Genomic DNA, 288358 nt, shown 5'->3' on the forward strand with positions numbered 1-288358 from the left:
CATCGGAAAAGCAATAGAATGGACCAGAAAATGAAGAGTTAACATCAGCATTGAAAAGACAGAAGTGTTCATGTTCACCAAAAAGAAAATCAGTAAAGAGGATTAAACCATCAAATTAAATGGAAAAGACCTAAATTATAACCCAAACCCAAAGTTACTCGGAGTAATACTGGTCGAGAAAATGACGTTTGGAAAACACCTAGAAACACTAGAAAAAAAGCACGTAGAAATCTGACCATACTACGAGAAGTAAGACAAAATTATTTTTATTGATATATTTTGGACTTTATTAGTTCTAATTTAATTGATTTTATGTAATTGTAGTTGATTTAATTTTTTTTCTTTGAAGTAAACAAAAATATAGCGATCTTTGTCGTTTGACCTGCGACAAGAACATTTGTAGACCTATGTCTAATTCATTTCTTGACGCATTTCCGAATATCTAAATACACGTAAAACATAGGTGTATGTTAAAAAAAAAATTACCACCATACTTTTATAATAACATAAATTTATGTTAGCGATTCTTTCAATGATATCATCAGATCTTCTCAGTTGGTTTCTATAATTTCACATATGTAAGAGTCTTCTCCCTTTGTCAATATGGCAACATGAATCGGGACAACTTCCAAGCAAGGACCGAAGCTCATAAACTCGGCAATCATGACTATAAGATGAATACCCAGAAACTGTTACAATTGTACTTTTGTCTGATAAGATCTGTTATAGAATATAGCTGTCCAGCATGGCAAGTTGCTGAACAAAAAGACCTCTAAAAACTTGACAGGTTACAGAGGAAAGCGCCCACTCTGTGCCTAGATATGCCATCAATATCAGGCAGAGAAGCTTTAGAAATTGAGGCTGGAGTTCTACTCAAGACCAGCCATACGACTACACAAACCTGTCGCTCAAAGTGGATCCATCTTGCTAGCAGAGCTTGTAGTAATTGTAATGGTACTGGAATTTTGTATACTGGAAAGACTACACAACACCATCACCACACTTAAGATCTTCTTTGACAGTCAAAGTGCAGTAGGACTCCTCACACTAAATTGGGCACCCAAATCCTATATTGATGTGATTCGAGACATCAGAGAACACATCGAGGACCTAAGAACTAAAGGGATGGAAATTTGCATCCTATGGACACCAGGACACGCAAATATTCAAGGGAACGATGAAGCGGACTTATTGGCAAAGCAAGCAGCAGAAGAAGCAACACAACTCCTGCCAAAAAACAACATAATTACCCTTCAAGACGTTAAACAAGGTGCACATAAGAGTGCATGCCATGCTGAAGTGGCAAAGACGATGGGAATTAAGCAACACAGGAAGAGACCTTTTTGAGATAACACCATAACATCCCAATCTTTGACTATCCAACCAAAAAATTCTTCAGCATCTTTATACAACTAAGAACTGGCTATCCAACCCTTAACTACTATAAACAACGCACAGGACAAAACACCACCGACTTATGCATCTGTGAAACTAAGGAAACACAACAACACTACCTCACAGAGTGCCCCAACTACGAGAGTTATAGAGAAGAAATGTACCATCAAATTACAAAGGATATTGGAATCCGCAAAATCAACACAGGCACCCTGCTAGGAAGACTAGTCCAAGAAAACACAGAAGAATATAAACGGAAGTTAGAAATCATTTCGGCCTTTATTTCAAAAACAGGACGTTTCGACTTACCCAAACATCCGCAACCTCAATCGTAACAGCAAAAACAAAATTAAAGTACATGGAGGAAAATACATGAAGGAAGATACACATAGGGCGTAATATGCACCAATGAGAAGAGTTGTGCCATAAGGCCATAAGATTGAGGATTGAGGACTAGGCCATATATTTAAATATACCTTCAAAATTAGTTTATCAATTGTATTTGAAGTTATGATCCATCGACAAACATGGCCGCCATGGCTAAAAATAGAACATATGGGTTAAATGAAGTTTTTGGCTCATATCTTAAAAACTAAAGCATCTGACACGTGGTAAAAATTTAAATGTTCAATAGGTCAAGTTCTATCAGACCAAGTGTGTATAACCGTATACAAATCCTTGCATGATCAGACGAATCGAACAACCCATTGTTGAGTTGCAGCCACTTTTATTTTCAAGGGCATTTTGCAGTTTTTGGTTATTATTTTGAATATTGTTGAACATAAAGATAAACTGTAAACAGCAAAAATGTTCAGCAAATTTGAAACCACAAAAAATGTACATGACCAAAAGTGCCAATTGACCCATTAGTAGTTTCAGAGGAGAAGGTTTTTAACAAGTAAGCAAACATGAATACTTTTTAACTTCAACCGAATTTTCCTTAGGGTAAGTAGTTTATAAATTGTATCCGAAGTTTTGTTCCATTAACAAACATGGCCGCCTTAGCTAAACTTAGAACAGGGTCAAATGCAGTTTTCGCTTTTATCTCAAAAACTATTATGAGAAGTAAGGACAAAAGTGACACCGATCAAAATTTATCTGAACACTGAATAACCTGCGTAGTCATTTCAATTTACATGGCATAGCTTAGATAATATTAAACAATTTTTAATCTACTATCCTAGTTTACTATACTGATTTCTATTAATTTCAATAAATTTCACGTATTTTTGTGACAGTTTAATATAAATATACATGAAATGACATGTAATTACTCTTTGCTTTCAAGTCCTAGTTCACCGCTCATCTGCATCGGCCACTGATATCTATCTTTATAGAAGTATTTGTTTTTATCCCAAATACCACACCGTACATTTAACTTGTTCAACAAATTAACCACTACTGTAGATAGAAAACGTGTACTAAGCAATAATGTGAAAGGATGAAATTAAAATGAATAAAACAGTAATGGATCATCTGTTTTGAAAAGTGGTGGAGGTATATAAAAACAAAGGCTTATTCCCGAATTACCTATGAGCGAGACTAGCCGCGTGGATATATAGGACACCCGTATTCTTCATACATGCACCAAACTCCATTCGCATCGATTCATTCAAAATGTCACAATAGGGAAATTGGGCACAATCGGTAAATTTAAAGACTATACTAGTAATATGTATCTTATTCAAAGATCTATAACCGCGACGACATATCCCATCATCGTTCAACCAAGGATTCGAACATATATATCTCACTATACAAATTTTTTATTTAACTATTTCACGAGTGTGACTATGAGAATTAGACAGTGTTCATTTTGCTTTATATAAGTAGACACACATCGCGTACAAACCAATTCACAACACTTTGCTGTGACACGTTTACTCCAAAGCCTTCAAGATTTGAATGACCTTCTCTGAAACTTTTTTTTTGAGAATGCAAAAGATGCAATCATGGCTTTAAAGTACGACAAATCACCGAGGAAAAGAGCACTGAAGAAGTTCAGGCCAATAAATTATATGAATACTTTATTTTAACAATTTGGCTTGGTATTAAACATTCAAAATAATATTTCAGATACAGAACTTAAAACATCCTAATAATATTGTATCATGGCAGTATACTTCAATTGCTATCTTCAACAATAACGTTGCTTAGCTTTCATTTTTTTGCGGGGAAACAGTATTAAGATTAAAAAATCAAATATAAAAGAGGAAAATTTCTTACCAAAGGGAAATAACTCAGTTTTAATAGTTATCAAAGGTACCAGGATTATAATTTAATACGCCAGACGCGCGTTTCGTCTACACAAGACTCATCAGTGACGCTCAGATCAAAATAGTTGTTAAGCCAAACAAGTACAAAGTTAAAGAGCATTGAGGAACCAAAATTCCAAAAAGTTGTGCCAAATACGGCTAAGGTAATCTATTCCTGGGATAAGAAAATCCTTAGTTTTTCGATTAATTCAAAGTTTTGTAACAGGAAATTTATAAAAAATGACCATATAATTGATATTCATGTCTGCACCGAAGTGCTGACTACTTGGCTGGTGATACCCTCGGGGACGAAACGTCCACCAGCAGTGGCATCGACCAAGTGGTGTTAATAGTTATCAAAGGTACAAGGATTAAAATTTAATACGCCAGACGCGCGTTTCGTCTACATAAGACTCATCAGTGACGCTCAGATCAAAATAGTTGTTAAGCCAAACAAGTTCAAAGTTGAAGAGCATAGAGGACCCAAAATTCCAAAAAGTTGTGCCAAATACGACTAAGGTAATCTATTCCTGGGATAAGAAAATCCTTAGTTTTTCGATTAATTCAAAGTTTTGTAACAGGAAATTTATAAAAATGACCATATAATTGATATTCATGTCAGCACTGAAGTGCTGACTACTGGGCTGGTGATAAACTGCATAATTTAGAAGGTTCAGCTTTTCGAAATTCCAAACCCTTCCAGAATCAATACAGCTGGATTATACCGTTTTAAAGTGCATAAGTATGTGATAAAATGCAATTCCTAAATGTCTCACAAGAGATTAAAAGAGCCTGTGTCGCTCACCATGGTCTATGTGCATATTAAACATAGGACACAGATGGAATTATAACAAAATTGTGTTTTGGTGATGTGTTTTGTCGATATTACTTTACTAAACATTCTTGCTGCTTACAATTATCTCTATCTATAATGAACTTGGCCCCGTAGTTACACAGGAAAATATTCAAGATAATAACCAAAAGCAGCAAAATTTCCTTAAAATGACCAATTCAGGGGCATCAACCCAACAACGGGTCATCTGATTCATCTGAAAATATCAGGACAGATAGATCATGACCTGATCAACATTTTTACACCATGTCAGATTAGCTCTTAATGCTTTGGTTTCAGAGATATGAGTCAAAAACTGCATTTTACCCTATGTACTATTTTTAGCCATGTCGGCCATCTTGGTTCGCAGGCGGGGTCATCAGACACATATTTTAAATAAGATATCCTAATGATAATTGTGGACAAGTTTGGTTAAATTTGTTCCTGTAGTTTCAGAGGAGAAGATTTTTGTAAAAGATTACAAAAATCTACTAAAAATTGTTAAAAATTGACTATAAAGGGCAATAACTCCTTAAGTGGTCAACTGATCATTTTGGTCATGTGGAGTTATTTGTAAATCTTACTTTGCTGAACATAATTGTTGTTTACAGTTTATCTCTATCTATAATAATATTCCAAATATAAATAACCAAAAACAATAAAATCCTTAAAATTACCAATTCAGGGGCAGCAACCCAACAAAGGAATGTCCGATTCATCTGAAAATTTCAGGAGAGGTAGATCATAACCTGATCCACAATTTTATTCCGGTCAGATTTGCTCTTAATGCTTTGGTTTCAGAGATATAAGCCAAAATTTACCCCTATGTTCTATTTTTAGCCATGGTGGCCATCTTGGTTGGTTGGCCGGGTCACCGAACACATTTTTCAAACTAGATACCCCAATGATGATTGGGGCCAAGTTTGGTTTACTTTGGCCCAGTAGTTTCAGAGGAGAAGATTTTTGTAAAAGTTAACGACGACAGACAACGACGACGGACGACGGACACCAAGTGATGACAAAAGCTCAATTGTCCCATCAGCCAAGGTGAGCTAAAAAGTGACTGTATTTTTTTTATTTGTATACATGCATTTAAGTACATGTAGGGCTACATGTGATTTACATTAAATTTTAACAACATGATTAAATATGATTTAAATTTGTCATTTAATTGTGAAAGAACTCCTCGTTTTGATTTTTTCATGAAGTTCAGTATTTTTGTTATTTTACTTTTCTAACTGCTGTGTATAAATAATTATGATAATAAAAAAATCGTTTTATGATTAATAATCAAAAGAGCATGTGCGTATACATATAAGTATTTTATTTCAGAATTTGCAATTTCGTCTAAGTTCAAAAATACTAACAAATATCTTTATCGATAAAAAAAAATAAGGAGAAGTAATATGATTACCACAGTTCAAACGACTAAGCAACTATATAAATGTCATCGAGTGATCATTAGAAATGAATAAAACTGATACTGTGTAATCAGTTATCAAAGATCCTGATATAACCAAGTGTGAAACAATTAAAACCCAACCAAAGGCTTGATTAAGGCAAAATCAAAATCTCAAACACATTTTACGAATGGATAAGAACATGAAAAATGAACAAGTTTCAATCCATTCTATATTTAGAAATTCTGTTTAAAGAGACAAAGCATCTCTATGAAGTCAGTTTCAGTTAGAGCACTTTTCATTTGAAATTTGAGTATTTTAAAAAAAAGTACAATTTGTCTCTTTTTAAACAAGATGTTTGTATCTGCTTTGGATATCTATTTTATGAATAATTCTATTGATCTGCATTAGTTTAGAGCAGGGAATACTTTTGTTAAGATAAACATCCAAATATATCTTATGACATTGCAAGAAGATAGGGCCTGATATTGTCCTACCTCTATGATAAATTATTTTGTTAGTGAGTCCTCAGACGAAGCCCTTTCATGAAACTATTGTTGGTTTATCACTTTAAATAATAACACTAACGGTCCAAAACTTACTGCACCAGCTACGCATTTCTACAATAAATGTCTTTTCAGTGATGCTCAAGACCAGCATATTTGAAAGTCCAGTACTTTAAACAAACCACCAAGAGCAGATCAAACAAATAAGGATCTAATTTGTAAAATCTTTGTGATAATGGAAAAGGGTGCTGACAAATCATTCGAATTCAAAATGATCACAAAATTTGCAATTGTTGTTGTTTTTTTTATCAAATATTCTATGAAATTTTATTTTATTAATTGTTAATACAGTATTTATATATATCATTTTTACACAAATATCATTAAAACAATTTGATACACAATCAACTTCAAATATGAAGTTTGGATCAGTTGATTTACACTATGCTATTTGGATATCGTAAAAATTATTAAGGTAACATAATTTTTTTGGCTGTCCAGTCTTTCAAAACACTTAAACATATTTGATATTGTTTGAGGATGTCATAGGTGAGATTTTTCAACATGCAGCATATCCTACGAGTTTGAATGTCCCTCTGGTACTTTTCGCCCCTCTTCTATAGTACACTACAGATTTCATGCAATGAGTTAATATTTTTTGGTAAAGTGCCTCTGTTATAAACTTTCATGCGTTCCTGGAATGTACCAAGATACTTGAACCAAAATAAGAACAAAACCTCCAGTGTTAAAAAAATGATATTCATATGATTTAAAATGTCAACACAATGAGGGTAATTGTTAAGTAAATCTTTGACGTTTTAGGTATTGGTACCAAAAGGAAGAGTTTAGCTCATATATTGTGTTATCTGGAAACACTTTATCAGTAATAATTACCCTTTTTGTATTAATAAAGATAAATGGTATGGTATATATATATTAATGTGCTAGGGTCGTCGAAATTGAAGATTAAAAATTGATTTCATAATAACATAATAACAACTTAATACACAAAAAAAAAAATACACAATAACATAAACGGTTCCATTTTTTTCTGCACCAGATGCGCATTTCGACAATTAATGTCTCTTCAGTGATGCTCGAGGCCCACATATTTGAAAATCTAAAGCTTATAAAAAATATGAAAAACTTTAAATTAAAATAGATCAAAAAGTAAAGCCAAAGCTGGACAAGCAATCATAGCTTTACATAAGAGAGATACATTTTGTAATCTTAAATAGTTTCCCGACTTACTACAAAACTATGTATGAAATTACTCTTAATCATACTATTTATCAATCATTTTGAGTACCAAGTCACACAATATCTTGTAGTCATCCTTTGTATTGTAAACATTGGCACTTAGTCGACAGTAGACTTTACCGTCCACGAAGGTAATACATGGAACTATACCATAGTTTATGATGATTTCTACAATACGTCTTTCGCCATCATCCTGTAAATGTTAAAATGAATAATCCGTTCTTTGAAGAAAATATTGTCATTAAATCATAAAATATACATAGCTTCATATATGGTAATAATTTTTGGGACCGTAAACAATATTCAGGATAAAAGAAACCTTACACTTCATCTATGGAAATGCAGTAACTAAGAGATTGACCGCTGATCTTTATACCTCTTCACCTTTTTCCATTTCGTGACGTGAACATGAGTGCGCATGTACTATACAGATATTTAAATGGAAAGTTAATATATCAAAAGTCTTAAATCTGTTTACATGTTTGCACATTGTATTCTCCATTTTGTACTTCTGTTTATCATTGCCTTTGTAGACGTTCAGACGTTTGTTTCCTTGATTACGTGTTGTTTTATTTGACAATGGTAGTTACACGAAATCAAATGCGAACGTTTTCATAAAATTTCAAAAAAAGAAAGAAAAAAAATTAAAATATCGTTTTTACATGATTTAAATTTGAATTCTACGTACAATACTATTCATCGATGTTTGCTTTAATTCTGGTAGCCGAACCAATCTCATAAAAGGTGCTTCCATTGATTTTGGTATTTGCAGTTTTTCTGTCTTCCATGAGGAAGAGAGTAATTCTGTAGATGTGTTCAATAAATCATCAGTATAATCTCTTATTTTCTCCTGTAAAACAATCCAGTAATTTAAGGTACGTTGTTCGAATCATACAGTTTCGTATAAAAAAATATATGTAGGTTCAAAGACTGCCAGTCGTTAAAACATCTCAAACCACAGATTCAGCTTATTGTTTGTTGAAATGTACAAGGCAAGAAATTGGCCCATCAAATTAAATAGAAATATCTTGTGCGCTTTTCTATAGTTTCTCTGTCGAAAAGAAATGGATAATTTTAGAAACTATTTTAAAAAGTAGTAGATCAAAACATTCTAGCACAAATCGTTTGGCACGCAATTTGTGATTAAAAAACGTTTAATTGTCATTCGAAATATATTTGTACGATATTATTTAAAAGTATTGTTCTATTTTTTACAGCGGGCCAATTTTGTCAATAGGGATATCGCCAAAAATTTCCTGCCAAACTGTCAAATTCAAAAAAATGAATGTGTTTATAAACTGAAGTAAATGACATCAAAGGAATAATCAAAATCGAAAACAAACTGAAAATGCTATTGCAGAAAAAGAAAAAAAACCGATCAAATGATAAACAAAACATGCTAAAAACTGAGCAATATGAACCTCCCGCTGTTAAGTAATGTTTGATCTAATATAACCTCCTTGATATAACATTAAAACGACAACATTACATGACAGGACTACAATACAAATTAATGGGAGAACATATAGGACAGAGAAACACATGAATAACTAATGACGCTCACATAAAAAAATATATCGTATAAATTTAGATGACCCAAAACTTAAATCTAATACATGGACTGGGTGATAAATTATCTTTACCATAACACGGCTGGTAATCTACACACGCAGAACATTTGGTTCTGCAATGAAAACCGTGAGAGGATTTTCCGGTTGTGCTTGAGTGGAGTAATTGTCACCGCTTCAAAAGGTATGTACATTTCTAAATCTCAATTTTCTTATTCAACTGATCAAAATATTGAAAATCAGAGAATGCTATGCTGTGGTGAATACTTTAACGAAGAGATACATGTATCATTCACTGTTGTACGTAGAGTTGAACTCTTACAAAATCAGTTGCCCCACGAGAAATTGCCTAAAAAAGTTACATTTCAATTTTGAAATGGTTCTATTTACAGACCTACAAGTTCAAATTTAGTTTTTTTTTCGGGCAATGGGTATAAATATTGTTTTTGGCGGCATGTACCGTGTCCGGTGTTGATAGACGTCTTAATATTTCCAAAAACTACATTTTTTCATTAAGTCATGCGTGAGGGGATCGGTTCTGATTGAGGACATCGTGAATGCGTGAGGGGAAGAAACACATTTTTTTAATCTTTGGCTTTGTGACTTTTGTTGACTCAATAAATGTGATAAATGCTGATAAAAAAACACAGATTTATCCTTATACTTTAATAGATGTAAACTGATCACTGATTCAATGAAATCAAACTATTAATTGCTTGTTCAATTTCAGAAAATGTCATTGTTCAAAGGAAAAAGGAAAAGAGGACTAAAATTGACGCTCTACAAATAGCCATGGAGATACAAGTTATCCCCGCCCTCGAAGCGAACTAAACCCTCTGGGAGTAATCCTGTCGTCAAATATACGTCACAGAGACCACCACATTTACTTAAGAAAAGTATATCTCCGATCAAAACTTCAACACCTATATATATTAGACGTAATCTGTTCACCCAAAATCACGAAATTTTCGAAAAAAAAGGCAGATATACAATATTTATTATTCACGAACATCGATGAAAGCCAAGATAATCTCGAGGAGGACCATAAGGAAGAGCATGTATTAGACAACGAAGAAGTCATAGAAGAAGACCACGTAGTAGACCACGAGAAAGACCACATGGAAGACCTTGAGGAAGAATATAAAGTTTTTTTAAAGTGCTTTAGATAAACTCTCAGACGTAGGGAAAAGGGAAAGATTTTTGAATTTTTTTTCATTAGTACAGAGTGGACGTTTTCCTTTAACAACAACATTGCATTCGACCTGTTTTTGGACATTGTTTAATGGTTTGAAAAGGGCGAATCAAGACGAATGAGATACTCCCCAACATCTCTGCAGTATTTTTGGTTATTCTTGACAAGTTAACATTTTTTGTTTTTATTCTTCGTGAAACATATTATTAAATCTAGGTTCCCACAATTTATTTCATAATTCAATCTCATAAACTTTTCTAAGCACACATAAGAATTATTATGTGTTTACATAATAATTATTATGTGTTTTTTAATGAACAATGTAGCCTAATTCAGGTAAATTTCTACGACTCATAGCTTGAATATAAAGATATAATTTGTACTTCCCCTCACGCATTTACGATGTCCTCATTCAGAACCGATCCCCTCACGCATGACTTAATGAAAAAATGTAGTTTTTGGAAATATTAAGACGTCTATCAACACCGGACACGGTACATGCCGCCAAAAACAATATTCATACCCATTGCCCTAAAAAAACTAAATTTGAACTTGTAGGTCTGTAAATAGAACCATTTCAAAATTGAAATGTCACTTTTTTAGGCAATTTCTCGTGGGGCAACTGATTTTGTAGGAGTTCAACTCTACGTACAACAGTAAATGATACATGTATCTCTTCGTTAAAGTATTCACCACAGCATAGCATTCTCTGATTTTCAATATTTTGATCAGTTGAATAAGAAAATTGAGATTTAGAAATGTACATTCCGTTTGAAGCGGTGACAATTACTCCACTCAATCACAACCGGAAAATCCTCTCACGGTTTTCATTGCAGAACCAAATGTTCTGCGTGTGTAGATTACCAGCCGTGATAACACACGAATACAATAGAAAAGAATAAGATTAACAGCTACAAACTATAAGACATTTGACAAAATCCGGTGAGAATAACACATATAAATGTATTTATAAAGGTTACTCGGGAACACGTGTATGTGTTTACTTTAAGCACGTGTGTTCAAATAAAAACATGTTTATGTTTAATTTGATTGGGCAAATAGTAAGTTATTACCGGTTTAAGTAATATCCGAGGTAATATCAATCATGATAACTTCATACTAGAATCTTATCGCTAAGTTATAGCATTACAGTCTAGAATTGTCATTCGAGGTTCGCCTATCAGACAGTACAGTTTTGTTTCCGACCCACCAACCCTTTTAAGACTTCATAGGAATATACATAGTATGTTATGTAGTAAATAGTTTATATGACACATGTATAAAATTGAGAAATGAAATTGGGAATGTGTCAAAGCGACAAACAACCCGACCACAGAGTAGACAACATGTATTACTGTAAAGATTTTCAAGTTTTCTCCAACTTATAGAATATTTTTCTATTGTAGATTGTGTTTATATGTGAAGGCAGCGGTCGATGACAGCAATTTGTGTTATCATTTGTAATAAAATAAGCTTTCTGTGCTGTCGGGTCGAGCTGATAACCAAATAAGGGTGTTGAGTTTTACTTTATAAATGCTTTATGTTCGTTGTATTGAATAAGAACATAGCATCAAAATTAAATACATGCATTTTGGATAGAAAAGTACAGAGACACGTTTTATAACAATGCGAATTCACACTCAGCAAAACAGTCACAATAGGGAATAAGTCACTTTCGGTAAATAAAAGATCAGATGACGTAATGACAAACCACAATCTAACACGTGGTCATAACTTTGTTGGAGCAGTTTCTGCGTTAGGAGCACACTCCTGTATATGTATGAAGTCCGTATAGTTTAACATGCACGAACATAACGTATCAATTGAGGTATGTAAATACCATGCGAAGGGACAAAGGGTATGTTACTGCTGAGAAATGGGAAATTGATAATTGGGAAGTTGAAATCGTCCCGTTTAATATAGATTTTTGTGTGAAATCGTCCATATGTGTCAATATTGAGGAAAATATCAAGGTATGAAGCAGTCCTTCTAGTATTAGTAGTATCCTTAATTTCAAGTTCACCCGGTAGGTCAGATTTGAGGATTGTGGTAGCCACAATTGAAACATATCTGTCGTCATCAGCATGACAGATGATCCACTACGGTCAACCATATCGTGCTGGCGTTCGAAAATTTCTAAAGAGGGAATTTCAACTTTATCGCTCCGAGTACGCAGGAACCTTATATTAAGGAAATACAAGCACTTGAATATCGTTTCTACTTGGATATGTAAACTCCAAATGAAGGCGCTGCTGGAGTGCATAGACATGGATAATTCATAATTGGAGGCCTGAAATCATCTTTTGTTTTGTCTCAACCGACTCTCATAAAAATTGTGCCCATATGCAAGTCAATATATGAATAAAACATCAAAATTACCAAACTCCAAGAAAAATTCTAAACGGAAAGTCCCTTAACAGTTAAATGACAAAATCAAAAATTTAAACACACCAAACTAATGGAAAACAACTGTCATAATCCTGATTCTGTACATGCATTTCCTTATATAGAAAATTGTGGATTACACCTGGTAACAGCTAATACATTAAAAGACTAACTTACGTAGCCTCCTAGATCTTTATAAAATTGTATTGCCTCCGGTACAACGCAATATGGACTATCATCACGTGTTCCTTGTTTGAAAAAATCATTTTGAAAAGTGGTTTTATAACCATGAGATGTGACAATTGGCCTAACCCAATCTTGATGTTCCTTCTTCACATACAATATCGCACAACCTCGAGGGGTATATAGCCACTTGTGAAGATTTCCTAAACAAATATAGTATTTTAATATAAAGGAATAGATCGATTTCTCAATGTCAAAGTATAATGTTGTATAATTATATATATATATATATATAAATATTAAGCAAATTTAAGTATATATAAATTCAGAGAGAAACTGAAAAGAGACACAACAGATGGCATAAAAGGAGAATTACACATTTATTTATATTTATAGATTTATATATTTAGTTATGGTGAGTTATTTTAGTTACACTATCACTATATTTCATATAATTATGTTTATTGCATTGAACTATTTCGATTATATCTATACCAAACTATATTTAAGGTTTTAATAATATAAGCATGACGCAATATTTTTCTTGTGACGAAACTAATTGGAGATGTTATCATCTATTTTTAAAAAAAAATTTTTGATTAAAATCCGGCTTGGTTGTATTTTAACATTTTCTTAAAGTACAAGGATATAAGTTGACCTGAATCTAAATATGACACACATGCAATCTGAACTGATCTTGAATTTATGTCACCTGAAATCAACAAGTTACACTTCATTAAAAGGGAAGACGGAAATCAATTCTAAGATGCCCTTGTACGCGTATCTTCCCACGAAGCGAAAAAAAATATATATATTCAGAACTTACGTGTCTTAATTGGATCAAAGAAAACCAAGTTTTCAAAAAAAAACAAGAGTTTTTGTATGAAGATAATAATAGTTAGCCATATTTAAACACACCGCATCCGTTATTGCATAACTAGTAAGCTGACGGTAATTGGTAACTTACGGTTACTGATCTTCTCGACAAGTAGTGTTTTTAAAGTTGATCATCCCATATTGTTTTTGCTTTGTTTACTTGCTTTCAAATGCATGTTAATACTTTACCTGAATAAAAATCAGCATCAAGCTCCTTAAGATTAAGGGGAATTTGTCCGGGTGCATGGGCTCCGTCTATTAATGTCATTACTCCATATTCTTTACACAAAGGTATTAACTTTTCTAAAGGCATTCTAATGGCTGATTGACTAGTAATGTGATCTGTAAACGAAAAAAAGTTTTGTCTGTTGTGAGATGTTTTTGGGGGAGAAAATCATTAAGAAAGATGAGTTAGAAAGTTAAAGAATTTAATTAAACCTGTCGTGATCTACAAAATGTAAGTTATTTTAAAAAGCACTTTTGGTACATTATATATATTTATTAAGTGTTAATTTCGTTGCTCACTCAAGAAATTTAGTGCAGATCGATATCAATTATAATTATGTTTAATTTTATTCAGATATTCAAGCCAAAATTGATGAATTTGTCTTTGTCTTTCATCTGACCTAAAAAGATGAATAACGGCATTAAAAGCGCTGCTCCTTTGCTTTCTCTGGTGTGTGTGTGTGTGTGTGTTTGTGTGTACTTATTTTTTTTAAATGGATGGGTTCACCATATCCTTTCTTTTCCTATGAAAATGTACAATTTGAACGAGGTGATGCCCGTTTGAATTTCAGTTGTTTCGATACTTCGACTATTTGCCCTATTACAGTCAGCACTGAATATTTCGAGAATAACCAACAAACCTAGGACAGCTACTGTCACCTTAGGCTGCTTTTTAAAATATTCCCTATACATTTCAACTACTTCATCTTCACTATTAATTGGAAACTGTAGTGTTAGTAAGTCTGTGCGAACACCTAAAACAAATTTCAAATAAATCAGAATATATAGTGACAACATTAGTTTATCGATGTTCAAAGCTTCTGTTAAAAAAAAATGCCAACTCTTTATGTACAGATAAAGTCATACTTGTGATTGAGAAGACTTGTTATCTTTGGTTACATTTTAGTTATGAAAATAGGAAACATATTTCTAAATTTTAAATCTTTAGCACTCTCAACAAAGGAAGGATAGCCAAAACAATGCACACAGAAAACAATTGATATTTCCTTATCACGCAAAGTCGTTATAATTCTTGTCTCTCAAAAGAATATCATCAAATAATTTTGATGTCATGTTGACATAAATATTTTCTGGCTGCATATAAATAAAATATGATGTAAGTAGTTTTCTCAAATTCATAAAACTAAGCTGATGCAATTGTTTGGTTCCGCAAAATAATGGCCTTTAACGTTATTGAAGAATGTCATTCCAACCCATGTGGTTCACACGGCAATTTCATACCAAACGTGATCATAAGTTAAAATTGCAGTGATACGTAATACAAAACCCATTAATATTTTGTTAAACTATAGACAATAGTTCTGTATGAAACCATCAACCACAATATTAATTCCATCATAAATGTTTCAGGCAAACTTAGGATATTGGAACTTTCAACAGATAAAACAATATTTGACTATCCTTTATTTCAGTTAATAAATATGTTCTATTTTACCTGCGATACAAGAGAACTGTGCAGTCGCTTCACATGTGTTTATGACAGCACGGTATGTATTGTCATTATACAAAATAATATCTTCTGGTTTCAGTTTCATTGACTTTAATACTGTATTGACACCTAAAACGATTGGTTTCATTTATAAAATTTTTGTTATATTAGCTACTATGTGCATTACTAACAACAGTAAATGGTGGTTTTTTTTTTTTTTTTTTTTTTTACAGTTTTTCACCCTCAATGAAGTTATTTTAAAGTATTATTATTTTCCGTTCGTATGCGTCGTCTTTGTTTACATTTTATTTATTTATCTTCACAGTTGGGGTTTGTTTTGTGCCAGCATATTAGCAAAAAAAAAATATAAACTGATCAAAATTAAACACACATAGAACTGAATTTATACGTACATTGCTAAAAATCAATGCTCTATAATTTCGTACTTTATTTGGCCGATAAACCCTTCATTTATTCGAGCGTCACTGATGAGTCTTTTGTAGACGAAACACGTGTCTAACGCAACACAAAATATTAATCCTAGTATCTATGATGAGTCAATTTATAACCACTGGGTCGATGCCACTTGTGGTGGAATTTGTATTACCCGATGACATCACCAGCCCAGTAGTCAGCACTTCTGTGTTGACATGAATTCTCATTGGTATGGTCATAATTATCGATTAATTGTTTACAAAAGTTTGAATTTTTGAAATATTTAGGCTTTTCTACCTCAGAAAAATATATTTTTAGCTGTGTTTGGCAAAATATGAAGACATTTTTGGTTCTCATTGATCTTCAATTTCGTACCTTATTTGGCCTTTGTAATATTGTTTTAGTCGAGCGTCACTGATGAGTCTTTTGTAGACGAAACGCGCGTGTGACGCAAATACAAAATTTCAATCCTGATTTAAAGATGAGTTTATTTACTATAATAAACATATTTTAAAGAACACTAATACTTTCCCTACATATTCGTTTCATTTTGAACCGAGTGATCGCCAGTGTTAGGCATACTCGAACCGGTGTTTCTGTTTCATTAAACATAAAAAGCCACAATATAAAGAACCTTAAATAATATGAAATTCTTTACTGAAAAATTAGGAATAATTTTCTAATGTAATGTATATGAACCTGATGTTGTGTTTTGGACAAAAACCAAATCGTCTGGATCAGCCTGAACAAACTCTGCAATACAATGTCTTGCTTCGTCTTGTTTTATTCTTCTATTTCTTCGGAACCATAAATCTGGTGAACTGTCCATTTCATCTATAATTCTAAAATATGCGAAGATGCATTGACATCACAATTAAACCCAATTTTGATTTATTTCTACAGTAAAGAAATCTTTGAAAATCTTGCATACGTTACAATTCTTTAAAGGTTAGTATTTCTGTTTATAGTATAACCTTACTCTTCAATTTGTGCGACAATCCCGGATTGTTTTAAAAAGCCATTTATTAAATTCAAAATTTGGTGTTTCAATAGATTAATGAATAACAGTATACTATTTAGTTGATTTCACTGTTTAGAAATAAAAAGGCAAAGGGATACATCAAATAGACATTAAAAGGAATCTCTTGAGCCTTTTTTTATCAATACTAGTTGTATTCGTTTTGTAGATAAAATAAAATATAATATACAAAAATTAGTATACGAATGACAACTAAATTGGCCTCTCATATCTAAGATATTTTTGTTTACTGCTTTTAATTGCACTTATTGCTCAACTTTAAAAGTATTTTTCTAAGAAAAATTGCATATGTTTTAAATTACTGTCTGTTATATATTTGTTTTTGTACTGTAGCCTCTCGGGTCAAATCCGTATGTCTAAGTTGTATCAACATTATCATGTCTTTTCTTAAAATTCACACAACAGTCCATAATCAGTCAGCACAGACAAATAGTGACAGCAATATACCAATAAACATGATGATGACCTATGTTTCTGTGATACACATTTAAATGGCATCATCTGGACCGGAAGTACGAGTTATGCCTGTTTCGCACATAGTACGTTTTCTATTGGCATCGGTCGAAAGTAAAATTATAGAAATACTGAATTCCAAGGAAAATTTAGAATGGAAAGTCATTTATCAAATGAAAAAATCAAAAGTTAAATAAAGGCAACAGTAGTATACCGATGTTCAAAACTCATAAATCGATGAAAAAAAAAACAAATCTGGGTCACAAACCAAAACCGAGGGAAACGCATTAAAGACAAGAGGAGAATGACGACACAACATAAAAATGTAACACATACAGAAACGAACTAAGCATTAGACAAAATCCGATGAGAATAACAAATATAAAATCAAAACTAAATACATAAATTTGGGATAGAAAAGTACCATGCCACGTCTTATAATAATGTGAATTTACACTCAAATATAAGAGGAACCAAACGACACAAAAGAAACACAACGTTAAAATGTAACACACACAGAAACGAACTATAATATATCAATGACCATATTCCTGATTGGGTACAAGATTTTTTAAGAAACAAATGGTGGGTTGAACCTGGTTTTGTGGCATGCCAAACCTCCCTCTTTAATGGCCATGTTTAATATAACATTAAAATGACAACACAACATTACAGGACTACAATGCACTCTTCGATCGAACGGGAAAAAACTGTCATATTCTGAACTTGTTTTTTTTTTACTTAATACCACATTATGAGTTCTATCAGTTTCGACTAAATAAATTAAATAGAAAAAAAATAGTTTAACAATTGTGCGCCGACCTTTTATAGTTAGAATAAATAGTATTTTCTGATAATATCAACCTTGTATACATGTAACATTGTAGGTCCAAAAGTAGTAGTTTATGATTTCCCAATGAACGTCTAGGATTCATTCAAATTCTTTTGTTTTCACTCCTATATTTGTTAGATTTAAACCTAGATTTATCTTACTAAGTTATTTTACCAACATTCGTATCTATCATATACAGCGCGATTTTGATAAGCAACTGCTGTCAAGAAAGCACGTTGGACACTGCATAAACAAAACTATAGTTATAAAATCCCTTTGGTTACATAAAAAGACACAATATTTTTGCACAAAACTAATAAAAAGTGTTGATAAAAATATTACAAAAAATGTCAATATCATCACGTTCACATTAAACAAGTTTAAATTACTTTCTTTGAGCTTCCTTTATCCTCCTGGGAACAACCCCGTAAGATCCATGATTTATGAATGTTACTCCTTCCGTCAGAGGAAACTCCCTTTCCTTCATTTCCTTTCCAAATAAAGGCATTGCATCCATTTAGTTAGATAAATCTACAAAGAATTTATTTCATTACATTTTGAAATGCATTCTTTCATTTTTTAAAAACTCCAGTATTAAAGTTTGATATATCTCACCAGGTTTCACAAATGTAGTTTGAATGTTTTAAAAACAAACCATTTTTCATATCTTAGATACTATAGACTAGGGAATAAACACAAAAAACGTGCATGTACGACTTCGACATACTGTTTATTCAGAAATTAGTGTACATTTTATTGTATGATTATTAAGCAATCGACAGAAATACGAGATTAATAATTACGATTCTAGGAAATGCTGAATACAAATAATGCTATAAAATAATAAATTTTCGCAATAATATATATGCATCGCAAAAATGTTTAAATATATATTTGTAAATATTGTTTGAATAAAAGGATATTCTCACTGTAGCTTCTTCGGATTATGCATCTCTTTTTTCAAAATGGTTTATTCAATGATAATTTTAGGAAAATTGATGATAAACTGAACAAACATCTTCATATAAGTAACCTTAATACTAGCTTTTACGCCTTCATAGGCGGATCCAGGGGGCTGGGGGCCGCCCCCTTTCGTGGGACAAATTTGGTTGATTATATAGGGAATCATTGAAGCATGACTGGAGCCCCTCCCCCTTCCTTAGAAAAAGTTCTGGATCCGCCATTGGCCTTTGCCATTAAAAAAAGGAATAGAAAATATTAATGAATAAACAAACGCCATCAGTCTACGACAGACAGTATTCCAAAGCTGAAAGAAAAAGAACCGTCAAATATTAGTTCACAAATAAAAACAACCAACAGAACGTGTAAGATTAAACAGCAGCACTAAGGCATAAATAAAAACAATTATCTACGATATCTAAGTTCCTTATTTAGAACATACTCATACACAAACGAGGTACAGGGTTGAATCATTTTTGTAGCGTTCATCGCCTCTTCCAATATACTTTATCGAAAACAAAAAGATTTGAGAGAAGATATTTGTCTAACATTGGCAAACACTTCACAAAAACAGCTACTTGGACAATTCATGAAGGTAACGAATGATTGTTTAAAATATGAACTAACCTTAAAATACTTACCTGGCTTCAGGTAAAATTTAACAAAGTAAGTGTACAGTTGTTAGACAGTTAATACTTACATTTATGTTATGTAAACAAAGCCCCTTGTGATATCTTACTGATTGTACATTCTAGCTATTAAAATTATCATTTCACACTATTTTCATTTGAATATGTTTTAAAAGGAGAAAGTATAAGAGATATTATTTGGCCCTGAAATTGCCAAATTAAACCCAAATAAAAGTATTCAGAACTGTAAAAACTGTCAATATACTCATCAAATACAGCAGTAGTAAAATTCTGTACGCCATGAGCACCAGTTTTGACTAATAGTGAATCATCATTGATTCTTGATCGACTGTAATTCCTTTTTTTTGTATTTAGAAGTTCTCTCTATAAAACGTTATTCCTTGCATCAATTTTTTGAATTACAGCTCAACACGAAGTTTGAAAATATGTGTTGAATAAATAAGTAAGGTTCATGGTAATCCTTTGGTGAAAATGGCTATGTTTTCAACTAAATATTTATACTGAGTACATACAAAAAAATCTATGTATCTGGAAACGTTTTATGGTATGGCATGCTCTAGACAAATAGACTTCAAATTCATTTTGTTTTAGAAACTAAAATGTAAGCTTAACTGTATTTTGCAGTACACCTTTTTCGTTCCTACAAAAGGGTAAAAACTAATATTGGAAAGAAGTTTAAAAATTTCTTAAGGGGTTATAATTGCAGTTGACTGTACTATTGATTGCCATTTTTTCTCGTTTGAATTGTTTTGCATTGTCATTTCGGGGCCTTTCATAGCCGACTATGCGGTATGGGCTTTTTTCATTGTTGAAGGCCGTACGGTGACCTATAGTTGTTAATTTCTGTGTCATTTTGGTCTCTTAATTGTGGAGAGTTGTCTCGTTGACAATTATACCACATCTTCTTTTTTTTATATATGGGCAGAAGATACTTACCAATAATTGGTGACTTAAACTGTGTCACCGATTGAACCATATCAAGTGAAACTCAACTTTTTGTTAATTTTATCATCTTCTACAGGGACGACAAAAGTGCATAGCAAAACCTAGTTGGGTTTTTGATTTTGATTTGAATGATATTAATCAAACGGTCATGCTATTCCCTAAAAACTTTTCAAGGCCTGGTACACAAATTTGATAGACAGACAGCCAGCACTTAGAGAAAATTTCCGAGTGAAAAAGCATACTAGCCAAATGATCAATTAATTCTTTCTAATACGATTTCCTCTTTGATAGGAAAAGGTATTCATTTCGATTGGTTTTTCAATTCACAAGACTATAATCCACACATATACGGTTGTACCGATTTATAGTTCGAAGTCAATGAAAAATAGTCTCACGAGGATGATCAAGTTAAAAACTGCAAAATGTAATAAGAATTGTGTTCATAATCATTGGCTAGTCAAATCTGGAGCATTACCCCTGATTAGGCGCTCCATAAATATTTACTACTGACATGTAAACTACATTATACTCTACTTCACAAGATATCGATCGAAAAGTACATTATGGCTTCCTCTGATGACAAGAAAGGTAAGTGTATTATGTTTATATCAAGGTTCAAGCAATTCATTTCATTTAACTACACAATAAGATTATCTTAATATCAAAGACATTCATAATAATTTATAAGTTTAGAATCGCCATGTATACGTGCAGCAAATAACGAAGCCAAAATATGACTTTACAAACGTCGTTGTTGATATTGTAGTTAACATTGACCAATCCAATTATCATGCATTATTTTGTTTGATTCATTCATGTTAAGCAGGCGAAATCAGAATGCACGAATTGCTTTAACTAATAATTATGAAAACCTGCTATCATAACACTTCTTTCTTTCGACATACAGACATTTGTATTTAGTTGCCTTATTTATTTGCTTTTTTTTGTGTTCAAAATTTGAGTAAGTATGTCATCTACACACGTATTTGTAAATATTATATTTGTAGTAGACGTGTAAAACTGAATCTATATGATCAATCTATATTTTAGTAAAAACAGGGTCAACTATGTTTAATCATTTTTAGACCTTCACATTAAACAAAGTTATATGTCACCTGTGTAGTAGTTATCCATGTACGACCAATATTAATTGAGTGTCCGATATTCTGTAAAGAATAGATGCCCACTTGAAATGAGGACGACTACTGCAGAATCATATTTTTATATAAAGATACGTGTATCAATTCCAATAATTTTGTTTCATGCGATATATGTCGAGTAGGTGAATAAAAATTAAACACATTTTTTATCACGTATTATTGTCCTCCTGCGTATTCTGGATTCTTCTCGTGAAACTACTGTTTCTCTGTGGAGAACATACAAATATTTAAAATGTTGCCAGTCTATTGCATCAGAAACCTTTACACACAATTATATTTGACATCTATTGACAAATTTATGTACTTATTTTATTTTATATGATTTGATATAATTATGTACTTTTGTAAGTAGACAATTTGAAAGCAAAAATAAGAATATGGCATCGTATCTAAACATTTTACCCTTTCGGAGCACCTGATTTCACTCCAGGTTTTTAGTGGAGTTATTATCTATAACTGTTGATGTAAATGTCTTTTGGATTTGTGAGTCTATGTTTACTCCTTGATTTTGATTGTTATTGTCTTTTAACATTTAAATGGATATATCATAAAACTTTTTGATTTATTTAGTTGCAGATTTGTATAAAAACCCTGTAGTCAAATTACCTCATATCAACGAGCTAAAGGAAATAGATGCAGAATTAAGATTGAAGTCATCAGACGAGGAAATAGAATTTGTACACGGTATCTGCACATTTCTTTATTTTTGTTGTTTATCATGGATTATATTTAGTTTTCTTTCTAACCTCTATGTTATTTAATAAAAAAATTTCACGACTGATTGATCTTTGCGTTACCTCCGATTTTAAAACAGGTGTTACAGTCATGTAGAAATTGCTCACTGCGAATCATCGTTAGAGTGACCATCGCATTGTGATTGATTGTACTGTTTGGAATATCAATTCCTTAATCCCATGTTAAAGACATGCACATAGCAGGAATCCCTTCATTTTTTTTTTATTGGAATTAACTATTATTGATTAAATTGCAATGAATTTTTTCTGCCGTGATATCAGTATTGTACTTCTTCATTTGCAGATTCGTAAATTTTTTGAATCTTATGTAATGTACCTTCTTTTGAACGTTCAATTGCAATCTGCACAGCAATCATATATATTACTAAGCTATACATGATCATTGTAGAGCATTTGAAGGATGTGATCAAGGCATACCAGAGGGTAAATGAGTTAATTGAACCACAACTTCCTGTAAAATATCCCCGAACCCCCGGATTTAAAGCAGATGACGATGCCTGGTAAGTGTTTTTGCTCCTGAATATTATGATTGATCTCTCTGACTAACAGACTGGATTCAAAACACTATACACTACTTGAATCAACCACAGTTTGATTGTGTTGTTGCATTTTGATATAACATATAAATCTTTTATAAGCTGTTCAGATATACAGTGGTACAGGACTTCAAATATTTCAATCCTTTATGGGTTAATTTATAATGCAAAAATAAGTACGCAGTGAACGTGGATGTTAAATTTGATATATTTTTTTTGTGCTTCTTTGTTAAATATTTGTTTGTTTTTGTTCTTATTGAAATTGTGACACGGTTATTACATCTGGACCCATATTTTGACAAGTATATGTCTGTTTTGTTCACGCATCGCTGTAAATATAATGGAATTTTATACGACTCTAGAACAAGTATTAGATTTAGAGCTGTAAAACAAGGTTTAATCTCCCATTTTCTACATTTGAAAATGCCTGTACCTTGTTGTCCCTTCGTTTGATGTGTTTTATCATTTGATTTTGCTATTTGATTAGAGACTGTCCATTTTAAATTTTCCTCGGAGTTCATATACTTAGTAAAAAAGAAAATGTATTATTGCCAATGAGACAACTCTCCACATTTTTTTGTGATTTTACTTTTCTCGGCATATTCAAGGTAATCAACTATTACATCATAGAGCTCACAACCATATATATTACAGTAAAAATCTAAATGCGATACCAAAAACATATTCAATATTCTTTGCCTGCGAAAAGACTTAAAAACTAGGAAAAAATATAAAATCATTTTCTTTGTAAAAGGAGGGCTACCTTTTAGACATCTTATGGATAGTTGATAGTAAATACTAGAATTTTATAAAGGTATTGGAAATGTGAGGTTAAAGGAGCGTCAACAGGTAAACTGGCAGGTAAGACGATTGGCATCAAAGACAATGTAGCGGTTGCTGGAGTACCAATGATGAATGGATCGAAAATACTAGAGGGATACACACCAGAGTTTGACGCAACCATCATTACCAGAATACTTGATGAAGGTTCGTGGTATAGTATTCTTAATTGGAATAAAAATATACAAAACATATCGAACTCAAAGGAAATATTAAAAACGGAATGGTCCCTAAAAACTGACAAAAACAAACGTAAGACTATATCAAACAACAAAAGGAATGGATTTGGTACAGACATTTCCGGAAGAATGGTATGTTATAAAGTGGTTTTATAGCCAACTTAACATCCCACAGTTGTTTATAGTTCCGTTTTATCAACAAAATAGGGTGCGCAACCGAAAGCAGAAATTATTGTTAATTGGGACCTAACAGCCACAACTATGTAAACGTACTTCACAAATAAAAAAAAACACAATTTACTACAAATTCAAACAAATGAACATACAAATCTAACAAGGACACCAACAATAAGGTATCATAGTTGAGAGTACATACAAGATAAAACATCAAACTTTATATCAGCAGTGTTTTTACAAATTTTTAGTGAATTACACAGAAAGAAATACATATGTGCTGTTGGCAACATCAAATTTTCCCCACTAAAGCTATAAATTTTATAGATTTCAACCATCCAGTATGGGTTACATTCATATCTGACGATTTCTTTCAGTTTGTTATTATGAACATATCTTTTATTTCATAATTATTTTGAATTGTTATATCGGCATGATTTGAATGATTTTACACTATTAATTTTGGGGCACTTTATAGCTTGCTGTTCGGTGTAAGCCAAGGTTCCGTATTGAAGGCCGTACATTAACCTATAATGGTTTACTTTTATGAATTATTATTTGGATGGAGAGTTGTCTTATTGGCACTCATACTACATCTTTCTATATCTATGATTACTGACTGCAGATTTTTTTTCCTGTAATAGATAAAAAAAAAATAGATTGGTAATCTGATGTAAAAAATTAAAAAATGTTTCCCTATCGCGATAATTTGACGTTTCTATGATTTGCTTGACGTCTGAGATGTGATGCGTTTCCCTCAGTTTTAGTTTGTAATTCCGATTTTGTTTTTTGTCCATGAATTTACGAGTTTTGAACAGCGGTATACTACTGTTGCCTTTATTTTTTACCTTGTCTAGTCACCTGATCTTGCTCCATTTTGAGTTTATGCGACTCCTTCCATTTTTGTTTCTTTTAAATATATTTCCCTTGATTCGCGTATGAGCAATGAACCTAGGAGCAGTGAACATTTATTGACTTTTTTATGCAGATATAGCTATACGGCAAATGACATTGACTTTGAAAATACTTTCAACAAACGGCAGGTATCCATTTAGAAAATGTTATGGCGATTTCGGTGTTGTTACGGTATGTCATCGTATACCACGTTTGGTTACTAATATCTTATAAGACACATTCAATAGAAATAGATAAATAGATAAAAATTTCAGTGGCATCTTTAGAAAGTTTAAATGAAGACAGTATTGAATAAATGGTTACAAATCAGCATCAAAAAGGTTGCATTAGATTTTGGTTGTATTGGAAACGTTTGTTAATGGATGGAAACTGGTTTTGAGAAAATAAGAATTTGTTGACTTGATTTATCTGCTTACACTGCCGATCAACTCAGATCACTCTCAGATTCCGTTTGTCTTCGTGTTGATCAGTCGTTAGTTTTCTATGCTGTGTTTTGTGTATTGTTGTTTGACTTTTGGCATTTTACTTTTTTGCCATTGTCATTTATTTTCGACTTGTCAGTTTGAATGTACCCTTGGTATTGTTTACTTCTCTTTTTAATGAATTGAGGCTATTGTATAAAGTAAATGCTTGAAAATATGTAAAATTATTAGCTATACTTTTTTTATTCTCAAGTGAGTTTTTAGTTACTAATTTTATTATAAGGTGGGATTATTGCTGGAAAAACCGTCTGTGAAGATATGTGTTTCAGTGGTAATAGTTGGACATCTTCCTCTGGACCTGTTAAAAATCCTTTTAACAACAGACTTTCCGCTGGTGGATCTAGCTCCGGTAGTGCTGCTCTGGTAAATAATTCTAACTTTTTTCTAACATACATCTGAAATGTACTAAACGTGTTACCATTTACAGTTATCAAATAGCGACAAAAAATAAAATGAATGTACATATATCATCGAGTTACAACAGAGGGACGAAAGATACCAAAGGGACAGTCGAACTCATTAATCGAAAATAAACTGACAACGCCTTGGCTAAACTGAAAAAGACAAACAGACAAACAATAGTACACATGACACAACATAGAAAACTAAAGAATAAACAACACGAACCCTACCAAAAACTAGGGGTGATCTCAGGTGCTCCGGAAGGGAAAGCAGATCCTGCTCCACATGTGGCACCCGTCGTGATGCTTATGTGATAACAAATCCGGTAAATAGTCTAATTCGGTAGGTCACATTCATGAATGGGAAGGGGATTGTAGTTATGACGTAAGGAACATATCCCGATATCATTTGTGAAAGAACATCATCTATATAGCGGAAAGTAAAGTTAAAGGATATCGCTAACTTCTTATCTTTCTTCCTAAGAAGTTCCTGCATAAAGTCAGCCTCTTAATAATAAAGAAACAAGTCGGCAGGTAGAGGGGCACAGTTTGTTCCCATTGGAATGCCGACTGTCTGTTGAAAAACACGTCCTCCGAACGTAACAAATATGTTGTCAACCATGAAATCAAGCATCTTGATAATATCAGTTTCAGAGAATTTTTTGTTTGAATCAGAGTGATCCTTTACAACGTAGTATTTATCCCTCCCTAGGTACTTGTATCTACGTTAGGCATTCTTTTTTTTTTAGTTTGGAATGTGGAATATTTGTGTAAAGAGTAGAAAAGTCAAATGTTTTAATACTATTACAAGATGAAAGAGAGTTAGATTGTATGTACTCTAAAAGATCTTTGAAATTTTTAAGTATCCACATCTTATTCACGCCACCTCTAGAATAGGCAGTTTCACAATAACTTTGAAGCCCGTCTTTGATTGCTGATAAAATAGATGTTAATTATTTAGAAAGAGGTTTCGTGGAGCACTTGGAAGACCCAGCAATATACCGTTGTTTGTAAGGACACTTTTGTAGTTTGGGTATCAATACAGTGATGGAAGATCCAGTTCTTCATCTTTGGTTGAAATTCCAAAGGTACATAGAACAGACCTATGATTATCCAAGATTTCCTCTTTGGTAAGTGTCGTGAGGGTATATGTTGAGTTTCCAAGTGAATTTTCAACACCTAATTCGTTTATCAAGCAGTTAATGTAATGAGTTTTACACTCAAAAACGATGTTGTTTGGGGCTTTATCTGCGGGGACAACAACCTTTTTTTTTATGGAGGTAGGATAAGTGTTTTGCAACATTTGCCTCTTTTTGGTGGAATGTATTTACCGGAGATATTACAAACAAGTTTTTGAATATTAACAAACAATGTAACTAGCTCAAACATAGCTAACATGTTTATGGATATTGTTGTGAAAACTATGTAAATTTCCATTAATTTCCTCTTTGTGCATTCCCATGTGGAAGTTTATTCATGAAAACCAATGTACTTATTATGTCCATAATGAGATGAATGTCAACAGTTGCCTTCTGTACTCCACGGATTTTACTATTTCAGGCATAACCGTTATATGGAGGAAACTTCTAGTAGTCTCTCCAATTAAGAGCACTTTGTGTGGTGGTCCGTCTTTTTGAAGCTATATCTTAATCAGATAGCAATACAACAACCGAAAATCAATTAAATTCCACCCATTTTCGAAATAAGATAACTGGCGTATATACAAAATATAAATCCTGGTATGATCTGGTATCTATAATGTGTTTATTTACAACCACTGGGTCGATTGCACTACTGGTGGAGTTTTTATTTTGCTGATGGTATTACCAGCCAAATAGTCAGCACTTCTGTACTGACATGAATTATCATATCAGTCATATTTATACATCAACTTTTTACAAAACTTGATTTTGTTTTTATTTAAATACTAAGGCTTTTCTACCTCAGATTATTTTAGCTGTAAAAGGCAAAACTTTTAGGTATTTTGATCCTCAATGCTCTCCAACTTCGTACTTTCTTTGACCTTTTTAACTTTTTTGAATTAGAACGTCACTGATGAGTCTTTTGTAGACAAATCGCGGGTCTTGCGTAAATACAAAATTGTTATCCGGGTATCTATGATGTGTTTATCTATGTCAATTCAAAATTAAACTGCAAGAGAGAAAAAATAATGATAAGGGTACATATGTTAGTTTACAAAATCTAATTGGACAATTTCAGTTATCACAACTGAACAAAACATTGGAATACAAAACCATATGAATGCAATATGAGATTTTCCATTTGAATAACACTTGGAGTATAAAAGAATGTGATTAAATGGTGTATTTCATAACGCTACAAGCTACCCTCGCAAACTTAGAAGGGTCAAAATTGAAAGTCGCTCTTTTAACAATGTTTTCACCTGGTCTAGTTAAATATTTCATACACCGAAGAAAACACGGACAAGGAGATGAATCTGATGTTATAATTGATTTAATATGAACAAAAACGTATAGATTTAGCAGTTGATAAGATTCTTTGAAAACACTGACATGCAAACGGTACTACACCTACCATATGATGAAGTTCTGAAAGTTGAAAGAGCAAAATTTTAAGTCTAATTGTTGCTCATCCGATTTATTATGAGAAATTTATGACACTCATGGAGGTAAGTAGTCCGAGATTACTCTGAAGTCCAACGGCTGTTTTGCCAGACAAGCTGGGTCAGAGTAATCTCGGACTAGGAGGTCAGTATAGTTTTTTTTTATTACTCTTTATACTACAGTTAGCTAGAAAAGAAATTGATTTGGCTATCGGAGGAGATCAAGGAGGATCAATTCGAATACCATCCAGTTGGTGTGGAACTGTTGGATTGAAACCCACTTTTGGGTTAGTGCCATATACAGGAATAGCATCAATAGAAACAACAATCGATCATACCGGACCGATGACAAGAACAGTCAAAGACTGCGCCTTACTTTTGGAGGTATAGTACTGTTTCAAGATCTAAATATGTACAAACATACACCGATGGTTACTTATGATAATTCACGTACTAGAGGGTAACTGTAATACTTAAGGTAACGTTTAAGAGGTAGGAATAAAGCACCGGCACTATATGTATCTCTAACAAATTTTAAATTCAAATGCAATAATATATATATATATATATATATATATATATACTTTTTTTATGTAATTCACGACAGGTTTCCAAAGGGGAACAAAATCTGATTACCCATTACCGAATCCTCCTTTTAGCCCCGTCGTTGACTCATGTTGCACAATATGTCGTTTTATGGCTGTTGTTTTTCTTTTCGTCGTGTTTGTTTTCGTCATGTCGGTTTATTTTTCTATTTTAACAGACTTATGGTTTTTGATTGCCTCCTATGTATTTTCTACGTCTTTTTCAGGTTATGAAAGTTTATATAGCACTTCCTTTTCTGTAGCATCCATAAAATATCTATAACAAAAAGAATACATGAAAACAATTTCCACTACATCACATGCTTCTTAAGAAAGTGAACTTGAATAGTCTTCGGTTTTTATCTCCTACATCTAATTTCTATAGGTGATAGCTGGTTATGATGAAGGTCGTGACCCCAGACAGATACCGAATATTGAAATTCCATCATATTCCAAACTGGTAAGTTACTAATTGTTAACATTCAGTATTTAATTTTAATATGATGTAATTGGTTCACATTTGGACTATTGTACACATGCACGATGAACAGTATAATGTACACAGAATAATGAATGGTATATTGTTGAAAGTGTGCTGCAAATGACTAATCAGAATTCTGTACATTTGACTATATTAATATTAATAACAGATATCATTCGCTGTAAAACATGTTAACCCTACCACTTTCTATCTTTTGTTAAAAATGATACCGGTCTTTTTTTCATTTAAATTGATTCACATTTTGTCAAGTCGGTTTTTTTATAGCTGACTTTATAGTGAGTTTTGTTCAATGTTGAAGGCCGTACGTCATAAGACATACATTTGTATAAGGGATGAAATTAAGATTCCCGTCTTGCAATCTATTAAAAAGTTCAGCTGAAAAGATAAATAAATAAATATTAACATTGAAAATAAGAAGAGAAAAGAAAGTCTAACAAATATACCGTCCGAATTCAAAGGTTAATTAAATTACAGGCTCCTAGGAGCCTTTGTCGTTCACATGATATTTTATTTACAATTGATGCATGAAATAATGCAACCGTAACCCGTCATACTTTTGCTCCAGTTTCAGAGGTACTAGTCAAACACTGCATTTTCCCCTCTGTTCTATTTTTAGCCATGTCTGCTATGTTGGTTGGCAATCAGGGTTATCTGACATATTTTTAAAAACTAAATACCCTAATGCTTATTTTGGCCAATTTTGGTTAAATTTGTCTCCGTTGTTTCAGGAAAAGATTATTGTAGGATTAAATGTAAATTTACAAAAAAATGTTAAAAATTTACTATAAAGGACAATATTTTTTATAACTGCTGAAGAGTCAATTGATCATTTTGGTCATGTTGACTTATTTACTTACTTTGCTGAAGATTATTTGGTTTTGATGTTATATTTGTTATTCTCAAAGGATTTTGTCTAATGCTTAGTCCGTTTCTGTGTTTGTGTGTGTGTTACATTTTAATGTTGTGTCGTTGTTCTCTTATATTTAATGCGTTTCCTTCAGTTTTAGTTTGTTACCCCGATTTTGTTTTTTGTCCATGGATTTATGAGTTTTGAACAGCGGTATACTACTGTTGCCTTTGTTTATTGCTGTTAACAAATGATCTCTATCTACAATAATATTCAAAAATATTGACCAAAAACAACAAAATTTCCTTAAAATTACTAATTCAGGGGCAGCAAACTAACATCAGTTTGTCTGATTCGTCTGAAAAAAAGTAAAATCACAAAAATACTGAACTCCGAGGAAAATTCAATCGGAAAGCCAAATCACATGGCAAAATCAAATGACAAAACACATCAGAAACGAACAGACAACAAATGTCATATTCCTGACTCGGTACAGACATTTTCAAACGTAGAAAATGGTGAATTGAACCTGGATTTATAGCGCTTAATGTCTCACTTGTACGACAGTCTCATCAAATTCTGTTATATTTACAACGATAAGTGAACAAAACACACATACTAGATAAAATTACAAAATATGAGTACAGCATGCAGTCATCACTGAGTTACAATCTTAAAAGAAATAATTATACAAAAAAGCACAATAGCATCTATCAAATTAAAAACATTCATTGCTGCACGTGTCTGACTTCAGAAAAGTTATACGCCACATCGGAAGAAATTGTGTCGTTCAATGTTTATACAAAACAATTTTATAATTTCACATGGAAAATGTAGGCATACCAGTCAGGATTCTACTTCGTCAAAATTATCTCCCCATTACGCCAGTTCATTTTCACAATCGTAGAAATAGAAGCCATTGTAGGGATGACGCGCTACCAATTTTGCTCATTGAAACCGATAAATTTATCCACATTGCACCATTACGATCCTTATTTGTCAGTTGTATTTTAAAAGACAAATGTAGCTAATGAGCATCAGTTAATGATCTTGTCTGCATTGATTTAACTTAAAACTGTTGTCTGATCGGTTGTCAGGTGGAATTTTTGAAAATTCATAAACATTTAAAAAAAATTCTAATTAAAAATTTCGTTGAAGGGCAGACTAGATTTGTTTTAGTGTATAAAGACTATAAACCCTAGTTTTCACACACTAAAATTTATATTTTTTCAAAGATATGCATTTTCATCATCCAACTTGAAAGATTGTCGTCAAGTACTTTCAGTAAAAAAATAGCTATTCGAACACACCTTCTCTGTTTTTGTGACTCATTAGATAGGTATTTCACTTGACCCATATATTTCATTTTTTAGTGCTATTATTTTTTTATGTTTTAAAGTCAATCTGTAGCTTTGATATATAAAAATAATAGAATCTAAAGCGAGACGATGTATGAAATAATCTTACTTTGTACGATATCAAGACAAAATATTCAACTCAAACACGCCCTAACATAAAAAGGCGCACTCGATTTTCTCTTTTCGATACAATTGTTACCCCTTTTTTTTTAATTTTTTCTTGAGTCACATAATGGAAGGGCAGACACGAAAATTTTTGAACTAATAGATTGATATGTTCTCCGTCCGTGGTATTTTTTTTTTTTTAAATCGGAGGTTATGCATTTTCTTTATCCAACTTGAAAGATACCCATGTCGTCGACTTGAAATCTAATTGTTCTGCTTAACTATGTACTAGATAAATTGAAAACTTGTGCAAATGGTGTTTTTAAAATAAAACACCTCGTAATTGAGAAGAAAATTGTAATTTTGTTTGTTTCTATTAACTTTTAAATTTTTTGTCACTATAGTAAACAATACAGTACACATCTATCGCCTTCTCTAACAAAGAGCTTCGATTCTTTTGTTCTATTTCAACCGGGTTTCCGACTGTACAGGGTTTAAAAAATCAAAAGTATGCCACGCCTCCGGGTGCGGGAGTATCTCGCTGCATTGGAGACCTATTGGTGACCTTCTGCTGTTGTCTGTTCTATGGTCGGGTTGTTGTCTCTTTGACACATTCCCCATTTCCATTCTCAATTTTATCAGAATTAATTGCAGAAATAAACCGAAATTTAAAATTGTCCAGAAGTTCTTTAGAATTTCTTAGAAACCACAAATGGTTAATACCACTACGCGATGAAAATAATTTTGTCGTTTGTAATTCAACGTATTTTCTAATTTATAATAGAACTATAACATAATGACATATTATAGAACAAAAACATAACGACGGGAACTTTTAAAGTTTTGAGTCACGTTATAAGAACCAAAGAAACACAAAAAGTCGCATATACAAAACACACCAGCAAAAATGAAAGATAATGCATACACATTTACGGGATGTATAAGTATTAAGCCACGTCAAATGGATATAGCAGAAAATAATCCAAACAGTAAACGTAATATTAGTAATAGAACAAAGACAAATGAAAGAACAATATAACATGTTGTTAAAATGATAAACAACGTCAGTACGCAGAATGTATACATCAAGACCGTCATGTATGATTTGTGAAGTTGAAAATTTCAGGAGAGATAGATCTTGACCTGATAAACAATTTTATCCCGATGTCTTATTTGCTCTAAATGCTTTGGTTTCAGAGATATAGCCAAAATCTACATTTTACCCCTATGTTCTTTTTTTAGCCATGGCGGCCATATTGATTGGTTGGCCGGGTCATCGGACACATTTTTAAAACTAGATACCCCAATGATGATTGTAGCCAAGTTTGGTTGAATTTGACTCAGTAGTTTCAGGGGAGAAGATTTTTGTAAAAGTTTACGACGAAGACGGACGACGACGATGACGGGCGACGGACGCCATGTGATGAGGAAAGCTCACTTGACACTTTTGGCCATGTGAGCTAAAAAGGAGGAAGTCGATATAAATTTCAAAAAACAATCGTTCGACTATATCAACCAACAGAACAATTGAAAAGCAACGGTCATAATTCTGACTTTGCACAGATATTTACATTGTATTTCGCTTATGTTGCTATCATTGAAAATCCCACAAATAAGTCCTTTAGTAATTTAAAGATTGTTTTGTTTGTTTCCCTTTTACATTCATTCATGGTGTTATCATATTTTTTTTCAACTCATGGGTTTCGATTAGTATTGTCTTTCTCTTTTTATCTAGATAAACTGGGAAATGCTGAATGTTTTGCATCAAACACAAGCAACAAATATACATTGTAATTATTTCATGCTTGATTTTTCATCTATTTTTTAAAGGTGGACGATGGAGTCAAAGGCTTAAAAATTGGTTTAGTAAAAGAAGGTTTCTCATTCAAACAAATGGAAGAAGATGTAGCCAAGTTAGTAAGGGAATCTGCAACTAAACTGACCGGGGCTGGTGCGACTGTGGAGGATACATCTATACCTATACACGATGATGGTAGACATAAATATAAATATTATTTATATAACTGTGACTTGGTTGGAGAGTACTCTCATTGGCACTCATACCACATCTTATATATATTGCAAATCTTAAAATGCGATGTTGCGTTTTGTTTAAAAAAAATGTAAAACGAAATTACTTGCTATTAAGATTAATGTCTCAAAGCATTATTTGCAAATGAAACTTCCACTATTTTATTATTAAATCCACAAGTTTTGTCCTAGAAGCAACTAAAGTTTTAATGAGTTCATGTATTCATGATAATAACTTGTTTTTCATTTGATAATGTATATCTTATAAAACGCATTAATAAGGTGCTAATCGAAGTGAAAGATACCAAATGTAGATGCGCTACAAACATTTTTCTCTATTAGCGTTATCGGGAAGACTCAAAAACGAACATTTGCAAATAATCGCTTTTCATAGGAACAATTTATCAAAAATATATCAGCACAATACACAGTAACATTAATACTCCATCAACTTTGCAAGATTAAGTATGGATAATTTTAGTTTTCAATTAGAAGATAAATTAGATTTAGTTTTATTACACAAAATATTATCTTACACCAAAGTAAAATCACAAAAAATAATGAACTCCGAGGAAAATTCAAAGTGGAAAATCTCTAATCAAACGGCAAATCAAAAGCTCAAACGCATCAAACGAATGGACAACAACTGTGTAAAATGTGCTTAAAACAGTACAGCAGTCGACATTAGAGTGTAGGGCTGAATGGTGTCTATGTATTTGCAAATTACGTACTTTAAGCTAATTTCCAACAACTGCGAGCGATCTTTCATATTGTATTTTTGAGCAATGTTTATTTGTCAGTTTATTTTGCTGTCTGTTGTTCTTGTTATATAGAAAACTGTCTAATTTGGATTTTTCTGATCCGTTTGTCTTTAAAAACCAAAGTCGTCCTTTTCGAAAAGTCGTACTATAAACTCATCAAAGATAAAAGGCTTAACATTTTGAATACCAATCGAGTATTAAGTCTACTGTACAAAAGATTCATCAAGACTTGTTAATCGCCTCCTATTCAATCCATACGTATGCAAAATAGTCTGCACTGTCAATCTCCTCTACCTTTGCAGTTTTCCTCTACCTTTACAGTTTTGCTTTTCACTATTTTTGACGTTTGATTTTAGTAAACATTTGTTCCTTGATCCCTGCGTACCTTTTTCTACTCCCTTTATTTTCTTCTTCGTTTTTTTTTTATCTTGGTTTGATGTGTAAAAACCATTCACACCCATATCACATTACATAAAACAAAATTAAAACTCAAAGATGATATTCAACAGGTTTAGAAATCTGGACACCAGCAGCCTTTGAAGGAACATACAAGTGCATGGTGCAAGGAAATGGTAGGTTTAGGTTTTGGAAAATCAGAAAATATATAAAAAAAACAGTGAATTGTACCAAAAGTGTGAATAAAAATTTTAAAATTTGGTGCGTATGAAGCGCTTTTTCGATTGAACTTCACCATGAACGTGTCAAATCAAAACTCTTTTAAAAACCCAAGGATGAATAAATACTTAAATACCTCCTGAGAAGCTACAAAACTAAAAATTATAAACATTATATGACAGTCATTTTAAGATCAAAGAAGAGGGGTGAACGATACCAGAGGGACGGGCAGACTCATAGATCGAATGTAAACTGACAACGACATGGCACGGCTTGTAAAGACAAACAAACAAATTATAGTAAAGAAGACACAACATAGATAACTTAAAATAAAAACTAAGCAACACGAACCCTACCAAAAAATGGGGGTGATCTCAGTTCTCAGATAGCTGACGGGATATACTTTCTTGATGTACAGAATAGTAATTGAAAATTAACTAAGAAAACAAAAGGTTTGAAAAACCGAAATGCGACTTATAAGAGGGTATACATGGGGTTAACAGAATAGAGAATAATTGGCAAAAATGTATAAAAAATAGAGAAACATGAACCCAAAAAAATCAAGAATAGAGAATAATGAAGTGGAAACATATAAAGAAAAGAGAATAATGGGCAAAAAGTATAATGATTAGAGAAAAATGGCCTTAAAAAGTAAAGAATACAGAAATGAAGGACCCTCCATCCAGACACTCTTCAGAGCCTTTAGGTTAGATGAGGATTCTTGGCACGATGACAATTAATATGCCTTCGCCTAGAAATTACAAAGCTACATGTAGACAAAAAAAAAGAAATCACTTTTTAGAGTTCATGCATTCGAAGCACTTTTAATGTTTAACCTTTATAAGGCACGCTCAAAGCTGAAAATTTGAAAACCAAAGATGTATAGGAACCGAAGAAGTTGAAAAACTAAACCAACCTTAAATAATAGCCGATCCTATCTGGTCAACGCTCAAAGCTGAAAATTTGAAAACCAAAGATGTATAGGAACCAAAGCAGTTGAAGAGCTAAACGAACCTTAAAAAATAGCCGAACCTATCTGGTCAACTATTCCATTGGGTGTAGAACTCAGCAATCAATTCTTAAGATATATCCAACAATTACGATTGGATTTTTAAACGAAAATGATAGCATGGTATCGTAGAGAATGGCAAATATATCCATACATTAATGAATTTGAGAGTACAAGCAGAAAAGATTTATAGTAAAAAAAGATCTAATGAAAAAAGCACAAAACTATGAAAAACATTTAACATCCAATCTACGCGAAATGATTAAAAAGAGGTGTACTCTGATTTCAATATTCCACTGTACTAATAATTGTTAATGCTTCATTTTATCACACACAGGTGCTGGCTATCACTGGAAGGGACATTATCCAACGTCTATGCAGGAAGCGCATGCCAGGGGATTTGCCACGAGGCCACATGACATGTCATTTGCCCTCAAGCTGGTTGTTATAATAGCGGAGTATATCAGCAAAAATTACCAGAATAAATTTTATGCCAAAAGTTTGAATCTCACAAACGTACTCACGATGGCATACGATGAAGCTCTGAAAAAATACGATGTATTGATTATGCCAACATTGCCAATGAAACCACTTCCACTACCAACCGAAAAAGATGATTTGCACGGTTTGTATTAAACTAAACTCTTACTGACAAATCTGTCATTCTTATATTTGGAAAATGTGTCAGTATTAAACCACTATTCTAAATAAAGGGAAGATGTAAAAATCTGACTAAATATGTCAATAATTAAAAGATCAAGCTACCTTAATATGGTGGATTTAATCTTGTTTTATAGCTAGCTAAACCTCTCACTTGTATAACATTTGCATAAAATTCCATTATATTGACAGCAAAGTGTGAACAAAACAAACAGACATGTAAAATTGTCAAAAATAGGAGTACAGCAGTCAACATTGTGTTATAATCTTAATCACTACAATTAGCAAACATGTCGATATTGATATCTGTTAGCATAATAAAAGATGTTTTCGAACGAAAAATTGGTATGGCGCCCTTTCTTGTGTACGTGATTAAAGAGAAGCGGTCATCGTTGCAAACATTTATAACAGGTTCGACTTTTAAAAAAAATGGATGATGATGATAATAAAAGAGACTGACAAAATCATTGAAAAATAATAACCCGAATAAACCAGTCGTTATATTTCTCTCACTTCGATCGCTACATTTGGAGAATAATGACCATAAGGGGGCGCTGTAATCAGTATTCGAGTTAGGAAAAAACTAAAAAATGACGAAAATAGAAGCACCAGTCAACATTACATTAAAACTAAAGATTAAAACTGTTCTCCTATTATGATAGCCAAGTTTTATTTAAAGTTGTTTCATATACAGTAATTAATAATTGATATTATTATTTAAAACAGAAATAATCCGTCTTACATTTGATATGATCAAGAATACAGCACCATTTGACTCAACTGGACACCCTGCTTTGTCAATAAATGCCGGATTTTCCGAAGGACTTCCGGTTGGAATGATGATTATTGGGAAGAAATTTGATGAAGCAACTGTTTTGAGAGTGGCAAGGGCATTCGAGAAAATAAGGGACGGAAAATAAATGAGACCAAAACTATAAAGCAATTAGTTTTCTTCTTCTTTGAGAACAAATATCACACATTCTATATAAATATATGACATCAATTTTTAAAATTGCTATATTCAGTTATCTGCTTTAATACAAGAAAATATGTTTTTTTTTGTTGTTTTGTCATACAATGAATACGATACACACAATGACTGTAGATACGCATTGATACAAAGTAAAGACGTACACATAAATTTTAATATAATTGAAATAATGTTTCTAGTCTATAAGTAAAATAATTAAAAAAACTACAATATTTCCGATGTTTTAGTCTTAATCTATGAAAGTGGTATTTTTTTCTTTTACTTTTTGTATTGTTGTACAAATTCCATCAATCACAAATAGTAGGAATCTAGATCGTCCAGCCTTAGTTCTTAATATCCGTCTGTACATTTGGATTCAAGGTAGAACAGTTTTCAGTTACGTCGAGCACACAAATTATGACGAAAAAATATTCAACGACTAAGGTTGAACTTATGTGGATTTGGCAATTTTTTAGCCTTTTTTTCGGACATATCGCTACGTTCAAGTATTTATCATCCATGTTTTTTCATAGATGATGTTTTTCTGAAATTGTTTAGCATTTCACAGTAGTATAATACTTTTACTTTAACTATTCATCCCTTGTTTTAATTAACTTTGTATTTACGTTGTATATATAGATCAAATTTATTCGTTCCGTTAATAACTATGTGCCTTTGTGTTACTACGTTTTTGATTGAGTTAAGCCTTTCTAATTGATATTTTATAGTATGTCTTTCTATGTTGTGATGCTACACTATTGTTTCAGATAAGGGAGAAGGTTTGGTTAATCTACCATTAAAGCGTTTAATCCCGCTGCAAGCCTTAGTTGTATTTGGCACAACTTTTTGGAATTTTGGGTTCTCAATGTTCTTCAACTTTGTACTTGTTTGGCTTTATAACTATTTTTATCTGAGCGTCACTGATGAGTCTTATGTAGACGAAACGTGCGCGTTGCGTATTAAATTATAATCCTGGTATCTTTGATAACTATTTGTCCCTGTCCTAAGTCAGGAATCTGATGTTCAGTAGTTGTCGTTTGTTTATGTGTTTCACAAGTGTTTCTCGTTTCTCGTTTTTATATATAGATTGGATTTTCCCGTTTGAATGGTTTAACACAATTAATTTGTTGGGGCCCTTCATAGCTTGCTGTTCGGTGTGAGCTAAGGTTTGAGACCGTACATTGACCTATAATGGTTTACATTTTTCTTTTATTGTGACTTGGATCATTTCACTGATGAGTCTTACGAAGACGAAACGCACGTCTTGGTAATTACAAAATTTAATCCTGGTAGTTATGATGAGTTTATTTACTACCACTAGGTCAATGCCACTGCTGGTGGAGTTTTAAATTCCCCAAGGGTATCACCAGCACATCAGTCCCCACGTTTGTGCTGACATGAATTATCATTGATATGGTCATATTTATAAATTAACTGTTTACAAAACAAATTAAAAATGAATTTTTGAAACATTAAGACTTTTCTTCCTCAGGAAAAGATTACCTTAGCTGTATTTGGCAAAACTTTTAGGAATTTTGGTCATCAATGCTCTTCAACTTCGTACTTTATTTGGCCTTTTGAACTTTTTTGGATTCGAGCGGACTCACTGATGAGTCTTTTGAAGACGAAACGCGCGTCTGGCGTAATTACAAAATGTAATCCCGCTATCAATGATGAGTTTATTTGCACTCACCACATCTTCCTATATCTATTTTCAATTTGTTTAGTTGGACCATTCATGATGAAGGTAACTTCAAAAAAGCTGGTACGATTTTGATTGATAATGAAAATATTAACTCATTATATTATAGATGTATGACAAATGCTGTGAAATCATTATTATTCATCGGATACCAATTTTCGAGGATTTCATTTGTACATGGTAAATAAAGGCAATAGTAGTATTCCACTGTTAGAAACGAATTTAAATATTCAACGAACTACAAATTTTGTATATAAAGAAATGCTCATTTTTGCAAAACCACGAAATCAAAAATCCATGAATATGTAAGTTTCTTTTCAATTCACGAAAATTTGTATTCAAGATAATAAATGAATCTACAGGCTGTCAATATAGAACACTTAAGGGTGCTCGCTGGTATAAATCATTTTGTTTTCTAATATAGGATTTCGCTATATTTTTCTATAAATTAACTTTATCATATACTTAAAAGAAAAATGAAATAAAAAATGGGGTCACCGTTCATTTAAGCTCACAATCTGCCTCGGAAAGAAGCATACATTTTTGTTAATGTCCTGTTTTTCTGTTGAACTAATAGGAGAAATAGAGGTTATATCGAAATAAAAAAATAACTAAATTACAGAAATCGCTTAAATTTTACAATTATTTAGTTTATCTGTAGCTTATATGAAAACAATAATAAAAAAAGATAGGTCACCGATGAGTTAAAAAAGATATTTCAATTTTAATGCCAGAAAATTGCATTTATGCACCAAAGGAAGATAATTCGGAGCTTTTTCAACGATATTAACATTTTAAAAGTTATCGGGGGCCAAACCTATAATCGATTTCTTTGGTTGATTTTTGTACCATATCAATAAGTATTAACTAATAGTGTAATAAATAAAATTTGTAATGAAAAAACAAATGTTTAATTTTTTGCTGAAATTTTTGTACCCGCGAGCCTCCTTAATGACGCAAAGCTATCTTAAAGCTAGTGTCGAGTTATATAAAATGGATTTCAGGATGGGATCAACAGAATAGAGTATAATTGGCAATAAAGTGAAAAATGGACCAAACAGATTAAGGATAGAAAATAGTCAGATACCTAATATATAGTAGAGAATAGAGAATAACAGGCGCAAAAATCCAAAATACAAAAGTATTGCATTAATGTTACATAATACAGCATATAATAACCCCCCTCCCTTTTCATCAAAAGAATAGATGATCACTGAAAAAATTGGTATCAACTGTAGTATTAAAACAGTATGTTCCAGCTGATGTTTGAGGGATACTAAGATGGGCGTGACTTTAATCAGACAACAAAATATTTTTACTTTAGAATATTTTTTATCTATTTCATTTATTCTAACCCCCCCCCCCCCAAAAAAAAAACCCAAAATATCTAGATTTCCGTTTCCACTGAGAATAGACTTATGCTGGCTGTACTGTGTATCTGTATATTATATTTGTTTTTGGTTCATTGTTTTGTCAATAAATCAGACTTAGTTTTCTCGAGTGATTTGTTTAACAATTATAATTTCCGGCGGAGTCTTTTATAGATGATTGTGCGATTATGGTTTTTCTCATTGTTGAAGGTCGTACGTAAGTTGCATAATAGATGTTTTAACGTCTATATCATTTCGTCTCCGGTGGACAGTTATTTCAGTGACAATCATACCATTTCCATTTAAAGTTTAATAAACAAATAACTATAAGTGTAGCACATGCGCAGTATAGTAACTGTGTCGAAGATTAAACTAAGGTAAGCTAAATATAATATGGTCAATTTTACAGTTCAACAATATTTTGTCTAAAATGTTAATGCATATGTTTAATGCTATGTGTTAGATGTACGCTTAGTGTATCAGGAATGGTGTGTTTGGTACATCATTCGGGCACCCTTTTATAGCCAAAAAAGTATATATGGTATAGCATACACATTATTACATTAAAGATCAATATTCGCAATAACAATTTAAACAAGGGACATTTAACTGTTTACAGTAAAGTGGTTTGAGCTTAAATTAACTTAACCATTTTTATTTTCTTTGACCTTTGTCATATAACTTATCTGTTTGTTCTAAAATATAACCTTTTTAAGAGAACTGAGTTAGGGCATAATGAAAAATAATGATTTATCATCTTTATATTGCGATTGTGTAAGATAACAAATTCATGCCAGTGAATTGTAAGAATTAGATAGACAACTCGTATATTAAACTTGTGCAAGTGCTATACACATATGCTTTCTTTTATATAACATATAATAAGGAAACGGTTTTAATACGGTGTTCAAGTACTATCATTAATCAGCAAAATAGCAACATTGTAAATACAAATGCAAAAACTATTAATAAACAAAAAGTAAGCACCAAAATCTTGGCTAAATTCATATAATGTAATCAGAACATAGAGCATCTCATTTTCTTTCCATAAATCAATTTGTACTTTAAGTATCGTATATCATTTCGAAAACTACGATTTTTTTTTCTCGGTGAACATGAACATGAACATGATTGAAAAATGAATGGCAAAAAAAAAAAAAAAAAAAAAAAAAAAAAAAAAAAAAAAAAAACGACTAAATTTTTTTCATAAATTCGTTTACTCTATCTCGATTGATTTGCATTTAATGTCTATGTCAAATTAAGGTATGTTATCTTTAAGTCACGTTTAATCTTTTCTGCAATTTGAAATACTGTCTCGCCTTCTATAAAAAGATAAACAAACACGTACAATTTACATTTAGATATAAACATCAGGAAAAACATTCAAAGAACCAAATATTATAAGTCATATTCGTTAAACTGGTTACCATGGAAATCAACCGATACAAAACATAAAGTTAAAAATCTCACATGTTAGAAAAGAAAACCCGATATACCCTGACTCTGACACAAATCTTACCAATGTTGTTCTATTTAAGATAATATCTGTGAGAGAGGAAAAGACCTTAGCATTTCCAAAGATATAGTCTGAAAGAGCAATGGCATCAGGAACACAAGGTAATTTAATATAATAGAAACGTCGCACGATACTGGTGTTATTTTAGTGAAATCGCAGACAAGACACATTCAAGTCATTAATTAATAAACATTAAAAGTGATCTTCTAAAGTGTTATATATCATTTTCAAGCTTTTAACTTCTACTTTGAGAATATTGCAATTTTGTATATGTAACAGACTTTTTTCATTAAGTGAAAATCAATTAAACCTTCATTTTTTAATATTATTTCCTTGTCCCGCGTTACACTTTAAGTTTTGGGAAATTCGGAATATTGTAAAAAGCATATAAAAGATTCCACCAAACGATATAAAAGTCTTTCTAGAACAAGCACGACATAATTGGTCGATGATGTAATGTCGGTTTTTTGTTTGAAAAGACGGAATTTCGAGAAAAAAGGATCTAGATGATACAAATTATGTGTCCCATGTACAAAAAATTGCCGTCATTTTTCTAAATTGTCCAATTAAAAAGGGACACCAGAGCAATCACCATGTCGTAAGTAAAAAATTATTATACTAGTATTTTGTACAAAGCTCACACTTTTGCCTCATGCAATAATCAGGGATTTTTATAACAAATTCTTTTTATTCGAGTCGAATATCAATGTCCGACAATGTGTCCCCTTCAATCCCTATTGACGTAGGGTTACGTTTTTCTGTTTTTTCGTGATATTTATTTAATACAGTGCTATTCGCTACATAAAATAAAATATAAGGGAAAAAAGTACAAAAAGTTATCTCTATTTTGATAGTAAATTCTCATAAATTTAATCTAAAATACCAGATATCGGATAAAACTATAATGTCCGATACAATGTCCCCACATACGATTTTAACGTTATATAACAAAATATACAAAATTTACGTCAATTGTCATTATTGCGGTTTTCACAGACGTTTCAGAATACGGGTAATTTTTGTTGCTTATTGAGAAAACTTCAAATGTTTTAAGTAAAAGCTCAATACCGATTCATGGGAGGAGACAATAATTCCTCGCGGAACTGCATGAAGTGTTTTCCAGAATTTATAATGATCGACAGGCCGATCCGCTACAATACAAAATCATAGAAAATAAAACAGCTATTGGTCCCGCTGATTCCTTTGTAAATTGTATATATTTGTGCAGAACTTAATGGCACTGTCATGCTATATATACCGTAGACCATTCGCCTCGACATTCTGCAGTGTATAAATGAGTGCATTATCCATGTTAGCAGTGCGTAATGAATTAAAAAAAATCGATTGCTTTTGTAATTAAAATGTTTATTAAACAAATAGTTTAAATTCAATTTTTATTTTTTTATTTGTTAATAAAAAGCTTAGTATTTTATCTAAGAAAACATGAAACTAAAGTTCATAAATTTCGCTCATAATATCCGTTAATTTTAACAAGCCATCTGAAAAACGTGCCTTCTAACGTTTTTATTTTAGATAACGTCTTCCAGTGTGTAACGTTAGGTGACACCAGTATCTTGCGACGTTTCATTATATTATTTATCATAATGGTTAATTTATATGCGATACTTAGTAAAAGTTACAAAGTTGCATTTGGAAAAAACGTATCGGAAGTAAATTTAAGATTGTTGAATAAAGTTTTTCTCAATGTGAATTTTTGACAAACGAAAATCGATGGTGATCATATCTAGATCTGAAAATAGCTGATGTTGAATGATAATTTGTTCTCGTTTGTGCAAGAAAAAAACTTTTTTCGTATAACCCGGTGTAGAATACATATATTTTTGGTATTGTAAAAAAATCTACCCAGGGTTAAACTGTAATTAGGATGCAACAAATTGTCCACGAGCATTCTTCAAAGGTACTGAAATATTATTGTTATTAAATATTAGTACAAATTAATGTTCTATAATAATAGCACATAGCATGAGAGGAGTCAGTGTTGTCTCCATGACTATAACACATTACTTACTATTTACTTGTAGATTTATACAAAAGCCCTGTTTGCCAAAAACCCCATCTGGATGAATTAAAGCAAATAGACGGTGATTTGAGATTAAAGTTATCCGATGAAGACCTCAAGGAAATGCATGGTATTTGAGTTTTCAGCCTAAGTTCTGATTATTAGAGAGTCAATCGAATTTAACAGAAATATAAATTAATTATAAAGCACGCGAAATAATTAGCAATTCACAACCGAAGAAAAAGTTAAAGGATTGATGCAACTTGTACCTCCTTTCATTATATGATTTTAACAAAAATATTAACAAAAATAAAGAGGTACAAGGTAAATTGACAAAAGAGGAGGATCATGAAACATAACAATATTTAAAGCATGATGATAACCAACATTACAAAAAGCTAAAGATGTGTTGGTTCTAATTTTTCGCAACGGAACGACAATGTAAGGTCTTGTGGTTCTAATATGTCACACTGGACCACACATTTATTTCTTTACGGTTCTGACGTGGTACAACGGAACGAAAATTTAAGTTGTTGTGGTTCTGATGATGTGTCACAACGGAACACAAATTTAATATGTTGTAGTTCTGATCTGTCACAACGGAATGAAATTTGAAAGTGCTGTGGATGTGTCGCAAAGGATCGAAAATTTAATGTGCCGTGTTTGTAAAGTCTCACAAGAGAACGAAAAGTTAAGGTGTTTTGGTTTAAATGTGTTACAACGAAACGAAAAGTTGTTGCCTGAATGCTTTTTAAGCTTAATGTCCGTTAGCAAAATATTCATGCATACCCAAGATTGGACCTAGCTTAATAATTTGTTAGAATAGGTATGTCCTTGAGAGTAGGATTATCAAAATGAATTCGAGAAATGTATATCGCAAATGCAAAAAAATCCTAAAATGGATGGGATAAAAAATACACGACACTGGATCACCTACGGACCCCTCATTTGAGTTAAAGATACTTACGCGTTAAGAGTGGGCCAATCTATCAACACGTGGATTGAATTTTATGTAACAATTTTTTTTACTATATTAGAATTTGTTAAAAAAAATGGTAATAATAATTTCAGACAATTTTCAAGGACTTATAAGTACTTTGCAAAGACTAAATGAGATTCCTGAACCACAACTTTCTGTCAAATACCCGAGGACTCCCGGGTACAGATCCGAAGACGATGCCTGGTAAGTGAACTACAACTTCCTGTTAAATACCCAAGAACTCCCGGGTACAAATCTGAAGACGATGCTTGGTAAGTGTACTACATTTCCTGTTAAATACCCAAGAACTCCCAGGAACAAATCCGAAGACGATGCTTGGTAAGTGTACTACAACTTCCTGTTAAATACCTGAGAACTCCCGGGAACAAATCCGAAGACGATGCTTGGTAATTGTACTACAACTTCCTGTTAAATACACAAAAACTCCCGGGAAATCCAAAGACGATGCTTGGTAAGTGTACTACAACTTCCTGTTAAATACCCAAGAACTCCCGGGTACAGTTCCGAAGACGATACTTGGTAAGTGTACTGTAAGTTGGGATTTAGATAAATTTAACCATTATTTTAGGTTCCTTTTTATCATAAAGATCCCCACGTTTTCGGGTGTCTATATATTCTTAGCTTTCACAGTTTAAGAGTTTTATTTAGTGAAGGTAAATACGAAAAAGATACTGGGTATTCGGACGCACGAACCATATTTTACTTCAAGTGCATCCTCACCTGGTTCTTTTTTATTGAATTTTTGAAAGTAAACATATACATAAACAAATTTGACGGGTGGTGAGTATGAAGCAGAATTTCCTTATCCTTCCAGAACACTTGTGATCATCCATGATATTTTGGCGGGGTTCGTGCTGCTCAGTGTTTAGTTTTGTATGTAGTGTTCACGCTTCTTTTTATGTTGCCTTGTTGGAACAAGTTTTTTTTTCAAGTTTCACGTTTTGAATGTGTAATCTTTATCATCTGCCTCATTTTGAACAACAAGACATATTCAATAAGCACAAATATTTTCAATTTCAGGTATTGGAAATGTGACATCAAAGGTGCAGCGAAAGGTAAACTGGCAGGTAAGACGATTGGCATCAAAGACAATGTAGCTGTTGCTGGAGTACCTATGATGAATGGATCGAAAATACTAGAGGGATACACACCGGAGTTTGACGCAACCATCATCACCAGAATACTTGATGAAGGTACTCTTTCGAACTTCCTTGTCATTACCGATTTTATCAAAAATATATACATTAATATCCCAGTATCAATATCAGAAAGAAAACAAAATCTGAGCTAAACTAAACTAAGATCGTTTATTTAGAAAATAATCAAGCTTTGGCAAATGTGACATAAGGAGATGTGGTAAGATTGCTGCCGAGACAAATATTCAGCAAACAAAGTGACGTAGATGTAAGCAATTAAGGATTATTGTATTGCCTTCAACAATGAGCAAAACCTTGAAACTTAGAAAATAACAAGGACTTTCAAAACCTCGAAATTCCGTAATTTAAAACCAAACTTTTATATTGTTTATTCACATTGAACTTTAAATAGATAAGATAAAAAAAAATGCCGGATATCTTACCTATTTGTGATCATATCATGCTCCGGATCCTTGAAACTACTCTTTTGAAATAGTCCGCCATCTTGGTTGTATCAACTTGATATGTCAATCATACCACTTTATCCAGAATTATATAAAGACACAGGTGTGTGATCAGCAATTAAAAAGTCATCCATAACTCACAAAAGTATTGCAAAAACATTTTCAAGATATTTTTTAATTAATCATAAACCAGGAGGTAATATTGTTGGAAAGACTGTTTGTGAAGATATGTGTTACAGTGTACTAAGCTGTACAGCATCTACTGGCCCTGTAAAGAATCCAATCGACAGTAAGCTATCCGCCGGGGGATCCAGTTCCGGAAGTGCTGCACTAGTGAGTTTATATACCGTTTACATCTTCCAAACAAAAATGTATTGGATTAATTTTTAAAAGATTATTTTTGTCATTTTGTTGAATAAAGTTGTCAACGATACATCTATTTTTAAACAGCTATTAACCAGTAAGTCATAAAATTGAGAATGGAAATGGGGAATATGTCAAAGCAGCAACAACCCGACCATAGAGCATAAAAAAAAATTCATGTGATTGTCTATGTAAAACAGTGAATGTGTAGTTTGTAATTTATGTATAATAATTTATTAATTTCTAGCTCGGAAGAAAGGAAATTGATTTAGCTATAGGAGGTGATCAAGGAGGGTCTATACGTATTCCATCGAGTTGCTGTGGGACCGTTGGATTAAAGCCTACATTTGGTTTGGTACCTTACACGGGAATAGCATCACTAGAATCGACATTGGATCATGTAGGACCGATGACCAGGACAGTCACCGAATGCGCACTTCTCCTTGAAGTAATTTATCATTTTTTTAGTGTTTATTTATGTTTGAAATAACTAGAATAACTTGCATATATCTATAAATATAAAATCTAGACTGCTTTTATTCACAATCGGAATGATTTTTATCCAAATCCAACAGGTCTATATTATTTCAAAACTTACGAAATATTTGAAATAGGCAAATTTTAGTTTTCCTGTTTGAATTGTTAACATTAGTCATTTTGAGGCCCTTCTATAGCTTGCTGTTCAGTTTTAGCCAAGACTCCGAATTGAAGGCCGTATTTGACATATAATTGTTAACTTTATATACTTTGTAATTTACATGGAGAGTTGTCTCATTGGCACTCATACCACATATTATGTATAATCAATAGTCAATATTGTAGAGAACAAAACAAGACAACAAAAGCTGAGAAATGGCAATAACAAAGATACAAATTTCAGACTAGTACTATCAACTATTGAGTACATGTAAACAAGTAACAGTCTAAAAAAGTGCTTAAAATTAAAAAAAAAGTGTGTAATTTAGACTCCAAAACAAACATGGAGTGACACACAGGAAGCTCTCGAATGATAGATATGCCCGGCTTTGTACGTGACACCATTGATTTTGAAACTTTGAAACTCCCTCAAGATTTTAAACCATGAGAACTTTTAGTAGATATGCTCAAGATACGTCTACTATTGAAATCGTTACGTTTTGCACATAAACACATCTGTTTTTAAATGGTAAAACTGTTAACACTTTAATTCCGTATAATACGGTATATTGTAGGTAATCGCTGGGTATGACGAAGGACGTGACCCGAGACAAATTCCAAATATAGCAATACCTCAGTATTCACAATTGGTAAGAACCTGAACATAATAATCATTCTCCCCCCCCTCCCCCCCCCCCCAAAAAAAAAAAAAAAATCATTACACAATAGACGACCATTTTGACAGTAAGTTTGTTCTTAAATAACAAACCTTTTTCATAAATTGTAAAATGTTGACCACCATCACGTGCACATATTCAAGATTCAAGATTCAAAGTTTTATTTAGAGTCGATATTCAATAAACTACATAACACAAGCTCTAGAGAGCTTTTCAAATCGACTTAAATATAAATATAACAAAGGCATTGCAAAAGACGTCCAAGATAAAGATAGTTGGTAAACTTTTAAGATGCTTTATAACCACAACATACAGAAGTTAAAACACATTTGTAATTTCTTAACAACAACTTTTATTTAAAAATTCAATATGAAGATTCATGCGTTGTAATCTTCTGGAGTTCTCCACCAGTGACGCTCACATCAAAAGATTTGAACACTAAGGACATATAAATGCACAAGATTTCTACGACGATAATATCTACATACTCTAAAAATAATGAACAATTTCAAAGGGATTGAGAGTTTCAAAAAAAAAATTACAACACTATGCAGGAGGATGTGGGGTCCGCAGTCTTGTATCTTACAAAAACGTCCAACAATTCTACTTAAACACTAATGGTGGAATAAATAAATAAATATATATATATATATATATATATATATATAAAATATATAAATATACATGTATATAAGCAACACATATTTTATACCAATAAATATCCCTGACACTTGTATATATTTAAACATACTATTTAAAATCGTTCTTTTCCCCTTTGTGCACAAAGAGTTCTGTTGAAATCGTTTACCGTCTTTTTTCTCTCCGAAAGATTGATGCTGGTATAGAAGGCTTAAAGATTGGTTTAGTTAAAGAAGGGTTTGAGTTCCAGGCAATGGACGTAGATGTGGCTGAGATTGTCAAGGGAGCTGCAAATAAATTGAAAGGAGCTGGCGCTACAGTTGAGGACACCAGTATACCTCTACATAATGATGGTATGTTTAGTTTAAAAATAAAAATCATTATTGTTAATGAAACCATTAAAAGAAATTTTCGCAGCTCATTGTGCATTATAAAATCATTTTGTGCTGCGTACAAAATTGTTTAATTTACCAATTTGCATCTTCGTTAGCCAAGGGTTACGATCCAAATCCTTCTCTCGTAACCCTTGTCTAGCGAAGATGACCAATTTGTTGCTGAAGTAAGGTTAGTTTGCAGTGTACAATGGCCACGTTTCTTTTTGAAAATGTTGTTTTTATTTTCAATTTTGCTACGAGTGGAATACAGAAAAATACTGCAATAGTTATATTTTCTATGTTATAATATTATATTACAGGAATAAAGATCTGGCACCCAATTGCACTGCAAGGACAATATAACTGTATGATAAAAGGAAATGGTATGTATTGGAATTTTCATTGTTTTAATCCAAAGTGTTAATAACATAAATAAAATTGAGAATGGAACCATTATGAAAATGTTTTGTTAATATGAATTACTATCAACAACATGAATTTATGTTGGTATTACCATTTTTTTTCCTTTTGAAGACCCCCTACTGTAACAATATATCACGTACAGATCAAAAATCATTTTTTTGTCAATTCAATATCTTTTTTCTTCATAAGAAAACGCCTGTACCAAGTCAGCATTATGACAGTTGTTGTCCATTCGTTGGATGTGTTTAAGCTTTTGCTTTTGCCATTTGACTAGGGACTTTCCGTTTTGAATTTTCCTCGGAGTTCAGTATTTTTGTGATTTTACTTTTTTCTTGAGACTTCCAGAGTTCACTATTAGATAGGAAGTTTGTGGATAGAGTGAAACGATTTTATTGTTTAGCTTAAATTCGCTAATTGAAACAGATGTAAAGTGATCGTCGTTTATGTTCTTTTGTTCACCAGTCCTCGTCAGTCCTCAACCGTCCTCACATGTTATCCATACCCAAATCCATTATATAAACACTTAAAAGAATTATTTGCAATACATTAATTCTAAAAGGCTGTGAGATTTCTATGGCAAATAATACATTTTGAATTATGCAATTTCAAATCAATGAAAAAGTATGAACTTAAAAACTTTTTCCAGAAAGAATAATAAACAATGATATAATCGTTTGGAATATTTTAAATAATAATTACATAAAAAAAACAGTAACAGATTTGTTTTCGGAAATTTAAAAGTTATATATATATATATATATATACATTTCTGCATCTTAGAAAATGCATCCATCGGCATCTAATTCAATATTTATATTTAATGTTATCCAAGCAAACTCATCTTTCATTTTGAAACCACGTTGGTTAAAGAATGACCATTTGATTTTCCTTAGGGAGCATGATTTTTTTTAAACGAATATCATGGTTTGGTAAGAACTGATAATCAAAAGTCTTGCACAGACAGGATGAACAAGAATATTATCCAACTTAACATGAAAGAGAGAATTGGACACATAAGTGAAATTAATTAATTAATTACTTGAGCGATAAAGAAATAAACATGCGTAGCAACAGATGAAAATGGAATGTCAATTTGCAAAAAATACTCGTGTCCACCTTTTCAGGAATATCAAATGGTCGTCTGCTCACAATATGCATGTATCAAGGTTCAATAGTGACACTTTTAAAGGAAAGGGTTTACTTCGAACGTAAATGTTCTTCTTTCCAGTACGTACACTACATCCCCATTAGTGATTCTACACATTGCAATGGTTGGTAAATAGCTCTGTATTTCATCAATCAAATAGTGATTTGCTGAATTTTTATCATTTTAATAGTTTCTTGAATTATTTACTTAAATTTAGGTACAGGATATAACTGGAAAGGACACTATCCCACCTCTATGCAGGAGGCGTTTGCTAGAGGTTTGTTCACACGCCCCTATGATATGCCACAGCCTCTTAAGAAAAGTTGCGTGATGGCGGAATATATCCAAAGAAATTACCAGAATAAATTTTACGCCAAGGCAATGAATCTTGTACAGGTTTTAACTAAAGCTTATGATGATGCATTGAAGGAATACGATGTTTTGATCATGCCAACGGTACCTATTAAACCAACTGCCCTTCCAACAGGAAATGATGACTTAAAAGGTTCGTAAGGATAACTTTAAAGTTTACACAATCTAGAACACATAACTTATTCTAGAAAAACAACAAACGATTTACAATATCACATAACGTATTACAAAAATCTGTGACATGCATTACTGGCAAAGTCATGTGTAAAATTCCCAGAGCAGTGTTCTTTGATAATAAACAAAGCATATATATGTATTTGAGTACATAGTTATGTTCAAATAGTGTTATTTATTTACTTTCTAAATCTTAATACGATGTTTGTAACTGTACTGTAAAATCATTTCCGTATCAATCATTCGATTTATTCCCTGATCAAATACTTTTGCTGAACTTGGCATTCGTCATCCGTTACTTTTACAAAGACCATCTTCTCCGAAACTTAAAAAAAACCAACTGAAATAAGGCTTTAGATTAGCCATGGTTAAGCATTAAAGTGCCAAGGAAACATATGTTATGTATATTTCGGTTCATCCATCCATATGACCATCGTGGCTAAAGATAGAACACGAGGACTGATTCCAGTATTCCAGTAATGGTCTATATTTTCTTGAATATCATAATAACCAACGTTTGATTATAAATGTATATATTAGCGGCAATAAGTGAAATTAGGCATTTAGCTTAAATCCTAGGCAATAAGATAACGCCTAGGCAGTAAGTCTACTGCCTAAATGATGTTTGGCTTTAGTCTTATATCCTAGGATTTAAGCTTAAATCCTGAAAAATGTGTGCGGGCTAAATAAGTTTAATGCCTAAAATATAAATGCGAGTAAATGAACGACATTTATTCATATAAAAAAAAACTATATTTGTTACAAAATAACATTATGAGAACTGGGGCCTGTTTATCAAAACTGTCTTAAGATCGGTCGTATAAGATATTCTTAGGACAGGATTTATGATAAAGTTAGGACCGACTTACGACATGACTCAGCACGCACATCGAAGCTATTTGAGGATTATCTTAGCTAGGATGTCCTAACCGCTGTCCTAAGTATTGGCGTAAAAGAAAATAGCAAATGAAAAAAATGAAATATTGTATCAAATTTTACCAACAACTTTAATTTAAAACTCGATTAATTATTAAAAAATAATAGATTAAAGGTAATACATAATTTTGATATTATAATTGTACATTTACACTCTTTGAAACAAAACATAAGTCAAAAATATCACTGCGTTTTATATAAAAATTGAACAAACTAATTGTAAATAGTTAAAATTAAATATGTAATCGGTAAAATCCTTATAATTTTTATGCTTTGAGGGTGCTGAATTCAAATTGACACGGTTTCATACTTACAAGTTGAAAGGCAAATCTAGTGCATCTTTCATATAAATACTGATTACTTCAACAATTTTATTTTATCACTGCAAATAACATACGTTTGAATAAGAGCAAAAGAAAAAATTGATTGTTACCGATGCAAAACTACAGGGCCAAGTTTCATCTTAAATATAAAAAAGAAGATGTGGTATGGTTGCCAATGAGACAACTCTCCACAAGAAACCGGAAATAATATCACTAATAAAATATGTTATTTATATTAAAACGCATCAAATAATAATATAAAGATATGAAAACTTAATAGAAATTTGTGTTAAAATCAGTTTCTTAACACAAGTTGTGGAACTGTTAACAAAGAAAATTTAAAAGAAACAATCCACAATGCCTTTCAACATAAAAATGGTAGCATACGCTATCAATTTATTACTTTGGGATTTCATAAGGCATATTTCGTTAATAGTGACAGACAAAAAGGTCAAACATGCTACACAGAAGAACAAGTGGTCAGTATGCTGGAGTTTCTTATCGACAACATATTTGTTGAGTTTGGAGGTGGACTTTTCCAACAAATTGTGGGCATTCCTATGGTAATAAACTGTGCGCCTCTTCTTGCCGACCTCTTCTTATTTTCATATGAATCGGAGTTCCTTCAGACACTTGTCAAAAACAAGAGGATCAAAGAAGCCAGATTATTTAATTTCACTTTCAGATATATTGATGATGTTCTGTCCATAAACAATCCGAACATTTCTGATTGGGTTCCATTAATATATACCCCCGAACTAGAAATTAAAGAAACAACAGATACGGCTTCCTCCGCCTCATTTATAGGCTTATATCTCGAATTTGACTTATACAGTCATCTCAGTACCAGCAATATGACAAACGAGACGATTTTAATTTTGAAATTATAAATTCCCCCCACCTTAGTAGCAATATACCAACTTCACCTGCATATGGGATATATATTTCCCAACTTATTCGATATTCAAGAGCTTGTAGCTCCTACTCAAACTTTGTAAAACGTCATCAGTGTCTGAGTAGAAAGTTGATGAACCAGGGGTATGTCAAAGAAAGTCTCGTCCTTTTTCTAAAAAAGTTCATCGTCAGGTACCAAGACCTTGTTGATAAATATTCCGTATCAACTTCACAATTAATACATGATGGTCTTGATGTATAGATTCTGCGTACTGATGTTGTTTATCATCTTAACAACGTGTTTTAGTGTTCTTTCATTTGTCTTTGTTTTATAATAAAATTACTTTTACTGTTGGATTGTTTTATGTGATATCGATTTAACGTGGCTCGGTACTTAAACATCCCGTCAATGTGTTTGTATTGTCTTTTATTTTTTGCTGGTGTGTTTTATATATGCGACTTTTTGTATTTCTTTGGTTCTTATAACGTGACTCTGTACTTTAAAAGATTCCGTCAGTATAATATTGTTCAATTTTATGTCATTATGCTATATTTCTATTATGAATTACAAAATACGTTGAACCACAAACGTCAAAATTATCCAATCGCGTAGTGGAATGAACTATTTGTGGATCCTTATAAATTCTATATAACTTTTGGACTATTTTAAATCTCGGTCTATTTCTGAAATTAATTCTTACTTACTTTGATTTTTTTTAACCCTGTATGCTAACATTGGGCCATTCCAGTTAATTTCTGACAGGTGGGGATGGATGGGGAGATTTTTTTCATACCTATCAGAAAAAAAACATCATGAAAAACTACCTATCAGATCTTTAAATTAAGACCTATCAGATGTAGACTTTCTGTTCATATTGGGTGGATGGGCTTTCATGGGAAAAATTGACCTATCAGAATTTTTCACTGCAAGGATTGTAACAATGTTACCATCAGAATTTTAAATACAATACCAGATAATGCATGATACGAAACTGTCTACATTCCAAAGCACCCCTAAGATCTGAAATAGATATTTTTTTTTTGTAACCCCTAAGATGTAATTATTTTTAATTATTTACTGCTGCAAGACCCTCAGAAATTTTTGCGTATAAGTGTACGTGTCAGATGAAAAAACCCAAAATTTCACCCCTAAGATGTATAAATTTTACACCCCTCAGAAAGGACCATCCATCCCCCTTTACCAGATATTAACTGGAATGGCCCATTGCCCATGTGAAATTTTTAAATTGTTTGTATATACATTGAACGACAAATATATGTGACGTATAAAATTTTCTGATGTCAGACACGCGAATCAATGAATATGTTTGTAGATAGATGTTGTTGTGTTCTGTTAAATTGTTCCTTTTGAAATTGTTACACGACGATGACTGCTGTACCCATATTTTGACTATTATATTTATTATGTCTGTTTAGTTCATTGTAAATATCATTGTAAATATAACAGAATTTGATGAGACTGTCATCAAAGTGAGAGGGTAAGCGCTGTAAAACCAGATTTAATCCACCATTTTCTATATTTGAAAATGCCTGTACCAAGTCAGGAATATGACAGTTATTGTCCATTCGTTGATGTGTTTTGTTATTTGATTTTGCCATGTGATTATGGACTTTCGATTAGATTTTTAGCTCAGTATTTTTGTGGTCTTACTTTTTACTTATCCAATGAAAAAAATTGGAAAATGTTGTGAGCAAAAAAAATATCTTAATTTTGTCTACTTTTGACCAGTTCAAACCAGCTCAACTAGTGAAGTGTAAAATTTTAAAAAAAATATTATAATTTTTCAATAGAATCTTCCCCCTTTTTTAATTGGATTCAATCACTTTTTTTAATCTTTTTTTTTTAATATTTTGTAATACCACAAAAACACGAAAAAGTATGAGTTTATTCTGTTTTTTAACTGCTAAAATTACTAAATAAACTTACTAAATGTGAAGATTTGTCAAATGAGTGTATATTTATCCATGTAATATTAGAAATATAATTATGAAACGACTTTATATCAAGAATAAATCACCAAATATGCATAAATTCCAGAGTTTATTTATTGCCTAAAAATGTGTTCGGCAATAGGATGAATAGTCATCATCGTATTTCAGGAAATACGCTTAATCGTTAATGCCTGAAAATTTCAGGCAACAACTTAATGCCTAGGCATTAGTTTATTGCCTAGGATTTAAGCTTAATGCATAATTTCACTTATTGCCGCTAACATATATACTAAATAAGCAATAATCTGTAAACGATTCCATAAATGATTCGTTTGAAGTTCCTGTGAATCTATTAAGTTTTTTTTATAAGTGTATATGCGAAATGAATTTACGTGCTCAGAACTACTGTTGTTTCTTATTTGCACATTACGATGTTTTGACTACGTATCTGTTGCTGTTTGAGGACGGGATTTTCAACCAAAAAATCGGCATTTCTAAGGGAACCTCCTTTGGTCTTTGTCTTGTTGACTTTTTCGTTTATTCATATGAGATAGACTTCATACATGAACTTCTTCGGAAGAATGTAAAGAAGCTAGCAGTATCCTCTGATTTCACGAACCTCTTTATAAACGATGTTCTGCCACTAAATAGATTAAAATTTGGTTACCGTCTTATAGAAAAAGTAACATCAAATGAACCTTATCAGCTTATAATACCTCATTTCTTGAAATACATATAGATTTAAAAAATGAGGGTCGTTTAAAGCCCTGGTCACAACGAACCCACGACACATCTATGCAGCGCCACGACATGGAGTTTTGTCAAATCCCGAGTCATCTGTGATCGTCGTACGACAGTCGCACGATAGTTTGAGCATCGTGTCGCTGTCGTGTGTCGTGGGACGAAAATTGGACATGCACCTTTTTTGCGCTACGATTTTTTTGTCTTGTCATTGTCTTATGGCTGTCATGAGAGTGTCTAACCACAGTCGTGGGACTGTCGTGCGATAAACACATTGTCGTGGGTGCCACCATAAACCATTTTAATAAGAAATAATCGTACGTCTTTCGCACGACGGTCGTAAGACAATCACACGAACATGAAAGCAACCTGTCTTTTTTCGATAGTTTTATTTAAGCACGTCTTTGCAAATCCTGTTGACAGGTACGGTGCAAAATGTATAAGCCGTATCCCTTACAAACTTTCCCCGTACCTATAACAATTTAGCTGTATTTTTGAATATCAGTATGAACAAAAAGCTGAGAGCCAGATTGGCATATATTTAAACTGACAGTATTGTTAAATCATAATGATCTGTAGAATTATTTTAACAAATCATTGCTGAAAGTTGACAAATCTTCACTTTTCTATTTATTTTATGAATTTATCTAGCATTTTATAGACACCTTCGGGTCAAAGAGGTAGGGGTGCATTTCAATACTTAATTGATAGGGTGCCCTACCCTTTTCGTATAATTAAGAATCTTAGAATGCATAACATTTCAAAATTTGGTTTCATGAGGTGTGTTGAAAAATTGACTACCAAAGTGACAAGAGGGAAAACTTGTGGACAGAAGCACAGCCATGAACACCCAGATTTTTATTTAACAAGAAATAAGATTTATTTTTCAATCTTAAATATTTCTGATATTTTCGCCTACCTCCTCTGTTGTTCCGGTGGCTGTTACACTTTCTCTGATGTTTAGTGCTGTCGCCCGGAAAAAAATAATAATCAACTTGAAATGTTACTTATTATATACGTGTCAGTGCAGTTAAGTAGGGAGAGCATGTCTGCTATGTGTAGGAAAAATGCGTCCTGGAAGGATGAAATGTAGACTGGTTTTTTTGTACACTTGACACGTATAAAATCCAACTCAAAATGTATGCCTTGTATGAAACATGTTCATATTCAAACCACCATAACTGACTCCTATTCCGATATGAATGTTATATTTGTTACTGGGCCTTAAACACTAGCTCATCATTTTCATCCATTTTGTTCAATTAACAATCCAGTCTAAAACTCAAAACTCAACGGGATAGAGTATATATATATATTTCGCATCGATGTTTAATATTACATATTTGATTAACTTTTATTTTGGTTCGTTTATTTCGGTTTCTTTCGTTCGTTTCTATTTCGTTTCACACTTTATAGGTCCTCGATAGTATCGTTCCTGTCTGATGTTGTTGCGGGGATTACCGTTCGGTTTGGGCACGTAAATCAAAGATTAACACCTGAACACTTCTTTTTTGAAACAACTTCAAATAATAAAAAATCGAAACATCAATGCCTCCGGGTGTGTGAGTTTCTCGCTGCATTGAAGAACCATTATTGGCCTTCGGCTGTTGTCTGCTCTATATAGTCACATTCCCCATTTTCATTCTCAATTTTATTTCAGCTGGAAAAGGTCACATTTTTGTCAGCTAAATAATATGTGAATAGGTAGATTATATCAAAAATGTATGATATGACCCAAAAAGTTTCCATTACTTGTTGTATAAAAAAAACCGGTATTTTTTTCACAGCCGAAAGTCTGCATGACTGTGTTTCTATCCATAAATAGTCCCTCTTCGACACTTTGGTAGTCATTTCTTTAACACACCAGATGAAACCAAATCAAAATGTAAAAAGGTTACACTTTCACATACGCAAATGTCTAATGATATACATTTTAAAAATCTTGATTATACGAAAAGCGTAGCGTACATGAACCCCAGCGGCATCCCTTATCAATTGAGTATTGAAGTGCAACCAAACCCCTTTCTGGCCAGACGATGACTTTGCAAACACTAAATGAATTCGTAAAATTTTATATCAAGATGTCTTCATAGTATGAAATATTATCTTCATAACAAAGTGAAATGACAAAATAATATGAAAAGCTAACTCCATGTTGTATCAAAGTGTCTTTATGGTATATAAATATATCTTAGTGATATAGCAAATTGACAGAGTATTATAGTCAAATGCCGTTATAGTATATAAATATATCTTAGTGATATAGCAAAATGACAGAGTATTATAGTCAAATGCCGTTAAAGTATATAAATTGATCTTAGTGATATAGCAAACTGACAGAGTAGTATAGTCAAATGCCGTTATAGTATATAAATTGATCTTATTGATATAGCGAATTGACAGAGTATTATAGTCAAATGCCGTTATAGTATGTTAATTGATCTTAGTGATATAGCAAATTGACAGAGTATTATAGTCAAATGCCGTTATAGTATATAAATCGATTTTAGTGATATAGCGAATTGACAGAGTAATTTAGTCAAATGCCGTTATAGTATATAAATTGATCTTAGTGATATAGCGAATTGACAGAGTATTATAGTCAAATGCCGATATAGTATAGAACATTTTCTTCATGATGTATCTCTACCCTTAATGATATGGTTATTGTTATCATAAGGCAGCTGAGGCGTTCCATACACCCGTGATACAGTTTCACGATTGTCTCACGAATACCAAATTTCGTACGATGCTCGCACAACATTGATTGTCTGTCGTACGATTGTGGTACGGTCGCCGTGCAACTTTTTCGTTTTATTTAGAAGAATACAATTCGAACGAATGTTTGAAAAAACCATAGCCTGTCGTTTAGCAAGGATGGTTATTCCACTAGAATGATTACGCTTGGCCCTGCTAAATAGACGCCTTGCTGGAATCCAACAAGAGCAAACTATGGTCCTGTTAGTGTTGATTCGAGCCCGTGAACAGCATAGGAACCCGCGAAACTCCAGACAGTGTTGGGTTAGGTCATGGATCGAACTGCGATTGATGTTTCGGCAGTATAGTAGACTGATGCAAGAGTTGAAACGGGAATCTGCTGATGATTTCGTTGGATTCATGCGGATGGAGCCTGGCATGTGTCAAGAGCTTTTGCTAAGAGTCGCCCCTCGCATCACTAACCCAATAAATCGGGCAATCTTTATATACTAGTAATTCGGAGTCAAACGCGAGAGTGACCCACGACTGTTGTGCAACAGTGACACGACAGTGACAGCAAAGTGACAGCAAATGCGACACCACAAACGTTTCATTTTCATCAAACCACTTTTAAGTTATCTGGAACCCTCATCTAAATATATCAATAAAATTGTATTAAAAGTCATTTGGATTTATCTTTTCAGATAAAAGAAGCAAATCGGCATGTACATTGAAAAATAATGCGCCATTTAACGCAACAGGTCACCCGGCTTTATCGATAAATGCCGGGTTTTCCGAAGGGCTTCCTGTTGGGATGATGATTATTGGAAAGAAGTACGACGAAACAACTATTCTCAAAGTTGCAAGAGGATATGAAAAAATAAGAGACAATTAATTTGATATCAGGTAGAATGAAGAATACCTCAAATTTTTGTTTACGTACATTATACATAAAATATATCTGGACGTACATGTGAATATATTTATAAAAATATATTTTGTTTTTAGTTGTAGGTTATTTAGTTTTTAATGTAGTCGACGGAAATGCGAAAAGAAGAAACGCGATATATTCGGATATTCATGTATTCACCTCACAAGTAAATATTCGAATACTTTAATGACTTGTATAAATAAGCAGTTAAGCCACTATTGGTGAGCTGAAAACCTTAAGAACAGATGAATTCATGAACAGTTTAAGCGACATGTTTTCGTCGTCTTAGATCTGGTTTCATCCGCATATCCGCTAGAACTAGAAATTAAAGAAACAACAGACATAGCATCCTCAGCCTCAATTTTAGGTTTATAACATCTGAGTACCAGAATCTATGATAAACGAGACGATTTTAATTTTGAAATTATCAATTTTCCCCACCTTAGTAGTAACATACCAACTTCACCTCCATATGGGATATACATTTCTCAACTCATTCGGTATTCAAGAGATTGCAGGATTGCAGCTACTACTCAAACTTTGGTAAACGTCATCAGTGTCTAAGCAGAAAGTCGATGAAGCAAAGTTATGTCAAAGAACGTCTCGTTCTTTTTCTAAAAAAAATCATTCGAAGTTACCAAGTCCTTGTTGATAAATATTCCATATCAACTTCACAAATCATACACGATGGTCGCGAAGTATAGATTCTAGGTGCTGACGATATTTATCATCTTAATTATGTGTTATAGCCTTCTTTAATTGTCTTTGTCAAAGCTACGAATGTTTTAAAAATAAAATAAATAGCGGAAAAGCAGCAAATAATGATTAAGTACTGAATAAAGATATAAAAAACGAACTAGCTAAACGGATTAAGTAACGAATAAGAATAATAGAATAAGAAATGAAAACAATACGTTATAAACTTCATGCTTCTGAAGCGCGTTCATGAATTGACCTTCTTTAGGAACGCTTGAAGCCGAATATTAAAAGCTGATCAGGTATAAATAAAGGCAACTGTAGTATGCCGCTGTTTAAAAGACATAAATCGAACGAGAAAGAAAAAAACGGATACAAGAAAAAAAAAACGAGGGAAAACAACGAAACAACAGAAACACTGAAGTGCAATAAAATCAAAAACTATACCGCTAATTGCACTTAAATGACAAAATTACATGACAGGAAAACATTACACATAAAAAGTGAAATCGCAAAAATACTGAACTCTGAGGAAAATTCAAAACGGAAAATCCCTATTCAAATGGCAAATTCAATTGATACACATCAAACGAATGGACAACAACTGTAATATTCCTGACTTGGTACAGGCATTTTAAAATGTAGAAAATGGTAGATTGAACCTAGCATAAATGCAAGAACACTCAGGACAGAGAAATGCATAAAGAAATGATATAATAGTACATTTCTGCATTTTAACTATAGAATAAAAGAAGTATACCACTGTTTAAAAGTCATAAATCTATTGAGAAAAATCAAATACTGGTTACAAACTAAATCCATACCGCATAAACTATAAGAGGAAAACAACATATCAAGAGACACACTGAATTGCAACAAAATCAAACGCCAAAATACATAGAAAAGGACTACTTGATAACAACTTTTCATATTCCTGACTTGGTACAGGACATTTTATGAAAAATATTGTTGATTGAACCTGGTTTTATGGCTAGCCAAGTTATGCAGAACGAATAAGGATTCAGTCGAGTAAGGCAGAAGTAACATGTAAAGAACAAATAATATGTAGCCAACTTGACAACCTTTATTTTCAAAAGTTCATCCATTGGTAAAAAGTAAAATCACAAAAATACAGAACTCGGAGGAAAATCCATTCGGAAAGTCCATAATGACATGGCAAAATCAAATGACAAAACACATCAAAATCGAACGGCAAGAACTGTCATATTCCTGACTTGGTACAGGCATTTTCAAATGTAGAAAATGGTGGATTGAACCTGGTTTTAAAGCGCTAAACCTCTCACTTTGATGACAGTCTCATCAAATTCCGTTATATTTACAATGATGCGTTAACTAAACAGACATTTACGTTTAAATTCAATATGCATTTTGTATTTAAGTCTGCTTTGAATATTATTTTCTGTACTAATAATGGCGTTGTTGAAATCTATTATGAAATTCAGTAACCGATAAAAGTGTTTATGACGATATAATTCCATAACCACAATTAAATCAACAATCCAGTTTTCGCATTTTGTCCCTAGTGAATTTTCAAAGAGGGAAATTATTCTGCAATAAAATTCATTTTTTAATAGCTTGAGAATGATATTTAGCATAAGTTCAAAAATGCGTTTATTTGAACTTCAGTATTGTGGTATGTATGTTTATGTTTTATTTGGTATTTGCTGTTGGACAATCATGTAATTTTGTGTCTAGGAAATCATACAATTTCATGTCTATACTGGACATAAGTCCAGAAATCATTCATTACATCTATGTATTTTTTCATCTTTTTTTCCCGCACGATCTTTGTGATGCAAGCATATATATATATATATATAAAATGACTGTATAAATAGTCAACGATCAATCTTACAGGGCGATGGATCATGTAACATGATTCTGTACACTACAAATTATAATATATAACAAGTCAAAAAGGGTACAACATCACCATTAAATAACTATAAAATGAACAAATATTAGATCAAAATGAACAAATATTAGATCTAATATTTGTTCATTTTATAGTTATTTAATTGTATAAAAAAAATTTAATCAACGTGTGGTTCGTTTGATCTCAGTTCTTCATTGGTTAAAATCCGATTATGACGTCGAATTTTCTTGCTTTCCTCTGAATTTCCTATTGTGACGGCATGAAAAAAGGCGACCATGCCTGATGACCTCACATAGAAAGAACACATCTTTTTGCAGATCATTCGAAAAGAAGGAATAAGTTTGCCTGCGTATTTTTTGAAAATCATTAGAGAAACAGATTCCACCACCAAATCTCGTGTAATACGATATTTATCCACTCTCGACAGTTAAATTTTGAATATTTAAAACGCTCGGCGAGCCTCGCGTTTTAAATTTAAAAATTTAACTGTCTCGAGTGGATAAATATCGTATCACACTCGATGCAGTGGTAGAATCTATATATATATTGTATGGTTGTCACTTGCTTAGACTTGTTTGTATGATACACTTATTTCTAGTACTTAGAAACTATACTCCACGACTATCATGTATCATAAGTGAAGTTGATACGAAATATTTATCAAAAAGGGTTGGTATCTTCCGATGAATGTTTTAGAAAAAGGACGAGTTTTCTTTGAAATAACCCGAGTCTTGTACTCGACCCTTATCGGGACCATACTTTAAAGTATGAATAAGCAATTAACCAGGTTGAAACATTCTCAGCCCATTTATTTCACCTTTACTAAATACGGAAACGACAGTTTACCGATGTTCAAAACTCTCAGATCATTTGGAAGATACAAATCAAGGTAAGAACAGACAAGAGGCTCTAAAGAGCCGGTGTCGCTCACCTTGGTCTATGTGCATATTAAACAAAAGACACAGAAGAATTCATGACAAAATTGTGTTCTAGTGTTAGTGATGTGTTTATAGATTTTACTTTACTGAGCAATCTTGCTGCTTACAATTATCTCTACCTATAATGAACTTGGCCAAGAAGTGACAGTTAAAAATTTACAAAATTTATGAAAATTGTTAAAAATGGACTTTAAAGGGCAATAACTCCTTAAGGGGTCAATTGACCACTCTTGTCATTTTGACTTATTTGTAGTTCTTACTTTCCTTTACAATTTTGTTGTTTAAGAGATTTGCTCTAAATGTTTTGGTTTCATCGGACACATTTTTGAAACTAAATATCCTAATGATGATTGTGGACAAGTTAAGTTAAATTTGTCAAGTAGTTTCAGAGGAGAAGATGTTTGTAAAAGATACAAAAAATTGTTAAAAACTGACTATAAAGGGCAATTACTCCTTAAGGGGTCAACTAACCATTTTGGTCATGCTGACTTATTTGTAGATCTTACTTTGCTGAACATTATTTCTGTTTACAGTTTATCTCTATATATAATAATATTCAAGATAATAACCAAAAACGGCAAAATTTCCTTAAAATTGCCAATTTAGGGGCAGCAACCAAACAACCGGTTCTCCGATCCATCTGAAAATTTCAGGGCAGATAGATCTTGACCTGATAAGCAATTTTAACCTGTAAGATTTGCTCTTAATGCTTTGGTTTCAGAGATATAAGCCAAAATCTACATTTTACCCCTATGTTCTATTTTTATCCATGGCAGCCATCTTGGTTGGTTGGCCGGGTCACCGGACACATTTTTTAAACTTGATACCATATGATGATTGTGGCCAAGTTTGGTTAAATTTGGCACAGTAGTTTCAGAGAAGAATATTTTTGTAAAAGTTAACGTCGGCGGACGACGGACGACAAGTGATGAGAAAAACTCACTTGGCCCTTCAGGCCAGGAGATCTAAAAACTGAGGCAATTGCTTTGACTTCCAAAAGAAGCTAGACTGGTTGCGTCAACTAGTACTTAATGTCTAACCCACACTTAACCAAATGACTGAACCATACTCAGTCAAACCTTAATAATGAAAAATCATCCTACTCAACCCGTTTATTTCTATTTAACTTATCTTCAATAGTAACTCACTATAACATATTTAATAATACAGCCCTTCCCTTTGCTACGTTTTCAGTAATGAACAAACTATTATTATGTCTCACATTGATACTGTTGATGATAAAATGAAAAGTAATAACATTTCCAGATAAATAATAGTTGTGAATGATCTTTCTGCGTACATTCATCTATTTGCTTAAGCTATTGAAATACTCCTTATAACAGCATAGCACATACGATTTTTAAAATACAATGCAAATTAAAACTTTTATAACAATAGTTATCAAAGGTACCAGGATTATAATTAAGTACGCCAGACGCGCGTTTCGTCTACATCAGACTCATCAGTGACGCTCATATCAAAATATTTATAAAACCAAACTAGTACAAAGTTGAAGAGCATTGAGGATCCAAAATTCCAAAAAGTTGTGCCAAATACGGCTAAGGTTATCTATGCCTGGGATAAGAAAAGCCTTAGTTTTTCGAAAAATTAAAACTGGGCTGGTGATACCCTCGGGGGCGAAACGTCCACCAGCAATGGCATCGACCCAGTGGTGTAAATAGTTATCAAAGGTACCAGTGCATTAATAGAAAATTTTAATTGTGTTCTATATTCATTATATGCCTATATCATATACTATCAAGTAATTAATTAATATTCAAAATAATGCCGAGTACAACAAAAGTGCCATTCAATCTATTTAAACCATGAAATTATCAACTTTAATATAAAATGTTCTTTTACTGTGTATACAATTATTAACTAATAATCTCTGTTATTGTAAGAACATGAATGAAAATAAATGTTACCAATATGCATAAACTAAACACATAACTATCAATAAGAAACAAAATAATTCTGACATTTCTTTTCTCCTTTAAAGCATCTATATCTTCATCGAATGCAATCAAATGAATGTATATATATATTGTATTAAGTAGTTAAACAAAAAATACTGTGCATATACATTGTAATAAACATAAAATGAGCAGTAAATGAAATACAGAAAAAAATATGACGTATCTCTAAGTAAACAACCCAAGGTGACGAGTGAGCATTATATTTAAAAGGCAATGAAATCTTTAAACCGCGCTGGCGTTTTCAATTCGGAGCGCTTACGGAGAACGCGTTTATTATCTTGTTCATTGCTTGAGTTACTAAGTGTCAAGTCACGTTCGAGGCCATTATCAGGTTGCCCAGTCGGCTCCTCCAGATTTTCAACATTGTCGATATTTTCGCAAATAAGAATATGCTGGGCTACCGCGCGATCTGGTGGTAGGTCACGGATAGGCCAAGGAAGGCTATCTTCATCATGGTCATCAGAATCAGACTCCTGATTGTATACGTTCTGAGAATATCTTGGATTTCGGTTGACACTTATAGTGTATAAAACTTTATAGCATTCCGAAGGTTTTACTATGTAGGACGAGGCACGGAGTTGATTGCCTGAAACACCATTCGCCATCACGCGCTACAACAAGGAACCGATAACGCGATTGGGTCTTTGACCTGTCGGTATAAAGGTATAAAGGTAAACCAAATCCCCTATAGTAATATCAGGGATCGGACGACCGGGTCGACTGCATTTAGAAATTTCGCTAAGTCCGTGATTTGTATTTCGGGCCTCGTGCTGTGCGCAAATAAGGTTCATGTCAGAAATTTGCAATTGTTCATGAGTAAACTGACTTCTTTGAGTCCATAGTTCGAGGTAACACAATCCACGCTGGCTAAGCCTTGAATTACGCCTCGTGGTAGCAATAACTAGTGTATTTTCAGATAGAGGAGAATGATCGAGTTCCTCACGAAGTAATTTGTCTTCAAGCTCAGCGATGGCTTTATCGGCAACTGGATTTTTGTTCTGATTTTTAACACGGCCAATTTCAATTGATATGCTGAGCTGCTTTAAATATGAATCGTCACATAAAGGGCGAAAACCAGGGGCCAGGTCAACTCGAACGACAACACTGGGACCGTTTAAAGGTTTTAAAGGTTTTAAAGGTATCAATAAGTGTATCAACCAATCTCGCAAGCTACCCAGTTTTTCGTCTTTGATAAAGCGTTTTAAAGACGCGCATGTGTGACAGGAGTCACTAGCCTGATCGGCCGCCTTTGGCATATCTAAAGCGTAAAAGTGACGTTTTAAGACGAGGTTTAATTGATGTTTTGACGGATGGTTCAACATAATATGTAGAGCGGTGACGAGTCCGTCAAGAACGTAACGTGGAACAATGATCAACTCGTTGGGTGGAGCAAAAGGATCACAACGCCATACAACTTACAAACCGTCTTTGGCGATTGATCCAACATTCGGGTAACGTTTGACATCTTTGATGTTTGTCAGTTTTTTTGGAGGGCCGGGTGCCTTGTTTTTTAAAATGAGCGTGAGTGCGCCTAAGATCAGGGCATTCGGATTGAATATTAATCCAGGCCGACCTGGTGGTGAAAGGTAGGCGAAATTCTTCATTGAGAACGTCTTGAATGCTTACTGCTCGTACGACAGAATCTTCGGTACGCGACAAAAAAAGCAACTAACCTGACAATTAGGCTCTGTACAAACAGGTGCGTTTCTGCTTGCAAAGTCGGATGAAATATTTGCACGACCGGATAAATGATTGACGCTTACTTGGTATCGGCTTACAACGGAAAGAAACGATGTGACACGCGGACTGGCCGAAAATTCATCACGACATAGTTTTTCAAAGCCCTGTACGCATGGTTGCAGTTTTGACTGAATAATAAAGGGACTGAAATGATTGACACTAGCGGCAATGGAAAATGCTTCGATTTCACACGGTAGCCACAACACTTGATGTTTACGCAACTTAGCACTGAAAAATCCTGCTATGGACATTTTACCGTCACGATTTATGTATAGGGTCGCGCCGATACCGCGTTTAGTGACAGATCCGTCTGTGACTATCCACAGTTGATCACTGCATTTAGGTAGCGTGATGGCTTTACGGGAGCTCAGAGAATTTTGGGCAAATTCGAAATGTTCTCTTAGCATGTCGGACCAAATAATTTTGTCAGCTGATTTCATACCACTTATTGTCTCTTTTAATGGGGCTATTAAGTTGGAACAATTCGGTATGACGCAGTTTAGCATCTTGTACGCACCGATAAATGATCGAAGACCCCGCGGAATGTCTGGTACGGGACACGAGGCCAGTGTTGCTACTCTGTGTGTGCTAGTGGAAATTGAACCCTGTGACCAAATCCAACCTAGGATTGTTATCGATTTTGGGCAAATAACAGTTTTGCTAGGTGATAGGCCAATTCCTGATTTTTGTAGCGACTGAAGAACGCATTCCCAATTGCATAAAAGCTCTTCCGGTGTATTACCGCCACAAAATAAGTCATCTGAAGAAATCCCCCACTATACGACACATTAGTTCTTCAAGAGCCGTTTCGGAACCAGGCATTCCCATCGCACAACGTGTATATACGCGAACTCCACGGTAAGGGGTCGCGACTCCGCAATACTTCATCGAATCTGTTGCCAGGGGGATTTGGTAAAATGCGCTCGTAAGATCAGACTTGATTATATATTTCCACTGTGCGATCGTACGGAGTGTGGAATCCACGTCGGACATAAGAGAGGGTGGCGGCTTACTATATATGCCAACATGGCAAATACCGTTACAAGTCGGAAACCACCGGAAGTTTTTTTGAAGGGTTTATATACTCGACTGAAATTCCTACGTCTTCGGGATTACGGAACACTCGTTTAAATTCCAATTCGTCAAATTTGTTTTGGAGTTCTACAAAATTATTTTTTGAATACTATGGCATTCTACATTTCCTTTGGGGAGGCTGGACAGGACCCATATTAACAGATGCTTCAAAGGGACCTATTTCCCCATTATAACCTTCAAAGTTAGGACTAAAAACTTCACTGAACTTTCGCAGAAGTTCATTAAACTGGGTTTGGAGATCTGGACTAAGTAAATTATCTGGGTTTAGAGAGACTTGTTTGAAAAAGTTGGAAGTATGTGTTGTGTCTATGTATTTTGTTGTTTTTCTGTAATGGATATTGTCCGGAGCCTCCGGTGCGTTGTCGATGGTAGTCGTAAGCCGTATTCGATAGAAATTCTCATTTCGTTGTATGAATTGCGGTACCGACGTGTTATTCACGATGCGTATTTTGCCTGCGACGCAATGAGCAATTTGCGGACTGGGCCAATCTTTCGTACGAGAAGCGTCAGTGTGAGGCTCGATCGCGAGAATGCAATCCGATTCTATTTCCGATTGGATGTCGTATTCGCCGTAACATCCTGGCCAAACTACTGAACCATACATGTATATGACACATGGAGTAAGGGAGATAATACAAATCAATACATGTAACAATAGAATACAATGGCGGTGTTGAATATCGTTATCACAAAACTTGTGTAATAAAATTATTAGCGATGAATTATATTTAATAGCAATAGCGATGAATTATATTTAATAGCAAATGGAGATAATAACAGGTAACATCTAAAACAATTCCAAATAGTTGTCATATCAACAATTTCGTAATCATTTGAAATTAATGTTTATAGAAGTAATGTTTCTGTAGATTATTTTAATTTTATCAAATATACCTTACTAACTGTTCTTTTTTCATAAAATATTTACAAATCTACGTGAACTGATTGAATTGTTTTTAGAATAAGAGAATTTTTTTCTTCTTTGATTAAACTATAAACAGTTTTGCGAATACAAAAAAAAACAGGTATTATTAACCAACTATGGTATATTAATAACCTGAGCTGTTTGGTATTGGTCAACGAGACAATAACATTTAACATGAGTTTTGTTTGACATCTGCTAGATAGGTCAGATATAAAATGGAAGTTTCTTGACGCCCATCTCAATCATATTGAACTGTGTTGTTGTGCACTCAGCCCTAACCTTGACCATACTACCTAGTCTAAACAAGTACTCGACCAGGCTCAAAAAAGAGGGACGAAAGATACCAAAGGGACAGTCAAACTCATAAATCTAAAACAAACTGACAACGCCATGGCTAAAAATGAAAAAGACAAACAGAAAAACAATAGTACACATGACACAACATAGAAAACTAAAGAATAAACAACACGAACCCCACCAAAAACTAGGGGTGATCTCAGGTGCTCCGGAAGGGTAAGCAGATCCTGCTCCACATGTGGCACCCGTCGTGTTGCTTATGGGATTACAAATCCGGTAAATAGTCTAATTCGGTAGGTCACATTCATGAATGGGAAGGGGATTGTAGTTACGACGTAACGTACATATCCGATATCATTTGTGAAACGGTTATTCCTTAACGGTCAACCAACTCGTGATGGCGTCCGTAAAATTTACGAAGGGATGATTTCAACTTCACCATTTGGAACTCTTGGTTTAATAGCTTCCTTGTGAGCAGTAACCCTCTATCAAGAAAATCATGATAGGAAATGCAAGCACGGGAATATCGTTTCAATTGGGAGATATATACCCCGTATGCAGGTGCTGATGGAATGTTGCTACTTAGAAATGGAAAGTTCACAATTGGAAAGCTGAAATCATCTCTTTTGTCGTAAAGTTTTGTTTTCAACCGACCCTCATTGTCAATTTCTAGATGTAAGTCAAGATATGAAGCCGACTTAACTGTATCTGTAGTATCCTTTATCTCCAATTCGATGGGATAGATGCGTTCCACATAGTCACCAAATTTTGAATTGTTTAGTGAAAGAACGTCATCTATATAGCGGAAAGTAGAGTTAAAGGATATTGCTAACTTCTTATCTTTCTTCCTAAGAAGTTCCTGCATGAAGTCAGCCTCATAATAATAAAGAAACAAGTCGGCAAGTAGAGGGGCACAGTTTGTTCCCATTGGGATGCCGAAAGTCTGTTGAAAAACACGTCCTCCGAACGTTACAAATATGTTGTCAATCAAGAAATCAAGCATCTTGATAATATCGGTTTCAGAGAATTTTTTGTTTGAATCAGAGTGATTCTTTACAAAGTATGATTTATCCCTCCCTAAGACAAGATACTTGTATCTACGTTGGCCATTCTTTTTTATGAAGCAAAGTAATACCAACTCTTTCAATTTGTCTTTTAGTTTGGAATGTGGAATACTTGTGTAAAGAGTAGAAAAGTCAAATGTTTTAATACTGTTACAAGATGAAAGAGAGTTAGATTGTATGTACTCTAAAAGATCTTTGGAATTTTTAAGTATCCACATCTGATTCACGCCACCTCTAGAATAAACGTCGCGACCTGTCTTCTACCTAAATTGTCCGTTCTAAACCAGTCGTACTTCCTCATACCCGAAACATATGCTTATTCAAGTCCGTACGTCGACTTTTTCGCAATATTTTATATTTTTAGGTTTCTATCTTAACTACACATGTCCTTTCACGACATTTAGTCACAATCCAATAAATATTACATTGTTGTGACAATTTTTTCCATAATCGATAGATTAAACAGTTGAATATCATTCTTACATATTTTGAAATAAATTTGCAGTCGAAAATAAGCTAATTATGTACAGAATAAAAGGATGATAAAAAGTAAAATCACAAAATTGCTGAACTCCGAGGAAAATTCAGAAAAGAAAGTCCCTAATCAAATGGCAAAATCAAAAGCTCAAACACATCAAACGAACGGACAATAACTGCCATATTCCTGACTTGGTAGAAGCATTTGCTTAGTTAGAAAATGGTGGATTAAACCTGGTTTTATAAACCACTCACTTGTATAACAGTCGCCTAAAATTCCATTATAAAAGGATGTATAAATACATATAACCACTTACTGTTACTTTCACTGCTGTCCTGTCAATTCATTGTGTAATCAATAATATAAATTACAATTCAAATCATAAAGAAATAAGTAAAACATTTGTAAGGGTTCCTCGGAACCCAGTGTCTCGGCTACTTTATGAATCTTATAAATGTTTTAAGAACTTTAACTGCAGACTGTATGTAATACTAACTGGAAGAAAGTCCATATATAAGTAAAATATCGAAAAATATGAAATGATTTTTTACAAAATTTCCCTCTAGATACGAGCTTTTGATCATAAACAAGCTTCTGTCCAAGGTTGGTAGTAATCAATGATAGTTTAAGAAAGTTAATAAAACTTTAACCACAGAGAAAATGTAATGTTAACTGGCAGAAAACTAAGTCTATGTATGAGTAAGATATATTTTTTTACAAAATTAACTTCCAGATACTATCTTACGGTCCTAAACAAGCTTCTGTCTAAGTTCGGTAGAAATCCAGGATATTTTAGGAAAGTAATTAAAATTTTAAAAACTTTAACCACAGCGAAAATGTAATGTTAACTGGCAGAAAAACTAAGTATATGTAAAAGTAAAATAATTTTATTTTACAAATTAACTTCTAGATATAATATTACGGTCATAAACTAGCTTCTGTCCAAGTTCGGTAAAAAATCCAGGATATTTTAAGAAAGTAATTCAAATTTGAAAAACTTAAACCACAGAGTGAATGTAATGTTTCCCGGCAGAAACACTTGGTCCATTTATACGTAAAATACGAATAAACAGGATTTTTTTTCAAATTTATTTCTGGATACTATCTTATGATCATAAACAAGCTTCTTGCCAAGTTTGGTAGACAGGATAGTTTAAGAAAGTTATTAAAATTTCAAAAACTTTAACAACAGAGAGAAAATTTATGGACGCCGCCGACGACGACGATGGAATGAAGGATCACTATGTCTCGCTTTTTCGACTAAAGTCGAAGGCTCAACAAAAAGGATTTTTTTTCTGTATCATGAAACAATTTAATTTCTTCTATGACAGACCGTGCATACTTTTTTCCAAACATTAACGTTTAAATTTTAAAAATGTAGAAAAAAAAAATTGATCAATATAATATGTGTAGCTATGTACTTTTAAAAAGTATTATTGTGGGGGTTTTATTATTATAGTTGTGGTGTTGTGGTTATTTCGATTGATGATTAAAAAGTTAGTATCAAGCAAACACTTATTTTAGTCAATAGCTCAACATAGATATTTATATAAAAAGTATTTTCGTTTACTTTTATGGTCTCGTTCAAACCTACTACGCATTTCTTAAATCCTAAAAGTACATGTTAAATTCTCCTGAATTATGAAATAAAATAAACTGTTTTTATAATGTTTTAATCATTTAAACAAATTATGTTATAAAATGACCCAGGAGTCCTGAACTGCATTGACACTCTATAAAATACTAAAATAGGAAAACAAATGTTTTAAAAAAGCCAAATCACATATGAAATACACATTCATTTAGATCCATATAACTGCAAATTTGGAGAGCTACCAAATACTTAATGTGAGGCAGGCATTACCTGTAAATGGTGACAAAGTATGTGAACATTATTTTTTAATAGTCAACTATTTCAAATTTAAAATCTGTTAAAAAAAAGAAACGGAAATACGGAAACGTTTCCGACGATTGTCCTAGCTGTTGTTAGGGATTTGTGACATCATTTTTTAATGTAAACAAAGAAACGCTATCCTGATCATTTAACGTTTTTTCATAAAAAATAACAAATTTACGGAAAACAATATGATGTTCCTTCCAGTATTTTACCCGTCTATGACAAACGAGACCGGAAGAAAAAAAGAGTTGTCTGCGCAAATGCGGGAAAAAAAGTCTGAAAATAAAAAAGTTTACAATTTTGAGATCATTGATTAGTACAATGAAAAGTATTTTTTTTTAGTAATTTTTGTACCGTTTTTTTTTTTTAGTAATTTTTGTACCGTAATTGGGACATCTTTTGTTATAATAATATGATGTATTATTTTAATGCATTATAAAGTCAGACAATCAAGCATGGATGTTATGTAATGCATGTTTATATTTTTCTTCTAGTTTTCTTAATCTTAATGTTTAGATCCCTAGAATTGAATCAAACTATTTAGAATGATTTTATCATATTGTAAACATTGAACGAATATTTTTTTCATTTATTATAGTGATTGGTTATAGTGCTTAATCACATATTTAACAGTGGTAAAACTTTTTGTTATGACAAACTGAATGATACGGAATAGAGATGATTTAAATTGGACAGACATATGCAATGCAGTATGCATCTGGGAAAAGTATGTTAACATCAATATATTATATCCCAGTATCCATCTACTCTCTAAATTATGGTATATATGAAAGGCAACAGCAACTTACATATTTAGCAAATTAACCCTCCAAAAGTGCGCAGTAAAAAGTAGACTGTTAATACTAAAACTGTCAAAATCGCAAGAAGTGGGATAGTTTGGTGACTTATTTTGATACTTTATTTGTTACTTTTTTTTTTGTTTAAAGATTTCTATCTATAGTCCATGACTTTTACTAAAACATTTGAGAGCAAAATTGGCAGCTTAGTGACCATTCCTTCCTTTTTCTGTATACTTCAATTGTGTAGGGATACCTAGAATGCTTATTGTGTAAAAATTTTGTTTTATTTAAACTAAATCATACAAAAGCAAAACATATAATAATAGTTTTTAGCTTAAAGTTACAGTACAAAATCAATAAAACCTACACTTGTCTATATATAAATGATGATTTGCATTCATATGCTATAAGTGCAGTGACGATTCAATACTTTATATTTGTTTGTGCTTCTATGTTACATACTAGTATTTGTTTGTTTTATATTGATTAAGATTAAAACACAATGTTGACTGAACTACCCTTATTTTTGACACTTTTGCCTTTTATGTCTTTTTGTTTTGTTGAAACATCGTTGTGAATAAAATGAAATTTGCTTTGACTGTCATACAAGTGAGAGTTTAAGCTAGCTTTAACACCAGGTCCAATCAAGGTCCAATCAACCAAGAAAATCCATGTGCCAAGTCCGGAATAAGACAATTGTTATCTATTCGTTTGATGTGTTTGAGCTTTTGATGTTTTGCCATTTGATTGCTTCTTTCCGTTTTGAATTTTCCTCGCAGTTCAGTACCTTTTTGACGAACCTTCGACTTTAGTCGAAAAGGCGAGACATAGCGATCCTACATTCCGTCGACCACAAATATTCACTCTGTGGCTAAAGTTTTTGAAATTTTAATAACTTTCTTAAACTATACTGGATTTCTACCAAACTTGGAAAGAAGCTTGTTGATGATCATTAGATAGTATCCAGAAGTAAGTTTTGTAAAAAAATAAATATTTTTTTCCGTATTTTACTTTTAAATGGACTTTATGATCAAAGGCTAGTATCTAGAAGGAAATGTTGTTAAAATTTTGTACCTTTGTATCTGTATTTTACTTATAAATGGACTTAAATTTTCTTCCAGTTAACATTACATACAGTTATTTTGCAGTTAAAGTTTTTAAAACATTTATAAGATTCATAAACTATCCTGATTTTTTTTATACCAAACTTGGACGAAAGCTTCTTACAATCATAAGATAGTATCAAGAGGAATATTTTCATTGATTTTTTTCATCTTTTTTGTTGAGCCTGCAATTAACAGCAACAGCAGGCGAGACACTGGGTTCTGCGGAACCCTTACGATTCTTTTATTTTATATATCATTTGACTCGTAAAATAAGTACTTTCGAAATATCAATATACAAGTGCGGAAATCCAACATGAAAAACACTTTTCTAATTGGATATTTGATTACGATTATTGTACATAAAACTGTGTTATCAATATGATTGAATTACAAATGTTGTACAAAAATTGAAAAGATGAATAGAGGTCAAAACATCAACATTTATCGAATGTTAGTACAAAATAGAAAACGCTCATTTTTGTAAGAAGTTAATGAATTGAACAGAAAATCAACGATCTCCCGAACAAAATTCCTTTAATGACCTTACAGACTGAATAGAAAAAAAAAAATACCCCCTCCCCCCCCCCCAAAAAAAAACAACAAACAAACAAACAAACAAACAAACAAACAAACAAACAAACTGATTAAAAACAGTATGATATAACTAAAGAAAATTACTAACTATATACCCAAACATGGCCATGGACAAGCTCACGAATATATGAAGCCATAGGACGTTTAGGCCATTTGTTAAACAATTATACAGTCGATACGATCGAAGCTTCGTTAGGTTTTATTACAAAGTTTGAAATTAAACTCACTTATGGATTGAAATATCAAAAAACAATTTCCAATAAGAATTAGATAAATAGATTTTTATTACAAATCAATGGTTTCTACATCACAAATAAATCATATTAAATCCCTTTACTATTTCTCCCTTCTGTTGAAAAATTACTTCCACCTCATAAGAACTGCCCCCTCTGAAAAGAACGAGTCCTCGGCGTGATGGAACACTTTTGGTCACTCTCCAAAATCTTCATAATGGTCTTTGAAAGTTCTTTTTTTTTCTAGTCCTCTAAATGTATCATTTTTTGCTTGTTCACGTAACAATTTCAATCTATTTAACCAATTGTGGTCTGTTTGGACGGTATAACGTAGTCCTTGATAAGCTGGTGGTCTGACATCTCTGTTGGGTCGAGTTACTGGTGAATCTGGTATATGCAGTGGTGGTCGTTGTCATTCTTGTGTAGGAAGTTGCAGTGGTAGTGGCATCGGTTGTGATGGTGCCTGTTCAAGTGACATATCAGTCAACGAAATGCTATCTTCCTTAACTGAAGTGTTCTTTCCACTAACATGGACGGTCACTACATTTTAACCATCGTCACAAATAGGGGTTGATTCTGCAGCATTAATTTCGAGTGCAAAAACGCAGTCCTGTCCTACTTCAACGCTAGCGTAGTCGTCACTAGTAGAAATGAGAGCTTCTGTTTCCCGGCACACTTGTAGCATTATGTCACTGTTACTCTTTGGGTCGTCTTAAACACTATCATATATTACTCCTGCTCCAATTCCTACTCTGACTCCGTTTCATCAGTCTGACGGATGCTTACTTAATGATAATGTCGTTCTGCTGTTGTGATTTAATGTTTATCATACACTTAGGTGGCAAGAATAGATCATCGTATGTCGTTGACATTGACAAACATTGCATGTATGGCCAAATGTGTTGCTATTTGCATATGGCTTTCACGGATACAGCACCAAGTGATAACATGGAAGCGTCTGTATGCAGATGAAAAGGTTGGTTATATTGTGGAAAACCAAGCACTGGTGACTTCTGTGGTTGTGATTCCAAGTTGTAAAATGATTCCCTTGTGTATTCTACTCCTCTCTTTTATCTTGTTGTTCATCCCATACGCAATTTTATTGTTGTTTGTAGTTAGCCTTGTACCTCTTAGAGTTTGTGGTGCTGGCATTTAATCTGTCAACGGCCTTGTAATCTTGCTAAAGTCTTTCACAAACTTTTTAAAGGTGTCAGACCACCAGTTAAAAGTCCCTATCTGTTCAACCAAATTTTGCAATTTTCATAGCTTTCTAAATTTTTTATCTTAAGTTTAACCTCTTACAAACCAGGTATGTCCTGAATCGTACAGGTATCACCTTTCTTCATGCCAATTTTCAGCATACCTTTAAAGCCATATAAGAAAGAAGAGACCTTCCGAACGGATGTACCACTAAAAATAACCCCTGGTTTTCTTGAAATCTTTAATTAGTATACTATGGAGCGCATTAATCCTCAATTTTTAATGTCAACTCATAGACAAGTAAATTTGGGCTCAAAATGGTCTTAATATATTTCTCTTTCACCAAAAGTTTCATTTCTGCAAATTTGTTGGGTAGTTTAAGTAAACAATGACATCAAATGCACTATTTTTTGTCCGAGTAGGCCTACTTTCACGTTCTAAATTTGAGGGAGTAATTGGTGGTGTGACAGCTAAAGTAACCAACAAAGCCGTGAAATTATTTGACCTTTTCTTGTAATGTTGGTTTCGGACGATTCTTTATTGTTTCTAACATGGATGGATCATGCTCTATATCATTCTTGCAAACTATCGTATAGCCGGTTATTTTCGATGGATTTAAATTTTCGCTTATTTTCATGAAATACTGGCCGTGACAATATTTCATTGTGAATAATGTCTACTATTATGAGTATTATAACATTATTTCACTGTTAAATTCTGTCCATAACAATATTTTTAATCAAATTATTACAAAATTTAAAACAATACACACATGCAAGTATAGAGCATGCACATTTTTAGATTTATAACTGAAATTATTTTACAAAGCAAGTATATATATTTTACATTTCAAACAAATATTTATTTGAACATAATCTAGTTTTAAATTTACATACAGTTAGATATATAGATATTTATTCTCATTAACTAAATAACATAGTTACAAAGATACATTATAAATGATTTAAAAGGCACTAGCTGTCAAATTTATGTTCCCTGATTTGGGTAAAATTATCCTATTTGATTTATAGCAATGTTAAACAGTTATCCAAATGATATCCAAATTATATAAAGTCTAAAATAATCAACTTACAATGCAGAGGCTCGATAATATGAAACTTCGTTTTGTGTGCATTTATATCGAGACGCCATATAATTAACTATCGAGTTGAACTCCGTATACCTCCGATGGCCATATATAAGCAATAAAAACATACATATAGATAAAAATAGAACCCGGACTCGTCCAATTGGATTTTTGTCTAGGTCTGAATCATTTCATATCATAGATTAAAAATATTTGTTAATCATCGTTTTTACCTGTATAACTGAATGATTTTTATGTGGATAGAATCAGTCAATTGAATAATTTACCATTGTTTCACTTTCAAAGTTGACATTCTTTCCCTTGAAATAATCCAGTACGCATGACTGATGCGTTATCCATCTCTAGCTAGGGGTTAAATTGAAGTTCACATGAATATGGATTCAATACGGTCGACTTATTCACATCCAAGTGAATGCCGATTTATCATCAATTTTTCTTAGCCTTATGACAAAATCGAACTATACTGGCTGCTTTAAAAGAAGGTTTATTTCGCCATTTCACTTGCATTAATGATTGAACAAAAAAAATCATATATTATAAAAAAAAAATATATATGACGTTACGCACCTCATTGGAAAATCGGTGTAGTTGGCAAGATGCAAGTCCAAAATATATAATTTTGTGATATCATATTCATTGCTAATTATCATACGCATTTTAAAAAATAATGTTTTTTAAAATAAAAACGAAAAAATAATCGTTGAAACTATGTTTTATGCTGTATGCGACAAGCTTCATTTATAAAAAAAACGGCTATTTTTAGGTTGTCCCGTGTAACATATTTCATTAATTGTAACCACGAAACTATGATTTTCGTCTAATCTATTTAATATTTTGAAAAACGTTTTTTTCCATTTTTTAACAGAATGGTCCCTTCAGTTTGTTATGCATTTTTATGACGTTATGATGACGTCATAAAAAATAAAAGCGTTCCATACTACAAGGGCAAATCTGTCCCACGGGGAAAAAAATTGGGGTTCCAGATTTGAGAATCAAAAAACATTTATCTAAAATGGAAAAAGTGTAGTTTTTGTATTTACTACATCAATGTCAATTAGCTTAATTTTATGAATTTAAAGACAAATATCCTGAAAAATTGATACATGGTAATTTTTGAGCGATTTCTCAAAGGCTTACAAGGTTGTCGCACCGCCTTTTTAAAAACGAACTCAACTCAAATTTACGTCAATTGTTTGCTTATCAGTGCTCTTATAATGGTAGAATTTTATGTTTTTTTAAAATGTTATTTTTCTTAATTTTTCAAAAAACTAAAATACATAAATTTTCGATAAGTAGTTAAAAAGCGCCGTCGATTTTGCGGAGTCTTACAAGAATGTCGCACTTGCTTTTAAAAAAACAACGTTTCAGTCGAATTTTTGTTTGAACGTTACGAAATATTCGCGATGTTGTGTTACGCCAGAGACATATATACACATATATATGTCTCTGGTTACGTTTACATGTACGAACATCGCTCCGTAACGTCTATATATTTCGTCACCCTTTTGATACATTTAAGAATTGTTTAACAGGATATTATACGGAATAAATATAAGTGATGTACTGACGATCACTTATAATTGTTTAAAATTGAATGTTCTAATAATATTCATAAATACTAGATTGACGAATCTTTTACAGCAGTGCCTTTTGGAGGTATGGTAGTCCTTCTTTTATGATACCCCCCTTTCATGAGACAAAATTTCATGACAAACTGTCTATGAAATTTTGTCTCAATATATACTGCCTATGACCTCCCTTCGACAGGATAAAGTTTCATAGTACAAAATTATATTCATCTATGAAAAAATTGTCTATATACAGTAAAAATTTCATAATGAAAATTTGTCCTTCGCTGGACATTTTTCATAGATGAGGACAATATTTCATGATACATATCCATGAAATATTGTCTTGGTGACAATATTTCATAGGAAAATATTTTGCTTTACATAAATATGTGTACGTATAAAACTAGTTTTGAGATAGTTAAAGGACATGTCTCATTGTCTTGAAAATAGCCGGATTAGCATGACGTAAATTAGCAGATTCCAGTATTGTATTATCTCCCCTGATAAATGGTGGAAGAAAAATAAATCGATCAACAGACTCAAGATTGAAAACAATGACATAATTTCCATTTCTTGCATCTTTATAGATCATCACGTTTTAGAGATATTGAACCATCGATCTTAGATCTGAACTCTATAATACACTTGGAAATTGACAACCAGTGGGCCGATAATTTCTAGGGTATTATAAAACTAAAATTATGTGATAGAAAGTGAAATTATTTTAAGTTTATGTAAACAGGTTGGGACTAGTTACCCAAATAGGTAACAATATAACCCGTTTGTCATTAAATAGCTCAAATAGGATTTAAATGAACAGTGCAGAAATTGATTTTTTTGCAAGAGATCTTCCTAAATTTATATATATCATTCAGAAAAATTTGATGATCTTAATTTAATTTTTATGTATAACTTAGGTTAGTAAATCCTTTTACTGTCAGACATCAAACAGTCATTTTTGGTTGCCATTAGCGTCAAATTGGTCAAAATTTTATCGTCATTCATTAAAATATCATAATTGTGATTCGTCAGAGGTCTCATATTACAGGTAGGGTAACAGGAATGACTGAATAACACTGTTATTATCCGAATAACACTTGTAATGACCGAATAACACTTGAAATTTTAATATTAGCACATTATTGGTGACTTTTAAACATTGATTATTCCATAATTAATACATTATCAATGTATTTAATAACTTAAAAATGATTTACAAAAAGCAGATAAGTTCACAAAGATCATTTTATTTTTTGTGTGTGCATACAACACTGTCCAACATGGTGGCTATTGTGATTTCCGTGGTCACCATGTTGGATGTACACTCTAAATTTAAAAAGATCTTTATGAACTTACCTGCTTTCTGTAAATCATTTTTAAGTTATAAAATACATCGATTATATACTATTATTTAATAATCAATGTTTTAAAGTCACCAATGTGTATTAATATTAAAATTTCAAGTGTTATTCGGTCATTCGCTGTACCGCTCATATTATAATTGTTACTGTCATTTTTGGAAAAAATTTAACATGATTCGTTTTAATCAGTCGATTTTTTCATTATCTTAGGAAGTTACATTTTATTGTCATGCACCAAAAGTTACATCATTTGGCAAGAATTTTTACCATTATTTGTCATGAAAGTACCCCAGTACGACCCACAATAAATAAGTTACAGGATCACTATATTTACACTTTGAATTCCCCTTATTCATCCTGTTTACTACTGTAAATTGGGTTATTTTGGTTTATTTGGTGCCTTCAATGAAAGTGCCAAAATTAAACACACCAAAAATAAAGCAAACATTAAAAAATTGAAACGCCAAAATCATGTACTGGTACAACAATAAAGTAATGCTAATTGTTGGGAAAAATATTTTATTTTATTACATCTTCCGTATATTTGCTACAATTTTTTACATAGCCAAATTTGCAAATAAATACCTGTATAATTTGACAACACTACATGTATATATGATATAAATTGTAAATTTTCTGAATTTGTTAAGAAAACACAAGTCAACATGAATTTTTATTCACACATGCCAGGCTATTGTTGATGTCGTAATTGATTATTAGAATATCAAATCTCCTTGTAATCCTTTATCTTCACTGAAACATTTTAACAGACAATACAAATACTGACCTAATTTTTCACCTGTCATCTTGGGATGATCGTGAATTGAGTTATGGTCATCATCTTTACCCCAGTGTTTTTTTAGGTGTAAAAAAAAAATGTCTTGTCATGCTTGTAGAAGAACATATTTAGATTTTGCCACATGTTTGCATATACAAAACTTGTTTATACAAGAAGATTTACATTGTGTAGAGGAATGGTGCAATGATAACAATATGTTCATCAATAAAAATAAAACAAAATATATGATTATTGGAACGAAGCAAAGAGCCACATTACAATGAGAGTTGTTCAACTATAAAACAATCAAGTGATACAATCTTCCACATGCGAAAGTCTTTTAGGCATTAAAATTGACCCTTCCCTCACATGGACAAACCAAATTGACGTGATCTGCTCAAAAATATCATCTAGACTATATCTACTATTAAAGATTAAAAAATTTCTAAGTCTAGACTGCAGAAAATTATTCTATAATGGTTATATCTAATCTTGCCACTAATTGATTATTGTTGTATAGTGTGGAGTAGTTGTAGCAGTGAGGGTTCAAAAAGGATATTAAAATTACAAAAGAGGGCTGCTACATTAATACTAGAAACAGACCCATTCGCTCCTTCTGCACCCTTATTCAAACACTTAAACTGGATGACAGTTGAACAGAGAATAAAATATCATAAGTTAGTGATGACATTTAAGTGCATTAAAAATGATGCCCCATCATATCTTACTAACAAATTTCATTATGTTTCAGACAGAAATCCATACCCCTTGAGAAATGCTGTTCAAGGAAACCTCATACTCCCTAAACCAAAAACAGAATTGTTCAAAAAATATTTTATGTATTCTGGACCATTCTTGTGGAATAATTTACCAATAACGTTAAGAAATATTACAAATGTTAATTCTTTCAAATACAAAATAACAGATCATTTATTGAAATCAACCTACATGTAGCTGTATCAATAATATTAAAAACTGATCATGTCATCATGTTTATTTTTTTCATCCCATTTTATCAAGTTGTATTGCACAGTATTATCATACTTGACTTTTTATATTAATGTATGCAATGTATATGTCTGCATTTTGTTTGATTTCTCATGATGAGGGCCTCAGGGAAGATTAGTTATATAACTAACTTTGTAACCCTCTTAAAATAAAGTATTGTTGTTGTTGTTGTTGTCTATGTAAACTACATGTAGTATTCTTTTATATTAAATGGAACTGAAAAATTTTACTGTACAATTAATGTACCTATATTATTGCTGTCACTGATGACCATGATGACTTTCCAATCTTAGCAATGTTTAATACTTCAATGTATGTATACCAAAATTATAAAATATGCCAGTACATGTATATATAAAAAAAAATGTAAATGTAATTCTTTTTCTTAAGATTATAAATATTTGTAATGACTTTAAATTGAGAAAAAGAATTAATTCAAAGTTCATGTTATTAATAATTGATATTGCTTCTCTTTCAGAAAGAAGTATTGTTTTTAATGATGGACTTGCCAACATGACAAATGGATGATATGCCCATAGCCTGTATTTGGGAAAGTATTCCTGATGATATTATACTCCACATATTTTCTTTCCTCCCAGCAGCATCATTACTACAGGCAGCTCAAGTTTGTAGGTAAGAAGAAAGAAAAGACAGACTGAGTAAAAATTGACTGAAACAATTGACTCCAGGTGCTGTATTGAAGACCCATTTGTTGCCTTTGGCTGTTTTCAGCTGTTTGGTCCAGTTGATGCCTTCTTTGACTTATTCTAGTATAACAAAACAAAAATTAAATACTTGTCTTTTAAACATGTTTTTGTATTTTAAAAAAGACCCCTGGCAAAACCAAACAAAGAAATCCTAGTCAGAACTTTATTAATATCTCTACTAAAGGCAGCAATCTAACTAAGATAATGTAAAAAACTTATTAATATCTCTACTTAAACAGCAATCTATAGCTAACAAAGATACAAAATGTAATGTCAACACTTTATTTTATCTCTACCTAAGGCAGCAATCTAACAAAGTTTATATCAAAACTTGTTAATAGCTCTACTTAGACACCAATCTAACAAAGATAATATCAAAACTTTATTAATATCTCTACTTAGACAGCAATCTAACAAAGATCATATATACTTTATTAGATGTTGGTACAGAGTAAGCAGAGACGAGCTGCTGTGGAAGGATGTATTCTACAGACATTGGAAAATTGATAGAAATATACCCATGGCACCTGGCAAGTCGTCATGGTTACAGGAATATAAACGTCTTCAGTACCACACGCCTGCTGTAGAGAGTGAGGTGATAAGACAACACACAGATCAGGTTTTACATGTCAGCTTCTCACACAATGGAAAGATGTTTGCTACAAGTTCCAAAGATGGATTTATTAAGGTACCGGTATTTGATCCTTTTCAATGGTTAAATGAATGATAGAAGTAATGAACAAATTTTTCTTTATTCCCAATCACAGAAAATACTTGAACAAAGGGTTGAAATAGATCGATCTATTGATAATGTGAAAGAGAGTCCGGGATCTCCATGGCCTGTTTAATGATGGCGCCCCACCATCGTTCAAATGTCTTGCGCCATCGTCAAATGACTCGCGCCATCGTTAAATTGTCTTGCGCCATCGTTAAATTGTCTTCCGCCATCGTTCAAAACTTTTTTTTTTGTAGCCCGACGCCATTTTTTTTATCAATTATAATCAAATGCATGTCATTGCATAACCCTTAGGGTTTTTATATTATAATCCAATACAGTTCTAACTCCTGAGGGATATCTGGATTAAGATCGCTAATCACTTCTACCTGAGCTTGTACAGGTAGATCAACAAACCAGACAGGAGAATACTATCTGAGGAAAGACGATCCATTTGTCGAATTAATCAACTAAGATTCAGCAAATGATTATGATAATTTAGATTAAATAAATAAATTAATAATCCAGTTGCAAAGAAAACAGTTTAACAAGTCGAACACGTGCTTTATTTTGACTTACGCAATCAGCATCCCCCTTTTTTAAGAAGTACAAAATAAGACGAAAAACAGTAAATATTATTTCATCACAAATAACTCGAGTACTGCTGTAACGATAATTTAGAATTACTTTAAAAGTTTAAAAGTAAAAACTTAAATATTTCCTGTAAAGAAATATCGTATCGTAATTCCGAATTCATTTCGTATATTACAATCAAATTGATACATCTGCGTTTCCGGTTTCTATTCAGACTCGAAAGATGCATGTTGCACAGCATCAATTTGCCAGATAAAGTCATTAAAAACCTTTTCATTTGTCAACGTTTGCTTTACAAATCTCTTTAACCTTTTACATAACCCGTACGAATCATTTTGTTGTTGCTGCAAATCAGCCATACCGGTAATGGGTTCTGAATTTGACAGTGTCCATGAAAAATAAGCTCCACATCATATGATTTTTAACCCCCATAACAATTACCAAAAATACAAGAAATCTACATGGGGACCTTCATGACAGCTTTTGGTCATTTTTGACTAAGGGGGGACCATGAAGACTTGGCATTTGAATGGTTAAAAACGGAAATAAATGAAAATATTGATACTTCTAATTCTATAATGAAAATTCAAATAAATATAATTTAAATAAGCAATGAATTAGCATGTTCACCATTCCTTGTATGGAGGGATAAAATACTTCCGATCGCACTACACTGTACAGCGTAGACACGGTTTGTAATGGTGAAAGTTCCTCCATCTTTCAATTTTCATCCATGGAGATCCCGTGGGAATGTAATATGTGTTACCCAATTTAAACCCCTGCTCAAAGGTTGGCATTAAAATTGCAAAAAATAACTTCACACAAAAATATCCACTTTTGTAAATAGTATTTTTAGTTCCAACATTTAATTAGTATATTAAAGAAAATTTCAGTTGGTTAAAATATATGCCTCATGTTGTTCTTTCATGCTTTTATATGGTGTAAAACTAGTTATCATTTTGAAGCTTGTACCATCATTAATCACTGAAGACAACATGTGCATCAACAAAATTTATATTGACCCTCTTGATGTTCTATTATAATTACCTCAATACATTTTATTATATAAATTACACATCGCGGAGAGGGGGATAGAGCAGATTGTTACCCCGAGAAAACATTGTCAACCGCAGCAAAGCCAAGGTTGACAATGCTTTTTTTGAGAGGTACCAATCTGCTCTATCCCCCTCTCAGCTATGTGTTATTAGCTCACATGGCCCGAAGGGCCAAGTGAGCTTATGCCATCACTTGGTGTCCGTCGTCTGTCGTCGTCTGTCGTTGTAAACTATTTCAAGAATCTTCTCCTCTGAAACTACTAGGCCAAATACTTCCAAACTTTAACTGAATGTTCCTTAGGGTATCTAGTTTATAAATTGTATCCAAAGTTTTGATCTATCAACAAACATGGTCGCCATTGCTAAAAATAGAACATAGGGGTCAAATGCAGTTTTTGGCTTATAACTCAAAAACCGAAGCATTTAGAGCAAATCTGACATGGGGTAAAATTGATTATTAGGTCAAGATCTATCTGCCCTGAAATTTTCAGATGAATCGGACAACCTGTTGTTGGGTTACTGCCCCTGAATTGGAAATTTTAGGAAATTTTGCTGTTTTTGGTTATTATCATGAATATTATTATAGGTAGAGATAAACTGTAAACAGCAAAAATGTTCAGCAAAGTAAGACCTAAAAATAAGTCAACATGACTGAAATGGTCAGTTGACCCCTTTAGGAGTTATTGCCCTTTATAGTCAATTTTTAACCATTTTTCATAAATCTTAGTTATCTTTTACAAAAATCTTCTCCTCTGAAACTACTGGGCCAAATTGAACTAAACTTGGCAACAACCATCATTGGGGTATCTAGTTTGAAAATTGTGTCCGGTGACCTGGCCAACCAACCAAAATGGCCACTGTTACTTAAAATAGAACATAGGGGTCAAATGCAGTTTTTGGCTTATATCTCAAAAACTAAAGCATTTAAAGCAAATCTGACATGGGGTAAAAATGTTCATTAGGTCAAGATCTATCAGCCCTGAAATTTTCAGATGAATCAAACAACCCATTGTTGGGTTGCTTCCACTTAATTGGTAATTTTAAGGAAATTTTGCAGTTTTTGGTCATTATCTTGAATATTATTATAGATAAAGATAAACTGTAAACAGCAAAAATGATCAGCAAAGTAAGATCTACAAATAAGTTAATATGACCAAAATTGTCAATTGACCCCTTAAGGGGTTATTGTCCTTTAATGGTTGCACTTTGTAAATACAGCTGTTTCTCAAAACACGCCTCTTTTGGGGAGTAATTGAATATTCATAGAAAATTAATTTTGTTTACATACTGGTTCCCAGTTATGCTCTCTGTGTTCCATATCACAGAGACAGAACTTGGGAATATTACCAGTAAATAAACACGTGTATGTTGTTTACATTGAAATCTGTGGTAACCTTTCATTCGAGGTAGGGGTAGTTAAGAAAATTAGTGTAAGTTTAAACTGGGAGAAGTTCAGGGCATATAAACGTTGAAAATATGCCACACAGCCCTATATTTTGACCTTTGAAAAAAATTGTGGTGCATATGAACTTTCAATTCTAGGATAAGATTTTTTTCAAAACTTCATAGTAAAAGTGGTACAGTTTTAGCCGTAAAAGGAGTTCCTATGGGAAATTGCATTGTCAATATTTACAGAAATGCAACCTAATGACAATTTTTCACAATTTGTTCATCATATTTGCTAACTTTAAAAAATCTTCTCCTCTAAAACCACTCAAACAAATTCAACCAAACTTCATTTGAATGATCAGTAGGGTGTATAAAATAAAGTTTGTGTTTTATTTTCTATTTTGCAAAAAACATGGCCGAAGGCATTGTTTACCAGGTGAGCGATTCAGGCTCTTGAGAGCCTCTTGTTTAATTTATTATACTGAATGTCCTATCATTATTGTCCTTTACAGATTTATTTTATTTTAAAAGTATTTTCTATGACATTACATACATAACATCGTTACGGGTATTAGAAAAAACAACAAAAGTTAAGCAAGATGTTTTATTTTGACAGTCAAATAATAAAATCTGAGCAAAAACATAGAAATTAAGCATTAATATTGTATTTAATTACTTGATGTAAATTCAATTCATTGTCCTTTAAATTATCGATTTTTGTTTGGTCTGGACGAGAGGGTAACATTCAAAAAATTTGTCACCCTCTCAGCCATGTGATAGAGTAAATTAACATCCTCGTATTAGCCAATCAAAATATGGCATATTAACGTGAAGTATGATAAATTTAATTGGTTCATATATATATATATAATACTAAAGATATTTCAAAGTACAATTGTAAATATGATTGAATACTGATTTAAAAGAGTGACAATAGATACCAGAGGGACAGTCAAACTCATAGATCGAAAATAAACTGACAACGCCATGGCTAAAAACGAAAAAGACAAACAGACAAACAATAGTACACATGACACAACATAGAAAACCAAAGATTAAGCAACACAAAACCCCACCAAAAACTAGTTAAGTATGAAGAAAGACAAATAGTTACAGACTTCTACAATATGTGTCTCTGGTTGTGAGTGGTTTTACTGGTAATCATACCACATCTTCTTTTTGTCCCCTTAAGTCTTTGAACTTAGTAAGCTGATATGATTTTGTTTGTGATAAACATCCTTTCATATTTTTTTTTCTGTTAGTGGCTCAGAAAACTGTGTAGATGATGTTAAAATCTTTTAAAATTATGTTGATTTTTTTCCATTTTAGGTTTGGAATACAACATATCCTATATCCCTGAAGTATAAAGAGAATATGAAACGTTTTACTTGGAAGTATACACAGTTCTCACAGTTCAATGAGAGTGATACACTGCTACTAGTTTCTGGGGTTCATTTTGGTTCCAACAGTACATCAGGAGAAATAGCTGTGTTTTCGCTACAGGGTTTGTGATATTCATTATACGAGCCACAGTTTCACACTACTGTGGATTCATTTATTTTCTTGGGTATCAATTTTTGTGGATTGACGAAAACTTGCATATCCATGAATATTTGATTTCGTGTTTTGTCAATCTGTTCACACAAGACATAGAAAATTTGTAATTCGTTGAACATTTGAAACCGTTGTTCAATTGTACCCACGAAACCAACGAAAATTGGTATCCAACGAATAATAATGAATTCCCAGTATATTGCAGTTTTAAAATATTTTGAGAAGCATACACCAAAACGTATATATTGAATGGTTTAAACATCCTGTCACAACAATGGAAATTCAAGACATAGTAATAATTTTGGGGTATAAATTATTCATATTTTGAAACAGCACCTTATACATGTTATACATCTATAAAGTACAACTTAGGTTAATTTTATATAAAACACAATTAGATGAAGCAACATCTCAAAAGAATTGATTTAAACCTTGTAATGTTAATTTACATTGATAAATACCATTTCTTAGGAACATTTCATTTATGTGCTGTCAGATAAAAATATTTCAATGAAAAAATATTTATTAAATACTATTAATATTTGGTATCCTTCATACATTCTATATACTTGATTTATGTAACTTAAGTCAGTTTCACAAAAAACACTTTTGACTAAGACCGATTGCAAGTGATGAAGAATTCAGTATACTTACTATCAACCTTAGTCATAAGTTTTTTTGTGAAATCACTTCCTTGTCCCTAATGAATATTATATATTAGGAGTGTGATACATATCTATTTCACAGCAAGTATTTCATTTAATGACGGCAAAACTATTGGGTTTGACTACTGTCAGCTATAATGTGGAACTTTGAACTACTGTACGTGTGGATTCATTATTATTTGTTGGATACCAATTTTGGTGGTTTTTGTGGGTACAAGTGAACCACGAATACAAATGTTCTACGACGTACAAATTCTCTTTAGGCTTGTATGAAGACTTTGGTAAAACTACGAAATCAAATATCCAGGAAAATACAATATTTCCTCAATCTTCGAAAAATTGGTATCCATGAAAATAAATGAAACCACAGTAGATAGCATTTATCACACATCCCTCTCACATGAAATGATTTTTGCCGATAATAAGCCAACACTGCCGTGTTTGTGTTCCTCAATGTTTTTGTATTGTATTTTAGGTAACTTTGAACTACAAGCTCGAGTTATCAACAAACCATATGATGTATTTGGTACTTGGTATAATGATAGTCATTTAGTATCTGGGAGCCTTCATTGGACAGGGCAATTACAGTCTTGTTCTGTTTTATGGTTAAATAAGGTAAGTTACATAGAGGAGATACTTAGAATAGAATTGTGTTAATTTTACATTTATGGACTAGCATGTTCTGTTATTTAGTTATCAATATGGGAAAATGAATACAAAATTTAATTATTTTTACTAAGATTATTGTCATACCTTTGTTTGAAATGGAACTATATTAGTAGTAGTGTGCTAGTTTACTTGTCTCCAGTGTTTAAGTTTGTGAGCTTAATCCCCAGCATAAATCAACAAAATATTGTATTTGCTGCTTTTCTGTCAAGCATTTAGGAGTAATAGATAAGAAAGATTGTAATGCAGTGTTGTAAGACCTATAAGTTTGTGAAGAAATGTCTGGCAGACTGTAACCTTGTGAGCTAACACATTAAAATTTAACATAACATAAAATTGAGAATGAAAATTGGGAATGTGTCAAAAAGAAAACAACCCAACCAAAAATCAGGAAACAGCCGAAGGCCACCAATGTTTCTACAACACAGCAAAAAAATCCTGCACCTGGAGGCAAGCTTCAGCTGGCTACTAATCTAAATATATACTAGTTCAATGAAAATAGATGTAAAACTAAACTTCCAAACATATAAATGTACTGAAATTAAAACAACATACAAGACTAACAAAGGCAAGATGCTCTAATGGTTTGGACAGATGCAAAACTGTGGTGGGGTTAAACATGTTTTGCGAGATCTCAACCCTCCCCTATTATGGCCCTATATATCTTGCTAATGTAGAGTAAACAAAGACATAGCTATACACAACATGACATAACATAACATAAAAGGTATTGGGAGAACGGACAAAAAAAAGATTTAATTCCTTGCATGGTAGATACTTTAATTACATTAAAAGACAAATTTAAAGAATAAATTATCCAAAACTATTAAATTTGGACTAAAGAACCTTGATAAGTCACTTGTGTTATACTCATTCATGAGTAAATGTGTTGTTCAGTCACTTTTTGAAAATTTGAATTCTTGTATTTATTCTTGAAAATATTTACTCTGGAATTATCAATATTCTGTAGATAACTTGCATTAATTTCAGGCTTTTCAAGACACAGAAAATGAACATGAATCAGTAGTGATGAGACTATATAAATTGAAAAATATTAATGCTAGTTCAGTTCGGACTGTTATGGTTGCTAGCTGTCGAGAGGTGATGGAAACAGACGACAAAGATGAGACTGGTAAAGGGAGCAAACGTGTACAGGATAAAGCTGATAGAGACAATCATGAAAGCTCTTCCAAAATTGCTAAGAAAAATAAAGAGAAATTTCTAGGAACTATTGAGTATAAACAAGAATATCGTGATGCTGAGAAAAGTCATAAGAAATTTCCTCAAAAGTCTGAAAACAGTAAGATGTCAAATCAGTGTGGTAGCAATCATAGTTCTTTTTCTGAAGATGATCTGGTGAGACAACTAAGTGACAATGAACTGCCGAATTCAAATAATCAAACTCCTATTAGAGGCACAGAGGATATCTCTATGCCAGATGTAGATAAACTAGTTGAAAAAACAACTAAATGTGTCTCTTTGTCCTCAGAAACAATTGATACTTCCATAAGTGGTAATCCAGTGAACCCTACCAATGGTTCGATCCAAGATACATCTAATAGTAACAACTCGGCTCAGAATTCCAGTTCGAGTCAGTGTGGATGTGGGAGTTCGTGTTCTTGTCATGGTGGCATGTACTTAGATGGAGCCACATTTGGTTCACCGCTCCAGTCACATTTCTTTCGAAGTAATGACCACCGAGTGGCATTGGATGATTGGAATCCTGCGTCTGCTCTTCACATGGGAGATACAAGTATAACTTACCCAAACTGTATAACTGCTGACTCAACTAGTCCACAGAAAGGGAACATTTTAGATAAATTCTTAATATTTACACAGGGTTCTAAGACATATACACCACATCAGATTGGAATTAAGAGAATAAAGCCATTGGAAAAGATATTAGGAGATGAGAGACCGCTTTTACCAGATATTGAATACAATTCACCAGCATTGGAATCTATAGCATATGATAAACTTGATAAAGTTATAGACATGCATGGTCATATCATAGGATTAGCCTTATCTCCTGATCATAGGTAAATAAACTTGATAAAGTTATAGACATGCATGGTCATATCATAGGATTAGCCTTATCTCCTGATCATAGGTAAATAAACTTGATAAAGTTATAGACATGCACGGTCATATCATAGGATTAGCCTTATCTCCTGATCATAGGTAAATAAACTTGATAAAGTTATAGACATGCATGGTCATATAATAGGATTAGCCTTATCTCCTGATCATAGGTAAATAAACTTGATAAAGTTATAGACATGCATGGTCATATAATAGGATTAGCCTTATCTCCTGATCATAGGTAAATAAACTTGATAAAGTTATAGACATGCATTGTCATATCATAGGATTAGCCTTATCTCCTGATCATAGGTAAATAATCTTGATAAAGTTATAGACATGCATTGTCATATCATAGGATTAGCCTTATCTCCTGATCATAGGTAAATAAACTTGATAAAGTTATAGACATGCATGGTCATATAATAGGATTAGCCTTATCTCCTGATCATAGGTAAATAAACTTGATAAAGTTATAGACATGCACGGTCATATCATAGGATTAGCCTTATCTCCTGATCATAGGTAAATAAACTTGATAAAGTTATAGACATGCATTGTCATATCATAGGATTAGCCTTATCTCCTGATCATAGGTAAATAAACTTAAAAAGTTATAGACATGCATGGTCATATAATAGGATTAGCCTTATCTCCTGATCATAGGTAAATAAACTTGATAAAGTTATAGACATGCATTGTCATATCATAGGATTAGCCTTATCTCCTGATCATAGGTAAATAAACTTAAAAAGTTATAGACATGCATGGTCATATAATAGGATTAGCCTTATCTCCTGATCATAGGTAAATAAACTTGATAAAGTTATAGACATGCACGGTCATATCATAGGATTAGCCTTATCTCCTGATCATAGGTAAATAAACTTGATAAAGTTATAGACATGCATGGTCATATAATAGGATTAGCCTTATCTCCTGATCATAGGTAAATAAACTTGATAAAGTTATAGACATGCATTGTCATATTATTATCATAGGATTAGCCTTATCTCCTGATCATAGGTAAATAAACTTGATAAAGTTATAGACATGCATTGTCATATCATAGGATTAGCCTTATCTCCTGATCATAGGTAAATAAACTTGATAAAGTTATAGACATGCATGGTCATATCATAGGATTAGCCTTATCTCCTGATCATAGGTAAATAAACTTGATAAAGTTATAGACATGCACGGTCATATCATAGGATTAGCCTTATCTCCTGATCATAGGTAAATAAACTTGATAAAGTTATAGACATGCACGGTCATATCATAAGATTAGCCTTATCTCCTGATCATAGGTAAATAAACTTGATAAAGTTATAGACATGCATGGTCATATAATAGGATTAGCCTTATCTCCTGATCATAGGTAAATAAACTTGATAAAGTTATAGACATGCACGGTCATATCATAGGATTAGCCTTATCTCCTGATCATAGGTAAATAAACTTGATAAAGTTATAGACATGCACGGTCATATCATAGGATTAGCCTTATCTCCTGATCATAGGTAAATAAACTTGATAAAGTTATAGACATGCATTGTCATATCATAGGATTAGCCTTATCTCCTGATCATAGGTAAATAAACTTGATAAAGTTATAGACATGCATTGTCATATCATAGGATTAGCCTTATCTCCTGATCATAGGTAAATAAACTTGATAAAGTTATAGACATGCATGGTCATATCATAGGATTAGCCTTATCTCCTGATCATAGGTAAATAAACTTGATAAAGTTATAGTCATGCATTGTCATATCATAGGATTAGCCTTATCTCCTGATCATAGGTAAATAAACTTGATAAAGTTATAGACATGCACGGTCATATCATAGGATTAGCCTTATCTCCTGATCATAGGTAAATAAACTTGATAAAGTTATAGACATGCATTGTCATATCATAGGATTAGCCTTATCTCCTGATCATAGGTAAATAAACTTGATAAAGTTATAGACATGCATGGTCATATCATAGGATTAGCCTTATCTCCTGATCATAGGTAAATAAACTTGATAAAGTTATAGACATGCATTGTCATATCATAGGATTAGCCTTATCTCCTGATCATAGGTAAATAAACTTGATAAAGTTATAGACATGCACGGTCATATCATAGGATTAGCCTTATCTCCTGATCATAGGTAAATAAACTTGATAAAGTTATAGACATGCATTGTCATATCATAGGATTAGCCTTATCTCCTGATCATAGGTAAATAAACTTGATAAAGTTATAGACATGCATGGTCATATAATAGGATTAGCCTTATCTCCTGATCATAGGTAAATAAACTTGATAAAGTTATAGACATGCACGGTCATATCATAGGATTAGCCTTATCTCCTGATCATAGGTAAATAAACTTGATAAAGTTATAGACATGCATTGTCATATCATAGGATTAGCCTTATCTCCTGATCATAGGTAAATAAACTTGATAAAGTTATAGACATGCATTGTCATATCATAGGATTAGCCTTATCTCCTGATCATAGGTAAATAAACTTGATAAAGTTATAGACATGCATTGTCATATCATAGGATTAGCCTTATCTCCTGATCATAGGTAGATATACAGTTCTATATATAAACAGAGAAAAGAGTCAAATGAAAAAGGTCAGTGCAGAAAAAGGAGCACTTAATTTGATAACTGTAGGAAAAAAGATAAGAAATAATGTCCATTTATGAACAAATATTCCATAGTATTTTTTTTTCTTTTCTTGTCTTTTCTTTTAAAGTTATACATGTTATATGTAAATAAATGACGTTTAAAAAAAAAAACTATATTTTTTCAGATTTTTTGTTAGTTATAACCTTAGTTTTGAAAACTTGAAATTTTCATAAAAATACATTTTGTTTATAATCTTTATGTTTTAAATTGCAATAAACACAAACATTGAAGTTCCAATACATACACATTATATACATATACATATGTATGGCTCAGTATGCTACTAAGTGAACTAATTCCAGTTGATATTACAGTAGGCTTGGGATAGTTAATCATTAATCAGCCATAAATAATTACAGGTACTTGTATGTGAACTGTCGACCTTGGCCAAAGGATTATGACATACAGAATCCCTTAGCTCCACCTCCTATTGCCCAGGAGATTGACATCCATGTGATAGACTTACTAAGGTTGGCAGAAGTTGGTACAATGTATAGAGCACACAAAGCCTACACTCCCAATGATGAATGTTTCTTCATTTTCCTTGATGTTAGTCAGCAGTATGTTGCCAGGTAAAATTAGCTACGGAAATATTGATTCACTTAAAGATGCCACGTTTCCAGTTTTTCAAAACCATTTGCTTTCACTGTTATCTTGTATGGCTATTTTGTTTATCGTTAAGTACACACTTTTCTCGTTTTACCGTTCTTTCAAGATCATGTAAAAGTATGAGTTTGCTTGACTTTTGTATTGAAAATGAAGCTAATTTGATAAAGCATTCCTCAAATGCAATCTTTAATTTGAAGTTTAATAGTTAACCTTTTTGCACAGAAATTTTGATCTGCTAACGGTTATGTAACAAGACATCATTTGTGAAATTCAGGTCCCTCTGACTGGTAATCTTGATGCATCTCATTTCCAGGTTTTCATGTACCAACATGGTTAAAAACAAATTATTGATTAAATTTTGATGTTGTAAAAGAACTCATAGGTGCTCTCTACCTTGTTTCAATATCAAAATACTTTTGATTAATTTAATTGGAGTATCATATTGGTAAAACTTATGCCAATCAACAACAAGTCGTTTATCTTCACGTTGTAGTATGTGGTATTAAGATATAGCATTACCGGACTGATTTCAATGCCTGGTATTTCTTATGGAGACAGTTTACAAGAAAATCTAGTTTTTGAAATTTTCTGTAAGATATACGGCAAATAAAATTGAGAATGGAAATGGGGTATATGTCAAAGAGACAACAACCCAACCTAAGAGCAGGCAGCAGCTGAAGGTCACCAATGGATCTGCAACACAGCAAGAAAATCCTGCATCCAGAAGTTGGGACTCAGCCAGCTTCCAAACAAAATCTGTTCCAGCTCAGTGAAAACAGACGCCACACCAAGTGGTTGAACAAGTTGAAAAAACACTACAAGATGGTGACAAAGGAACGTCAGCATTGAAAATGGAAAATTAACATAGGAAATGAAAAAAAACATCTCTTTTCTCATAAATTTTGGGTTGAGGTTCCTGTTAAAGATATATATATCAAGATCCAGGAAAGGCTGTGTTCATTGTTAGAATTAGCTTATTTAATGTCAATTTTCAATTATTTTGGCAGGATAATCTTTAAAATGCTTTTTCTAGCACTATAGCGCTTTGATTTCCGTAATGGAATGCTCACCTCTGTTAGGAAAATTGTAAATTTGTATCAGAAACTATTTTATTTTGAGATTTTTGTGATTTTTATTTGTCTTTGGATTCAGTATATCGTTTATTCCATATAATAATCTTTTCCAGTGGAGCTGAAGACAAGCATGGTTATATATGGGATCGCCACTATGGAGTTTGTCTAAGCAAGTTTCGTCATGAGGATGTAGTAAACTGTGTAGCATTCAGTCCAAGCGACTCAGAAATTTTAGTGACTGTTAGTGATGACTGCACTATTAAGATATGGCGTTCACTAAATCGTGAAAAATCTATGAAATTCACTGGCTTGTTTAATCCTGGACTATATATGTGATATTTGTCATAATATAATACTATAGAAATACAGATGAACCTATGTCATATATTAAGAAAACATGGTGCTTAATATTTGTGATATTTTGCTATGATTTAGATTATATTTAAATGTACAAAAACAAAGATGTTGTATGTTGATATGTGTTTTGTTTTTATAATAATGTATATATGATTAAGCTGTAAATATATGTCAAGTATATAGTTTCTATTTCTTCCTGTTTATCTAGAAATGAATGAATTGTCAGCAGGCACAATGAGTTTACCCAACCATACAAACACATTTTCATTGATTTAATTATAATCTTTTTATACCTTGAACGCATAATTATTTATTCCCCACAACCAGTTTTATAACATGTCAGCCCCAACCCTTTCCCCCAACTAACACACTGCTTTTTTGTAAACAATTTGAATGTCCTTTAAAACAAACTTTGTGGAGAATTCCTTGTGAATTATCTCTCAAGAGGCCTATCACTTCAAACATTTACAGCAATTACCTTATATTTTGTAGCCTTTTCAAAAACAATGTTGCCCAGCAACAACAATTTACCAAGCATTGTTAAAAAAACTCAATTTTTATTCAATTCTTGTTTTTTATATATTTTTTTAATGCATTTTTATACGACTGCAAATTTTTTTGGAGGATGGCTCAAACCGTTTAGGAATAAGAGGGAAAAACAAGGGTTTCTTGGTTAATGTACAATTAAGACAATTTTAAAGCAGTGGAAGGGAGGTAATCCAATTGTAATCCAAACATACTATGCTGGATTACCTCAATTACACTGCTTTAAAATTATGTTGAAAGAAATATGGTATTATCTTGTCAGAAGTGCTGAGCTGTCAATTTACTTGAAGAGGTTATTATTTAGTTATGTTGATAAAGGAAAATTAATTTTCTATTATATGACTTTTATTATGTATTTAAATGGGTAATTATTGTTGCTTATCCTATGGAAATTTGAATTGAAATTATCTGGAGGGAAAGATATTTTTGAAAAAAGGGTGGTGAAGGTAAAATAAACAAATATGGAAAGGGAAGGGGGCAATTATTCTAATTTCAGACCAGAAATTAAAAAGAAAATTTCTTCATTTATATATATTTTTTTTGCAAAAAAAAAAGGGGATGGGGGGGTACAATTTTTTTTTTTCAGGTTGGGGTCAATATGCAACAGCATAGTGTAGTGCACAAAATCAATTAAAAAGAGGTGTAATTTTTCTTTTTGAAGAGGAGGGCAATTCACAACAGCATAGTGTATTGCACAAAAGAAAAAAATTGAGTATAAATTCAAATCATATAACCAATTCTAAGTTCTTTGACTACAGTTATTCTATGGCAGAAACCTATTATGTGTCAAATATTTAATTACAATCCAAATTCAAATCAAGGGTGAATATTGTGTCCATTTTGGCCCCAATGGTTCAGGGTTGGACCTCTGTGGTCGTATCATGCTGCCCTTGGTAAAGCATTTTATTCATATTAAAGTTCCATTATAGGCAATAAATCCTTCCCCAACAAAATTTTATTAAAAAACAAATTTAAAAGAATCACACATGGCTTTCTAATGTCAATTCATTATTATCTGTTGATTTTTTTTTTTTTGTAAAAGTTAACCAGATTTAAATGTTCAAGGAGGTATCAATTTTTTGTTGGCTTGTGATGCAGACTCTGGAAAATCTATGAAATAAAAAAAAACATGTAAATTGGTACCAAAGAAAAATAATAAATCCACAGTGTGTTTTAATGTATTCTCCATTGTTTATTATGAAAAATTAATGCATGAAAATAATGTTCTTTTTCCACAGAAATCATGCTTGAAGCTGTTGAACGCTGCTTTTCATGTTTTATTTATTAATTATGTCTGTCATGATTGTTGGTGAAATGTTCTTGTTCATTGTATAAAATCATTGTTTTGGGTTAATTAAATATTTTAGTGTAACATTTTTTTTTTATGTGAGAAGGGTTGGGACTCTTGAGTTATAAAGTTTTTGTATTCAAACCATTATCTTACATTTTGTTTTTTGTTGATTAAACATCCACTCTAGTAATCAAGTAATCTGCCTGCGCCCCGTTTTTTCAGTTTTTCCATTCCTCCCACTTTTCTTATAAAATCCGTAAAGAATGTCTCTATAGGGCTTTGCTCATTGTTGAAGGCCATACGGTGACCTATAGTTGTTAATGTCTGTGTCATTTTGGTCTTTTGTGGATAGTTGTCTCATTGGCAATCATACCACATCTTCTTTTTTTATATTTATAATAAGTCAGCAGCTTTACAGTGATGTATTGTAACCTGTTTGTCTCTTTTAAAATCTTTTAGATACCTATCTGTGTTTACCAATACTTATATATATATATACCCCTGCTTTAAAAGGTGTTATACCCCCGCTTTAAAAAAGTGGGAGTATACTGTTTTATATCTGTCAGTCCATCAGTCAGCATGTCCATCTGTCCCATGAATATTTTTCGTTGCATCTTTCTCAGGAACTACAAAACAAGGATTTCTAAAATTTGAATTCAGAATTCATAGGCATCAGCTATACTGTGTGATGCGTTTTCAGAATTATTAATTAGCAACTTCCTGTTTACTGAACACATACATAATCTTACACATGATATCCAAGTTTAAAATTTTTCACATTTTTCTCAGGAACAACAAAACAAGAATTTTTGAAATTTAATTTCAGGGTGTATATAAGTCAGCTATACCTTGTGATGGGTTTTCAGATTCATCACTCACCAACTTCCTGTTTACCATCAAGTACTTGGGAGAGGGTATCATCAGTGAGCAGTTTCACTTATTTCAATTTATTGAATAAATTTTAGTGGCCATGGTCTACTGGTGTTGCTATATATACTTAGATTGTTTAGTTTTTATACGACCGCAAAGTTTAGTTTTTATACGACCGCAAAAATTGAAAATTTTTTGGTCGTATATTGGTATCACGTTGGTGTCGTCGTCCGAATACTTTTAGTTTTTGCACTCTAACTTTAGTAAAAGTGAATAGAAATCTATGAATTTTTAACACAAGGTTTATGACCACAAAAGGAAGGTTGGGATTAATTTTGGGAGTTTTGGTCCCAACATTTTAGGAATTAGGGGCCAAAAAGGGCCCAAATAAGCATTTTCTTGGTTTTCACACTATAACTTTAGTTTAAGTAAATAGAAATCAATGAAATTTAAACACAAGGTTTATGACCACAAAAGGAAGGTTGGGATTGATTTTGGGAGTTGAGGTCCCAACAGTTTAGGAATTAGGGGCCAAAATAAGCATTATTCTTAGTTTTCGCACCATAACTTTTGTATAAGTAAATAGAAATCTATGAAATTTAAACACAAGGTTTATGACCATAAAAGGAAGGTTGGGTTTGATTTTGGGAGTTTTGGTCCCAACAGTTTAGGAATAAGGGGACCAAAGGGTCCAAAATTGAACTTTGTTTAATTTCATCAAAAATTGAATAATTGGGGTTCTTTGATATGCCGAATCTAACTGTGTATGTAAATTCTGAATTTTTGGTCCCGTTTTCAAATTGGTCTACATTAAAGTCCAAAGGGTCCAAAATTAAACTTAGTTTGATTTTAACAAAAATTGAATTCTTGGGCTTCTTTGATATGCTGAATCTAAACATATACTTAGATTTTTGATTATGGGCCCAGTTTTCAAGTTGGTTCAAATCAGAATCCAAAATTATTATATTAAGTATTGTGCAATAGAAAGAAATTTTCAATTGCACAGTATTCAGCAATAGCAAGAAATCTTCAATTGCACAGTATTGTGCAATAGCAAGAAATTTTCAATTGCACAGTATTGCGCAATAGCAAGAAATCTTCAATTGCACAGTATTGTGCAATAGCAAATATTTTCAATTGCACAGTATTGCACAATAGCAAGAAATATCTAATTTCACAATATTGTGCAATAGCAAGAAATTTTCAATTGGAGTTATCTTTCTTTGTCCAGAATAGTAGTTGAATCAACTTAAATCATTGTTTTATACAATATACAATGTATATTCACTTTTACTACCAACTGACAAATTAAAACAATCTTTACCATTCAGTGATAACAAGCACTTTATTTTACATTTTAATATTTTATGATGTATTTAGACGAGTAGTTATTGTTGCAAACTCCATTAGAAATTTGAATTGAGATCAGTTTTGGGAAAAGGGAAAGGGGGAAGTGAAATAAAAAGGGGAGAGGGGTTAAATTTTCTCATTTCAGATTTCATAAATAAAAAGAAAATTTCTTCAAACACTTTTTTTGAGAGGATTAATATTCAACAGCATAGTGAATTGCTCAAAGGCAAAAAAAATAATTTAAGTTCATTAGACCACATTCATTCTGTGTCAGAAACCTATGCAGTGTCAACTTTTTAATCACAATCCAAATTTAGAGCTGAATCCAGCTTGAATGTTGTGTCCATACTTGGCCCAACCGTTCAGGGTTCAACCTCTGCGATCGTATAAAGCTGCACCCTGCGGAGCATCTGGTTATATTGATAGGTAGGTTAGCTATAAAAAAAAAAAGAGTACTTAAACATTAATATCCATGTTAATATATATGCATTGATATCATAGTTTACAAAACATTTTGCTGTGAAGCTTTATCAATCCTAAACAGGAAATCATTAATAACCAAGATATGTTGCTATAATATCACTCTGTAATTTATTTTCTGAATCCTGAATTGACACTAAATCTACAATTTGGTGCAATATATATTTCTTCCTGTTGGGTAGTAATGATTCAATGCAAAATAAAGGAAACTTGCCATAGTTTATGCCATGTTAATTTTTGTGGTAATGAGTGATAGAATGCAATCCAAACCCTATGGTTATTACTTGACATCTGTTAATACTATATCTTACAAGGTTTATCACTACCTTTGATAAGTGCAGTGAAGTGAGCATTTATATTGAGATCCTATCTAGTCAATGTCAGGCAATTAATTGATGAATGTTGATATGTATGTTACAATATGATGTGTAATTACAATACTTGTCAAGAAAACCTTCTTTTTTTAATTACATAAATAATGCATGGTGTATGAATCTGTCATAAAAAATAGGTAATACTACAATTGTACAATCATGTACAAAGGAAGATAACTCCAAAACAAATTTTTCATTTACAAAGCAAAAATACAATTTAAGTAGTTCACAAAATTGCAAAAAGTAAGCAATATTTACCCTTTAGCGCTCACACACACTTTGATTTATAAATTTTTTTTTTCGTATAAACCTGGTCACTTTACATGAAATCTGACTCCAGTGTGAAACTTGAAATATACTATAATGGATAATATATATCTGTTAAATTGTTGCCATGTTTTTCTTTTATTGCAAACAAGTGCAAGGATTAATATCACATTTTTTATAACTAAAAGTTTTCATTATAATCATTTTATTTGTACTTGACATTTTTTTAAAATTATTTTAATTAATTTTTATTTTTATCCATTAATCAACAATTACAATTATAATTGCATATACTGATAAGTTTTTACTGTAAATGTAGCTATCTCACAATAGCTCTGTACAACGGCCTATTATTTTGGTCACTGAAATAGGGATGACTTGTGTCAAAGTACTCTAGCTGTATTATAATTAAATTTGACGTGTGTATTATGGGTTCAATATTTTTCATGGACACTATTAAATTTTTTAATGATTCTCTGGTAATGATGAACCATGGCTTTATAGTTTTCCTAAAAACAAAATTTTGGTGGTCTTGTTGAATTCAGATATGTGAAAACAATAAAATCAAATATCAACAAAAAATATAATTTGTCTTCAATTGCTGAAATTTAAAACCCATGAAATGATAGCTATCCACAGTATTTTACATCAATTACTTATTATTATAATGAATTATTTTACTGTACATAACAGAAATTTAGAAGATGCTTTTATAATGTGGAAAAGAGGTGGTGTGACAAGAACCATTATTAAAAGATATAAAATTAACTGTCTTTACTATTGTTTTATTGTAGAGCCTGGACTTTTGTGGCAGAAAGCTCGACATAGGGATAGTGATCTGGCGGTGGCGTTAGCTAACTTCTTAAAAGCACTATATTTTAGAAGGTGGAAGACCTGGATGCTTCATACTTTGTATATGGATGCCTCATGTTACGAAGTTTTAGTCAGTCACATGTCCAAGGTCCTTGACCTCATTTTCATGGTGCAGTGACTACTTGAAAAAAAAAGTTTTTTGTAATGTTAAATTCTCTCTTATTATAAGTAATAGGATAACTATATTTGGTATGTTTTTACCTTTCAAGGTTTTCACTTGGCCTCAACTTATTTCATAGATAGGTGAACAAGGTTAAGTTTTGGTGGTCAAGTCCATATCTCAGATATTATAAGCAACAGGTCTAGTATATTTGGTGTATGGAAGGACTGTAAGGTGTAAATGTCCAACAGGCAGGTGTCATCTGACCTTGACCTCATTTTCATGGTTCAGTGGTTATAGTTAAGTTTTTGTGTTTTAGTCTGTTTTTCTTATACTGTATGCAATAGGTCTACTATATTTGTTGTATGGAATGATTGTAAGGTGTACATGTCTAGCTGGCAGATGTCATCTGACCTTGACTCCATTTTCATGGTTCAGTGGTCAAAGTTAAGTTTTTGACTTTTGGCCTTTTTTTCTAATACTATATGCAATAGGTGAGCTATATTTGTTGTATGGAAATACTTTATGATCTTTATGACAGTTGCGCGTGTTTTATTTGACCGTGACCTCATTTTCAAGGTTCATTACTCAGTGTTAAGTTTTTGTGTTTTGGTTGTTTTTTTCTAAAACTATAAGCAATAGGTCAGCTATATTTGTTGTATGGAAGAATTGTTAACTGCACATGCCTGCCTGTCATGGTTCATCTGACCTTGACCTCATTTTCATGGTTCATTGATCAATGTTTAAAGTTTTCTTGGTTAATGCATGTTAAGTTTATGTGACAGTTGTAATAAAGCTTTATATTTAGGACTATCAACATAATATCAATGATTAGAAAAGAAGGCGAAACATTTCAGCATGTGCACTCTTGTAATACCATAGTCTGGTCAATAACTGGCAGTTATCTTAGTTACAAAGTGACAGGATTCCTTTAATTTATAAAACTCTGGCACTCTGATCAAATATTAACAATCTATTGTGGAGACTTCCATATTTAAAAAGGACAACTAGGATTTATGAAAGATATTCTGACCACAACTCGTTTCAAACAACTTGTAAGATAGAACCCAAGGAATTCACAAACTTAACCACAGAAAATGACCTTGTGATATCCTCAGATGTATCTGTGGAGCAACATTTGGCCAGAATACCTTAGATCTGCTTACCCTTCCTGACCACCTTAGGCAGCAACCATTTGATTTTCTGGGGGGGGGGGGGATTTTTTTGGAAAAAAAAGTTTGTTTCCAGATTTGGAAGAAAAAAATAATTTGTTTCTGATCCTAAGGGAAAAAAAATTGTTTGTTTCACCCTCAGCTGCCACTATATGTAATGCTAAAATTGAAAAAAAAAATGTTTTTGACTTCTCGCAAAAAAAATAGATTGTTTTTCGCCGAAGGTTTTGTGTTACTTAAAAGTACATGCACATGTAAAAGACATCTTATAAAAAAATATCTTTTTGTGAAATGTATTTATAAATAGTGATTTTACATATACATGTATTTATTAGTTGTACCTGGAAGATAATTAACAATTCTGTATAGGACATCCTGTGGCAAAATATCTTAGACAAGGCTTAAGCTCTTAGTTAGATAATTATATGTATCAGAGGCGGATTTAGGGGGGCAGGGGGCACGGCACTCCCCACCCCCCCATTTTGGGAAAAAAATTGGTTGCTTATATAGGGATTCCCGAATAACTGAAGCGTGACTTGAGGGGGCCCCTCTTAGGCAGTCAGTGGGCCCAGATAATTTCTAGATCCCCCAGTGTGTATTGCAGTTTAAAGCAAAGGCCAGAATACAAACTTCTTATCATGTGAATCAGTTTTTTGCAAAGAAAACTCTGATTTAAAGTAAGACATGCACTAGCTGTTAAAAACTGTTTGTCATGATTGAAAGTTCGATGTATCACAATACAGTAAAGCTCTCTAGTAAATGAGGTAAAACTGTGTTAGGTCATTTAACTAGAGGTTCTAAACAGGCTGTATTGCTCACCTCGGTCTATGTGCATATCAAACAAAGGACACAGATGGTTTCATGACAAAATTGTGTTGGGTGATGGTGATGTGCTTGTAGATCTTACTTTACTGAATATTCTTGCTGCTTATAATGATCTCTATCTATAATGACCTTGGCCCAGTAGTTTCAGAGGAAAATATTTTGTAAAAATTTAAAAAATTTATGAAAATTGTTAAAAATTGACTATAAAAGGCAATAACTCCTTAAAGGGTCAATTGACCATTTTGATCATGTTGACTTATTTGTAGATCTTACTTTGCTGAACATTATTGATGTTTTTACAGTTTATGTCTATAGATATAATAATAATATTCACGATAACCAATTTAGGCGGGGTAGCAACCTAATAACAGGTTGCCTGATTGGTCTGAAATTTCAGGGCAGAGAGATCGTGACCTAATGAACAATTTTATTTTGTTTCAGATTTGCTCTAAATGCTTTGGTTTCAGAGATATAAGCCAAAAACTGCATGTTACCCCTATGTTCTATTTTTAGCCATGGCGGCCATCTTGGTTGGTTGGCCGGGTCATCGGACACATTTTTTAAACTTGATACCCAAATGATAATTGTGGCCAAGTTTGGTACTTTGGCCCAGTAGTTTCAGAAGAGAAAAGTTTTGTAAAAGTTAACGACGGACGCCAAGTGATGAGAAAAGCCCACTTGGCCCATATGAGCTAAAAACGTGTTGGGAAGAAATTAGGTCACAGAATGTGTGACATAGGGATTACAATCTGGCACAAGATATTTCAGAGAATAATAGACCTGGATGCTTCATATCTTGTATACAGAGGTGTTATGTTTAGAAGTACCGTAAACAACTCAAATCAAAGGTCATGGTATGGAAATATTTTAAGATGTACATGTCTATCAGACAGGCTCTATTTGTCTCCGACATTATTCTCCTTGTTCACCAAGAGGGTTTCGTGATAAGGTCACTTTTACAGATGCGTGGTATGAGGGGGTGAACTGTTATTCAGAGGGACCAGTTTAGAGAAGTTTCACTATACTGAAATCGATAAGTCAACTATATTTGCTCCATGGAATGATTGTTTGATTGGCATGTCTATCTTGAACTTAGTTATAGGAATCCTTGAATGTATTAAGTTTTTGTGATACCTGTGAAACCTTGGTAACATGTATTTGACCTTTTGCAATAATCTTTAAAAAAAAAAAGAATAAAAAAATCTAACAGTGAACACACTATTAAACCATCTTTCCTGCTTTTCTGATCATGATTAAATTTAAAATAAAATATTTAAATTTAATCATCAGTAAGGGAGCTACCATTTGATTTTTATGGGGGGCTAGGATGAAATTTGAAAAAAATAGGCAGGACAGGAGTTTTGAGTAAAAAAAAAGGCAGGATGAGACACTTGCAAAAAAAAAAAGTCAGGACGACAATTTAGGTAAAAAAAAGTCAGGATAAACTAAACAAAAAAGGCAGGACCGAACAGAGTGAAAAATAAAAAGGCAGGACAGAGATTACAGCTAAAAAAAAAAATGCAGGACAAAATTTTTCATCCTAGCCCCCCCATAAAAATCAAATGGTAGCTCCCTAAAGCAGGAAAATGGTTTAATAGTCATTATTATAAAGTGTTGCTTGATAGCTATTTATTTTTATTATTGAAAAAGGCCACTGGTTTGTAAAATTACCTAAATCAAATAATTGGGAATTTTGGCAAGAGCAAGAATATTTTCCAGCTGTTACAATTGAAAATTTTAAATTGATGAAATTATACGTTTTTAATTTCAAACAAGGATGACAGTTTATTGATGCGATGTAGACGATGCCTATACAGTGGGATTTCCAGTGACACTAGAACAATAGAAAAGTCAATCTTCTTATGAAAGAGATAGAAAAGGTCTAAGAACAGGAGAGACAATTTACGCATAAAACCCGATATGCATAGGGATGAATATCTCTTAAAACACAAAACCATTATATAACTTTTATACAACCACTATAAATAAAGTATATGTTAAAGCTAAATGTGTTAATATATGATTTTTTAATTGCCAAACATGCTGTTAATTGAACAACCTATTGTTCAACATAGGGGTGTGTAAAAAACTGCCAGATTTGACTGCATATTTTTCTTTTTTTTTGAAAAAAATATATATCAAACCTTAATAATGAAGCTTTCTGGGTATCCAATTTTTAACGTGTTCCGAAATGTAGTTTCGTCACAAGAATTTTTCAAAGTTGTGTCATTTTGTCTATATGAATGTCGGTAAATTCGTATGATCGAGCACACCGACAAGTATATCGTTGAGACAACTCGATATAATGTAATCAATATACGTGAAAGATTACCTAATGTGAAGTTTATCAAAATCATCATAACATAATTGATCAACACATTATGTTTGAACAACATGAGTCCTACAATATAAGATTTAAAGGTGCATATCATTTACATTCAACGTTTTTATTGGATTTTTTTTTTACTACAATGTAACCTCGAGGTTCAACGTTGATAGTAAAATAAAATCCCAGAAATTTTTTGAATGATGTTGTAAATGATATGAACCTTCGAATTCTTATAACATCGGAATAGAAAATATGTGATCCGAATTAACCATGCACGTGTGCTACAGAAGATTATGAACTTTTATGATGTACAGGGGGTAAGGGTTTTTCTTAAACAATATTATGATCCCAAATTTGATGAATTTTGTTGGCAATACTTTAGTATACACACTACATATAGCAAAGTATATATTAAATCTCAATGTATTATAATTAGGAAAAATGTTTGACTCGGTAAAAAAAAATCTTCCCCCTCCCCCCGTATTGCATGTAATGGTTTAAACCTAAAGGATTCGCACTAACTGCCTAAAAGGGGTCCGCTCCAGTCTTGAATCAGTGATTTTGTTTATCATAAACAAAATATTGTCTCACACTGAAAGGGTTAGCCGGGCAACATGCACAGCCCGGATTGTCAAAACAACTAAGATTTACAAAAACGATTACAAACAAAAACCATCAGTTGGACAATCTTACTGGAATCTGATTATCTCTACTGATAAATAATGCAACACTAATGACACATTTAAGTTTTGGAATGATTTTATTCACAAAGAATGTTTCTCATTGGTATACATTTCTATGCTCTTGTCTTTTCAGAGTTTATATTGGAAATTAAAAATTGCTGCATGAAAGACACTAGCTCCACATTCCTATGCATATGATTTTATATGTACGAGAATCATTCCATAAAATATCCGTTTGATATCCTTTCAATGCATGACACTGTCTAGTGGTTTTTCTGCCACAATTACAAGGAAAACCTGGCTAAACTTGTGCTAAATCAAACACTTGAATCTTACATCGCTATTGATGTTAAGCAATTATTTAAAGGGCCATCCGGAACTGTTGGGTTTTATGACAGTCTTCCTTCCATACACACCATCGCTGCAAAATAATTTGAACATTCAATTAGATGATTATAATATCATTTGGCAATCCAAAGAGAACCTGAAAACATCAGACCACAATAAACAGAGACCCCAAAAAAAGCCAATTTTACTTTACAATGAAATTGAAAAAGTAGTTAGTTACATGTCAAATCATCTTTTGGCTGTCGACAAAAAATAAATAAAATCTAAATTTCGTAGCATTTTACCACCCCCCCCTTTTTTTAACTGAATTTGTTCAAGGTATGGTGGTTTTACCCCTTTTCAGATTTCAGTATGTCATGTTGTATATCTTTTATAAATTAGATGAATTTCTAGCAAGTTTCTACGATATTCTTTATCATTTGACAAAATACTGTGCATCTGAATTAAATTGTTTACTATTTGAAAAAGCGCGCCTTCTTTTACTTTAATTTACTTCCCTTTATTTCACATGTTTCACATAGCAACAAATATTAAAAACTGCCACATTTGACTGCATATCAATTTTTTTTCCCAAAAAAAAATATATGTCAAGCAGCATAATTAACTTTACAAATTGGGAGAAAATCAAGATGTTCCGACTATAGGTTAGTATTAAAAAAAAATAATGAAAGGTTGGCATGATTCCAGGTTTGAACCCTGACGACACTTAAAATCGAAAATTCACTTGTTTACCTATCATATGAAGATACGATGATGTGATAAACTTTTAAAACAATTAATAATTTACCTGGTGCATTATCATATTCACATTACGTTGACACGTCTCAGTTCGTCTGTGTTAGCTCATTTCAAGCTCGTAAACAATGTACACCATTTTCCGCTGTTCTTTACCGATTACCTCTAGTCAGAAGAGCCCACTGTTTACAGGGGCGATAATATTTTGTCACCGGTTCACGCACTGTATATAATAAAAACAAGTTTCATTTGTATTACATTACAACATGTACAATATAGCAATATTTCATATTGATTAACAAATACCATACCCTTGGGGACTGAAGATTTTGTTCAAACTATGCATGTGTTACAAATGTATGTTTTAATAGGTTACAAATGTTCATGTTATGTCCTGATACAAAAGTTCCTATTTGCATTTTAAGCACAGTATTGTAAGTACTGTTTTTTCTGCACTGGTATTCTTCAGACAACACTACAAAACTACCCATCAATCAACTAGAAGTAATTGTTTCTTGTGGTAATCATGTTTCGCCAACAAAGAAGTATAACATTTGTAGTATGTACTTATTGGAGCTGGACAAAGTGCTTATTTGTTGATGAACATAGAAATAGTCAGCTTGCCGCTGCCTCAGTGTTAACTAACTTCTTAAAAGCTTTATATTTAGAAGGTGTAAGCAGGCCCGTAGCCAGGATTTTCCAAAGGGGGGTTCGTTTGACTCACAAACTCGACTTTAACAGTCACAATTCGAACAGAACATCGACTTTAACAGTGCTTATTAGTTTTCAAGGGGGGGTTCGTCCGAACCCCTCGAACCCCCCCTGGCTACGGGTATGGTGTAAGACCTGATTGCTTCATTTTATGTATATAGATGCCTTATGTTATGAAATTTCCGCCTGTCATATGTCCTTTATCGTTGACCTCATTTTCATGGTTCAATTGTCAAAGTTAAGTTTTTGTGTATTGGTCTTTTTATGCCCCTACTATAGTGGAGGGGCATTAAGTTATACCCTTGTCCGTCTGTACGTCCTTCTTCTGTGTTTCACAAAATTGGCTTCCATTCTCTAATTTTAGTTTGCCCGAAACAACACAGATCAAGTTTGAATTTGGGTAGCATCCCTTTTACCATTCTAGAGTAATGGAAAAAAAATTATGATTTTTCTCTACTGTTCTATAACTTTAGTCTGCCTAAAATAAATGGTATGTTATGAAACTTATGTGCAATGCTTATTACCACAAAACACAGATCGAATTTGAATAAATTGGTGGCCGCACTTTGGCTGTTCTAGAGTGATTCCCCTTTACGAACGGAAAAATTGCTGATTTTATTCGTTTTGTTCTCGAACTTAAGTTAACCTCTACAAAATGTTACAAAACTTAAATGTATTATGATTATTACCAAAAAGCTGAGATCAATTACAAATTTGGGTATTGTCCCTTTATAAGGTTATTTGCAAGCAGGGGCATCTTCTGTGTTCCATGCACACATTTCCCATTTATTTTTTCATACTATATTTAGTTTATTTGATGTACATTGTATGGTAATATCTAATGATGTACATATCAGTCTCGTAGGTTTTATTTGACCTGGACCTCGTTTTCATGCTTCCTTGCCAATGCAGTGTTAAGTTTCAAGTTGTGTTTTGGTCTGTTTTTCTTAAACTATAGGCAGTGGGTCGACTTTATTTGTTGTATGGAATGATTGTAAGGTGTCTATGGCCGTGTTCACATTGACCTAAACTCGGTGTTGTGTTAGTGTAACTCACACATAAACTAAACATAATTACGTTCCCATTGATAAAACTCAATGTTTACATGTAGTTTAAATCATGTTTTGTCTACATGCAGTCGATAGTCGATGTAGGCCTTGTGTAGGTTAAGTGTACACAAAACTAGACATTCAGAACTTTAATTTTCCCATTTATATTTAAAAATGAAACGATTTGTATATGAAATTGATACTTATAACACTTATTGATAAAGTTCTTTACAGAAATATTTGTCTAAAATTGATATATTTATTGGTTATAAAAACACTTTACGTAGCCTTATTCACCCCTTATCAAGACTCATCCATCATCATTGCCGAACACATAATTCATTTGAAAAGGTCTTCCCGAATCGACTGGAAGTACACATTGACAGAAATATTTGCCACTGGTCTTTACTCAAACAACGATTCACTCATAAATGCATTACTGAAAAAGGGTGAGGTTAATTGTTTGTTTGTGTAGTATCTCAGATCCGTTAAAATACAGTTAGAAATTAAAAAAAAACATCATCCCTCCCTTTGCCAAATACACCTTGGAGAAAAAATACCATTTGAAACAAACAGAAAAGATAGAAATGCAGTAATCCTTAACATCGTAATTCTTTTTCTTCGTCTGTAAGCACGCTAATGCAGCCTACGTTTTTATTGCGTAATCGAGACATCTTTAAACTACTGCAAATCATCCAACATGACTTTCTCAAAGGAACAACCACTTTACTTCAAAACTAGAGGCTCTAAAGAGCCTGTGTCGCTCACCTTGGTCTATGTGAATATTAAACAAAGAAAGCAGATGGATTCATGACAGAATTGTGTTTTGGTGATGGTGATGTGTTTGTACATCTTACTTTACTAAACAGTCTTGCTGCTTACAATTATCTCTATCTATAATGAACTTGGCCCAGTAGTTTCAGTGGAAAATGTTAATAAAAATTTACAAATTTTATGAAAATTGTTAAAATTGACTATAAAGGACAATAACTCCTTAGGGAGTCAATTGACCATTTCGGTCATTTGACTTATTTGTAAATCTTACTTTGCTGAACATTATTGCTGTTTACAGTTTATCTCTATCTATAATAATATTCAAGATAATAACCAAAATAAGCAAAATTTCCTTAAAATTACCGATTCAGGGGCAGCAACCCAACAACAGGTTGTCTGATTCATCTGAAAATTTCAGGGCAGATAGATCTTGACCTGATAAACAATTTAACCACATGTCAGATTTGCTCTAAATGCTTTGGTTTTTGAGTTAAAAGCCAAAAACTGCATTTTAACCCTATGTTCTATTTTTAGCTGTGGCGGCCATCTTGATTTGATGGCCGGGTCACCGGACACATTTTTTAAACTAAATACCCCAAAGATGATTGTGGCCAAGTTTGGATTAATTTGGCCCAGTAGTTTCAGAAGAGAAGATTTTTGTAAATGATAACCAAGATTTACGAAAACTGGTTAAAAATTGACAATAAAGGGCAATAACTCCTAAAGGGGTCAACTGACCATTTCGGTCACTTGACTTATTTGTAAATCTTACTTTGCTGAACATTATTGCTGTTTACAGTTTATCTCTATCTATAATAACATTCAAGATAATAACCAAAAACAGCAAAATTTCCTTAAAATTACCAATTCAGGGCCAGCAACCCAACAACGGATTGTCCGATTCAACTGAAAATTTCAGGGCAGATAGATCTTAACCTGATGAACAATTTTACCTTGTCAGATTTGCTCTAACTGCTTTGGTTTTTTAGTTATAAGCCAAAAACTGCATTTTACTCCTATGTTCCATTTTTAGCCGTGGCGGCCATCTTGATTTGATGGCCGGGTCACCGGACACATTTTTCAAACTAGATACCCCAAAGATGATTGTGGCCAAATTTGGATTAATTTGGCCCAGTAGTTTCAGAGGAGAAGATTTTTGTAAAAGATAATTAAGATTTACGAAAAATGGTTTAAAATTGACTATAAAGGTCAATAACTCCTAAAGGGGTCAACTGACCATTTCGGTCACTTGACTTATTTGTAAATCTTACTTTGCTGAACATAATTGCTGTTTACAGTTTATCTCTATCTATAATAATGTTCAAGATAATAACCAAAAACAGCAAAATTTCCTTAAAATTACCAATTCAGGGGCAGCAACCCAACAACGGAATGTCCGATTCATCTGAAAATTTCAGGACACATAGATCTTGACCTGATAAACACTTTAACCCCCATGTCAGATTTGCTCTAAATGCTTTGGTTTTTGAGTTATAAGCCAAAAACTGCATTTTACCCCTATGTTCTATTTTTAGCCATGGCGGCCATCTTGGTTGGTTGGCTAGTCACCGGACACATTTTTTAAATTAGATACCCCAATGATGATTGTGGCCAAGTTTGGTTTAATTTGGCTCAGTAGTTTCAGAGGAGAAGATTTTTGTAAAAGTTAACAACGACGACGGACGACGACGGACGACGGACGCAAAGTGATGGAAAAAGCTCACTTGGCCCTTTGGGCCAGGTGAGCTAAAAAGGAGGGGTTCTGAGCTAGAATTTTTACTCGTGCGAAAGTTTATATTTAGTTTTTTTTTCGGTGGTACCAATTCAATATTTAACACTATAATGTATGAGGAAACTTTGGATTCAGAATATTTGTTTATTTTAATCATCTGTATGACCCGATTTTTTTTTTAATAAAATTGTGGAAAAATCCATCCCCCCTTTTTTTAAATATCAAATGGTCGTTCCCTAACTGCTACAAAAGTTGTGCAAGCATTTGAATTCGGTTATACGTAATTAACATTTAAATTACATATACTAGTAGTTTACAAGTGTGAACAAATCTTATGTACAGGTAACTAAACAAGGTGTATAGATGTGAACAAATTTAATGTGAAACTACTGCACATTACATTAAACCAAATGTAAACATGTTTACTGTACACGGCCTTTGGTGTGAACACGGCCTAAGTCAGTCTGGTATTTATCATCCGAACGTTGACCTCATTTTCATGGTTCATTAGTCAATGTTTAGCTTTAAAAGTTAAGCCTGTTTCCTATAAACTATAAGCATTAGGTCAACTATATTTAATGTATGGAATGATTGTTAGGTGTACATTTATTTCACGTTTGATTTATCTGACCTTGGCTTTCAATTTCACAGGCGTTCCATTAATCCTCGAGGGGCTCAATTTTTTGTTATCTCTTTCTCTTAAAACCGGCTATTATAAACGATACAAACCATTTACAATTTATGGATTCGTATTTAAAAAAAAAAGTGTTTTTCTTCCATTATTTTCCAAATAGGAAAAGAATATGGATAACCACTTCAAATCAATAATGATTGACCACACTAGTGGTAGTAATCGGTAGATACTTTATTGGTCAATTTGTATTCATTGAATCCTGAAAGATGTCCAAGTCTGAAATTTGGTGAAAAAAATGTCTTCGTTTTGGATCTGTCATAAAATTCCTTACTTCACTTTAGATAGCTAAATCTATACCCCATCCCTAGCCAGAATCCTGAATTTTCATTTTGAAATGCGGCAAATAAAAAACAACAACAGTGATTCATATTTAATATTTAAAAAACAATACTACATTGTGTTACAAAACACACTGTTTGACTACAATATTATACGCTTGTTTAACTGAATGCATCTCTTTTTTTTTTAATTTTGGCTCAGCATCCATTCACAAAATATGTTGTTTGTTTCTATGGTGATCTATCACAACACTGGTGTTTGAGTATTTTTAGATACAACATGTTCCTGGAAATGTTTGGTACAGTACAATATTCCATGTGCTTGTTTATAATTGTTCAAACTGCAAGTAAAAAAAAAGAAGATGAAACATTTCCAATGATTACGCAGTTGATGTAAGCTTAGGCTGTGTACAGGATTTAGATTTTTTGACTATTAATTTTTTGATATTGTTATACAACATTCTTGGAGGCTAGATAGTAATGGACCACTGTGAATAAAAAGTAAAAATAACAAAAATACCGTACTCAAAGAAAAATTAAAAACGGAAAATTCCCTTAAATCAAAATTTTTTGGCAAAATCAAAAGCTAAAACACATCATCATGATCATACGAATGGAGTCCAACACTTTTGTTCTTCATGAAAATATTCGAATTCTGATTTCTAGAATCTAACTCAATTCTAAACTGTTTACTGACTAGACTATACATTTAAGCATACTCAGAAGAATAGTTTTCATAAAGGAAGAGATATAAAACGAAAGTTTGTATGTGTTCCGGACCATATGCGTATTTCGACCATACGCGTATGGTCATGACCATATGCGTATACTCATATGGTCGGACCATATGAGTATAATACTCGTTTGATTATTAACGCGTCGGACCATATGAGTATTTAGACCATTTAGGTATTTTTTTTTCAAATTACATATATAAACGTTTCAATAATACAAAAACTTGGTAGTGCACGATCCTTTTCAGTAACACCTTTTGTTTGCGAGTGAAAAGCTAGCCTTTTTGCAGCTGGGTACAGTGATACCGAGGTCTTTGGTCATTCTGACCTCTACGGTGTTTTTAAGAAGCTCTTACTAGATCTCAAATCTCGCCAAATGACTTCAATACACCATGTTCACAAGACATCTAAAATAAACTATGTTACTTTCCAGTAACTTCTTGTTACATTAACAGTTCATTAAGAGATTTTTGTAATTTAATTACTTAAGTCGAAATATTGCCATTCACCCGTAATAACAAATCGGCAATGGATATCGGTAATGACCATCGGTATAAAATGTGTTTTTTTATATAGTTTTAACAAGTAAGTAAAATAAACTTTGTGAAACTTCTATTAATCTTCTTATCATAATATAGTAATGAAATTATCTATATGACAGCGTAATTTAAAACAGTTATTACCATATGAAGAAGTATTAAAAAAAAGCGTCAACAGAATGTTAATTACCCCGACCATACGTGTATGGTCGGACCATATGAGTATATACCCATATGGTCATGACCATAAGCGTATGGTCCATATTCTCATATGGTCCGGAACATATGCATAAACCAAATCCCATAACTTGAAGCTTTGTTGTTTCGTAGAGCATTATTTTCCAATGTTGTGACTCGCATTAATCTGGGCAGACGTCTTAATTTAATATCTTATACATGTAACTTGGGCAAGGGTGTTCCGTTACAGTTCAGATATATGGGTCCATGATTTTGAAAAAAAGGAATGCCACGCCCCCCTCCCTTTTTGAGTTTAGATTAACCATAAATTAAGCTCCATAAATCCGCTTCTGAAGATCGTTCTTTACTCTTAATTTTTGCTTATAGTATAGTTAATAACGATCTATGTTTGTTTCAATTTTTTTTACTTTTAAGATATGGGATTTTCTTTAAATAGCGTATTGCCCTTTGATGTTGAAGTAATACAAAAGATGCTTAGTAGTATATCAATTTCGTATCAATAACTTTCATTATCAGCATAATACTTTTATCTTACTCAAAAAGCAATGAAAAAGTAAAAATTTTAGAAAATGATGACGAGCCGATTATGCCATTTACATGTTTATCATGTCTTGTTCTGTGGTATAGAAGTTACCAATCTAATGATCTCTAATGCATTACAGAAAGCTAATTGTTATAGCAACAAATAAAAAAGCGAATTGATTTTATAACGTAGTTAGTAAGTCAAACACATGCATGATGAAAATGTTCGGCTTAGTGACCATAAAATTAGCCTCTTATTCTATTAATCTTGCAGATTATTATTCTGCTCGATCTTTGTTGTTCTCTGTATTTGTTCTTTCTGTTATTCTCGTGTTCAGAGGCGGATTTAGGGGGGCAAGGGGGCCCGGGCCCCCACTTTTTGGGAAAAAAATTGGTTGCTTATATAGGGAATCACTGAAGCGTGACTGGAGCGGGCCCCCTCTTAGGCAGTCAGTGGGCCCCACTTATTAAAATTTCTAGATCCGCCAGTGATGTTGCCCTTTTCGTGCGTTATAATTCGGAATAAAATCTTTCAGTACACTTATGATAAAGAAGCGATTACAATTTCCTATACGTAGAACTCAAAAATCCTAATAAACTAATGACGTATTTGTGAATATATATATATATATATATATATATATATATATATATATATATATATATATATATATATATATATATATATATATATATATATATATATTATATATAAACAAGAAGATGTGGTATGATTGCCAATGAGACAACTGTCCACAAGAGACCAAAATGACACAGAAATTAATAACTATAGGTCACCGTACGGCCTTCAACAATGAGCAAAGTCCATACCGCATAGTCAGCTATAAAAGGCCCCGAAATGACAAGGTAAAAAAATTCAACCGAGAAAACTAACGGCCTTATTTATATATAAAAAAAAATGAACGAAAAACTAATATGTAACACATTGACAAACGACAACCACTGAATTACCAACTCCTGACTTGGGACAGGCACATACATACATAATATGGCGGGGTTAAACATGTTAGAAGGATCCCAACCCTCCCCTAACCTGGGTCAGTGGGAAAACAGTACAACATAATAACTAACTATAAAATATCAGTTGAAAAAGACTTAACTCATATACTCTATGTGACTTACTTTAAAGACATTTTACAATCGCTGCACTTAAAACATAATTTATGATATGGTTTATTTCCAGCTTCAATTCTTTCTGCTGCATACACCGACTTCTGGCATATCTCACACTTCTCGGCTCCACCCTGAAAAGATAACGTAAAACAAATGCGTCATACCAAAGCATTTGTTTTTAAATGTTCGTATGCATGTAAATCATTATTGAAAAAACATTGTAACAAAATTAAAGGAAAAAATAACTAGCAAAACTGTGACAAAAGGGAGTTTAATATATATCTTTATTTGCAAAACAGAAAACAAACATTTTTGTGTAATGGCAAATACATATACAAAACAAACATAAGAAAAACTCGACATTAATAATGATATACATGTTATAAACATTTATTTGTCTCCTTTCCTCAGTTCTAATGACTTTTTAAGAAAAGAAACAAGCTAGTGTTGTTGTTTTTTTTTTTATATCATTTGGCGTTGATGGATTAAGTATAATCACGAGTTTATCAGTTAAGCTAAGTGTATCAAAATTGACATATTTTTTTCTGTAGAAATGGTGCAAAAAAAGTTATTGGCAAAACTAGATAGATACACATATAAAAAAAATCTGAAAAATTGATTTTTTTTCAACCAAAGACATGAAAGAACAAAGGGACATTCAAGACTAAGAGACCGCCGCGATGACCGTAGAGAAATTGATATAAAATAACGACGACCAACAAAAGAAAACTACAAAATAAAGACTGTGCAAAACTGGCGAACCCAACCAAGAACTAGGGGTGTCTCTTCATAAATCGTGTTATAATATTTTAAGGTATATACCGGTAGACTTTTTAAAATCTAATTCCTGTCTGTAGATTACATAATCTATAACACGAATGAAAATTTATAATCTCCAGATTTACAAACTTTTAAAATTTGACCTTGGTTTTGACTGTATGCTAGAATAGAGTATCCAGAGTCTCAGTTCAGAGTGCATTTGCACGATAAAAAAAGTGCACTATATATAGTTCTAGTAGTTCTAAAACTAAATTGTAAACAATTATCAATCAACATGCGGGGGATGTATTTCCATAGAAACCATTTAATCTGTCAAAAGTTCATTTACAGTCTGTTATTGTGCTGTTACATCGAAATTCCAAACAAATGTAGAAACAGCAATTAGTTATATTTGTTTGCACTTTGACGTACAAGAAACAAGAGGTTCGTTAGGGTTTTTTCTATAGAAGTTTTCCACTAGACAATGGATTTAGTATTCAGTTTCCAGTTGCGAATCCAAAGCTTTTCCTAAATAGGGGGGGGGGGCGTATATATTTAGACATTAAATCTACCAATTTGTTGATTGATTGATTGATTATTATGGTATCTAACGCCACTTAGCTTAGTCATAGGGGTTAGGTGTTTATACTAGTTGACGTATGAAAAATATACTTAAAAAACATTTAATTGCTGACAACAAATTGATACAAATTATAGAAGTACATTGATGCGCCTACATAGAGCCTCGGTTGATGGAAAGAATGTATAGATGAATGTGAATGGGAAATCAATGTCGTCTTTATATTGCAAACAAAATTTGTTTTCAGTGATTCATTACTTTGAAATTCTCACCTGTATATCATTTTGAAAATGAATGCAAAGGTGCATTATTATGCAATTTCTTATTTACACATGTCTGTATTAACGCTGTACCGGTCCATAGAGTACACAGGCTCACTAAGGTCACAGATGCAATAATTTTAAACACTTACTTTGTGTAAGGATTAATACATGGTAGTTCGATTTTCTTTGTAGAAACATAAACATAAGGGGGCGGCATTCAGAATCATTATTTACATTTTTGATAAGATTAATACATGCACAACAATCTTGGGTCGTGTCTGCGAAGTGCAGTACATGTTTTAATTAAAATTCCTGCCACTTCCTGACTAATTAAATCATACAATTATTTATTCTCAATTAATAAATTCATGATGTTGATGTGCTGTAATCCAATTTATGATAAAACAAATAATAGCACGATGTTTTCTGATAAACAGGCAATTAGAGACATAAATAACATTCCAAGTTTTATTTACTTGGAGAACGAAATATGAGTACCCTTACGGTATTCCAAAACAAATTTATTTTAAATAATTGGATGTATAGGTAAGAAACAAATCTTTCAATTGTATCTATTTTCGTGGATGAAAGTTCAGTGTAGAAAACTTGTAAAACATTAATTGCCAAGTTCAATTTATGAAGTTTTACCACTACCGATCTCCAAAGTACCGAATACCATTTTCAGATGATTTTGGTAAATTTACCAGCCTGTAGTCTCCATTGAGTGATATTTTTTAAAACAATTTCTTTGTTTCGGACTACAGACAGACTGACCCATTACATGGTCTATTGGTTTCTTATTCTCTTCGGAAGTTCCTTACACATGTAATAATCCATAGGATAGACAAGATTAAGCAAATAATGCAAACATAAACTGACTTTCATGTTTTTACATTACAAAATCAATATTTACTTTTTACTTTATATATATAAATGGCCACATCTTTCTAATTTTAAAATCTTGATCATGACATAAATATTTACATATAATTATTGTATGTAAAGTTATAAACCCAACAGGATGCCTTCCGCATGTTTAAGAAGAATGTTGATTTCAATAAAGATATAATATAAATCCACTTCAAATATTTACATATAGATATTTCCGTCTTTGTTAGACTTATATCTACATTTATAAATACATCTCAACATTCCGATAGTAAACATTTTTTGAAAAGGTATCTTAATTATTTTTTCCAAAAATCGACATCGTAATACTCACAAATTTTGGAGGCATCTTTCGTAGGACGGATGCTTGAACTTCTAGTGATGAAAAAGTTTGCACACGTCAGAAGAAAACATTTTGCACACGGTGCGCTGGTATATATGTTATTTTGCTTATAAAAAGGGGGTATGTGCTAGCTTATAACATCTTGAGCTAAATTAAAAAAAATCAGAACTTCTCGGACTTGTGTAAAAATGCGGTCGATTTTGAAGTAAAATGTACTAGGCATTATATCCCCGTTTTAAAGCTCTTTTGTTATTTTATGGGCAAAAAGCGATGTTGTGTCATGTGTACTATTGTTTGTCAGTTTGTCTTTTCCATTTATAGCCATGGCTTTGTCAGTTTATTCTCGATTTATGAGTTTGACTGTCACTCTGGTATCTTTCGCCCCTCTTTTACAAATCCTTTACCATTCACTCACACACACCGTGTTATTGCTTTACATAACATTGACGAACATGATTCCTAAATTGTACACGGTCAGCTCATTTCGTTGGCTCTTGTAAAACAATAAATGAAGCATATAGTTTTTGAAAGAACATTTTCAATGCTGAAACCTGGAAACTACGATAATGACTAACTAAATGTTATCTTTGAATACATACTTATCTTAATGTGTGTCATCTTTAGAAGAAAATATATTTAAATGAGGCTCCATGAACAGATAAAATAAGTCATACAATGTTGAAAATGTATTTTGAAATAGTATATAGCAATACTCCTTTAAATCATCTTAATTTAATAAAACTTTAAGCCAGTCAGTATAAATAGCCCATTGTCTTGAAGAAGCAATTTAAAAGGCTACAACTCGTTCTCACTGCCCGAAAATTATTGCCCATACATCAGCCCGACCATTTAATAAACAGATCCGCCATTCCAGCTGAATCTTCACAACGAAAAGTGTAGCGTAAGTGAACACAGCAGGGTCCAGTTTAATCATCAAACTGTTGTTACAAAACCTTGGGCACGGTTTCAAGTCATTTCGGAACAAACTCTTTCCCCCTATTTTTTGACTGGGACTATTATACGATCTTATACCATAACACAGGGACTTTCTATACAGTATAGAAAGTCCCTGCATAACATCAATATATTATGTCCATGCTTTCAGTTATAACAGAGGCAAATTTTTTATGACATTCATACAGGAACACGATTGTTTGATCGATGATAATTTGTCTAAGTTATCTAAATTGAATATGTGCCGGTGTATACTACTAGCATGAATATAACAAGGCCGTAACTAGGCATCTTATTTTAGTGAGGCAAAATAATTGAGCCGAGCGAAGCGAGGCGAACATTTTTTTTGGAGGCGGTATGAAATGAATTATGCAAAATCCTGCATTCTAGGCATTTTTAGAGAGTTTGATAATGTTTTGAATTTGGACACTTTTTATATAAATTTTTCATATTTTAAGACTTTTACTAACACCAAATTTTTAATAACTTTATTTAAATTTATATGTAAGATAATCATCCAAATATCACTGATTTGAGTCTGCTGCCAGAACATAGAACAAACATCGATTTAGCAGAGTTTGCCAAATTTTTTTTTATGGCTGGTTCAATCAAATCGTTTCAGAATCATAATTTGGTCTGCTGATATCATTATCGCGATGAACATGGAGCATGGCAAGACCACACAATCTCTCGCCACTCATACATGCTCTTTTCCAAGTTTTCAGTCGTTTCAGGGCAGTCTGTGTTTCTAAAGGTAGCAGATTATCATCAACACAATGATCAATGTCTTCTTCCAATTCCTTCTCCATCAGCAATTCGGGAACAGCTTTTGTTTGCAAAAGGGAATTAAGCTTTCCTGTAAGCACCATCATACAGTCGCAGTTACAAAATATTAAACTCGCTTTTATGCTGACAAAGAGTAGACAAACTAGGGATAGAATGAGATAACATACATGTATATGATTCTATCTATAGAGTAAGTATATATGATATAGGTACAGGGGAATTGGAATGGAGTTTTTGACGTTTACATGTAGTTCCGTAATTTTAAATTATTTCTGGAAATAGTTGGTGGTATTTTAGTTCCAGAATCTTTAAATTTAATGGTCAGGGGTTGGGGGTGTCCGATTCCGAAACCCCGAATATAAAGAAACGAAATTCCGAATTCCCGAATAAGTAAAGACAAAATCCTGTGTTAAAGGTTCTACCATTCCTCAATAATATCAAATTGGAATATGGGATATTCTTTTAATTTTTAAGGTTAAAGAAACATGGATAAAAACTAATCCATGCATTCATGTTTCATATTATTTATATTTTATTTATCTGTATAGAGAAAGATTAAAGTTCGTGAAAATAATACGCAGATAGGACTGCCCCCTTGCGATGCCCAGTACTTGATATGTCAAAAGTTGGTGAAACGGAGAAATGAATACGCAGACAGGACTGCCCCCTTCCGAAGAACAGTACTTGATTTGTCAGTCTACTTATCGTTTTTGGATTGTTCTAATGAAGTTATATGTAGTACTCAGACTCTGTTCACAAAAAAAAAACTAGTTTACTAAAGTTATTCCTTCTTTACCTTCAGTGTCGCTTTTCATTTTTCTGCAAGAGCCTGTTTTTAACTAAAGATAAGATCCATAATGATTATCGTTACTAGGTTAATGTAATCGAGAAACATCACCCGTCGAGATGCTGAGTTATATCCAGGAAGAATAGTTTAAAAGGAATGATGGCAAGTTATAGCAATCAAGGTTGAGACAGAACAACAAATGACTATTATATTTATATATATTATGTATAAAAAAAATAATCAGTGTCGAAATTTTAGTGAGGCAGTTGCCTCACTTGCCTCAAGGGTAGTTACGGCCTTGTATAATCATCTCCAAATACCAAAAAAAAATGAAATGACTTGTCATGTGGATTTTTACCTAAAAATCAGTTTAGCTGTCTTCTGTATCAACCCATGCAAAGAAAGAATATATTTACTGTATGGTATAATATGCAAGGTTTAACATATTTTGAAATGTTACAGAATTAATGATAATTTACTCTATCATGAATTGCTTTAGGACTACTTATTATTCAGCAATACTATCTTATCACATGATATATAAATACACTGTTTTGCTTAAAATTGGTGATTATTAATTTATCTATATAAGCATCTCTTATTTTTATCCAGCTATCAGTTACTTTAACCAGGGAATTTCAGCTATACTCTAACAGTGCAGAAAGTCCTAGCTTGCTTTGACAAACTGTTAACAATTATAAACATTTACACACATAAATGTAAAAAAGGGGGATGTTCATGTAAATAATAATAACATGTAGTATTAAACAAAATAAAAGCCAAAACTATCTATCATTTTTAAAGTGGTATATAATAAATTCATAAAAATAAAAGGGTCTACATAGTGTGCTGTAGGAACACAGTCCGACACTGAATCCGTGACCTATAGGTGAGTTCCTTATCTAATACAAAGAAAAAGAAGCATATATGTTTGAAATGGTCATGTAAACCCGACCTAAACTGAAATAAAAATGCATTCGACTTGTTTTTTGTTTTTTGTTTCTTTCACGGTGGCTTACCTTTCAATTCCGGATTTGTATCGGAGTTTGTATCTGAGTTTATCACGTCACACATGCTTCTTCCGGTAAATAAGATTGAGCAATCTGGAAAACTGATCAGTTAAAAACAACGGCGTATCTATTTAATTTGACAATATAAATCATGCCTAAAAAAGACAGAGGTAAGAAGAAGAAGAGTGAGTTGGACGAAGAAGAGGATTCAAAATTAGAAGAGAGAATGGCCGGTTTGGAAATGGACGAATCAGACGAAAAACCAAAGAAAAAGAAAGAAAAGGTTAAAAAATAGCTTTATATCACACCCAATTACTGTTCATCATGCCATAATTTATTATTATCTTAATGATATGTCTGAGAGAATTTGTCATTTTATATGAAGCAGACGACTGAGATGTTACATACGTACCTCACTACATGTACCTCATGCATGCTTCTGTCATGTTAAAAACAGGGTACATTTTCCCTTGACTCAGTTCTCCAGGGCCCGCATAACCCTTGTCCCCAGCTCCATGATAAAAATAATATGGTTCTTGGTGGGAACAGAATTTCCTGGCCAAAACCAAACGGCCACAAATCTCTGCCCCATATTCTCAGATCTGCAGTGACATCACATGTAACTGACCAATCAATGATTAGAATTTGTGTTATATAAACAATGTTGAGATGTGATGTGGATAAGAATCCTCTTGATTTTCCATAGACTTCAATGCAAATTAATTTAATTGATATATTGACACCAGTTGAATCTAGTAATTTTATCCACTTTTAAAAACAATACAATCAACACCTTTATTGATTAGTCCTTTGATGTCTACAGCTATGATATGCAATCAGATGATTATTGATTTCCTGTCAAAAACGAGTTTGAGGTGACTTCCAAGTATTGTCTGATCAGGCAAAGTCTGAGAAACCAGAAAAAAAATAAATCAACAAGATGGACGAAATAAAATCGATATATATATTTCTTTCGTCAAATTCTTTCGCAAATGATGAATTTTAATTTCCACAATTATTATTTTTCAATATATGTACATGTATGTTTGTAGTCAATGGTGTGTATCATATATGTCATGTATGTTAGTAAAATTCGAGATTTTTTGCAGGGCAAATCTTCCAAGTTAAAGAAGTTGGCAGAATTGATGGCAGAAGAAGAAAATGAGGAAGATAATGAGGAAGAAACTGAAGAAGAGGTACTGTAGTACAGTAGATTCCGGTTATTTGCATAGCCTATTTGTCAGACAAAATTATGCAATAAAGCGGAGTATGCTTATATCCGAAATGCCAAATGACAGAGTCAAATAACATCGATAGAACAGATCAGTAAAAGAAATCCCTGAAGAAAGATGAACGTCTGTAATCCACATACAATATACTGAATGTTGATTTATTCTAATAAAAATTTATGTCTACTCTAGTGTCATATGTGTTATTTTATTTTGTTTCTTTAAATAAAGATTGTAAACACATTTAGTTTTAGTTTATTTGCATTCAGACTTTCCTTTACCTGGGATACGAAAATAAACTGTTCTAAAAATAGATTTGTTTCTATGACCCATATGTACAATGTACATTGTTAGGTTTTGATTAAAATAAACTTTTAAACAATACTTCACAGTTTATAATTATTTTAACAATAGATGTGTAATGAATTGCTGTTGATATGCAGTTGGGCACTGAAGTAACAACTTGTTAGTTTCGTATATGCAAAGCAGTAATGGTGGGGCCCTGTACGGGTTAATTGCTGGACACAAGTGTTGAAAGTGAGAAAATATAATAATTAAAAGTAAATGCTCTTTTCATAAAATATTAAAAACAAATGATTGATGTATAAAATTCTTTAACCATATGTAAATGCCCTATAATATTAACATTAATACAGATCTACCCAAGCCCAATAGAGTTCACATTGGTTATGATCGATAATTAGCAGGAGTTTTTGTTTTAAAAATTAACCCCAAATGTAATCTATGGACAATTGTTTAAATCCAATCAATTATTAACACCCTTTGAAGTAGAATGGTCAGTGCTTTTACAACAATTATCTGTTTGACATTTTTATGACCTTGAGGCTTAAAATAGAACATGGGAAACTTTACCTGTGTAGACATCAAGGTTTATTTTTAAATCAAATTCCATAATATAAACACGAAAGAAACTGTTGTAAAACTTTATTTCAATAACACAAAAGTAAATATGAAATAATAACGAAAATAAGGATGCATTCAAGAAAAATATACTTACCAAATGACCGTTTCCGGTCAAAAATCTCGTCAGTTTATCTAGCATATCTAGACGGCAATAATTTTCTATGCAATAAACCGAAAGGCAACTTGTAGAGCTATGCATATAACTGGACAATTTAACATTAGATGAATGGGAAATGGTTTTGTGCAGGAGAAAACTATGCAATTAACCGAATTATGCTATTAAGCGGTATGCAATTAAGTGGAATCGACTGTATCATCATGATTTTTTATCAGGAATCAAATTATAGAATTATATAATTGGGTCACCTGCAAGCAACTATTTGCTTGTCATCAAATTCAGAAACAAAATGGCATTACAAAACAGTCTGTCAATGGGAAGAGCTCCAAAATGACATATTTTTTTTTATGACAACATTTTTCAAAAGAGTTGTTTATACTTACACTAGTTTAAGTTATACAGATGTTACAAAGAAGAACTGTAGATTCATTTATTTTTGTGGATACCCAATTTTTTGTGGATTGTTGAAAAGTTCCCTTTTTTAGATTACTACATCATGTACATGTAATTTGTTGTTTTTGCAAAGTCTGCAAACATTCCTTTAGAAAATTTGTAATCTTGTGGACATTTAAATTTGTGGTTTGTTGTCATGTTGTATACATGTACATGTATGTTTCTTTGTTTAAATTTAGATTCAGTTTGTGACTGTCAAAAAAGAAAAAAGAACGTCAAAGAAAACCTCCCCAGTTGAGGTTGACAGGGATGCAGCTTACTTAAGGGAACAGAATGAAGAAGAAAATGGAGAGGAAGAAGAGGGTGATACTAAAGGTAAAGGAGTTAAGGCCCGCTTTTGCCCCAATTGAATGAATTGTTTGACAACTACTTCAAATTGACACATAATGTTTGGAAATGCATAAGGTGAAGACAAAGAAAATAAAAACAAACTTTGTTATCTGATGACGTCACAATTACGTCATAATTTATACTGTTTTCATGAAAAAGATGAAAAAAACAGAATTTATGCTGATTTCCATTGTGGAAACATACTGTGCAGCCAAGAAACAACAAAATAATTTACACGTAGATGAAATTGACCTTAAATGATTGTATTGACTTTTGATGTCCAAATGTAGGCAGATTGGACATATTTTGGCATTATTTACTGACTGCTTTAGTTTGGGATTTATTGTAATTATCACATTCCAATGAGACTGAAAAATGTAATTGTTTGTTACCTCCATTTCGATTGGCAGGCACAATGTTTATACTAAAACAATGCTAAAGAACATTTTTATGCCCCATTTATGAGCATTATTTTTTCTGGTCTGCCCCGCTTCAGGTTAAAGATTTTGGTCGAGGTAGTTTTTGATGAAGTTGAAGTCCAATCAACTTGAAACTTAGTAAACATGTTCCCTATGATATGATAGTTCTAATTTTAATGCCAAATTAGAGATTTTCCCCCATTTTCAAGGTCCACTGAACATAGAAAAAGAAAATGTGGATGGGGCATCTGTGTACTGGGGACACATTCTTGTTTATGATCATACCTGTCAACTCACCCGTTTTTTGCGGGTGACACCCGTTATTTTCACCTCTCACCTGGGAGTTTTTCTTTACCCGGCGGGTCCCGGGAATTTCTAACATTACCCGTTTCACCCGGATTTCTGACCGGAATTGTTTCCGGTATTTAGAAGTAATGCGACCTTCGGTTTTATCGGTCTTTTTCAATGTAACCAAAAGTCAAAATGTAGGACTGTTTACCTGAGCTGTGAAATAGCTTCAGGTTATTCCTGTGGAAAAACTAAAACCACCCAAATAGTAAAGAGGGCCCTTTCAGTTGAAAATAACAAAGTGGTAGTTGAAAACAAGCCAAGATTTTTTGTTTTGTCAAAACTTGCTAAAACATTACTGGTTTTGCCAAACAGCAATGCAGACAGTGAGAGGGCATTTTCTTTAGTAAAGAAAATAGCTACAGAGTGTAGGGCTGATCTTAATAAGGATACACTGTGTGCTCTTCTTTCTTGTAAAATGAATACACATTTGCATTGCTATGAACTGAAACCAAGTGCAGTTCTTTTAAAGAATGCCAAGTCTGCTACTATGGAATATAACAATAGTCTGAAATAAACTTGTATACATGTTCTAACTGTTTCTGATTCATATACATATTGACTATATAAATTATATGTAAACATATTTTTGTTCTTCAATTGAGCCCGCAAAATGTCGTACGCGTTATGACCTGAGATTTTTTTTCTCAATGCAGGTCATGACCTGACTTTTCATTTTCATAGTCTTTATGTTATTACAGAGGAAGAAACAAAACCAAAGTTAAGCAAGAAAGAAATGAAGAAATTGAAGAAAAAGGTAATAAGATATCATTATTTTGCCATTGAACTCTTGGAGGTTCTTTGATATGCTGAATTTAACCATGTATTCAGTAAAAGGTAAATGTCCAATCTCAAATTTGTAAGGCTCTAGACCACATTCATTCTGTGTCAAATGTTTAAGGCTCTAGACCACATTCATTCTGTGTCAAATGTTTAAGGCCCTAGACCACATTCATTCTGTGTCAAATGTTAAAGCACCATCCAAAATAAGAGCTGTTCTAAGCTTGAATGGTGTGTCCATACTTGCCCTAACTGTTTAGGGTTCAACCTATGTGGTCCTATCAAGCTGCACTGAATGATTGAAATTGTAATGGTATCTTTTGAAGCACTAAACAGAGATAAATTTTAATTTTTCATTATTTTCATTTTTACTGAGTTTTTTTTTTTTTTAAAGAAAAGATGGTATTTCTACTGTTGAGGGGGGAGAGAGATGTGGTTACATGTATTAAGGATCCAATATACATTTGTAAATAAGGTTGCATGTATTGTAATACAAGATTTTTTTTTTTATTTCAGATGGAATTTGAAGACCAGTTGAAAAGCTTAGGCTCAGAATCAACCTTAAATTTTACAGTGTCCCAAGCAGAAAAATCATCTAAATCAGCTGTTCTGGAAAATCAACTTGATATTAAGGTAAGTATGAAGAACAGAAGAGCAGCAAAAATATCATAATAAATATAAGTAGAATTATGGTTGATGTAGTTTACTATGATGATATTCTTTCCAAGTCACATTGTTATGTGCAAATTAAAGATACTGTTTTATTTCAACCATAGATGGATTAGGGTTCATAGGAAAATTCTGATTTTTGTCAAAAGGAATTTGTCAGATTTATGGTTTTCACAATTTCAAAGAGTTGTCTTCCTTAGTTACCTTTAAAATTGATATTTCTCAGTTTTCAGGGCCATACCCTTCACCAAATCTTTTTAGATTTCAACACAATGTCATTGTACATAAGATAAAGGTCAAGTTGTACATAAGATAAAGGCCATTGTACATAAGATGAAGGTCAAGTTTGATGATTTTGTCATTTTCTGTTTAAGAGATATTTTTCCCCTTAGTAACATTGTACCTTTTAAAAAATGGTATTTTTTGGTTATAATGAAAATACTGTTTGACAAATATGTTTTTGATTTTCACATAGTGTTATGAAACAAAGTCACATTCTATTTGAATTTTAGTTTTGTCTTTTGATGTTAAAGAGTTTTTCTACAAACAGGACATCTGTGATCACAAGATCACCTAATGCTAGTTATAGTTGCCCTGTGTATGTTTGATGCTATGTAAATATTGTTAATTACCACTTCAGAACTCACTCATCAAATAACTTTTACAAAATTTATTAAAAGAACAATATCATAGAAATATTTCAATGACAAAGCTACAGATTCATGTGCAAATAAGCATTGAAGTCTCAGCATTTGTCAGAATCCAAGGAGAAGTTGTCCCAGAGAGAAGAAAAATAAGTTTAAATCATTTCCAGTTGAAAATTATTTTAAGTGTAGATACATTTATTCATGGTTGTTGGATGAAAATATGCTTCAAATTTTCTGTCCCACTTTCATGCTTTTTGTGTTTTTATATATGATTGTTTGTCTTGAGATTGTAACACAGTGATGACTGCTGTAATCATATTTTGACTATTTTACGGATTATGTCTGTTTTGTTCACGCATCGTTGTAAAAATAACAGAATTTGATGCTACTGTCATAAAAGTGAGAGTTTTATCGCTTTAAAACCAGGTTCAATTCACCATTTTCTACATTTGAAAATACCTGTACCAAGTCAGGAATATGACAGTTGTTGTCCATTCATTTGATGTGTTTTGTCATTTGATTATGCCATGTGATTAGGGACTTTTTGATTGAATTTTCCTTGGAGTTCAGTATTTTTGTGATTTTACATTTTGCTAGTTTGTTCCTAAAATCATCAACTTGTTTTCAATCAAATTATTTCTTCCCATCGACATGAGTAATTAAATGTGTTTAAAAAAATTGCTCAATAGTCAAGTAACCTTTGGGTAAAACTGACGGAAGATGAAAATAATGGAGGGATTTTAGAAAAGCAATCTGAAATAAAAGATGTGAGTTATGTGGTAAAATGATATTCTAACTTAATTATATTTTAGGTTGAAAACTTTTCAATATCAGCCATGGGAAAAGACCTGTTTGTCAATGCTAATCTTTTCATCACAGCTGGGAGACGCTATGGTTTGGTAGGGCCAAATGGGTGAGTTTATCTTGTTTATGGATCCCGGAGAGATAATAAGGTGTGCCAAGATTTTTTTTTCAAGACCAGTCTTTATAACTTGAATTGAGGTGTGTCCTTTGACATTGTATTTGGGGAAAGGTTCTTTCTGCTTCAATCATGAAAAATAGTCATTACAATATTTCCCCATTTAAACTAATTGAGTATGATTAAAAAATTATGGACTATATCAACTGACATGACTCACGAAAAATAAAAAATCTCAAACTCAAGACAATAGAAAATCTTTATTTTAAAAAGTTGATTGGTATGTAGAAATATTGTCATTCCTTAACTTTTTTGGTCCAGAAGTGAAACCCATGATTTGTATCTGTTTTGCTATGTTGGATATATTAATAAACAGCCATGTCTGATGACCATGGTGAAGTGATGAAGTCTCAGATTTTTGGAGGACAAGTGCCACTATCCCTGCACAGTGCATATGGAGGAAGCCTTAAAATAAAATTTATGCCATAATCCAACTACATTTGTATCCTCTTTTTCTAGAGGCACATTAAATTCTTGTCTTTTGTATTGTCGTAATGACCTTACAAATTTTGCAGCAGAAAGTATAGCCAATGTCAGATCCCTGTAAGCCAGATCATTGTTTCATATTTTTTTGATAAACACAAAGAAACACCATCCCTATGGCATGAACACTTTCATGATGCAGATAAGATATTCTTATCAGAGGGAAATTTCTGTATTGCTATTCATAAGAATTTTATAACTTTTTTTCAGTCATGGAAAGACAACTCTTCTGAGACACATGGCAAACAGAGCTCTAAATATACCCGCAAATATTGATTTGTTGTACTGTGAACAAGGTAAAATATTGATTTGTTGTACAGTGAAAAAGGTAAACATTGATTTGCTGTACTGTAAACAAAGTAAAAAATTGATGTACTGTACTGTGAATAAGGTAAAACATTGATTTGCTGTGCTGTGAACAAGGTAAAACATTGATTTGCTGTGCTGTGAACAAGGTAAAACATTGATTTGCTGTACTGTGAACAAGGTAAAACATTGATTTACTGTATTGTGAATAAGGTAAAACATTGATTTACTGTACTGTGAACAAGGTAAAACATTGATTTACTGTACTGTGAATAAGGTAAAACATTGATTTACTGTACTGTGAACAAGGTAAAACATTGAATTGCTGTACTGTGAATAAGTTAAAACATTGATTTACTGTACTGTGAGTAAGGTAAACATTGATTTAATGTACTGTGATAGTGAAAAAGGTAAACATTGATTTGCTGTACTGTGAAAATGGTAACACTGATTTGCTGTACTGTGAACAAGGTAAAACATTGATTAGCTTTACTATGAACAAGGTAAAACATTGATTTACTGTACTGTGAATAAGTTAAAACATTGATTTAATGTACTGTGAGTAAGGTAAACATTGATTTAATGTACTGTGATAGTGAAAAAGGTAAACATTGATTTGCTGTACTGTGAAAATGGTAACACTGATTTGCTGTACTGTGAACAAGGTAAAACATTGATTTGCTTTACCATGAACAAGGTAAAAATTGATTTGCTGTACTGTGAACAAGGTAAAACTGATTTGCTTGACTATGAACAAGGTAAAACATTGATTTGCTGTACTGTGAACAAGGTAAAACTGATTTGGTGTACTGTGAACAAGGTAAAACATTGATTTGCTTTACTATGAATAAGGTAAAACATTGATTTGCTTTACTATGAACAAGGTAAAACATTGATTTGCTTTACTATGAACAAGGTAAAAGATTCAATAAGAAATCCAGATGACCTTGGATAATTATGTGTTCCTGAAAAAATATAGATTGGTCCTTTTCTAATAAAATAATCTACCATATGAAATTTAAAAAATCTTTTATTTCCTTGAAAAATTACTATTGAGAGGTTTGCTTCGGGAATTTTGAGTCACTATTCCATTTTTTGTTGGTGTATTACAGAGGTCCAGGCAGATGACACAAAGGCTATAACTGCTGTTTTAAATGCAGATAAAAAGAGGACAGCATTATTGGAGGAATTAAAAACCGTCACAGCAGAGGCAGAGAAAGGAAACACCAAAGTTGTGGACAGACTACAAGAGGTTTGTAGATTTCTGTGAATGTCAGCTTCTGCAGAATGACTTAAATGTTCAAATCTACTTTCTCATACAACCATGGTAGCAATTCACAGTTAGGAAAAAAACTTTAAATTGACACTTATGATTTTTAACCACAAGAGTCCATTCCTTTCTAACAATTAAGACTTTATATTTGTGTTTCGCATATGTATATTTATGGAAAGAGCGTCTTCCATAGATTTGATTTCGGATTTTTAAATGGTGAAATATAATCTCTTTTTGGTGTAACCATGGCAACAATCTGTATTTACTTGATACAAAATATTGCAAAAGGAGGGGGGGAGCCACAAAAGTCTCAAAAATTTGGTCCAAATGAGAGTTTCTATCCATTAGGGTAATACCCTTCCTGAAACCATAGACATTATTCATTTATTTGTCAAGAGGTCTAAAAAAAATCATATGCATTTCTGCTCATTTTTCCATAAAATTGAATTGAAAGAATTGAGGGTGAAATCTTTGTTGAAATAACACTACAATAGTTTCTTGACTTTTATGTGGTACAGATGGGAAAATGTGGACTGTTAAACAGAAAATGGCCTTTAAAGGGGCACTAGCTACAAGATATATAAAAAATCTAAAGTTTGATCAATAATGAAAGTGAAATAGTGAAATAACAATTCGCTTTTTGCAGCCAAAAAGGTTCAATTTTGTCAAATTACGCTAAGAAAAATTGATAATTGGTAATTCACTTGCAAGTGAATGAGTCGACCTCTTTAAATCCTTATTCATGTGAACTTAAATTTAACCCCTAGCTAGAGATTGACAATGCATGCATTGTACGTGTACTGGTTATTTAAAGAAAAAGAATGTCAACAATGAAAGTGAAACTACTGTAAATCATTTGATTACTAATTCGATGCACATAAAATCATTCTTATACGGTTAAAACAAAGAAAAACATCTATTTTTAATCTATAAAATAAAATCAAACAGACCTATAAAAATCCAGTTGCACGTGTTGGTTTAATCTATTCATATCTTTTATATGGTCATCTGAGGTCAAATCGATAGTTAATTAGATGGCGTCTGGACTAAAATACACACGAAACGAACCTATATATTATCTACCCCATGCTCTGTAAATTGTTTATTTTAGACTTTTGATAGTTTGGATAAATGTTTTACATTGTTATAAATCAAATATGAGAATTTGAGTCAAATTGGTGACCATGAATTTGACAGCTAGTGCCCCTTTAAAGCATGCTATAAAAAATCTAAATGTTCATATAAACCAACTTGGAAGGCTACATTATTCTTCCACAATCTGAAAATCAATTTTATTGTACAAACACTTTCATATTTAAAAAAAACACCAAAGCCAAAATGTGAAACTAAATTTCTAACTGTGTATTGGTATTTGTGAAAGATATCGGTCATAATGTGGGGAGTATACTAGGGGGAAATAGATGAGGGGGGGGGGGGGGGGTATGGCTAAAACCAGGAATTAGAGGGAAAAAGGGGGAAAACAAGATTTCTTTCTGGTTAAAGGACAATTAAGACAATTTAAAGGCACTCTAAGTGAGGTAATCCCAATTTAAAACAACAATGTTTGATTACCTCCCTTACACTGCTTGTAAATTTTGTATTAAGAAATGATGAAGGTCTTAATATTAATTTTAGCCATGACTATGTATGTCATTTTATATTTTAAGACTTGTATGATGTATTGAACAGGGTTATCATGGTTGCAAACTTTATTAGAAATTTGAATTGAGATTATGACTTTATCTTTTGGGAATGATTTTTTTTTTGGAATAAGGAATTGGTCGTATATTGGTATGACGCTGGCGTCGTCCTTGTCGTCGTCGTCGTCCAAAGACATTTGGTTTTCGCACTATAACTTTAGTATAAGTAAATAGAAATCTATGAAATTTAAAAACAAGGTTTATGACCATAAAAGGAAGGTTGGGATTGATATACATTGTATATTGTGTACATTGTATCCTACACGTAAAGATTAAGACCTTTTTATTTTTTTTAGGTTCATGATGAATTAAGAGCTATTGGTGCAAGTAAAGATTAAGACATTTTTATTTATTTTAGGTTCATGATGAATTAAGAGCTATTGGTGCCGATGCTGCTGAACCTAAAGCCAGGAGAATCTTGGCAGGTCTTGGTTTTACCATTCCTATGATGGAACGTCCCACAAAAAGTTTGTCAGGTGGATGGAGAATGAGAGTCTCATTGGCTAGGTAAGGACTCCGAATGTTCCATTATTTAATGTGATTATTGAGTCTATTAGGAGTATATGTTTAAAAAATTTTTAAAAAAGTAACAAAAGGCAAAAAGTATTTACTTTGACAGAAGCAGAAAAATTCTCATTTACTTGTATAAGCCTTAACACTGATAATTTTTATGCATTTTTAGATACTTTTTTGCAGATAGAATATTATTTTTTTGATATGTTGACTCGCCTAATCTGATTAAGATTTGTTTTATGAACCACATTTTATTTTTCACTTTAGGGCATTGTTTCTGGAACCTACATTATTAATGTTGGATGAACCCACAAATCACTTAGATTTGAATGCTGTTATTTGGTTAGACAAGTAAGTAGTTTAAAACTTCTAGAGTTTTATAAACTCTCTTCTGTAGATGAATGAAATTTCAATCAATTATATTCAATCATATTTAAATGTTAATGAGGCTCTGTTAAGATACATGTACATGTGGGTTTCCAAAAGTAAAATCAGAAAAATACAACTCTGAGGAAAATTTTAACAGAAAAGTCCCTAATCAAATGACAAAATCAAAAGCTCAAACACATCAAATAAATGGATAACAACTGTCATATTCCAGACTTGGCATAATCTAAATGTTTGAATATTATTATACGTCTATAACAGTATGAATATAGATCAGTAGCTCACAGGGTTTCCCCTGGGTCAATTATTTTTTTCGCCAACTCTTTCGCCAAAACAATATATTTTTCGCCACTTTATTATTTTTTTCGCCAAGTAACATTAATATATTTTTCTTTTAAAATTTACCTTTTTATTCCAACCCCTCCCTTATTAATAAGATGATTTTGCCCCATTGTGTCTCTGATTATTCTTTCAAACTTAGTTTAGAGTCTACATTTTAATGAATAAACACTAAACATTAATTTTACTTTAAAAAAACAGAATTTCTTTTAACAAATGTTTAACTTAAAAAGGAAAAATATTCATTGTATTTTAAAAAACTTTTAAAAATAAGGGGGCCACTAAACTTTTAATAACAAAGAAGATAAGTCATGGATATAACAAAATTAATGGACATGTTTTGATCATATAATACCAGTATAGTTCGTAGGGAAAGTTTAAAAGAAAATACTGTTGTGCCCTTTTGTACTAAGAAGTCATTTTTACAACAAAACAAAAGCTTTTATCACATGCAATTGATCCCTTATTTCATGTGTAGTCATTACATTGAAGGGTTACCAACCTTTTGGATAGAATTTTTCATAACAACAGTTTTCTTTTCTTGACCATCGTAAATGAAAAAGTTGAGACTTACAACTATGCTTGAAACATGTGTGTCACTCAAACAACTTTATTAAAGTTTTAAATCGGCAATTTTTCTTGCTTTTGAACATTTTTCGTAACAACAACAACTTTCTTTTCTAAACTATCTTTAAAGGGAGAGGAAACGTCAAAAGTTTGCTTCAAACACGTGCGTCGCAAAGATGTAAATAAATTCTTTATTTGACATTTAGCGGAAGCAATTTGACCATATCATTTTGTCAAACAATTCAATCAACACCTTTATTAATTAGTCCTTTGTTGTCAATAGCTATAAAATGCAATCAGCTGATTATGGATTATCTGTCTAACTCTTAATGAGGTCAAGGTGAATTCCGAGTATTGTCTGATCGGGTAAAGTCCGAGAAACTCGAAAAAATATAAAATAAACAAGATGGAGGAAAAAAATCGTTATATATATATTTCTTGCGCCAAATTCTTTCGCAAATGACGAATTTTTATCGCCACAATTATTATTTTTTCGCAAATTGCGAAAATGGCGACCGCCAGCGGAAACCCTGGTAGCTCATCTTGCTTGATAGACCAAAGACAACAATAAAACAAACAAGTCAGCAAAACATTACAAAGACAACTAAATTTTCGGCAACATGAACCCCAATAAAAACACGGGATCATCTCAAGTGCTCTGGAACGGTTTGCAGATCTTGCCCCTCTTATTCAGGAACAAATCATGTTGCTGATTTTCATTTTTTTACGCATGGTCGATGTTTCTCTCGGGGCAATCCCTCCACCAGTAATACTAATGACTGACTGCCACGGAATAGCAAAATAGTCCTGAAATGGTGTTGAACACCCAATCAATGAAATGAAATTAAACTGAACTCATCAAGAACCATGTCTTAAAGGTTCTGTACAGAGGATCTTTCTTATGGTGTCATTCAGATACAACATATGAACACCAAAGGCATTCTAAGATTCTTGTCAAACAATATAAAAAAAACTTTTTCTATGATTTTTTTTGGTTTACTTGTACAATGTTGTACATACGAGACTAACGAAAAATAGGTATCCAACGAATAATAATGAATTGACTGTACTAATTAAATCTTGTTTTTACAGTTACTTACAGGGTTGGAAGAAAACATTACTGATAGTATCCCATGACCAGAGTTTCTTGGATAATGTTTGTTCAGATATTATACATTTAGATCAACAAAAACTATTCTACTACAGAGGCAATTACGGTAGGTCCTATATATAAGTAGGCAATTATATGGTAGGTTCTATATTTAGGTGGGCAATTATGTGGTAGGTTCTATATTTAGTAACAAGTAGTATTAATGTACATAATGTAACTAAGGTTTGTTCTACATGAAGAGAAAATAGTTCTAAAATTATTATAGTACATATTGTACTACAGAGGCAATTATGATTGGTTCTACATATAGGGAGAAAAAAATAGTAAAACATCTCTTCTACAGAGGAAATTATGATTGGTTCTACATATAGGGAGAAAAAAATAGTAAAACATCTCTTCTACAGAGGAAATTATGATTGGTTCTACATATAGGGAGGCAAAAATAGTAAAACATCTCTTCTACAGAGGAAATTATGATTGGTTCTACATATAGGGAGGCAAAAATAGTAAAACATCTCTTCTACAGAGGCAATTATGATTGGTTCTACATATAGGGAGACAAAGATAGTAAAACATCTCTTCTACAGAGGCAATTATGATTGGTTCTACATATAGGGAGGCAAAAATAGTAAAACATCTCTTCTACAGAGGAAATTATGATTGGTTCTACATATAGGGAGGCAAAAATAGTAAAACATCTCTTCTACAGAGGAAATTATGATTGGTTCTACATATAGGGAGGCAACAATAGTAAAACATCTCTTCTACAGTGGCAATTATGATTGGTTCTACATATAGGAAGGCAAAAATAGTAAAACATCTCTTCTACAGAGGCAATTATGATTGGTTCTACATATAGGGAGGCAACAATAGTAAAACATCTCTTCTACAGTGGCAATTGTGATTGGTTCTACATATAGGGAGGCAACAATAGTAAAACATCTATTCTACAGAGGCAGTTATGATTGTTTCTACATATAGGGAGTCAAAAATAGTAAAACATCTCTTCTACAGTGGCAATTATGATTGGTTCTACATATAGGGAGGCAAAAATAGTAAAACATCTTCTACAGAGGAAATTATGATTGGTTCTACATAAAGGGAGGCAACAATAGTAAAACATCTCTTCTACAGTGGAAATTATGATTGGTTCTACATATAGGGAGGCAAAAATAGTAAAACATCTCTTCTACAGAGGCAATTATGATTGGTTCTACATATAGGGAGGCAACAATAGTAAAACATTTCTTCTACAGTGGCAATTATGAAAGGTTTCACAAAAAGATAGTTCTTATAGTATCTCAAAGTCATTTGGTACACATTCTATATTACAGAGGCAATAATGTTAGGTTCTACATATCATGGTACATGTTGGTCATCTGTAAAGATGTACCTAATAGCTATAGGCATCATTTCTTTATAAATTCTTACTTTATTAGACCAGTATGTACTGTTTAAAATTTTTAACTGTCATTTTTCTATCAAAGATTAAAGGTTTAAACATTCATGGTTTTCATCCAAACATTATATTAATTTACCTTACCCAAGCATCCAAATTTGAATTTCCACAGTTGTAGAACTTATTTCATTCATGTAATATAGTTAGATTTTTTTTTTGTTCATCATGGTGGTGTGAATGGACTTGTTCTTGATTTTAAAATTAAGCTATATTTTATTTACTTCAATTTGAGAAAAAAAAATATTTTAATTTTTTTAGCAACATTCAAGAAAATGTTGGTACAGAAAAGAAAAGAACAACTGAAGGCATATGAAAAGCAGGAAAAAATGTTGAGAGAAATGAAATCATCTGGAAAATCAACAAAACAAGCTGCAAGTATTGAATAGAATTGTATAAGGAATAGATTTATTTTTTAATTGAATTTTTATTTTAGATACAGTTTATTCCAAATTGATGTACATGGTCAAAATTGTATGCTAAAACCATTTTTATACAGCCGCCTTAGCAGAGGGCCGTTTAGTTTTACCCTTGTCTGTACATCCGTATGTTCATACGTCCATCACTGCCTAAAGTTGGTTTCCATTCTTTAACTTTAGTTTGCCTATACCAAAAGTTATGAAACTTGTACAAAAGGAGTATTGTCACAATACACATCTCAAATTTGAATTTGGTGGTGTCACTTTAACCGTTCTTAAGAGTTACGCCCCTTTATAATACTGAATTTTCATTTCCATTCTTTAACTTAAATTAGCCTCAAACAAATGTTTAAAAAAGTAACACACAATGCTTATTAGGGTCCCGCCAAAGGCGGTCCCCTATAGTGATCAGTCTGTCCGTCCGTCCATCCGTCCGTCGTACCGTCCGTCCGTCCGTAACACTTTGTGTCCGCTCCATATCTAGAGAACCATTATGATTTCATACTTTATACTTTACATGTTTATTAACCACCACCAGAGGGCGTGTCATGATGTATGTACAACTTCCTAGGTCAAAGGTCAAGGTCAAAAAACCTTGGTTTCAGTTGACAACCCTGTGTCCTGTGGTGAAGATCGTGTCCACTCTATATCTTGAGAACCGTTATGATTTCAAAGTTTATACTTGACATGTATATGAACCAACACCAGAGGGTGTGTCATAATTTATGAACGACTGCCTAGGGCAAAGTTCAAGGTCAAAAACTTTGGTTTCAGTTGACAACCCCATGTGCTATGGTAAAGATTGTGTCCGTTCTATATCTTGAGAACCGTTATCATTTCAAAGTTTATACTTGACATGTATATAAACCAACACCAAAGGGTGTGTCATAATTTATGTGCAACTTCCTAGGTCAAAGGTCAAGGTCAAAAACTTTGGTTTCAGTTGACAACCCCATGTCCTATGGTAAAGATCGTGTCCGCTCTATATCTTGAGAACCTTTATCATTTCAAAGTTTATACTTGACATGTTTATAAACCAACACCAAAGGGTGTGTCATAATTTATTTACAACTTCATAGGTCAAAGGTCAAGGTCAAAAACTTTGATTTCAGTTGACAAACCCATGTCCTATGGTAAAGATACAATTTTTTAATGCACATTATTCACAGCGGGGCCCACAGAGATGGCTCCCATCTCAATGATATCTAGTTACCACAAAGATCAGATCAAGTACAAATTAGGGTAGCATCATTTTACCATTCTTCAGTTATGTCTAATTCTATCTTTATAAAGTATGCAAGTGGGGGCATCATCTGTATCCCATGGACACATTCCCTATTTATTTGGTTTAATAAACTCAAAACATATAAGAAACATCTATATATTGTTGTGATTTGGATTTCAATTAAAAAATGATTTTTAAGTTTTTTTTTCTATTTTTCATTGTATTTTGTACATCCACACAAGTTCTCTAACTTAAATATTCCTCAACCAAATGTTTTGAAACTTATACACAATAACTGTTACCACAAAACTCTGATCAAGTACAATTCTGGGTAACAATACTTTTTTTTCTGTTCTTGAGTTATGTCCTTTTAAATCTTAAATGGAAGTTGGTGCATCGTATGTGTCCCATGGACCCCTTCTCCACTTATTATTCTTTGATTCAAAAGTTTTCTAACAAAGTTATGTTTCTTTTATTTAGGAAGCCAAGCAGAAAGAGGCTTTGACAAGGAAACAACAAAAAAACAAATCCAAATTACAGACTGCAGAGGAAGACAAAGGGCCACAAGAACTATTGCCTCGACCTAAAGAATATACTGTCAAATTTGACTTCCCTAATCCAGCACCCCTCAGTCCGCCTGTTTTAGGACTTATTGGTAAGTTATTTTAACATACAGAGTATAGTTCCCTGTTGTAGTAAATGAAAAGTTTGTGTGACATTGTTTGATTAAAAAAATTTAATCCATTGCCTCTCAGTTAACATGTTTAAAGAGCATCAGTTAAGAAATGTACATATACAAATAAGATGATGCAGTATGTTACCAATTAGACAACTCTCCAATTCCAGAAGTTGACAACAGTAGGTCAACATATAGCCTTAAACAATGAGCAAAACCCATACAACATAGTTCACCTATAAAACGTCCAAAATAGACAATTTTGAAACAATTCAAACAAGAAAACTGACAACCTGATTTATGTACAGATTAACACATTGAACAGATAAACAAATATAATATACAGCAACAAAAAACAATCACTGAATTACAGGTTCCTGACTTAGTATAGGCACATACATAATGTGGTAGTGTGAGGGAAGAGTGAGGTCACAAGTATGTTATATATGTATACATGTTGAAATTTGTGTATTAGTCCATAGACGACATGTGTCAAGATATATCTTTCTTGGCAAAGCTCTGACTCATTGCTAAACACTTATGACAAGATCTTGAAATGAGACTATTTTAGCAGTTTCTAAAATTTTGCAAGAAGTATTAATTTAAGTCCTAGTCTTATAATGCCAATATGTAAAACAAATTAAACAATTTAAAAACCTGACAGGCTAAAGGATGATGACTTTGAATTCTAGTGCTTTACCATACCTTCATCTTTGTCTTTCATATTAAAATGATTTTTTTTTCTGTTTCAGATGTTGATTTTAGGTATGACAAGTGTGAATTCCTATTTAAAAAGCTAAATTTTGGTATTGATATGAAGTCAAGAGGTGAGAGCCATTTAATACTGTTTGCACTCAACTTTTTATATTAATTAACAGTTTTACATTATTATTTTCTGTTCTATTATCAGCATTCAAAAGGTTTATTATGATTGTGACAATTGATATTTACAAGTTTTAAGTTTTAAAGTTGAATAGAATTAATGCTTATGTAAGTCATTTATTGTTGATTATTATAAGGTAGTTTTTCAATGAATAGTTTTATAGCATGTACCGTAAGCATATAAATTACAGATCTTACATTGCATGAAGTATTGGGCTTTCCACAGGGCTATAAATATATCCTTGGGTAGCACTATAACATATTTGAATAAAACTTTTGTTATATAATTTATCCATGTTATGTTTATGAATCAGTTATTAACCTAGAGATTTATTTTTTAAGTTGCCATAGTTGGACCTAATGGTGTTGGTAAAAGTACATTCCTGAAATTGTTAACGGGAGATATTGAACCAGTAAGTACTAAGTCTCTTGTGTAACAAACAATCTTCTTGATGCCTTTCTTTATGTAGAAGATAGTATATTTTTTAGCATAAATATCATGAGCTCTCTCTTGTATGCTTGAATCAAATTACTACAAACTTCAATCTGTTGTTCATATAAGTGATTGCACATTGGCTTTTGATCTGAAAATTTTCTGGTTTTTAATTCCAGAGTTAAGGGACTTTAAACAAACATATTTGATGAAATATTATATATATGTTCAAAAGTATTTCCTGCAAAATTTTCTAAAAAGCCATTTTTTTGGCTTCATATTAAATTCCTTCTAATTATGTCATTTCCTTCTTGTTATGATTTCAATATGCTTATAGGGTTATGCTATCTTATGACAACTGCTTATTATTAGTATTTATGGTATGCTTTTTAAAGAAATCATATTTGACGTAATCATTACTGCTAAATGATATGAAGAGAAACAAGAATGTGTCCATAGTACACGGATGCCCCACTCCCACTATAATTTTCCATGTTCAGTGGACCATGAAATTGAGGTCAAAACTTTAATTTGAAATTAAAATTAGAAAGATCATATCATAGGGAACATGTGTGCTAAGTTTCAAGTTGATGTGACCTCAACTTCATCAAAAACCACCTTGACCAAAAACTTTAACCTGAACGGACGAACAGACGCATGGACGAACGGAGGCACAGACCAGAAAACATAATGCCCCTCTACTATCGTAGGTGGGGCATAATAAAAAGAGAAATAGAAGTAATCAAGTTTCATGCTTGTATATAACTAAACTTAAGATTTAGCTTATAGTTGTAGTTAAATTGTTTGTTTATTTTTATAGACAGTTTATGTAGTGTTCATTCATTTATTTTTTAGACAACAGGAGAAATGAGGAAAAACCACAGACTGGTAAGTAATGCTTTGCATTTTATACACTTGATTTTTCTTTTGTGAAGGTTGATAACAAACTTGGAAAGAACCGAGTAGGTGAAAACAGGAAATGAAGTCAAGTGCAACACAAGAAATTACAAAAAAAATGAGAATTGCTTACGTACATAGTGTAAACGGGAAGCGGGAATCTGACAAATCAGTAAGTGGGATTCGGGATCAGAACCCCCCAATGAGAACCCCTCTTTTCACAAAAAAGGGGCAAAAGATACCAGAGGGACAGTCAAACACATAGAGTGAAAATAATCTGACATCTGACAACGCCATGGCTAAAAATCAAAAAGACAAACAGACAAATAATAGTACAGATGACACAACATAGAAAACTAAAAACAAAGCAACGTTAACATGAATCCTACCAAAAACTGGGGGTGATCTTAGGTGCTCAGGAATGATAAGCAGATATATTGATGCCTCTATTGCAGGGAACTGACATTACTAAATATATGTGATTTATTAGTTCATAAGTACCACTGCATTTGAGCAGCTGTTATTAGAAAATCAAATTAAGCTAGCTTTCTGTAACCACTAATAATGACATACCACAGACCAATGTCTAATTTGCTGTTCTTGAGTTATGTATGTTCCTTTGTAAATTGAAAAATTACATAATATACCATCTTTTAATACAAGGGGATACGATACATCTGTGTCCATCATGGACACATTCTGAATTTATTTTAATAATTGGAGTTGGGTAAGTGCCCCTTTGTAACATTAATTCATGGAATAGCCCTATAAATCAACATTTTCTTATTTAATGCATATGATTCAGCCTGATGAAAAAATGATATTTGACAAAAATTGTAAGGTTAGGAGAGATATTGCCAGCAAACTATTACACCTTTGTTTTTCAATAAAGATTTGGATAAAAAATGTGTGTTCTAAGACTTCCTTTTCTTGGTGTTATCTTATAATAGTGGAACAATTAGAGTAATTTGAACATTTCTGCACAGTTTTTGATTAACTATCAATTAATGACACTTTTTGATAAAATATTTATTAATATTCAAATTTTGATAATGTACACTTATTGATTGATTATTATTCAAAATTTGCTGAGGTTCAAAGTATGGTGGGTTGTTTTTTACATTCTTCATTGAATAAATGGATGACCCCTTATTTTTTTCAGAGAATTGGAAAATATAACCAACATTCAGCTGATCAGTTAAATTTAGACGAATCTGCAGTAGAATATTTACAGGTGAGTTACCGTATAGTGGGTTATTTTCACGAGTGTAAATTTTGGCGATTTTCATTGAATAAGGTATAAAAAATATTTTGGCGATTTTCATTAAATAAAGTATACAAAATATTTTGGTGGATTCAAATCCTTTATCAATACTTTTGCATGTGTACTTTTAAATTGGTAGAATTTATTGTGGCGATTTCATTCTATCTGCGTAAATAAGCGAAAAACTACACCCCACAATATTATCCCGCTATACAGTATAAGATATAAAGCTATTACATGCATGATGATAAACTTTCAGTTAGACAACTTTCTGCTGGAGATAATGTTGAAGTTAGCAAGTATATGTATCAACATGGCCTTCAACAATGAACAAAAGCCATACCCCATAGTAAGCTATTAAAAAACCTGTCATGACAAATGTAGAAATAATTGAACTAGAAAACTAATGTCCTGATTCATTAAAAACACAGGAAAAAAAAACAAATTTGATATACGGCAATTAATGACAACTGATTTACAGGTTCAAGGTTCTTGACTTTGAGCATGCACACATTTAATGCGGCAGAATCAACATGTACATGTTTTCCATCTACCAACCCAACCATAAACTATAACAGTGGTTAAACAGCCATACATCAGAACAATTTAAAAAAATCTGTTTAAAAGTGCTGGACTCGATCAGATCCACCAAAGCACATAAAAAAAACAAAAAAAAAAACAAGCAAAAATACTGAAGACACTCACAGTTACTGAAATCTAGTTCAAAGACAGAAACAATAAATAAATCAATTGTATGAGAAAGACTTAAATATCAATCAGTACACATCAAATGGATTTAGTGTAAGGATGTCATGAAGACAATCATGGGATCTGGTGGAATGTGAAAAATATTAGTAAAGACAGAATGTTCATCATAAATGTTCAAGGAATTGAAATCAAATAACATAGGCATTCAAAACTTTTGAACCTGACATAAATTGGGCCAAGTGTATAAAAGATAAAACTGTATTTGCTCATCATGTTAAGACATATGTAGTAGATATGTAGGTGGAGACAGTCATCATGTTAAGACATATGTAGTAGATATGTAGGTGGAGACAGTCATCATGTTAAGACATATGTAGTAGATATGTAGGTGGAGACAGTCATCATGTTAAGACATATGTAGTAGATATGTAGGTGGAGACAGTCATCATGTTAAGACATATGTAGTAGATATGTAGGTGGAGACAGTCATCATGTTAAGACATATGTAGTAGATATGTAGGTGGAGACAGTCATCATGTTAAGACATATGTAGTAGATATGTAGGTGGAGACAGTCATCATGTTAAGACATATATAGTAGATATGTAGGTGGAGACAGTCATCATGTTAAGACATATGTAGTAGATATGTAGGTGGAGACAGTCTACTGTGGATTCACTCATTTTTGTTGGTACCAATTCTTTTGTATTGAGGAAAAATATGTATTTTGTGGATATAATAGTTTGAGGCTTTACCAAAGTATGCATTCAAGCCTATAGAAAATGTGTGAGTCGTTAGACAATTCATCTTTACCCACTAAAATTTGCATCCAACTAATAATAATGAATCTATAATAATCTCATAATTAAAATATTCATTGATTTCAGAGATTGTTCAACATTCCCTACCAGGATGCCAGGAAAATGTTGGGAAGATTTGGTCTAGCAAGTCATGCACATACAATTAAGATAAGAGATCTGTCTGGGGGTCAGAAATCTAGAGTGGCCTTAGCTGATTTACGAAGTAGACAACCTGATGTACTCATTCTGGTCAGTGGCATTTATAGATTTTGTAGACATATGATGTGTCAAATATTTAATCACATTCTGGATTCAGAGCTGAAACAAGCTTGAATGTTGTGTTCATTCTTGCCCCATCTGTTTATGGTTCAACCTCTGCAGTCGCATCAAGCTATGCCTTGAGGAGCATTTTATAGGTGAATGGATGCAGAGTGAAATTTTCTAATGAGCTTAAAAAGTTATTTCCCTTTGAAAATTTGCCATTCAGAAACATCGATTATGTCTTGTGACCTTGTTTTACATCAGAACAGAATGAAACCAATACATTTTAATAGAAAGCTTTCCATGCATTATTCAAAGCCTGGTAGAGATTATTTATGTGAAATTTGTGACTGTGTTCATTGGGAACCTGTTTCCATATTGTAAAGATGAGCATGTTGAGAGGAAAAGGATAGGTAGTACCAGTTTGTTTTTAATAGAAACCATAAAAATTGTGTGAGGTTAATAACTGATTTAATTACACCTTATGTAAGAATCCGGGTTTTTGATTGGTTAATAGCCAGTGTATTTTTCACCAATTTACTGTTATCAAATGAATATCGTTCATTTTTAACGCCGCCGGGGTATTTGCTAAAAGGATATGCCTTTTTTACCCTCTCTGCCGTGGTATTTGCCAAAAAATACTCTATCTGACTGGACGCTTGTAACGTCACGATCATCAATGCGTTTTAGTACATTAACATTCGGTGTAATTAAACAGATATATCATGTTATTGAGGGGTATTTGCGAAAAATACCAGTCTTGAGAATGAATTTCCCTCGCCTTACGGCTCGTGAAATTTAACATTCTCTCGACTGGTATTTTTCGCAAATACCCCTCCTTAACATGATATATCTGTTCAAAATTTGATAAATTTTCCAATTCTGGTGTCGAGGATTGAAAAAGCCAAAAGCAACAGCAATTGTCTTATAAAATCAAACAGTGAATATGTGGTATTCAGAAATGAAAAATGTTTAAAAACACTGATTTACTTTCCAAAATAGTCATTAAATATAAAAGACCAATAAATTTATGTAAAATTTGACCGTTAGTATGATATTGCTGTGTGATAAAGTATGATGTACATTTTTTGTATTTTTATGTCTTTTACTTGCTTTATTTCTATAAAAAAGTCCTGTGTTTTTTATAAAGTTGGGACAGTTTTTAACTCAATTCGTACAATACTTTAAAATTTTCACACATTTTTTCACAGGATGAACCTACAAATAATCTGGATATAGAATCTAACGATGCTTTAGCTGATGCTATCAATGCATTTGAAGGAGGTAATATATATTTATACACTTTTTGTACTGATCTTACTGTATGTTTTATTCTACTGTCAGATGAAATGGAGGGAGCTCGAGAGTCGAGATTTAAAAAAAAAACCAAAAAAACCAGTTCAACTGTTCCACATTTTCATGTGTCTGTACCAAGTTGTCATATATCATTATATTTTCATTCTAGGGTGATTATTTTAAATAATAGATCATTTATATCCCGAGATTAATTTGTTCACATCAATTCTAGATTAGAATAAAGAAAAAGTTTGACACATTGAATAGTCACTTATCCATTGTAGAAGACCATAATCATGTTAACTTTAAGATTAGAAGTCATGGTTTTGTGTGTATGCATCTTCAGTTGCTGTCACATTGAATTATAACCACATCTCTTTTATTCATAAGTATATGTATATAAATAAGAAGATGGTATGATTGACAACTAGACAATTCTAACAGTGCTGTGATGAAAGAAATGGGATTAAGGCTCTAGGATCTCCACGAAAAAAGTTAAATAAAACTGATGTACTGTAATGCATTTATGTGGTTTTATAATTTTGAGTATTTATTGGATGTTACGTGAATATTGAATGCTTGTAGGTGTTGTCATAGTTAGTCACGATGAAAGACTGATTCGAGAGACAGATTGTCAATTATGGGTTGTAGAAGATCAGACATTAAATGAAATTGAAGGAGACTTTGATGAGTATAGAAGAGAACTATTAGAATCACTTGGAGAAGACATTCATATAGCACAACCACAGGATGTGGAAACAACAGACTGATCTACATATGTGGTGTTATATTGTGTATTATTTATTGATGATCTTAGGACAGGAGAGAAGGCTATCCATCTTCTAGTAAAAGTTCAACGATATTTTTGTTTTTCCTCAGCAGTTATTTTAAGTGCATTTTTATCAGGAAAACTTTAATTTATATCTTGTTCTAAATATAAAAAATATATATACAAGGGTCCAGATCTAGATGATGTTGCTTGACTGCTATAGTTTTCTCAATAGTTTGGATCAGTTTCAAAAACACCTTTACATAACAGTGGTAAACCTGTCTTGAAAAATATAATTAAGATCTTATTCAACAATTGCTGTAAGCTATGCCTGTACGAATGTGGACTAAAACAAAGAATTTTGTTCTAGTAAACAAATTAAAAACCTATGATGTTTGTTTATTTATTACACTAAAAATTCCCTTGGCAATTAAGGTGTTTATTAGAAGAATCCCACATTTTCATCAGATAAATCTCTTGTTGATTCATACAGTCAAAAGTATACATTTTTTTAGGGGCCAGCTGAAGGACACCTACGGGTGCGGGAATTCTCGCTACATTGAAGACCCATTGGTGGCCTTCGGCTGTTGTCTGTTCTATGGTCGGGTTGTTGTCGCTTTGACACCTTCCCCATTTCCTTTCTCAATTTTATTTGCTTCTCAATTTATGCCATTTGTTTTATGATTGAAAACTTGCCTGGCACTAAAATTAACATGTTGGAGTATACTGCAATACAAACCATTTTAATTGTCGTTTGTCTTAATATTTATCAAAACATGTCACCTTTTCACAGCTTCAATATCTAGGGCTAGGGACTTGAGGGCAATTTTATCAAAACATGTCACCTTTTCACAGCTTCAATATCTAGGGCTAGGGACTTGAGGGTAATTTTATCAAAACATGTCACCTTTTCACAGCTTCAATATCTAGGGCTAGGGACTTGAGGGTAATTTTATCAAAACATGTCACCTTTTCACAGCTTCAATATCTAGGGCTAGGGACTTGAGGGTAATTTTATCAAAACATGTCACCTTTTCACAGCTTCAATATCTAGGGCTAGGGACTTGAGGGTAATTTTATCAAAACATGTCACCTTTTCACAGCTTCAATATCTAGGGCTAGGGACTTGAGGGCAATTTTATCAAAACATGTCACCTTTTCACAGCTTCAATATCTAGGGCTAGGGACTTGAGGGCAATTTTATCAAAACATGTCACCTTTTCACAGCTTCAATATCTAGGGCTAGGGACTTGAGGGCAATTTTATCAAAACATGTCACCTTTTCACAGCTTCAATATCTAGGGCTAGGGACTTGAGGGCAATTTTATCAAAACATGTCACCTTTTCACAGCTTCAATATCTAGGGCTAGGGACTTGAGGGTAATTTTATCAAAACATGTCACCTTTTCACAGCTTCAATATCTAGGGCTAGGGACTTGAGGGCAATTTTATCAAAACATGTCACCTTTTCACAGCTTCAATATCTAGGGCTAGGGACTTGAGGGCAATTTTATCAAAACATGTCACCTTTTCACAGCTTCAATATCTAGGGCTAGGGACTTGAGGGTAATTTTATCAAAACATGTCACCTTTTCACAGCTTCAATATCTAGGGCTAGGGACTTGAGGGCAATTTTATCAAAACATGTCACCTTTTCACAGCTTCAATATCTAGGGCTAGGGACTTGAGGGCAATTTTATCAAAACATGTCACCTTTTCACAGCTTCAATATCTAGGGCTAGGGACTTGAGGGTAATTATCAAGAACTTCAAGTCTGTACTCCTCCAGTCCAGTGATTTTACAAACAGATGTATGACTTGCATCCAGTCATAAACCTTAACAAACTACACAAATTATAGTTAGTTGTAAATCAAACTAATTTCTTTATGAAATGCAGGATTGCTATACAAGCCATAATCATACTCTTAGAATTATTTTTTAACTCATAATCTTGAAAAAAATACAATTGATTGATCATGTGGTGTGAATTAACAATCAAATTTGAAGGTAGTTGGTCATCCCAACTTTTTGTTTCTGTTTGTGTTATAAAAAAAAAAAAACTTCACTCATTCACTCATATGCTGAAAATAATGGTATAGACTAGGGCTCACGTCACCAGGAGACTGGGGCAAAGAAGTCGCTTTCCTATCCATCTAAAGCTAAAACAAAGTTGCTTTCAAATTTCTTAGACACCTAGCTAAAATAATGGTATCTTATTACTACTGTACATTGTATTGTAAAACAGGGCAGAAGATACCAATGAAAATCATAAAGATTGAGTATTTCTATTGATTTTCTATTCATCCATCAGAGGTTTGATATCAGTGTACACAAATTCTTATTTACAGGTAGTCTGAAAATTCTTATTTACAGGTAGTCTGAAAATTCTTATTAATCTTGTCTAATTCATTGATTCTCACAATGTTGGAACTCCACTTTATTTGGTTGGATGTTAGATTATCAACACGTTGAGTTTTATGTCATACTGATAACTTGAGATTATGAAACAGATGAAAGAAATATTGATAATTGTATTTCTATTAACAAAATTAAATAACTATTTTTTTCTAACATTTATAAATCTTCTTAAATATCTATGATATGATGATATGACCTGTGATTTTCAGTCTTGTATTTATATAAAATTACATCATCATAGACCAACAGGACTAGTAAAAATAATTGTATTCATGTAACAGAAATCTGTTCATTTTTTCTTCTTCTTTTTGCCTCCTTTCTTTCCACCCTTCTTTCCTTTTTTGCCTTTCTTTCCCTTTTTGCCTTTTCCTGACTTTTTCCTGGCCTTTTTCTCACCACCAGGAATACTGAAATCTGGAACTTCAAATACTTCACTGACTTCCTCAATTTCAGGCATATCACCCAGTTTAATATCATTTATAATGTTCCATATTTCAGATTCATGTTTTGTCAAGTCTATTGGTTTAATGCCTGTCACTGTCATTGCCTCTGGTTTAGCTCCAGCAATTAGTAAATGCTTCACAATTTCACTGTGGTTTCCTATGTAAGAAAAAGTTGATAATTGCAGAAAACAATATACATGTACTTACAAAATTATGGAAATAGTTTTATTTTTGTCTTTACAAAATGAAAATAATTAACTTTGCTAGAGAGAGTTGTAACCTTCGATTTATTATAACACTTATACAATTTTATGAACTGGAAATTAGCAGATGGAATATATTATTTAGTTATTTCAATAGTCCATTTGCCAATTCCTGTAATTGACCCTGTAATTAGAGATCCTTTTTTTGTTGTCACCCTTATGAGGGACATAAATTTGAAATGACTATGGAGAGCTAGGGGAAAGAGCAAATTTACCTGTGTGATGTGAGTAACCTTTAAGTTTTTCAAATCTTTTAATCACATTGATTTGTTGTTTAGCTATAATCTTTTGTCACCATAACCTATTTTTCATGAAAAAGAAGATAAACCACCTATACATCACTTTCAACTTTAATATCATGCTTTGCATTGGCAACAGCCATTTTTATCCGGTATAGAACCAGTCTACAATTGACAAAGGGAAGTAATTTGTTTAAAAAGTGTGTAATAACAGAATCAAATTGGTAATTGGCAAATGGACTATTGTAAAGGAGTATCTATAAATGGTGGCATTTTTCAGCTTTCTGGATCAAGGAAAGATAATCCCTAAACATAACATATCATTGCAATAGTAGTCTGTTGAAAAAAACACACTGTAAGTTTAAGACGGCCCCTTACACAAGTTTCAACAGAATTCTTTGTATAATATGTTGATCAAGCTATATCTATTTATCTGTGTACTGAACAAGACTCAGCTGATGTAATTCGAAACTAACATATATGTTGGATATAATAAAAATTCTTATATATCAAACAAACAATCTTAAAAAATCAACATAATTTAGTGACAATATAGCCATGTGTGCAGCATGCATACCTTTACAAGATACATCACAGGGAACATATTTAGAGGGGAAAAATAGAGATGGTTTAATCTTACCTATCACTGCAGCATGAAGTGGTGTTACATTTAATCTTCCTTTCATATTAACATCACAACCATTCTCTATCAGTAATTTCACAACTGGTGTAAATCCTCCTGAAACAGAAATAAAGTCGTAAATTTTATGGTCACTATTATAAATTGGTCAATCCCATCCTCAAGTGTGACTTTCTGAGTTAGTCGTTTGTTCTTACATGAGCAACCACAACAAGTGCTACATGTTGAGCAGATTCTGCGTACCCTTTTGAAGCACCTGAGATCACCCCTGTTTTCTGGGTTTTTTTTCAAACTTTAGTTTTCTAGGTTGTTTTGTCTGGTAGTCTTTTTCTTTTTTTTGCCATGGCCTTGTCACTTTATTTTTGACTGATCAGTTTGAAAGTCCCTTCGGTATATTTCACCTGTCTTTTGTACTTTACAAGTACACCAAATAGTAGTATGATTTGTGAAATGAAGAAATAGTGTATACCGTAAATAAATTACCACAGATTTTGTTTATACCCTTGATTCCCCAAGTTTTCTCTTGATAACCTTTTAATAGTCCAACAATATAAAAAAAATTACTAAATGACTGTCCCCTATTAGACTTATTGTGAATACACCTAAGGTCCTTATCGCTATTTGGAAATATGTGCCGCTTGACCCTAGAATATCTACAAGTTGAACTATTAACGTCATACAAAAGTCACTTTTATATTGTGGTGTCAATTGTTTTTTAATGTGACATCAAAACCTTTGTGATGTCTTGTAATAGGTGTATTTACACTGCATGCAAGTTTGTCTGCCATTACATAGGGGGTTCTGATCCCGGATCCCGCTTACTGTTTTGTCAGATTCTCGTATCCTGCTTACACTATGTAAGTAAGCAATTCTCATTTTTTAGCTCACCTGGCCCGAAGGGCCAAGTGAGCTTTTCCCATCACTTTGCGTCCGGCGTCCGGCGTCGTCGTCCGTCGTCTGTCGTCCGTCGTTGTTAACTTTTACAAAAATCTTCTTCTCTGAAACTACTGGGCCAAATTGAACCAAACTTGGCCACAATTATCTTTGGGGTATCTAGTTTAAAAAATGTGTGGCGTGACCCGGTCAACCAATCAAGATGGCCGCCACGGCTAAAAATAGAACATAGGGGTAAAATGCAGTTTTTGGCTTATAACTCAAAAACCAAAGCATTTAGAGCAAATCTGATGTGGGGTAAAAATGTTTATTAGGTCAAGATCTATCTGCCCTTAAATTTTCAGATGAATCGGTCAACCTGTTGTTGGGTTGCTGCCCCTGAATCGGTCATTTTTTTAGGAAATTTTGCTGTTTTTGGTTATTATCTTGAATATTATTATAGATAGAGATAAACTGTAAACAGCAATAATGTTCAGCAAAGTTAGATTTACAAATAAGTCAACATGACCAAAATGGTCAGTTGACCCCTTAAGGAGTTATTGCCCTTTATAGTCAATTTTTAACCATTTTTTAATAAATCTAAGTAATCTTTTACAAAAATCTTCTCCTCTGAAACTAATAGGCCAAATTAATCCAAAGTTGGCCACAATTATCTTTGGGGTATCTAGTTTAAAAAATGTGTGGCGTGACCTGGTCAACCAACCAAGATGGCCGCCACGGCTAAAAATAGAACATAGGGGTAAAATGCAGTTTATGGCTTATAACTCAAAAACCAAAACATTTAGAGGAACTCTGACATGGAGTAAAAATGTTTGTCAGGTCAAGATCTATCTGCCCTGAAATTTTCAGATGAATCGGTCAACCTGTTGTTGGGTTGCTGCCCCTGAATTGGTAATTTTGAGGAAATTTTGCTGTTTTTGGTTATTATCTTGAATATTATTATAGATAGAGATCAACTGTAAACAGCAATAATGTTCATCAAAGTAAGATTTACAAATAAGTCGACATGACCGAAATGGTCAGTTGACCCCTTTAGGAGTTATTGCCCTTTATAGTCAATTTTTAACCATTTTTCGTAAATCTTAGTTATCTTTTACAAAAATCTTCTCCTCTGAAACTACTGGGCCAAATTAATTCAAACCTGGCCACAGTCATCTTTGAGGTACCTTGTTTGAAAAATGTGTCCGATGACCTGGCCATCCAACCAAGATGGCCACCACGGCTAAAAATAGAACAGGGGTAAAATGTAGTTTTTTGCCTATAACTCTGAAACCCAAATCATTTAGAGGAAATCTGACAAGGAGTTAAATTGTTAATTAAGTCAATATATATCTGCCCTGAAATATTCAAATGAATAGGACAACTGGTTATTGGGTTGCTGCTCCAATTGGTAATTTTTAAAGAAATTTTGCTGTTTTTGGTTATTATCTTGAATACTATTATAGATAGCGATAAACTGTAAACGGCGATAATGTTCATCAAAGTAAGATCTACAAATAAGTCCACATGACCTAAATGGTCAATTGACCCCTTAAGGAGTTATTGCCCTTTATAGTCAATTTTTAACAATTTTCATTAATTTGGTAAATTTATGTAAATTTTTACCAAATATTTTTCTCTGTTACTAATGGGCAAAGTTCATTATAGATATAATTGTAAGAAGCAAGAATGTTCAGTAAAGTAAGAACTTCAAACACATCACCATCACCAAAATACAATTTTGTCATGAAACCATTTGTGTTCTTTGTTTAATATGCACATAGACCAAGGTGAGCGACACAGGCTCTTTAGAGCCTCTAGTTTTGTAATTTCCCATGTCCCGCTAGACTTCATTTCCCGTTTTCACGGCACAATAATTAGACTTTCACATGTCACACTTACAAAAAATAGACAATCCCGTGTCACGCTAAGACCCCAATAAGACCCACTACATAAATTCACACACGTTCATGTAAATTTTGACATCTCAATGAGTCAAAGCCAGAATTAATATCTTCAACAACACATACAGATACAGACAATTCAAAACATTTGAGTGATTGTTGTTGACGTCAAAAGGTTATTCAAGGCAGATATAACATGTATAAGGTCATTTGGAGACAAAAAAACCAACAAAATACCAAAAGTGTACATGTTAATACATTTATAGCAGACAAATACTGAAATATCAATAAGGTGTATATATGTGACATGGGCGTTTTTCAATAAAAGCGTACATTTCAGACCTAAAAAAAATGGAAGATCAACTTGTAAAAAATTTAATTTCAAGAGTTATTTTGAATACCTCTATAATAGACCTGTTTGTAAACAAAAAGTGCAATCTTAAATATTCTTTAAAATGATATTATTTTCATAATTTGTGTACTGTTTCGTAGGGGACTGTTGTCGTCCCCTACGAAACTTCTTCTAAACACACATAAGTTTTGCAATTTTAAATGTTTCCTATAGACATTCCAGTTTGTTTACTTTATATACTAGAAAAATCTCATTTTTTTCTGAACTGGAAAACCATTTTTATCGATAAAGATTAGACAGTACTTCACATATGAAGGTTCAACTCATGTTACGTAGTGGACATTTTGATGCGTTTCGTAGTGGACAAAAAAGTTTCGTAGTTGACATCAAACCTATTATATGTTAATAAAAACATAATAAAAATTACATGAAACTAACCCTTGATATTTGTTTTGCACGAATATAATTGAAAAAAGATTAAAAAAAGACTGCATGGTAGTGGTAGTGTCCACTACGAAACGTTTTTCTCTCATACTTGTTTCGTAGAGGACCGTTTCGTAAGGGACGTATTCGCATGTTTTATTTTTTTCCAACAATCCTTATATTGCAATAGTAACAAGACTGATTGTATTCATCAAAGCATTTATCAAGCTGTAGTCTGATGTTTTTTTCATAATATTAAAACCAGATGCTGAAGGAGATTTGACCCGTTTCGTAGTGGACATTTTGTTAGGGACACACCTGAAATTAAAAAACCTATATTGAAAGCTGTTTATCAAAATATGTTGGCTCTGAACATACTTTTGAATTATTAAAGAACTTATGTTAAGTAAAAAAAACATTTATTTCTTCATTTTTTTACCATATTTTAGAGTATGAATGTTGAACAGGCGGTCTAGGGACATGCCATTTTGGTTGTTTTGGACCATTCAGGATTCAATATCTTATCAATCCCTCTAAAAATAAACTGTTTCTTTGCTTACAAATGTTAAATCTAATCAATGTACTGACTTCACAAAAAATTACTTGCAAAGATCAAACACATTTTTTTATAAAGTGGCTGGGACAAGAAAAGACGTTTTTATTGAAAAACGCCCACATATATACATTTCAATATATTGATGATTTTATGTGTTGCGGGTTTGGAACGATAAGATACGAAGGTAGATAACAAAACTGATTATGTTAATAAAAGCTTATAAGTGTTGGCTTTATCGATATACCGGCACAAGCCTTTGATAGTGCACACGTCCCATCGCTGTCTTTCGAGTTCGAGTTTACTTTAAATTTAAGTAATTTCTTGACTGTTGAAAGATCACCACTTTCAGATGCCGCAATAAGACGACTTTCCATGTCTTTTCCTATGAAAATCTTCGACATAAGAACTCCACTCATTTTGTTTATTTTAAAATACAAAATGTAATGTAAAGAAGCTTGTTGTCAGGTTATTGTTTACATCAATCATGTATTTATGTCTTTCAAACTAGAGAGTTCTTTTAAAATAGAAAAGAGTCGTCTCCCTTTCCGCGGATAGTGGACAGTGGCTACATTATTTTTTTTAATATTTTTGTCGTCACTCGAGCTTTCGATTTTTGTCGAAAAAAATCGACATAGAGATCCTACATTCCGACGTCGTCGGCGGTGGCGTCCACAAATATTCACCCTGTGGTTGAATTTTTTTTTAAATAACTTGGCGGACCTATAATACATATTGTATCATATGTCTCTGTTTATCAACATAAGATAGTATCCAGAAGTAAATTTTGTAAATTATAAATAACTATTTTTACCGTAATTTACCATAGGCACTCGTCTCAAAATCCCCCCCCCCCTTTATATATATAAAGCCATATAGGGAAACAGTTCTGAGACGAGTGCCTGTGTAATTTACTTATACATTTTATAAAAGGACTAAGTTTTTCTGCCACGAAACATTACATTCACTCTGTGGTTAAAGTTTTTAAAATTTTAATAACTTTCTTAAACTATAATGAAATTGTACCAAACTTGGACAGAAGCTTGTATCTAGAAGGAAATTTTGTTAAAATTTTGTACCTGTTTTTTCTGTATTTTACTTATAAATGTTCTTAGTTTTCTTCCAGTTAAGCTAGGTTCACACTGCCGATCAGATCAACTCGATCAACCCCGATCAAGACAAATATCGTGATTGGGAGGCTGGTCTGACTCAATCGACAAGCATGCTCGGGATAGTCTTCCTTGCTCTTTATCGATCGGACTTTCTACCCGAGAGTTTTTGACATGTCAAAAACATTCGAGTAAGGATCGAGAAGCAATTCAGTCGAGAAGTCATCGAGAATTCGTCGAGTAACGGTCGAATGATCGGGAAAGGATCGTGTAGAGATCGAGTTTGGTCGGAATACAAAAAAATTACCGATCAGTACTCGATCATTTCGACCTTTGCTCGACTAATGTCCGATCATTTTCCAGATTAACTTGGTCAATGCCCGATCGCCTCCAGATCACTGCGACTTCTATATTTATTTTTATCCCAGAACAATTCGACCAATACCCGATCCCTTCGCGACCACATTCGACTACTCTTAGATCTCTACTCTGCCATACACGAGAACACATGACTGCTACACGATTCTCTAAAAGTGTGTGCTGATCTGATGAACTCTCATAACTCTGCTTCCGAAAAATATATTGTCAACATTGTTTTAACTGTACAAAAATTCCTCCATGTACAGTACATGTCTAAACTTTTGCACGTAGAGGTAACATTTTAAAAGAGAGACAAAAGACACCAAAGAACCAAGCAAACTCAAAGGTTGAAAACAAACCGACACAGTCATAGCAAAAAACGAAAAGAAGACAAACAGCAGTCCACATGCATAACATAGAAAACTAAAAACTTAGCTTAGTACACGTAACCCAACAAAACCTGAGAAGAACGAAGGTGTTACGGGAGGGAAGAAAATCCTGCAATTTTGGCAAAGGCGGATTTTTCAAATATGAAAGTAATTGTACAAGAACATTCATTTTTAGACTGCTGATGACTAAGTTATCATTCAAAGTTGGTTTTTAAGAACATCAGGATTATAGTTTACCTGTTTTATGGATTAGTTTCTGTTTTGTCTGTCCGTATTTTCCGTTTGTCCAGAAATGGTTGTAGTATAAATTATTTGATATAAATTATTTTGTTCAAATCAAGAATATTTTATACCGTTTACAAATTCTTGTTTATGAAAATGCAATTCCTAGTTTTAATTGACAATTCAATTTCTGTTTAATTTTATATCATATATACTTTATATGTTTTGGTTTTATGGTGTTTTTTTGTGTGTGTTATTAATCCATTTTAGAACAGTTAAACTGTGATATAATATTTAAATATTTTTAAATAGTTATCTGAAAACAAGCGCGGACGTCAACGAAAACGTTTCATAATATTTCAACATTAACGCGGACGTCATCGAAAACATGTACCATATGAATTCATAAATGTGATATGAAACAGACGTTACGGTAATCGGTGATAGGTTTTCGTTGTCCTGTATATTTTATTTCCCAAATTACATAAATTAAGAAAATGTGTAACTACAAGAAATAGACAATTTAATAATTGATCTGGATTGGGTTTACCAAATAGAGAATGATTTGGAAAACATATGAATAGAGAAAAATGGGGGGAGGGATAGAGAAATAATAGGGAGAAAAAGTATGAAAATTAATTGCAGAGAATGAAGAATTTAGTAATATCAATTTTATGCGATTAACAGAATAACTTTATTCTGAATATAATGAAAATGTACTAGATATTATCGATTTGGGGGGGGGGGGTTGAAAACTAATGGCAAAAAATAAAGAACAGAGTGAAATGGGTGTTTAAATATAAAGAATAGAGAAAAAAATGTATAACATGTTAAAATGAAGCAAGGTCAATCAATTATCAACACTTTACTTACATCATTCAAATTACAAAAATGTATGTAACCTAAAGCCAATTTCCGTCGTATACCACAAACTACTTAAAACCTTTACTATAAATTCTTTCTTACATAAATTTATTATGTAACGAAAATTGGTTTTGAAATTTTGTCAAAACAACTTTAGGTCACATTGCAGTCATTTTTTTTCTTCATTCGAACTTTTTGACGTAATTTCACACAAAAATGAGACGAAAGCAAACTATACACTCGCTGCAAATGCGTCTACATGCAGTTTGTCGTCGTCGTTTGTTAGTTGAAACGATGCATTTCTTTCTAACTTTAACATTAAATCAATTATCTAATTATCCAAACGTGTTCTCGCTTGTAAAAATTCAAAACAATGTATAAAGATACTCAAATTTAGGTATCACCCTGGGCTCCTTTTTTCCATTAAAATAACAGCTATGAAAGAAAATTTGAGTAATTTTAGACAATATTTTGAGTTATGACAAGCAAAAACATACCTCTTTTTAAAATCATCGCTATCTTCATACATTCATCTAATTAAGATGAAGAACTGTCAATAATTAAATATGCATAGAGGAGCGATGTCCTCTGTGGATTTCTACGGAGGCTTTTTTTCCCTGCGTAATAAGTTCAAATAACAACAAAATGCGCATGCGTTTTTAACAGTTCTAGCAGGGTCAGCAAACTCTGATTAAACGATGCATTTGTTTCTACTTCTGTAACGTTTAACAAACTATAACAAACGGCACACAACGTTTACCAAACTTTGGTTAGAAAGAAATGCACTCTTGATCTCTTGATAGATATATATGTAAAGTTGTAAACAGTTTCAGAAAAGGTATCACTACAGGGGATTGAAATTCTACTATTGGTAAAATTTGGGGAAATTTGTGACATCTTTGCCCTCTTTTGCAATATTGTTTAGCAAAACATGCAGATTGTTGCCATAAAGCAAAAAGAAAATAAATATCTTTAACCCTTTAAATACTGGATATCAAATCTATGAAAAATACTGATAACATACTTATGCACAATATAGTACTGACTCCTCTGCACCAGGCACGAGGATGACATACCATTTATGTGCAACTTCTTACCATATCTTACCATATCATTAATGTCCCGATACACATTTTAATATGCACCCACCATGCCATATAGCACCGTCCCTTGGTGCCTTTTGCAGTTCAGCTAGATATATTTAGCCTACTCACACTGAGTATTCTTTTTTTGTTACTTTCCAGAGGTGTGCCTGAGACAAAGGTTTTATATATATACTAATATGTGAAAACTGTTGTTTCTTATTTGTGTTTGTAACTATGTGTTGTTTATTATATTTGTAAAAGAAAGAAGATTATATTACAATGATATTATATTATGCTCATTTTATGGAAATAAAGCTTCTTCTTCTTCTTCTTCTTCTTCTTCTTCTTCTTCTTCTTCTTCTTCTTCTTCTTCTTCTTCTTCTTCTTCTTCTTCTTCTTCTTCTTCTTCTTCTTCTTCTTCTTCTTCTTCTTCTTCTTCTTCTTCTTCTTCTTCTTCTTCTTCTTCTTCTTCTTCTTCTTCTTCTTCTTCACACAAACGGTACGCTTTATTTGTTAAGTACTAATCGGAGTAATCCAGAGACAAATCTCATTTTGTGGTGTCATTTTCAAAAAAAGAGCAATAAAACTACCATTACATATCAGTGTCCACTATGAGGAAGTTTTTATAAGCATAGGGTTCCTCTTTGTTGAGTTAATGCAAGTCTCGCATACTGCCCATACAGTGGTCATCGTGTCAGCCACTGCCTCACCTAGATTTCTCGGCGCCCGTTGCTTTCTACAACATCTTCTATGCACTCTTCAATCTCCGTCATTACTATTAACCTGTCTCTCTGAGCTCTTACCACCTCTCCCAAAAAATCCAACTGCTTTATTTCTATGTAGATATTTTAAATGTATGATTTTACTCGGACCTTCTACTGAATATAACCAAATAAACGGAGAATGTTTCCAGCTAGCATACACAACATTTTAAAGGGTCATTACGCAAGAACAGCCACCCAAATTCGCATTTGATCTGTGTTTGATGGTAATAAGCATTGTATACGGTGATTCATAGGTTGAGGCAAAATAAAGTTAGAGAACGGAAATAGTTATGTGCTCTACTGATGGAGATACGGCGATGCTTATCCATAAATTTCTTATTAAGGAGCTATATCGGTACAATTTAGCGATGTTACAATTTTTTCTTTAAAAAGTTGTTTTTTTATGTAATAAGGACACACTAAACCAATTTCATTTTTGAGGGGAAAAGTAGTATGAATTACAACAGTCATAAAAAACATAACTTTTTATTTGTTTGAAATGTCCTTCTGGGGGGATTCCCTGTTTTTCCGAACTAAAAACACCCGAAATTCCGCATATTGGACTTTCATCCTTTTTTAGGGTTAAATTAACTATTGATCATAATATATGTAAATCGAGATTTTGATCAAAAAGCATTTTTGTTTTTATAGTAAATTTTCAGTACCTACCCCCTGCTTGGAAGCATCAAATGAGGTACTGTCCACCAAAGGTTGTGGAAGGCTGTTCCATATCCGTATGCTTTCTTGAAAGAAGGAATGCTTGTATGTTGAAGTTCTGGCATACGGTACGATAAATCGTGTTGTGTGTCCTCTTGCTACGGATGATGTAGTGTGTAGCTCTAGCGTTGGTATTGCTACGAGGCCATTTACTATCCTGTACATCATTACTGCTTTGCAGTTGGCCCTCCTCTCGGCTAGTGGTTGCCACTGTAGAGTTTTTAGCATTGATGTTACATTGGTGGTTTGTTGGTAGTTGTTCAATACAAACCGGGCTGATCTTCTTTGCACACTTTCTAATTTCTGTATGTTAAGGTTGGTGAACGGGTCTCAGACTGAGCATGCATACTCAAGCAATGGTCTTACTAGTGTTGTGTAGCATACAACCGTTGTTTGTTGGGGACAGTGCTGAAGATTTCTTTGGATGAAGGCCCTGGTTGAATTAGCCTTTTTAACTATATACTCTCTATATGGGTGTTCCAACTAATAGTTTTGTGGATTGTGACGTCTAGATATTTTGCTGAGTCAACCAGTTCTAAATTGTGCCCATGAATGTTGTAGCTTGTTAGATGTGGTTTGTGCATGTTGGTAACGCGTAGCAGTTGGCATTTGTTGCCGGGATGGAATTCTATTTGCCAATCAGATTCCCATCAGAGCAAGTTGTTCATGTCTTCTTGTAGTACCTGCGAGACTGCATCATTTTGGATCCTTCTGTACAGTACGCAGTCATCAGCAAATAGACGAACTGTTGATGACTGAACATAGTCTAGTAGGTCGTTGATGAACAGAAAGAACATGAGTGGTCCAAGTATGCTCCCCTGTGGTACCCCTGATTGGACTGGTGCAGTGTGATATGTTTTACCATCCACAACGACTCTCTGATTTCTGGAGCTGAGGAAGTTCCTTATCCATTGAAGTGTTGGCCCGCTTATACCATAGTACTATGCTTTGTATAAAAGTCTCTCGTGAGGGACTTTATCGAATGCCTTGGAAAAATCAAGCAAGATAAGGTCAATTTGTTCACCGAGATCTATGTTTTAGACAGGTCCTGTATTGTAAGGATAAGTTGTGACTCACAGGAAGGGTTCTTTCTGAATCCATATTGAGCGTCGTTTAGGATGCCGTGGATATCAAGATGTTTTGCAATACTACACTGGATATAATGTGCTCTAAGATCTTGCATGTGAAAACAGTCAATGAAACTGGACGGTAGTTACTTGCACTTGATTAATCTCCTTTCTTGAAAATTGGACCAAGGCAACAAAGGCTTCTTTCCATTCAGGGGATATGGTGCCTTGATTTATTGATGCTTGAAAGAACATGGTAAATGTTTCTGCTATAAAATGTAGGTATGGAGCAATTAAGCTCTCTCATAAGATAAGATAAGAAAACTTTTTTTGACAAAATTTTGATTCGGCATAAGTACAAATAAGCAACACAAGCTCTCACTCTCAGTGACTGCTGTGGAAAGTAAACTTGGAATTGATAGTACAAATCTAAAACACAATAAGTACATTGTTCATACACTTGTATCGAAGATTGGCTATTTTTAAAGTTGAGTAACTATTCAGATTACGTTAATTACATTTTACATGTGCAGTACATTGAATTAGTTTTGAAAATAATGCTATCCAGCTATACATGACAGTGTCAATGAAACAATGGCAATCGTATCCCCCAGAACAATCTGCTCTTTGATTTCTTAAGCTTCAGATCCAGATTTCTTGTTTATAATTTCAGTATGTATTATTTTTTACTCTTAATTCCAAATTTAGACATGTTAAAGTAATATTTTAGTAAAAATTAAATATAGATCGCCGCAATGTGCCTAAAAACCTGAAAAGAATCACTGGCGTTGTTTCGCTTGACAATAGTTCCAACTTTAGACTATGTTATAGAAATCTCAACTGAGAATATGTTATGGTAATCTCACCTGAGACTATGTTATGGTAATCTCACCTGAGACTATGTTATGGTAATCTCACCTGAGACTATGTTATAGTAATCTCACCTGAGACTATGTTATAGTAATCTCACCTGAGACTATGTTATGGTAATCTCACCTGAGACTATGTTATGGTAATCTCACCTGAGACTATGTTATGTTAATCTCACCTGAGACTATGTTATGGTATATGTAATGGTATATATTGAGCAAAATAGCAGCGGAAGTCTTAATACCTTTCTTAGACTTATCACATAAAGTTTTATTTAAAAATCGGTATATATGCATTACAAACATAAGCTCTGAAGAGCTTTTAAAAACCGACAGAGCAACATGAATAAAGCAAAACATACATATTAAGTCATGCACACATAAATTAAACATATAAAGTAAGAGTTCATATCAGTATGTAAACATGCAGCACAAAAGTTCTTTAAAGCATCTTAAAGTAAACAAACACTGAAACATGCACTTATGAGATAACAACACAAATTTAAAGCAAAAATAAAATGGTTTGCACATTAAAAGCACATTTAGATTAGTTAAGTGACTGAAATTAGCACAGATTAGTTGAGTAACTGAAATAAGCACAAACAGCAGAAGCACTATTATAGTAAAGATAGCAAAATAAATTTGACATGCTGAAAATAAAGCATTAAATAAAAAAATAATGAACAGAAACTATCTGGTTTTGCAGGCAAAACATTGGCATGAGGTGCCAGACCAAGAATTTATTCAGTTTGGTACTCCTAACTACAGAACTATGGATCTTAACAGATGCTATTAGTAGTTTTACAATGATTATAAGAAAACAGTAGCACCATAGAGCAGGGTATAACACTGGGTCTTTGGTATTTAGTCAAGGTAGAGCCGTAGAGCAGGGTAGAGCACTAGGTCTACGGTATTTGGCCAAGGTAGAGTCGTAGAGTAGGGTAGAGCACTAGGTCTTTGGTACTTTGCCAAGGTAGAGCAGGATAGAGCACTAGGTCTTTGGTATTAAGCCAAGGTAGAGCCGTAGTGCACTAGGTCTTTTCCGGGTATTTGGCTTATGTCTGAGAACCGTAGTGCACTAGGTCTTTGGTCGATTTGGCCATGGTCAGTTAGTACGAGAGAGAGTTAATCAGTCAATTTTCTATTGTTTATATTTTTTCGTTTGGGCTCGTATTATATTTTCCTTCGAGTATATATGTGATCCGTTCATCCTATTTCGACTCTTCAAAATTCAAGAATCTATCCTAAATTGAGGTTAACTTTACTCTATAGGATGACCCACAGAAATTATTGAAACTTATTTCCAGTGGGGTCCTTCAATGATTTGTATAGAATACAAATCCTTGGGTGTTTATATATTCCTCTCAAGTGTGTTTGCAAAAAAAAGCATTTAACAAAAAAAAAGGAAGTGTTAACCTTTAGATTGGCAGTGCGAGCGTATATTTGTTCCGCATAATACTTTCCTGGAACCGGCTAAAACGTCGTAGGGTTACATACTATTTGTTTCTTAAAGAAAGAGTGGCATTTGATTTTTTACACCTAATAACATCTTAATTAATGTTCACCTCACATGACATTTACATGACATGTAGTACATACAAAGAGTGGAGTCTGAGGAATACAACAATATTTTTACATATTTAAACGATTTATATATTTATTCTAAACAAGGTTAGAATATACATCTTATAATATGAATGAATGAATGAATGAATGAATGGTCTTTATTCAAAAGAGTTATAGAAAAGATATTCCAATAATATATATAACATATATAAGATATAGCATGTGTGAAATACAAATTAATATGATAAATATTTACACTAAAGATAAATATATATAGTATATATTACTGCATGCCGAATTGTGTTACTTAACTAAATGATCTGTTAGTCTGTACCAATGAAAAAAGTTTAGGTTAAACTTAAATTTAGTCAAACATGAAGTAAGCTACAAATTTTCAGTTGAAAATGCCTGAACTCCATTATTGGAAATTTGCTCCTTACATTTGAAGCTAGAACTAATTTTGGATATTATAGTATTTCAAAGAACTTGAAGCATATAACAAAATATCCATTGCCATTTGGGAACTTTTTTGTGTTATATTTTATCCTTCGTGAAGGAAATTTTCTTATAGGATCTTATAGGATTGGATAAACTGAAATCATATAAGGAAAGTTCCCAATCAAAGATCCATTCAATGGATCTTTTATTATATATGCTAAAATTTCTTTGGAACAAATATTTGCAGGACTTATTTTCTGTCCCACATTGACCTTTGAATTCTTCCAATCCAGGTTGTGTTACTAAAATTTTAAAGGCATAAGCAGAACTTAGTTTCAATATTATTAGGTTTTATCTTTTTATATATAAGCTATTACTTGTTTATTTGTATTTGTATTTCCGAATAGTCGATCGTAAAAGCCCGAGAAGTTACGATTGGTCGAATACGACGCTTTAGCAAATTATTTGAATTTATAAAAATACATCTATGATCTAAGTAATCTATGAGACTATTCTACAACGAACTTGGATGTTACATAATAGGCACTGTTTCTAGTGAAGTCTGGTTATATCTGAAAAATGTCAAAGATTAAGAGAGAAAACGTTGAACCGATAAATGAGCAAGAGAGTCCTGCAACAAAGAAAGTGAAAGAAGAAACAGTTGATACAGCTTCTGAAAGTAATTGTATAGATGTGAATGGAGCTACCAGAATCAAATCAAAGGAAGGACACGTCTTATATAAGTATGAATAACACTTTGTTTTACTTAGGCAGCAACCATTTGATTTTCTGGGGGGGGGGGGGGCTATGGTTTTTTTTTCTGGACAAATTATTTTTTTCGCCTGCGGCAAAAAACAATCAATTTTTTCACGACAAGTCGAAAACAATTTTTTTTTTTCAATTTTAGCATTACATATAGTGGCATCTGAGGGTGAAACAAACAATTTTTTTTTCTCAGAATCAAAAACAAATTATTTTTTTCTCCAAAAACTGGAAAATCAAATGGTTGCTGCCTTATGGAGTTATCCATGGTTATTATCTTCTCATTTTTTTGAATGCATGCTTTGACAAATAATCATGATAAGGGGGTATCATTGTTGATTAATTTAATCGGTATATACGTTGTATATCTAAATGAAATCTCATTTTATAATACATAATTTATCACATTTCAAGAACAAGTACATGAGTATATGTAGATTTCACATTGCTGATGTATCAGTTTAAGGTTCATATGTGACCCTATGGCTAAAATGGATGTTTTTTCACCTCAAATTTACAGACAGACCTGCGCATTTGTAAAAGTATTCAGTCATAGCATGCCCTAGATAAATAAATTTCAAATATGTTTTTGTTTTCAGAAAAATAAAAACTTACCAGGATTTTGCAGTGCACTTTTTTCATTCCTCGAGAAGGTGCCAAAATAAACTTTTTAAAGTTGGGAAACAAGTTTGAGAACTTCCCTCCATGTAATAATTAAAGTGAGTGGTATAGACAACTTTCGAGTTCGATGCATTTCCGTCAAAAACTCTGGTTTTAGTGAACGTCATTTGTGCGTTTAGGTGCGTCGTCTCTTCCATTCCAATGTTGAGCGAGTGGTTGGAAAACTATAATTCTATATTGTACGAATTATACGACAAATTGAATTCTCAAAATTGACAATCAGCATTGATGTCATTAGGGAATTGTCATTAAGTACCTACAGAACAACCATTATTTCTAGTTTATCCTGCACAATGACGATCACCAAGACACTTGATGAACGTAAATAGTGCAGGGATACAGGCAACCCCCTCTATCTGGTAAATGACGTCATAATATAAAGGCGCGTATAATTGACGAGTTTTTTCCGGTGACGGATGAACTTGAAAGTGGTCTATTGATTGACATGGACAATAGATGGACAATAGATACCTGGCAATAATTGGTGATTTAACTGTGTATCTGAGTGGACCATATCAAGGGAAACTCAAATGTTTGTTAATTTTATCATCTTCTGCAGGTAAGGGATGAAAAAAAGTGCATGGCAAAATCCAGTTAAGTTATGAAATTTCTAAATCATACAATGCATTTGAATTCTATTTATCTAGGGCATGCTATGCCTTCAAATTTGTTCAGATGCACAGGTTTGTCTGTACTCAGAGTAAACTTTGAGGTGAAAATACAGCCATTTTAGACATAGGGTCCACATGAACCTTGATACTGCTATTAATTTTCTGTTTATATATCGGCTGCATCATATTATATCCACTCTCCTTTTATTTATATATATTTTTATCTTCCAGGTGTAGACAGTTGATATCAAATATAAAAAATTCTTTAGCTAAACAGAAGAAGGACAAATGTAAAGAAACATTGGATAATTGGAAGTAAGACAAATTTTTAATCTCCTTCTGTTATCATGGTTATCATCATGATCATGTTTATGAAATAGATTGTTATTTGTATCAGTGATATTAATGTTAAAATCTTAAATTGAACTATAATATAGTGGAAATATGTTTTCCTGTTTTTCTTGTGCAGACAACTTCAGTCTACTGCAGCATTTAGCATGTTTAGGTACAATCTGTTTTTATAGTTTTTTACACATCAATAACTTTGTCAAACTTTACGGAAGCTTTGTTTTTTTATGATCAAAAGACAGCAGTATAAAAATATACATGACATGCATGATATCATGGATATAGAGTGCAAAATTTTGAAAAGTATTTTTTGAAAAACATTCAAGTTTCAACCATTGAAATCAAAATGTTTCCTCTGTCATTTGTCTGTTTAAATAATTGTGCCTTTCATGAAGCTTTTCACATCTTTACCTTGGTTTTCATTTTTATGTGCCAAAGAACCTTTTTTACCTGCAGTGACCTGACAAAATATAGCTGTATATACTTATTCAAACCAACAAAGTCAACAACAGTTACAAATGTAAACATAGCCTATGGGGGAAGAATTGTGTAACAACACATGGATCTGATTAGTTGTATTTTTTTATATATATTGTTTTTATAGTCCACCAAGGGGCATTGTGCATCTGTTCTTCCTTCCATTTGTCCATCTGTCCTGAGCTTCAGGTTAAAGTTTTTGACATTTGGTCAAGGTAGTTTTTGATGATGTTGAAGTCCAATCAACCAGTGAAACTTAGTAAACATGTTAACTATGATTATTATCATATGATATTTCAAATTTTAATGCAAAGTTATAGATTTTTTCTCATTTTGACACTCCACTGATCATTGAAAATGATAGTGCAGATGGGGCATCCCTGTACTATTGATACATAGTGGGACATAATCTGTGTCACACATTCTTGTTTTTTTTATTTCGCAAGTAATCCTTAGAAGCATGAAATGTCCACCAATTCCATATTGTAATAAACCCAGATAAAACAATAGCATTTACTAATTTAACTGTTAAACTATAAAAGATATGTTTTCTTAAAAGGGATGGGGCTTTTTTTGCAATAGAACTTTGTATGTAAATAATGAGGTTCTGTCAACAGATTAGGTTTCTCCAGTAAACGTAAATTCTGAATAGACAATAAAGTAATTTTACCACTACAAAATTAACATGGATTTTTCTCAAACATGAGAAACATTTTCAGAAATGTATATATCTATGTCAGGTAATACCTTACCTACAAATGAATTTTCAGGTATACTGGTAAAATCAGGTTGTCTGATATCTAATTAATCCTTGTCACTAGAAACTTATTCAATTGCAGGGTATTTAATTATGAATAACTGTATACCAAATAATTAACAGAACTTTTCAGTTGTACAAAAATAAAGCAACTATATACATGTATTGTTCCTTTATATCAAACTTGGATCTCCCTTTAAACATTTTAAGTGAAAAAAACAAAACAAAGATAGGTTGATTGATACAGATGATGTTGTTATCAGTGGCAGATCCAGAGGGGGCCTGCTTCAGTCATTCTTTAGTGATCCTTATATAATCAACCAAATTTTTCCCACAAAAAAGGGGAACAGGCCCCTTGAAAACCCCTCTAAATCCACCCCTGATTATTGCAACAATTACTTATGTCACTTTTATGACAAGAAAACTGCAGATTTTTTAGGAAAAGTAATATAATCCAGCTTTACAATTTTTGATTTTTAGAAAAGATTTGGAAGAACTTGAGAAGCAGCTAATTATACCAAAAGTGACCATAGCAGTTGTTGGAGCTACTGGTGCAGGTAAATCTAGTCTGATCAATGCTGTGGTAGATCAGTTTAGTGTTTTACCAACATCAGGAACACAAGCATGTACCTCTGTGGTGGTAAAGATAGAAAACAATGAAGATGGGGAACAGTATGAAGCAGACATTGAATTTTTATCCAGGGAGGTATGTGATTATAGTGCATATACATTTGTACATGTATTTTACAAGTTCGTATATATGGGATTTTAAATTGACGTGTGTGTAACAGAGGTCTATGTATATAAACAAACAGTGTACAGTGTAAGCCCTTATATTTTTACAGTTAGGTTTTTTTTTTATTGTAAAAGTCTCTTGTGGAGAGTTAACTCATTGGCAATCATACCTACCACATCTTCTTTTTTATCCTTACATATAGATAGATGAACATGATTGCAATTGCTTCTACCTAAGTTTATACCTTTTTTGAGAGGGAACTATTTCATTCTGGAAAAAATATGCTTGTTTGAAAATTTCCTGACATGTTTTCTGATTTTCTCTTTCATTTGTCTATAAGGTTTCTTTTCCAACTGAATAAAAACATTAGTGATTAAAGTTGTACTCTAATGCATTCCATGAACTGAAAGTTCTACATACTGGAATGAAAATACGCTTACATAATACATAATACATTTATTACAACAGCTCATATGAACTATAGACTGTTAAAAAAACCCATATATATTAACATACAAGATACTTAATCTTTAAACACAAAATGATCTATAGCCAGAAATCTTACTTTTCAGCCATCTTAAAATACCCTTTACAAGCATAAAATGAAAAATCCAATGATTTATAGTATAACTAATCGCCGTATTTGAATATCAAAAATAAGACAACGCGTGACCGAATGACGCATGGATTAAACGAGTGCGCAGCACGAGTTTAATCCATAGCGGCGTTCCGTCACAAGTTGTCTTATTTTTGATATTCAAATACGGCGATTAGTTATTCTTTTTATTACATTGGCAAATGGCTTTTTTTTTATAAAATTAATGTGGAAAATGTAAGGAACTATATCTTTTTCCTACGCATTGACAATTTGTTTTGATTTGACGTTATCGACGTCTTGACAACGCCTATTGTTGTATGACGTCAGAGAGTGAAATAACCCCGTTTATTTCACATGTGAAATTATCGGTTTTTATCTAACTGGGAAATCAATGTAATTCATTGCAACCAATGTAATAAATCATGTTTATTGCTTTTTGATAATCAGAAGAAGCTCTGCACTGATAAGCAGGATTCATTCCAATTTACATGTAGTTTTTAGCTCACCTGGCCCGAAGGGTCCAATGTGAGATTATGCCATCAGTTGGCGTCCGTTGTCTTTGTCATCATAAACAAGTTCTTACATTTTAAGCCATCTTAAAATACCCCTTACATGCATAAATGAAAAATCCATTGATTTATTGCTATTTGCAATTGATAATCAGAAGAAGCTCTGGACTGATATTCAGGATTCATTTCAATTTAAATGTAGATTTTTAAAGTCATCATGAAATAATTAAAACCATGGGACAAAGTTTCTAGACCTTAGTATAACTGTAAACATCAGTTGATTTTAGGAGGACAAACATTGTATGTATTAAAATTCAATAATTCAAGCACTAAATTACAATGCTGAATTCCTGAAATAGAAAAAAAAAGGAGATGTGTGTTATAACTTAATTAACATGATAAAAATTAGTTTACATTAATCATGGAGGATCCAAAAAAAGGGCGCAGCCCGAAGTGAAATAACTTTTAAGGGTTGACAATTTTGGATATTCACCTTTTCAACAGGACACAATTGTTTTATTATACTGAACTAACAGTGGAAGGGCATTTTGAACACTTACACTGTAAAGTCTATATTTTTAACATAACACACAGACTGACTTTTGAAAATACATTTTTGTGTTCAAAATACTCGAATTTACAACAAAAGTAGAATCTTTTTGTAAAATATTGATGGCCCTGAAAAGGACCGTTTATAAGAGATATCATCGGCTTCTGGCACTCGCAGCTATATTCATGTCCAATGTCTTATTTCCTAGTCTCTCGATGGGCTTCCGGTGTAACGTGAACGCTGCTATTTTGTTTTTTGTTTATTTACGCCTGTGACATCATTTTCATGGGAGGTAACTCAAGTACAAATAAACAAACTGAAAAGGTTATTCACCGGTGAATAATAGGGTTATTCCCCGCTGGTGTAAGTTTTTAGGGTTATTCGTCCTTCCTTGCAATTGAATGAAAATTAAATGAATTATTCCATGTCACGTGATAACATTTCACCCAATAGAATTATTTGAAATATATGTAAGGTATAATAATATGCAATGTAAACTTGTGTATTTTATGTGATCATATCGCAATAAATGTAGTATTTCAAAATTTATTCTAAGAGTAATTTTCCAATTTTATTTATTAGCAAACTTTTCATCTTTTGATAGAGAAAATAAAGTATTATTCTGTTTTATAACTATGGAAATATTTGCAGGAATGGCAGAAAGAATATGATGTCCTAATCAAAGATATGACCAAGAATGATGGAACAATGAAGAATAATAGACCAGATGAACAATCAGAAGCTGGAGTGGCATTCTTAAAAATGAGAGCAGTTTATGGACAGTTCTCATCTCTCAGTGACTTAAACGGAGAAAACGACATCACTTCTCACCTGGGAACAATGAAACATTTTAAATCAAAAACGGTAAACTAAATAGTATATTATTGAAGTGTGTATAAACATGAAAGCAAGAAAAAAAACTAATATCGCTATTGCAAGTAATAGTGTTGAGTCGTGTGTACTATTGTTTGTCTGTTTGTCCTTTTCATTTTTAGCCATGGCGTTGTCAGTTTATTTTCGATTTATGAGTTTGACTGTCCGTCTGGTATCTGTCGTCCCTCTTTTTAAATAGCAGATGTCACCTAATCCCATTGCCACTAAGCAGCAGCCATTTCAAAAATTTAAGGAAATAATACATGTAAATGAGAAAATGCCTCATTTTAAAAATAGAATTCAAATGAATGTTAACTTTAGTCTTATGTTCTTCAATAATGACTAAAACTTATAATAGCTATTAAAGCTGGACATCCTCTTGAATCTTATTATAGAAATTATTTCATTGTTAGATTTCTGCCATAACATATGGTGTTTTTTCTATATGTTTTGTCACATTATAATACCAATTGAACATGTTGAATACTGTAAATTAAGAAATTATTGCAATGTTTATATTAATGCAAAAAATATGGCAGGGTTAAAATCACAATAATTTAAACTTGCATTTTGAATTTTTTATACGAATTAAACAGGATTTTTCTCAATATCGCAAAGACAAAAAATCACATCTTAGTTGAAAATGATAAAATCGCAATGATAAATGCATGCAATAATTTCTGAATTTACAGAAATCTGTTTTAAGGTATTTTTTATACTCACATATCAATACACCCTCATCGTTTCAGCTTCAAGAATTCAGATGTAATATAGAAAAGTATATTATTAGTACTGAGGAAGAAGGACAACACTTATGGCCGATCATAAAGTCAGTGACGATACGAATTCCCAATTTTTTTACTGGGTGTACATTAGTAGACTTGCCGGGAGTAGGTGATGCTAATGCGGCTAGAGATAGGATAGCACAAGAAGTAAGTTAAACATTTATTAAATCTTCAAAATTATCTGCTATTTACAACAGATTTAGTTAACATGCCAGTATTGGGTCTGTGCTAACAGATTAGTAATCAGAAGCAATGAGATTAAAGATGTATTAAGGGGAAGGTTCTCAAAGGGCTAGATTATCATAATTAGGGCCTAGTACTGTAATGTTTTTTAAATCATGCCAAAATACCAACACTCACATAGTAAAAGATGTAATATTACTTAAATTTATGCCATAACAACTTGTTGGCACCTCTAATTGTGTGTTATTTTTGTAGTAAAGTTAGTAAAAGTCCATATTATCCCACACATTCACCTTCATTCCGGATCCTAAGATATTCTGTTTCAATAATATGAATTGAAATAAAAAAAAACAACAAAGTAAACGATTAGAAAAAATATGGCCCATTTTCAGAATACTGTTCATGTTTATTATATGATCAAAATCTTAAAAATATCCCTTAAACAAGAAAAACAAGAAAATTTACATATTTTCTTTTATCGGTTGCTATTTGCAATATAAATATACTTTCTATCACATCACATTTTATGACTAATATTATATTGTTAGCATTTAGAAAACTGTTCAAACATACTTGTTGTGGCCGAGGTGCACCGGGCCTTTAGTAGTAAAATAGCCAAAGAGTTAATGGGAGAGAGTTTCCGTCGACAATTATATATGGATGGGAACTATTCCAGTGATAATATAGCATTTGTATGTACAAAGAATGACCACTTGAACTGTACAGAATTAACGAGGTATATTATCTTTTACACTTATCATTTAAGGTAGATGGGGTGTCTAAATCATAATCTATAGAATTTTTTAATAATTTGCCAAAATGTAGTTTATATCATACTTATTAAAACACAATAATAAAATGAATGGGTCACGGGACTTATTTTCACGCTACAGGTTGTGCAAAATTAACAAATTTTGTATAGATTATGAATTGAAAACCCAATTTTCTGCCATAAAACAAAAACTACACCATAGAATTTTGAGATAAATATGTAAATTCCTAACACATTCTATTGTAAGAGTAACTTTATCTGAATGATCTGCCCTTATGTGGCAAAGTTGGAAAATTGAATCAAACAAAAGTATTCTGTTTTCTTTTTGAAATAAAAATTCTTACACATGAATTACCTACTACTCTCAAAATTTGCACATTTTATTAAAGATTATGATTATAAAGCAATCATAACTAATCACAATGAAGAAAAAAATAACTAGCAAGATGAAACATTTTAAAATATTGTTGGTTTGTTATACAGTAAGTCTACATATGTTATGGAAATTTTATAATTATAATTTAGATTCAAAACTATATGTTTAAACCATTATTTATATCATTTATTGTCATTTTAGGGAATTGAAACTGGATAAAAATGCAAAAATGATGTCTCTGAAGAATGAATCAGATAGATTAAGGAAAGCTCTAAATACCACAGTAAGTATGAAGCCATGACAGATCATGTTAAATTGCTAAAGGGGGTTCGTGGGTCTCAATCATGGTTTTTCCTTAATATAAGATTTTGCTATATTTTTATGCCCCATTTAGGGGCATTATGTTTTCTGGTCTGTGCATCCGTCCGTCCGTCTGTTCGTTCGTTCGTTCGTTCGTTCGTCCGTCTGTCCCACTTTAGGTTAAAGTTTTTGGTCGAGGTAGTTTTTGATGAAGTTGAAGTCTAATCAACTTGAAACTTAGTATATATGTTCTGTATGATATGATCTTTCTAATTTTAATTCCAAATTAGAGATTTAACCCCATTTTCATGGTCCACTGAACATAGAAAATGATAGTGTGGATGGGGCATCCGTGTACTGGGGACACATTCTTGTTCTATAAATAAACTTATATCATACTTAATAGAAAAATGAAATAAAAAAATGGGGTCACCCTTCATTTACGCTCACAATCTGCCTTCGAAAGAAGCATACATTTTTGTAAAAGTAGTTTTTTTCTGTTGAACTAATAGGAGAAAAAGACGTAATATCGAAAAAAAAAGAACTTAATTACAGAAATCGCTAAAATTTTACAGTTTATTTGAAAAAAATAATAAAAAATATAGGTCACCGTTGATTTAAAAAAAAAAATCAATTTTAATGTCAAAAAATGGCATTGTTGCACCAAAGGGAGATAATTTGGGGCTTTTTCAATGATACATACATGTTAAAAGTTATCTGGGGTCAAAACGAATTGATTAACTTGAATGATTTTTGTACCATATGTTAAGTAAGAGCTATGAAAGTAATAAATAAAATTGTAATGAAAAAAAATGTTAATTTTTTTCTGAAATTTTTATACCCTGGAGCCTCCTTAAGTGATGAAATATTTGCCACTGGACGTTAAGCAACCAACAATCAATCAACCTTAAGTGATGTCCATAAAGCCTTATGAATTTTAAATTACCATTTGAAAGTCACTTTTATTAGATCATTCTTCCAATACTTCTAACAATATGTATATAGGATGATTGGCCATGATGTGTGATTCAAAATAGTTTTGATTCAATTATGGAGTTTCAACTTTGTTAAATTTTATAAGATTTATGAAAAAAATAAGTATACCAAATATTAACATTTGTTTAAAATTCCTTGTTTCTAGGATCTTATACAAAGTTATAATACAATAATATGACAAAAAAGGGTAATTTGAAAGATCCTCCTTCCATCTAGTGCTATGTGACAAAACTAGATGAAACTCAAGATAATTTATATAACCTAGTTGGCCAAGTGGTCTAGGTTATCAGACATGGTGCAGATTTAGAAGAATTTTATCCCGTGAAGGGGTTACAGTCCTTTGTTTGCATAAACCTCATTTTCTGCATAGATCAATTAACATTTTATGTATTAGCTAAATAAATAGTGCCAGACATTAGAATGCTTGAATATCAGTTCATCTCAGTTTGTTAACCATATTGAGCCCTTAGTCCTATAATATAAGACTCTGCAGGTTCATATCATTTACATTCAACGTTTTTTATCAGATATTTTTTTACTATCAATGTTGAACCGCAGAGTCTTATTACAACCATCCATTTTCTCGTAGTGGATTCCCAACGAATTTTTGTGGGAACTTTGAACGACAATTTGACAATGTTTATGATAGTTTTAAGTTTACTTGTGTCATTATCCTTACAATTGAACATCTCAAATAATAAATAAAATGTCTTACCTTATCATATGATGGATTTATATCCTTTTTTGAACCACTTTTCAAACTGTCCCCCCCTTATTTCAAATTGTCAAGCGGGTCAGGTACGAGAAGTTCCGCAGGTCTTTCCGAATGTTAATCAGTTGTATATATTTCAGAATATTCCTTGGAAAACGAATTTTGTTTTGACTTTAAGATGATAATAAATAAAATATACCTCATCAATAGAAAAGGAAGCTTACCATGAAATGTTTCTTAACCCTTAATAGGCAACCATTTAGTATTCATGAAAAGTTAAAGGATGATTGTATAAATGAATATTATGTCCCAATAATAACAGGAATTACACGGTGATAATTTCTCCAAAGAGTTATTGAAAAAAAAAATAATAATAACTGTGTCATGAAAAAACGGTCAAAGCTGGAAATGGTGACAATTATTACATACATGAATAAGCTAGTTAGCTTTCTCGATTTACTTGCTTTACAGATTTTTTTCATGTTGGGGCTTTGCCATTACAGCGGGTTTTTTTCATGATGGCCATATATAACGAAGTTTTTTTTCTCTCGCGGAAGGCCATGTGGTATAACTGCTTAAAGTGTTTAAAAAGACTGTACTTGTCAAGAAAGGAGCAATTTTAGTTTTGAAGAGTTTCTACAAACACCAAGAAATTAAAATTGCATTATTTCTTGAACTTTCTTCTCTTGCTATTATTCTTTGTAACAACTCGATTTTTGCAATACAAATATTACCTCGCCAGCTATTATTATTTCTATAGATACGTACAAGAAAACGTTGGGTGAATGAGAATTGGCTCGCTCACCCCCGTTGTATGAACTCGTATTTTGAAAGATTTGTATCTACTCATCCGCTCTCACAACTAGAAACTAATTTCTGCTGATGCTTTACAACTTATACAAGAGAACTTTTGGTGAATGAGAATTGGCTCGCTCACTGTTTTATAAACTCGTATTTTGAAGGAGCATCGCCTCGCCCGCTCTCACAACACGCAATCGCCTCGCCCGCTCTCACAACTCGCAATTGATTTATGACCATTCTTAACAGCTTGGACAAGATAACTGGCTTGCTCACTTCGTTGTATGAACTCATATTTTTAAGGACATGTATCGCTCACAACTTGAAATTAATATCTAATGATGCATACCAACTTACTAAAGAACATTTGGTGAATGAGAATAGCCCATCTCTGTTTTATGAACCTGTACTTGGAAACTCATGTATTGCCACGCGCTAGCTCTCACATTGCTCTCTCATTGAACATTGCAACTTCATACCGTTAGCAGCTAGCAGATTTCATGAACATCCGAACTTGTAATTCGAAGAAATTCATCGCATCACCCGTTCTATTGACAATACCACATTTATTTGGTGTATTTGCCACGCACGCCCCCGTTACATGAATTCATATTTCCAAAGACATTTATAACCTCGCCAACGTCCGCTCTCACAACTCGACCATGATTTCTGTTGGTGCTCAATTAAAAACTTGGAGTAGAGGACTTTTTGTGAAGGATAATTGGTTTGTGGTTTGTCCCCTCCCCCCCCCCCCCCCCCCCCCCCCCCCCCCCCCCCCCCTCCGTTATGTGAACTTGCGATCTCGCATTTGAAAAAAATAATAATTTGACAGTTCTGTTTTGGAATTGTAACGACAAACTAGATTTCACCGAAGATTGCTTGACTAGCCCACAAGAATTATTGGGTACGAACTGACTCGCATAATGAATAAGTTATACCTATAATTTATGTCAAAACATATTTTTTTTTTACTTTAATTTAGTTTAAATATATTTTATTTGCAAATGTATCAAAAGGCATTGGACACAAGTTCTAACAACATTATAAGAAGAAGAAAAAAATACAATATAATAATGAATAATAATGAAACAACTGGACTGGAGCGAAAGTTTGTAAAGTAGAAATTTAGAATGTTAATTGATTGTTTTAAATCTTTGTGTTATTCTGATATAAGATTGTACGGACTCAAACATGTCTTTGTTTTGCTGAAAAGAAAGGTCACTGTCACCAGCTAATAGAAGCTCAATGGATATAGCATATCTTTCTAATTTTGAAAACAGTATTTCTCTTGCTTCGTTGTGAAAAGCGCACTCTAAAAAATAGTGTATACTATCCTCAACAGGGTGGCCACAGCTGCATGCGGGACTGGGTTTAATATTAACACGATGTAAATCTGAATTTAAAGAACTGCACATATTTCTCAAACGTGTATGAATGATATTAAGTTTTCTATCCCCACAACTAAAATAGGAAGGTGGCTGTATTAATTTGGACTTCATCTTTCGTTTAAAAATATTATATTTTTGGACGTACGTATGTCGGGGTTAAGGCTATTCCATTCAATAGTAGTGGATGGGAAAAAGGATTTTCTAGTTATGTCTAGTCTATAACCGGGTACTACATAATGATTACTGTTTCGCAAATCATACATGTAGTTAGATACTTGACCAACAAGCGGGGGCATTAAATCACAGAGATAATCAGGGGCAGTCCCATTATGTAAAGAATAGAACATATTGAGCTTTCTGGACTTTCTTCTGTCCGCAAGCAATTGCCAGCCAGTTTCAAAATATATAGCTTCTCGACTAGCAAACACGGGCAACCCAGTTACTAACCTCCCTGCTTCTAACTGAACATGTTCTAAATTGTCGGCTTCTTGTTGAGTACAACCATCCCATAACTCGCTTGCATATTCCATAACAGGTCTTATAAAAGTTAAATATATACGAGCAAGATAATTTCTATTCAATACATATTTCAATTTTTTAAGAACATTTAATCTTGTGCTCGCACACTTTAAAATGTTTTCTATATGTGTATGGAATTTACCATTGGAATCAAAAGTAATCCCTAAGTGATTAGGAGAGGAGACAAATTCTACTGATTGGTTTTGAAATTCTATTTCAATATTATCTGGGGAAGTATGGCAGGAGAATATCATAGCCTTCCTCTTATTAGGGTTAAAATTAATAAGCCAATCTTTAGACCATACTGAAATGTGTTCTAAATTGCTATTTAAGACATCCTCTATAGTGTAAGGGTTATTGCTGGAATAAGAAAGAGATGTATCATCAGCAAACAATCGAATTAGACTTGCCAAATTATCAGCTATGTCATTTACATAAATAAGAAATAGTAGGGGATCTAAAACAGAGCCTTGCGGAACTCCTGCATTAGTATTATTAAAAGGCGATTAGGCATTTGAAACAAAAACGCTTTGTTTTCTATTTGAAATATAACTTTCAAACCATTTATACAGATTTCCATCAATACCATACGCTTTTAGTTTTATTAAGAGACCACTATGCCATACCCTATCAAAAGCTTTCGAGATATCACATAATATAAGAGATGTTACACAGCGATCATCAAGTGACATGCATATCCTATAGTAAATTTCTATAAGCTGGTGAACGGTAGAAGAACCTGGAATAAAACCGGATTGAAATTTTTATAATAACTTGTTTGCTATTAAGTCATTAAATACATTTTTAAACACAATTCTTTCAAAAACTTTACCCACTGCTGATAATAATGAGATTGGTCTATAATTGGAAATCAGTGATTTGTCTCCGGTTTTGAATAAAGACATGATAATAGCTGTTTTCCATTGACTAGGAAACTCTGCCTTTTCAAATGACAAATTAAACAACAATGATAAGGGTACACTGACAGTATAACTTGTTTTTTTAACATTTGATGACTAATTGAGTCATTACCTGATGCTTTTCCCAATTTTAAAGTCTGCAAAATATCAATGACTTGATTTGAGTTTATATAGAAAATATCAATTTTAGAATTTGACCTAGGTAGAAATTTTGGAGATCTATCATTATTTTCATCTATAGTAGATATGGAACAGAAATACTTATTCAAAAGACATGCTTTATCGTAATTTTCAGTGACTAATTCGTCATTTTCATTTTCAAGTTGAGTGATATGAGTAGAATTACCCGATGTCTTAACTAATTTTTTCATTAATGACCAATACGATTTAGAATTACCAGATGCAAACTCGTCCAACAAACTATTTGCGTTTAAGTAATTTTTTTTTACTAATCTGTTGATACATTATAACTGTTTTTTGGACATTCTAATTTTTTAACGGCAAACAATATACTTATACCGGTTTTTTTGTTGTTGTTTTTTTTTTTTGGGGGGGGGGGGGGGGGGCATATCATCAAGTTAAAAAAAAATAGAACCCATATTTTTTCTATTCTTTATGTTTTTTGCTGATTGTTCTCTATTCTGTTAACCCCATCCGTAATCTCTCACCACCTTTTATGGATATATCAATAATTGCATGTCACTATTACAGTAATTGGTCGTGTTTTTGTACGTTGTACTAGTATGCTGATTATAAATATTATCGTGAAATTCGTTTTGTTCACGAAATCCTTAAAATAAAAAATCGGCACATATATTTGAAATAAAATTGCATGAAAAAAATTGTTTGTCAACTGAGGATAAAAGTGATGGATTAGGAACATTATTCTAAACTATTAATGCGGTAAGAAGTTACTTTCATTCATATTTCGGTTGTTCCTAATAATTTTATTTGTTTTGGCAGTGGATTATTAATTTAAATTTTTGCTACGAGAAAAAAATACAAATTTTATAAGACTCTGCGGTTCAACATTGATAGTAAAAAAAAAATATCTGATAAAAAACGTTGAATGTAAATTAAATGAACCTGCAGAGTCTTATATTATAGGACTAATTGAGCCCTGTCCCAAGTTCATGGTCCATTAACTTTGAATAAATAATCAATGTTTCTGTCCATCAAAATGGTTTTTTTCCTGAATTTTCTGACGATACCTTGAACATATATCCATGTCAACAGTTTATTCTTTCAACAAATGAAAATATTGTAGCAACCATGTGCACAAAATATCAAATCATATTATTTTGCTTATTTCCTTTACAGATTTACCACCTTGGTGTTTTATAATAACATACTCACCTAAAGAGTAAGATATTGTTGATCCCCATTGGATTGTATGAATTGTATCACAGATTTTCAGTCAGTATTTGATGCATGAGGTCCTTTTAATGATTTATTGGTCAATTTTCAGTTTAGTAATAAGGTCTCTTTTTTGTGTGTATTCCATTTGTTTGATGTGTTTAAGCTTTTGATTTTGCCATTTGAAATTTTCTGTATATTATCATAGGAGTTTGGTGTTTTTGTTATTTTACTTTTTTCATATATATATATATGGTGTTTTTGTTATTTTACTTTTTTGTCCTGCCTTGACGGAGTCAAAAAGTGAGACATAGGTATGCTGTTTCGGGCGTCAGAGACGGTGGCGATGGCGTCAACAATGTATTAGTTTGTGATTCAGTCTAGTGGTAGGTCAATTATATTTGGTATGCAGTTGTATAAGCATTGGCACATCTCATTTCCATGGAGATTATTTGGCCCTGCCCCCTCAGTCATGGTCTATTGACTTCAAAACTTTTGCTTATTTTACATTGTATAAGTTTGTGATTAGGTCAGTTTATTGGGAACCACAAGTTGTAGCTCAAAGATATTTGGTATGCAGTTGTATAAGCAATTGGCATATATCATTTCCATGGAGATAATTTGGCTCCACCCCCTTAGTAAGTCTATTGCCTTTTTGGAAAGATTAGAACTTGTTCTAAATCTTTACTTAGGCACCGGCCTCCATAACAACAGGACAGGTTAGCTACTGTTACTAAATGTATTCACACTGAAATATAGTTCCCTATGGTTCTCATGGATGTGCACATACTACACATATAAACTGAAAAAAACTGGGTATATTATTGGAGCAGTTCATTCAAGAATGTATGTCATTAAGGTGTGTTGATGTGCAGGCTTTTTAAAAAACAATTTGATTAGGTAACTGGGTATTGATTCAACTAGTATGACTGACAACTGTCCTTATTCCTAAACAATCAGAGACAAGGTGGACCTTTAATTACAATGCCCCACCTCCTAAACTGCCAATCAAATTGACCACATTACCTATCAACATCAGTCTGACATAATTATACAGACCACTCAATATACATATAATTTTTAATACACAAGTATTTGACCTCATAATTGAATACACAAATGTGTATATTAGATGTTTGATATTTATAAGGATGATAGATTTATTTATTGCCAATTACTTTTGATCTACATTACATAAAGGGATTCTGTAAATTATATCTGAAAGATAAATGATCTTTAAAAAAATGAAATATGAATATAAATATGAATAGATAAAAGGTATTCAAGTAAGGCCTATAATTACATCTGTCAGTGCTTTATAAATGTTCATTTTCCCCCACCATACCTTAATATGAAATAATTCAAACTACTCTTCTAATCTTTCCATGAGTGATTTCCATCACTTTGATTTTAAGTTATCATGTATTAGTTTGTGATTAATGTAAGTCAGTTCAAGAGGGACCATTAGTGGTAGGCCAATGTTAATTGGTATTCAGTTGTATAAGCTTTGGCACATCTTATTTCCATGGAGAATATTTGGCCTTGTCCCTCAGTCACAGTCTAATGACTTTGAAACTTATCTTAGTTTACATATATTAGTTTGTAATTGGATCAGTTTAAGATGAACTGCTTATGTTAAGTCAATGATATTTGGTACGCAAATTTATTGGCATTTGCAAGTACTGTATTGTTTCTATGGAGATTAGATAGCCCACCCCCTCTTCATGACTTGAAACTTTTACAAAGTTTACAAGTTAATGTTTCTATTTAGATTTGGGAACGATTATAATAAGTCAATGGTATTTGGAATGCAGTTGTATTAGCATTGGCACATTTCATTTACATGGAGATTGTTTATCACTATAACTCAGTCATGGTTCATGGACTTTGAATATGTGCATAACTTGTGTAAGATGTTAGAGTATTGCTATTTGGATTTCAACATTTGCATAATCAAAATTACAAAAAGGCGACACATATCTCTGTTATAACAGTTTATTCAGATATATATGGTGTTTTTGTTATTTTACTTTTTTCAGATATATATGATAAGTAAATATCAACTGTATTCAGTAAATGGAAGATTGTAAGGTATACAAATCCATTAGACCTCATTGCTTACATGGTACCTTTAACTTCATTTCTGGGTTCAGTGATCATGATCGACATTATGTTTTGTGTTTTACTAAAATTCTTTCAACGATAATTGCTGTATACAATGAGTGTAAGGTGTATATGTCCATCTGGCAGGATTTGACCTTGACCTTGTTTTCATAGGTTTTTAGTTAATGTGATATCTATAGTAAACACATCCAATCATGATCAGTAAACCAGGCAAAGACATTTCAGCATGTGCACTCTTGTTTTAATTTTGTGACATATAGGCAAAGGTGAAGGTTTGTGTGCACGTTTATCTTTAATATCCAGCTGTACAATATTTTGTGATTGTACCAATCTTTGTTATCGGTACCATGTGTTGTATGCTTTGTTTTTTGTCTTTTTTAAATGTTCTTGGAGAACTCGTGCGTTGGTGGTTTGTGCGGTTTGAGGTACATCATGTATATTTGTAGGTCAAATCTTTTTTCTAGTTCGACCCCATAATTTTTCAACAATTTATTTAATCCTCTATTGCTAAGAGCAAAGGTAAACTGTTTTCTTGTAGAATGATTTAAGAAATAAGAAGCAAATTATTAGTCTTGTGTGTGTTTTTGAAACATAACCAGAAAACTATTTCATTATTATTTTCAAGGGTTTAAGTTGATGTTAAAAAGTTTGAAATATATTCATAATCATGATAATCATGACAATTGATTATAATGTAAGATTAACATACCAGTGTGCCAAGCTCTAGATAGATAGTCTTGATTTTTAAAACGACCCAAGTACTTCATGATAGGTCTTACTGTGGATTAATTTATTTTAGTACTAGTGGGTACCAGTTTTTGTGGATTATGGAAATCTTATATGTTCTTGAAGCAAGATTCAGTCATTGAATTTCAATATTTAAAACAATAAATCATTTTAATTTACAGCAAAAAGGCTGGTTTGTTTAATAGATTAAATTTGGTGCCAGAAGATAGCCAGAATACGGGAATTGACACCATTTAATCCTAGATCTTCTGAGGGCCTCAAGAAGCTGAGACCCCTTGATTTATAGGCAACATCACTTTTACATGATCTCCTGTTCCTACACTATCTATTGACATCACTGCATTTGTGCATAATATATATGTCTTCTAACTTTTGAAAGGTTCCTGGAAATGAGAGATTTCAAATAGAAAAAGACTTGAGCCAAACACAGCAGGCTATGAAAGTTATATGTGGAAAAGCACGATCAGAAAAAGCACAGAAGCAACTGAAAGAAGATTACAAGTCAGGACTCAGGGTAATGTGCAGAATAATTTGAAATTTTTTTATAAGTGAAACTTTTTGAAGTCATACATCATTTTCAAACTGATTGTTGTACACTTAGATGTCAATATTACTTTGATATTTAAGTGAGAAATATTTAAAACAATTGTCGTATGTTATGATATTCTAAGTGAGAAATATTTAAAACAATATTGTAGTATGTTATGATATGCTAAGTGAGAAATATTTAAAACAATTGTCGTATGTTATGATATTCTAAGTGAGAAATATTTAAAACAATATTGTCGTATGTTATGATATTATAAGTGAGAAATATTTAAAACAATATTGTGGTATGTTGTGATATTCTAAGTGAGAAATATTTAAAACAATATTGTCTTATGTTATGAAGACAAAATATGTATTTGAATTTTCTGATTTTTTGTGAAATAATGATTTAGAAATGAAATTAATAAACACATTATAGAATTGAGTTCTGCTGGCTATTTCGTATCTAAGTATAATATTATTAATCAAGCAGAAATTAATGAAATAGTGATATTAGGTAGGTTAAGGTCAAGTAACAGTAAATGGGCTGTTACAGGTTTTTGGTTAAATTTTGTATACTACTTTGACTTGTTGAACTAGAATTAAAAATGGAGAATATAATTCTTTTACCTCTTTTAGTGAAATAAAAATCTTGAAGGTAAACATGGTAAATTTGTGTAAAACAAATTTATAGAATCTATTTAATTCAATCAGCTAATTTTGGCCTAATTCAATACATTGACTGCTGGGAGAAGGATACCCTCTGAGACTAACAGTCAAACCACTGTTTGAATCCTCAAAGTCTAACAGTCCAGTTTCCAGCAAAACCAAACCATTGATAATATAAAAGAGAACAATGTAATTAATTGACAATTATTTTACCAGGACATGAAGAGGTTTGCCAAACAAGGAATAGACGAAGACGATGAAGATGAAGATGATAAAGACGATGATGACAACAATGATGATAATCTTCGAGTTTTCTGTGTCAGTTCAAATGACTATCAATGTTTAAAAGAAGTAAATGAACAACCAACGGTATGTAAACTTTTACCTATGTTACTGAAGGTGGAAGTAGGTCTAGTGACTGCTGACTCCAACTGTCTGTCTTATCTGTCTGTCTGAAAGATTGTTTTTATAAGTGTTGTTCCAATTATCAGAATAAGTGGTTGGGCTTGGGGATGTTTCTAATCAATTGAGATTATGTTCAATAGGTTGTCGTTATAGTTTCCTGACATTAAGCATATCAAATTCCCCTCTGTTTCTGGTTTACATTATACATGCGCATTCAAACAAATTGTAAAGAAAAAGAACACTTAGCTTGATGACAATTACAATGTCAAACAGCCTATAATCAAAGACATAAGCAATTAATTTCTTTATAAACGTGATAAAAGCATTGACTTTACAGATTGATTGTACAATGTATACATTTATTACTTAAGAGCATACATCAATTTTTTTTTCTATGATGTACATTAATGGGGCCTAATGCATGATTTCATATAAAAGAAGAGCAAGCTATAATGATGCAATAATAATCCATAATAGGTTGGTTTCTGCTAACCAATAGTAAATTAGTAATAGGTAATAGGTTGGTAATTCAACCCAATATCCAAAACTAGATTGTAGCTCTATAATTTTAAGAGGGTGTCCATGGAAAAACCAGGCAGTGGATGGCACATGACATATTTTGATTTCAAAATTTTTTCATCTATTTCATATCACAAATTCATTCATTTTTCAAAGTTAAATTTTGTTTTTTTATTAACTGCAACAATTAAAAAGAGAAAAAAATACATAGAAAGCACTGAAAATTCATTGAAAAGGGGAGATAACTCTTCATTTTGTACAAAATTTTGTTGTATTGTTAGTGAACTATAAAATAATTTTCTGAGCCATCCACTGTTGATTCAAAAATATCATTGACATATATATCCTTTGTATGATATAAACATTGCATTGGAACCAAAAATTCAGTGGGGAAAAAGTTATGTTGTGCCACCCATATCATAGGATTTGCCTGATATTTACTTAAACAGCCTCTTAAGTTGTAGTTAGTAAACAATTTTCATATGTCTGTCTATAATCTTTTCTGTCTTTGATTTATTGCTCCTTTTTATTCTGTATTCTATTCTATCTGTAAGACACATAAATTTGATATCTATGGATATAACCTTTGCACCCAGATCAATGTATATGCAAGATGAAAATGATTGTAAACAAACACTAAAATGTAAATTTTTCTTTCAGGTTTTTGACAATGTAGAAGACACAGAAATTCCTAAATTAAGGAAATGGATTAAAGAGATGGGAGAAAGAAAGAAACAGGCTGCTACAGAGCTTTTGATGTTTAATTTAGGTCTCTTTCTAAATGAAATAAAAAATTACCTGACAGAAAATGATTTTGAGGTAAGAGGCTTAAAGAGTTGATAGGACTTTAGATATTTATGTATTGATTGATTGTTGTTTAACACTGCTTTCAGCACTATTGTGCTATTTTAGATTTTTTTATAGTGGAGGAAGCTAGAGAACAAAAGAGAGAACCACTGACCCCAGGAAATAAAAATAGCAATCCTAGTTAATCAAGTTTGTAGACAAGTGCACCTGTCATGTGTGGGATTCAATTTCACAACCCCAGAGTTGACAGGCTAGTGATACAGTTATTCAACTACGAAGACCACTCAGCCATTGAGGCCCCCTTTTGAGATGTAGAATAAAAACAATCAGTCCTGCTCATGTCATTGCAACTCCTCTGATACCACACAACATAATTTCTTGAAACTTTGTAGATGTGAATAATGATGGGGAAGCTATGTTTTAATTTATTTTCTAGGAGTTATGCCACTTTGAACTTATTATTTTGGCCTAAATCTTCAACTGCAAAAGTTGTTTTTTTTTAGCAAATCCTCTCAAACCACCCAACAGAGTTTTCTGAAACTTGTAGATGTAAAGGATGGAATAAATAAATGTGCATTACCACAAGAAATTTTATTAGTTGACTTTTGTAGAAATTATAAGAGTTTGAGCAATCTGGTGAAATTTTCGTTGCCCAGTGACAATGTTGGCTTGTGGGGTATGCGAGTGTGCACACTCTTTATTTTCTAATTTCAAATTTATTTAATTTTTCAGTTCAAAGACGACTCTGAAATTGTGAAATCTGAAGTTGAAAAAGTTTGTAAAGAATTACAACAGGAACTACAGAACACGTCAGTAAAACTCCTATATGAGTTAAGAAAAGAGATATCAAAGACTGAGAATAATCTGGCTAAAGGTGTTAGAAGTGCTGAGGAAACAGCTGTGGCAGTGTGTAAAAGTTGGGTAAGATATTTACTGTGAATTAGCTATGGCAGTGTGTAAAAGTTGGGTAAGATATTTACTGTGAATTAGCTGTGGCAGTGTGTAAAAGTTGGGTAAGATATTTACACTCAATTATAGATTGATGATTCATGTGCCTTGCATCAGCACAAAAAACTTTTCCAATGTTGAAGCATTAAAATTGTGAGTCTGCTGAACCTCCTGTGTGCATTTAATTATTCTAACAGTCCGTTTAATTTCACTGGGTTCACTTGTATTTATGGTACACAGTTATCTGTTACTGTAAACACCAAGTTCCTACAATTGGACTGGAAGGACGATGTATTTAATTGTGTTTTGTCATACTTAGTTTATAATTTTTGATGTAGTTTATAATTTATGATGTCTTCCAAACACCATATGTCAGAGTTCAACATTTAATAAATGGCTATTTTTTATTTTGAATTTATTGAACCATAAAATTAATTTTTGACTCTTCACATTAAATAATCCGCGAAGCTGTTTATGTACAATGTGAAGAGTCAAAAATATATTTTATGGTTCAATAAATTCAAAATAAATTATTGCCATTCATTATAAATAAATTTCTATCAAAGATAAGGCTCAAAGAACCTTTTATATTATTTATATTAACAATAACCACGTTCACACATGTTGGTGTATAAATACACAACGTCAGAGTGGGCATGTCGCCATAAAAATTGACAATATTGAAAATAAAAGTAATACTTTTAACCAATCAGAAAACAGTAAATACGCCAAATTTATTTATAAACATTTTAATCACATTGTCCCTTGAAGTCACTTAGGGAAGTATTTATACATGTTCTAAAAGGAAAAGCACTGATCCAGGTTTTATACTTCCATATTAAAGACTCATTTGATATTTTGACCAAAAGTGTGACTGATAACTTTTTTATAAACAGAAAACGGGTAGGAATTCCAAACAAGGGCATGTTTTTTTTATTCAACTGAAAGTTGGTATAGTTGATTAAAAACCAAGAAATTTATCATAGGAAATTTCATCATGATTGAAACATTGTTGTACAATGTGTAATACACAAAGAATTGACAATAGAATGATGTCATCTGAGTCTTTTTCACTCACAAGTAATTGGTTTGCGTGTTCACAACAAGGAACTTAGCAATTTGAAAACACAAGTAAATTTCTTACCCCTGAAATTGAAATATATGTCAAATGTATGTCGATGCATACTGTTATCATGTTAAATTAATTTAACAAACCAGTTTTGACAAGTTATTAAATACATTATATTTCAGGATGAATTGTACAAATGGCAGACGTACAAGGCTGCAGTCAATAGATATGGTGTTTATAAATCAAGATCTGTTGGAGAAATCAATTTTAACTACCAATTAGTCTCTCCATTGATCATAAGTATTCTAATCAGGTGGACAGATTTCTTTAAGTAAGTTTCATAATTGTCTTCAAAGTTCTTAAAAGATGTACTCATCCTTCCTTCTATACATTTTTGAAAACAATCACTTCAACTTGAATACATGCTTGAAAACATTCACTTCAACTTGAATACATGCTTGAAAACATTCACTTCAACTTGAAAACATGCTTGAAAACATTCACTTAAACTTGAATACATTCACTTCAACTTGAATCATACTTGAAAACATTCACTTCAACTTGAATACATGCTTGAAAACATTCACTTCAACTTGAATACATGCTGGAAAACATTCACTTCAACTTGAATACATGCTTGAATACATTCACTTCAACTTGTATACATAATTGAAAACATTCACTTAAACTTAAGTACATGCTTGAAAAAAACATTCACTTCAATTTAAATAAATGAAAACTGGTAAAATGATGAATTCAAAAGGTTTTTTATTGAATGATATTTTTTTCTAATTTCAGTGATGACTTATGGAAGATACTAAATAATTACAATGATATCATTCTGGATAAAACCATAAGAGTTTATATAAGCAAACTGTCTGACAAAGTGAAAGAATGTATACCATCACCACAGCTTGAAAGGCTGAAGGAAAGAATTAATGTCAATGCTTGCCAAAAGGTACTGTTTCAATTTATACAGGAAAAATTATAATAGTGTCAGGTTGGCTCAAAATATGTAGTCAAGAACACTCAGCAGCTAGGCCTTTAACATCATTTTAACCAATTAGATTTTAATAATGTCTTGTGTATGATAGTAAAGGCCACTAAGGGCATTGGGGTTTTCTGATTGTCCCAAATTTAAGTTTAAAGTTTTAATAATAGTAGTAGTTTTAATGATAATAGTCTTTTTTTTATTTTACTTTCTACCATGAGGTGCTGACATTTTTTAATTCCCAAATTTAATGATCACTACACATGGAAATGTGATATTGTGAAAAGAGTACATTTTCAAGTTAATGATTTCGGTTAAGGTAATTAGGGCCCTGCCTTTAGGCGGGTCGCCCTATAGTGATCAGTCTGTCCGTCCGTCCGTCCGTCCGTCCATAACACTTTAACTTTGTGTCCGCTCCATATCTAGAGAACCATTATGATTTCATACTTTATACTTTACATGTTTATTAACCACCACCAGAGGGCGTGTCATGATGTATGTACAACTTCCTAGGTCAAAGGTCAAGTCGCCCTATAGTGATCAGTCTGTCCGTCTGTCCGTCCGTCCGTAACACTTTAACTTTGTGTCCGCTCCATATCTAGGGAACCATTATGATTTCATACTGTATACTTTACATGTTTATTAACCACCACCAGAGGGCGTGTCATGATGTATGTACAACTTCCTAGGTCAAAGGTCAAGGTAAAAAAACTTTGGTTTCAGTTGACAACCCTGTGTCCTGTGGTGAAGATCGTGTCCGCTCTATATCTTGAGAACCGTTATGATTTCAAAGTTTATACTTGACATGTATATGAACCAACACCAGAGGGTTTGTCATAATTTATGAACGACTGCCTAGGGCAAAGTTCAAGGTCAAAAACTGTGGTTTCAGTTGACAACCCCATGTCCTATGGTAAAGATTGTGTCCGCTCTATATCTTGAGAACCGTTATCATTTTAAAGTTTATACCTGAAATGTATATAAACCAATATCAGAGGGTATGTCATAAATTATGTACAACTTCCTAGGTCAAAGGTCAAGGTCAAAAACTTTGGTTTCAGTTGACAACCCCATGTCCTATGGTAAAGATCGTGTCCGCTCTATATCTTGAGAACCGTTATCATTTCAAAGTTTATACTTGACATGTATATAAACCAACACCAAAGGGTGTGTCATAATTTATGTGCAACTTCCTAGGTCAAAGGTCAAGGTCAAAAACTTCGGTTTCAGTTGACAACCCCATGTCCTATGGTAAAGATCGTGTCCGCTCTATATCTTGAGAACCGTTATTTCAAAGTTTAAACTTGACATGTTTATAAACCAACACCAAAGGGTGTGTCATAATTTATTTACAACTTCCTAGGTCAAAGGTCAAGGTCAAAAACTTTGATTTCAGTTGACAAACCCATGTCCTATGGTAAAGATACAATTTTTTAATGCACATTATTCACAGCGGGGCCCACAGAGATGGCTTCCATCTCAATGATATCTAGTTTATAATGAAATTGTGGTCACATCACCTTGGAAAGAAACTCACATGTTCAATATGATTGGAACGCATTAAACTGTATGTCAAATTATAGTTATGTCTCCGATTTGATGTCATGCATTAGGGGGAGCATTGCATCTTGTGGACAATAGACTCTTGTATACATAAGCCTCTTGTGTTACAAATTGAATGTAAAATTCAAATGAGATATTCATCACAACACTGACACAAATTGTTTTTTTTCTAGAATAACCTTCATCAGGTATTCTCATGACCCAAAGTTTCTAAAGCCAAAATATATAAAAATATTGTAAGCATCAAAAGATAGCTAGGGTAAAGTTTTCATGATGGTGTTGAAACTGTAGTTTTTAGGCCTTCAGTACCTTTAGGACTGATATCCACTACCACCAGTATTGACCTGATAGTCTAACCAACAAGGTTTAATAATCAGATAGAATTTTCTTTTGTTAAGTAGAACCTTTTTTATCGTCAGAATATCTCTGATTTTTTTCTAATAGAAGTATGATAATTTTTATTTCCAGTTACATAATAGAATTGATGAGCTCAAAGACTTTGTGGACAGCAGTCAGAGACAGATTCATAGATTGTCTTCACCAAAAATTCAGGTAGAATTACTTAATTTGTTATGGATTCCCTAGTGACCCCCTTCCTTCAGTAGTACACTGTGATTGTTACTTTCTTTTGTTTTAATCCACAACTTTATAAACCAATATTAAATTTCATTAGAACGTCAATATCTTATGTTTCTAACAGTATTTTAAAACTATTTTATAATCTGTTTTTAATGACTTTTAATGTACTCATAGCAGACAACTATGCCATATGGTATCTGATGAAAAATTGTATCATTTGCAATTATACCACATCTCTTTATTGTATATGCATTGCCATCATAATACAATGTATTGGCAAAAAAGGCGAGGCAGTTTTACAGTTACACAAAATGCATACATGAAATTTCCAAGCAACTCAAAGGAGTCATTGTTGTGAACCTATATCCCAATTTTAACCCTCTTTACAATTATTGGATAATTTCAAGGATATAGAATGGGATAATGGATACATAAAAACTCTGAATAGCAAAAACGATAAAAAAAAAAAAGCATGAGGCACCCAGTTTCCAATCAACAAAAATATTCTTGTTGCATTGTATTAATTTATGCATCTTACAACCTCTAATTTCCTTTAAAACCCAAAATTTACTGACTTTTCAAATAAGATATCTTTTGTTTTGTTTTCTGTATTTTTGTAGACATATTTGAGATCAACCTGTCATCTTGCTTTTTGTTTACTTGTAGTCTAAATTGAAACAAATTTATAAGGATTGCAGTGCTGACGAGGGAAAAGGTGTTATACAAAGAATGAAGATGAATATGGAAAAGGGGATAGATACACAGAGAAAAGATATGTTCAAAGAAGTGTCAAAAGAGATCGTAGCAGAACTAGAAACTCTGATGGTATTAATTATTTATGTCTTTGATAACATATTAATAAGCAGAACTAGAAGCTTTGATAGTATTAATTATTTATGTCTTTGATAACACATTAATTAGCAGAACTAGAAGCTCTGATGGTATTAATTATTTATGTCTTTGATAACACATTAATATGCAGAACTAGAAGCTCTGATGGTATGGTTATTTATGTCTTTGATAACACATTAATAAGCAGAACTAGAAGCTCAAATGGTATGGTTATTTATGTCTTTGATAACACATTAATAAGCAGAACTAGAAGCTCAAATGGTATGGTTATTTATGTCTTTTATAACACATTAATAAGCAGAACTAGAAGCTCTAATGGTATGGTTATTTATATTTTTAGTAACACATTAATGGAATACTACAATTGACAATTGCTTTAAATACTGTTATGTTTTCTGGACATTTAGTGTCCAGCTTGTGTATGACTGAAAGTTACAACAAATATGGAGTTGCCATTTTAACAAAGTTCAGAATTTTAGGTGAATCACTGTACATTCAGAAGTTATTACGTGCATTTTTTATTGCGATTTTGTCTTTTTAGACTAAAATGCAATTTTATTTTTTTCCGATATTGTGAAAAATCCAGTTAAACTCATGAAAAATTTCAGTTTGTGAGTTTAAATTATTGCAATTAGATCCCCTGTCGCATTTTTCACAATAATAATAACATCGCAATAATTTCTGAATTTACAGTATTTGTTTTGGTGTTTAACCTCGCTCAGACATACATTTTGGTGTTTAACCTAGCTCAGACATACATTTTGGTATTTAACCTCGCTCAGACATACCTTTTGGTGTTTAACCTAGCTCAGACATACCTTTTGGCGTTTAACCTAGCTCAGACATACATTTTGGCGTTTAACCTCGCTCAGACATACCTTTTTGCGTTTAACCTAGCTCAGACATACGTTTTGGCGTTTAACCTAGCTCAGACATACATTTTGGTGTTTAACCTCGCTCAGACATACCTTTTGGCGTTTAACCTAGCTCAGACATACGTTTTGGCGTTTAACCTAGCTCAGACATACGTTTTGGCGTTTAACCTCGCTCAGACATACCTTTTGGCGTTTAACCTCGCTCAGACATACGTTTTGGCGTTTAACCTCGCTCAGACATACCTATTGGTGTTTAACCTAGCTCAGACATACCTATTGGTGTTTAACCTAGCTCAGACATACCTTTTGGTGTTTAACCTAGCTCAGACATACCTTTTGGTGTTTAACCTAGCTCAGACATACCTTTTGGTGTTTAACCTAGCTCAGACATACCTTTTGGTGTTTAACCTAGCTCAGACATACATTTTGGTGTTTAACCTAGCTCAGACATACCTTTTGGTGTTTAACCTAGCTCAGACATACGTTTTGGTGTTTAACCTAGCTCAGACATACGTTTTGGTGTTTAACCTCGCTCAGACATACATTTTGGTGTTTAACCTCGCTCAGACATACCTTTTGGTGTTTAACCTAGCTCAGACATACCTTTTGGCGTTTAACCTAGCTCAGACATACATTTTGGTGTTTAACCTCGTTTTGTCTGAATGTAAACTGATAACTAATAATATTAAATACCACAATAATCTGTTTATTAAGTTATGTCATGATTTGTGTTAAAATATTGTGACATGAACATTGAAAGTTTTCTCTGCCTTTTCACATTTTTACTACGCAGGATGGTATCTTTATTCCTAGTATTCTTTTGCTTTAAAAGTTCTAGAAATCGGTTATCCTCCTAATTCGAAAAAAATTAATTAGGATCTTTTTACTTCTTCTTGTACCGGTATGTCATTGCTTAAAATGATCTTTATCATTTGTTTACCTAAGTCATGTTTTCCTATTATTCTTATATTTATTATCACATAATGATTTATCATCTCCACCTACATTTGGCAGATTAGGCCAATCTTTGTGATTAAAATGCTGTGCCATATAAAAGTCATGCCTATTCTGACTACCTCATTCTTGACCAATGGCAATGAAGACAATTAATATATATACTCGAGATCATGGATGCAATGAATATATTTACTGAGGAGGGGGGAGCAATTCCTTTTTATGTTAACCTGTTTTGGCCATTTTCAAGGTGTTGTTTACTGTTTTCTGAGATAAATTTAAACTGTTAACTATTTCCAACCCACTGTGCATTTTTGAATTTTTTGTTAACTGTTTTTGCCAAAATCGAGGTGTTGTTAACATGATGTTAATGGACCCCCTATTTCCCCCCTCTTTACTTGCTATAATTTTTATATCAATAAGTCATTTCAGTGGCAAAATGATATCATGTGTATTAAGGGGGCTCTCAGGTCTAAATCATTTTTTTTTAAGGTAGCACTACAGTCAAAATTTTCTGACTCCAATCAACAGTCTTTAAAGATTAATTTCTTCAAAACTACTCAATGGATTTTTAAAATCTTTAACACATTTTAAAGCTGAAATATAACTCTTTCTTAATCTATATATAATTTTATTTTTAGTTTGAATAATTTCAAAATATAGCACATTAATTGCCCAAAACATGGTCTTCCAACTTGGATGAAAATGGCACATTCATGTCAAATGGTAGTAAAAATTTGTTTTCATCCCTTAAATCAACCATATACAATCAACAAAACCGTGTCTTAGATTTTTGATATATGCCTCCAGTAAGAAGATATATTGATTTAACTGCTGGGTTCCAAACCTCATTTCACCTTTCATCTTTGAAGACCTATAAATTTATTTAGAAACAAATTATCCAAAAACTGGGACAGGGTATTGTAGAAAATACACCCTTTAATCATATATATCAAAGTCAGGCCAAAGGGGGTAATCATTAAGTTTCTATTTTCATTTTTTCCTTACAATTCTCATGAAAAATTGTTCTGAGAAATGACCTAAAAACTAAATTTCCCCCTTAGAACCCCTATAAAGACAATATAAATACAAAAATTCCACTGGGAACACCCCAGGAGTGTTCTGATACCATTACTATATCAATAGAGCCACACACTTTGTGTCTTTGATGCTCTAATGCTGTAAATTTTGCATTATTTGTGAACTGTCCAACACTAACTTGGCATTTGGCGGGAGTTTGACGTCACAGATTTGACCAACATCTTTGATGTAGTAATTAAATATAGACAGAGCTCCGCCTCTTTCCAGACAGTCTAAGATAACATGATTGACCAGCTGCATATGATCAATGTTTAACATCATTATTCTCTATATATAAAGAATAACTTTCATTTGAATTTAAAAAAGGAAATAAACTGTCTGAAATAAGCTAGAACATTAAAAGTGTGGATAAAAAAACATGTTCATAAAAAGATCAAGAGTTAGACCACACTTCTTGATTCTTCAAAATCCACTTTCCCACATGTTTTTTTAAATTACACATCAACTGAAAATTAGTTAAAATGCATAAAACTGTATTAAACGAAGAAGACAAAAGAGAAGACATTTATACAGACAGTCAGAGGCATTCAAATATACTTTCCACTCTTTTCCATAGTACCATATTAATTTTATTTCATTTTTTGTAGATTTTTTCTTTTTCTTTGTTCACTTCCATGTTATATAAATTATTTTTGTTGCAAAACAATAAGATTGTTGCAAAACATTAAGATAAGACTACAATATTTATCTTGTGGTCAGGGATTAACAGCTGGACACTGGTATCAACAGATGATTGACATATTAGCCCCTCCCAAATGCCTATATATTTAGATTAATTACCATGTGCTTCTATTTACATAAGTTCATTATCAATTTACTCCCTGTTGTGATATGATAATGACTCTGGGATTTTTATAAACTGTGCAGAATAGTTCTTACTTCAAAATTATGTGATAAAAAAAATATCTTCAAAAAATCATTGTTAGACTGTAGTGCTACCTTAAATAAGTGATTTCTCTATATTTTTCTATAAATGAACTTTATCTTATATTTTTTAAACTAAAAATAAAATAAAAATATGGGGTCACCGTTCATTTACGCTCACAATCTGCCTTCGAAAGAAGCATACATTTTTGTAAAGGTGCTTATTTTGTGTTGAACTAATAGGAGAAATAGCGGTAATATCGAAATAAAAAAAGAACTTAATACAGAAATCGCTTAAATTTTACAATAGTTTAGTTTAAGTACAGCTTATTTGTAAATTATAATAAGAAATGTAGGTCACCGATGAGTTAAATAAGATATTTCAACTTTTTAAATGTATATGTCATTGAAAAAACTCCAAACAATGACATATACATTTAAAAAGTCATCTGGGGCCAACACGAATTGATTTTTTTGAATGATTTTTGTACCACATGATAAAGTAACAACTATTAAAGGGAATAAATAAAATTTGCAATAAAAATAATAGTTTATTTTTTTTCTGAAATTTTTATACCCTGGAGCCTCCTTAAACTAGCTACAAGATATATAAAAAATATAAAGTATGATTTTTAGCTCACCTGGCCGAAAGGCCAAGTGAGCTTTTCTCATCACTTGGCGTCCGGCGTCCGTCGTCGTCCGTCGTCGTCGTCCTGCGTTAACTTTTACAAAAATCTTCTCCTCTGAAACTACTGGGCCAAATTTAACCAAACTTGGCCACAATCATCATTGGGGTATCTAGTTTAAAAAATGTGTCCAGTAACCCGGCACACCAACCAAGATGGCCGCCATGGCTAAAAATAGAACATAGGGGTAAAATGCAGTTTTTGGCTTATAACTCAAAAACCAAAGCATTTAGAGCAAATCTGACAGGAGTAAAATTGTTCATCAGGTCAAGATCTATCTGCCCTGAAATTTTCAGATGAATCGGACATTTCGTTGTTGGGTTGCTGCCCCTGAAATGGTAATTTTAAGGAAATTTTGCTGTTTTTGGTTATTATCTTGAATATTATTATAGATAGAGATAAACTGTAAACAGCAATAATGTTCAGCAAAGTAAGATCTACAAATAAGTCAACATGACCAAAATTATCAGTTGACCACTTTAGGAGTTATTGCCCTTTATAGTCAATTTTTAACCATTTTTCGTAAATCTTAGTAATCTTTTAGAAAAATCTTCTCCTCTGAAACAACTAGGCCAAATTTAACCAAACTTGGCCATAATCATCATTTGGGTATCTAGTTTAAAAAATGTGTCCAGTGACCCGCCCAACCAAACAAGATGGCCACCATGGCTAAAAATAGAACATAGGGGTAAAATGCAGTTTTTGGCTTATAACTCAAAAACCAAAGCATTTAGAGCAAATCTGACATGGGGTAATATTGTTTATCAGGTCAAGATCTATCTGCCCTGAAATTTTCAGATAAATCGGACAACCCGTTGTTGGGTTGCTGCCCCTGAAATGGTAATTTTAAGGAAATTTTGCAGATTTTGGTTATTATCTTGAATATTATTATAGATAGAGATAAACTGTAAACAGCAATAATGTTCAGCAAAGTAAGATCTACAAATAAGTCATCATGACCAAAATGGTCAATTGACCCCCTAAGGAGTTATTGCCCTTCATAGTCAATTTTTAACAATTTTCTTAAAATTTGAAGATTTTCAATAACATTTTCCACAGAAAGTAGTTATAGATAGAGATAATTGTAAGCAGCAAGAATGTTTAGTAAAGTAAGATCTACAAACACATCACCATCACCAAAACACAGTTTTGTCATGAATCCATCTGTGTCCATTGTTTAATATACACATAGACCAAGGTGAGCGACACAGGCTCTTTAGAGCCTCTAGTTTTTGTTCAATCATTAATGAAAGTGAAATAGTGGAATAATAATTTGCTTTTATCAGCTCAGATGGTTCAATTTTGTCAAATTAAGCTAATAAACATTGATAATGATTATTCACTTGCAAGTGAATAATTTCGACTTTTTTAAATCCGTATTCGTTTGAACTCCAATTTAAACCCGTAGAAAGAGATAGAATAATGCATGCATTGTCCGTGTATGGGTATTTTAAGGAAAAGAATGTCAACATTGAAAGTGAAACTAGGTGAATAATTTGATTAACTGATTCGATCCCCACAAAACCATTCTTATAAGGTAAAAACGATGATAAACATAACTTTTTAATCTACAATACAAAATTTAACGTATCTATAAAAATACAATTGCACAAGTTGCTTTATCTATTCATATCTTTGTTTATGTTTACATTGCTTATATGGTCATAGAAGGTCAATTCGATAGTTAATTAGATGGCGTCCTGGCTAAAATTCACACGAAACAAAGCTACATCTTATTGAGACCATGTCCTGTAAATTGTTTATTTTATACTTTTGATAGTTTGGAAAAATGTTTTACATTGTTATAAATAAAATATGAGAATTAGAGTCAAATCGGTGAACATGAATTTGGCAGCTAGTGCCCTTTAAATGAAATTTTTGCCAATGAAATCTACTGCAGCATGGGCAGGTGCCTTTGCATGACACATGCTATTTAAAAAAACAATTGTGTTAAAGATACAATCCCACTTATTTCATACAAGTATTTATAGAAACTATGTAGGTTACTTTGTTTCAGCATTGAAAAAAAATGCCAACTATTCTTTTTTTTAGCTCACCTGGCCCAAAGGGCCAAGTGAGCTTTTCCCATCACTTGGCGTCCGGCGTCTTCCGGCATCGTCGTTGTCCGTCGTTGTCGTCCGTCGTCGTTAACTTTTACAAAATTTTCTCCTCTGAATCTACTGGACCAAATTTTACCAAACTTGGCCACAATCAACATTGGGGTATCTAGTGTAAAAAATGTGTCCGGTGACCCGGTCAACCAACCAAGATGGCCGCCATGACTAAAAATAGAACATTGGGGTAAAATGCAGTTTTTGGCTTATAACTCAAATATCAAAGCATTTAGAGCAAATCTGACATGGTAAAATTGTATATCAGGTCAAGATCTATCTGCCCTGAAATTTTCAGATGAATCCGACAACCCGTTGTTGGGTTGCCGCCCCTGAATTGGTAATTTTATGGAAATTTTACTGTTTTTGGTTATTATCTTGAATATTATTATAGATAGAGATAAACTGTAAACAGCAATAATGTTCAGCAAAGTAAGATTTACAAAAAAGTCAACATGACCTAAATGGTCAGTTGACCTCTTTAGGAGTAATTGCCCTTTATAGTCAATTTTATCCATTTTTCGTAAATCTTAGTTAACTTTTACAAAAAAATCTTCTCCTCTGAAACCATGTGGCCAAATTAAACCAAACTTGGCCACAATCATCTTTGGGGTATCTAGTTTCAAAAATGTGTCCGGTGACCCGGCCAACCAACCAAGATGGCAGCCACAGCTAAAAATAGAACATAGGGGTAGAATGCGGTTTTTGGCTTATAACTCAAAAACCAAAGCATTTAGAGCAAATCTGAAATGGGGTAAAATTGTTTAACAGGTCAAGATCTATCTGCCCTGAAATTTTCAGATGAATCCGACAACCCGTTGTTGGGTTGCCGCCCCTGAATTGGTAATTTTATGGAAATTTTACTGTTTTTGGTTATTATCTTGAATATTATTATAGATAGAGATAAACTGTAAACAGCATTAATGTTCAGCAAAGTAAGATTTACAAATAAGTCAACATGACCGAAATGGTCAGTTGACCCCTTTAGGAGTTATTGCCCTTTATAGTCAATTTTTACCAATTTTTCGTAAATCTTAGTAATCTTTTACAAAAATCTTCTCCTCTGAAACTACTGGGCCTTAATCCAAACTTGGCCACAATCATCTTTGGGGTATCTAGTTTAAAAAATGTGTCCCGTGACCTGGCCATCAAATGAAGATGGCCGCCACGGCTAAAAATAGAACATAGGGGGTAAATTGCAGTTTTTGGCTTTATATAACTCAAAAACCAAAGCATTTAGAGCAAATCTGACAATGGATAAAATTGTTTATCAGGTCAAGATCTATCTGCCCTGAAATTTTCAGATGAATCGGATAACATGTTGTTGGGCAGCAACCCAACAACGGGTTGTCGGTTGCTGCCCCTGAAATTTTGCTGTTTTTGGTTATTATCTTGAATATTATCATAGATAGAGATAAACTGTAAACAGCAATACTGTTCAGCAAAGTAAGATTCACAAATAAGTCAACATGACCGAAATGGTCAATTGACCCCCTAAGGAGTAATTGTCCTTTATAGTCAACTTTTAACAATTTTCATAAAATTTGTAAATTTTTATTAACATTTTCCACTGAAACTACTGGGCCAAGTTCATTATAGATAGAGATAATTGTAAGCAGCAAGACTGTTTAGTAAAGTAAGATGTACAAACACATCACCATCATCAAAACACAATTTTGTCATGAATCCATCTGCTTCCTTTGTTTAATATTCACATAGACCAAGGTGAGCGACACAGGCTCTTTAGAGCCTCTAGTTTTATAATTGCAGAAAGTTATAAAAGAAGATATTTTGAGTGTATGTACCAAACTGGTCAGATCTATAAAGACGACATTTGAACCTTTGTGGACACACAAAGACACACAAGACCTTCGAAATACAATATTTGATGGTGAGTAATTTAGTTGTTATAAAGTTCTTAAGAAACTGCATAATGTTTTAAAACACCTAGTTGTCCGAAACATGATGAGCACATAAAATTTTGGTACATGTATAGTATAAGTAAATGACTTTTATAATTAATAACCATAATTGGTACATGGTTAGACAAATTTTGTTTCCAGACAATATATATTTTGAGACATAAAAAAAGTCTTTAACAAAATTGTGGAATAAATATTTTGTGGTCACTTATTACTGCAGAAATTTATACACTGAAATGTGAACATTGCCTACAGTCATGTAAGTTTTACTTAACATCAAGGTTTTCAAACTTCATTAAAATTGGAGTTGAATGCACCTATCATTTGCATTTTGAATTGACAACCTCAGTGTAAGCTTGTTAATGATTGCTGTAGAATAACAACATAGACTGTTCCCTCCTTTTTTAATACAACTCAAACCACTAAATCAGATTTCATGTGTTTTTATGAAAACTATGTACAAAAACTTTCTTGGGACCATAAAAAATATACTTTTATTTTCAGCCTACCTATTTTAGTTCGTCAGGGGTGCCTAACACATTAAAAAGAACATTTTTGGTTAAGTGCTGTAGAAATCCAATGATGATTTAAGGATCTGTCTGACACCTACTTCCTGTTAACAGAAACTTTGAAATTTTCAATATGTTTACTGAACTTACCATATTTTGTCACACTTTCCTTTAGCTACTACTTCCAGTTTTTCTATACTTTAAATTGAGAGTTTGGATACACTTAGCATGAAAATGCCTGCGTTTTTGTTTTAGTAAGCTTACCTACTCGAAATTCACTGCTATCTCTATTTCTGAACATAGAACTCATTGTGTTAACTTTGTATTTGTTGATAGATGTAGATGAAGCTGATCAAGAACTATCATCTTTATGTAACACGTTTGGTATTAAACTAGATTTTGGATCAGAAACCAGGACTGGAAGGTCGTCACCAACAGCAGGTACATGATAAATCACTGTGAGCTAAGATACTTATCAGTTTACAGATGTAAAGTTTTTATTTTACCATAAAAGTCTGGTCACACCAACTTGAAACATAGTGCACATAAAAAAGAAGGTGTGGTATGGTTGCCAATGAGACAACTCTCCACAAGAGACCAAATGACACAGAAATAAACAACATTAGGATGAAGGCATTTAAATTATATGCCAAGTTTCAATCTTTGCTCTGATTGAAGTGTTCACTTAACATAAGAATGTGAAATTTGGAAATGACATCAGATACGAGAGTTTCAAAATGCAAAATGCAAGACAAAGTGATGCTAATTTAGTAGCAGATATTTCTAGGGATAGAAGACTTGGCTGGTACACACTTTGTATAAAAATGCCTTATGTAAAGAAGTTTCCATCTGTCACATGTACATGGTCATTAACCTTATTTTCATAGATCAAAAATGGAAATGTGGTATATTCATGTCCTCTGTATTTCTTTTATACATGTTATAGGTAAGCCTAAAACTTGCTTCAGTCCTGAGGATCTTGATAAAGCTATTAAACAATCTGTAGCTGACTACTCTAAGCAGCATGATGTTGAAGAAAGATTGAAGCAGTACTGTAACTTCCATGGTATGGAATTCCTTGGTAGGACACCAGGCAATGGTAATTGTTTCTTTGAAGCTATTTCTTCACAGCTAGACAGACTTCAGTTACCAAGGAAATCTCCAGAACTTCTGAGACAAGAAGTAACAACCTACTTAAAGATAAAGCCTACTTACACAGTGAGTTATCTATCCTCCAAATCTTATCCAATTATTATTGTTGTTTTTATATTTCTTAACTTATCATTTCTAGTCATAATGAGCTTATGATACAAGTTCTAATTGTAACAGTAGTTAGGGACTCTTTGTTAATGTGACAAGGATGTGTTCATAATATATAAATTATTTAGTTAATCAGACAATAACTGTGGATTCATTTATTTTCGTGGATTGAGGAGAACTTGCATTTTCTTGGGTATCAGATTTCATTGTTTTACTAATATCTTCATACCAGGCCTATAGAAGGTATGTAGTTTGTTGAACATTTAAATTTTTGGTTCACCTGCACCCACCAAAAGACAAAAATTGGTATCCAACGAATAATAATGAATCCACAGTAAGCAATCTTTTACCCAATAGTAAAACGCTTCAATACAAACTGTATTTATCTAGATACCTTATTGATGAAAGGATTGTTTTTTTTAAACATTTTATAGGCCAACGGGGAGCTGGTCAACCTGAGAGATTTTGTTGAGTTAGAAGGAGATTTCATGGAGTATTGTGAATCCATGTCAAAGAACATGGAGTGGGCAGATCATGTGATAGTTGTTACCATGGCGAGAATGTTGGAGCAAAATATCATCATAGTAACCAGTTCTCCTGATACAGATAAAGATGACAGTTTAGTTTGGGTGAATGGTGGAGAGGAGTGTAATGAGAAACTTCCATTGTTAGTAGGGCATTACTGGGAAACTCACTACCAAAGTCTGCAGCCAAAAGGTACTTTAGAAATGTAATGATAATTCATGAAACTGTAATATAATACCACATGCTCTAAAGACGACCATTAATAGTTTTACCCTGTGTATAATAGGTACCTAAATTTGTGATCTCACAGAATTCTATGAAATTTTGTTTTCAACTAGGTCATGAGGAACTGTAAAAGTACATTTATAAAGGCACCAGTAGTTTACCACTGTTCTTAAGTCATAAATCGATTAAGAGAAAACAAATCGTGAGTTACAAACTAAAACTGAGGTTAACACATCAACTTTAAGAGGAAAACAACGAAACAACAGAAACACTGCAACCAAAACCACAATGCAACACACACAGAATCGCACTATAAGATAACAACTGCCATTTTCCTGACTTGGTACAGGACATATTAAGAAATTGGTGGGTTGAACCTGGTTTTGTGATTAGCCAAACCTCACGCTTTTATGGCAATATTAAATATAACACCATAATGACAACATTACATGACCAGGCTACAGTACAGAAATACAAGAACATTCAGGACAGAGAAATACACAAATAAACATTACAACATGACATTTTGACATACAAATACAGTTAACTCTCGTTGTCTCGAACTCGGTTGACTCGAAATTTCGGATGAGTCGAAGTTTTCACGTGGTCCCGAACTTTATTCCATACAAAAGTATGTAATTCGACTCCTGATGAGTCGAAATTGGATGAGTCGAAATTTCGGTTGAGTTGAACTAAATTTACGGTCCCAAGGTTGACAAAAGCATTCAAAATTTATTTTTTATCTCGAACTAATACACATATGTCAAAACATGACCTCTGGGATTTAAATGGATTAAAGAGTTAATCTGACAATACACGTGTAATTAAATTTCCGGTCACTGACCACTGTATTGATTTATGAAATGCTATTTCCATGAGTGTTTACCTAAGATTATCTTTTATAGAATTTTTATAAATAATTAGTGATACATTGTTAATGTTCATGAAAAAGTATTTAAATTGTTTACAAAACAATTAATTTGTGATTTACACTAATGAGCTTGGGTGTGTATAAAGTGAGGATTATGGCTTCCGTTGATGATCACCTAAAAACTACTCAAACGGCGTCTTTAATCTTGTTATATATTCTTTTGAAAAGAAAGAGTGAGATAAAACAAAATGAATAGAAATCAAAATTTTCTTAAATCTCTTGTATCCGAGAATAAACAATTTTGTCAGCTATTAGCGACCTGAATTACGAAACTGTCGATTGGAAATTACTCTCTTAGAAAAGCCATAGGATTTTTTTTAATTGAAACAATTGAATAAGTAAAATTAAAAGTCATTATAATAATAAAAGACTGTGACATACAAATACATCGATCTGATACTAGAATATCGATCCCCTTGCCATATTCACCCGGATTTATTTTAGCTTTACCAAGCTAAGCAAGAGTTGTGTCCCTTAGAGTGTCGAACTTCCGGTGTTCGTTTGAGTCGAACTACGTGTATCTCGAAATATTTCTCTGGTCCGGCTGACTTCCACATAACGAGAGTCGACTGTAGTTATCAAAGGTACCAGGCTTATTATCTAATACACCATACATGCTTTTTGTCTACATAAGACTCACCAGTGACACTGAGATAAAAAAAGTAAAGTAAGCCAAAAAAGTACAAAGTTGAAGAGCATTGATGACCCAAAATTCCAAAAAGTTGTGCCAAATAGGGCATAAACATATTATATATAATTCATACTACAGGGTCACCGAATAGTTTTTAAGTATAAAAAGCATGAATAAAGCACTGGATAACTATAAGTAATTGTAGTGTGGTATCCTAAAATCTGATTTTCCTACATAATAGATATTACGAAGCCTCAAAAAAAATCAAAAAACTCAATGATATCCTATCATTTTCATATTTATAAAGTGGAAAATTAAGTGGCAACGTTATATCAATTTTAAGACAATTGGTAGAACTGTTTTATTTGAGAAAAGTCAATTTAAATCAAATTATTCAATATGTTTTGCAATAATTACTCGCATCGCTATATCTAAAAACATAAAATGTCTCCTTAAAAAAATGGTTTTCATTAGGATGAAAATAGAAGTGTATCGTCAAAATTTTGAAGCGCAAATCTATTTTAACTTTACTTGTGTTCCTTTCTGCTGTCTTTTTCTATTTAAAACCAAATTATTTTTTACTTCAATACAAAAGGGGGACTTCTGTGGCCTGTGTGCAAGTGATCTAAGTAGTTTATCTACAGTATCACTAGCCTATCAACACTGAGGGTGTGAGTATGAACCCCACACTAGTGTAAGACTCCAATCTTCTTAAAATAGGTCTGCCAATTAAAACTGGTGTCTACAATATAGCCAGGATTGCTAAAAGTGATGTTTAACACCAACAATAAATGAATAAATTGCTCAAAGCAAAATATTTTTGCCACATCTGGGACTATTATACTAATGTTAGTATAATAGTCCCAAGCCTCATACATGGATGTTCTTTATAATTGATGTATAGAAAAGAATAACTTATTTTCATGCCCCATTTATGGGCATTATGTTTTCTGGTCTGTGGGTTCGTTCATCTGTCCATGCGTCCGTCCATTGGTCCGTTTGTTCCTCGGTCCATTCGTTCATTCGTCCCTTCTTCGTTCGTCTTGCTTCAGGTTAAAGTTTTTGGTCGAGGTAGTTTTTGATGAAGTTGAAGTCTAATCAACTTGATACTTAGTAAACATGTTTCCTATGAAATGATCTTTCTTTTTTTTTATGCCAAAGAAAACGATAGTGCGGATGGGGCATCTGTGTACTGGGGACACATTCTTGTTCTTGTATTTTTACAAAAGGGCCAAGTGAGCTTTTCTCATCACTTGTCGTCGGGCGTCGTCCGTCATTAACTTTTACAAAAATCTTCTCCTCTGAAACTACTGGGCCAAATTAAACCAAACTTGGCCACACTCATCATTGGGGTATCTCGTTTAAAAAATGTGTCCGTTGACCCGGCCAACCAACCAACCAAGATGGCCGCCATGGCTAAAAATAGAACATAGGGGTGAAATGTAGATTTTGGCTTATATCTCTGAAACCAGAGCATTTAGAGCAAATCTGACATGAGGTAAAATTGTTTATCAGGTCAACATCTATCTGCCCTTAAATTTTCAGATGAATCGGAGAACCCGTTGTTGGGTTGCTGCCCCTAAATTGGTAATTTTAAGGAAATTTTGTCGTTTTTATACGCCTTTCAAAATTTTGACGGGACATATTATGGTATACAAATGTCTGGTGTCCATCCTTCTGTCTGTCCGTCTGTCTGTCTGTCCGTCTGTCAGTCTGTCCGTCTGTCTGTCTGGCTGTCTGGCGTAAACATGTCGCACCGTAACTTGAGAACGACTTATCCAAATTTCATGAAACTTAAGATAGTTGTCTCTTATGATGGTCAAATGATCTGTATACTTTTTGAGTTACGGCACTTTGTAACTAAAACAGGGGTGTGTTTTTTTTCACATGTCGCACCATATCTCAAAAATGATTCTTGATTATTGCTTAAAACTTTATACACTTCTATGTTATATTAATCTTAATATCTATACTTTTCGGTGATGATTCAAAATTTTCACATGTCCCGCCGTGTCTCAAACACAATAAATGGTTGTTGCTTAAAACTTTCTCAGAAACTATTTATAATTATTGCATACAACTTCCACTAAAGACGTCTGGTGTATCATGCGCTCATGGCGCAGCTGTTTATTGTTTATTATCTTGAATATTATTATAGATAAAGACAAACTGTAAACAGCAATAATGTTCAGCAAAGTAAGATCTACAAATAAGTCAAATGACCAAAATGGTCAGTTGACCCCTTAAGGAGTAATTGCCCTTTATAGGTGTAATGCCACCATTGATTTTTCCCTATTAGTCTTTGTTAAATTGGCACTTTTAAAAAAATTGTACAGTATTTACCTTTATTTCAACCAAAGAAATACTTTGCATGTATAAAGTTTAATCCTTTCCAGTGCTACAGTGAAAATTTCACACTATATTTCATTGCATATAAGAAAGTAACCATCACCGGAAGTAAACAACCCAATTTTTACACTGTTATTTACTGGTTACCTGCTTTGGTAACTATGTAACCTTAACGTTCCAAAATATTTTATAAAACTATCAAATAAAAAAAGAATGATGCTTTCAGACACCCAACATACATGTTTATGACTCAGAAAAATTTAAGAACTTTGAAATGCAGGGTTAATTTTCTACAACTGTCAAATTCAAGGGAATATTTTTTTAGGCCTACTTTCTTATACAACCGGATGTGACGTACCATGATTTGGTGGTATTACACCTAAAGAACACCTAAATGTCAAATAAACTTAATGTAATTTTTTCCCCTCCAATTGCAAGTTATTTCATGCATAACTGTCAAGTTTTGTTTCAGTCAGAGCTATAGTTTCAGAGAAAATCACTATAGTGTAAGGCCATATCCTACGGCAATTTCAGTCTAATTTCTTCGAAAAATCCTAATTTCAGTGTATCATTATAAAATGCAGTGTTGACTTATATCTGATCATATACTCATGATCTATGCATTCAAACAATTAAATAGGATACAAAAGACAACTTTAAGATGATAAACAATTTTATTGCACCTTTTAGAGTTCATTTGAAGATCTGTTTTGATCTGTTTTTCCTTCTTCCTTCTTTTTTCATCAAAACTTGATATCTTTTGTCAAAAAAATAAAACAAATGTGATTATTTTCCCCAAAAAATGAAACAAATGTAATGTTAAATCAATAATTAAAGTGTTTTAGCTGAAAGAACTGTCTCTATAAATGTTAACAGTATACACGGAAGTTTCTATAAGCCCTTATGTGTAACTTGAGTTTTTGGTCTGTTCCCCTAGTGTGACAAATAACGGTTCCCTTTCAGTCAATCATTTATTGTTTCTAGTATCAAAGTCTTTTTATTTACTCATAACAGTATATTTCTAATAGATTTACACAAAAAGTCCACTTTCTTGTATTTTACATTAGAAAATGGGGAGAAAGAGTAATAAAAAAATACCTCAAAATGTTTTTAAAAAGGGTTATGTCCCTTGGAATGCTGGTAAAAAAAATAAATTGGTAAGAATTATTAAGTTTAAGTATGTGAGACTGGATTCTGATGTGTTTAAATCCAGGGCAAATAAGTGTTTAAATGATTTATTGTCAGTTCAAAATGCAGACGGCACAATGGCAAATTGTAAACTTTTGCGGTCAAAACAAACAAAAAAAACATTAGTTGATACATACTTTAATGCTGAAGTGTCATCTGCAGACCAATTCACACATAAGATTTTTCAACAGAATGCTCTTCAGAACATGGTTAACACTGAAATGAAAATTCACATGTTGTATAAACTAAACTGTAAGGGTAATTTAAAATTTAAGACAGTAAACTAAATACAGCTTCTTCGTCTGTCCACCCATTTGACTTAGCAAACACCCGTAAACCCCTATTTCAAGGCAATTTTACCTCAAACGTGCTTTCTGTTTCTCAATCCATTCCAAATAGTCCATGTTTACAATGTATGAACTGGTTTAGTAATAATTTTTAAAAATGAAAGTACAATAAGGTCACGAGTGCACATGTAGTTTCCCTAAATAGGTGTAATACCACCATTGATTTTTCCCTATTAGTCTTTGTTAAATTGGCACTTTTAAAAAAATTGTACAGTATTTACCTTTATTTCAACCTAAGAAATACTTTGCATGTATAAAGTTTAATCCTTTCCAGTGCTACAGTGAAAATTTCACACTACATTTCATTGCATATAAGAAAGTAACCATCACCGGAAGTAAACAACCCAATTTTTACACTGTTATTTACTGGTTACCTGCTTTGGTAACTATGTAACCTTAACGTTCCAAAATATTTTATAAAACTATCAAATAAAAAAAGAATGATGCTTTCAGACACCCAACATACATGTTTATGACTCAGAAAAATTTAATTGCATTGAAATGCAGGGTTAATTTTCTACAACTGTCAAATTCAAGGGAATATTTTTTTACGCCTTCTTTCGTATACAACCGGATGTGACGTACCATGATTTGGTGGTATTACACCTATAGTCAATTTTTAACAATTTTTTAAGCAATTTTTTTTATCTTCTAAAAATATCTTCTCCGCTGAAACTACTGAGACATATTTATCCAAACTTGTCCACAATCATCATTAGGGTATCTAGTTTAAAAATTATGTCTGATGATCCTGCATGCGAACCAAGATGGCTGACATGGCTAAAAATAGTACATAGGGTAAAATGCAGTTTTTGTCTCATATCTCTGAAATCCAAGCATTTAGAGCAAATCTGCTTTGGATAAAATTGTTCATTAGGTTAAGATCTATCTGCTGTAAAATTGTCAGACCAATCGGGCAACTTGTTGTTGGGTTGCTGCCCCTAAATTGGTAATTTTAAGAAAATTTTGCAGCTTTTGGTTATTATCTTGAATATTATTATAGATAGAGATAAACTGTAAACAGCAATAATGTAAGCAAAGTAAGAGCTACAAATAAGTCAACATGACCAAATTGGTCAATTGACCCCATAAGGAGTGATTGCCCTTTATAGTCAATTTTTTACAATTTTCATAAATTTTGTAATTTTTGTAAATTTTTACAAAATATTTTCCACTGTCACATTCAAGGCCAATTTCATTATAGATAGAGATAATTTTAAGCAGCAAGATTGTTCAGTAAAGTAAGATCTACAAACACATCACCAAAACACAATTTTGTCATGAATCCATCTGTGTCCTTTGTTTAATATGCACATATACCAAGGTGAGCGACACAGGCTCTTTAGAGCCTCTAGTTTTGTTTGTCATATTTCACTTAATGTTGACATAAAATATAATTTACAGAATCACTGAAGACATCCGGAAACACAGAAAAAGAAATGATTGACCACACAAATTACCAAAATACCTCTCAGTGTAATGATCTTCCTACAAGAAAGATTAATAAAAAGTTTGTACACTGTAAAGATGGTTTGGTACCAGGCTCACACTATATGGTCTTAGGTCTATACGGGGTTAAAAAAAGAATGATATTTGATGGTGAACATTTTGTAGAACCTGCAGCTTATAATGATGGTAAGTTTGATATTACCATGAGACAAGGTTGGGAAATTTAAGAAAAACGGTCCACAAGATAAACCAGCAAGGGACTGTTTTATAATTGATTTTTGTTGGGACCAAGTGGGTGGTCAGACAGCCTACAGTATCACATGAGTAATTGTTGTTTGCTAACAATTTTTTGGCAAATGTATACAGATAAAGATTTGCATTACTATTATTTAAGCTACAAGTTTTGCAAAATTGCCCAAATTTGCAGTTTGTTCATGAAAAACACTGTGTTGTGAAATAAAAGATATCTATGCAATAGAATTATGAAATAAAATATGTTTTATAATACCTTTTCTTTAAAAAAAAAAGTGAAAAGTAAAAATGCTGTCACTGAAAAAAAATAATATGAGGCTAAGTTGACAAACAGATTCTATAAATACAAATATCTTGGATAGTGCAATTAATAACTTATTTTCCCTTGTACAAATATAAACATTCTTACACATAAATTGCACATAAATAAAACGTGTCTCAAAATTTTCTGATTCAAGCAAGAACTAGGAACAATTGTGTACTGCTATTGAACTATCCAAAATGGGGGTATACAGTGAACTTACCTTGAAAAAATTGTTTTTTAATTTTAATTTGCTTTCATTATTGCTGTAATGATTATTGCAAGGTACAGATCCAAATTTAGAATTGATGCTATTTGTTTTCTATAAATTTAAATCTTTTAATCTTTTGCCTCTCATTTTATTGTTGGGTCACTGTAGTATAAAATGGTAATTCTACATAGCTTTTTTTGTCATATTTTTATTATTGTATATTTTTTTAATTTATTTTAGGAGCCAACAAAAGTTAAGAGGATGGATTAAAATTAATAGAGGATAACTTAACATGAAAAGACTCATGAGACTAGATTCAACATTTTATAAATTGGCAACATAATAGGGTGTCTTTAGAGATGATTATTGTCGTATATTCAAGTTATTTTCTATTGATATGAAAAAAGTAAAGTATTATGGTGTGAAAGGAATTTCCAATATATTTTGGTCCCTTTCCTTCTTATATTATGGTTCAATGTCTTCCTCATTTTACACCAGTCACTGTAAATCGAATTATTTTAAACATGTTATTACATTAAGATCCATGAAATTGTTAATGATATTTACAGCTGAAATTAAGAAAACTTTCATTTTCATAAATACAGAAAATACATTGTACATTGAAACATAGTCAATTGGCCTGTGTGCTGGTTTTTTTGTTTTTACAAAAATGAATGTCTGAAATATACTGAACCACAAAAGAAAAGTCGCAGTAATTTAAGGCAAACCTAATGAAAGAAAAAATGCTACATTTTTTTTATTGAATGGGCATATGAATACTCTTGTTATCTATCAAATTCACATCATTTCACCATCATATTACAGATTTAATTGATTCAGATCACCAGTCAGTAGCGTGTGTGTCCGCCATTAGCGTTGAGTACATGGGTGGTCATTTGTACTGTTTGTTGCACTGTGATAATCACATAGACGTTGGATGGTGCGTACATTGCAGTTAAATGCATTTGCAATGAATTGAGGTCTCTGTCCAGCATTCAAACGTCATATTGCCTGTTCTCTTTGCCATCGATTAAGGCATGGCATCAGTACTGCATCAAACAGATTGTGATGACGCAAAAACTTCCCACCTTTTGAATACCCTTATAGAGACACAGATTCAATGTGCATCTCATCATCATGAAATTTGACTGTGACTCATCATCGTGAAATTTGAGTGCGACTTATCATCATGAAATCTGAAACAGTTTTTTGAAGGCAATATTCTTCAGAGGCTTCAAAGAAGTAATTATTGAGTATAGGGGAGGTCGTCAAAATGTGTCATTATAGATAAAAGGATAGGAGGCATCATTTTGGATGAAAGAGTAAACATAAAATCTAAGTTCATTGTTGTTATTATACATGTTGTTAGATTTATCAAACCAGTAAGCTTTGAAATTGTAAATAATGTTACTATTGTGTATACAAATCTAAGAAGCTATGAATACTGTTTGACATGATTTTTATTGACCTAGTTTTATAAATATTTTTAGAGTTTATGGACAAAATATGCCAGTACCATGGTTTATGTGCAATATTCATAACTTACATTGTTTTTGAATAACATTGTTCAAACACTATATGTACATACATATATCAAAACAAAATGATGCAATTGAAATTTGTTTTTGAAAAGAAATGAATTAAAATTGGAAGGATTTTTATAATGTAAATGTGCAACCTTCAACAGAACAAATGACCAAAGAATAAGCCTCAACAGAAGTTGCTTATCATCTTATGGAGCTAAATTAGAAATGAATCATTGTGTATAAATTTTTCTTTTTATTATACATTTCAGCTAAATTATGTGTTAGGGAGTTGCAGTTGGAATTTGTCTCATTATATTGATCAATAAGTGAACAAACTAGCTAATCCTAGTGATGAGATTGTTAGTATGAAGCAATTGCACTGTTATAAAAATATTCTTTTACAATTTTTGACTTAAGAATGTAGTTGCAATGTTAAGCACACAAGTAATTTATTATAAACATTATATATACAGTTACTTAGTACTTGAACATTACATGTACTGAAAGGAACATTTAAATATATTTTGTGAAATGAATGGATAATTTGTAAAATTAATTATTGATTTTTTTAATTAATATAAAATGATATCAGTTGGGTGTAACATTAAGTTAAGTTATATCCTTTGGAAGTCAGATTTTCACTAGTTACTACAGAAAAATATATAAAAATTAAATAAACAGTAACTCTTTGTTTGAAAACAAAGCAATAACATATTGCCCTATGGAACAATATTTGCATATAACTTGTCACTGTGATAGAACTGTTCATACCCAGGCCAAACATTTAAGGAGATGGGATAGGACATCAGGACTCTTGGATGGGGTGTTTTTAAACTTGGGATTTCAGGATTGACCCTTTCGGGACCTGGATTTTTTTTCTTCAAATTTCATGATGTAAGGATTTAAATTTTTAAAGTTTGGGACCTCAGGTTTTCATGTTTTTAAGCCCAGGATTTCGGGATCTGGATCCCTCCTTTCCCCCTCTTTAAGCTCTATTTCCTGATAAATATATTGTTAAAAGAATATATCAATTTCTTTAAACTTACAGTAAATAAAGGGAAAAATGATGGTAAACATTATTTAACACTGCACTTGGTTCATACTGAAACAATTTTACTATCAATGAGTTTAATATTTTACAATTTATCAGTTTGTAGAGAGATTTATTCCATCTGCAAATTTGTTAAATTTTACCCTTTTTGTATAGTGAAAGGACAAAGACTTTTAAAAATGTAATGTAATTGGCAAAGAAACAGGCAGCTAAAAAATCTTGTATGTTTTACAATAAGGTGTTCATTTTTCTTGCCAATTTGACAACTTAGCCTCTAGTAACGAATTTTTAATCAGTACTTAAACTGTATTTGCTTTCAAAATTATATAAATAAAATTGTTGTTAATGGCGTCACCAGAAAAGTAGCATTATTATGTGATAAAAGAACCTAGTAATACAATGGAAGTGAAATTTATTGAGTAATATGAAATGCAAAACATTGCCAATAAAGACCATGATTCCCTAAACATAACGATGTTTGAATTTAGACTGATACAGTACTGAAATTGTACAAATACTCTTTTCACTATTATTCAATTTATTATATATATTTGATAGTCATAAGAGATCTCTCATTTAGTTTTATATTTTGTTTATAAGAATGTAATATATGTTTTTAGTATTTATATAATTAAGATTTTTAACATTTTACTTATTAGAAATAAATAATCAGAACACTGTTTTTTTTAATTTTATATAAGCAATCTATGATTTCCAATCCCACAACTATTCACAAGAGACCAAATGATACAGGTGTAAGCATTGATTGGTCAACAAACTGTTTTCAACAATGAGTAAAACTAATACCACACAGCAATCCTTTTTTTTTCTTACTTCCTATTCACCAAACTCTTCTGTTAAAAGTTATTTTGAGAATTTTTAATGAAAGGTATATTTAATCACACAGGTGACTTGAATATTATTAAAAAGTTGAGGTGTTAATAAACTCAAAATAGATATCAGGATCGAAATTTTTTTCATGAAGCAGACACATGCTTCGTCTACAAAAGATTTATTAGTGACGCTGGAATAAAAAATGTTTAAAAAGCAAAATAAAGTACGAAGTTGAAGAGCATTGTAAGCTACTTACTTACTTACTTATCCTCTTCAAGGCCACAACAAACTGCCTCCACTTCTCTCTGTCCTTAGCCATATTCTGGGCTTGGCCCTGGCCTCACGGTCATAAAACTTTGGAGCATGATTTTTGTTCTCAGACTAGAAAATCAACCAATCAAATTGCTGGATTTCATGTTTCGAGCATGATTTTTGTGCTCCGAGCACTGAGCAAAGTTTTATGCCTTCAAGGCCAGGTGTAGCCCATTGCTTCTAATTCTGTTGTAACAGTTCTTCGCCAAGTGATTCTAGGTCTCCCTGGTTTCCCTTTTCCTTATTAAGCTACTGATCACTAATAATTAAAAGTGATAAGACATCACATCATAGGGAAGTCCTCACGCAATAGTATTGATGACCTCTTTTCAAATGGTTGCTTCATACATCCTCGTCGGTTTCACATTGGTGTGTATTTACCCATCCACTGACATATTTAAGGAAGCTTCGAACATCGGCAATTCATTTTTCTTCAAAAATAGCATGATTTCAAATCATCTTTCAGCATATACTTTGATATCATTTTTTGGTAGGACTTTCTTCTCATAGTAGGGAGTCTAAATAAGGAGTATATTACTTTAAAACTTTCCCATCAATACATTATAAACAACAATATTAGAACGTTTTTGGATCTATTTTAATGTTATATATTGCTGTTGAAGAATATGGATAATTCAATACATGCTTACGTTTGTAAAAAAATTCAGTGAAGGATATTCTTAACAAAATTGAAATAATGTTTGACTGAAATCAGATAGTAGCTAGCTTTTCATTGGTTGTAGTATTGACATTTCATTTTGTCGAATAATTACTCAAAATTGGCAAATCTCTGTTAAAACTTCATATTTAAAAAGTAAAAACACAAAAATACTGAACTCCGAGGAAAATTCAAAAAGGAAAATCAAAAATCAAAAGGCAAAATCAAAAGTCCAAACACATCAAACGAATGGATAACAACTGTCATATTCCTGACTTGGTACAGGCATTCTCTAATGTAGAAAATGGTGGATTGAACCTGGTTTTATAGCTAGCTAAACCTCTCACTTGTATGACAGTCGTATCAAATTCCATTATATTGTCAACGATGAATGAACAAAACAAACATACTCAAAGAGTAAAAAATGTCAAAAATAGGGGTACAGCAGTCAATATTGTGTTATCTTAATATCACTAAAAGTTACTGTATATCACTTTTAAGCCTCTTATATATGCATTTGTTATTCGAGTATGTGATCGGTCTAAACACATGAATGGTTAAAACTAAAAGGACACATATGAATCTGTCACTATCAAATGCATTTTAATCTTAAACGGTAATTTTGATCTTGAATTCATCTGAACAAATATTTTATTAAATATAATTTGACTGAATTAAGTACTGTTAAGCGGCCTTTCAGACAATTCGGTATATTTTTGCTATCTTCAGATGAATAACAGGTACTGTATCTTTTTTTTAATTGAAAGGAAGCTAATTGTATGTGCTGTCCTGAATTTACCGCATTGGACAAATCTGAAAATTGACCAAAAAAACCAAACGATAATCACTTAATAATCTATTAATAAGGGACTTTCCGTATTGGATTTTCCTCGGAGTTCAGTATTTTTGTGATTATACTTTTTGTACAGTCTTTTTAAAGTGCCTCAAATCAAATTGAAATTTTAGATCGAAATATTATTACTATCAGGGGCGTAGCTTTATGTATTCATTCAACTGTAGGCACTGATCGGCCGGGGGTTCAGAGAGGGGGTGAAGCCCCTGACGGAAAAATAAAGGCAACAGTAGTATACCGCTGTTCAAAAGTCATAAATTGATTGAGAGAAAACAAATCTAGGTTACAAACTTAACCTGAGGGAAACACATCAAATATAAGAGGAAATTTTAAAACAACAGAACAACAGAAACACTGAAGTGCAACAAAAAACCAAACGACTATGCAACATACACAGAAACGAACTATACGATAAGAATAGCCATTTTCCTGACTTGGTTCAGGACATTTTAAGAAAATGGTGGGTTGAACCTGGTTTTGTGGCTAGCCAAATCTCCCGCTTTTATTGAAATGTTAAATAATAGTACTAAATGACAACATTACATAACAGGACTACAATACAGATAAATGGAAGAACATTCAGGACAGAAAAATACTCAAATAAACAATACAATAGAACATTACGACATGCTGATTGTTATCAAAGGAATCAAGCTGATAATTTAATATGCCAGACGCGTCTACATATGACGTTCGAAAAAGATTTTCAGCATTTTAATTGCAATATTTTGTGTACAAAAATATTAAATTTACTGTTTTTTACCATGATTTTTTTATAGAATACATGAAGAAAAGTTCGAAAAATTATATCAGTAATTTAATAATAACATCTGACAATCGGAAAATTAAAAAAGATCTATAATTGCCCAGTGTAGATCAGCGTAGCCCTTTAAAAAAAGTAGTACACCTTGTTAGGTATTTTTAAAGGTTTACATTTTTCTGCCCCACCTACGATAGTAGAGGGGCATTATTTTTTCTGGTCTGTGCGTCCGTTCGTCTGTTTGTTCGTCTGTTCGTGTGTCCTTCCATGCGTACTTCCATGCGTCCGTTCGTCCTTCCGTGCGTCCGTCTGTCCCGCTTCAGGTTAAAGTTTTTGGTCAAAGTATAGTTTTTGGTGAAGCTGAAATCCGATCAACTTGAAACAGTACACTTGTTGCTTATGATATGGTCTTTCAAATTGAAAGCCAAATTAGACCTTTGACCTCAATTTCACGGTCCACTGAACATAGAAAATGAAAGTGGGATTGTCAGGTTAAAATTTTTGGTCAAGATGTCAAGATAGTTTTTGATTAAGTTGAAGTCCAATCAACTTGAAAACTAGTACACATGTTCCCTATGCTATGATCTTTCTAATTTAAACGGCAAATTATATTTTTTTTACCAAATTTCACGGTCCATTGAACATGGAAAATGATAGTGCGAGTGGGGCATCCGTGTACTTTGGACACATTCTTGTTTTTACGAGTTTTACATTGAAACGGTTTTTGTCATGCATTTAGCTTGAAATTCAGTTTATATATGTATAATATATTTGAGATCAATTAAGATAGATCGAGGTTACTGAAAATATTTAATTAAAAGTAAACTTTGAGTTAATAATACATTCAAAAGCTAGCTTAATTGGGGTATAACTGTAAAACTTGCGTTCAAATCTTTATCACTATAAATAAAAGCAACTATATGAACAACGATAAATTAAAATGGCATAAATACACTTTAAAGACAAGCATCATCAGCAAAATTGAAAGACAAGAAAACTAAAGATAACCATAGCACAATTACATTATAGCGGGCCAAAAACTATTACCAAAAATGGCTAGCGAAGGTAAAAAAACAGGATTATAATTTAGTACGCCAGACGCGCGTTTTGTCTACATAAGACTCATCAGTGACGCTCATATCAAAATCTTTATAAAGCCAAACTAGTACAAAGTTGAAGAGCATTGAGGATCCAAGATTTCAAAAAGTTGTGGCAAATACGGCTAAGGTAATCTATGCCTGGGATAAGAAAATCCTTAGTTTTTCGAAAAATTCAAAGTTTTGTAAACAGGTTTATAAAAATTACCACATTATTGATATTCATGTCAACACCAAAGTGTTTACTACTGGGCTGGTGATACCCTCGGGGATGAAACGTCCACCAGCAGTGGCATCGACCAAAAACTATTACCAAAAATGGACAGCGAAGGTTAGAAACAGGATTATAATTTAGTACGCCAGACGCGCGTTTCATCTACATAAGACTCGTCCGTGACGCTCATATCAAAATATTTATAAAGCAAAACTAGAACAAAGTTGAAGAGCATTGAGGATCCAAAATTTCAAAAAGTTGAAATAGATATACAGATTTGATTGTACTTATTGAAAATTTGAACATTTCGAACGGAACAGCACGTCCTCATTTTACGGTGATGTTGTTTATCGAGCTCCTAAACTTAGATACGATCCGTATAAACTTATCGATTCGCAAATAAACTTACTCTAAAAGGTTACCAATTCAACACTGTAATTCGATATTTGATCATTGCTTTTGTTAGCTCACCTGGCCCGAAGGGCCAACTGTGCTTTTCCCATCACTTGGCGTCCATTGTATTCGTCCGTCGTTGTTAACTTTTTTCAAAAATCTAAGCCTTTGAAACGACTTGGTCAAATTTAACCAAACATGGCCACAATCGTCATTAAGGTATTTAGTTTAAAAAATATGTTCGGTTACTTCGCCTGCCATGGCTAAAAATAGAATATAAGAGTAAAATGCAGTTTTTGGCTTATATTTTTGAAACTAAAGCATTAAGAGAAAATCTGCTAAAGAGTTCAAATATTCATTAGATAAAGATCTATCTGCCCTGACAATTTTAGACCAATGAGACAACCCGTTGTTGGGTTGCTGCCCCTGAATTGGCATTTTTATCGTCAGATTTACGATCATTAATGGTGTTAATGTGTTAATCGGGCAGTAAAAATGTCACATAAAAAAATGCTACAAAAAACTTTGATATAGAATTAATTTTTATATATATAAAAAAAAAGGAAGATCAATATGATATTTTTCGTACGAGAATTGAAAAACTCCATCATCGCAAATTGGAAAAAACTAAATTTTCATGAAAAAGAAAAGTTCAATTTTTAAAAAGTTTAAATGGTTAAAATCATGTCCGATATATTCTCTAGATTAGATGCTCGTGTAAATGTAATCAAACATAAATGAGGATCGCTCCATAATGGCCAAAATGCGGCAGGGTTTATGAGATCTCAACCATCCTCATAAAAAAAATCACAAAACTACTGAACTCCGAGGAAAATACAAAACGGAAAGTCCCTAATCAAATTGCTAAATCAAATGATAAAACACATCAAACGAATGGACAACAACTGTCGTATTCATGACTTGGTAGAGGCATTTTCCAAGGTAAAAAAACGGCGTATTGAAACCAGTTTTACAGCACTTAACCTCCCACTTATATGAAGTCGCACCAAGTTCCATCATATTGACAACGATGCGTGAACAAAATAGATATAATAGGTAAAATTGTAAAAATAGGGGTACAGCAGTCATCACTGTGTCACCAGCCATTTCCTTTGAAATTGTGACTAAGGATTATGTACCCTTGTGTTGATTCAATGCTAAACATATGGAAATTTTATAGAAAATCCACAGCCTTTATCCTTGTACTCTCATATTTAGCAATTTGATGACTGATAGATATAGGATTATTGCATGCAGTGCTAGCATTGATTGCCTTAAAACAAGTTTATTAATGTAGTTATTGGTTAAATCAAATACAAATATGGACCAAATCAAGTACACCTTTTAGGGTACGCTCGACTTTAGTGACTCAGCCCGAGGTATTTTGGAATTTACGGGTTGGTTAGAACTTTTTGTAAAAGATAAACACTAGCACATCATAGAAAAGAATGTGAGTGATCTATGTTTCAAATTTTATAACAAAAATCTCTATATTAAAGGCTGTGGATTTTCTATAAAAAATCTTGGTTTATTTGCCACAAAGTACTCGTTTTCTATTAAATGCAATGAAACAGTAAATAATAATGCTTTGCATCAAGTTTCTCCTTTGTATATGTACAAAACGGCCTATCTCTATTATTCATCAAATCAGTAGTTTTGATACATTTGAAGTTTGAAAAGTTCGTACAAAAATGGCTACAGAAGGGGTCATAAACCTTAAATAAGACGGATGCCACATGATAAAGATGAACTGCTTATCTTCCAAAGTATCTGAGTGCATCCCCTGTTTTTGTGGGGTTTGCGAAGCTCATAATTCAAGTTTCAATTTAGCGTTTTGTTGACATGTCAGCCTTGTCGTTGTTTTTCGTCTTTTGCCATATTGAAATGAGTGATTTTTGTCGAGCCTGCAACTTTTGTTGCAGAAAGCTCTACATAGGGATAGTGATCCGGCGGCGGCTAACTTCTTAAAAGCTTTATATTTCAAAAGGTAGAAGACCTGGATGCTTCATACTTTGTATATAGATGCCTCATGTTACGAACTTTCCGTCAGTCACATGTCCAATGTTCTTGACCTCATTTTCATGGTTCAGTGACTACTTGAAAAAAAGTTTAGATTTTTTGTAATGTTAATTTCTCTCTTATTATAAGTAATTGGATAACTATATTTGGTATGTGCGTACCTTGTAAGGTCCTCATGCCCGTCAGACAGTTTTCACTTGACCTCGACCTCATTTCATGGATCAGTGAACAAGGTTAAGTTTTGGTGGTCAAGTCCATATCTCAGATACTATAAGCAATAGGTGTAGTATTTTCGGTGTATGGAAGGACTGTAAGGTGTACATGTCCAACTGGCAGGTGTCATCTGACCTTGACGTCATTTTCATGGTTCAGTGTTTATAGTTAAGTTTTTGTGTTTTGGTCTGTTTTCTTATACTTTATACAATAGGTCTACTGTATTTGGTGTATGGAATGATTATACGGTGTACATGTGTAGATGACAGGTGTCATCTGACCTTGACCTCATTTTCATGGTTCAGTGATCAAAGTTAATTTTTTTTAAGTTTTGGTCTATTTTTCTAATACTTTATGCATTATATAACTATAAACTATATTTGGTGTATGGAAATATTTTATGATCTATAGCCTCAGTCACACCTTACCGGATAGCACGAACGGACGCCTAACGGATAACTTTTTTTCAATCCGTTCATGTCCGTTAGGCGTCCGTTCTTATCTGTTAAAGGGCAGTGTCTGGCCTGAATAAGAGCTGTTGATTATGAAGACGTGTCTATACTCTAAGATCGATTATGAATAATAAGAATTCATGAACCTTAAGAAATCTGACATACCAATAATTGGCATTTCTGACGCGAAATTTTTAATTGTCATTTATCCGTTTCAGATCCGTTCATCATCCGTTTTATCCGTTATACGTCCGGTAGGAGTCCGTTTCTCATCCGTTCAACATCCGTTTTATCCGTTAAACGTCCGGTTGAAGTCCGTTGGTGAATTTATCTCCAGACCTCCAACGGATGTATAACGGACACGTAACGGATACAAAACGGAAACGAAACGGACGAGTACCGTACAAAACGGACGCCTAACGGACGCCTAACGGACGCCTAACGGACGTTCAACGGACATTTTATCCGTTGGACGTCCGTTCAAAGTTTTGAACATGCTCAAAATTTTCCACCGGACAGAACGGACGTCGACGGATAAAACGTACGCTTAACGGACATGCAACGGATATGGACAGACGTCTAACGGATAAGAACGGACGTCTAACGGTCATGAACGGATTGAAAAAAAGTTATCCGTAAGACGTCCGTTCGAACTATCCGGTAAGGTGTGACCGAGGCTTAAATGTCTGTTACGCAGGTTTTATTTGACCTTGACCTCATTTTCACGGTCCATTGCTAAATGTTAAGTGTTTGTGTTTTGGTCTGTTTTTCGTAATTTATAAGCAATAAGTCAACTATATTTGTTGTATTGAAGAATTGTTAGCTGAAATGTCTGCCTGGCATGGTTCATCTGACCTTGACCTCATTTTCATGGTGCATTGATCAATGTTTCGTTTTCTTGGTTAATGTTGAGTTTATGTGACAGTTGTAATAATGCTTTTTATTTAGGTCTATCAACATAATATCAATGATTATTAAAGAAGGCGAGACATTTCAGCGTGTGCACTCTTGTTTTTTTACTTTTGAGTTTTGAATGTCACTTTTGTATCTTCCATCGTTTTTCCTTGGTAACATTTTTGTTGAAAGTTTAATTTTATATTATATAAATAAAAGACCTAGTTTCTACCGGCAGAGTGATACCTAGAAGGATTTCTGCTATACCTTTAATGACTTTTAGTCATATTCTGCTCAGGTCTTTTGAATCATTCGCTTTAAAATTTCTGTAGGGAGGCAGTTTGGATGAAACAAAACAGAAGATATTATTTCATGAATATTAGTATTCATGAAATATACTATCAATGTAACACCAATAGGTACAAACAATTAACAGATGCTTTTAATGACACTCCTGATGATAGTCTGGGCAACAACCATTAAAGCTTTCACATGCCTCATCACACCAACATGAACCGCTTCTTCCTCCACATTTCCCACGACAGGATCCAAATATAGGTTCTGTTGAGAAAAAAATATAACTCTACAGCAACGAAAGTGTCACGAACGATACGAAACGCATATCAAAATAATTCTGAACTTATTTTTAAAAGTAAATATTTTAGCAACAAATCAGATAAACAGAAAAAAATACGTTACGAAACAAGTTGTTTTAATTTTTAAAAAAAAATGACTTACTTACTTTTCAAAATAATCACAAATAATTCTACGTCTGAGCTGTGTGAAATTTATTTTTAAGAACAACTTGAAGACGTTATTTTAGAACAAAAAGCGGGGGAAAGACAAACGACATTACTAAATAAAATACAAAAGCACAAATAGCCTTCCTTATCATAGTACACTACACATGCAAACTGGTCAAATAACGGTCTACAAAACAGAATATCTCTAGATGCTTAACCATTAACAGCACAAACAATAGGTAATTAAAGTATAACTTTGAATTTAAGGAACTCGAATGAAAACTACATATGGAATTCGTTTAGGCGAGTACTCAGTTAAATCAGTATATATAGGGTTTTCTCCTTTTATAGACGGACAGTATTGTAAATAGACCCTTTAAAAGTTGCGATATGATTTTCCATTACTAGTATTTTAAAACCTGTTCATGGTTTTCACTATCCAAAAATTGTTTAGCCACTCTTGGTTCGAGAAGAAACATATCTAAAAATTGTATTCTAAAGTTTGTTTGTTACCTTAGCGAAATACAATTAATCCATAGTTACCGTATTTTCTGATTTTTATACAGGTACATCAATTTCAATGTAGAACAGATATTGCCATTCGTAGATGAAACATCATAAACAAATCGAAATAATGAGTTGAAACCAGAAACCCTTAAACAGCTATACATTGATTCTGGTTTTACATTGGTTCATGTATAAAGGACAGAACGTGTAAAACAATCAATCATTTTCCGTGAAAAAAATCAATACTTATTACTTACACTTTGTATGTTTGATCCTAAATGCTATGTTTACTGACATCTATTTTGTTTTAATACAAAGTTCACGAAGTACGTGACATTGGTTTTTTTCTCTCATTTCTTTTTATTCTTGAATGTTCAGAATGATACGTACGATGTTCGGTGTAAGAATCAGAAACAAAAATGTTAACAATGTAAATTTACTCCGAATACACATAGAATATAATACAGTCACCTGACTATACAGAAACAAGATCATATAATGGAAGATTAAAATACATATTGACAGTTCAGTATGAAGGCAAACTCATATGAATTAAAGAACAAGCAAAGGAGCACAGAATATTACCACGGGAATTTCGATTGTTGTTAAAAAATCTGTGCTCAAATAGTATCAAATATATTGTCAATCAAGAAATCAACCAACTTGATAATATAAAATAAGGAGATGTGATAGCATTACTAATGAAACAACTACTAGTATACACCAAAGTTTAAATGAAGTGGATGTAAGCAATTATAGCAACCATATGGCATTCAATAATAAGAAAAAAACATATTGTATAGTAAGTCGGCAAAAAGGGGCCAGATAATCATTTGTTTGAATTAGAGTGATTTTTTAAAGTGTTTGAATGATCATTATTATTTCATATACTTCACTAAATTGTACATCTCAATGGTCATACTGTTAACATAGATAATTCAATAGAACAACTTTACAACGAATATACATGCTTTGCAAGTCAGAATATAGTTAAAAGAAAGTTCCGTAAAAGTTTTTTTTATGAGAATTTAAAAACAAAATCTACATCATGCTTTAGAAACTTCTCAAAGAATTTCACAGGACCATGTACAGATTCATTGTGGCAAAATATCGAAACGCAAGTAATATATTTCTGTTGAAGTTTCTTGAACCATAATATTACTTTTATATTGATATCAGAATAAATCCATGCTGAAACACGGAGTTTGATGCTAAAAATATATATATTGATGTGAAAATAGGTATGTAACAGGACATGAACAAAAGAGAATATGATTTATATGTTACAGTATTCTCGCGTCATCTGAAATTAATCTTCATTCAAAATGAAATGTAATATTCTTGATGACACCAGCTTCTTCAATAAAGTGCACAGTGAGATAAATAAAATCAAATCTTGATAAAATCATGTTTTCATGAACCTAGCGAAAATAAAGATAAATATAAGTATTGAATGCTTCTTATAGTGATTTCATATGGTTGTAAAAGCATAGACCGTACGCACATTTTTATAATGAAGCGCAACAAAATGTACTATGGTCAACGCTTTTACACCTCCCCCTTTTTTTTCAAAATCCGTTATTTTTTTTGTTTACTACTAATTTCAATTATTTTCGCGTTTTTTAATATTAATATTTATCATATATGTAGTAGTGAATGCAGTAGTTTTGAATATTTGATAAATACATTGTAGCCTGCTGTTTAATCCATATCGCGCAATTAACTTTGATGCGCACCCTTTATCACACCCTTTATCATATACTTAGACTAAATAACATATGATTTTTGCTGTATGATAATAGCATTAAATTAACGTAAATTCCATATTATTTTTTTTGAAAAACATTACAAAGTAGTGTACAAAACAATTCTTTTGATACTGGAAAGTATATTGTGTAAAATAATAAAAACAACAACAAAAACCTAAACAAAAACAAAAAAACAACAAACAAATTATTAGATAAATGCATTTTTAAAAGTTTCAAACATAATTTAGAAAGTTACTTTTAAAAAGTTGACTTTTCCAAACAGTGTTCATTATGTATATTTTTGTCGATTCGTCGGTATTTAAATATGTTTCTTCTCTGTTGAGGCGTATGATACAAATATTTCATTTCGAATGTGCTAAATTTGGGGTCCGACGTCCGTGAACTTTTCACTCTTTGAACTTCTATATTCTATAGAGGAGAGTTGTGTGCCCTTTAGAATGATCGACGTGTAAATTTTCGGAGTACAATATATTAAAAATGTAGCAAAATCGAAGCTGCTATGGCACGGCTGGTAATCTACACACGCAGAACATTTGGTCCTGCAATGAAAACCGTGAGAGGATTTTCCGGTTGTGCTTGAGTGGAGTAATTGTCACCGCTTCAAAAGGTATGTACATTTCTAAATCTCAATTTTCTTATTCAACTGATCAAAATATTGAAAATCAGAGAATGCTATGCTGTGGTGAATACTTTAACGAAGAAATACATGTATCATTTACTGTTGTACGTAGAGTTGAACTCTTACAAAATCAGTTGCCCCACGAGAAATCGCCTAAAAAAGTGACATTTTAATTTTAAAATGGTTCTATTTACAGACCTACAAGTTCAAATTTAGTTTTTTTTTTGGGCAATGGGTATGAATGTTGTATTTGGAGGCGTGTACGCTGTCCGGTGTTGATAGACGTCTTAATAGTTCCAAAAACTACATTTTTTCATTAAGTCATGCGTGAGGGGATCGGTTCTGATTGAGGACATCGTGAATGCGTGAGGGGAAGTACAGAAAAATATTTTAATCTTTGGCTTTGTGACTTTTGTTGACTCAATAAATGTGATCAATGCTGATTAAAAATCATCACAGATTTGTCCTTATACTTTAACAGATGTAAACTGATCACTGATTCAATGAAATTAAACTATTTAAAATTGTTTGCTCAAATTTAGAAAATGCCATTATTCAAAGGTAAAAGGAAAAGAGGACTAAAATTGACTCTCTACAAAAAGCCATGGAGATAAAAGTTATCCCAGCCCTCGAAGCGAACTAAACCCTGTGGGAGTAGTCCTGTCGTCAAATATACGTCACAGAGATCACCACATATATTAAAGAAAAGTATATCGCCGATCAAAACTTCAACACTTATATATATTAGACGTAATCTGTTAACCCAAAATCACGAAATTTCCGAAACAAAAAGGGCAGATATACAGAATTTATTATTCACGAACATCGATGTAAGCCAAGATAATCTCGAGGAAGACCATAAGGAAGAGCATGTATTAGACAACGAAGAAGACATAGAAGAAGTCACAGAAGAAGACCACGTAGTAAACCACGAGAAAGACCACATGGAAGACAATGAGGAAGAACATAAAGTTTTTCAAAGTGCTTTAGATAAACTCTCAGACGAAGGCAAAAGGGAAAGATTTTTTTTTTTTTTTCATTAGTGGACGTTTTCCTTTAAAACAACATTGCATTCGACCTGTTTTTGGACATTGTTGAGTGGTTTGAAAAGGACGAATCAAGACGAATGAGATACTCCCCAACATCTCTGCAGTATTTTTGGTTATCGTTGACAACATTTTTTATTTTTATTCTTCGTGAAACATATTATTAAACCCTAGGTTCCAACAATTTATTTCAATATCAATCTCAGTGATTTTTTAGCACACATTATGTGTTTTTTCATGAACAATGTAGCCTTATTTAGGAAAGTTTCAACGACTCATAGCTTGAATATAAAGATATGATTTGTACTTCCCCTCACGCATTCACGATGTACTCAATCAGAACCGATCCCCTCACGCATGACTTAATGAAAAAATGTAGTTTTTTGAATTATTAAGACGTTTATCAACACCGGACAGCGTACACGCCGCCAAAAACAACATTCATACCCATTGCCCAAAAAAAAAACTAAATTTGAACTTGTAGGTCTGTAAATAGAACCATTTTAAAATTAAAATGTCACTTTTTTAGGCGATTTCTCGTGGGGCAACTGATTTTGTAAGAGTTCAACTCTACGTACAACAGTAAATGATACATGTATTTCTACGTTAAAGTATTCACCACAGCATAGCATTCTCTGATTTTCAATATTTTGATCAGTTGAATAAGAAAATTGAGATTTAGAAATGTACATACCTTTTGAAGCGGTGACAATTACTCCACTCAAGCACACCCGGAAAATCCTCTCACGGTTTTCATTGCAGAACCAAATGTTCTGCGTGTGTAGATTACCAGCCGTGTATGGAGATGTGTGATATATGATTGGAATCGATATCGAACGGACTTTATTCTCGAATGAAGAAAGCCAAAGAAAAGTAACACTTTATTTATTTTCACAGCAATTGTTTATTCTTCATAGACATCACCAAAATAGTACATAACATCTACACGTAACGAATACAACTCACTAAGATTGAACAATATAACGTATTTGAAAGCGCTACTGGTCAGTTCATCAAAGTTGGACTTTGGACTTTTAATATTCAACTATTCCCTTTAGTGTTTACACATATCCGCAATACACATAATGGCTTTAAGCGAGACTCGTAAACTAATGGAAGATAGTAGGTCAATTATTTAAGGCAATGGAGACGATCTAAGCGTACCTTTACTATTGAACACTTTTATTAGCTTGGTATCGAGTATTGATAAAAGATTGCAAGTTGTTGAAAAGGGGATTGAAAAGTTCGGGGAATTTAAAAATATAATTACATCCTTGACCAGCAGGGTTATAACTAACAAGCAGGGACTATGTCAAACCAAAGTAACGGAACTTGAAACCAATGTCCAAGGGATAGGGAACCTATTTGACGATGTTATTCTTGATGCGACAGAAACAAAATCGTCACCGAGAAAAACTCAAATGAACTCGAACAAGCAAAGGCCTGTATAAATAAACTTTTCAAAAATTTAGCAGAATTAAGTGACCAGCGACAGGAATGCAACTGCCAAACAGAGCTTGCAAACATGAAGGAAAGAGTACTCGACCTTCAGTGCCGCTCCATGAAGAACAATCTTGTTTTTACCGGACTTTATAATGTCAGAGATGGAAACACCGAAGAACTTCTCCGGTGCTTTCTTCACAACGAACTAGGCATTAACTATAAAATTGAGTTCGGGAACGTTCACAGGTTTGGACGATATCAAGGTGGCGGAAGACCCATAGTAGCACGTTTCCTGTATCATTGTGACCTTCAGTACGTTTTAGATAATGCATACAGGCTACGGAACACAAGATATGGCATTAAACAACAATTCCCCAAAGAAATAGAGGACAGGAGACGAAAGCTATATCCTATTATGAAAGAGGCAAAGCGAAATAGGAAAATTGCAACACTCGTACGAGACCGCCTCTTTATATATAGACAATGAGCTTTACCAAATCCGCGACGATGCCGAGGTAGCAGATATCCAATACCAAGATGGCAGTCTACCGACACGCCAAGGTGGATCTTCGCAGCTAGTTACGCCTCATCACAGCGCCAAAGTGACGCCACACCACCGCGTATTGAACAACAAACATCAAATCCCTCATCGGATAGCAACCTCAAGAAACGACCCCGCACAGGTTAAACTCCGAAGGCCCATTATTGGGATTGCCGAGGAGTGCAGCATATTGACAGTTCGACACTAATTGATAAATCTTTACTTTGTGTAATGATGAAATATTTGAACAGATTAATTGTATTTTTGAAGATTTAAACGTTCTTGTAGATATTGATGTTGATGAAAATATTATATAAATAATGAAGACATAAGTGCGTCTTTATCAGGTGAAACTGACTATTTGTCAAAATATAGTATTACAGACAAAAAAGCTATAGATCTTCTATATGTTAACTGTTGTGGCCTAAAACATAGACTACAATATCCAGAATCCGAAAACATGATGTTGTTTGTTTTGTTGAATCAAAAACTGACGATATGGATGATGTTCATTTATCTGGTTACACATTAAAATTCAAAAATAGACGTAAAATATCAAGAGTTAAATCAGGTGGCATTGTAATCGGGTATAGAGAAAATCTTAATAACTATACAGAAGTGATTGAAACAAATAGTAAATTTGTTTTATGGTGTAAAATTTCTAAATTTTTAAACAACGAGGATATTATAAGTTATCTACGTTCATATCCGTAGATATGGATATTTTAACACCCTGAAGTACCCCATTACACCTTGAGGCGTAGCCGAAGGGTGTACAGGGTACTGAAGGGTGTTAAAATATCCATATCTACGGATATGAACGTAGATAACGAATTTATCCCCGGTCTTAGTCCGAATCGGGCGAGTTTTACGGAAATTCGGGTACAAAGTGTAACGCGAAAACAACGTTTTTTTTATTATCTAAAAAAGTTTTATTGAAATTTGGAAATTTTACATATTTTTTACGGGGTGTAGGGTACTACCTTTGGTAGAACCCTACAGGTAGTCAAATATAAGACGTTTTTAATACGGAAACAGAGAAACTGGATTGAGTCAAATTTGGCGCTCAATGTTGTGAGCGTTACGCCATAGATGGTGTGACGTCAACGTGGGTAATTTGCATAGCAAGGTCAGTAGTCCCATTCCTTGAAAATGTGGCAGTCAAGTGATGCATTTAATGAAATGAGATCAAATGAGTGTAAATGATCGGCAGAATAGGACAACATCGTTAATGAATTAAATATTTAATTACAAACATCATGTATGATTTACAGAATTCAATATTTCACAAGGAGCAATCATGGAACTAAGGAAAACTTGCGTGAAGTTCCCCGGGATAATGGTTAGCAACTACCGGGGATATGGGTTAGCAACACCCAGGGGCTATTGGTTTTGTAACGACGTACGTTAACCAATCAAAATCCTAGATATATACTAAGCCGGGGATAAACTTTTTGGAGTGGTCTATATCCCACCAGAATATACACCATACTCTTCCCCTGTCAGATGCATTCAATAAAATTGAAAATGAATACTTAGAGTTTTCTACAACATTTGAACATATTTTTATTATTGGTGATTTTAACGCACGTACCTCAAATGAAAAAGATTATGTATTTATTGATGAAAAAGATTATGTATTTATTGATGAAAAAGATATTAGTATAGATTTGGAGGGTGTTTCTATGAATGATGTATGCAATTTAGAATTGTATAATATACCCAGAGATCGTAATAGTATGGATAAAGAGAAAACAAGTTACGGTAATAACCGGCTTGACTTATGTAAATGTAACAACTTATTCATTATGAATGGTAGACTGGGAAATGATAAAACTGGGAAATTTACCTGCAGAAATGCTAGTGTTGTACACTATTGTTTGAGTAATGTTAACGTTTTAGAAAAACTTATTGATTTTGATGTATTAGAATTTTCGCACTTGTATTCAGATGTTCATTGTCCATTGTATATATTTACGCTTAGAGAGCAACTCGTTGATCATAGATTGTAATGAACAGGACAGTAATAATGATCAGTCAAGACAAAAGATTAATAAATGGGATCATAAAATGTTACTTGAATTTAGAGCTAATATCAATGTTGATAGATAAGACAGGTTGTTACGTAATTTGAAAAACGTGAATTTGGAAAAAGTTGATAATAACAATGTCAACGCATTTGTAAATGAGATTGGATTAGTTGTTTTAGAGTCTGCTAAGACAACGTTTGGAACACGAACTGATCAACAAAAAAAGCGAGCCCCTCAAAAGAAGGGAGACAAGCCATGGTTTAATTATGACTGCAAATTTGCGAGTCAAAACTTTAGAAAGCTTAAGCGCAGGCTCAAATTTTCACCTTCGCTTTCATTATATAACGAAGTTAAAGATTCTGAGAGGAAATATAAAAAAGTTATGGACAAAGCCATAAAAACTCATAGACGTGATATGGCAAAAAAATTAAAAAACCTCAGATCTCAAAATTCAAAAGAGTATTGGAATATTTTAAATAAGCGGGAACACACGAAACAAACGGACATCGATTTTGATAATTTGCTTAAATTTTTCAGAGATCTAAATTCAGGCACCCTCGATCCTATTGAGTTACCAAATGTAGACCAAGATGCTTTAAATGATTTAAATAGAACACTTAATAGTCCAATTACAAAGGACGAGATTATGAATTGTATTAAGAAACTAAAAAGTAACAAAGCCTGTGGCGACGATATGATTATAAATGAATATATTAAATCTTCTAGTGATTTTTTAATTGATGTATATGTTGAATTGTTTAACTTAGTTTTTAGAACTGGGATAATACCAGGATCTTGGGTAATTGGCACGATCAAGTCATTTTATAAGAAAAAGGGAAACAAATTTGATCCAAAAAAACTATAGACCTATCACAATTGTCAGTTGTGTTGGGAAATTATTCACTTCGATTTTATGTCATAGATTATGAAATTTTTTCGATTAATTTTTATTAATAAATAAAAAATAAGTTTGGATTTAGAAGTGGATATTCAACAGTCGATTGCATATTTATATTGCACTCTTTCTTTGAAATTTTGAAATTAAAAAAGAAAAAATTGTTTTGTGCGTTTGTGGATTTTGAAAAAGCGTTTGACACAGTCAGAAGAGACGCTTTATGGTATAAGATGTTATTGAATAACATTAATGGTCATATGTATAACATAATTCATAAGATGTATGATAATGTTAAGTCATGTTTATCTTATAATGGCAATATATCAGATTATTTTTCATGCAATATTGGCCTACGTCAAGGGGAAAACTTATTTCCTTTTCTGTTCTCACTTTTCTTAAATGATTTGGAAAACTTTTTTATCAACGAGAACTTAACTGGTTTGGACACTATTGAAGATGCACTCGAAGAAAATTTAGATATTTATGTAAAACTGTTTGCAATTCTTTATGCAGATGATACTGTGCTAATGGCGGAATCGGCCAAAAATCTTCAATTGTTGCTAGATAAATTCCACTCTTACTGTGATGTCTGGAAAATGAAAGTTAATGTAGAAAAGAAAAAAATTGTAATTTTTAGTAATGGAAGGCAACCCAAAAATCTCAGTTTTACTTATAATAACTCTGTCATACATATCGTTCAAGAGTTCAACTATCTTGGGATCTATTTTTCACGAAATGGCACCTTTAAATACTGTAGAAAACATCTAGCAGAAAAAGCTACAAAGGCAATATATATGAGGTGATCAACTAGAGGCTCTCAAGAGCCTATGTCGCTCACCTTGGTCTATGTGCATATTAAACAATGGACACAGATAAATTCATAACAAAATTGTGTTTTGATGATTGTGATGTGTTTGTACATCTTACTTTACTGAAAATTCTTGTTGCTACAATTATCTCTATCTATAATGAACTTGTCCCAGTAATTACAGTGGAAAATATTTTCGAAAAATCTACAAAAAGTTATGAAAAATGTTAAAAATTGACTATAAAGGGCAGTAACTCCTAGAGGTCAACTGACCATATCGGTCGTGTTTACTTATTTGTAAATCTTACTCTGCTGAACATTATTGCTGTTTACTGTTTATCTCTATCTATAATATTATTCAAGATAATAACCAAAAACAGCAAAATTTCCTTAATATTACCAATTCAGGGGCAGCAACCCAACAACAGTTGTTTGATTCGTCTTAAATTTTCAGGGCAGATAGATCTTGACCTGATAAACAATTTAATTCCATGTCAGATTTGCTCTTAATGCTTTGGTTTTTTGAGTTATAAGCCAAAAACTGCATTTTACACCTATGTTCTATTTTTAGCCATGGCGGCCATCTTGAATAGTTGACCGGGTCACCGAACACAATTTTTTAACAAGATACCCCAATGATGATTGTGGCCAAGTTTGGTTTAATTTGGCCCAGTAGTTTCAGAGGAGAAGATTTTTGTAAAAGATTACTAAGATTTACGAAAAATGGTTAAAAATTGACTATAAAGGGCAATCACTCCTAAAGTGGTCAACTGACCATTTCGATCGTGTTGACTTATTTGTCAATCTTACTTTGCTGAACATTATTGCTGTTTACTGTTTATCTCTATCTATAATGTTATTCAAAATAATAACCAAAAACAGCAAAATTTCCTTAAAATTACCAATTCAGGGGCAGCAACCCAACAACGGGCGTTCGATTCTTCTGAAAATTTTAGGGCAGATAGATCTTGACCTGATAAACAATTTAACCCCATGACAGATTTGCTCTAAATGCTTTGGTTTTTGAGTTATAAGCCAAAAACTGCATTTTACCCCTATGTTCTATTTCTAACCATGGCGGCCATCTTGGTTGGTTGGGCGGGGCATCGGACACATTTTTAAAAATAGTACCCAAATGATGATTATGGCCAAGTTTGGTTAAATTTGGCCCAGTAGTTTCGGAGGAGAAGATTTTTCTAAAAGATTACTAAGATTTACGAAAAATGGTTAAAAATTGACTATAAAGGGCAATAACTCCTAAAGGGGTCAACTGACCATTTCGGTCATGATGACTTATTTGTAGATCTTACTTTGCTGCACATTATTGCTGTTTACAGTTTATCTCTATCTATAATAATATTCAAGATAATAACCAAAAACAGCAAAATTTCCTTAAAATTACCATTTCAAGGGCAGCAACCCAACAACGAAATGTTCAATTCATCTGAAAATTTCAGGGCAGATAGATCTTGACCTGATGAACAATATTACCCCGTCAGATTTTGGTCCGATCAACCAAATTTTGCATTAGAATTGACATGTTTTAGACGATGAAAACCACCTCCAATATCATAAAGTCAGCTTGAGTTTGCTTTGCGGGACAAGTGGAATAACATTCCTCGGGATCACATTAAACGTCCGGGATGATCAATTCCACGGCGCTGTCGAGATTGCGCTGCACCACGGGGTTGTAACATTTTTTGTTAGGACTGTTAGTTGATGATTCGACATTGGATGTTTCGTTTACCTATTGCGCCCGAAAGATGACAATAAAACATTTTTGTTTGATATCGATCTATTGTTAAAATAGTTAATTTTCAAGAACAATTTATTTTGAGAGATTATCATTTCTTATATAAATTTTATTTTTGAAAAACCAAGTGTTGCGTTTTCATTGGCACTCAGTATATTTACGCTTAGAAAGCAACTCATTGATCATAGATTGTAATGAACAGGACAGTAATAACGATCAGTCAAGACAAAAGATTAATAAATTGGATCATAAAATGTTACTTGAATTTAGAGCTAATATCAATGTTGATAGATTAGACAGGTTGTTACGTAATTTGAAAAACGTGAATTTGGAAAAAGTTGATAATAACAATGTCAACGCATTTGTAAATGAGATTGGATTAGTTGTTTTACAGTCTGCTAAGACAACGTTTGGAACACGAACTGATAAACCAAAAAAGCGAGCCCCTCAAAATAAAAGTGAATAATTTCCCAACACAATTGACAATTGTGATACGTCTATAGTTTTTTTGGATCAAATTTGTTTCCCTTATTCTTATAAAATGACTTGATCGTGCCAATTACCCAAGATTCTGGTATTATCCCAGTTCTAAATGTAATTTATTTGTTTATTTATCATCTTATGATGAACAATATTACCCCGTCAGATTTTGGTCAGATCGACCAAATTTTGCATTAGATTTGACATGTTTTAGACGATGAAAACCACCTCCAATATCATAAAGTCAGCTTGAGTTTGCTTTGCGGGACAAGTGGAATAACATTCCTCGGGATCACATTAAACGTCCGGGATGATCAATTCCACGGCGCTGTCGAGATTGCGCTGAACCACGGGGTTGTAACATTTTATGTTAGGACTGTTAGTTGATGATTCGACATTGGATGTTTCGTTTACCTATTGCGCACAAGGAATGATACTGTGCTAATGGCGGAATCGGTCAAAAATCTTCAATTGTTGCTAGATAAACAACACAAGACAAAAGATTAATAAATGGGATCATTAAATGTTACTTGAATTTAGAACTAATATCAATGTTGATAGATTAGACAGGTTGTTACGTAATTTGAAAAACGTGAATTTGGAAAAAGTTGATAATAACAATGTCAACGCATTTGTAAATGAGATTGGATTAGTTGTTTTAGAGTCTGCTAAGACAACATTTGGAACACGAACTGATAAACCAAAAAAAGCGAGCCCCTCAAAAGAAGGGAGACAAGCCATGGTTTAATTATGACTGCAAATTTGCGAGTCAAAACTTTAGAAAGCTTAAGCGCAGGCTCAAATTTTCACCTTCGCTTTCATTATATAACGAAGTTAAAGATTCTGAGAGGAAATATAAAAAAGTTATGGACAAAGCCATAAAAACTCATAGACGTGATATGGCAAAAAAATTTAAAAACCTCAGATCTCAAAATTCAAAAGAGTATTGGAATATTTTAAAGGTGTCATACCACCAATTACTCCCTCAAATTTAGAACGTATGTGAAAGTAGGCCTACTCGGACAAAAAATAGTGCATTTGATGTCATTGTTCACCGAAACTAACCAACAAATTTTCAGAAATGAAAGTTTTGTTGAAAGAAAAATATATTAAGACCATTTTGAGCCAAAATTTACCTGTCTATGAGTTTGCATTAAAAATTGAGGATTAATGCGCTCCATAGTATACTAATTTAAGATTTCCAGAAAACCAGGGGTTATTTTTAGTGGTACCTCCTTTCGGAAGCTCTCTGCTTTCTTATATGATTTTGAATGTATGTTGAAAATTGGCATGCAGAAAGGTGACACCTGTACAATTCAGGATATACCTAGTTTCTATGAAGTTAAACTTAAGGTAAAATATTTAGAAAGCTGTGAAAATTGCAAAATTTGGTTGAACAGATAGGGACTTTTAATTGGTGGTATGACACCTTTAAGCAAAATGCGGTGAAACATCAAAATCAGAAAAGAATTGTTTTTTTTTTGTCTTAACTGATCATTTGAGATAATAGTAGCCACATTTCAATCTTTTTGGGGGGCAAAATGTCACATATTGCAAATTAAGAGCCTAAAACTTGAGTTTGTGCTATTTTTAGTTTTTCCCATCCTGACGATATGCTTTTATATAAAAAATGTCCTAAATAATGTTATAAATGCACAGAAAGTTATTCTGTGGTTTTAAACATTGAAACATAAGTTGTTTACTACCCCCAACAAAATTTTGTCATGCAGATTTAATAAAATTATTTGATTTTTAGCCCTTATAGCATTGCGTCATACTATGTACTTGGCAGATAGCATAGCCTAATGTAAGCACTGCAGAAACTCACAAAAGCACCATTTATTATTCTAAATGAAATTTTGATATCTTAAATTTTATTAACTGATGTAAATAAACAGTTAAATGACCATGACTGCACTTTTGATCAATTTGTAGTACTTTACTGACACCAGATGAAAAAAGGGGGGTCAATATTCCTTGACACTTCAATACCTTGGATTTTTTACTAAATTCATTGCAAAAATTGTTGAAAGTCTTTAAAGAAGTAGAACAAACAAGAAAAAAAATCAGCAAACAATGATCTTGATATTGAAAGTTTCTGTCCCTGTAGCCCAAAATGAAATTTTCAAGTATTTTCTATCAAAGTCATACATTACAGTCAGTTTAAATTGAGCTGTGAAATTTTTAATATAAGTTGCATAATGCTCAGATAGGCTGTTTTTAACTAAAAATTGACTAAGGATTAAGAATAAAGCAAAATAAAAGATTTCTAATCAACTTTTTTGTCTCTTTAAGCAAAATGCGGTGAAACATCAAAATCAGAAAAGAATTGTTTTTTTTTTGTCTTAACTGATCATTTGAGATAATAGTAGCCACATTTCAATCTTTTTGGGGGGCAAAATGTCACATATTGCAAATTAAGAGCCTAAAACTTGAGTTTGTGCTATTTTTAGTTTTTCCCATCCTGACGATATGCTTTTATATAAAAAATGTCCTAAATAATGTTATAAATGCACAGAAAGTTATTCTGTGGTTTTAAACATTGAAACATAAGTTGTTTACTACCCCCAACAAAATTTTGTCATGCAGATTTAATAAAATTATTTGATTTTTAGCCCTTATAGCATTGCGTCATACTATGTACTTGGCAGATAGCATAGCCTAATGTAAGCACTGCAGAAACTCACAAAAGCACCATTTATTATTCTAAATGAAATTTTGATATCTTAAATTTTATTAACTGATGTAAATAAACAGTTAAATGACCATGACTGCACTTTTGATCAATTTGTAGTACTTTACTGACACCAGATGAAAAAAGGGGGGTCAATATTCCTTGACACTTCAATACCTTGGATTTTTTACTAAATTCATTGCAAAAATTGTTGAAAGTCTTTAAAGAAGTAGAACAAACAAGAAAAAAATCAGCAAACAATGATCTTGATATTGAAAGTTTCTGTCCCTGTAGCCCAAAATGAAATTTTCAAGTATTTTCTATCAAAGTCATACATTACAGTCAGTTTAAATTGAGCTGTGAAATTTTTAATATAAGTTGCATAATGCTCAGATAGGCTGTTTTTAACTAAAAATTGACTAAGGATTAAGAATAAAGCAAAATAAAAGATTTCTAATCAACTTTTTTGTCTCTTTAAGCAAAATGCGGTGAAACATCAAAATCAGAAAAGAATTGTTTTTTTTTTGTCTTAACTGATCATTTGAGATAATAGTAGCCACATTTCAATCTTTTTGGGGGGCAAAATGTCACATATTGCAAATTAAGAGCCTAAAACTTGAGTTTGTGCTATTTTTAGTTTTTCCCATCCTGACGATATGCTTTTATATAAAAAATGTCCTAAATAATGTTATAAATGCACAGAAAGTTATTCTGTGGTTTTAAACATTGAAACATAAGTTGTTTACTACCCCCAACAAAATTTTGTCATGCAGATTTAATAAAATTATTTGATTTTTAGCCCTTATAGCATTGCGTCATACTATGTACTTGGCAGATAGCATAGCCTAATGTAAGCACTGCAGAAACTCACAAAAGCACCATTTATTATTCTAAATGAAATTTTGATATCTTAAATTTTATTAACTGATGTAAATAAACAGTTAAATGACCATGACTGCACTTTTGATCAATTTGTAGTACTTTACTGACACCAGATGAAAAAAGGGGGGTCAATATTCCTTGACACTTCAATACCTTGGATTTTTTACTAAATTCATTGCAAAAATTGTTGAAAGTCTTTAAAGAAGTAGAACAAACAAGAAAAAAATCAGCAAACAATGATCTTGATATTGAAAGTTTCTGTCCCTGTAGCCCAAAATGAAATTTTCAAGTATTTTCTATCAAAGTCATACATTACAGTCAGTTTAAATTGAGCTGTGAAATTTTTAATATAAGTTGCATAATGCTCAGATAGGCTGTTTTTAACTAAAAATTGACTAAGGATTAAGAATAAAGCAAAATAAAAGATTTCTAATCAACTTTTTTGTCTCTTTAGGTGTCATACTACCAATTACTCCCTCAAATTTAGAACGTATGTGAAAGTAGGCCTACTCGGACAAAAAATAGTGCATTTGATGTCATTGTTCACCGAAACTAACCAACAAATTTTCAGAAATGAAAGTTTTGTTGAAAGAAAAATATATTAAGACCATTTTGAGCCAAAATTTACCTGTCTATGAGTTTGCATTAAAAATTGAGGATTAATGCGCTCCATAGTATACTAATTTAAGATTTCCAGAAAACCAGGGGTTATTTTTAGTGGTACCTCCTTTCGGAAGCTCTCTGCTTTCTTATATGATTTTGAATGTATGTTGAAAATTGGCATGCAGAAAGGTGACACCTGTACAATTCAGGATATACCTAGTTTCTATGAAGTTAAACTTAAGGTAAAATATTTAGAAAGCTGTGAAAATTGCAAAATTTGGTTGAACAGATAGGGACTTTTAATTGGTGGTATGACACCTTTAAGCAAAATGCGGTGAAACATCAAAATCAGAAAAGAATTGTTTTTTTTTTGTCTTAACTGATCATTTGAGATAATAGTAGCCACATTTCAATCTTTTTGGGGGGCAAAATGTCACATATTGCAAATTAAGAGCCTAAAACTTGAGTTTGTGCTATTTTTAGTTTTTCCCATCCTGACGATATGCTTTTATATAAAAAATGTCCTAAATAATGTTATAAATGCACAGAAAGTTATTCTGTGGTTTTAAACATTGAAACATAAGTTGTTTACTACCCCCAACAAAATTTTGTCATGCAGATTTAATAAAATTATTTGATTTTTAGCCCTTATAGCATTGCGTCATACTATGTACTTGGCAGATAGCATAGCCTAATGTAAGCACTGCAGAAACTCACAAAAGCACCATTTATTATTCTAAATGAAATTTTGATATCTTAAATTTTATTAACTGATGTAAATAAACAGTTAAATGACCATGACTGCACTTTTGATCAATTTGTAGTACTTTACTGACACCAGATGAAAAAAGGGGGGTCAATATTCCTTGACACTTCAATACCTTGGATTTTTTACTAAATTCATTGCAAAAATTGTTGAAAGTCTTTAAAGAAGTAGAACAAACAAGAAAAAAATCAGCAAACAATGATCTTGATATTGAAAGTTTCTGTCCCTGTAGCCCAAAATGAAATTTTCAAGTATTTTCTATCAAAGTCATACATTACAGTCAGTTTAAATTGAGCTGTGAAATTTTTAATATAAGTTGCATAATGCTCAGATAGGCTGTTTTTAACTAAAAATTGACTAAGGATTAAGAATAAAGCAAAATAAAAGATTTCTAATCAACTTTTTTGTCTCTTTAAGCAAAATGCGGTGAAACATCAAAATCAGAAAAGAATTGTTTTTTTTTTGTCTTAACTGATCATTTGAGATAATAGTAGCCACATTTCAATCTTTTTGGGGGGCAAAATGTCACATATTGCAAATTAAGAGCCTAAAACTTGAGTTTGTGCTATTTTTAGTTTTTCCCATCCTGACGATATGCTTTTATATAAAAAATGTCCTAAATAATGTTATAAATGCACAGAAAGTTATTCTGTGGTTTTAAACATTGAAACATAAGTTGTTTACTACCCCCAACAAAATTTTGTCATGCAGATTTAATAAAATTATTTGATTTTTAGCCCTTATAGCATTGCGTCATACTATGTACTTGGCAGATAGCATAGCCTAATGTAAGCACTGCAGAAACTCACAAAAGCACCATTTATTATTCTAAATGAAATTTTGATATCTTAAATTTTATTAACTGATGTAAATAAACAGTTAAATGACCATGACTCACTTTTGATCAATTTGTAGTACTTTACTGACACCAGATGAAAAAAGGGGGGTCAATATTCCTTGACACTTCAATACCTTGGATTTTTTACTAAATTCATTGCAAAAATTGTTGAAAGTCTTTAAAGAAGTAGAACAAACAAGAAAAAAATCAGCAAACAATGATCTTGATATTGAAAGTTTCTGTCCCTGTAGCCCAAAATGAAATTTTCAAGTATTTTCTATCAAAGTCATACATTACAGTCAGTTTAAATTGAGCTGTGAAATTTTTAATATAAGTTGCATAATGCTCAGATAGGCTGTTTTTAACTAAAAATTGACTAAGGATTAAGAATAAAGCAAAATAAAAGATTTCTAATCAACTTTTTTGTCTCTTTAGGTGTCATACCACCAATTACTCCCTCAAATTTAGAACGTATGTGAAAGTAGGCCTACTCGGACAAAAAATAGTGCATTTGATGTCATTGTTCACCGAAACTAACCAACAAATTTTCAGAAATGAAAGTTTTGTTGAAAGAAAAATATATTAAGACCATTTTGAGCCAAAATTTACCTGTCTATGAGTTTGCATTAAAAATTGAGGATTAATGCGCTCCATAGTATACTAATTTAAGATTTCCAGAAAACCAGGGGTTATTTTTAGTGGTACCTCCTTTCGGAAGCTCTCTGCTTTCTTATATGATTTTGAATGTATGTTGAAAATTGGCATGCAGAAAGGTGACACCTGTACAATTCAGGATATACCTAGTTTCTATGAAGTTAAACTTAAGGTAAAATATTTAGAAAGCTGTGAAAATTGCAAAATTTGGTTGAACAGATAGGGACTTTTAATTGGTGGTATGACACCTTTAAGCAAAATGCGGTGAAACATCAAAATCAGAAAAGAATTGTTTTTTTTTTTGTCTTAACTGATCATTTGAGATAATAGTAGCCACATTTCAATCTTTTTGGGGGGCAAAATGTCACATATTGCAAATTAAGAGCCTAAAACTTGAGTTTGTGCTATTTTTAGTTTTTCCCATCCTGACGATATGCTTTTATATAAAAAATGTCCTAAATAATGTTATAAATGCACAGAAAGTTATTCTGTGGTTTTAAACATTGAAACATAAGTTGTTTACTACCCCCAACAAAATTTTGTCATGCAGATTTAATAAAATTATTTGATTTTTAGCCCTTATAGCATTGCGTCATACTATGTACTTGGCAGATAGCATAGCCTAATGTAAGCACTGCAGAAACTCACAAAAGCACCATTTATTATTCTAAATGAAATTTTGATATCTTAAATTTTATTAACTGATGTAAATAAACAGTTAAATGACCATGACTGCACTTTTGATCAATTTGTAGTACTTTACTGACACCAGATGAAAAAAGGGGGGTCAATATTCCTTGACACTTCAATACCTTGGATTTTTTACTAAATTCATTGCAAAAATTGTTGAAAGTCTTTAAAGAAGTAGAACAAACAAGAAAAAAATCAGCAAACAATGATCTTGATATTGAAAGTTTCTGTCCCTGTAGCCCAAAATGAAATTTTCAAGTATTTTCTATCAAAGTCATACATTACAGTCAGTTTAAATTGAGCTGTGAAATTTTTAATATAAGTTGCATAATGCTCAGATAGGCTGTTTTTAACTAAAAATTGACTAAGGATTAAGAATAAAGCAAAATAAAAGATTTCTAATCAACTTTTTTGTCTCTTTAAGCAAAATGCGGTGAAACATCAAAATCAGAAAAGAATTGTTTTTTTTTTGTCTTAACTGATCATTTGAGATAATAGTAGCCACATTTCAATCTTTTTGGGGGGCAAAATGTCACATATTGCAAATTAAGAGCCTAAAACTTGAGTTTGTGCTATTTTTAGTTTTTCCCATCCTGACGATATGCTTTTATATAAAAAATGTCCTAAATAATGTTATAAATGCACAGAAAGTTATTCTGTGGTTTTAAACATTGAAACATAAGTTGTTTACTACCCCCAACAAAATTTTGTCATGCAGATTTAATAAAATTATTTGATTTTTAGCCCTTATAGCATTGCGTCATACTATGTACTTGGCAGATAGCATAGCCTAATGTAAGCACTGCAGAAACTCACAAAAGCACCATTTATTATTCTAAATGAAATTTTGATATCTTAAATTTTATTAACTGATGTAAATAAACAGTTAAATGACCATGACTGCACTTTTGATCAATTTGTAGTACTTTACTGACACCAGATGAAAAAAGGGGGGTCAATATTCCTTGACACTTCAATACCTTGGATTTTTTACTAAATTCATTGCAAAAATTGTTGAAAGTCTTTAAAGAAGTAGAACAAACAAGAAAAAAATCAGCAAACAATGATCTTGATATTGAAAGTTTCTGTCCCTGTAGCCCAAAATGAAATTTTCAAGTATTTTCTATCAAAGTCATACATTACAGTCAGTTTAAATTGAGCTGTGAAATTTTTAATATAAGTTGCATAATGCTCAGATAGGCTGTTTTTAACTAAAAATTGACTAAGGATTAAGAATAAAGCAAAATAAAAGATTTCTAATCAACTTTTTTGTCTCTTTAGGTGTCATACCACCAATTACTCCCTCAAATTTAGAACGTATGTGAAAGTAGGCCTACTCGGACAAAAAATAGTGCATTTGATGTCATTGTTCACCGAAACTAACCAACAAATTTTCAGAAATGAAAGTTTTGTTGAAAGAAAAATATATTAAGACCATTTTGAGCCAAAATTTACCTGTCTATGAGTTTGCATTAAAAATTGAGGATTAATGCGCTCCATAGTATACTAATTTAAGATTTCCAGAAAACCAGGGGTTATTTTTAGTGGTACCTCCTTTCGGAAGCTCTCTGCTTTCTTATATGATTTTGAATGTATGTTGAAAATTGGCATGCAGAAAGGTGACACCTGTACAATTCAGGATATACCTAGTTTCTATGAAGTTAAACTTAAGGTAAAATATTTAGAAAGCTGTGAAAATTGCAAAATTTGGTTGAACAGATAGGGACTTTTAATTGGTGGTATGACACCTTTAAGCAAAATGCGGTGAAACATCAAAATCAGAAAAGAATTGTTTTTTTTTTGTCTTAACTGATCATTTGAGATAATAGTAGCCACATTTCAATCTTTTTGGGGGGCAAAATGTCACATATTGCAAATTAAGAGCCTAAAACTTGAGTTTGTGCTATTTTTAGTTTTTCCCATCCTGACGATATGCTTTTATATAAAAAATGTCCTAAATAATGTTATAAATGCACAGAAAGTTATTCTGTGGTTTTAAACATTGAAACATAAGTTGTTTACTACCCCCAACAAAATTTTGTCATGCAGATTTAATAAAATTATTTGATTTTTAGCCCTTATAGCATTGCGTCATACTATGTACTTGGCAGATAGCATAGCCTAATGTAAGCACTGCAGAAACTCACAAAAGCACCATTTATTATTCTAAATGAAATTTTGATATCTTAAATTTTATTAACTGATGTAAATAAACAGTTAAATGACCATGACTGCACTTTTGATCAATTTGTAGTACTTTACTGACACCAGATGAAAAAAGGGGGGTCAATATTCCTTGACACTTCAATACCTTGGATTTTTTACTAAATTCATTGCAAAAATTGTTGAAAGTCTTTAAAGAAGTAGAACAAACAAGAAAAAAATCAGCAAACAATGATCTTGATATTGAAAGTTTCTGTCCCTGTAGCCCAAAATGAAATTTTCAAGTATTTTCTATCAAAGTCATACATTACAGTCAGTTTAAATTGAGCTGTGAAATTTTCAATATAAGTTGCATAATGCTCAGATAGGCTGTTTTTAACTAAAAATTGACTAAGGATTAAGAATAAAGCAAAATAAAAGATTTCTAATCAACTTTTTTGTCTCTTTAAGCAAAATGCGGTGAAACATCAAAATCAGAAAAGAATTGTTTTTTTTTTGTCTTAACTGATCATTTGAGATAATAGTAGCCACATTTCAATCTTTTTGGGGGGCAAAATGTCACATATTGCAAATTAAGAGCCTAAAACTTGAGTTTGTGCTATTTTTAGTTTTTCCCATCCTGACGATATGCTTTTATATAAAAAATGTCCTAAATAATGTTATAAATGCACAGAAAGTTATTCTGTGGTTTTAAACATTGAAACATAAGTTGTTTACTACCCCCAACAAAATTTTGTCATGCAGATTTAATAAAATTATTTGATTTTTAGCCCTTATAGCATTGCGTCATACTATGTACTTGGCAGATAGCATAGCCTAATTAATGTAAGCACTGCAGAAACTCACAAAAGCACCATTTATTATTCTAAATGAAATTTTGATATCTTAAATTTTATTAACTGATGTAAATAAACAGTTAAATGACCATGACTGCACTTTTGATCAATTTGTAGTACTTTACTGACACCAGATGAAAAAAGGGGGGTCAATATTCCTTGACACTTCAATACCTTGGATTTTTTACTAAATTCATTGCAAAAATTGTTGAAAGTCTTTAAAGAAGTAGAACAAACAAGAAAAAAATCAGCAAACAATGATCTTGATATTGAAAGTTTCTGTCCCTGTAGCCCAAAATGAAATTTTCAAGTATTTTCTATCAAAGTCATACATTACAGTCAGTTTAAATTGAGCTGTGAAATTTTTAATATAAGTTGCATAATGCTCAGATAGGCTGTTTTTAACTAAAAATTGACTAAGGATTAAGAATAAAGCAAAATAAAAGATTTCTAATCAACTTTTTTGTCTCTTTAGGTGTCATACCACCAATTACTCCCTCAAATTTAGAACGTATGTGAAAGTAGGCCTACTCGGACAAAAAATAGTGCATTTAATGTCATTGTTCACCGAAACTAACCAACAAATTTTCAGAAATGAAAGTTTTGTTGAAAGAAAAATATATTAAGACCATTTTGAGCCAAAATTTACCTGTCTATGAGTTTGCATTAAAAATTGAGGATTAATGCGCTCCATAGTATACTAATTTAAGATTTCCAGAAAACCAGGGGTTATTTTTAGTGGTACCTCCTTTCGGAAGCTCTCTGCTTTCTTATATGATTTTGAATGTATGTTGAAAATTGGCATGCAGAAAGGTGACACCTGTACAATTCAGGATATACCTAGTTTCTATGAAGTTAAACTTAAGGTAAAATATTTAGAAAGCTGTGAAAATTGCAAAATTTGGTTGAACAGATAGGGACTTTTAATTGGTGGTATGACACCTTTAAGCAAAATGCGGTGAAACATCAAAATCAGAAAAGAATTGTTTTTTTTTTTGTCTTAACTGATCATTTGAGATAATAGTAGCCACATTTCAATCTTTTTGGGGGGCAAAATGTCACATATTGCAAATTAAGAGCCTAAAACTTGAGTTTGTGCTATTTTTAGTTTTTCCCATCCTGACGATATGCTTTTATATAAAAAATGTCCTAAATAATGTTATAAATGCACAGAAAGTTATTCTGTGGTTTTAAACATTGAAACATAAGTTGTTTACTACCCCCAACAAAATTTTGTCATGCAGATTTAATAAAATTATTTGATTTTTAGCCCTTATAGCATTGCGTCATACTATGTACTTGGCAGATAGCATAGCCTAATGTAAGCACTGCAGAAACTCACAAAAGCACCATTTATTATTCTAAATGAAATTTTGATATCTTAAATTTTATTAACTGATGTAAATAAACAGTTAAATGACCATGACTGCACTTTTGATCAATTTGTAGTACTTTACTGACACCAGATGAAAAAAGGGGGGTCAATATTCCTTGACACTTCAATACCTTGGATTTTTTACTAAATTCATTGCAAAAATTGTTGAAAGTCTTTAAAGAAGTAGAACAAACAAGAAAAAAATCAGCAAACAATGATCTTGATATTGAAAGTTTCTGTCCCTGTAGCCCAAAATGAAATTTTCAAGTATTTTCTATCAAAGTCATACATTACAGTCAGTTTAAATTGAGCTGTGAAATTTTTAATATAAGTTGCATAATGCTCAGATAGGCTGTTTTTAACTAAAAATTGACTAAGGATTAAGAATAAAGCAAAATAAAAGATTTCTAATCAACTTTTTTGTCTCTTTAGGTGTCATACTACCAATTACTCCCTCAAATTTAGAACGTATGTGAAAGTAGGCCTACTCGGACAAAAAATAGTGCATTTGATGTCATTGTTCACCGAAACTAACCAACAAATTTTCAGAAATGAAAGTTTTGTTGAAAGAAAAATATATTAAGACCATTTTGAGCCAAAATTTACCTGTCTATGAGTTTGCATTAAAAATTGAGGATTAATGCGCTCCATAGTATACTAATTTAAGATTTCCAGAAAACCAGGGGTTATTTTTAGTGGTACCTCCTTTCGGAAGCTCTCTGCTTTCTTATATGATTTTGAATGTATGTTGAAAATTGGCATGCAGAAAGGTGACACCTGTACAATTCAGGATATACCTAGTTTCTATGAAGTTAAACTTAAGGTAAAATATTTAGAAAGCTGTGAAAATTGCAAAATTTGGTTGAACAGATAGGGACTTTTAATTGGTGGTATGACACCTTTAAGCAAAATGCGGTGAAACATCAAAATCAGAAAAGAATTGTTTTTTTTTTGTCTTAACTGATCATTTGAGATAATAGTAGCCACATTTCAATCTTTTTGGGGGGCAAAATGTCACATATTGCAAATTAAGAGCCTAAAACTTGAGTTTGTGCTATTTTTAGTTTTTCCCATCCTGACGATATGCTTTTATATAAAAAATGTCCTAAATAATGTTATAAATGCACAGAAAGTTATTCTGTGGTTTTAAACATTGAAACATAAGTTGTTTACTACCCCCAACAAAATTTTGTCATGCAGATTTAATAAAATTATTTGATTTTTAGCCCTTATAGCATTGCGTCATACTATGTACTTGGCAGATAGCATAGCCTAATGTAAGCACTGCAGAAACTCACAAAAGCACCATTTATTATTCTAAATGAAATTTTGATATCTTAAATTTTATTAACTGATGTAAATAAACAGTTAAATGACCATGACTGCACTTTTGATCAATTTGTAGTACTTTACTGACACCAGATGAAAAAAGGGGGGTCAATATTCCTTGACACTTCAATACCTTGGATTTTTTACTAAATTCATTGCAAAAATTGTTGAAAGTCTTTAAAGAAGTAGAACAAACAAGAAAAAAATCAGCAAACAATGATCTTGATATTGAAAGTTTCTGTCCCTGTAGCCCAAAATGAAATTTTCAAGTATTTTCTATCAAAGTCATACATTACAGTCAGTTTAAATTGAGCTGTGAAATTTTTAATATAAGTTGCATAATGCTCAGATAGGCTGTTTTTAACTAAAAATTGACTAAGGATTAAGAATAAAGCAAAATAAAAGATTTCTAATCAACTTTTTTGTCCCTTTAGGTGTCATACCACCAATTACTCCCTCAAATTTAGAACGTATGTGAAAGTAGGCCTACTCGGACAAAAAATAGTGCATTTGATGTCATTGTTCACCGAAACTAACCAACAAATTTTCAGAAATGAATGTTTTGTTGAAAGAAAAATATATTAAGACCATTTTGAGCCAAAATTTACCTGTCTATGAGTTTGCATTAAAAATTGAGGATTAATGCGCTCCATAGTATACTAATTTAAGATTTCCAGAAAACCAGGGGTTATTTTTAGTGGTACCTCCTTTCGGAAGCTCTCTGCTTTCTTATATGATTTTGAATGTATGTTGAAAATTGGCATGCAGAAAGGTGACACCTGTACAATTCAGGATATACCTAGTTTCTATGAAGTTAAACTTAAGGTAAAATATTTAGAAAGCTGTGAAAATTGCAAAATTTGGTTGAACAGATAGGGACTTTTAATTGGTGGTATGACACCTTTAAGCAAAATGCGGTGAAACATCAAAATCAGAAAAGAATTGTTTTTTTTTGTCTTAACTGATCATTTGAGATAATAGTAGCCACATTTCAATCTTTTTGGGGGGCAAAATGTCACATATTGCAAATTAAGAGCCTAAAACTTGAGTTTGTGCTATTTTTAGTTTTTCCCATCCTGACGATATGCTTTTATATAAAAAATGTCCTAAATAATGTTATAAATGCACAGAAAGTTATTCTGTGGTTTTAAACATTGAAACATAAGTTGTTTACTACCCCCAACAAAATTTTGTCATGCAGATTTAATAAAATTATTTGATTTTTAGCCCTTATAGCATTGCGTCATACTATGTACTTGGCAGATAGCATAGCCTAATGTAAGCACTGCAGAAACTCACAAAAGCACCATTTATTATTCTAAATGAAATTTTGATATCTTAAATTTTATTAACTGATGTAAATAAACAGTTAAATGACCATGACTGCTTTTTTGATCAATTTGTAGTACTTTACTGACACCAGATGAAAAAAGGGGGGTCAATATTCCTTGACACTTCAATACCTTGGATTTTTTACTAAATTCATTGCAAAAATTGTTGAAAGTCTTTAAAGAAGTAGAACAAACAAGAAAAAAATCAGCAAACAATGATCTTGATATTGAAAGTTTCTGTCCCTGTAGCCCAAAATGAAATTTTCAAGTATTTTCTATCAAAGTCATACATTACAGTCAGTTTAAATTGAGCTGTGAAATTTTTAATATAAGTTGCATAATGCTCAGATAGGCTGTTTTTAACTAAAAATTGACTAAGGATTAAGAATAAAGCAAAATAAAAGATTTCTAATCAACTTTTTTGTCTCTTTAGGTGTCATACCACCAATTACTCCCTCAAATTTAGAACGTATGTGAAAGTAGGCCTACTCGGACAAAAAATAGTGCATTTGATGTCATTGTTCACCGAAACTAACCAACAAATTTTCAGAAATGAAAGTTTTGTTGAAAGAAAAATATATTAAGACCATTGTGAGCCAAAATTTACCTGTCTATGAGTTTGCATTAAAAATTGAGGATTAATGCGCTCCATAGTATACTAATTTAAGATTTCCAGAAAACCAGGGGTTATTTTTAGTGGTACCTCCTTTCGGAAGCTCTCTGCTTTCTTATATGATTTTGAATGTATGTTGAAAATTGGCATGCAGAAAGGTGACACCTGTACAATTCAGGATATACCTAGTTTCTATGAAGTTAAACTTAAGGTAAAATATTTAGAAAGCTGTGAAAATTGCAAAATTTGGTTGAACAGATAGGGACTTTTAATTGGTGGTATGACACCTTTAAGCAAAATGCGGTGAAACATCAAAATCAGAAAAGAATTGTTTTTTTTTTGTCTTAACTGATCATTTGAGATAATAGTAGCCACATTTCAATCTTTTTGGGGGGCAAAATGTCACATATTGCAAATTAAGAGCCTAAAACTTGAGTTTGTGCTATTTTTAGTTTTTCCCATCCTGACGATATGCTTTTATATAAAAAATGTCCTAAATAATGTTATAAATGCACAGAAAGTTATTCTGTGGTTTTAAACATTGAAACATAAGTTGTTTACTACCCCCAACAAAATTTTGTCATGCAGATTTAATAAAATTATTTGATTTTTAGCCCTTATAGCATTGCGTCATACTATGTACTTGGCAGATAGCATAGCCTAATGTAAGCACTGCAGAAACTCACAAAAGCACCATTTATTATTCTAAATGAAATTTTGATATCTTAAATTTTATTAACTGATGTAAATAAACAGTTAAATGACCATGACTGCACTTTTGATCAATTTGTAGTACTTTACTGACACCAGATGAAAAAAGGGGGGTCAATATTCCTTGACACTTCAATACCTTGGATTTTTTACTAAATTCATTGCAAAAATTGTTGAAAGTCTTTAAAGAAGTAGAACAAACAAGAAAAAAATCAGCAAACAATGATCTTGATATTGAAAGTTTCTGTCCCTGTAGCCCAAAATGAAATTTTCAAGTATTTTCTATCAAAGTCATACATTACAGTCAGTTTAAATTGAGCTGTGAAATTTTTAATATAACTTGCATAATGCTCAGATAGGCTGTTTTTAACTAAAAATTGACTAAGGATTAAGAATAAAGCAAAATAAAAGATTTCTAATCAACTTTTTTGTCTCTTTAAGCAAAATGCGGTGAAACATCAAAATCAGAAAAGAATTGTTTTTTTTTTGTCTTAACTGATCATTTGAGATAATAGTAGCCACATTTCAATCTTTTTGGGGGGCAAAATGTCACATATTGCAAATTAAGAGCCTAAAACTTGAGTTTGTGCTATTTTTAGTTTTTCCCATCCTGACAATATGCTTTTATATAAAAAATGTCCTAAATAATGTTATAAATGCACAGAAAGTTATTCTGTGGTTTTAAACATTGAAACATAAGTTGTTTACTACCCCCAACAAAATTTTGTCATGCAGATTTAATAAAATTATTTGATTTTTAGCCCTTATAGCATTGCGTCATACTATGTACTTGGCAGATAGCATAGCCTTATGTAAGCACTGCAGAAACTCACAAAAGCACCATTTATTATTCTAAATGAAATTTTGATATCTTAAATTTTATTAACTGATGTAAATAAACAGTTAAATGACCATGACTGCACTTTTGATCAATTTGTAGTACTTTACTGACACCAGATGAAAAAAGGGGGGTCAATATTCCTTGACACTTCAATACCTTGGATTTTTTACTAAATTCATTGCAAAAATTGTTGAAAGTCTTTAAAGAAGTAGAACAAACAAGAAAAAAATCAGCAAACAATGATCTTGATATTGAAAGTTTCTGTCCCTGTAGCCCAAAATGAAATTTTCAAGTATTTTCTATCAAAGTCATACATTACAGTCAGTTTAAATTGAGCTGTGAAATTTTTAATATAAGTTGCATAATGCTCAGATAGGCTGTTTTTAACTAAAAATTGACTAAGGATTAAGAATAAAGCAAAATAAAAGATTTCTAATCAACTTTTTTGTCTCTTTAGGTGTCATACCACCAATTACTCCCTCAAATTTAGAACGTATGTGAAAGTAGGCCTACTCGGACAAAAAATAGTGCATTTGATGTCATTGTTCACCGAAACTAACCAACAAATTTTCAGAAATGAAAGTTTTGTTGAAAGAAAAATATATTAAGACCATTTTGAGCCAAAATTTACCTGTCTATGAGTTTGCATTAAAAATTGAGGATTAATGCGCTCCATAGTATACTAATTTAAGATTTCCAGAAAACCAGGGGTTATTTTTAGTGGTACCTCCTTTCGGAAGCTCTCTGCTTTCTTATATGATTTTGAATGTATGTTGAAAATTGGCATGCAGAAAGGTGACACCTGTACAATTCAGGATATACCTAGTTTCTATGAAGTTAAACTTAAGGTAAAATATTTAGAAAGCTGTGAAAATTGCAAAATTTGGTTGAACAGATAGGGACTTTTAATTGGTGGTATGACACCTTTAAGCAAAATGCGGTGAAACATCAAAATCAGAAAAGAATTGTTTTTTTTTTGTCTTAACTGATCATTTGAGATAATAGTAGCCACATTTCAATCTTTTTGGGGGGCAAAATGTCACATATTGCAAATTAAGAGCCTAAAACTTGAGTTTGTGCTATTTTTAGTTTTTCCCATCCTGACAATATGCTTTTATATAAAAAATGTCCTAAATAATGTTATAAATGCACAGAAAGTTATTCTGTGGTTTTAAACATTGAAACATAAGTTGTTTACTACCCCCAACAAAATTTTGTCATGCAGATTTAATAAAATTATTTGATTTTTAGCCCTTATAGCATTGCGTCATACTATGTACTTGGCAGATAGCATAGCCTAATGTAAGCACTGCAGAAACTCACAAAAGCACCATTTATTATTCTAAATGAAATTTTGATATCTTAAATTTTATTAACTGATGTAAATAAACAGTTAAATGACCATGACTGCACTTTTGATCAATTTGTAGTACTTTACTGACACCAGATGAAAAAAGGGGGGTCAATATTCCTTGACACTTCAATACCTTGGATTTTTTACTAAATTCATTGCAAAAATTGTTGAAAGTCTTTAAAGAAGTAGAACAAACAAGAAAAAAATCAGCAAACAATGATCTTGATATTGAAAGTTTCTGTCCCTGTAGCCCAAAATGAAATTTTCAAGTATTTTCTATCAAAGTCATACATTACAGTCAGTTTAAATTGAGCTGTGAAATTTTTAATATAAGTTGCATAATGCTCAGATAGGCTGTTTTTAACTAAAAATTGACTAAGGATTAAGAATAAAGCAAAATAAAAGATTTCTAATCAACTTTTTTGTCTCTTTAAGCAAAATGCGGTGAAACATCAAAATCAGAAAAGAATTGTTTTTTTTTTGTCTTAACTGATCATTTGAGATAATAGTAGCCACATTTCAATCTTTTTGGGGGGCAAAATGTCACATATTGCAAATTAAGAGCCTAAAACTTGAGTTTGTGCTATTTTTAGTTTTTCCCATCCTGACAATATGCTTTTATATAAAAAATGTCCTAAATAATGTTATAAATGCACAGAAAGTTATTCTGTGGTTTTAAACATTGAAACATAAGTTGTTTACTACCCCCAACAAAATTTTGTCATGCAGATTTAATAAAATTATTTGATTTTTAGCCCTTCTAGCATTGCGTCATACTATGTACTTGGCAGATAGCATAGCCTAATGTAAGCACTGCAGAAACTCACAAAAGCACCATTTATTATTCTAAATGAAATTTTGATATCTTAAATTTTATTAACTGATGTAAATAAACAGTTAAATGACCATGACTGCACTTTTGATCAATTTGTAGTACTTTACTGACACCAGATGAAAAAAGGGGGGTCAATATTCCTTGACACTTCAATACCTTGGATTTTTTACTAAATTCATTGCAAAAATTGTTGAAAGTCTTTAAAGAAGTAGAACAAACAAGAAAAAAATCAGCAAACAATGATCTTGATATTGAAAGTTTCTGTCCCTGTAGCCCAAAATGAAATTTTCAAGTATTTTCTATCAAAGTCATACATTACAGTCAGTTTAAATTGAGCTGTGAAATTTTTAATATAAGTTGCATAATGCTCAGATAGGCTGTTTTTAACTAAAAATTGACTAAGGATTAAGAATAAAGCAAAATAAAAGATTTCTAATCAACTTTTTTGTCTCTTTAGGTGTCATACCACCAATTACTCCCTCAAATTTAGAACGTATGTGAAAGTAGGCCTACTCGGACAAAAAATAGTGCATTTGATGTCATTGTTCACCGAAACTAACCAACAAATTTTCAGAAATGAAAGTTTTGTTGAAAGAAAAATATATTAAGACCATTTTGAGCCAAAATTTACCTGTCTATGAGTTTGCATTAAAAATTGAGGATTAATGCGCTCCATAGTATACTAATTTAAGATTTCCAGAAAACCAGGGGTTATTTTTAGTGGTACCTCCTTTCGGAAGCTCTCTGCTTTCTTATATGATTTTGAATGTATGTTGAAAATTGGCATGCAGAAAGGTGACACCTGTACAATTCAGGATATACCTAGTTTCTATGAAGTTAAACTTAAGGTAAAATATTTAGAAAGCTGTGAAAATTGCAAAATTTGGTTGAACAGATAGGGACTTTTAATTGGTGGTATGACACCTTTAAGCAAAATGCGGTGAAACATCAAAATCAGAAAAGAATTGTTTTTTTTTTGTCTTAACTGATCATTTGAGATAAAAGTAGCCACATTTCAATCTTTTTGGGGGCAAAATGTCACATATTGCAAATTAAGAGCCTAAAACTTGAGTTTGTGCTATTTTTAGTTTTTCCCATCCTGACAATATGCTTTTATATAAAAAATGTCCTAAATAATGTTATAAATGCACAGAAAGTTATTCTGTGGTTTTAAACATTGAAACATAAGTTGTTTACTACCCCCAACAAAATTTTGTCATGCAGATTTAATAAAATTATTTGATTTTTAGCCCTTATAGCATTGCGTCATACTATGTACTTGGCAGATAGCATAGCCTAATGTAAGCACTGCAGAAACTCACAAAAGCACCATTTATTATTCTAAATGAAATTTTGATATCTTAAATTTTATTAACTGATGTAAATAAACAGTTAAATGACCATGACTGCACTTTTGATCAATTTGTAGTACTTTACTGACACCAGATGAAAAAAGGGGGGTCAATATTCCTTGACACTTCAATACCTTGGATTTTTTACTAAATTCATTGCAAAAATTGTTGAAAGTCTTTAAAGAAGTAGAACAAACAAGAAAAAAATCAGCAAACAATGATCTTGATATTGAAAGTTTCTGTCCCTGTAGCCCAAAATGAAATTTTCAAGTATTTTCTATCAAAGTCATACATTACAGTCAGTTTAAATTGAGCTGTGAAATTTTTAATATAAGTTGCATAATGCTCAGATAGGCTGTTTTTAACTAAAAATTGACTAAGGATTAAGAATAAAGCAAAATAAAAGATTTCTAATCAACTTTTTTGTCTCTTTAAGCAAAATGCGGTGAAACATCAAAATCAGAAAAGAATTGTTTTTTTTTGTCTTAACTGATCATTTGAGATAATAGTAGCCACATTTCAATCTTTTTGGGGGGCAAAATGTCACATATTGCAAATTAAGAGCCTAAAACTTGAGTTTGTGCTATTTTTAGTTTTTCCCATCCTGACAATATGCTTTTATATAAAAAATGTCCTAAATAATGTTATAAATGCACAGAAAGTTATTCTGTGGTTTTAAACATTGAAACATAAGTTGTTTACTACCCCCAACAAAATTTTGTCATGCAGATTTAATAAAATTATTTGATTTTTAGCCCTTATAGCATTGCGTCATACTATGTACTTGGCAGATAGCATAGCCTAATGTAAGCACTGCAGAAACTCACAAAAGCACCATTTATTATTCTAAATGAAATTTTGATATCTTAAATTTTATTAACTGATGTAAATAAACAGTTAAATGACCATGACTGCACTTTTGATCAATTTGTAGTACTTTACTGACACCAGATGAAAAAAGGGGGGTCAATATTCCTTGACACTTCAATACCTTGGATTTTTTACTAAATTCATTGCAAAAATTGTTGAAAGTCTTTAAAGAAGTAGAACAAACAAGAAAAAAATCAGCAAACAATGATCTTGATATTGAAAGTTTCTGTCCCTGTAGCCCAAAATGAAATTTTCAAGTATTTTCTATCAAAGTCATACATTACAGTCAGTTTAAATTAAGCTGTGAAATTTTTAATATAAGTTGCATAATGCTCAGATAGGCTGTTTTTAACTAAAAATTGACTAAGGATTAAGAATAAAGCAAAATAAAAGATTTCTAATCAACTTTTTTGTCTCTTTAAGCAAAATGCGGTGAAACATCAAAATCAGAAAAGAATTGTTTTTTTTTTGTCTTAACTGATCATTTGAGATAATAGTAGCCACATTTCAATCTTTTTGGGGGCAAAATGTCACATATTGCAAATTAAGAGCCTAAAACTTGAGTTTGTGCTATTTTTAGTTTTTCCCATCCTGACAATATGCTTTTATATAAAAAATGTCCTAAATAATGTTATAAATGCACAGAAAGTTATTCTGTGGTTTTAAACATTGAAACATAAGTTGTTTACTACCCCCAACAAAATTTTGTCATGCAGATTTAATAAAATTATTTGATTTTTAGCCCTTATAGCATTGCGTCATACTATGTACTTGGCAGATAGCATAGCCTAATGTAAGCACTGCAGAAACTCACAAAAGCACCATTTATTATTCTAAATGAAATTTTGATATCTTAAATTTTATTAACTGATGTAAATAAACAGTTAAATGACCATGACTGCACTTTTGATCAATTTGTAGTACTTTACTGACACCAGATGAAAAAAGGGGGGTCAATATTCCTTGACACTTCAATACCTTGGATTTTTTACTAAATTCATTGCAAAAATTGTTGAAAGTCTTTAAAGAAGTAGAACAAACAAGAAAAAAATCAGCAAACAATGATCTTGATATTGAAAGTTTCTGTCCCTGTAGCCCAAAATGAAATTTTCAAGTATTTTCTATCAAAGTCATACATTACAGTCAGTTTAAATTGAGCTGTGAAATTTTTAATATAAGTTGCATAATGCTCAGATAGGCTGTTTTTAACTAAAAATTGACTAAGGATTAAGAATAAAGCAAAATAAAAGATTTCTAATCAACTTTTTTGTGTCTTTAGGTGTCATACCACCAATTACTCCCTCAAATTTAGAACGTATGTGAAAGTAGGCCTACTCGGACAAAAAATAGTGCATTTGATGTCATTGTTCACCGAAACTAACCAACAAATTTTCAGAAATGAAAGTTTTGTTGAAAGAAAAATATATTAAGACCATTTTGAGCCAAAATTTACCTGTCTATGAGTTTGCATTAAAAATTGAGGATTAATGCGCTCCATAGTATACTAATTTAAGATTTCCAGAAAACCAGGGGTTATTTTTAGTGGTACCTCCTTTCGGAAGCTCTCTGCTTTCTTATATGATTTTGAATGTATGTTGAAAATTGGCATGCAGAAAGGTGACACCTGTACAATTCAGGATATACCTAGTTTCTATGAAGTTAAACTTAAGGTAAAATATTTAGAAAGCTGTGAAAATTGCAAAATTTGGTTGAACAGATAGGGACTTTTAATTGGTGGTATGACACCTAAATAAGCGGGAACACACGAAACAAACGGACATCGATTTTGATAATTTGCTTAAATTTTTCAGAGATCTAAATTCAGGCACCCCCGATCCTATTGAGTTACCAAATGTAGACCAAGATGCTTTAAATGATTTAAATGGTACACTTAATAGTCCAATTACAAAGGACGAGATTATGAATTGTATTAAGAAACTAACAAGTAACAAAGCCTGTGGCGACGATATGATTATAAATGAATATATTAAATCTTCTAGTGATTTTTTAATTGATGTATATGTTGAATTGTTTAACTTAGTTTTTAGAACTGGGATAATACCAGAATCTTGGGTAATTGGCACGATCAAGTCATTTTATAAGAATAAGGGAAACAAATTTGATCCAAAAAAAACTATAGACCTATCACAATTGTCAGTTGTGTTGGGAAATTATTCACTTCGATTTTATGTCATAGATTATGAAATTTTTTCGATGAATTTTTATTAATAAATAAAAAAATAAGTTTGGATTTAGAAGTGGATATTCAACAGTCGATTGCATATTTATATTGCACTCTTTCTTTGAAATTTTGAAATTAAAAAAGAAAAAATTGTTTTGTGCATTTGTGGATTTTGAAAAAGCGTTTGACACAGTCAGAAGAGACGCTTTATGGTATAAGATGTTATTGAATAATATTAATGGTCATATGTATAACATAATTCATAAGATGTATGATAATGTTAAGTCATGTTTATCTTATAATGGCAATATATCAGATTATTTTTCATGCAATATTGGCCTACGTCAAGGGGAAAACTTATTTCCTTTTCTGTTCTCACTTTTCTTAAATGATTTGGAATACTTTTTTATCAACGAGAACTTAACTGGTTTGGACACTATTGAAGATGCACTCGAAGAAAATTTAGATATTTATGTAAAACTGTTTGCAATTCTTTATGCAGATGATACTGTGCTAATGGCGGAATCGGCCAAAAATCTTCAATTGTTGCTAGATAAATTCCACTCTTACTGTGATGTCTGGAAAATGAAAGTTAATGTAGAAAAGAAAAAAATTGTAATTTTTAGTAATGGAAGGCAACCCAAAAATCTCAGTTTTACTTATAATAACTCTGTCATACATATCGTTCAAGAGTTCAACTATCTTGGGATCTATTTTTCACGAAATGGCACCTTTAAATACTGTAGAAAACATCTAGCAGAAAAAGCTACAAAGGCAATATATATGAGGTGATCAACTAGAGGCTCTCAAGAGCCTGTGTCGCTCACCTTGGTCTATGTGCATATTAAACAATGGACACAGATAAATTCATAACAAAATTGTGTTTTGATGATTGTGATGTGTTTGTACATCTTACTTTACTGAAAATTCTTGTTGCTACAATTATCTCTATCTATAATGAACTTGTCCCAGTAATTACAGTGAAAAATATTTTCGAAAAAATCTACAAAAATTTATGAAAAATGTTAAAAATTGACTATAAAGGGCAGTAACTCCTAAGGAGGTCAACTGACCATATCGGTCGTGTTTACTTATTTGTAAATCTTACTTTGCTGAACATTATTTCCGTTTACTGTTTATCTCTATCTATAATATTATTCAAGATAATAACCAAAAACAGCAAAATTTCCTTAAAGTAATATTACCAATTCAGGGGCAGCAACCCAACAACAGTTGTTCGATTCATCTGAAATTTTCAGGGCAGATAGATCTTGACCTGATAAACAATTTAATTCCATGTCAGATTTGCTCTTAATGCTTTGGTTTTTTAGTTATAAGCCAAAAACTGCATTTTACACCTATGTTCTATTTTTAGCCATGGCGGCCATCTTGAATAGTTGACCGGGTGACCGGACACATTTTTTAAACTTACTACCCCAATGATGATTGAGACCAAGTTTGGTTCAATTTGGCCCAGTAGTTTCAGAGGAGAAGATTTTTGTAAAAGATTACTAAGATTTACGAAAAATGGTTAAAAATTGACTATAAAGGGCAATAACTCCTAAAGGGTCAACTGACCATTTCGGTCGTGATGACTTATTTGTAAATCTTACTTGGCTGAACATTATTGCTGTTTACTGTTTATCTCTATCTATAATATTATTCAAGATAATAACCAAAAACAGCAAAATTTCCTTAACATTACCAATTCAGGGGCAGCAACCCAACAACGGGTTGTTCAATTCATCTGAAATTTTCAGGGCAGATAGATCTTGACCTGACAAACAATTTAACCCCCATGTCAGATTTGCTTTAAATGCTTTGGTTTTTTGAGTTATAAGCCAAAAACTGCATTTTACCCCTATGTTCTATTTTTAGCCATGGCGGCCATCTTGGTTGGTTGGGCGGGGAACCGGACACATTTTTTAAAATAGTACCCCAATGATGATTATGGCCAAGTTTGGTTAAATTTGGCCTAGTAGTTTTAGAGGAGAAGATTTTTCTAAAAGATTACTAAGATTTACGAAAAATGGTTAAAAATTGACTATAAAGGGCAATACCTCCTAAAGCGGTCAACTGACCATTTTGATCATGTTGACTTATTTGTAGATCTTACTTTGCTGAACATTATTGATGTTTACAGTTTATCTCTATCTATAATAATATTCAAGATAATAACCAAAAACAGCAAAATTTCCTTAAAATTACCAATTCAGGGGCAGCAACCCAACAACGAAATGTCCGATTCATCTGAAAATTTTAAGACAGATAGATCTTGACCTGATAAACAATTTAACTCCCATGACAGATTTGCACTAAATGCTTTGGTTTTTGAGTTATAAGCCAAAAACTGCATTTTACCCCTATGTTCTATTTCTAGCCATGGCGGCCATCTTGGTTGATTGGCCGGGTCAACGGACACATTTTTTAAACTAGATACCCCAATGATGATTGTGGCCAAGTTTGGTTAAATTTGGCCCAGTTGTTTCAGAGCAGAAGATTTTTGTAAAAGTTTACGCAGGACGACGACGGACGATGACGACGGACGCCGGACGCCGGACGCCAAGTGATGAGCTAAAAAGGGGAGAAATCATAGGTTATCTATTAGTTGTCAATTAGATTTATTTGACAAATAGTGAAACCGGTCTTATTGTACGGTTGTGAAATTTGGGGGTTTGGGAATAACGACATTTTGGAGAGGGTTCAATTAAAATTCTGTAAGCTTCTTCTGCACCTAAAGTCTTCTACCCCAAATTGTGTATTATATGGTGAACTTGGACGATATTCCATTAAAGGGAAACTCCGCAAAAAAATGAAAAATTTATATTTTGTTCTTGAAGCATAATAAACCACATATTCATCAATAAAACAGTTTAATTTGTATGTAAAGAGATCAAAATCAATTTTTGAAATTAATTATCAGTTCTTGGAAATCGCCATCTTGTCGGCATGTCCAATATAAAATGTCACTTGACTTCTGGTGATATCTATAAACCACAAAGAACAAACAGATTCGGGGTCTACCGACCGTGCGGTATCATCAATCAATCGGGTATTGCCGTAGACGTCATACAGTGTTAAAATGTCTTGCTAAGTGTAGGGTTGTTCTGTCAAACAAGGTTGTGACAAAAGTGTACATAGATTTCCCGATCCCACAACACAAGAACAACATGCAATGCATGGTTGTGCAGCCTTAAAGTAATAGCAAAAAGTGTCATCTATAGCAAGCTTAAGTTGATGTGTGACGACCATTTTGAACAACCTTCTTTCGAGGGAGATTGGTAATTATATTCTTTTAATAACAAAATAACCTAGTAGTGCTGATAGCTATAGTTATCAAATCCTTATATGATAAGATCTCGTTGATAAACAAATATATAGATTTAATGAGGAAGACAAGTTTCAATTATAAGAAAGACAAAATTAATGCAGACTGCGTGTTCTTGTAACAATCAATGATATACAAAAGATTCATTAGTATGCCTCTTTTATTTAAAGTACATTGATTTATATCAAGAATATTTCCGTATATAGACAAGGTAACTTTTCAAATTAATAAAGTTTAACTATATAAATAACATTTTTTTTTTGGTGGAAGAAGACGTCAAGTCTTCTGAAGACCTATGGGACCGACTTTAAACTCATTGAGCCTCCGTATGCCGCATTCGTTTCTGTGTATTACAATTTCATAACAACTTAAGATTCCTGCCACCGATTTTTACACATGATTAAGCATCTGAATCATTTAATTTGTAAATTAGGATTGAAAAACAATCACTATCGTAAATATGACCTTTTTATTTATGTAAATTAATAGATTTCATCTCATCCACATGAAATCCATGTTACTGTGTTTACTTGTAACCGGATGTTTTTACTGTAGATAATTGTAGTACGCATGCGTGAAATTGGTATCGGGACAACTCGCCCTGTTTACAAGTTCGCCCTTGAAGTTACGAATTTGCAATCTTGCAGACAAGAAGATTTTGTTTTTAATAAATAAAAAGGATCTATTTCTTATTTGACAAGAGAAATCTGATTTTTGTCAGAAATATTTTTTTCACATGTGCAAAGGTAATCACGTGTGGCGGCCATATTGGTTTGTTTACAAATATGTGAAGAAGCCTGTAGAACCATGACCTAAACATAAATAGTCTCTGAAAGCGTAAACTTTATGCAATACTATTTTATCAATCATGATTATTTTCATAAATTTAAATTTGATTATTTAAAGAAATAAAATTATAACAATTACGATTTAGATAAGAGATTCTACTCAGACATGCTGTGATCTATTTATAGCCAAATTAGTTTACCTGTGTGAAAATGTAAATAATTTGTTTACTAAACAAGTAAAGACAAACTATCATGGATGGAAGATAATAATTCACATAAATATTTCAGGACATTTGATTGATTTTAATAAATATAGGATTTAAAAACTGCAAGTGGAAACAAGTTTAATCATTAGCTACATAATCAGCTGATAATTTTTCTCGCAGACATCGTGGTGATGTAACTGATAAAAATCACTGCATCAATCCTCCAGCCCTTTCACATATTAAGCAATAGATCTACTTATTATTGTAGAATATTCATTGAATGTACATTCATCGTCTAATTGAATATATCGGGTAATCGGATATTTTTAGCTGAAATTTTGGGTATCCGATTGTCAGGAGTCTACTGTACTAACATAAACATGATAAAGATAGTAAATAGTATTTTTTTCACTAATTTATTGACATAATACTGGTTGTAACATATTTTACATATATTCAGGTTGGGACCCCCCCCCCCCCCCCCCTTCCCTCCCAATTATGAGTGGTGTCCCTTAAATAAGGGAATGTTCCTAAAAAATTCTTATATTTGGAACAACTTTTCTAAATGAGGGGTCAAGTTAATAAAGAAGATATAAGTTTAGAAACAACAGAAAATTCTTTTGACATATTTTGACAATTTAGTACTTAATAGATGCATAGTTCTTGGGGGAAAGTTTCATCAAATAATATGAATAAAAATGTGCTCATTTTTTACAGTGGGTTGTAATGTTCTTCCAATAAGGTAACCCATCATTTGGAGTGTTGTTCCCAACCTGTTAAAGGTCCATCTTTGTGTGCAGTGGCGGATCCAGGGGGGGGGGGGTCCGGGGGTGCGCAAAGGAGCACAAAGGAGCACTAAGGACCCTAAAAAAGTTTGATAAGAGCACAAAGGACCTGAAATTCCCTTTAAAGCATAAAAATATTATGATTCCTGAAGAAAAATATAAAAAAAATAAAATAATTTCAATAAAAATTGCGATTTAATGTACGATTGGATGTTATCACCGATATCGGATTGGAACCGACTTTATATCCGGGAAAGTGATAGCTCATGTATGTAAAATTTTAAATAGTTGTAATATGATATAAATGATAAAAACGTCAATTATTATTCTTAATATTTTGTTGTTGTAATATATTTTAAGATAACAGACTTTACCAAAACTACGAAAATTATGTAAGGATACCGATGTTTTGCTTTCATATTTCATCATCAGCTAGCTTTCTTATGTATGTTAATATGTATTGCTATGACGAAAACGTTTCTAAAGGCACAAAGGGAATACTATGGCAATAATTATAAAGGTAGGTAATTAGTTTAAATTTGTCAATCCGTATTTCATAAACTTCAAAATACACTATGTTTTTTATAGTGTTTTTAACTGGCTGTTTATGTATTGGCACTGGTATAGATTCAAGGTTTGCTGTATTGGCCTCGAGACCCGTAGGGTCGAGGGTCAATACAGATGACCGAGAATCTATACCAGTGCCAATACATAAACAGCCAGTTCTAACACTTTTATTAAATGATAATAAGAAAATTAAAAACCGTAATCAATACAGGGCCAATACGGCTTTTTTCCCGCCTTTTCTGTATTGGCCCTGTTTTTTTTCCCGCTTTGGCCCTATTCGAAGAGAAATATTAAATCTTGATTTATATCGACAGTGTAACGTTTTCAGTATTGCACATGCTGATTTATCCGTATAAGGGCTTATTTGCTAATATCATTTAATATTTTTGTTTATTCTGCACAACTGAAACAAAGTATGTACCGACATTTTCTAACTTGACGATTCTTAAATTGCTTTTGCGAAAACGTTTCTAAGACACAAAGGGAACAAACAGTATGAGATTTATTCTAAAGGTATAGGAAATTGGTTTGAATTTTTTAATCCGTTTTTCAGAAATTTCAATACCGTGAGTCTTTGTTTTATTAAATTTTATTCGCACAAAACAAAGTAGTTTTACTGAGAGTGATGCATGTTGAAATTGTGAAGTTTGAATGTTTCAATGAAGTACTCTCTGATATTAAGGTCTTTTACTTCTTATAAAATTTAAAGTAAAATGGTTTTCTCATATTTTTTTTAAACTTCAATAGACGCCGATGTCTTTGATCGCCGCTTGTGAGATCTATATTTCGAAAACTGGTATATTATTATTGTGCATATGTCTATAGTTTTCTTTTGTTTTTTTAAATATATTTATAATTTAAAAATACATATTTTATTATTTTCTGAATGTAATTGTTTTAAAGACAGTCTTGTAACGCTAATAATTAACTGTAAAGAATTTATAACGTTTTTTTCATCCCAAGTGCTATCAAGTCTTCATGAAACAATCCTTATTAATGCTCGAGTCGAAATCTTGACCAACAATGTTTGCTTTATTTTTGTTCGGTTTATTGCCCAGTCTGTATTTATATCATATGTTTGTGTTTTCTAAATATTTTCTAATTCATGAATGTATTACTAAGTAAAATCTTATAGAAAAGGGTCGTATCCAAACCGATACCGGTGATTATACCAAATAGTACATCATAAAAAAATCGCAATTTGTATTGAAACTATTTTAATTTTTTTACATTTTTCTTCAGGAATTATACTATTTTAATGCTTTAAAGGGAAATTAAGGTCCTTTGTGCTCTTATCAAACTTCTTTGAGGTCCTTAGTGCTCCTTTGTGCACAAAGGAGTTCCTTTGCGGTGTTTTTAGAGACCGTTGCAAGAGTTGTTTTTTGAACTAATCTTTGAATGATATATGGAATCAATTCAGAACGGTCATTTGTAAAGACACTTTACAGTAAAATGTGTGACCCTATCTGGTATATTCGGTGAAAAATGTATAGGTTTTGTTTCCTTTTTAAATTTTATTTCGTTATCTTATTAAATATATATATATTTTGGCTTCCTCCCGAATTGACAAAAGGTATGTCAGAATTATTGTTAGATGTAATGTCAGAGTGACAAATTCAGCTAGGTATTCCAAGGACGTATATTCGATACATGTCCCTGTGTATTCCAGTGACATCCTATAGACTAAAATTCGTATGACACAATTAAACAATACAGGTTCATGCATGGTCTCTTTATTGAAGTACTCGGTGTACACAGGTAACATTTATTGAACCACATATTTGTGTCTGATAGTAAGTTAAAAAAAATCATAAACATGATCTTTGAAATTTTTGAGAAATAGATAATGTTTTGTAATGATTATGGAGCCTTTTTGTGAAGAAAAAATTCTTCATGCAAATACAAGCTTTTGTCGATTGAAAAAGATGCAGATATACAGTAATGCAACACTTATAGTCACTTGAAGATAAGCTGAGAATCCCTTCTATGTCTATCCGTTTTTTTTTGGTCTTATGTCCCCTATATCTTTATGAGGATTAGGATGACACGGGAATTTGTCATTGTATTAAAATTAAGAAGTGTAGATAGAGTGGCATATTGAAAACAATATATAACCGAATAGAGAAAAAATAAAGAGAATGATCGACGAAAATGGGAACTAGTTATTGCAAAGAAGCGGATATAAAAAGAGAGGCACATTTGGAAACAAATGTTTGTATGACAAAGTTATTGCTCGCTTTGTTATTTTTAGTTATACAAAATCACACATCGTGTTCCTAATTGATATTCACGTGCACTTACTTGATGTCTGCATAGTGGCATGGTTATAACTTAAAAACAATTAAGTTTTCCATTTGTTATATCGTAGTGTTGCTGTGCATGTTTCTTTATTAATGATTGTGTAAACTGTATATAAAATCTTCATACCCGTTTAGTTATTGCCTATAGACGTTTGATTATTGTTGCATACCATATATATATTTATCATATACTTAGACTAAATAACATATGATTTTTACTGTATGATAATAGCATTAATTGAACGTAAATTCCATATTTTTCGAATTGGTGCTTAGCGGGCTGATATGAAAGTTTATCACATGCTTCAAGTGTTATCACATGCCTTTCCGTAACGTTATCGCATGGCATTCCGGTGATACTCGGCAAATTCCGGAAAATACACCTCAATGCTACGTTTTCACTGGAAAACATTACAAAGTAGTGTACAACACAAATATTTGGATACTGGAAAGTATATTTTGTAAAATAATAAAAAAAAAGTACGTCTGAGTCAGTGACAACTCTACAACAGATGTATCCATCGGATCGCCATCAATGATGGTGATACATGGCTGTGTACATAATGTATAATATACAACTAGTCTAAACATCAACCCAACAATGTTAGATCTGTAAATTTGCTTTTGCAAATTTTTGGTTCTTCCCTCGCCGTGATTCGAACTCATGCTTCTGTGATATCGTGAATGTAGGACAGAAAGTCACAGGACAAAAAGTCACAGACAAAAAGTCACGGACAAAAAGTCACAGGACAAAAAGTCACAATTTATTTTTTCTGATTATTTTCTTTAAAGAAAAACAGCTCATTTCTACAAAAATATATTTGTATTTTTCTTGAACTATTGTATTTATACCAACTTTGTAAACAAAATTTATCAAAAATATATCAAAGATAATTAAATAATTTAAAAAAAAAAAAAAAAATGTCAATGTGGCTTGGCCCTTAAATGAGGCTTGTTTAGGGGGGTATCAATATCCCATATCCCATTAAGTTTGTATTCCAATATCCCGTATCCCTATAATGTTTACCCCTAATATACCAATAAATATTTTGTACAAATATCCCATATCCCTAAAACTAGTTTGAAATATCCCCAAAAATCATTATAAATTCATTTCCAAGCCCATTTTTTCCTCATCATCAAAACTTCAACAATTTTGACTGAAAAATGATCAAATTATATTATTTATTTTCAAAATACTAACATTTGATTAAAATTATATTATTTATTTTCAAAATACTAACATTTGATTAAAATTATATTCCGACTTGTTGAACTAGAATATAAAGGGAAAACAAACTGTGGTAAAGGAAATTTAAAGTGCATACTTCCAGTGTTAAATAAGAATATATGTGTCTAAAAGATGAAGTGTTCCATCTTAGAGCCTTGTATAAAAATCTCTTTTTATGTGATCTTAAACGATAAATTTAGTGTAAGGGGTCTAATTTCAGACTTTTTTTTAATTGTTTAAACCGTGATGCATATGACTGTAAAATTTTATTTTGATAGCATTCTTCTTTCATTGATAAGAAACTTCATCCTACACGTTAACCTATGTTGGAAAGAACAGAAGGTCTCATGATCCTGTCTCTTGTCCGAGATTGCTCTGACCGTCCAACGGCTGTTTTGCCAGACGTCAGAGCACGTCCATATCAAAAAGTGGATATTTGGCATGCAAGTTCAATAACTCAAAATTTAACACAAGAAAGCTTTCTGTTAATGCACCTACATTAAACTTAACTGTTGCAATATTTGTACAGCAGGCAAAATTTGCACAGCCCTTGTTTTGCAAAGAAATAACACAAGATTTGACTCTGAGATCTTGAACTTTATGAATTTCATAGATCACAATATTTTTGTTACTTTTTCTTTAATTTCCTTCCTCAAAACACCAGAAATAGAAGAACAATATATTAATTTACATTGATTATTTAGTAATTATTCGTTATTAAAATAGTTTAAGCTTTTAAAAAGCTATTTAAGAGATAATTTCAAATTCAAACAAGGCATCCATTTTATACGACGAAATATCTACTTTTTGACATGGGACGTGCTCTGACATCCCTAGGCCCGAGCTTGTCTGGCAAAACAGCCGTTGCACATCAGAGCAATCTGTGAGTATCTGTGAAACGTGGAGACCTCTGAAGATCCTCGCCACGTAAAAAATAAGAGGTAAAACACTAGAAACTATCCTGTAATCATATAAAGCATCAAAACATATAAAAATATTGACAACAATAAGGCTTAACTCATCAGATGGATACATCTAACAAAAATCTATGATTATTTCAAGAAAATTGTCAATGCATATGAGCATATAATATAAAAAAAGAAGATATGGTATGCTTTCCAATGAGAATACTCTTCACAAGAGACCAAGTGACACAGAAATTAACACTATAGGTCACCCTACGACCTTAAAAATAGAAATACATCTAACAAAAACACAGAGTAGACGTGACCGAGTACTTGTACATCCCATCAACAAAAAGACACTAAGTACAGATCTGGGATTACTCGCAGTTACTGACAGCTAGTTCAAAGCCAATAACAACTAATAAAAAAGTAATGCATCTGAGACTAAATTATCAATCATTACACATCCAATGGCACGGTAAACAACATCTCCGTTAAAATGAGGATGTGTTATACCGTTTGAAATAAGTTTTCTACAGGTAGAACCAAACTTCAAAACCAAATCTTTACATCTACAGAAGAACTTAGTAAAGATTTTAAGTGATTTGTGGTAACGAAATCTCTGACTTAATAGTTTACCAGTAATACATAGATTTCGTTCATTAAAATCCAAAACGTTACAACAGACACTGGCATAGCGGAGGAGTTATGATATACAAACATCGTAAGATAATGCTAAAGGAACATCACTACCCAAAAAAGAAAAATTAACAATAAGTAACAAAGTATGGAAAGCAAAACAAATACTTTTAAAATTATCGGTATATATGAGCATATAAATATCGAAAAAAGAGAAATTATTTTTTCAATGGGTGGGTTTGGATAACTTTTGAATAAAACGACCATAAACTCAATGAAAATCAACAAAATTTACAAAGTTGGTATAAATACAATAGTTCAAGAAAAATACAAATATATTTTAGTTGTAAAATCAACAAGCACTAAAATGACCTTATTAATATTAATTTTTTTTGGGCAATTTTATCAAGTGAGATGTAAATATTTCTGTACTTAACTTTTAAATTCCACTTAATTTTTTTTTCATGGTAAAAATTAAATATCCTTATAAATGCATCAATATCCCATATCCCATTTACTTTTAGGACAAATATCCCATATCCCTAAAATTAAAATGGCAAATATCCCTTATCCCTATATACAATGTACCCTATACAAGCCTCTTAAATGGTTTCATGGTGCCAAGAAATAGATCTTTTGCACGATTAAAATTAAATAAATCTTGATTTTTCAAGTATAATGACACATTTCCTAAACTTTAATTTGAATATATGTATTGCTTTCGCTGGCCGTGTGTTACCTTTCCTCGTCAGTTTTAATCTAGCGGCGTACTACAGTACATGATATATAAGGCATGAAGATGTTATTGTTACAGATCAGCTAAATCATCTATAGTAAAGGATCCTACAAATTAATGTAATATACAGTCACAGAAAATAATTATATTTATAAGTACGTCTGAGTCAGTGACAACTCGACAACAGATGTATCCATCGGATCGCCATCAATGATGTTGATACATGCAGTGGCGGATCCAGGGGGGGGGGGGGTTCCGGGGTGCGCACCCCCCCTTTATTTTTGCCGATCAATGCATTTGTATCGGGACATATGTTTTGCACCCCCCCCCCCCCTGCACCCCCCTTTGCCCTGGGTTAGCACCCCCCCTTTCGAAAATTCCTGCATCCGCCCCTGACATGGCTGTGTACATAATGTATATACAACTCGTCTAAACATCAACCCAACAATGTTAGATCTGTAAATTTGCTTTCGCATTAACGAAACGCTACTAGTCTGCTTTTTCTGGTAGAGAGGACCTCTGGAACTCATCCTCAATGGCACTTATACCTCAGAAAACAAGTATACAAGTAAAGATTGTTTCAAGAACAACGAGGTTGGGACGAATTAATCTATATAAAATTGTCAAAAGCAGTTATACATTACTAAGATATGCCATTTATTACAACTACTGTACTACTAATTTGGATAATTGACCGCTATCCTGGTCAACATTGCACACAATTATCATGCATAGAATATAAAACAAACTTGTAAAAAAAATCCTCAAACAAAATAATGTATTAGATAAGATTTATAATATATGTAATAAATTTCAGCAGTATATTGAGAAAATTCTTGATTATTTAACGAAAAAAAATATCATCAAGATAACGGTAAGTGTTGTTGAATTTATCAATTCAATGCAATTTCGGCGGGTCTTTACTGAGTTTAGTCATAAACTGTGATCCGTAACAGTACAAAAACAAGTCTGCTATTAAAGGGGCACAATTAGTGCTCATGGGGATACCTACAACCTGTCGATAAACTTTGTTGCCGAAACGTACATAAATATTATCAAGGAGAAAATTAACAGCTTCAATCATCTCATCACACCTCCAGTAAGTATATCTAGCATATTTATCTTTCTCATTAGAGAAGAAGGCTTTAAATGAGTTGCAGCAAATAGATTTACATTCAGCTTTACCAAACGACCATTTAATCAAATAGGAAAACTTTTGTTTAATAAGATAGTGTGGAAGTGTAGTGTAAAGAGTAGAAAAATCAAAACTATTAACAGAATCAAAAGGACCATCAAAAGCCCGTAATTTATCAAAAACATCCAAAGAATTGTTTACACTCCAAAAATGGTTTATACCACTATGTTCATATATTTTATTACAATAGTTTATGATAAGCTCTTTAATCGTAGTTAATGAACTAGTTAAGAGCACTGACAGATTAGTTGTAGAACACTTACTAGAGGCCGAGATGAAACGATATTTAAATGGTTTTTTTGTGTAATTTAGGTAGCCAATACATAGTAGGGACCTTCAAATGTTCAGAAGAAGCCTCAAACTTTGATGTGGTTGTGATATGCTTGTTTACTATATGACTCTCTGTGAAGCGGACGGACTTGAATGTAGATGAATTTAAAATTTCATTCTTAAGAACGTCCGTGTAGTATTTTCGGCATACCATCACCATATTGTTGACTGCTTTGTCGGCTGGTACAAACACAAACCGCTTTGAAAGTATTTGAAGTGTATTTCTTATTCTGGAAATAGGTGTATTATGTACTATGTATTATGTATTCACTTCTAAATTATTTTCAAAATGTGATATTCTCTTATCTACCACATTCATACATTTATTTATATAAGAATCAAGAGATTTTTTATCAGATTTTTCCCGTTTACACCATTTTTTACAAAACGAGGAAAGAACATCTTTGGTGACTTGACGACACTCTTTCCAATCTATTTTAGATGGAGGGCGATATTTTGGTCTTTTTTTTAAAAAAGGTTTTAACCTCTCTGTCCTGGACGATATTGAGGTCCCCTGTAATAACATGGCCATAGGGAACATAACTTAACCTCGACGATTCACAGTTTCAAGTTAAGGGAGTATTACTTACCATATTCACGTCTGATGTAACCGACGTATAATTAAAAATTAAACTTCTGCTTGGTTTTTTGTATGTGTATGAAATTATAGGTGGTTCTATATTATCAAAATAGGGAGGTATATGGTTTTGAGCGGTAGAGTTATTAAATATACTAGATAAGTTGATAAAGTCAATACCTCTGCTAATATATTTAATTTTCAAAAAATGACGTTTATGATCTTCAGGTTTGTCGATACGCAGGAACAGCCTATGGTGACAAAAAGCTGTAATTATACGAGAATACTCATACAGTGGGCTGAAGAATGAGATAGTGTCACACTCTTTGAAAATATCGTGTAATTTACTAATGGGTATTTGACCCAGTTTACATAATAATTGATGCCTACCATTATTTTTGTCGAGCCTGCAACTTTTGTTGCAGAAAGCTTGACATAGGGATAGTGATCCGGCGGCGGCGGCGGCGTTAGCTCACTTCTTAAAAGCTTTATATTTTAGAAGGTGGAAGACCTGGATGCTTCATACTTTGTATATAGATGCTTCATGTTACGAAGTTTCCGTCAGTCACATGTCCAATGTCCTTGACCTCATTTTCATGGTTCAGTGACCACTTGAAATTTTTTTTGTAATGTTGAATTCTCTCTTATTATAAGTAATAGGATAACTTTATTTGATATGTGCGTACCTTGCAAGGTCATCGTGTCTGTCAGACAGTTTTCACTTGACCTCGACCTCATTTCATGAATCAGTGAACAAGGTTAAGTTTTGGTGGTCAAGTCCATATCTCAGATACTATAAGCAATAGGGCTAGTATATTCGGTGTATGGAAGGACTGTAAGGTGTACATGTCCAACTGGCAGGTGTCATCTGACCTTGACCTCATTTTCATGGTTCAGTGGTTATAGTTAAATTTTTGTGTTTTGGTCTGTTTTTCTCATACCATATGCAATAGGTCTACTATATTTGTTGTATGGAATGATTGTTAAGTGTACATGTCTAGCGGGCAGATGTCATGTGACCTTGACCTCATTTTCATGGTTAATTGGTCAAAGTTAAGTTTTTGAGTTTTGGTCTTTTATCTAATGCTATATGCCATAGGTCAACTATATTTGGTGTATGGAAATATTTTATGATCTTTATGTCAGTCGGCCAGGTTTTATTTAACCGTGACCTCATTTTCACGGTTCATTGCACAGTGTTAAATAAGTTTTTGTGTTTTGGTCTATTTTTCTTAAACTATAAGTCATGTGTCAACTATATATGTTGTATAGAAGCATTGTTAGCTGTACCTGTCTGCCTGGCATGGTTCATCTGACCTGGACCTCTTTTTCAAGGTTCATTGGTCTTTTTTTAGTTATCTTGGTTAATGTTAAGTTTATGTGACAGTTGTAATAAAGCTTAGCTTTATACTTAGGACTATCAACATAATATCAATGATTAGTATAGAAGGCGAGACATTTCAGCGTGTGCACTCTTGTTAAATATAGATAGGAGATTATCAAGTGTATAATTTATACGATGTTTAACTCGTTGATTTCGATTGATACGTTTCCCATGAAACCTATTATTTCGTTGTTTTTTTATCAATAATATTCATGATATCAATAGAGGAAGTAGTAGATATGTTTCCTTGTCCAAGTATATTGTCATTTAGACCCAGGGCTGTTCACACATATTTTCATTGAAATGGTTATCAAAGTTACAACGGTAAATAAAACGTAAAATATTTTCAGTTCAAGATCAGTAAAAATGTTCAACAGATATTTTATGAAAAAATCACAACAATCATTTTTGAAATTAATTCGAAAATATTTATATTTATATAATTATATAGGAAGTTTTATTCAATAATACAAAACGGTACACGCACGTTTATTTTGATATTGTGGTTATTAACTACGACCAACGATCATCTGTGCGCTTTTTATGACGTAGTATTGAGAGAAGAAATTTTAAGACTTTAACAGATTTTATTTTTTCCCATGATTCAACAAATCGGGCTAAAACGTCACAACCCACTCTCGTAGGTCAAGCAAAAAAGTTACCGTGAAATACTTGATTTTCTCCGTTATTAGAAGGAATATAAATATAAAACTTTGTGATCGGTTTTTTTTTTTATGTCAAGACGAACATATTAAGAATTTCCCTTTAAACTCCGGTCTGGGTACCAGAGTTGTGTGTGAGAGGGTGAAAATTACCCTTCTGATGTACTGATATTTTTAGCACCCCGAGTGAGAATCGAACTCGGGACCTTCAGCACTGTAGCCATAAGTCTTAACCACTAGATCACGAACCAGGGGCGGATGCAGGAATTTTCGAAAGGGGGGGGGGGTGCTAACCCAGGGCACCCAGGGCAAAGGGGGGGGGGGGTGCAAAACATATGTCCCGATACAAATGCATTGATCTGCAAAAATAAAGGGGGGGGTGCGCACCCCCGGAACCCCCCCTGGATCCGCCACTGCGAACTCACAATATACTTCCATGAGCTTCCATGACGGCCATAGGATGTGTCAGCCATACCACCACATCGTCCATGGGACATATCGGCCACACATTGCATGTGAGACACTTTTGAAATTTTTTTTTATTAAGATTATAACTTAAAATATAATAATAAAATAAGTATTTATTCATATTAATAACTTTAAATATGATATTTTAGTATTTTTTTTCTGCACAAGAGTACTGTGCACCTTTATACAAGAGTTCTGTGCACCTTTATACAAGAGTTCTGTGCACCTTTATACAAGAGTTCTGTGCACCTTTATACAAGAGTTCTGTGCACCTTTATTTATTCTTGTAAAAATAATCTTTGCTTGATCATCATCACTCGTTGGGGCCATATTATGTAAGTATATTGATTATTTCTTCATTATCAGTTATAAACGATTTCTGAAGAATCATTTTTATCGTAATGTGATATAAAGGCATCTTATTTTATATAAAGTTTAAACTAAAGGAATGTTGACTGTTGCTGTCGATGACGATATATAAATACAAGGACGTATGTTAGTTATACGTCCTTGATAAATACAAGCACATGTTACAGATCTTCAATTTTATTATATCTGTAAAAAAAATATTTGTCTAAACAATAAAAATCTTCTCAATCTCAATCTTCGTGAGCCTCAGTGTAAAGGTTAACTCTAAGGAAGGCAACTCATTCGAGTTATATTTGATTTGTCATGATCATCACATAGTTTAATAATTCTTTATTTTTCTTCTTTCTTATAGTTTAGAGTCATTCCATTTGCAGAACATCTTTCTTAGACAGAGACTACTGTAGAATTTTCCAATAACATAACAAATTACCCGTAATATCTGACAGAAATGTATTATGGACAATCATACCATTATACTCTAGTATAAAAACACTAAAAGATAATATTTTTGTTAAACATATTTTATCTATCATTTCAGTTTTACATGTCATGTTGTAAAAATGCATGAAATTGTGAAATTTTGCACTTGATTCTTTTTAAGTCATATTTGGTATCAAAAGTCAATATTTCTTATGAGTAATTCAGTTTCAATATTTTTATTACGCTAGAAGTGCATTTTATTCAGAAAACAAGATTTTGAACTTTTTTTCAATAATTTTATAAAAGACATGTATTAGTCGTCTTAGCGTTACTATGAAATATTTATGGATTAAGATTAAGATTATGTCGTGAGAATACTTTTTGACAACAATGGTCATCAATGTAATTTATTTGTCAACACCTAAACTGTATATAAAGTGAATAATGTCAATTAACACTAAGTCTTAATTTAATCTGCTTTTAAAATGTTTCATTGTTTGGAAACTATTTGTTTATAAGAACCTTTTTCTATTTTCATTGATCAAAACGTTTCTATGATCATGTTTTATAAAGGTTAACTTTGAAACGAAAAGGGAGAAGAGAAATGGAGAGAACCATGTGACGCACCGGTTCGCCCCGCTCTCGATCTACGAGCAGCGGCGGGTTAATATATGTTGCCATGATTACTGTTTTGTAAATATGCTTTTTGAACTGTGATTCATTTTGTATATATGTTGGATGGAAAAATAAAGTATGTGAACGTTCATGTATCCAGTCTCGTGTATTGATTTACAATAACTTTCCAGGGCCGTAACTAGCCTCTTTTAATAGTGAGGCAAAACATATTCGCCGAGCGTAGCAAGGCGAAAAAAATTTGGCGAGGGGTCGGGATACGCTCAAAGCTCCCAGAAGCTCTGAGAAAAATAACGCAATATCATGCATTCTGAGCGTTCCACGGACTCTTTCTTACATTAAAACGCAAATAATCTTCAGCTATTTTTTCGACAATTTTCTGGTCTCAAAGCAAAAACATAGATTTATTGTAATTTAAGACTTTTAGGTTTAAGGGGCAACATTAAAAGACCGATATATAGGATAAAGTAAAAGTCGTATTTCTCATAATCATTAATACCAGGTCTGTCTGTTTGCTCTTGTCTTGTATTGTGCTGACTTTGGTGATTTTTTTATGACTAGATTTAAATATAGTGACAGTGCAGTATTATACTTTAAGTACTAGTACTGCTTAAGTCGACACTATAGGGACCATCTTGACCTTCTTTTACGGTATTAATGATTATTGAAGTCCAAGACCCTCCAGCAACTATCAAGATGAAGAACAGGAATAAAAACTTTGACCATTGATCATTTGTATTTTTTCTATGCATTGACTTTGTGTGCGATTAGGTCCCGTGCACGTTTACTCCATATTCCTTTATTTTCTGTCCAAACACAACTTGATGCAAGTTTAACCCTTCAATGTAAAAGGTCATATGGCAATACATTGTTTTTTTTCAAATGATTTGATACCGGGAAATTGGTGGTCTTTCTTTAATTTAAACCATGTCAGCTCTGTAGTTTTATCCACAGGAGCTTGGGTATATGATACATATATTTTTGTTGTTGTTGTTGATTAAAATAGTAAATTTTCTATATTTATGATACATATCTATCACTTCTGTGCATGTCTCACCTATATATAGCTAGTTTCGAGTGATTTAAACGACTCAGAGAAAATACCCGATTTTTACAATCCATACTAAGAAAAATTTCCGGTATTTTCTCTGAGTCGTTTAAATCACTCGAAACTAGGTGAGACATGCACAAAAGTGATATAGAAAATTGAATATCTTAATCAGCGGGGAAAAAAGACCAAAAAATATTTGTATTCTTTGATATCAAGTTCAATTATCCATGCAGAAACGACAATTTTTTCTGTGTCCAGTATAGCATCGTTGATAGATATAGGAAGATGTGGTGTGAGTGCCAATGAGACAACTCTCCATCCAAATAACAATTTATAAAAGTAAACCATTTTAAGTCAATGTATGTCCTTCAACACGGAGGCTTGGCTCACACCGAACAAAAAGCTATAAAGGGCCCCAAAATTACTATTGTAAAACCATTCAAACGGGAAAACCAACGGTCTAATCTATATAAAAAACGAGAGCATATTCTTAAAATATTTTCCCGCACAATATCTGGACATCGGTGGACATGCAACATTGCACACGTTTACAAATGAAAATCAACACTCAGACTATAGTCATAAAGTAGGACAAGTCAATAAAAGAACAAAAGACAAACTCGAGACACAGAAGTACAAACAATAGACCATCAACTCCGAAAACCAAAAGTAAAATAGAAACATAGATCACGAACAAAAATGCAGGGGCGACATCAGGGAGTGAAGAGAACTTGCTTCTTACAAGACACTTTCCGTGAAAACAATTTGATATAAAGACAAGGATTTGTATACAAATCCTTGATAAAGACAATCTTTTTTTTTTTTTGAAATTTCCAGCATGAGGCATTTGCCTCATTTGCCTCAATGTAGTTACGGCCCTGCTTTCCAGTACGGAACCTCTATCATCTAAAACGGGCCTAAATCGTTTGGAGTGTAAAACACTGTTATTCATTTCCGACGGACTATATAGTTAATAAAACGAAACACACCAACAAAACAACAACTTATATAATCGACAATTCAAATTACGACAACTTGAACTAGAATTTTCTATTCCCGTCAAATAATAAGGAAATTCTAAACGTGTCATACAGATAAACAAATATACAACAAACATATCAGAGACATATAATTCCAGACCCTCATGAGATAGAAGCAGATACTAAATAAAGTTGATGTCAGCAACTAACATTGTATGTTCACTGTACGATGTTTAACAATTGACAAACATATCAAATATTTGTACCTAATAGCAAGCTTGAAAGATCTATACATGACAAAATGAAATTTAAAATAGATTTAGCATAATAAAAACCTGCAGAATGTTGTATGACATACATGTAGGAAGTAAAGTTTAAAATTAAGACAGATAGATGTTGTATAATAGGCTCTACAAATTCAAATTTCTTTTCAACTCTTAAATATTATTTTTTTAAATTTAGAATGCCAAACGAGGAAAAGATGTTGTAAGTTAACAGAAGGAGTTAAAAAGAAAGGTAAATCCTCGACCATGGACAGCTGTTGGTACCATTCTGGAGGAGATATCTGTTGCAGTTTCCATCCACACTGAAGATGAAAAGAATCATCCAACTATGACACATCTCTGGTCGAGTTTGTACGTTCTGAGGAAATTCGATTTCTATCACTAACACTCAGAACACACTTATGCAGCAAAAGAACAGCCATTTGAGAATGAAAAAAATATGTACACTTGAATTTGATTGTCATGCTGATTTTTTTCTAGCACCACTGGAAGGCACAGAGCAACTGATTACACAAGAGATTGAGATATTTGCAGTGAATGAGACTCACAATGAACATGAAGAACCCTGCCTTTCTCCCTTTCAGACTTTATGCCATTTATTACAAGTTAGCATCAATGATACATATATCCTTAGCTGTACCGAAATTTGCATATAGTTGAACTGTACCAGATCAGTTGCAGGGAAATTAGCCTATTTACCATAAAGCTCTCAGTTATCATTGACAGTAACATTATAAGTGAATGTTTGATAATAAAAATGTCATTTATACCTGGAATGATTTTTGTTCTCTTATATCTTGGTTTAATTATTGAAAAAGGACGGAATCATATGTAGTGATAGTCTAGATATATTGTATACATAAATACATGTTCTGATTCTCAGTCTGACTGGTCCTTTTCATTTCAGAATACTGGGATTTATGTCGGTGCTTTTTTACAGATGTAATTTGGTTTATCCAAAAGCCAAAGCAAATTAATTGGTTTATAAGTTTTATAGATATGCTTACTGTGGGAAAAAACAATACCAAAAAACAAAACAAACAAGAACATAAAATTGTACGGCTTGTGATAATGGTGAAATCTATTATCATGGCTTTATTATGTTTGTGTCTTTCCAAAGTAAGAAGCCTGTAATTCACTTGTGGTTTGTTGCTGTATATCATATTTGGATTTTTTGGTACATAAATCGGGCCGTTAGTTTTCTTGTATGAACTGTTTAACCTTTTTCATAAATAGACCTTGTATAGTTGACAGTGCAGTATGAATTTTACTCATTGATAAGAGCCTTATGGTTACCTAAAGTTGTTTTAAATGTCTGTGTCATTTGGTTTCTTGTGGAGAGTTAAATATTATATTGCATATACTGTACAGAAAGGAAATGTCATACACTCGCACATCAATATATAAAAAATATGAAATATTTTCCACTGGACGTTAGGCAACCATCAATTAAATCAGCCTGATCAACAACAAAGGAAGACACAATTTCGTGCAGTTTGTATAAAGTAAAAGAAAAAGGTTTTAACTTACAAATTAAGTCAAATAGTTGTAAAACTATTTACACATGTGCATGTCTGTTTCAAAACTAAAAGGAGATTTTAACTAGTCCAAAAGTTAAAAAAAAAGATGAAGGGAAACATGTACATTTCGAATCATATAGATATTAATATGGCATTAAAACTGGTGTATGCTTTGAAGTCAACTTGCCAAGTTATCAGAAGTACATTATATAACATAGTAAAATGTTTCTTCTTACAAAAATTGTTGCGTGAAAAGGCAGCAATACCTGCTGCTGTGAGTTCTTATCGTATATTTAGCAGTTCCTTACACTTAAAATATGGTTTAATCTCTTTATATTCGAGGTCAAAAGTAAGACTTATATTGCATTTTTCTATTAAATGATCATTAAATGTAAGTCCTAAATACACAATCCGTGAAAAGGATAAACCATAAATTTACCGACAATCATAAAAAAGAACTCAATGCAAGCTCATAATGTAAATTTTGAGAAAAAAAACCACATTTAGAAACCAATTTACCGACAATCATAAAAAAAAAAAACTTAATACAAGCCCAATTAATAATGAACACAAAAAGTAATCAATTTTTTAATGATCTATACAAATTATGAGTATAAGACAAAGTCGATCATGATAAACGATAAATAAAGAATTTTTTTTTTTTTTTCTACACATTAATTAATTTTAAATTTTGTAAATAGTATTTTCGGAAAGAGTGTGAATACCTGTGATGTAACAACTTCTTGTGTACCAGGTGTCAAATAAAACTCTTTTTAACAGGTTGTGATTTACCTGACCATCGTCGAATAATTCAAGCCTAATATACATGTCACACTGTGAAATTATGTCTCCGAGACAGGTGTATATTTAATAGAAACCCATTATGAAACTATCAAATAAAATAAACTCTGATACAATTTATTAAGTGCTTATTATTTAATATCGTTTTTATTTTTAATTCGACATCAAATTATGTCTCTTTTTCAATAATACAAATAATGCAAATCAAAATTAAAATGACATTGAAATAAATAATTATGTATGCACTCTAATTATTTAATTATGTTAAATTTAACACTGAAACAAATAATTTATGCTTAAACATTCACCCTTACTTCTAGTACTTTTAATACTTTGATAATGACTCGATTACCCAAAGAGATCTCGCGAGGTTTAAATCTGGCCGTGTGATATTACGGGAATCGACGATTTGCCAATCTCTTGTATTATATGTCTCTGAACATATAAACCATACAAGCATTAGCCTTTCAAAAGAGGCTGGTCGACTCTTAGCTGATGAAAATGGAAAGTGCTCTCGCTTTGTAGATTAATTCATTTACTAGAATAGCCACGTGCATCAATCAACAAATTTTACCACACACGTGAGGTCACACGTTATGAAGTAGTATATATATATCGCTTAACGTTGTTGTTTACGAAACTCCAGAAGATTCGACTATATATATATAAAAGTTACTTGTGTACCAATATCCTGAATATGCATGATTAATGACCAGGGAAAATCTAATTGCTAAAATAGAGAGGACAAATCCGATACTCTACGGGATTGAAGGACATTTACTAGGTTTGGATTGTCCTAACCAATCAATAAACTTTGACTATCCACGTCTCGTAATATCTTCCAATCAGGTAGCAAGAAAAATTCACGCACTGACTGTCCATCGTTCAATTCTTAATATCGACTCCTAGGAGTCGATAACAAGCATTGAAATGTAATAAAATACATATATACATATGCCATTGAACATTCATCTTGTATACATTTTTTCAATTAACCATCTCATACTTTTCCTCTCATATAGACATATACTCATGTCACTCATTCATTCATTCAGTTGTCTCATCATCGGATTCATACCGCAATCATACCACATCTTCTTTTTTATATCTTTTAATTAATATCTTTTTTTGGTCCATTTATTGGACAAATTTGTAATGCAAATATCATTTAATATTGAATTAATTCTTTTCAGGGAAGGGTTAAAACCAAAATTAAAGTTAAAAAAAAATTGTATCTAAAATATGACCGAAAGTACGAACTATGATTCGAATGAAAAACATCAAATAGACTCCAAACAGCTTGTATTTTTACAAGAATTTCACTACCCAATGTATGGTTGCACTCCGCTTGAACTAAGCTTGGGTACTGTGTTTTTATAGTGATCTCGAATTGTATTTCCTTTTTAATTTCTTGACAAAAGCATATAATTAATACCTGCGTTCATCAAAGAAGTAATACTAAGCAATTGACAATCTTCTTAAATTAAAAACTTAATCATTACTTGATTATCTTGTTTTATATGTTATAGATATTTCATATCTTTTGGACTGTTTTGTGGTGTATCGTAAATTATACCATAGCTTTTGTTGAAACCCCCGGCAATAACCTCACGAGACGAAGTCGAGTGAGGTTGCCGAGGGGTTTCAACAAAAACTATGGTATAATTTACGAAACAACACAAAACTTTCCAAAAAATATGAAATATCTGTTTTAACCTATTAACACTGGACACTTTTAATTTGCAAAACACTCATTTGCAAATCCGCCGCCGCCTCAAACAAGAGCTACAATGTCATGAATATAACCAAAATGTGCGGAATTACATGGGATTCAATAATTTCATTGGTTTTCTACTGTTACTAGCATATTTATTTTGCTATTTGATTTATAAAAACATGGGATTTTCAATATCCCATGGGACAGGGCAAAATCCCATGGGATTGACCATTATCCCATGGGATTTTGGTTAAATCCCATGGGATTTTTTTTTGTCCCATGGGATAATTGTAGTCCCATGGGATATTTGTTGTCCCATGGGACCAAAAAAATCCCATGGGACTATAATTATCCCATGGGATTTTCAATATTCCATGGGACAAAATAAAATCCTATGGGATTAAAATTATAAATATATAGATATAAATATAAAGTTATGTGTATGTTACAATGAATGCTGTTTGGTACTAAAATGTTTTAAATGTATACAAGTTTTTTTATATTTTTTATATATACATATATATATTTTTGTCACAAACATGTTTTTATATTTGTTTATATGACAATTAAGATTATTCTTATTTTGGAATGTATAATAATATTTACAGTCAAAGAGTAAAGTCCTTTCACTAAAACAAAAATTAATGATGATATGTCTAAATAAATGAAAAAATATTGTTTTGAAATTATTGTCTTGTTTATTCTATTATCATGAAAAATAGAACTGAAAAAATATTTCATATTCTGACTGAATAGTTTACTCTTTTCATGAGGTAAGATTTTCTTTGTTATAGTTTCATTGCAATACTTGTATATGCAAACAATTTGAATTATATACCTTTGTGGTGTACATAATAGTATGCTCATATTTGCAAATTTATAATATAAACACTTTCTGTTAAAGTTTTTGTTTTCTTTATTCACAACTTGCTATGTACAATTATTCAGTCCACTATTTAAGAGTGAAGTCAATAAATAATTTCATTCACTAGAATATTCCTGCAATTCTTAGACAAATCATTTTTTCAATCTGTTCTTCAAAGATCTTCCGCGGTACATCTTTATTGAATGGAGAGATTCAAATGAGAAGACAAAGCAAGTTTATTTGGACAGCAACATACTAATATTTTGTTCATTCGTTCCATCTTTCAATTGATAATTACATTGTTGTATTTATATGATCAAGTTCTTGTGCATCAATGATCCTGATGATATGACTGCTTTTTGTTTATAGTCATCATGTTGAAATTTCCTCTTTCAAATAAATGTAGGAAAAAACACGTTCCATTTCAAATTAATAAAAAGTCGCATTATGGAGAAAAATATCAACTTTAAGTTTTCCATTCAGTATTGATCTGTTGAATGATGACCATAAAAATCGAGATGTCTGACCTACAAATACAAAAAAATCAAAAATTATCAGTGAAGAGATCAATAAAATGGCTATTTTATCATGTTTATGAATATTATGATAAACTTTCATTTGAATATTCAAGTACTAAATTACAGAAATCGCTTAAATTTTATAATAGTTTAGTTTAAGTACAGCTTATTTAAAAATTATAATAAAAAATATAGGCCACCGATGAGTTAAAAAAGATATTACATTTCTAATGCCAAAAAATGGCATTTTGCACCAAAGGGAGATAATTTGGAGCTTTTTCAATGATATATACATTTTAAAAGTCATCTGGGGCCAAACCGAATTGATTGTTTTGAATGATTTGGTGTACCATATGATAAAGTAACAACTAATAAAGTTATAAATAAAATGACTTATGAAAAAAAAATATTAAATATTTTTCTGAAATTGTTATACCCTAGAGTCTCCTTAAGTCATTAGACCGTTGGTTTTCCCGTTTGAATGGTTTTACACTAGTAATTTTGGGGCCCTTTATAGCTTGTTGTTCGGTGTGAGCTAAGGCTTCGTGTTGAAGGCCGTACTTTAACCTATAATGGTTTACTTTTTAAATTGTTATTTGTATGGAGAGTTGTCTCATTGGCACTCACACCACATCTTCCTATATCTATTTGATCTCTATTGGAGAAATGTCTCATTGGAAATCAGACTGCTAAGTGCTTCTTATTTTTATATCAACCCAGCCATATTATACCCGTCCAATATCAGGAGCTTGTACATAGTTCAGTGGTTGATGTTGGTTCATATCCGTCATTTTTATTTTTCATAATTTTTTGTTTTTATAAATTAGTCTGGTATATTTGACATGTTTGACGTTCGAATTGATGCTTTGTTTCAAATTTGGTTAGTGTTGTCTTTTATAGATTACTATAACATGTATAGGGTATGGGTTTTCTCATTTATACTTACAGGTCATCAATGGCCTCTAATAAGTAATTACAATGCTTACATCCACTAAATTGAACTCTGATGGATAGTTTTCTCATTCATCATACCACATGTTATTTTTATAAGTATTTAATCATTATTCAAGGACAAAAACTTTTATAACAGTGGACTTACCATTTAGGCTTTGTTGACCTCTGTAAATCTAATTTTGTTGATAATTTCTTCTGTTTATAGTTTCGCCTTTATCTTTAATGTTCTTGCTTCTTGCCCTACACATAAAAGGGTAAACCTCATTTAATGACAAAAATAATATACAACTACTGTCTTTTGATAAGGTAAATATGCGGTTTTATTGACTTTTGAAAAACTGATATTCACTGAGGCTGATGTCCGAAGTGAATATCAGTTTTTCAAGCGTCAATTATGAATATGAGGTCACAGTAAAATTAACCCTGGCAGGCAGACATCTTCTTTTTTTATATAATACCTTGTAGTCATTCTATACAACAAGAAGTAGACCTATGCTTAGAAAATCTGATAAAATGACAAAACCAAGAAAACTTATCATTGACCAAAGAACCATAAAATGCGGTCATGGTTATATGAATCTGACATTCAGACATGCACACCTTACAATTGTTTCATATTTACCAAATATAATCTACCTGTAACTTTAAACATATATGATAAACTGACAAAACAATGCAGTGTTTCATTGCCCAATGAACCATGAAAATGAGGTCAAGTTCATATAAAATATGGCAGACAGACATGTGCATCTTTCAATCTTTTCATTCACTAAATAAAGGGGCCTTATTTCTTACAGTATCCGGAAAATAGACCAAACCACAAAAACTAAACATTTTCAAAGTTCCTTATACCCTGCCAATTTGTTATGGATGTGCCTGTTCCAAGTCAGGATCCTATAATTCAGTGATTGTCGTTTGTTTATGTGTAACATATCTGTTCTTCAATTTTTAGTACATAAATAAGGTTGTTAGTTTTCAACTTTCAACTTGGCTATCATGTGTAAAATCATACAAGTGTTCGGTAAACAGGAAGTTGTCCAGCGATGAATATGAAAACGCATCACACGGTATAGCTGACTTATATAAACCCTGAAACCAAATTTCAGAAATCCTTGTATTGTAGTTCCTGAGAAAAATGGGACAAAAAAATATTCATCGGACGGACGGACTGATGGACTGACGGAAGGATGGATGGACAGAGAGAGAGGTAAAACAGTATACCCCCCTTTTTTAAAGTTGGGGTATAATTTTAAAACGGCGGTATAAAAACCCTTGCAAGATGTCAAAACAAAAAGCAGTAACCTAATTCTTACTTGTTAGGGGCTACCAAAAAAGATTTATTTATTGTCGGTTATACATATATATCAATACAACATAAGCTCTGTAGAGCTTTTATCCCACATACATATATGACAAGCACAATACATGAAACATAAAGCTCATCACTGAGATGTAGAAGTCTCAGATAGAGGGAGACAGGGTCAACCAAACTCCCCTATTCAACCTGAATGTAGGACATAAAGTCACAGGACAAAAAGTCACCGTCAAAAAGTCACACATTGTCACAGGACAAAAAGTCACAATTCAGTTTTGAGATTATTTTTCTTTGAACAAGAAAACACTCTTTTTGTATTTTTCTTGAAGTTTTATACATGAACATGATGTAGCAACTTAAATGTAATTAAAATTTATTAAAAACAAATAAATCGGTGCATTAGGTTTGCGCACATTACCATTACATTTGCGCACAAAAATCATTAGGTTTGTGTGCAGCTCTTGATTACATTTGCATGCATTTTTTTACATGTAAATATATAAAAAAAGTTATGGTATGATTGCCTTTTACAGCTGACTATCATGACTATGCAGCATGGGCTTGCTCATTGTTGAAATCCATACAGTGACCTATAGTTGTTAATG

General features: G+C 32.4%; 8 protein-coding genes and 3 long non-coding RNA genes across 13 annotated transcripts in view; 5 read left to right on the forward strand and 6 right to left on the reverse strand.

Moving 5' to 3' along the window:
* Nucleotides 1–6709: 6709 nt before the first annotated feature.
* LOC143063175 (uncharacterized) lies at nucleotides 6710–19941 on the reverse strand. 2 transcript variants are annotated; one of them, XM_076235168.1, is made up of 10 exons: nucleotides 19888–19941; nucleotides 18676–18817; nucleotides 16662–16804; nucleotides 15534–15656; nucleotides 14719–14832; nucleotides 14042–14194; nucleotides 12971–13179; nucleotides 8337–8498; nucleotides 7675–7841; nucleotides 6710–7083 (listed from the first exon to the last, which is right to left on the reverse strand). In XM_076235168.1, coding segments are annotated over exons 2-10 (1200 nt in total). In that variant the 5' UTR covers nucleotides 18804–18817; nucleotides 19888–19941; the 3' UTR covers nucleotides 6710–7082. The 2 variants fall into 2 exon arrangements, with proteins under 2 accessions (XP_076091283.1, XP_076091282.1); XM_076235167.1 differs by having other exon boundaries at nucleotides 7640–7841.
* A 1335-nt stretch (nucleotides 19942–21276) lies between these two features.
* LOC143063176 (urethanase-like) lies at nucleotides 21277–38544 on the forward strand. The gene is made up of 11 exons (XM_076235169.1): nucleotides 21277–21429; nucleotides 22572–22685; nucleotides 23145–23256; nucleotides 24107–24279; nucleotides 26106–26245; nucleotides 29051–29251; nucleotides 29837–29911; nucleotides 34094–34256; nucleotides 35565–35627; nucleotides 37017–37304; nucleotides 38066–38544. The coding sequence occupies exons 1-11, from the start codon at nucleotides 21405–21407 to the stop codon at nucleotides 38257–38259; spliced, it is 1548 nt and encodes a 515-aa protein (XP_076091284.1). The 5' UTR covers nucleotides 21277–21404; the 3' UTR covers nucleotides 38260–38544.
* A 3178-nt stretch (nucleotides 38545–41722) lies between these two features.
* Nucleotides 41723–60869, forward strand: LOC143063177 (urethanase-like). The gene is made up of 12 exons (XM_076235170.1): nucleotides 41723–41758; nucleotides 42920–42998; nucleotides 44940–45047; nucleotides 45989–46100; nucleotides 46938–47110; nucleotides 47711–47850; nucleotides 48128–48328; nucleotides 49092–49166; nucleotides 50023–50185; nucleotides 50527–50589; nucleotides 51994–52281; nucleotides 60571–60869. The coding sequence occupies exons 2-12, from the start codon at nucleotides 42980–42982 to the stop codon at nucleotides 60759–60761; spliced, it is 1533 nt and encodes a 510-aa protein (XP_076091285.1). The 5' UTR covers nucleotides 41723–41758; nucleotides 42920–42979; the 3' UTR covers nucleotides 60762–60869.
* Nucleotides 60870–80909: 20040 nt separating this feature from the next.
* On the forward strand, nucleotides 80910–99748 carry LOC143063178 (F-box/WD repeat-containing protein 5-like). The gene is made up of 8 exons (XM_076235171.1): nucleotides 80910–81097; nucleotides 84041–84195; nucleotides 84708–84957; nucleotides 89352–89526; nucleotides 90717–90856; nucleotides 91898–92946; nucleotides 96042–96254; nucleotides 97478–99748. Exons 2-8 carry the CDS (start codon nucleotides 84083–84085, stop codon nucleotides 97698–97700), a joined length of 2163 nt encoding a protein of 720 aa, XP_076091286.1. The 5' UTR covers nucleotides 80910–81097; nucleotides 84041–84082; the 3' UTR covers nucleotides 97701–99748.
* A 9191-nt stretch (nucleotides 99749–108939) lies between these two features.
* Nucleotides 108940–110198, reverse strand: LOC143063179 (uncharacterized). Its single transcript, XR_012974959.1, has 2 exons — nucleotides 110017–110198; nucleotides 108940–109302 (listed from the first exon to the last, which is right to left on the reverse strand). It is a non-coding gene; the product is annotated as an uncharacterized LOC143063179 (long non-coding RNA).
* A 5083-nt stretch (nucleotides 110199–115281) lies between these two features.
* LOC143063180 (uncharacterized) lies at nucleotides 115282–121281 on the reverse strand. The gene is made up of 3 exons (XM_076235172.1): nucleotides 121154–121281; nucleotides 118339–118460; nucleotides 115282–115543 (listed from the first exon to the last, which is right to left on the reverse strand). The coding sequence occupies exons 1-3, from the start codon at nucleotides 121166–121168 to the stop codon at nucleotides 115447–115449; spliced, it is 234 nt and encodes a 77-aa protein (XP_076091287.1). The 5' UTR covers nucleotides 121169–121281; the 3' UTR covers nucleotides 115282–115446.
* Nucleotides 121282–124761: 3480 nt separating this feature from the next.
* Nucleotides 124762–149748, forward strand: LOC143063181 (ATP-binding cassette sub-family F member 1-like). The gene is made up of 20 exons (XM_076235173.1): nucleotides 124762–124982; nucleotides 125809–125895; nucleotides 127603–127738; nucleotides 129222–129277; nucleotides 129817–129933; nucleotides 131429–131529; nucleotides 132289–132374; nucleotides 133497–133636; nucleotides 135716–135864; nucleotides 136138–136221; nucleotides 138256–138380; nucleotides 139992–140108; nucleotides 141859–142029; nucleotides 142803–142877; nucleotides 143275–143345; nucleotides 144221–144253; nucleotides 145425–145496; nucleotides 147121–147282; nucleotides 148506–148578; nucleotides 149176–149748. The coding sequence occupies exons 1-20, from the start codon at nucleotides 124851–124853 to the stop codon at nucleotides 149358–149360; spliced, it is 2172 nt and encodes a 723-aa protein (XP_076091288.1). The 5' UTR covers nucleotides 124762–124850; the 3' UTR covers nucleotides 149361–149748.
* On the reverse strand, nucleotides 149749–151417 carry LOC143063184 (uncharacterized). The gene is made up of 2 exons (XR_012974960.1): nucleotides 151073–151417; nucleotides 149749–150142 (listed from the first exon to the last, which is right to left on the reverse strand). It is a non-coding gene; the product is annotated as an uncharacterized LOC143063184 (long non-coding RNA).
* Nucleotides 151418–151780: 363 nt separating this feature from the next.
* On the reverse strand, nucleotides 151781–157966 carry LOC143063183 (uncharacterized). The gene is made up of 3 exons (XM_076235174.1): nucleotides 157715–157966; nucleotides 153363–153461; nucleotides 151781–152377 (listed from the first exon to the last, which is right to left on the reverse strand). Exons 1-3 carry the CDS (start codon nucleotides 157884–157886, stop codon nucleotides 152067–152069), a joined length of 582 nt encoding a protein of 193 aa, XP_076091289.1. The 5' UTR covers nucleotides 157887–157966; the 3' UTR covers nucleotides 151781–152066.
* Nucleotides 157967–167345: 9379 nt separating this feature from the next.
* On the forward strand, nucleotides 167346–216673 carry LOC143063187 (nuclear GTPase SLIP-GC-like). Of its 2 annotated transcripts, none has more exons than XM_076235176.1 (21): nucleotides 167346–167660; nucleotides 169203–169286; nucleotides 171034–171259; nucleotides 173598–173810; nucleotides 174569–174751; nucleotides 175336–175523; nucleotides 176137–176218; nucleotides 186175–186309; nucleotides 187209–187361; nucleotides 188577–188735; nucleotides 189456–189644; nucleotides 190923–191071; nucleotides 191539–191698; nucleotides 193763–193846; nucleotides 194540–194698; nucleotides 203087–203207; nucleotides 204084–204188; nucleotides 204694–204965; nucleotides 205442–205724; nucleotides 212608–212838; nucleotides 213657–216673. In XM_076235176.1, exons 1-21 carry the CDS (start codon nucleotides 167497–167499, stop codon nucleotides 213671–213673), a joined length of 3357 nt encoding a protein of 1118 aa, XP_076091291.1. In that variant the 5' UTR covers nucleotides 167346–167496; the 3' UTR covers nucleotides 213674–216673. The 2 variants fall into 2 exon arrangements, with proteins under 2 accessions (XP_076091291.1, XP_076091292.1); XM_076235177.1 differs by having other exon boundaries at nucleotides 212731–212838.
* A 68103-nt stretch (nucleotides 216674–284776) lies between these two features.
* The window catches only part of LOC143063185 (uncharacterized), a 6927-nt gene continuing 3345 nt past the window's right edge, over nucleotides 284777–288358 (reverse strand). The window contains exons 2-3 of the long non-coding RNA XR_012974961.1: nucleotides 286584–286678; nucleotides 284777–285493 (exon numbers count right to left, since the gene is read on the reverse strand). This is a non-coding gene — a long non-coding RNA (uncharacterized LOC143063185). The remainder of the gene's footprint in view (nucleotides 285494–286583; nucleotides 286679–288358) is intronic.

The sequence above is a fragment of the Mytilus galloprovincialis genome, chromosome 2 (assembly GCF_965363235.1).
Source record: "Mytilus galloprovincialis chromosome 2, xbMytGall1.hap1.1, whole genome shotgun sequence".
Lineage (NCBI taxonomy): Eukaryota > Metazoa > Mollusca > Bivalvia > Mytilida > Mytilidae > Mytilus > Mytilus galloprovincialis.

Coding starts and splice junctions, on each gene's coding strand:
- LOC143063175 (XM_076235168.1), bottom strand. CDS start 18,803: ATGGATGCAATGCCTTTATTTGGAAAGGAAATGAAGGAAAGGGAGTTT. Junction 13,180..14,041: donor TGATGCTGATTTTTATTCAG/GTAAAGTATTAA, acceptor ATATTTGTTTAG/GAAATCTTCACAAGTGGCTA. Junction 8,499..12,970: donor ATAAAGATCTAGGAGGCTAC/GTAAGTTAGTCT, acceptor ATTGTTTTACAG/GAGAAAATAAGAGATTATAC.
- LOC143063183 (XM_076235174.1), bottom strand. CDS start 157,886: ATGAGTGGAGTTCTTATGTCGAAGATTTTCATAGGAAAAGACATGGAA. Junction 153,462..157,714: donor ACTATCAAAGGCTTGTGCCG/GTATATCGATAA, acceptor TTTCTGTTTCAG/GAGGATTTACACCAGTTGTG. Junction 152,378..153,362: donor ACTTCATGCTGCAGTGATAG/GTAAGATTAAAC, acceptor TTTCTTACATAG/GAAACCACAGTGAAATTGTG.
- LOC143063187 (XM_076235176.1), top strand. CDS start 167,497: ATGTCAAAGATTAAGAGAGAAAACGTTGAACCGATAAATGAGCAAGAG. Junction 203,208..204,083: donor TCGAAATACAATATTTGATG/GTGAGTAATTTA, acceptor ATTTGTTGATAG/ATGTAGATGAAGCTGATCAA. Junction 204,966..205,441: donor AGATAAAGCCTACTTACACA/GTGAGTTATCTA, acceptor AACATTTTATAG/GCCAACGGGGAGCTGGTCAA.
- LOC143063177 (XM_076235170.1), top strand. Junction 45,048..45,988: donor AGACCTCAAGGAAATGCATG/GTATTTGAGTTT, acceptor TAATAATTTCAG/ACAATTTTCAAGGACTTATA. Junction 50,590..51,993: donor CTGTATGATAAAAGGAAATG/GTATGTATTGGA, acceptor ACTTAAATTTAG/GTACAGGATATAACTGGAAA.
- LOC143063176 (XM_076235169.1), top strand. CDS start 21,405: ATGGCTTCCTCTGATGACAAGAAAG. Junction 29,252..29,836: donor ACTGCGCCTTACTTTTGGAG/GTATAGTACTGT, acceptor TAATTTCTATAG/GTGATAGCTGGTTATGATGA. Junction 34,257..35,564: donor TATACCTATACACGATGATG/GTAGACATAAAT, acceptor GATATTCAACAG/GTTTAGAAATCTGGACACCA.
- LOC143063181 (XM_076235173.1), top strand. CDS start 124,851: ATGCCTAAAAAAGACAGAGGTAAGAAGAAGAAGAGTGAGTTGGACGAA. Junction 135,865..136,137: donor ATGAGAGTCTCATTGGCTAG/GTAAGGACTCCG, acceptor TTTTCACTTTAG/GGCATTGTTTCTGGAACCTA. Junction 136,222..138,255: donor GCTGTTATTTGGTTAGACAA/GTAAGTAGTTTA, acceptor TTGTTTTTACAG/TTACTTACAGGGTTGGAAGA.
- LOC143063180 (XM_076235172.1), bottom strand. Junction 115,544..118,338: donor GATTGTAAAATGTCTTTAAA/GTAAGTCACATA, acceptor TTTTACTTGCAG/TTTGAACAATTATAAACAAG.
- LOC143063178 (XM_076235171.1), top strand. CDS start 84,083: ATGGATGATATGCCCATAGCCTGTATTTGGGAAAGTATTCCTGATGAT. Junction 84,958..89,351: donor CCAAAGATGGATTTATTAAG/GTACCGGTATTT, acceptor TTTCCATTTTAG/GTTTGGAATACAACATATCC. Junction 92,947..96,041: donor GCCTTATCTCCTGATCATAG/GTAAATAAACTT, acceptor AAATAATTACAG/GTACTTGTATGTGAACTGTC.